Consider the following 288,358-nt stretch of genomic DNA (forward strand, 5'->3'; position numbering starts at 1 on the left):
TTACTATCTGTGGGACACAAATGTATGGATTTAGGAGGAAATGACTGGCCAGAAAAATGAAACACATTTTAAATAAAATGCTACTCTTTGGTGCTTCTCCTCTCTTGGCTTCTATAATTTAACCTCCATCTGACCCACCTCCATTCTAATCGCTTTGGTTCTCCTAGTGTTCCTTAAAATTGTCTTCCCTTTTCTCTAAAATGAACTACAGAGCCATTTTTTTAAATCTGCATTTTAAAAATTTATTTATCTACTTAAACACAGCCTTGTTCCAGAGAGGGTTTAAGGTGGCTTCAAAGGATCCATAACGTACACCAAGAAATGAATAACAAATGGGACAAGAATGAAGCTCATACTAAAATGCTTATACAATTCTACTCATTTACTCTGGGTAGACTACAAATTTGTCTCTAAGCTTTCTAGCAGGCAGTCTAGAAAAGGAAACTTAATTAGTTACATCACTTACAGTGTCTGTAAAACAAAAACAAACCAATTATCCAAGTGAAGCACTGGTATTCCTAATACTAAGACCAGAACGAAATTTCTCTTGAGAGGCTTCATAAAGAGGTCAGCATGTGATGTAACAGCCAGTGTTCTCTGTAGCAACCAAATGGGAGATGCAAAGATGAATTTCACAGGGCTCTTACTGCATTTCTCTGAAAAGGCAGATGGCATCGCATTAACTTGAAAAATCAGGAAAAGAAATTTTATCATGAGTTTAGGGGTTTGGGGTGGATACAATATGATATATTCTAGATACTCGCCTCTCTGCTCTGCTGGGCAAAACCAAGAATAACAGTTAGAACAATCCAGTACCCAGAATGGCCTCAGAGAAATTATTAAACCACTAAAACTGTATGCAACATTCTGTGAATAAGAAACTGTATTTTTCTTGACAGACAAAATGCAGTTTTATCAATCCTTAAAATACACACGTGACTCACAAAAGAACAATTTCTTAAAAACTCTAGAGCATTAAACAGACTGCAGATCCTTCATGCTATTCTGCAAACATTTTTTTCCCTCTCAGTCTAGCATTTTTTTTTTTAAATTTTGCACAAAGAACCTTTTATTGTTTCCATTTGGTCCATGGCTTGGTGAGTACTTCTGGATGTTGAGAAGCTCAGGCCGAAATCCGGAAGCCAGAAGAATGCAGAGGGGCACCTCAAAAGTTGCTGGGTTCTGGAAGCTCCCAGTCATCCTTGAGCCTTCTGAAGAGATACTCTGCCAGCCTGGCCTGAGGACTGGCCAGCCTGTGGCGGTTGGTCAAGTAGTCGCCCATCTTCTTGATGAGTTTCACCTCTCGGTCTAGGAAGTGCTTTTCCAGAAAATCACAGAGATTGGGGTCTGTTTTGGCAGAACCCAGGGCATGTAGATCCAAAAAGGGCTGGTTCAGGTTCTCCAGGGCCAGGGCGGCTTCCATGGCGGCTTCCATGGCGGCCAGGCAGCCACTCCACTCATCTCGGAGCAGCTTCTGCTCACCTTGGAAGAGGCCGCAGCTGCTGCACTGGTTCTCCACCAAAAGATGCTTGGCGCTCTCGCATCTCTCTTCCGCCAACTTGCGAAAGAAGTGGCCCTTGAGAGCCACGTCGTCGCCTTCGAAATAGAAGCTCAGAGAGAGGTAAGTGTAGGAGGCCTGCAGATGCATGTTGATCAGGCGGTCAATAGCGGCCTCCACCCCAGCGGTATACTTTTGGCGGCTCTGGGTGCTCACGGTTGGCGGGCAACCAGGAGCTAACCACAAAAGCTTGTTAGTTGGTCCCAGAAGCGAGAGATAGTTGAACAGATAGTCACGGAAGTTGTGAGTGGAGATGCAGGGTTAGAGGGTGGGGAGAGGCAGCATGCGGAGAGGCGGGGTGGGGAGAGTGGGGCTTGGTGGGGTTGGGGCGGGATCACAGGGCGCAGAATCTCTCAGCCTAGCTTTTTTTTTTTTCTTGCATGTAAGATTTATTTTGATGATATCATTCAGCCAGGACCCTGGTTTATTAGTAACATTGTACATATTCAAATTTCTTAAAGAAATATAATTTTTAAAACAGATTAATGGTCTACAAATGTACTTTTGTTAGTGGTTAAGTCTGGGCTTTTAGGATACCCATCACCTACCTGGATAGTAAACTTTGTTCCCAACAGGTAATTTTTCAACCCTCACCACCCTCCTTCCCCACTTTGGAGTTCCAAGTGTCTATCGTTTCCCTCTATATGTCCATGTGTATCCATTATTTAGCTTCCACTTCTAAGTGAGAACATGTGGTATTTGATTTTCTGTTTCTGAGTTACTTAAGATAATTGCCTCTAGGACTATCTATGTTGCTTGGAAAGACATGATTTCTTTTTATGTCTATGTGGTATTCCATGGTGTAGATACACCACATTTTCTTTTTCTAACCATCCATTGATGGACACTTAGGTTGATTCCATGACTTTGCTATTGTGAATAATGCTGTGATAAACATAGGAGTGCAGGTGATTTTTTGATATCACAATTTGTTTTTCTTTGGGTAGACACCTAGTAATAGGATTGCTGGATCTTGGTAGTTCTATTTTTAGCTTTTCAGAAATCTCCATTCTGCTTTCCATAGATGTACTAATTTACATTTCCACCAACAGTGTATGAGAGTTCCCTTTTCTCTGCATCCTCTCTAACATCTCTTGTTTTTTTGACTTTTTAGTAATAGCCATTCTGACTGGTGTGAGAGGGGATCTCAATGTGGTTTAAATTTGCATTGCTCTGATGATAAGTGATGTTGAGCATTTTCATATATTTGTTGGCTGCTTGTATGTTTTTTATTGAGAAATGTCTGTTCATATTCTTTGCCCACTTTTAATGGGGTTATTTGTTTTTTTTCTTGGTGGATTTTTGGAGTTCCACATACATTCTGGGTATTAGTTCTTTGTTGGAAGTATGGTTCGCAAATATATTTCTCTCATTCTGCAGGTTGCCTGTTTACTCCATTGATTATTTTTGCTGTGCAGAAACATTTTAGTTTAATCAAAATCCACTTTTCTATTTTTGTTTTAGTTGCATTTGCTTTTGAGGTCTTAGTCATAAATTCTTTGACTTGGGCAACGTCCAGAAGTGTTTTTCCTAGATTTTCTTGTAGGATTTTTATAGTTTCAGGTCTTACATCTAAGTCTTTAATCGATCTTTTGAGCTAATTTTTGTATATATTGAGAGATATGGGTCCAGTTTCATTTTTCTACATATGGCTATCCAATTTTTCCAGCACCATTTATTGAATATAGTGTCCTTTCCCTAGTGTATATTTTTGTCTACTTGGCAAAGATCAGTTGATTATAGGTATGTGGCTTTATTTCTGGGTTCTCAATTCTGTTTCACTGATCTATGTGTCTATTTTTGTACCAGTACCATGCTGTTTTGGTTACTATAGCCTTGTAGTATAATTAGAAGTCAGGTAATGTGATACCCCATAGCTTTGTTCTTTTTGCTTGATTGCTTTGGCTGTTTGGGCTCTTTTTTTGGTTCTATGTAAATTTTAGGATTGCTTTTTTCTAATTCTCTGAAAAATGACACTGGTAATTTGATAGGGGGTACATTAAATCTGTATATTGCTTTGGGCAGTATGGTCATTTTAATAGTATTGATTCTTCCAATCCATGAGCAGATGTTTTTCTATTTTTTGTGTTTGACTTCTATGATTTATTTTACCAGTGTTTTGTAGTTCTCCCTGTAGCTTTTGATAACAACTTAATTCCTCTTTCTTTCCTAATTGTTAGAAAGAAGTCTTTATTCGTCATTTGGCTCATTTTTACCATAATTCTAAGATGAGGTAAGAACATCAAAAGTACTCATAGTGAAATCCCTCTAAATCTTCATTTGTGAGTTAAAACTCCCTTGTTTTTAAATTTAGAGGTTCATAAACATATTTTTTTCCTGCTCCTAATCCCTCATTGGGAGTGACCTTTAGTTACAGTTTGTCCAGAGTGGTCCTGTTGTCTTGGTATAATGATTAATAGCACCCCTTTCCCTTTCAAAAGGGTCCTTGTTTGGAGTATATATTACATGGTCACCTTACCCATTGAGAAGGAAAAGAAAACCTATACTATGAATAGAGTTTGTAAAACATTGAACTTGACCATGATTTGTTTCCATTTTATTACTTAATCATACCAGTAAGAACCCTATCATAAATTTTCTATTCATCACTTTATATTTTTTATTCATTGACCTAATTATTTCTTCTAGAAAGTTCTATTGAATGGCATATGTACCAGGTGTTTTGTTAGGTACTGCTGGCTTCTTAGGATTTAGGACCTTGCTCCATTAACTGAAACATCATGTGAATGAGTGCAAAAGATGAAAAACATAGATTGATAAATCCTACCAAAATAGAAAATAATCCATATAAGTTGAATGAGTTGGCCATTTCCTGTTGGAGGATGTTCTCACAGGGTCTCTTCTGGCTTTGTGAGTCCATGCTTAGTATTTTATTTTCCTAAATACCACTTGTCTGGTGCTGTTTCACAATTAGAACACTTTTGTGTATTTTCTAACAAACAAGAAGGCATATTCTATTCAGGGTAAACAAGATTTGAACCCTAGAGAAGAGAGTTTTGCTTTGAACTTTGGACTTCGGACTAAATAAAAATGAAAATTCATTTTTTCCCAGCAACTTTCAATTTGTATTTTCTCTGTTGCTGAAAACTGACATCTTAAAATTATAAAAAGAAGCCTGGAGTCTTCCTTTACTGCTTAAGGTAAAATATGAACACATATCCTTTATCTAAATACACGATATATTGTCACTTTTGATTTCATGGATGGTTGTAGTCCAAAAGTATTCTCATATTGCATTTTAAGTTTGCAAAAACTGTTAATATTCAGGAATAGTCACATTTTTCAATCCTGGGGGGGGAATTAACTGGATAAAACATGAATACATAGTTCTACAGTCTTCCTAGCCTTGGTTCTAGGGCATAAAAAAGGCTGGCAGTATAGAGGAGGAGGAAAAACAAAAATTCAAACCCAAGAACAACCCTAGCAGGTAACTAAATAAGAGATAAATTAAACCAGATGCAATACGCTCCAAATGACTTCAAAGAAAATGATTGTTTTCTACCTTGTACATAAACCATTAGTCATCATATTGACCTTATAATAAGGAAATGCTAAGCTTAGAGAAAATTTCACCATATAAAATATTATCTGTATTGCAGCATGTCAGGGTCATTTAATATATTTCAATTTCCTATACATTTACTTACTCCTCTTGGAAGAGAAAAATGTCTATATAAACCTTTCCAGATGAGACAGGTTTCTGCCTTGTGCAAATGTTGACAAATCTTTCCCTCATTACTTTAGAAAAAAAAAGAGCCAATATCAGAGCCATACTCTGGAGGTAGTTAAGCACACCGCCATTAGAACCAGACCAAGGCAGGCTCAAAACCCAGCTTCGTCACTACGAGTGTGAACTTAGGCAGGTAATATAACTTCTATTAGCCTCAGCTTTCTTGATTATAAAATGGAGATGTTAATATCTCACAAGTATGCTACAAAGGTTGAATGATAAAATGCACAAGAAAATGCTGCCAAACAAGTAGAAAGAACTCAAAAAATGGTGCTATATGATCGATCAGTTTTGGAATAAAATTGTAGAGATCCTCTCAAACCCCAGTAAGTATCAGAAGCAGATGCCAATATGTTTTTGATCCAAGTTTTCTCACTGCAGACCTGTTTTGCTGAATCACCCTCTGTGGGTGGCTACACCCTTTCAAGCACAAAAGCACAGCTTTGAGTGTTCAAGATCAAGGCATTTAGAACACAAGCAAAGGCAGCTCCTCTTACTTCCCTTGGCTAAGCAAGCATCAACAATGCCTCCTGAGGCACTGATGGTTGTGGAAGCAGGAGGAGCAGTGCAAAGGTGGCAGAAGTATGTTTTCTTAGTTCTCCAGACCAAGATAATCATCCATTATAGAAAAAAAAAATGAGTGCCTATCTTGTAGGATAGGGTAAGATTCTGAAACATTACATGTGAGTGGTAAAATTCACCTTCCCTTTCACTCAAATATAGACCTTGGGATGCCTTGAAAATCTTTGATCAGATTCCCCAGAAGCAGTCCCTGATATGAGGATTCCTGTGCAAGTGATTTATTAGGAAAGTGCTCCCACAGGGAGACCACAACAAAGTGGGGAAAGGAGGACAGAGCAAGAAGCCAATAAACAAAGCTTCAATGTCAGGAAATGTCACAGCTTAGTCACGATCCCAAGGTGGAGCTCTGGAATGCAAATCACACCTAGAGTTTATTTCAACATGAGACAAGGGAACTGGGCTTTTATATTCTCGCCCGATGGTCGTGGGCCTCCCCAGGATAATAAAAAACCCCCAGGGTACATGGGAGGTATGTACAAGTGAAGCAACTCCATTAGCCCAAGAGAAAGCCACCAAAGAAGGTCACAGGTGCTAGTAACTAGCAGAAAAGCACACTGAAATTGGGTGCTGAGCATATCAAACAGGGAGAAGGGAATTTGGGTAGGGTGTGTACAGTGTCCAGCACCAGCTTGCTACCCTGCTTGACCTTGGAAGGTATCAGAATTCAGTGGTAATGAGGAATCCCAATCAGAATCTTTTTTTTTTTTTTTAACCAGGAATCTAATAGATAAGATGAAGACTAACTTATAGGTATTAACCTATATTTATTCTTCCTTGCTACTTCTATTTACAGGGAATACAGGGGTTTTGGAACCTACATCTGTAGTCTCCTTTACCATCCCTGAAACTCTGTCACTCTCATCAGGGGTCTCATTTGTATACATACCAGCCAAATCAAGTCCAAAGCTCTAGATAAGAAAGCATTTGCATCTTTTATCTGACCCTCCACTCCGTTTGACAGCATTCCCCATATTGGAACCACATACTGATTTTTTAAATAGCTTCACACAAGTACTTAAAAGTCAAAATATCCCTAGCAACCAAAAAATTGACAGGCTGTGAAATTGCTGCTTAAGAACCTGTCATCCAAACTGAACTCACCTGAAAACTGATGTTACACAAACAGTAAAATGGTTTCTGTGTATTTGTCATTTTTCTAAAAGAAACTGTAAGGGGTACTGAGTTTAGTTCTGAGCTGTTATGCTTTAGACAAGGGACCACCTTGCACCAGGCAGTTATGAAGTAAGAAGAGTTGTTTCGGCCGGGCGTGGTGGCTGACGCCTGTAATCCCAGCACTTTGGGAGGCCGAGGCGGGTGGATCAGGAGGTCAGGAGATCGAGACCATCCTGGCTAACACGGTGAAACCCGTCTCTACTAAAAATACAAAACATTAGCCGGGCGTGGTGGTGGGCGCCTGTAGTCCCAGCTACTCGGGAGGCTGAGGCGGGAGAATGGCGGGAACCCGGGAGGTGGAGCTTGCAGTGAGTGGAGATCGTGCCACCACACTCCAGCCTGGGCGACAGAGCAAGACTCCGTCTCAAAAAAAAAAAAAAAAAAAAAAGAAGAAGAAGAGTTGTTTCATTTTCCTTTCCCAAAACACACACAAACAGTCTCCTCCTCATCCCTCCACTAAAATCACTGAGAAGCTTGCCCATGGCCCACCATAACAGGTTTGCTTTCCCAAATCCTACCTTCCCTGTGCTGCCCACAGGTACCTCAAGCAAGCAGCACTTCTCAACTGGGACTGATTTTGTCCCCTGGAAGACATTTGGCAATATCTGAAGATATTTTTGGTTGTCACAGCTGGGGAGAGGGCACAACTGGCATCTACTGTGTAGAGCAGCATTTTTGGCCTCTACATCAGTTTTTAAAAAATCAGTATTTAAGGGGAGACACTGTCCTGTGCACTGTGTGTCCCACCCGCACCAGACAAGCAAATACATCTGTATGTGTACAAATGTAAATCGCTTCACACAAATACTTAAAAGTCAAAATGTCCCTAGCAACCCAAACTGATGTTACAAAAACAGTAAAATGGTTCCTGTGTATTTGTCATTTTGTACATCTCCAGTCCCAAATGAATGTCAATAGTGCTGAGGTTGAGAAACCCTGTATATGTTGGTGTCTTAGTGTGGGTTTCATCAAAAACAGACCCTGAGACAAGGATTTGAGTGCAACTAGTACATTTGGAAAGTGATCCCTGGAAGCACTAGTAGGAAAGAGGGGAAATGAGAGAGTGAAGGGATAAACAAAATAATAATAAAATGAGAGAGTGAAGGGGTAACAGCAAGTTACCCCTATGGGGACCTAGGACTCATTCCTGCTGAGGAACTCTGGGAGATTGTGTGGAACATGCCTTAGAGTTATCCCAAACAAGGCCATGGAAGCTGGAATAGTTATTTTCTAATTCCCCTCTGTCATTAGCTGAGGACTACTTCCAAAGATGTTAACTTTCGGGCACTTCCGGCCTGCCCTTCAAGAACCAAAAGCAAGCCCTGAGACAGAGAGTTGTAGGTGTTTGCAGAAGAACCTCCATGGGCATGTATGGGCATAGTGAGTGCTGAGGGGATATGAGTACCATACCAACAATGTCTGCTGGAGTTGGTCCTCCAAGAGAACATTTATGGGGATTTATCTTCAGTTTCTTTTTCTGAGGATGATGCCTCAGCCAAAAATAAAATTCTAATCATGCCCCCAATAGGTGTCCTGAAGACAAGCAAGAGTGATATGTTTTAGAGGGACCTTGTTAGAACATGCAGTTAGAAAGGCCCTTAGAAACCATGTGTTGAAGCTCTATACCAATGCACAAATCCCTTGAAGAACATCCCCAACAAATAACCATCTAGTCCTTTCCTGAATGCACCCAGGTACCCAGGAACACATTAGCTCAGGAAGCTCGCCCATGCCATTTTTAGAGAGTGTGATGTAGGGGAGCCAAACAAATGTGAATTTAAACCTGGTTCTGCCACTTAACAGCTATGCAACTTTGTGCAAGTTACTTAACTTTTTTGAATCTTACTCTCCTTAGCTATAAAATACCAGCAATATTATCTACCTCTTAAGATTACTGTGAAGACTGAATAAGATAATACAAGGAATTAGCTCAACTTCTGATACGTAGTAGGTGCTCGATAAATGTTAGCTGTCTTCACTCCTTTTTCTTCTCCACCTTCCCAAATCTCATGTGTCAGTTCTGTACCTCATAACACTTTTGATCTTTTCATTCCAGTTCTAGCTTCCAGAAGAATAAAAAGTATGTCCAGCCCATCTTCCCATTAAACTAAGACTACCCCCTTCTCCATGGAAACACACCTGGCTTACTCCACCATTCCTTACGTGGCCTGGCTCTGTGGGCCTCTATTCTCTGGTCTCTCTCCAGAAGGTTTTGGAATCTCCTCAAGGGGATAGCTGCAATCTCATCCTGACCTGGCGCAAAATACACTTGTAGATCACATCCATTTAATTTTGATGCACAAAGATCAAAATGAGTTTTGTATGAATAATCTTCTCTTCTAACATAAAGAAAAATCTAAAATATGGTTTAAACTTCTTATAGTCAGAAAAGAGGGCAGGAAGTGATTCTCTTTCTTTACCATGCTCTATTTTAACTCTTGAAAATATTTCTTCCATGCTGTATTTGCCTCTCTCCCTCCATGATGAACAGTGCTTTCTGTTACTTTTTTCAAAGGAAAAATGTAATGTTTCATAGAAAGAAACAAGATTCACATCCTGAATAGAGGTGGCCTCATATCTCAGAAGGGCTGGCAAGTCTGTCCTTGGCAGTTGCCAAGAGGTGGGTTGGAGAGACACAGCTTGAGCTGGAAACAACATCCAGCCTTGAAATTTGAAGTGGCAAATTTTGCAATGCCACTCTCTCTCTTTCCCTGCTTGAAGACCCTGAATGTTCTTTCTGGTCATACTGACATCTGGTTGGAGAAGGAAATCACATGGCAAGAGATTTTGCTTTTCCTTACCTATAGCACAATCCAATTTAAAAAAATATATGTGTGTGTATATATGTGTGTGTGTATATATATACACACACATATATATATACACTATTTGTGTGTATATATACATATATATATATATGGTGTATGTGTGTATAAAGATGTGTATACTAAAATACTAACAGTCATCTCTGTGTGTGACCAAGTGTTTACTTTCTACTTTTCTGTATTATCTGATTTTGGGGGTAATAAGCATGTATTTAACATTGCTGCAGGAAATCAGGGGAAAAAAGACCTGTTTCTATTTTCAAAGAAAAAGCGGAAACTTGCTGTCCTTTCTCAAGTAGGTCATATGATCTTTGCCCACAAAGCAATGAACAGGGCTCAGTGTTTGTCTCCTGAAGCCAGAGCTAGCTTGCTGAAAGGCATCCTTTAGCCTCTTGGGCACCAAGCTATTTTGTATGAAAAAATTAAAATTCAGGAACATGGAGGGCTTTCTCATCCATTCTTCCTCCCTTACTCCTCTGGGACTTCACTGGCAACCCTTCTACTCCCTACCAGCCACCAACAACTTGAGGTTCAGTCTGAGGACTGAGAAGAAAAGAGAATCCCTCCTGGGACTGAGTTGGCTTCTAGGACAGGAATGTTGCTTTATACTTCTTCCATATTCCCTACTGGGTCTGGCACCATGACTGACACAAAAAATAACAGATGCTCAGAGTAATGGAAACTCAAAGGTCATCAGTGCTTAATAATTTCCTAATGAACATATTAAATGTGGCTACTGGTCACTTTACCTGCTTAAGAGGTTTAAGCCACAGAGTCAGATGCCTCAATTCATCCAGAGAGCATCCCCAGCCAGTTCCCATTCTCAATGTCAAGGAATACAAAGACAAAGACATGACTGAGCATTTATGCCTCCATGAGTGAGACAGGAGAAGGGGCCATGAACCATGGTGGGACTAGCACCAACAGGTCCCTTTTACAGCATTCAGGGCTAGTGATAGCTGCATGCCTGGCATTCATACAAATCTACCCTCCCACAGTGTTCTTGCCCCTTCCTTGGGGTGTATGGACATGGCTGCAGGCCAAAACACAGCTCTGTTCACCAACTCAAGATAAGGAAATATCTTTCTGGGCCTGACTTGCTATATAAGTACCAGATGGTAATGATTAAAATTAAATTAAATTAATGCTTGACAGTCCATGAAGGGCATAAATTGCATAGTATGCTGCTTGTCCAATCTGTCATCTTGTTTCCCTCGGCTCAGGTCAACAAACAACAGCTGAAAGCTCCATCTCTGAGTCAAACAGTAGCTTATTTCTCTGCTATGGAGATGGCTGCTCAGTTTACTAAGTTGAAGGCTTCCATGCTGCCAAAATTGTGATTAAGATGCCTTAAAAGGCAGAGAATTTTATCTTTTTGCCACAATCTCCAGTAGTCATCTCCCAAACACAGTAATAGCAATTACTGGTTAGAGTTCAGAAACTGGGAAATCTGAACCTGGCCTAAGAGTGAACCATTGCCAAAATCACAATGCAATTTTCAGCTCTAATGACAGCCTTCTTCATTCACATGGTTTATAGAATGTGTGGGCAGTGCTGATGTGTTATCAAGTTGCAAAAGAATTCATGGCATCACATTTTAAAATCACCCATCTGCCAAGTACTCCCTTCCTAAAAACTTTCAGATTTAGACTTTTGCTCCTTTCCCCTGTGTTGTTCAGGAATCAGTGTCCAATATTTACATTTTAGTACTTAAACCCCAAATAACGTTTCAACCTTTGCACTTTTACACAAGAACTTTGATGAAATTTTCAAAATGTTCAGCATAACTTCTTTGGTGAGAAAGATTGGTTTCTTCAGGAGCAAGCCAAATAGTACAACAAGCTACTGAAGACAGGCACAGGGTGCTGGAAGTTGTACCACCCAGATTGTCCTTCAGGAATGAAACACTTCCTTTCCCAGCTGCTGGGAGAGCTGCAGGGGTATGGCCATCAGCTGTCAGCTCCCTTTGGAGATTGCCTCCACTGAAGAAAACTGCCTCACCCAAGATTTCTTCTCCTTCTAAAGGCAGCCCACATCACTCAACTTGGGGCAACTCTGAAGGGCCATCCCTGCCTTTCTGGTTATTTTCTCTACCCGGGCTTGTCTCCCAGATTGCTGCCTGAATCCCTCCCCACTTGATTCAGGTCTCTGCTCAAATGTTGCCTCATCAGAAAGGCCTTTCCTCATCTCTTTTTCTAAAATAACACACACTCAGCTCTTTCCCATAGCCCCAGCTCCAGGGCTCCCTGTGCTCTTACCCTGCCTTCATTTCCTTCATTTCTCTTACCACTACCTGCCGTTATTTACACATTTATCAATTGTTTTGTTTAGTGCCTGTCTCCCCACTAGCATATAAGCTCTATGATGGTTGAGAATTTGGCTGTTTTGTTCATTGCTTTCTCTCTACTACCCAGAAAAATGCTTAGCACATATATAGAGATTCTCGATAAATATTTGTGAATAAGTGCATGAAGGAGTGATTAGTTGCCTACTATCTTAGGTACTTCCTAGTGCTTAGGCTGCCTAGCTCTCTCACTGTGCATCCTGGGAATCAGAGTCCTGCCAAGGTAGCATAATAGTCAAGAACATAGGCTGTGGAGTTCCACTGGCTTATTCACTTAGTTCATAAACAATTACATGGTTCTTAAGTTGTGCTAGGCATTGCTCTTGGCTCTTATGCTATTAATACATTTAATGTTCATAACAGCCGTAAGAGATAGGCGTTATTCCCATTTTAAAGGTGAAGAAATTGAGGAACAGAGGCGTTAAGTAATTTGCCCCAGGTCATACACCTAGTAAGTGACAGAATTCAAATGCAGGCAGTCAGTCTCCAGAATCTCTGCCACTTACCAGCTGTATAATTTTGAATAATCTCCTCTCTGAACTGGTTTCTTTGCCCATACACATGAAAATAATAATACATACTACACAAAATTGTAAGCAGTTTTAAATGAGATGGTATGTGTAAAATACTTAGCAGGGTTCCTTATCTACACAAGCACTTATTAAGGGGTAGTTGCTATCATTTGTATCCCAGTGCTTTGCCTTCCCCTATATCCCAACAGACTGCATGGACTTCCAAGTATTACCCCATGTTTCATATTAGATGCCCTATCTTGACTGCTTGACACTTGTTGAAGGCCTTGAATGGCAAACCCACCCACCATTCTGATGTTCCATGCACAACCCAGCTTTGTGTCACCTCCACCCTTGACTCCACTCTAGCTTTGCCCTACCGCTGTAGACAGAACTGGGGCCAGGTCCAGAACTCTTCAAGTCTGCCCTTCCCTGTCAGGTCTTGAAATAAAATTATTCTTAGAGGCATAGCAACAAAATTCAGGTGGCATGACTTGCCTTTGATAACTAGCGCTACAGTTCCTACTTCCCATTACCCGGCATAATCATTCAGATAAGCCATGGCCCAAATTTTACCAGGTGTTCTGGCCACTCTGGTGCACTGTCCAGATCCCTCTTCAATGAGGTTCTTGTTGTCTCCGGTGCTAGGAGCACTGATGGTGGACAGCCCTTAGCTCTCAGGCTCTTCAGGGATTGCCTCAGCTGAAGTGAACCACCGTGACCAAGAGGTAGTTTCCTTGATAACCTTCTGGGGTTGTCCATATCCAATGACGTACCAATGTAGGAATAGAAATTCCCAGCCACCTTGCTGCTGGGATAATTGGCAAGTCGCATGTAGGAGAATGAAACTGGATCCTCATTTCTTACCTTATACAAAAATCAACTCAAGATAGATCAAGGATTTAGATCTGAGACCTGAAACTATAAAAATTCTAGAAGATGACATTATCAATACCCTTCTAGGCATTGGTTTAGGCAAGGATATCATGACCAAGAACCCAAAAGTAAATGCAATGAAAACAAAGATTAATAGCTGGGAGTTAATTAAACTAAAGAGCTTTTTCATGGCAAAAGAAAAAGTCAGCAAAGTAAACAGACAATGCCCATAGTGGGAGAAAATCTTCACAATCTATACATCTGACAAAGGACTAATATCCAGAATCTACAACGAACTCAAACAAATTAGCAAGAATAAAACAAACAATCCCATCAAAAAGTGGGCTAAGTGCATGAATAGATAATTCTCAACAGAAGACATACACATGGCCAACAAACATATGAAAAAATGCTCAACATCACTAATAATCAGGGAAATGCAAATCAAAATCACAATGTAATACCACCTTACTCCTGCAAGAATGGCCCTAATCAAAAAATAAAAAAATATTAGATGTTGGTGTGGATGTGATGAAAAGGGAAGACTTCTACACTGCTGGTGGGAATGTAAACTAGTACAACCACTGTGGAAAACAGTGTACAGATCCCTTAACTAAAAGTAGAACTACCATTCGATCCAGTGATCCCGCTGCTGGGTATCTACCTGGGGGAAATTAAGTCATTATAGGAAAAAGACACTTGCACATGCATGTTTATAGCAGCACAATTTGCAATAGCAAAAATGTGGAACCAGCCCAAATGCCCATCAATCAATGAGTGGATAAAGAAAATTATATATATATATATGATGGAATACTAGCCAGTCATGAAATGGAATGAATTAATGGCATTTTCAGCAACCTGGATGGGATTGGAGACTATTATTCTAAGTGAAGTAACTGAGGAATGGAAAACCAAACATTGTATGTTCTCACTCATAAGTGGGAGCTAAGCTGCAAGGGTGCAAAGGCATAAGAATGACACAAAGGACTTTGGGGACTTAGGGGAAAAGAGTGGGAAGGGAGTGAGGGATAAAAGACCAGAAATTGGAGGACTGGGCGCAGGGGCTCACACCTGTAATCCCAACACTTTGGGAGACCAAGGCGGGCAGATCACTTGAGGCCGGGAGTTCGAGACCAGCTTGGGCAACATGGCGAAACCCCATCGCTACTAAAAATACAAAAATTAGCCGGGTGTGGCTGGTGGTGAGCTACTTGGGAGGCTGAGGCAGGAGAATTGCTTGAACCCAGGAGGCGGAGGTTGCAGTGAGCTGAGATCATGCCACTGCACTCCAGCCTGGGCGACAGAGCGAGACTCAGTCTCACAAAAAAAGAAAAAAAAAAAAACCAAAAAAAACCCCTACAAAGCAGGTTCAGTGTATTCAGTGTATACTGCTCAGGTGATGGGTGCACCAAAATATCACAGATCACCACTAAAGAACTTACTCATGTTACCAGATACCGCTTGTTCCCCAAAAACCTGTGGAAATAAAAAATTAAAAAAAAAAAATTCCCAGCCACCTTGGCCCAACTGGGGGCAATTCTGAAAGGCCATTCTAACTTAAGAGCTCCCATGGGGGTCTGCCTAGGCTGTTGTTGGGCCTGCATCACAGTTTATCTTCTCCCTCTACCTGCTTCTGCTTTTTTCCCCTCCTTTCCCCAGATATTGGTCCTGAGGGTGCACTCTAATAAACATCCTGTCTCCTGTGCTCTGTCTTAGAGTGGACTTCCCAGAATAAAAGCCTAGCCTGCAACACGTGGTCCAGCCCAATTCACTCACGCTTGTTGTGAGGTCGCAGGATTCCTCCAGAAACTACTAAACCCAGGTGACAAAATGGCTTCCCAGGATTATGACTTCCTGGTTGCTTCCCCAATTCATCCTGTCATTTTTCACCTCTTCTCAGAGGCATGACTAGTCTAGCCTAGCTGCTTACACAAAGCAGCCAGAAAAAATGATGCCTATTAATCAGTTCTTGCCTCCTGCTGATCACCTCAGCTCAGAGTTTCTCTTTCCTCAAGGAAGTAAGACAGATGATCATGGGTTGCCACAAAATGCTGGTTCTTTACTTTGACCTCCTCAGTCCTGGGAGGATTTATCAGCCAACAACACGCTCATTTAACTACACATCAGAAGCAGACAAAGAGTCAATCATTAAGTAAGTATAAACAACTAGGTACTTCACATGTTTGGTAAAGGCCCATATATTTATAAATGTGCCCTTGGGCAAGGGTCAGCCTCAATGATACTCACTTTGGGAATAACAAATCCCAAACCACTTATTTGTTATGAAAATAAAATGACATTTTGGTCTCAGTAATCATTTAAAATTCTGTACTTTTAGTGGCCTATAAAATCTTAACATGCTCCCTTACATGTCAGATTTCCTAAACTACAACTGCATCAACCTTATAACTTCCACTTGATCATCAAGAATAGATAAAACAGTTGGGCGCGGCAGCTCACACGTGTAATCCCAGCACTTTGGGAGGTGGAAGTGGGCGGATCACCTGAGGTCAGGAGTTTGAGACCAGCCTGGCCAACATGGTGAAACCCTATCTCTACTAAAAATACAAAAAAAAAAAAAAAAAAAAAAAAAATTAGCTGGGCGTGGTGGCGGGTGCCTGTAATCCCAGCTACTAGGGAGGCTGAGGCAAGAGAATTGCTTGAAACCAGGAGGCAGAGGTTGCAGTGAGCAGAGATGGCGCCACCACACTCCAGCCTGGGCGACAGAGCAGGACTCCATCTCAAAAGTAAATAAAAAATAAAATAAAGAATAGATAAAATACTTGCCCTATTTAAGTGTGCAGTAGTGTGTGCTGGATAAGCTAATAAAATCATAGAAGATAAAAATGCAGGAGAGCATAACTGCTTAGTTTTCAGATTTACTAAGGGAAGATACTTTATCTAATTAAGTAGATCTTCCTAAGCAAATCCTTTGCTGTCACAGCATGTAGCCTAGTTCTTACAAAGGAATGAAAGGAACACTTGATAGTCTATTGGTTTCTCATATTCATTTTAGTTTTTTTTATGTACTTTTAGAAATACTGTTTCATTTCTGATCTTAGATTGTCTGGCTACCCAAAGTCGAGCTGGTATTGTTAGGCAGGACTGAGTCCTGATCAATATTCTGTTCTTTATAGTGAAAGATGATATGATTGATGCTGACCCCAATCTGAACGGACAATCACAGCTATAAAAACAGATGCTAGTCTCCCAGGCCCATCCCAGCCATACATTTCTATTCATGGTTCAGGGCACTTGGCAGAGATGGGCATTTTGTGTCAGTAAGCCTCTGATACCCCTGGGTTGTCTGAAGATTATTTTTAAAAAGTTATGATTCACTGCTGATAGGGCTAGCTGCCTCCTAGGATTCTACAACTCCTATGGCTCCTGCTTTGAGAGTTTTCCTCTGTGCCTCAGATACCTACAGTCACCTCATTTCAGGCCCCCTATAAAGTGATTACTTGGATCACAAGAACAATGAATCGATAAGGGCTTAATTAAAACATTCTGTATAAAACATTTTATGGTCGTGAACGTCACTATAGTGGAAATTACTGCAGTTTAGCATCTGCCCATAGGAGCTTCAGACTTAGTTGAGGAAACACAATTAAAGCAGAATGACGTTTGCCATCATTGAAATAGGTTGTATAACCACCTCCATAATCTCAAAGTGAATCACAGGGGTCCTTGTTAAAATGCAGCTCTCATAGCAGATCTACTGAATAAGAATCTCTGGATTGGTGATGGAATCTGCATCTTTAACAAGCTCCCTAAGTAATTCTCATGCACACTTAATGTTCAGAATCATTACCCTAGAGGCTGATTATTTCAGCACAGGCATGGTTCCTGCAATGCCACAACTAGTTAGTGATTCTCTCTGTGTTTTGGAAGGAAATAGCAGCATTCAGTGACGATCACCACTGAAATGTGTGATTAATCATTATAATGATGGTGTTGATGCCTCACCCAGAGCATCCATCCCCAGCTGCTTACACCATCTTACCCAGAACTGTGACTAGCTCTATTTATTTTATATTTAGTAGCTATGAGTGTTGGCTGCTAACAGCTCACAGCTGCACTGTTCTCTTGAGAATTACTCTCAGCTGATGGGAACCTCACCCAGCGATGCCTAAGAGGTTATGTACCCACCAGCACAGTCAATGACAGACTGGTATGTAGGAGCAAAAATCCAGTCCCTTTGCCTCCAGGGAGACAACTGTGTGGTGCCGTCTTTGCTATAGAACTTCCTGTGGGATCAGGCTGATGCTAGACTTCTGCTGAAACCATATCTTTGCTTAGCTTCTTCCCCTGCCTTTCCTGCTTCCCTCACTTCCTTCCTTACAGGTTTCGCCTGAGAACATTTCAAAAAATAAGTGTTGGAGAGGATGTGAAGAAAGACGTTCACTTACACACTGTTGGTAGAAAAGTAGATTTGTATCGCTATTATGGAAAACAGTATGGAGGTTTCTCTGAAAACTACAAATATAGAACTACCATATGAACCAGCAATCCCACTTCTGGGTAGACATCCAAAGGAAATGAAATCAGCACATTAAAGAGATAACTGCATGCACGTGTTCACTGCAGCATTATTCACAATATCCAAGGTATGGAACCAATCTAAGTGTCCATCAGTGGATGAATGGATAAATATACACACACACAAACACACACAATGGAATACTATTCAGACTTGAAAAAGATCTTGCTTTTTGTGACAACATGGACATAGATGAATCTGGAGAACATCATGCTAAGTGAAATAAGCCAGGCATAGAAAGGAAAATACTGTGTGATCTAACTTATAGATGGAATTTTAAAAAGTGAAATCCTGTTCCTAGAAACAAAGAGTAGAACAGTGGTTACCAGGGCATTAGGAGGGTGGGGAACAGGGAGATGTGGGTCAAGGATACAAAGGTGTAGTTAATGTAGGATTAATAAGTCTCAAGATCTAATGTATAGCATGAAGACTATACTTAATATTGTATAATGGAAATTTGTTAAAAAGTAGATTTTAGGTGCTCTTACCATAAAAAATGGTAACTGAGATAATGGATAATGTTGACTTGATAGATAAGTTAACCATTTCATTATGTATATTTATAGCAAAACATTGTGTTTTAGAGGCTTTTTCTAGGGGGAAGATGTTATAAAAATAACAAAAGTAATTGTGATAAATACAGAGATATATTCGTAGCAGGATGTAAAAGAAATAGGAGGTTCTGGTTCCAAGTAAAATGGGGGTAACTCCACCCTGTTTCTCCCACTCAATGCAGCTACAAAACCTGGACAGAATGCATGGGGCAGCTATTTGAGGACTCCAAAAATTAAACAGTGGTGGGCAGACTAGGAGAGAAGACAGGCCAGAATCTGAAGTACTACCAAATTGACACTGAGTTTATCATTTATTTTTCTTCTGTTATCCCCAGCCTAGAATCAAGGCATCCTGAAACCTAGAAGTGGGTACTCAGGCATGGACAGAAAAGCTCTCTAATTCTGTCTTGAAGAGCAAGAAAGAGATCTCCTGATGCTCAGAGAGAGGGTGATTGGGAGAAATCTTCTGAGACCTTTCCCTTTTCTCTGTCCTTCTGCACTCCAGGCCATCCTGCAGTAACTACAGTAGCAGTAGAGACAGCAGCAGCACTGGGGGCCTACGGATGCCTAAAATTCTGAGGGAGGAGAACCACTATTTCTGATCAGGATAGTTATGTCCCAAAAGGGTGGGGTGAATCCCCATTGCCTTTTTTCTTTCTATCTTCCCTCCTGCTATTTCAGTTCAGAACTGACATAGGTTCAGTTGTTGGAAGTGCGCAGCACAGCATAGTTATATAAAGCCCCATCTTTCTTAGACTGTAAGAGGGTCACAGACTGTAAGTTGAGCCCCAGGGAAAAAAAGTTATGGGGACATTTTGGAAAGTATGAGGAAAACAATCCCATAAAATTGTGAAGTCCTAGGCTCCCTCCCTAGTTGTGCATGTATGGATCTGACACAAAACAATATACCAAAGATTTTGAGAATGAAATTATGGGACAGAACACTGCTTAGGTCCTAAATTGGCTGCTGGGTTTCACACATATGAGACAGACCTGAATAGCACTGCAAAAGCTTTGGAAACTGAACTGACATTGGAACCACAATTCAAAGAAGGCTGGTTGGAATGTACAGCCTGAACCCAATCAAGTTGATTGTCTGTCACAGCAAAATGAAGTACATTCCCTACAGGATGAAAGACACAGAGTCTCTCATAACCTAGAGTCTTCCAAAATGTCCAGGATAAAATCCAGAATTACTCAGCATAGAGAGAACCACAAAAAAGCTCAACTCTCATGGGAAAAACAACCAACAGAAACAAATGCCAAGATGACACAGACACTGGAATTATCAGAGACTTTAAAGCACTAATAATTAGAGACTATAATTGGATTGTTTGTAACAAAAAGAAAGGATAAATGCTTGAGGTGATGGATTCCCCATTTACCCAGATACAATTGTTACACATTGTATACCTGTATCAAAATATCGCATGTACCCCATAAATATATAAACCTACTTGATTTGTTTTTCTAAGACCACCAGAGCGGGCACAAAAGAACCAGCGACTAGGCAAGGGTAGGAGCAAAACTGCAAGTTTATTTTGGTCACCTAGCTTCAAGGGAAGAAGGTGGGTAGGGAGAGGTCTGTCGGCCTCCGGCAAACGAGGCCCACAGAGTCGCCCGTGGAGCTCTCGGACGGAGTTCCGACAGTCCCGACCGCAGTGGGGAAGCTGGGAAGTCCGTGCGTGGCATTCGTCCGGGACGGCTTTTCTAGGAGTGGGAGGGCGATAGGCGGGGCACGGGCGTGTCGGGGGGCGTTCCGCAGGTGCGACCAGGTAAATCTTGGTCTCTTCGGATTGATATCACCTGGCGCATGCCTAGTTGGTCTGCACCTTCCCGGGTCGCCGGCTGCATTTTCGCGCGCGTGGGAAAAGTTGGGGGGATGAAGAACCCGGAAGTGCACCATCTTGCCTCCGTTCATCCAAACACTACTATATACCTAGAAACATTTTTTAAAAATTTAAAAAGAAGAAAAAATACTCTCAAAATAAACGAGAAGACAGAAAGTCTCAGCAAAGAAATAAAGGCTATAAAGAGGAATAAAATGAAAATTTTAGAAATGAAAAATATAATAATCAAAATAAAAATTCACAAGATGGGCTCAACACAAAAACAGAGATAACAGAGGAAATAGTGAACTTGTTGGGATATCAATAGAAATGATCCTATCCAAATAATAGGAAAAAATATTTTTATAAATAACCAACAGAGCCTCAGGGGCCTGTAGGACAATACTAAAAGAGCTAACATTTGTGTCATTGGAGTTGCAAAAGAAAATGAGAAGGAATATGCTGCAGAAAAAATATGTAAGAAAGTAATGGCTGAAAACTTCCCAAATTTGGCAAAAGACATAAACCTATGGACTTGAGAAGCTCAGCAAATTTCAAATAGGATAACCCTGAAAAAAATCTGTGCCTAGACACACCATAATCAAACATCTGAAAACTATAGACAAAATCTTGAGAGCCACCAGAGAAAATGACATGACTTACATGATAATAACAATTTGAATATCAGCAAATTTCTCATCGGAAACCATGGAAACCAGATGGAAGTGAAATGCCATTTTTTTAAAGTGCTGAAAGAAAAGAATTGTCAATCCAGTCCTTCAGTAATGAGGGTAAAATAAAGACATTATCAGATGAAGTAAAACCAAGAAAATGTATTGCCAGGAGATGTTTTCTGAAAGAATTGTTAAAGAAAATTCTTCAGACAGATGGGAAATGTCACCAGAGAGAAAGTTGAAACATCAGGAATGAAAGAAAAGCAATAGAAATGGTAGACATCTGGGTAAACAGAATATTCTTTCCTTTTGAGTTCTTTAAAATATGCTTGATGACTGAAAGCCAAACATAACATTTTGTGATAGGGTTTTCAATATATGTAGAGGTACTACATAAAAGCCATTTACAGTATAAAGGGGGTAAGGGAAAGGGACCTACATGGTGGTAATTTTTTAAACTTGAAATAGTAAAATATGGATTCTGAGTAGACTCAGAAAAGTTCAGTGCGTATATTATAATCTCTAGAAAAAACACATAAAATAGTGTTTGTTGTGTCTTCCTTTTCTCTGATCAGTAAAAAACAAACACAATAAAAGTAAAAATAAATAAAAAGGCAGTAAAACAATAGACAAATTAAAATGGAATATTAAAATATGTCCAAATAATCCAAAAAGGGAAGAAAACTAAAAACAAAGAAATGAAAAATAGAACAATCACAAAATAAATAATAAAATAGTAAGTATAAATCCAAACGTATCAATAATCACATTAAATGGAAATGTTAAAGTCAAAAATTGTCAGAGCCGGGTGCGGTGGCTCAAGCCTGTAATCCCAGCACTTTGGGAGGCCGAGACGGGCGGATCACGAGGTCAGGAGATCGAGACCATCCTGGCTAATATGGTGAAACCCCGTCTCTACTAAAAATACAAAAAACTAGCCGGGCGAGGTGGCGGGCGCCTGTAGTCCCAGCTACTCGGGAGGCTGAGGCAGGAGAATGGCGTAAACCCGGGAGGCGGAGCTTGCAGTGAGCTGAGATCCGGCCACTGCACTCCAGCCTGGGCGACAGAGCGAGACTCCGTCTCAATTAAAAAAAAAAAAAAAAAAAAATTGTCAGAATGGATTTTTTTTTGAAAAGACCCAATTCTACACTCTCTGTAAGAGACAGACTTCAAATACAATGATATAGGTATGTTAAAGGGATGAAAAAAGATATATTAATACCATGCTAATACTTATAAAAACAAAGCTGGAGTGACTATATTTAAAGAATAGATCCTGGCAAAGTGGCATGCTGCTGAATCTAAGCTACATGTCCCCAATAATTACTTAATAACTCTTTTATTTACATTCTTTCCCAGAAAAGTTTTACCTCATCTCACTTATAGACCTTCCAGACATCCAGATAGTAAAAACTTCCCAGCACTACTAGACAGTTTTTTTGTGAAATGTTCACAGGTTTTGAATTAGAATCTTCCAGACTGTTCTATCTAATGGCTTACCTTAAGAACATAAGACATAACATGCTTCTCAACTCTGTTAGGTGAGCGACAGTTTTCCAGGTAGATTTCTGTTCCCTGTAAAAAAATTAACATTATTTTTTCATTTTCATTTTACAATGATAATTATACCTACCTGATATGGCTGTATATACTAAGATGAGATACCTTATGATATATGTTTAGCACAGTGCTTGCCACATCGTGGGTACACAATGAACATTGTTTCATTCCTCTTCATTTGCATGCCTTAGAGTAATGTTTGCTAAGTAAATTGAGAGTAAGGTCTGAAGTCTCAGATAAGGTTTTATAATGGGTATGTAATGATCTTGGCCTTGAAGAGAAGCCAAGGATTGGATGGAAAGCAAAAAAGAAGAAAGGCCTCCCAGGCAAGCCCTGGTAATAAGATAGTACGAAGGTAATCTTTGAAGTCCCAGGCAGCCAAAGGTAGGATTAATGAGTAAAGAGCACTTGACAAGTAGTAGGGATATTGATTTGGAATGTAGCCTTAAGGAAACACAATGAAAAAAGTCTTATATTTGTGGATTTGAGTTGACTTCAGGCTAGCCCATGACCACATGGAGAAATAAGCAATATTTTTCTTTGGTGCTTTTCCATTACCTGTTTTTGCTGTCATTTCTTTCCTTTCAGCATCTCTTTCAAGAACTCTAGTGTACGATTTATGCTCACTTATTTGGGAGGAAAGTGGGATGAAAAATATCTAATTTATACCAGGGAGTTTTTGACCTAATGGATTAACCCTTCTAAATCATCATCAGTTTAAAAGAGAACCTTGGTTTGCCTTGTGATTAATCAAGAGAAAAGACTCTTCAGTGATTCAATTTCCAGCACTTCTAAGTAAGGAAGATTTTTTTTTTTTTTTTATTAGAAAGGCTATCCACTCAAATCATAACAGAAATATAACTTCCCACTTCATTTATGGGTGAGAAGAACCCAAATTTATAGATCTAGACATGCACAGTTGAGATACAATCATGCTTTAGTGTCAACATTTTAAATGAGGCTTTAGAAGAATTTGCCTCAATTCTTCCTATACAGGTGTTAGTGCTGAACAATAGGGAGAAGCACTGATTCCTGGCTGATACAAAGAAATGGAGAAGCAGGCAAATGAGAAAAGTCAACACCCAAGATAACAGTACTGTATTAAATTCAAAGGGCCAGAGGCATGATTGAAGGGGTGGCCTGCCCCTCCACACCTGTGGGCGTTTCTCGTTAGGTGGAAGGAGAGACTTGAGAAAAGAAATGAGACACAGAGACAAAGTATAGAGAAAGAAAAAGTGGGCCCAGGGGACCGGTGCTCAGCATACAGAGGACCCACACTGGCACCGGTCTCTGAGTTACCTCAGTATTTATTGATCATTATCTTTACCATCTTAGAAAAAGGGAAGTGCCAGGATAATAGGATCATCGTAGGGAGAAGGTCAGCAGTAAGACATATGAATAAAGATCTCTGTGACATGAATAAGTTTAAGGAAAAGTGCTGTGCCTTGATATGCATATGCAAACATCTCCATAAACCTTTTTAGTGCATAAAGAGCAGCATTGCCGCTAGCACGTCCCACCTTCAGCCCTAAGGCAATTTTCTCCCATCTTAGTAAATAGAACATACAATCGGGTTTTACACCGAGATGTTCCATTGCCCAGGGACGGGCAGGAGACAGATGCTTTTCTCTATCTCAACTGCCAAGAGGCCTTCTTTCCTCTTATACTAGTCCTCCTCAGCACAGACCCTTCACGGGTGTCAGGCTGGGGGACGATCTGGTCTTTCCCTTCCCACGAGGCCATATTTCAGACTATCACATGGGGAGAAACCTTGGACAATACCTAGCTTTCCTAGGCAGAGGTCCCTGCGACCTTTGGCAGTGTCCCTGGGTACTTGAGATTAAGAGAATGGTGATGACTTTTCACAAGCATACTGCCTTCAGGCACTTGTTTAACAAAGCACACCCTGCACAGCCCAAAATCCTTTAAACCTTGAGTCACCACAGCACATGTCTCTTGCAAGCACAAGGTTGGGGGTAGGGTCACAGATTAACAGCATCTCAAATACAGAACAAAATGGAGTCTCTTATGTCTACTTCTTTCTATATAGAAATGGTAACAGTCTGATCTCTCTTTCTTTTCCCCACACATGATTACCAACCATCCTTCATGTTTGAACTTAGGAGAAGATGAAGTTCAAACTAAGAAATGGTCAGGAGCAACTGTTAAGTCCAAGGTGGTTATGGCGACCAGCCCATTAATGACATCTGCAGCTAATGTTTCCTCAGTGACTGCCAGTTGTAACTAGCTTCAAAGGTTAAAAACAGAGCAAGTGTAGAAAATGCAGCAACAGACTTCTGATGCTATAGGGAAATTTTAAATAAACACTAGAGCAGAATTGGTAGCTATTAGAACACTGAAGTTATGAAGCTAGTAGAATACAGAAGTTATAACACATGCTACCAGAGGAGGTAGTAAAATCACTATTTAAAGACTCATTAGACACTCATTCATTTTTAAGACAGGATTTAAGAAAAATAATGAGATCTATCTTGTGGTAGTCTGAGATATGAGCTAACTAACCCATGAGAGGTCTCTTCAAATCCAAGCGATTCTGTTTAAACGTTAAAATCCATCAGCTAGAATGGAAATTAAATCCGATAAGCATTCTCCTTAGAAAAACATTGCTTTGTATGAGCAATGCTCTATGCTCTATTTGCTCTTCTCTTTCTCTTTTTTCATCCCTTCCAAATTAAAAACTGGCTCAAACCTATCTCAAAAGTAATTTTCTTGATATTAACCCCTAACAATAGGATTCATATCATAATATACCAAGAATGTCCAATAGACTTCATCTTGATAAAGGATTCCTGAACTTTGTGTTGGGAAATATTCTGAAGCTGCCTTTAGAGAGCTATGGCTGGTTAGCAATGCCTGCCCTGTGCAGGAAGGGAGATTAGTGCATGCTTACCAGGTGTTTGTTACTCTGCCTGTGTAACAAACAACCCAAGGAGTATTGGTAATTAAAAACAATAAACAGGCAATCTAATATTTTAATATTCTGAGGCACATATGATCTCATGGGCATCAGTGAAATTTGATGCATGGTATAATGGACTCCTTCTGAGAATATGCAAATAAGAAGCTAGTCATTATTTAAAACAAAGAGATTCAATAGAAGAGGAAAAGACATAACACTGGTACACTAGGAGTAGATAAACCTTTTTTTGCAAGTCTGCTATTCTAGGTTTGGAGTCCTAAGGAAAACGTTTAGGTATAATTTAAAGGAGAGAGGAAACAGAACTCATATTGCTATTGCCATATACTACACTGCATGGCCTAACAGAAGACACATGGTATTCTTCTAATATTGATTACAAAATTTATTTTAAAGGCATAGATAGAGCTGAACTTCAATCATCATCCATTTGAAAAGCCATGCCATTAACCACAAAGCTATACAGCCTAAACCTTAGCTGGGACTCTGACCTCCCAATGCTTAATAACTTTTATTTCTTTTGATAGCCTGGTCTACACAGATATCTAAAGGCCTTCAAGGTTCACGAGGTAAATCTTGCTGATAAAATCACATTGGTTTCCCAAAAAGCTTTTTCAGGGGATTCCACCCAAAATGTCTCAAGCCTGGAGTCAGCAACCATATATTTGCTCTACCATTTGAAGTTGTGAAGATCTATTTTGTGGTTCTAGTGGTTGTGGTAATGTGGAAGACCCTAGTAGAGTGCACACATTCCTCCAGCCCCCTATCTGCTTTATCTGAGACAAGTCAAGTGTGTGTGGTAGTTGGGGATGAAGTGAGGAGAGTTGAGGGGATGTTGCCTGACATGTTGTTGGAACTCAAAAATTTATCAAAAGAATAAATAGTTGAATGAATGAGTGGAAGTATTGAGACCACCTTAAATAGTGGAAAGAAAAGTGCCTGCTGGCCGTAGAACAACAGATATAACAAGCCAGAAAAACAGAAGCGGGCTAGTGTAGATAAGATTAGTACTTTCCTACTCTACTATCAGCAACCATCCTCCTAAGACCAGAAAACTGGGACAGTTTTGCTTAGGAGGCATGTATGTGTGTGGGATAATGCCAAGACAGAAAGGCTAACCCTCCAAATTAGTAGAGGGCAGTTTATGCAAGCATGATGACATTTGGCAGCACTTAATTTGGGCATTCTCTAGCATGTACAGAATGGAATAAGAGGGTCATACAGAAGACCATTTAAGTGTACAGTTTGTTCTAACTGTGAATCTGGGCTTGGACAAATAGACTTTTTCCTTTTTAATAATATACTGGTATGTTGGGAGATAAACAACATCTAAAACTCATGAACCTTTAACAATTTTATTGGAGGAAACAATTGTGGTTTGTTTTAGTGACCAAAGAAAAACTTGAAATCATTTCGGAATAAGAAATTGATTTTGTTTTTAATTGGCTATTTTCTGAATTTCTCATTTTGGATTTTAAGCTGTGCTGCTGTTCTTACTTTTAAAGAGAGAAAGTGCTTGATGGTGTTTGAACATCTAAGTAAATTAGGGTATAAGGCTGTATGAAATTGGCTATGTTTAGGCTTCATTTTAAAAGTGGCTGTGCAAAAACAAAAATTGACAAATGGGACTAAACTAAACAGCTTCTGTACAGCAAAATAAACTATAAACAGAGTAAACAGACAACATACAGAATAGGAGAAAATATTTGCAAACTATGCATCTAACAAAGGTCTAATATCCTCAACCTATAAGGAACTTAAATTTAAAAGCAAAAAACAAACAATCCCATTCAAAAGTGGGCAAAGGACATGAATAGGCCCTTCTCAAAAGAAGACATACACGAGGCCAACAACCATATTTTAAAAATGCTCAATGTCACTAACCATTAGAGAAATGCAAATCAAAACCACAATAGGGTACCATCTCACACCAGTCAGAATGGCTATTATTAAAAAGTCAAAAAATAACAGACTGCTGAGGTTGTGGAGGAAAGAGAATGCTTATACACTGCTAGTCAGAATGTAAGTTAGTTCAACTGTTGTGGAAAGCAGTTTGGCAGTTTCTCAAAGGACACAGAACTACCATTTCACCCAGTAATCCCATTATTGGTTATATACCCAAAGGAATATAAATTGTTCTACCATAAAGTCACATGCATGCATATATTCATTGCAGCACTATCTACAATAGCAAATACATGGAATCGACCTAAATGCTCACCAATGGCAGTCTGGATAAAGAAAATGTACATACACACTATGGAATACTATGCAGTCATAAAAAAGAATCAGGTCATGTCCTTTGTAGCAACAAGGGTCAAGCTGAAGGCCATTATCCTAAGCGAACTAATACAGGAACAGAAAACCAAATACCACATGGTCTCATTTATAAATGGGATCTAGACAATGAGCACATATGGTCACAAAGAAGGGAAATTAGACACCAGAGCCTACTAGAGGGTGGAGCGTAGGAGGAGGATGAGGATCAAAAATCTACCTATTGGGTACTATGCTTATTACCTGGATGATGAAATAATCTGTACACTAAACCCCAGCAATAAGCAATTTACCTATATAACAAACCTGCATATGCACCCCTGAACCTAAAAGTTTAGAAAATATAAATGAATTAATAAAAGAAAGTGGCTATACAGTCTTGGGAATGACTGGTGTCTAGAATCTGCTACCAGAACAAGTTTTGCCTCGGTGAATACTGATTTTGCTTTGCATTTATTTAGACAATGCTTCTGCCTTTTACGTTTTATCATTTTCAGTTATTCACAAGCATAATATTGTTAAATATGAAAATAAATCTATAACAATCTCCATTTGGGTTTTGATATCGTTCTAATTGAAATAGCTCACTATCCACTTGGTGAAGTTACGCAAAAGATAAAGACATTCTCAGCTCCAACTTACTTATTATCATGGATTGTTGTTGATTAAGAAAAGGTACTTTATACTACCAGCCATCCTCCACAGAGGCAACATATTTGGAATCTAACACTCTTCTATATAACTTGTTATATTGCTTAATTCAATCCATAATTGAGAAATAGGCAGAAATATTTAATTCACTCTGTGGTTTTGGGCCCAGAATACAACTGAGTTTTCTCAGGAATTTGAAAAACTAGGAATTTATAAAATGCATGTTTTCATGTTTCATTAGGGGAAATATGTAATTATGTCTTTTTGAGTTGAGAATGAATTTTCATAGAACTCATAATTCCTGGGTATTCTCCATTTATGGCAAGGCAGACTATTAAGTGCTGGGAAATGAAAGCTGTCCAGGAGCAGCCCTCATCCAATGAGGGATGAAAATTGGTTAGATAAGTACCCCAGCTCTCAAGCTCCTCAGATGGGATAACTGTGAGGTGCGTGTTCTACATTACAGGACAGCAAACTATTTCTGTTAGGGGCCACATAGTAAAAATTTTAGGCCTTGCTGGTGACATTATCTCTATTACAATTACTCAACTCTGCTGTACAGAGATTACATCAATGTAGAGAGTTGTAATTTTGCACAACAAAAGTAGCCATAAACAATTTGTAAATAAATGAGCATGGCTGCATTTCAACAAAACTTTATTTATGAATACTAACATTTGATTTTTGGGGGATAATTTATGTGTCACAAATTTCTTCTTTTGATATTCTTTAACCATTAAAACCATAAAAACCGTTCTTAGCTTACAAGCTGTACAAAACCATTGGCTAGAATTGGCCAATGGATTGTAGTTTGCCAACCCCTGCTCTATACTATCTCTTGAAGTTTCTCTGGAGATTACACAGTGGTATCTTCAGTGGTATCTCGCTGGAGAACTTGGTATTGTTTTTTTTTTTTTTTTTTTTTTTTGAGATAAGGTCTTGCTCTGTCACCCAGGCTGGACTGCAATGGCATGATCATGGCTCACTACAGCCTTGACTTCTCAGGCTCAGGTGATTCTCCCACTCTAGCCTCCCAAGTAGCTGGGATGGTAGGCATGTGCCACCACACCTGGCTAATTTTTGTATTTTTTGTAGAGACAGGGTTTCGTCATGGGTCCCAGGCTGGTCTACAACTCCCTGGACTCAAGTGATCCACCTGCCTTGGTCTCCCTAAGTACTGAGATTACAGGCATGAACCACCAAACTCGGCCCATTTTCCTCTTCTTACCTGTCTTACTTCCCCATTCACCTAACAGTATTCCCTGGAATCACCTCCCAAACAAGCTACATGCATTTGAATACTTGTCTTGAGGTTTCCTTCTCGGGGAAACAAAACTAAGAACTGGGCTGATTAATCACTGAACTGAATATTTGTTGCTCGGCATCATGAAGACCACAGGAAAGAGTCCTAGAATTCTAACAGCAGATGCAATTAAAGGCTCTCTCCAGTACAGTCATGTGTGGCTTAATGATGGGGATACGTTCTCAGAAATGTGGTGTCAGTAGATTTTGTCCTTGCGTGAACATCATAGAGTGTACTTACACAAACCTAGATGACATAGTCTACTACACACCCAGGGCATGTGATATAGCCTATGGCTTCTAGGCTGCCAACCTGTACAGCATGTGACTGTACTGAATACTGTAGGCAATTATAACACAAAGGTAAGTATTTATGTATCTACACATAGGAAAGATACAGCAAAAATATGATATAAAAGATAAAAAATGGTACACCTGTATAAGATACTTAACCATAAATGGAGCTCGCAGGACTGGACATTGCTCTGGGTGAGTCAGTGAGTGAGTAGTGAGTGAATGTGAAGGCCTAGGACATTACTGTAGATATTATAAACACTGTACACTTAGACTGCAACAAATTTATAAAAATATTTTTCTTTCTTCAATAATAAATTAACCTTAGCTTACCATAACCTTTTTACTTTTTAAACTTTAAAAATTTTAAACTTTTTTACAATTTTGTAATAACAGTATAAGATACACTTTATATAGCTGTACAAAGATAACTTTCTCTATATTCTTATTCTATAAGTGTTTTTCTATTTTTAAAATTATTATTTTATTTTACTTTTTAAACTTTTTGTTAAAAACAAAAATATAATCACACACATTAGCCAAGGCTTACATAGGGTCAGGATCATCACTGTTCCTATCTTCCACCTCCACATCTTGTCCCACTGGAAGGTCTTCAGAGGCAAAAACATCCACAGAGCTGTCATCTCCTATGACAACAATGCCTTCTGGAATACCTCCTGAAGGACCTGCCTGAGGCTGTCTTACAGTTAACTTTTTTTAATCAGTAGAAGGAGTACATTCTAAAATAATGATAAAAGTATAGTACAGTAAATATATAAACCAGTAACAGTAATTTATTATCATATTTAAGTATTATGTACTCTACATAATTGTATGTGCTATACTTTTATATGACTGGCAGTACAGTAGGTTGTTTAAACCAGCATCACCACAAAGATGTAATGCATTGTACTATGACATTATGATGGCTACAATGTCACTAGGCACACATCATAGGAATTTTTCAGCTCCTTTATAATCTTATGGGACTACTGTCATATATGTGGTCCGTGGCTGACTGAAAGATAATTTCAAGAGGCAGTGACATAATTGACCATTGAAGTTATGTGGTCCATGACTGCATATTCTCAGACTCATCGTGTAGTGGGTTAAAGGAATAACCTTTATCATTGCAATCTTCTGACTTGCACCTGAGGTAAAACTGAGAGTGTTAATACCTGCAATGAGCCCAAGGTAGCCATTTCATCTTCTTGGATCCATCACTCCCAGACTCTCATGCTGGGTTTATCAGCAGTGAGGACCTAAAGGTTCCTTACAGCAGCAGGTGCTGGTGACTCAGAGTCAACAGAGTCGTGTAACAGTCTGCAGGAATCCAGGGGCATTAGGCATGATGATAACTATTGCAGCAATCTCTGTAGCCATGGGAATTTATGAAATGTGTTTTCTTCCCAAAGCTCCCTGCAAATAACCAAAGGATTGAATTATTTCTAGATCAAGAACAGCAGGTGGTTAGACAGGACATTCATTTTTTGGTTCCATCTCACTCATTTTATGTAGTAATTGCTTTCTCTGCAAATTGAAAAAGCTTTCCTCACCCCGTTCTCTGCTGTTCCAGATGGCTGTACCCTCTCAACCTGGCAGGTGCCTGCCTGTTGGCAGTGAGGCTGTGAACTTACTAAGTGCAGCATTTTCCAATCTCCAGACACAAATGAAGCGATGTTGATTCTTCTACTAATGTCAGGCTTCTCTGAGGAAAGGATAGGCCATGACATGTGGACTACAAGAAATTATGAAGCTATTTCAAGCTCTAAAGTACTAGAGACTTGTGCATGGTTTAATAAAAACCGATTTCCTCTAGTCCTACGTATTATCCAACATACAACAAAAACATAATTGTAAACTTAAAAGAAAAAAAACTGACAATCCAGAACCAGCTCTGGGGTATTTATAAGTTCTAACAAAATCCCTCCAAAATGTGTTTTAATTGGGTTTCTATTAGCAAGTCTAATCCATTGGGACTCCCTAATTACTAAGGTAAGTCTTAACTCCCTTTCATCATTATTCTCTCTTTCAGTCCAAAATAGAAAGAAAGAAATTCTTCTTAAGATGCAAATTTTAACTTGAATTTGAGGCCAGCAAAGTAAGCTATCATTGGTTCTTTTTGAGTCTAACCCTCTAGAGAGCTTCATTTTAAAATTCAAATACAAGGAGATTATTTATCAGTGTGGTTCTGGCAGTGACATAATTGCCCCTTGAAGTAAACAAGTTGGCAGCCTTGCAAAAGAGGAAGTGATTCTTATTTATTTATTTATTTTGTATGGGAATTAGGTTCTGCAAACAAATCCCTCTGACTACTGAGGCTTAAAAAATGCTGTATGGTGTTCAAGTGAAAAAGCAACATGAAGCCAGTGAATGGCCATGGTCACAGGGTGTGGGAAGTGAAGCCACAGTAATAAAAACCAAAGTGCCAGGGAGTGGCAAACCAATGCCCAGAGCTATAAGCCCGCTGAAATTTCTAGTCTAGGTTCCACATTCCTTCTTGAAAAATACCTTCCTCTTGATCAGACACACAAAGGTCTGTGTTTCTGTGGTGTTATAGCATGCAGCTGGGATACAGTAGGGTGAGAACTGGCTCAGGCATGGGACATCCAGGTTATCTTCCTGCCTGTAATAGTCTCTGGGACCATATGCTGCAAGCTGAGGCAGAGGAGAGAGAAGAGCTATTTCTTACCATCATTTAGCTGCCAAGTCCTGGCATTCTTTCACCAAATTACATAACTGGAGACAGCAGGTGTGTTTCAGAAGCACATGGACCATCACCCCACCTCCCCAACAAACACACACACACACACACACAAAACACACACACACACATACCCCTCACCTAGATCTCCCTCCAGGTCCACCCCATCAACTATGTTCCCATCAGCTTATTAATGCTGGAAAATTCACAGCTAGTGTTTCATGCCTTGGATGTAAGGCTCTGGTTTTTAGTAATGTGCATATAATCCTGGGATATATGACATCTTAACCCCTTCGCTTTTTAATTCAAACAAACCCACAATGTTTGTTGTAAATAACTCATTCAAAATAGTCACAAAATTAAAGGGATAAGCTCTATTAATCACATCTACTTTACTGTATACAGGTAGAGGGAGGGTGAGAAAAAGAATGATGCAGGAAGAGGAGGCTGTGTGATCTACCTAATAATCAGGTTGACAGAAATAAAAACTATCATTATTTTAGTCAACTCAACCTCTAATTGCCATAAACAAGATTCTACACAGATGTTCATTTGTTATACTTTCCAAGACTTACTCTTTTCTATGAATGATTTGTATAATAGAATAAAATTTTAAAATGAAATTCAGATCAAATACCCTGTTTGGGGACCTAAAAATAAAATTCATCAGAAAACTCTATGTGACTGTATCTGTTTGGTCAACAGAGATATTGTTATATGGCATTTCTCCAAGTTCCCAAGCTTATTTATATCTCTTTGCTATCCTCATAACATCTGTGCTTTTAGGAGTGTAGTAATATACTTAACTGAATACATTTCTGCTTAGCCAGGAGGAGATGCATAAAGATGTGGAAATACAGAAATTGTCATATCATGATAGCATAGGGAAAGAGGAACACTCATAAACAGAGCATAAGTTGGTGGAAAAATTTGGCCATTTTATCAAAATGTATTATGTGATATAATTTAATGTAGCAGTACTTTTCCCAGAAACTTCATTGTATAAAACCACCCTAACAAACAAGTGGACTGAGGTACAAGATATATACAAGACACAAAAATGTTCATTATAACATTGCAAATGTGGCAAATGCTGGAAACATCCTAAGCATTCATTAGTTGGTTAAATAAATTATGATTTATTTACATGATGGAATCTAAAACCACTAAAATAATTAAATAAGTGGATAAAATGCCTAAGATATTTTATTAACTGTATGTATATGATCATACATAGTTTTTTGACAAGTCAAAATGGACATGCACATTTTCCTGTGGTTACCTGTAAGAAGAGGGATGTTGGCAGGGGAAAAAAATTACTTTTAATTTCACGGTCTTCTGAACCGTTTAAATTTTCTTGTTGCAAGTGATCATTCACTACTTCTATGAGATAATAATAAGAGAATAAAGGAAAACAAAAAAATGGGAAAAGGAGAAAAGCAAATTGCCCTTCTGGAAGTATACCTAGGTGTCATTTTGGTCTACATTCTCTCTTGGAGAGTGGCAATACTGGGTTAGAAGAGATCAGCACTGTCTTCCCTGATGTGCCCTGAACATCACTGTCCCTGTCCCTGCATATTTTATGGATTCATCACCATAAACTAATATCTATCTTATTTGGATCAATGTAAACAGCTCATAGTACCTCTTGGGGTAACAAGTTTCAAAAGTTTATCACCCCGACTTCACACTTATCAGTGTGCAGAGAAGACCATGACTCCAAATTTAGTCCCTTCAATCTTCAAGAGCTGTTTTCCAGGTGCAGGATTATAAAGGCTTGATGAGTAAGTCAGTGATCATCCCTCTATGTCTTTTGAAAATGTATAGTCTTTGACTCTCTTACTCAACTTTGCTTTTCTATGCAAAAGTATTACAAATCTTCATCTGCCTTCAAATAGAGAGATCGCCCGTTTGTCCAATCTATTAGTTGCCCTTCTCTGGGAACTTTCCACCTCCCATATGATTTTTTTAGACATTTTAGAATCAGAATTGCAAATGGTTTTCCCAGCATAGTTGGGCAGGGATTTTATACAGTGTTCTCTATTTTATTTCCACTGCCTTTTTTCTTGACAAGTCCAACTGCTTGGCCAGCTTTTTGGAACAAGTTATCCAACTCCTTTTAGCCATTCTTTTCCCTCTGCAAGACACCAAAACCTCCAGATAAAAATGAAAAATGTTCAGATGTGTCTAAATCATTGAATCCCAGAATAGAACTCAAAGGGTCATTAGATATAATCTAGTCCAAGCTTCTTATTTTATAAATGGGAGAAACTGACTGGGTGCTCACGCCAGCCAAGGCGGGAGGGTCACTTGAGGCCAAGAGTTCAAGACTGGCCTGGGCAATATAGCAAAATTTTGTCTTTACTAAAAAATATATTTTTTTAATTAGCTGGGCATGGTGTTGTGCCCCCTGTAGTCCCAACTATTTAGGAGGATGAGGTGGGAGGATTGCTTGAGCCCAGGAGATTGAGGCTGCAGTGAGCTATGATCATTGCCATCAGCCTGGGTGACACAGCAAGACCCTGTCTCTAAAAAAAAATTTTTTCTTTTCTCTCTTTCTTTATTTTTTTTCTTTTCTTTTCTTTTCTTTCTTTCTTTTTTTTTTTTTTTTTTTGAGGCAGTGTCTTGCTCTGTCGCCTGGGCTGGAGTGCAGTGGCGCAATCTTGGCTCATTGCCACCTCTGCCTCCTGGATTCAAGTGATTCTTGAACCTCGGCCTCCCAAGTAGCTGGGATTACAGGCATGCACCACCATGCCCAGCTTATTTTTGTATTTTTAGTAGAGACAGGGTTTCACCATGTTGTCCAGGCTGGTCTCGAATTCCTGGCCTCAAATGATCTGCCTGCTTCAGTCTCCCAAAGTGCTGGGATTACAGATGTGAGCCACCATGCCCGGCCAAATAATTTTTTAAATAAATAAGTAAATGGGAGAAACTGAGGTTCAGAGAGGTCATATTAGTCCATTTTCATGCTGCTGATAAAGACATACCTGAGACTGGGAAGAAAAAGAGGTTTAATTTGGCTTACAGTTCCATATGGCTGGGGAGGCCTGAGAATCATGGAGGGAGGTAAAAGGCACTTCTTACATGGTGGCAGTAAGAGAAAATGAGGAGGAGGCAAAAGTAGAAACCCCTGATAAGCCCATCAGGTCTTGTGAGACTTATTCACTATCACGAGATTGGCACAAGAAAGACCAGCCCCTATGATTCAATTACCTCCTTCTGGGTCCCACCAACAACATGTAGGAATTCTGGGAAATACAATTCAAGTTGAGATCTGAATGGAGACGGAGTCAAACCATATCAGAGGTTAATCAAGGACTCTAACTTAAATCTCCCAACTTCCATGCCAGGCCCTTCTCCACCACATTTGTATACAAGAGATAGCCAAAATATTTAATACCTATATATAGCACAGGTACTGGACTGAAGACCCGCCTGAGTGTTGGCACAGAGTCCTGAAGGCAGCCCAATGTAGTGGGCAATAGCTCTTTATTTGCTGTGTCAAAGAGTGTTCTGTGGGGTCCTGGGGGAGGAGCAGAGGTGGCTTCAGTGCCAGGTGGACGGGGAGTGTTGTGGAGCTCGGTGCAATGTCTCTTGACCAACCAGTATGGAAGTATTTAAATATATTAACAACTGGGACAGTCATCCCAGTGTGTCCCAGGTGTGTAGCAGTTGCATTGGTCTAATTTAGATAAAACTTAGGTATACATTTTTTCTTCATCTGTATACTTTGATGTGTGAAGACTCAGAAGCTCTGGTCAAGTGATGTGCTTTAAATCTTTCAACATTTAGACATCATAAAAATGCTAGGTACTCGGGACATTACACATAATTAAACAAAGTCTAAGGGGTCTTACAGGCTTTTAATATCAGTCATGAAAATGAAATCTTTTTTTTTTTGAGATGGAGTCTCGCTCTGTCACCTGGGCTGGAGTGCAGTGGCATGATATCGGCTTACCATAATTTCCACCTTCCCGATTCCAACAATTCTCCTGTCTCAGCCTCCCAAGTAGCTGGGACCACAGGCGTGCACCACCATGCCCAGCTAACTTTTGAATTTTTAGTAGAGACAGGGTTTCACCATGTTAGCCAGGCTGGTCTCGAACTCCTGACCTCAAGTAATCCTCCCGCCTTGGCCTCCCAAAGTGCTGGGATTACAGGCGTGAGCCACTGTGCCCAGCCGAAAATGAAATATTTAAATTGCAAAATAGATGCAGCTCCACAGAAATATGAACTCTCTAAAAATGCATGAACTGCTGCTTATCCATCTTCAAGGAAAAATGAGTCACAGTAATGTTTCCCTCTGTGAAACAGATTTTAAATTGTGATTTATGCGGTTTAAAAGCAGTTAAGTAGCCTTTGTCAGTAAGACTATCATGAGATGGTTTGATGGAGACTATTTCAGATAAATTACCAAATCAACTCAATTCCCCTTCCTCAGAGCCAAAGAGTAAAGAATACCCAGGAATGGCTATGTGTGTGTGTGTGTGTGTGTGTGAAGAGGGTCTTTGTTCTCTCATTGTTTTCCTCTCTCCAGCTCCTTAGGAGGTGCTCCAAAGACACAGCATACATGAAAGCTAAACAACAGCATGTACATAAATATTCCTCCTCCTCCCCTGCCTAAAACCAAAACATCTATTTCACAGCTTGAAATCCCAGCATTTCATCTGGCCTTTAAAAGTCCCCAAATAAAACAAAATTATTCCTGAAAAGTCTTGAATACTTACATCTCTTTTCCACCACAGAAAAATGGGGTTGAGTTTCCCACAAAAAATATTTTCTCATCTATTTATTTAACAGATCTTTCAAAAATATCAAAAGTTAAATCACACTTTGTCCCACTTTTAAAGAAACTGTCTTATTGAAAATGAAGACTATATGAATAGAGATATAGTAGAGGTTTAAATATATATTGAATGTGGGATGAATGAAAAAAAATCAACATGTATGTATACCAGTTAGACCTCAATAAAGCTGCTTAAAATTAATTCACATGTAGTTTAATACTTGATCTGGGGACTTCTGATGCCATCTGTATCATCTAGGGTTCAATCAGAGAAAGAAAACTACTACACACACAGGTACACACACAGAAACAGATTTAACCTTACACAATTGTGGAAGTTGGTTAAGTAGTCTCAGTAAGGTTGTCTTTGCCGCTTGTGATGCTGGAGCTTGAAGTCCACAGGGCAGGCAGTTGGGGAAGAGAAGATGGCTATGAAATGAGGGAAAGCAACAGTAAGCTGGAACCCACAAGCACAAGCTGAAGACAAAGATGGGCTGAAACCTGTGACAGTTCTTGTTGACTCTGACCTTAGCATTGAAAGAAATGGCAAAAAAACAAAACAAAAAAAAAAAACCTGCAATTACCTTTGCACGGACCTAATAGTATGATTGTTTTGTAGAAGCTGGGGAGCCTTCATCACAGGGCTAAACCCACACACCTTATGCAGGAGTAGAAGCATCGGAAAGAGGAGTCAGGGGAGAGTGGAGCAGTTAAAGCCCAGCTGCTGACTCTCTCCAATGAGGACAGTTAGCAGATCAGTGACGATGTGGGAGTTACAAAATGGCTGTTGTTCTCTTCTGCTATCCTAATCTTACATAAGAATTTCTCTTGTGGCCCACTTTAACCAGCAACATATAGGAAGGGGATATCTTAAAAACGTAGTTGAGCCTTGCCAAGTTGACACATTCCAAAGCCACCATAATCGTCAATATATTCTAGGGAGAGAAGTGTTAACATATTTCTGAGAACCAGGTTTTCAAAATGTGGAACTGAAGGTATTTACCCAGCAGGGCAAAGATGAGGGTAAGGGTGGTGCAAAAAGAGGTAACAAAGCATATACTTAGTTAGTCACTCTCCCTCTCTCTCCTTTCATTTATTAAAATTGTATATTATTTATTCTGTGTCAGCCCTGTACTAAATTGTATTTGCCAAAGATGGCCACAATATATCCCTTCCAGCACGATCACCTTACATTGTGATGTTAACACTCCTATATCAAGAGTCTACATTTACTCCCCTTAAATCTGGACAGGACTGAGACTGTGGCAGAAGTGACATTGCATGACTTCCGAGGCTAGCTCATAAATATGATTAATTTTCACTGGGCTCTCTATCTTTCTGGAGACTCTCATGATTGACTCCATGTTATGAGGAAGCCTAACCTATATGGAGAGGTCACATGGAGATGTCCCAGTTGACATTTCCAGCCATGATCTCAGCATAAATCAGCCAGCATCGATCACTAAACATGTAAGTGAGTGAGTTTTCAGATGATTTCTGCCCCCAGTCTTTAGGCATCCCTTCCCCTCCAAAAAAAAAAAAAAAAAAAAAAAAACACAAAACAAAAACAAAACAAACAAAAAGAAACAATGCCATATGGAACAGAGAGATGAGCCATTCCACTGAGTGAGTCTTGCTCAAATTACAAATTTATGAGCAAAATTAATGTTGTCATTATTTCAAGCTACCAAGTTTTGGGGTAATTTGTTACACAGCCATAGTAACTGAAACAGGCTCTTTGCCAGACCAATAAGGTATATAATGGACAATATATATTATGTTATTAAATTGTACATAATTACCTAAATCCTTTTGCTTTAATATTGCTTAAATTGGCTTGAAGTTAAGTTTTTCATCAATACTTTTGTGTAGTGGGTTTTTTTTTAACTTTTTATCTTGAGATAAATGTAGATTTGCATGCAGCTTTAAGAAGTAATACAGAGAGAGAGATCCCATTTACTGTTTACCTAGTTTCCCTCAATAGTAACATCTTTCCTAACTATAGTACAATATCACAACCAGGAAATTGATGTTGATACAGTTTACTAAACTTATTCAGATCTCACCAGTTGTACATGCAGTCATGTGTGTGTATTTAGCTCTATGCAATTTTATCACATTTGTAGTGTTATGTGATCACCACTATAGTCAGGATAGAGAATAGCTGGGTGTGGTGGCCCATGCCTATAGTCCCACATAGGAGGCTGAGGCAGGAGGATTGCTTCAGCCCAAAAGTTTAAGTCCAGCCTGGGCAACATAGTGAGATCCTGTCTCTACAATAATAATAATAATAAAATTTTAAAAATACAGAACAGTCCCATTACAAGGAACTCCTTATGCACCCTTTATAGCCACAACCACCTCCTTTCTGCCACCACCACCTGCCAACCCCTAGCAACCATTAATCTGGTTTCCATAACTATGATTTTGTCATTTCAAGAATGTTATATAAAATTCATTCATTATGGACTCAATGAAATCATATGGTATGTAAACTTTTGAGATTACATTTTTTTACTCAGCATAATTCCCTAGAGATCCATCTAGGTTGTTATGCATATTGATGGCATGTTCCTTTTTACAGCTGAGTAGTATTTCATGGTATGGATATACCAGAGTTAAGTATTCACTCCTTAAAGAGCATCTGGGTCATTTCCAGTTTTTGAATATTATAACATCCACATACATTTGTGTGTGTGTGAACATGTATTTTCATTTCTCTGGGATAAACGCTCAAGAGTGAAATTGCTGTGTTGTATGATAAGCATGTGTTTAGTTTTGTAAGAAACTGTCATGTTCTTTTTCAGAGTAGCCATACCATTTTCCATTATCTTTAGCAATGTATGAGTGATCCAGTTTCTCTGCATTATCATTTCAATACACGTGTAGTGATATAGCAACACTTTTTGGAATATGATCTGACCAGATGTGTGTAAACTCTGTTCCTTCTTGTTTTCACCAGGGATCTTATTTTCTTCAGAGCTTCTAGGCCTAGGGCCTGCTGAGAAATTTCACACCCATGTCAAATGGTGAGGGGATCTTCTGTTTTTTTAATACTACCTCATTCCCCTTGACCATCCTCCATGAGATGGAGAAGAAAATGAGTTATGTGGGCTCCATAGCTAATGGCTGGCTATCCTTTTTTTTAAGAAACTACTTCTAAGAGATATGCAGAGGCTTTGTTCCAAAAAAAATTTAAATACATTTTCTGCAAGATACTTTAGGTAAAAAAAATCAAGATAAAGAATGATAAGGTTAGGGACAAGATTAAATATAAGGTTTAACATATAAAATATATGAGGTCTCTTGCAATTGAGTTACAAATTTGCCTGTGCATTTGTAGAGTTAAGAGGGAAATGTGGTGAACTATCTATTTCACAACATTCATGGGGAAATAATAAACTAGTTTCTCACAGAAACCCAGCCTGGTTCTGTGACCAGAATGGAAATTCCCCCATGTCTACAGAGGCCACTAGGTAATGTAAGTGAGTGAAGCAGATTGGGAATAAGAGAATAGGGAGTAGGGGCTGGGGCTGTGTCAAACTGGAAAGCATGTGCACAGTCTAAGGGCATCTACTACTACTCAGCCTCAGCCAATATTCCCAGAGGGAAGCATAAGCCCTGTGTTGCCAGATTTATTTTGACTTTTAATATATTAGCAACTATATCAGTGAAAATAATAACTGAACAAAATGCTTCTGTAGTCCAGAGCTGGTCAGTTGCTGCCAGTTTAATACCTCTGGCCTTGAAGAGTAGGCAGAAACATCTAATGCAAGACAATCCTCACAAATATGACCTCTTTCAGCTTAGCTTTGGATAACTATTGAATGTCACTGAGTCGGTGATTAAGCTTTCTGACATGCATTTAGAATAAAGATTGCATGGCTGGTCAAGTATGGTGTCATACACTTTCATAGTCAGCCAACAATAATAAAAACATGAACAAAAGACTTGATCAGGCACTTCGTGAAAGAAGATATCCAAATTGCCAATAAATATATGAAAAGTGCTCAATGTTATTAGTCATGAGGAAAATACAAATTAAAACCACAGTGAGATAAAACTACATACTCACTAAAATGGTAAATATAAAAAACACCCCCTCAAGTGTGGGTGAAGATGTAGAGTAATTGGAATGCTCATACATTGCTGATAGGAATGTAAACTTGTACATCTTTGTCATTTCTAATGAAATGTAATACATTCCTTCCTCATTGCCTAGAAATTTCTTTTTTTTAGGTCATATCCAAATGTTTATTTAACTCATAACCTCTATAACACATTAAGTTGAGCTTACAAAAACAAAAGCAAAGCATTTGAAAATTGATTTGTGGATACAGGATATTTCTATAGGAAACAAATATAAAACATGAGACTCAATGAGTTTTGATGGTGATAATAATTAATGTTTAGGATTCAACTTATATTCTAATTAATCTAATTGGGTTAACTACAATCATGAAATATTCCATATTTTCCTCTTATGATTTTGTTTGTTTTTTAAACTTTTATTTTAGGTTCAGGGGTACATGTGCAGGTTTGTTATATAGGTAAACTCATGTCATGGGGGTGTTGTTGTTCAGATTTTGTCACCCAGGTACTAAGCCTAGTATCCAACAGTTAGGTTTTTTGTTTTTTGTTTGTTTATTTGTTTTTCTCCTCTGCCTCCTCCCGTCTGTCACCCTTGCGTAGGCCCCAGTGTCTGTTATTCTCCTCTATGTGTCCATAGTGTCAGCAAGCAAAAAACAAACAATCCTATCAAAAACTGGTCTAAGGACATGAATACAAATTCTCAAATGACCTAGCAATTTCACTTCTAAGTATTTACTAACCAAAAGAAATGCATGTATATATCCATAGAAAGACTTGGACAAGAATGTTCAGGGCAGTTTTATTCGGACTACCATTAACTGAAAACATCCCAAATGTCCATCAACAGGAAAATGAGTAAACGAAAATCTTTGGGGTATATTCATACAGTGAATGAGCAATAGAAAGAAATAATTATGATGCATCCAACAGCAAAGATTAATCTCAAAAACATTAGGTTGGGTGAAAGAAGCCCTACACAAAAGAGTATATACTATATGATTCCATTTACATAAGGTTCAAAAACAGGCTGGGCATGGTGGCTTATAACTATAATTCCAGCACTTTGGAAGGCCAAGGCTGGAGGATCACTTGAACTAAGGAGTTCAAGACCAGCATGGGTAACATAGTGAGACCCTGTCTCTACAAAATAAACAAACAAACAAACAAACAAATAAATAAGCCAGTCATGGGGGCTTGCACCTATAGTCCTAGCTACTCGGGAAGCTGAGGCAGGAGGATCACTTGAGCCCAGGAGGTCCAGGCTGCAGTGAGTCATGTTTGTGCCACTGCACTCCTACCTGGGTGACAGAATGGGACCCTATTTTACAAAACAAGGATTTAAAGTTCAAAAACAGCACAACTTGTGGTAATTTTAAAACTGGTTGCCTCTGTGGGTGGGGGAACTGACTTTAAATCTGGGTGATGGAAATGTTCTATATCTTGAGCTGGGTGGTTACATGTTGTATATTTTTGCTAAAATTTTCCAAACTGTACTCATAAAATCTGCACATTTTACTATATGTAAATTATACCTCATTAATTTACTAAAATAATAGTTGGGTCCTGGAAAAAAAACAACTGGACAAGGACACTGCTGGCCTGGTCCAACCAAACTATCCAGATTCACACAGGGAAGAAATGTCAGCCTCCATGTTGGTATGTTGTACTTGGGTGCATGTGCTGGGCTAGTTCCCACATAGAAATGGCAAAACATGCTTATAGAGTGCCCGAGAGAGAAAATCCTTCTTTCCCCAGAAGTTTCCTACCATACAGAAAGGCAGTACATGGTAATGGCTAGGAAAATGACTTTGGAGCCAAATAACATAGATTCAAATTTTGGCTTTCTCAAATATTAGCTTGATGACTTTGAGGAAATTCTTACTGTTCCAAGCCTCTCATTGCTCAGCTATAAAAATGGGTATGATAATACCTTCCTCAAAGTGTCATCATGAAGATTGTCTGCAAAGTGTTCACTTAGCACAGTAACACCCACATGGTAAAGTATTCAATAAATTGTAGCATTTCATTCTATATTCATATAGAGACCAAATGTCTGAACATCTACCTTTCAAAGTTTATCTAACATCTTCTCCTTAAAGAACTTTCCACTATTCTAAGACTCCTAGAAAGAGTAACGTACTGAGTTCTTAAGGCCTTAGTACAAATTACTTTTAGAAAAATATGACTTCTCTCAGAGACAAGCAAGGTGGGTAGGTTATAGGGTAATTTACTTGACATAGATGTAGGGGAAAGCACTGCTAAAGGAAGAGGTGTCATTTGGGATTCCTGTTTGCAAGTAATTGAAATGATCTTTGGTTTAACCGAAGGCAGAGGCTGGAAAATCAGACCTGGGCTTACAGAAACCAAGGTCACTCTGTAGGCCTAGGCCACAGAATTCATAGCAACTAATTTAAAGTAAGAAGTAACCAATAAACGCATGACCTACATTTGTTTCATTGCATCAATTCCTCAAGATCCAAAGTTTGGGGAAAGAGTATCAGTTTTGTCAAGCTCAGACCAACTTCTCTTTCCTGGCTCTCAAAGTAGGCAAAGCTAGTTGCCTTTGGCTTCCAAAGGGTGAGGGAGGAACCTGGAATTACCTTACACCAAGACTACTCTAATCAGGGAGAGATATTCACCAAAAGAAAATTGGGGTGCCCTGGGAAGTGGCAGTGGATACTGGGCAGCTGAAAAGTAACAGATATCTACAGGAACACAGGGCACAGAGTGGAGGGCCAGAAAATATCATTTCCTCCTTAGCGGGTTCTTAAGAGGTCTTTTATTTGGAGCTCAACAAGTTTTTGGTGATCCTATTATTAAATTCATCTCAACAACAGCTCTGAGCAGCAGAGAGGGACTATCAATTTATTTCATTATTAGTGACCTGTTCTATCTCATTGTATTTATTTCTTAAGAGTCCAAGTGCTTTCTGTGGAGGTTAGCAGGAAGCCTAGAGCAAATATTTAAGAGCATCATTTGTTATATTATATATATTATATATTATATTTTTACACATATAAAAGTTAAAAGATTAGGGTGACTTCTTGCACAAATCTTAGTAAAACAACTGTACTAGCTAGCAAGTTATACACAGTAGTCATTAAAATATTGAAATATAGGGAAATATAAATTTTAGCTCATTTAAATGTTTCCAGAAAAAATATTTTGTTTTCATGGAAATGTTACTTTGATGTTGCCTACTACAACCTTTTTGGGAAGAAGGAGGCCAAAATATCAATTTGAAAATTGTACTTAAAATTTATTTTAAATTTTAAATTTCTATCAGACTTTCTTATATACATTTTTCCTCAGCTTGAGAGAAATCATGTGCTGCCATACTACATTTTTAAATTCGGTACGAACTTTATCAGAAAATATTTTTACTTCAATTAATCTGTGTGTGTGTGTGTACGCGCGTGCGCACGCTTATAAAGCCTTGATAAATTGTGACAACTGCCTTTTCTGAGTGGTATAATATCATAGCTCTTTTGCAATCATTTTGAATTATGTGTGCATGTCAACCAATTCAAGTACACTTCTGCTCCATAGGCAACTTCATTTAGTTAAAAAAAAAAACCTTGTTTTTACCATAACACTGTGCTTCACACACAAAAAATAATAACTTTCATATTATATCACAAAACAAATAACTGAATCCTCAATATTGAACTTTTAAAATGAATTTTCAATAGAATTCAAAACAATATCATATTTCACTTTGATAGAATGAACTTCTAAAAATTTTACTTTGATTCAATGAATTGGGTGAGAAAAATTTAGCCATCATTGGAATTAACAGATTGTTTTATTTGAAGCATTCAATATCACTGATTTAAAACTGACCTTGCTTAATTCTTTGCAAAGCTCTGCTAATGAAGTGAACACAATAACATCTATCAGTTCATTTTTAATATATGCACATGAACACTTGGGATAAAAATGAATGGCATTAATTTAGGAAAATGATGATTTGATCTAAATTAAAAGTCATGCTTTACTGAGTGATATGTAAATACACCTTCTGAAGGCATATTAATACATGTTAAATTGCCATCTTCAGGCCCAGGCTTCTTAAATTAACTATGAAGTTTTGAAACTATGAAATTTTCTAAGTGCAGTAAACCACCATGGCACGTGTATACCTATGTAACAAACCTGCACGTTCTGCACATGTATCCCGGAACTTAAAGTAAAATAAATTTAAAAAAGAAAGTACGAAGTTTTGAAATAAACGTGTATGTATCTTTCACAGATCTACCTCCTCGGATTTTATATAGCCAGTCATTGATATTATTTTGGCTCCCAGGGTGGCTGGTAAATGGCTCTTAAACTTTTGCGCAAATTACATGTCCATGATCAACTGTGTTGAGAAACAGAAAGTCAGTAATTCGGTTGTTATTAATAATCATGTGCTTCATTTTTTTCAGAATGAAGCATCTTATTTACAGCTTAATATATATGCATATAAAACACACTTCTGTCCCCTCCCCAATAAGCGGGTTCAGACACCTCCTTCCTACAGGGGACAGGGGAGAGGGCCATCAGGGCAGTGCCTATTTTCTCAAAGGCACTTACCCTCCTCTCCCGAAATGTTCCCTGCCTCCAGTTCCGATGCAGGAGGCCAGGCAGGAAGCCCCTCTGAAAAAGAAAGGATTAGCCCCAAACTTCCACCCCACCTTGGTTTGAGCTGCCGTTGTGAGGACCTCGCTGAACTCTCTGGGACCCCTCATTTCTGCTCCCTGTTACATCATCAAGCCAGAAGCACAAGTCACAAGTAGGTGGGGGTGTGGGGGACTGGTCTGGTGTTGGCTCAGTCAGGTGGTTACTCTCCCTGGAAGACCCCCCAGGGCTGATCTGATGTCTCTGAGGCTGTAGAATCCTGATTTGGACTCCTCCAGCCCCGTATCCCCACCATATTTTGTGAGGTGAGCTCCTGGGCTCTCCCTGGCTGATCTCAGTTGGAGTCAGCATCTGAGGAGTCCCTTGAAGAGGAGGAGTGGGTGGATTCATTGTCTTCATCCTCACTGCCATTCTCCTTATCATCCTTATCCTTGTCATCCTCCTTATTCTTGTCCCTATCCTTGATCTCATCCTCAATGCTGGACTTGGAAGAGTCCCCACCATCCTCAGAGGAGTCACTAGTCTCATCACCTTCCTCTTCTTCCTCTTCATCCTTGTTGTCCTTCTCCTCAGACTCCTAATTGGACTTCAGAGTAGTCCAGCTGGACTTGGAGTGCAGGTCTCAAAGCTTAGTCATGCTCTTACATTTATTGGAGATGTACTCTTTATAAATTACATGGTCCTGGGGAGACTCTTGATGCAGAGGCCCAGGTGTACCTTGTACACTTCTGCTGCTCCTTGGCCGGCTTTTTGTAGTGCTCCTTCTGGCTCTGGGAGATGTGCTGCCAGCGGCTGCCAATCACCACAATGCATTCCTTCAGTGGCAGGTGGTTCAGCTCCCCATTGGACAGCAGCTCCTGGGAACTGTTCATGGGAGGCTTCTTGGTTTCTCCCAGGAACTTTATCTTCTTGGAAGAGTTTCTAGCAGCCAGAGATGCCTACATCTTGCTCGGCTCTCTCCCATATCACTTTTGATGTTTAGCTGCCTTCTTAATCCATAGCAGTTTCTCCTTATTCTTTATGTTATTCCAGGTCATCTCCATGGCTTTTGAGGGCTTCACCCAGTTGTTCTTCAATTGGGCCATGTAGTCACTAATGATGCTCTGTTGTCAGATCTCTGCTGTCTTGGGTGACTCTGGCAGCTTGCCCTGGGCCTAGTGCTCCCTCCTGGGCCCTGTTCTTGACCTTCTTCTTCCCAGATCATTCCACATTTTGGCCATCAGGTAGGTCCACTCCCAGAGAGCTCAGGCTGCTCCTCCCACAGCTGCTACCACTTCTCCTTAAAAAAAAAAGAAAAAGAAATGAACATGTCCAATATAGGCCACTTAGGCTTCTCTGAGTTGCCCTTACCCCTATCTTGGGATGGCTTCTTGGAGGCCAGGCTGGTGGCTTGCTTCTTGTTGGTATTCAACATCTTCTCCTTCCCCAGGACTCACTACCACTCCTTCTTGGGGAAGGCTCCAAGTAAATGGAGGAGCTCCACCTCATAATGTTTCTTTTTCTGAATGTACTTGTGATAGGCATCCTCCTCCTTCTGGGAGAGGAGCTTCCACTGTTGGCTGCACAGCACCATGCACTCTCTGCTGGGTGTGTCCTTCATGTCAGCCATGAGCTCTTCTCAGTACAGCAAGTAGCTGTTTGGAAGTGGCTTGGTGGGTCATCCATCAAACTTGTCCTTGAGTTACCATTCTCAGCCTTGGTGAGGGTGAACTTGGTGATGCCCACCCCACTGATATTCGGCTCAAGGTGCTTCTGGATATAGTCCCACATCGTCTCCTCATATTCCTTCTGCTGCTGCAGGGCCTTATTAATTCATTTCAGCCTCTTGTTGTCCAAGAGCTGAGACCACTGCTTCCTAGGAAGTCCTTCACCTCTTTACCTCCTTCGTAGTGGCAACTGGGCTCACTTTGAGATACACCTTCTTCTCATGAGTGTACCACAGTTGCTGGGGAATTTGGGGCTTCTTGGGGATATCTGACTTCTTGTCATTCTGGATTGGGTCAGAGTGATCCTCTTTGAATTGGGTCAGGTTTCTACAGAACTTTTGTTTCTCCTTATGGAAGCCCTGAATATATTTCATCTTCTTCTCTGGAAACTGCTTGGATTTCTTGGATATAATCTTGGTCAGATCCAGATTGCTCATCTCAAGGGGAGTTTCACATACTTGTCCTGCTTGTTCATGAAGAAGGGAAATAAGTAATCAAGGAATTCCTTGGGAAATCTTCAGGTTTTTTTGTTTTTGTTTTTGTTTTTTTTTGCCTTTGTAAGGATTTGTAACATGTTTCTGAGCATTGAGGATCAATTCTGTCAATGTATCTCTACCCATTCAAACCTACAGAAAAGTCCTTAAATGCTACATTTTCCCACTCCATACGTGACTTGATAGTTTTGAACTTGGAGCTGTCATTGGCTGTAAAGTAATTTTTCAAGCATTGCGGCAAAGTCAGCATGTCTTCCTGGTACCAGCAGTCTTGGCCTTTGGGGGTGGCCATTTTCAGGTTTGTGGGGCGGTCAGTTTTTCTCTTTATCCTCCAGGTATCCAGCTACCTCTTCCATGGTGCTGGCTGGCAACCCAGGATCAAAGCCACCTCACCCTTTAGAAGACATACCAATTCCCACTCAGGCAGGCTGAGAGGTGAGAGACTTTCTATCCCTCTCCCCTCCCAAAGAAGAGTTGGGCACAGGTCCCACACTCGCAGAGATGACCAACCAAGACCCTAATAGACTTAATGGGTTGGTAGATGTGGGAGCATGCTCCTCCTCTTCTTCCTAATCTCTACCCTATCCCCTACAGCCTTGCTCCGTGGTGTGCACACTCCCCTGCCTCCTGGAAACTGCTTCCTGCTTCCATGTGCAGTGAGTACCCACTCTCCACCTTCCTTCCCCAACCCTGGCCAACAAAAACTCCTCCTTGGAGCACCCACCCAAGGGAGGCTCCAGGCTACAGGGCCTGAGCTTCACTTTAAAAAACTCATTGCGGGGGAGCGGAGCAAGATGGCCGAATAGGAACAGCTCCAGTCTCCAACTCCCAGCGCGAGCGACACAGAAGACCGGTGATTTCTGCATTTTCAACTGAGGTACTGGGGTCATCTCACTAGGGAGTGCCAGACAATCGGTGCTGGTCAGCTGCTGCAGCCCGACCAGCGAGAGCTGAAGCAGGGCGAGGCATCGCCTCACCTGGGAAGCGCAAGGGGGAAGGGAATCCCTTTTCCTAGCCAGGGGAACTGAGACACACAACACCTGGAAAATCGGGTAACTCCCACCCCAATACTGCGCTTTAAGCAAACAGGCACACCAGGAGAATATATCCCACACCTGACCGGGAGGGTCCCATGCCCACGGAGCCTCCCGCATTGCTAACACAGCAGTCTGCGATCTAACTGCAAGGCAGCAGCGAGGCTGGGGGAGGGGCGCCCGCCATTGCTGAGGCTTAAGTAGGTAAACAAAGCCACTGGGAAGCTCGAACTGGGTGGAGCTCACAGCAGCTCAAGGAAACCTGCCTGTCTCTGTAGACTCCACCTCTGGGGACAGGGCACAGCTAAACAACAACAACAAAAAAGCAGCAGAACCTCTGCAGACGCAAACGACTCTGTCTGACAGCTTTGAAGAGAGCAGTGGATCTCCCAACGCGGAGGTTGAGATCTGAGAACGGACAGACTGCCTGCTCAGGTGGGTCCCTGACCCCTGAGTAGCCTAACTGGGAGACATCCCCCACTAGGGGCAGTCTGACACCCCACACCTCACAGGGTGGAGTACACCCCTGAGAGGAAGCTTCCAAAGTAAGAATCAGACAGGTATACTCGCTGTTCAGCAATATTCTATCTTCTGCAACCTCTGCTGCTGATACCCAGGCAAACAGGGTCTGGAGTGGACCTCAAGCAATCTCCAACAGACCTATAGCTGAGGGTCCTGACTGTCAGAAGGAAAACTATCAAACAGGAAGGACACCTATACCAAAACCCCATCAGTACGTCACCATCATCAAAGACCAGAGACAGATAAAACCACAAAGATGGGGAAAAAGCGGGGCAGAAAAGCTGGAAATTCAAAAAATAAGAGCGCATCTCCCCCTGCAAAGGAGCGCAGCCCATCGCCAGCAATGGATCAAAGCTGGTCAGAGAATGACTTTGACGAGATGAGAGAAGAAGGCTTCAGTCCATCAAACTTCTCAGAGCTAAAGGAGGAATTACGTACTCAGTGCAAAGAAACTAAAAATCTTGAAAAAAGAGTGGAAGAATTGACAGCTAGACTAATTAATGCAGAGGTCATAAACGAAATGACAGAGATGAAAACCATGACACGAGAAATATGGGACAAATGCACAAGCTTCAGTAACCGACTCGATCAACTGGAAGAAAGAGTATCAGCGATTGAGGATCAAATGAATGAAATGAAGTGAGAAGAGAAACCAAAAGAAAAAAGAAGAAAAAGAAATGAACAAAGCCTGCAAGAAGTATGGGATTATGTAAAAAGACCAAATCTACGTCTGATTGGGGTGCCTGAAAGTGAGGGGGAAAATGGAACCAAGTTGGAAAACACTCTTCAGGATATCATCCAGGAGAACTTCCCCAACCTAGTAGGGCAGGACAACATTCAAATTCAGGAAATACAGAGAACGCCACAAAGATACTCCTCGAGAAGAGCAACTCCAAGACATATAATTGCCAGATTCACCAAAGTTGAAATGAAGGAAAAAATCTTAAGGGCAGCCAGAGAGAAAGGTCGGGTTACCCACAAAGGGAAGCCCATCAGACTAACAGCAGATCTCTCGGCAGAAACTCTACAAGCCAGAAGAGAGTGGAGGCCAATATTCAACGTTCTTAAAGAAAAGAATTTTCAACCCAGAATTTCATATCCAGCCAAACTAAGTTTCATAAGTGAAGGAGAAATAAAATCCTTTACAGATAAGCAAATGCTTAGAGATTTGGTCACCACCAGGCCTGCCTTACAAGAGACCCTGAAGGAAGCCCTAAACATGGAAAGGAACAACCGGTATCAGCCATTGCAAAAACATGCCGAAATGTAAAGACCATCGAGGCTAGGAAGAAACTGCATCAACTAACAAGCAAAATAACCAGTTAATATCATAATGGCAGGATCAAGTTCACACATAACAATATTAACCTTAAATGTTAATGGACTAAATGCTCCAATTAAAAGACACAGACTGGCAAACTGGATAAAGAGTCAAGACCCATCAGTCTGCTGTATTCAGGAGACCCATCTCACATGCAGAGACATACATAGGCTCAAAATAAAGGGATGGAGGAAGATCTACCAAGCAAATGGAGAACAAAAAAAAAGCAGGGGTTGCAATCCTAGTCTCTGATAAAACAGACTTTAAACCATCAAAGATCAAAAGAGACAAAGAAGACCATTACATAATGGTAAAGGGATCAATTCAACAGGAAGAGCTAACTATCCTAAATATATATGCACCCAATACAGGAGCACCCAGATTCATAAAGCAAGTCCTTAGAGACTTACAAAGAGACTTAGACTCCCATACAATAATAATAGGAGACTTCAACACTCCACTGTCAACATTAGACAGATCAACGAGACAGAAAGTTAACAAGGATATCCAGGAATTGAACTCATCTCTGCACCAAGCGGACCTAATAGACATCCATAGAACTCTCCACCCCAAATCAACAGAATATACATTCTTCTCAGCACCACATCGCACTTATTCGATCAACAAAATTGACAGACCGCTAGCAAGACTAATAAAGAAGAAAAGAGAGAGGAATCAAATAGACGCAATAAAAAATGATAAAGGGGATATCACCACCGACCCCACAGAAATACAAACTACCATCAGAGAATACTATAAACACCTCTACGCAAATCAACTAGAAAATCTAGAAGAAATGGATAATTTCCTGGACACTTACACTCTTCCAAGACTAAACCAGGAAGAAGCTGAATCCCTGAATAGACCAATAGCAGGCTCTGAAATTGAGGCAATAATTACTAGCGTACCAACCAAAAAAAGTCCAGGACCAGATGGATTCACAGCTGAATTCTACCAGAGGTACAAGGAGGAGCTGGTACCATTCCTTCTGAAACTATTCCAATCAATAGAAAAAGAGGGAATCCTCCCTAACTCATTTTATGAGGCCAACATCATCCTGATACCAAAGCCTGGCAGAGACACAACAAAAAAAGAGAATTTTAGACCAATATCCCTGAACATCGATGCAAAAATCCTCAATAAAATACTGGCAAACCGGATTCAGCAGCACATCAAAAAGCTTATCCACCATGATCAAGTGGGCTTCATCCCTGGGATGCAAGGCTGGTTCAACATTCGCAAATCAATAAACGTAATCCAGCATATAAACAGAACCAAAGACAAGAACCACATGATTATCTCAATAGATGCAGAAAAGGCCTTTGACAAAATTCAACAGCCCTTCATGCTAAAAACGCTCAATAAATTCGGTATTGATGGAACGTACCTCAAAATAATAAGAGCTATTTATGACAAACACTCAGCTAATATCATACTGAATGGGCAAAAACTGGAAAAATTCCCTTTGAAAACTGGCACAAGACAGGGATGCCCTCTCTCACCACTCCTACTCAACATACTGTTGGAAGTCCTGGCTAGGGCAATCAGGCAAGAGAAAGAAATCAAGGGTATTCAGTAAGGAAAAGAAGAAGTCAAATTGTCCCTGTTTGCAGATGACATGATTGTATATTTAGAAAACCCCATTGTCTCAGCCCAAAATCTCCTTAAGCTGATAAGCAACTTCGGCAAAGTCTCAGGATACAAAATTAATGTGCAAAAGTCACAAGCATTCTTATACACCAGTAACAGACAGAGAGCCAAATCATGAATGAACTCCCATTCACAATTGCTTCAAAGAGAATAAAATACCTAGGAATCCAACTTACAAGGGATGTAAAGGACCTCTTCAAGGAGAACTACAAACCACTGCTCAGTGAAATCAAAGAGGACACAAACAAATGGAAGAACATACCATGCTCATGGATAGGAAGAATCAATATCGTGAAAATGGCCATACTGCCCAAGGTAATTTATAGATTCAATGCCATCCCCATCAAGCTACCAATGAGTTTCTTCACAGAATTGGAAAAAACTGCTTTAAAGTTCATATGGAACCAAAAAAGAGCCCGCATTGCCAAGACAATCCTAAGTCAAAAGGACAAAGCTGGAGGCGTCACGCTACCTGACTTCAAACTATACTACAAGGCTACAGTCACCAAAACAGCATGGTACTGGTACCAAAACAGAGATATAGACCAATGGAACATAACAGAGTCCTCAGAAATAATACCACACATCTACAGCCATCTGATCTTTGACAAACCTGAGAGAAACAAGAAATGGGGAAAGGATTCCCTCTTTAATAAATGGTGCTGGGAAAATTGGCTAGCCATAAGTAGAAAGCTGAAACTGGATCCTTTCCTTACTCCTTATACAAAGATTAATTCAAGATGGATTAGAGACTTAAATGTTAGACCTAATACCATAAAAACCCTAGAAGAAAACCTAGGTAGTACCATTCAGGACATAGGCATGGGTAAGGACTTCATGTCTAAAACACCAAAAGCAACGGCAGCAAAAGCCAAAATTGACAAATGGGATCTAATTAAGCTAAAGAGCTTCTGCACAGCAAAAGAAACTACCATCAGCGTTAACAGGCAACCTACAGAATGGGAGAAAAGTTTTGCAATCTACTCATCTGACAAAGGGCTAATATCCAGAATCTACAAAGAACTCAAACAAATATACAAGAAAAAAAACAAACAACCCCATCATAAAGTGGGCAAAGGATATGAACAGACATTTCTCAAAAGAAGACATTCATACAGCCAACAGACACATGAAAAAATGCTCATCATCACTCGCCATCAGAGAAATGCAAATCAAAACCACAATGAGATACCATCTCACACCAGTTAGAATGGCAATCATTAAAAAGTCAGGAAACAACAGGTCTTGGAGAGGATGTGGAGAAATAGGAACACTTTTACACTGTTGGTGGGATTGTAAACTAGTTCAACCATTATGGAAAACAGTATGGCAATTCCTCAAGGATCTAGAACTAGATGTACCATATGACCCAGCCATCCCACTACTGGGTATACACCCAAAGAATTATAAATCATGCTGCTATAAAGACACATGCACACGTATGTTTATTGCGGCACTATTCACAATAGCAAAGACTTGGAATCAACCCAAATGTCCATCTGTGACAGACTGGATTAAGAAAATGTGGCACATATACACCATGGAATACTATGCAGCCATAAAAAAGGATGAGTTTGCGTCCTTTGTAGGGACATGGATGCAGCTGGAAACCATCATTCTTAGCAAACTATCACAAGACGAGAAAACCAAACACCGCATGTTCTCACTCATAGGTGGGAACTGAACAATGAGATCACTTGGACTCGGGAAGGGGAACATCACACACTGGGGCCTATCATGGGGAGGGGGGAGGAGGGAGGGATTGCACTGGGGAGTAATACATGATATAAATGATGAATTGATGGGTGCTGACGAGTTGATGGGTGCAGCACACCAACATGGCATAAGTATACATATGTAACAAACCTGCACGTTATGCACATGTACCCTAGAACTTAAAGTATAATAAAAAAAAAAAAAAAAGAAGAAAATGTGGCACATATACACCATGGAATACTATGCAGCCATAAAAAAGGATGAGTTTGCATCCTTTGTAGGGACATGGATGCAGCTGGAAACCATCATTCTTAGCAAACTATCACAAGAACAGAAAACCAAACACCGCATGTTCTTACTCATAGGTGGGAACTGAACAATGAGATCACTTGGACTCGGGAAGGGGAACGTCACACACTGGGGCCTATCATGGGGGGGGAGGGGGGAGGGATTGCATTGGGAGTTATACATGATATAAATGATGAATTGATGGGTGCTGACGAGTTGATGGGTGCAGCACACCAACATGGCACAAGTATACATATGTAACAAACTTGCACGTTATGCACATGTACCCTAGAACTTAAAGTATAATAAAAAATAAATCAATCAATCAATAAATCAATAAATAAAAAAGAGGCAGTAGGAGAAAGATCCGTGAGATCTCTGAGTGACTGGCCTCAGTTTCCCCATCTGTAAAATGAGGCCATTGAGCTGGATGCATGACCTCTCAGATTAAAGAAAAAAGGTGACTCACACCTGTAATCCCAGCACTTTGGGAGGCCAAAGAAGGAGGATCGCTTGAGCTCAAGAGTTTGAGGCTGCAGTAAACTATGATTGCGCCATTGTGCTCCAGCCTGGGCGAAAAGAGCAACACCCTGTCAAAAAGTAAAGAAAGAATGAACAAAGAAAGAGAGAGAGAAAGGAAGAAAGGAAGAAAAAGGAAGGAATAAAAAGGAAGAAAGGTAGGAGGTGAGTCTGCCTTCCCCACTCATGTCTCTGCCCCTTGATCAGAGATTATAAACTGGCAGCTCTGCCAGCCAGATTGGGCCAACAGACATCTTTGGTTTGGCCTGCAGAGTGTTTTAAGAGAATTTGGATCAACATTTTAAAATGAAGCGATTTCATATTTTTTAAATGCCAAATGTCTTGCTGCTTTTGGAAGATGGGAAGCTCTGAAAGCACTGAGCCCACGTTCCCACCCAGCGACAGTTATCCGTTGCTGAGGCCAGTTGCCCCATTTTAATAAGGTATGCAATTTTCAGTTTGCCCCAGTCTCCACCACTCCTTATTATTTACCCAGCTCACTCCGCCCACTTACTGTATTTGCCTGACTTTGAAGGCAACTGAGTTAGTGACCCTGGTCCTGTATGGTCCTGGCTGACAGAGGACAGCACAGCCGACAGCAACCCCGACCTCAGTGTCCCTCACAGTTCAGCTCCCTCGTTAGAAGGCAGGATCGAGCCGGGAAAAAGCGTGATGCAGAGAGGGCTTTGAAGGCGATGCTGTGGGATTATTTTGCTAAACATGAAAATCCAAAGGCTGCAGAGCCACTGATGTGTTTTTGCAAATTCCAGCAAATTAAAAAAATGTGTGTGCAGAATTCAACTGGGGATTATGGGCTGGCTTTCATGAAAGAATAAATTGTCGGCCAAGACAAAGCAGCAGATTAAAAAAAATAATAAAATAAAATAAAATAAAATAAAAAACTCATTGCAACTAAAAGGGTTTATTGAAAAATAAATGCATCATCAAACAATAAAATTGTTGTAGATTACCACCATACAATAAAGAAAAAAATACTGTAGTAAGAGCATTCAGGTTAATCTCTATATCAAGGGTTGGCAAACTATTGCCTGCAGGCCAGATCTAACTTATAACCTGTTTCTATAAATAAAGTTTTATTGGAACACAGGCACTCTCATTTATGAGTATTGTCTATGGTTGCAACAGAGACCTTATGACCCACAAAGCCTAAAATATTTACCATCTGGCACTTTAGAAAAATGTTTGCTGACTCATACTCCATATGTAAGATGGCAGGGCTGTTCAGCCTCTATTTCCAGTACATATTTTATATACACCTAACCCAGGGTTTCCCAACCTTGGCACTATTGGTATTTTGGGTTAGATAATTCTTTTTTTTTTTTTTTTTTTTTTTTAACAATCAAAAGATTTTATTGCTTGAATAAGAAACATTAAGACGTTTAACTGGTGTTGAGCACTGGCCACACGTGTCCATACTCTGGTCAGAGGTGTGAGCTAGCCCCAGCCTCAGAGCTCGTCTTCACACCTCACAGTTACAAGGTAGTTCATTGTGTCTGTCAGTTATGTTCTAATTCTAAATCAAGGAACTTAGCAGACAAGGAACTCAGAAAGCAGACAATGCTTGCTTCTTTAGAGGAGACCATGAGCCTAGCTTAGAAAGGCCTTTGACAGTAAATAGTCATCACATGTTACAGGAAAGAAGTCATAGCTTGCACAGTCAGTTGAATTAATGGAAGCTGCCTTCAGCACATTGTTTACCTCCATAAGATAGACCCCTGTTTTTTAAATTTGACGTTTGTTGGTTTTTAACCTATTTTTTTTTTCCTGTATGTGGTTTTATTTGTTTTTTTGTTTTTTGTTTTTTTTTTTTTATTATACTTTAAGTTCTAGGGTACATGTGCATAACGTGCAGGTTTGTTACATATGTATACTTATGCCATGTTGGTGTGCTGCACCCATCAACTCGTCAGCACCCATCAATTCATCATTTATATCATGTATAACTCCCCAATGCAATCCCTCCCTCCTCCCCCCTCCCCATGATAGGGTTAGATAATTCTTTGTTGTGGGGGGAACTGTCCTGTGCATCGTGGGATGTTTAGCAGCATTTGTGATCTCCAGTCACTAGGTGTCAGTTAGCATCCTCCCACTTTTGACAATCAGAAATGTCTATAGACATTGCCAAATATTCTCTAGTGGGCAAAATTACTCACAGTTGAAAATCACTGACCGAACTTGTAATTTTGTACTGATCTCACAAATTGGGACATGGCAGTGTCATGCAACTTGAGGCTGTAACTTAATACATAGCACAACTGGTTGCTACTTCAAGTGGCCAGTGGAAGCAAAGCAGTGTGGAATACTTTTCCCACTACCTTCCAAGGCCATGAAGCATTAGCTGTCTCTAGTCACAAATCGAGTGCCCTGCATTCTGTCTTTAGAAAGAATGTATGAGTTTCTTTGTGTTTGAAAAAGGTCAGGAAATGAGTAATGGGTTATGGTTCATCATTTTTTAGACTTAATTATGTGTTGGGGTGAGAACTTGGTTCACTACCTATGTATCTTACACACTGCTACAGAAGATTATAACAGAAGCTTCAAGTATAAAGTAGAGGTCTACTAAACCTATCAAACGATGTGAGTTGAAAGAGTAAATAAGTAATACATAATAAATCTACCACAAAATTTCTAAGTCTTTGGATTCCTTCACATATATCATACTGAGAAACTTAGCATCTCAACTTCCTTTACTCTGGCCCCCTTATTGAGTTCAACTAAACAAACAATTGGAACCACTCCCAGCATCTTAACCTAACACAATGGAATCAGAATCTCCTGGTGCTTCTTAAACAATGAACTCAGCCTTATCTAGTATTTTGTCCTTCCTTCACTTGGTATAGCACCCACTGAACCTATTATGATTCTAGCCAACATACATTAGTAAATTTGCAATTTGGCAACTGGAGCCTGCCGTGACCTGATTTTAGTTTCGGTTTTTGCAATAATCAGAGGTAGTGGGCTAAATAGAATTTTCTCACCTTTTCAAGGTAACACTCTTAGCAAGGTTGTTACAGGGTCTTCAAAGAATGAAGGAACAGCCTCATCAACCAGGAGAGAAAGGAAGATTATATAGGGTTTGGGGTACTGAGTTATATGAGTCTGGCCATATGTCCCCATTTCAATTCGTGGGATCCCACTCTCTCCTAATCCAAATATAACTTTTATGTAAAACATCTGGTAAACCAATGTTTTTATGCAGCAGCCCAAGACTCAAAATTTGAGTTTTGTTTTCAACTATCTCACTCCAGTGGCTGCAAGTGATAAGAGATTCTTTGAATAAAATCATAGAAGTTCCACAATTTTTTGGTTTTGTCTTGATATAAGACATTAAGTCTTTGAGGTTGCTTTTCTTTTCTTTAAGCTGCCAAGTTCAGCTAGAAGCAGCTAGGCTATACTGCAAATTTTTAATTATTTAAGCCTTTCATATTATTCTATTCCAACTACCACTAGATCCTTCAGAGTCTTGCCCAAAATGAGCACATTATTCCTAATAAGCATAGATAATAATTAGCTATTTCTTTGATTTGAGCATGTCTTAGACTACTGGTTGAGTTTTTAGAGATATCAACAACAATTAGAAGAGGTAATAAATCTGAGATTTCCCCTTATTTTCCTGAGAATCTGTTGCTTGCAACCTCTTTTGGCACCAATTTCTCAATCAGGTTGGTTATTAAGTAGAAAAGTCATTCATTAATAGTTCTCACAATTTCTCAGAGCCCTGGTAAATTGAGCTTGAAGCCTAACTTCCAGGAATAGACCTGAAACCATGCCTCAAAACAGACTTGATAAACTACTGCCACTGATCGCTAGAGGAAGCCTGCATTGCCACTATCCTTATACCACATCTGTGGCAGGAACTCAACTTTGCAATCACCAGAAAGCTGCTGTCATTGTACCAGTAGATGCTAGGCACATCTCCAGGAGAAATGGAAGCACCAAAGATTGCTGCCTTCTAAACCACAATCTCACATGGATGCATTGGATTGCTGGGGTCTAGGTCACATCCCTGTACAGTAGTTGCAAGTGGGGCTGTGAATTTGAGTTTATACTCCTATGTTGGAGTCCAAAGGCCAGGGAGCCTGAAGTTGTTTTCTAAGTACAGGAAAGGAATAGTGTGCCCCAACTTTAGCAGATCCACACATTCATCTTTTCTCTGCTTTGTTCTTTCTGGACCTCCAGTAGATTTGATGGTACCTGCCCACATAGAGGATAGATCTTCTCCACGAAGTCTATTTTGACTCACAGCTAAACTCTTCTGAAAACATCCTCACAGACACATTCCGAAATAATGCTTTACCAGGTTTTTAAGTATTCTTTAATCTCATCAAGTTGACACCTAAAATTAATCATAACACACACACCATCCCAAAATTTAATGTCTTAAAGCAACATGTATTTTGCTCACAAATGTGAAATTTGAACAAGAGACAATCTGTTTCATTCAGTGTAAGCTTGGGGATAGAATCACATGAAATCTCAGTCACTCACATGTCTGGTGACTGATGATGGCTTTCAGGTTGAGACTTTAACTGAGGCCTTTGGCCAGACACCTACATGTGGCCTGTCCACAAAGAGACAAACTGTCTACCCCTACACAGCTTACTGTGTACATTAATCTGACTTTACTATTCCATTGTCTTTGTTAGTATAACTTTAGTATTCCAGTAGACTATTGCCCAGAAAGACAAAAGTTGCAAGTAAAATTATTGCTCTTTACAGGAGTTCCTGAAAGTTGTATCATTCTTCAGTAGAAGAGTTTACATTGTAAGATTATTTGAGCCTCTAGCCTCAAAACACTTACCTTGTAGTATCCACCAATCCTAAGATCCTTATCCTATTCTAACCAAGCTCCTGTGTTGAAAGACTCTCATAAACCAAACTCCCAGCTCTCAATATAGCATCAGACCTTGTCCTCCTGCACTGAGACTTTCTCAGATTCCATGAAGTATCAGTTTAAGCAATATATTCAACTTAGTCTCTTCAGTGTGTTGTTCTGGTGATATTTGGGAAGTCAGCATTTGACAACATGTGGCCTGGGCTTCTTTACAACATGGTGGCTAAATTTCAAGAGTGAGTATTCCAAAAGAAAGCTATGTAGAAGTGATATAGTCTTTTTTAAGATAAGATCAGAAATCACACAGCATCATTTCCACCACATTCCAGTCATGGAGGTAACCACAGATGTTCACCCAGGTTCAAGGAAAAGGGGATTAGACTACACCATTTGATGGGAGGAATCAAGAATTTTCAGACAGTTCTCTAAACCATCACATCCCCTAAACTCAATTAACGTTGTCTATAGGTTCTTGGAAACTGCAACTTTAGGTACAGTGCCTAAGGAAGCCAACTTTCCCATAGGCTAATTGATATAAACAAGAGTGATGAGATTGATGTAAACAAGAGTGATATAAACAAGGTTCCTATGGCATATTTCTGGTCATAGAAACATCACCAAAATTCTAAATAAAGACCAAAACACATCTAATATTAAACATTAAAATAGATGTGAGCTATACATACATTTAAGACAGATTAATAAAAACAAGCAAGATCCAGTTATTGCAGTTCAGAGTTGTGGGTCGCTGGAGGCCATCCCGGCAGCTCAGGGTACCCAATGGGAACCCACGCTGGCCAGGATGCCATCCTATCACAGAGTGCACTCACATACACACTCACATTCACTCAGACTGGGGCCATGTAGACACACAGATTAACCTAACATGCACATCTTTGGGATGAGGGAGGAAACCCACGCAGACATGGGGAGAATGTGCAGACTCCACACAGACCGTGGCCCCAGCCAGGAATAATTTTTTTTTCTCATCAATGTTATAACAAAATGATTCTGAAAAAAAAGATGTAATTCAAGGACCTGCCGTATAGAAAGATTATCCAAAAGCTAATGGGCAGCCATGAATATGAGGACTATAGCGGATGCCCCCTACAAAAGGTATACACCAAAATACTAACAGTGTTTAGTTTAGGGAGTGGAATTATGGAAATAATTTTTTTGTATATATTTTCTGAATTTCCTTCAATTAAGAAGTATTCCTTAATTTAACAAAAGATACACAAACATATCCTCGAATTTAAGTTCGATAATGAAATAAGAAAAAATTCAGTACAAAATGTAGAAAGGAATGCCTGTAACCTAAATTATTAAATGTTTTTTTAACAGCTTTATTGAAATCTAATTTATATACCATAAAATTGCCTCATTTAAAGTGTACAATTAAATTCTTTTTAGTAAATTTGCAGTTTGCAACCATCACACAAATCCAATTTTAGGACATTTTCATAACCCCAATAAGACCTCTCATGCCAATTTTCGATCTCCATTCTTATTCCCAGCCTAGGCAACCACTACTTAATTTCTGAATCTATAGATTTGCCTATTCTGGGCATTTCATATAGATGGAATCATACAATATGCAGTCTTCTGTGTCTGGCTTCTTTCACTTAGCAATTCTTTTTTGACGTTCATCCACATAGCATGCATCAGTATTTTGTTCCTTTTAATTGCCAACTGAAATTCTATTGTATGGGTATGCCACAATTTGTTTATTCATTCTTCAGTTGATGGGCATTTGGATTGTTTTGGGGTTTGGCTATGATAAATAATACTGCTATGAACGTTTATATAAAAGTCTCATGTAAACATTGCTCTCATTTTTCTTCAATAGATGCTTTCTCCGAAGTTGCTGTATCATTTTACATTCCCACCACCAGTGTATTAGGGTTCCTATTTATCCACATCCTCCTTAACACTTACTAAAGTCTGTCTTTTTTATTGTAGCCATTCTTGTATATGTGAATACACATCTCATTTTTTTTTATTTGCATTTCTCTAATGACTAAAGATGTTGAGCATCTTTTCATGTACTTGTCAGTCATTTGTGTGTCTTTTTTGGTGAAATATCTATTCAACTATATTTTGTCATTTTTAATTGGGTTATTTGTCTTATTATTGAGTTGTAAGAGCTCTCTCTATATTCCACATACAAGACTTTTTTTTTTGAGACAGAGTCTCGCTCTGTTGTCCAGGCTGGAGTACAATGGCGTGATCTCAGCTCACTGCAACCTCTACCTCCCAGGTTCAAGCGATTCTCCTGCATCTGCTTCCCAAGTAGCTGGGATCACAGGCACCTGCTAACATGCCCAGCTAATTTTTTCATTTTTAGTAAAGACAGGGTTTCACCATATTGGCCAGGGTGGTCTCGCACTCCTGACTTCAGGTGACTCACCCACCTGAGCCTCCCAAAATGCTGGGATTACAGGCATGAGCCACCATGCCTGGCCAAGACTTTTATCAAATACATAATTTGCAAATATTTTCTTGCAGTCTGTAAATGTTCCCCCATCTATAATTTAAATTTTATGCTTTCAATAGTATAATTATCTTCCTGACTTCCTCCTTTGTGCCCCCAGTGGCCACGATGGAGGTGATGAACCTGATGGAGCAGCCTATAAAGGTGACTGAGTGGCAGCAGATGCACATTTGTGACTTAGGTATCCACTTGGGTGCCAACACCGCGTGCCCTCTGTCAGCAGCAAGGGCATCATGGAGGAGGATGAGGCCTGTGGGCGCTAGTCACTTACTCCAAAATTGACCGCATAGTTGGAAGTAAAGCAGTCCTCAGCAAATGTAAAAGAACAGAAATCACAACAAACTGTCTCTCAGACCACAGTGCAATCAAATTAGAACTCAGGATTAAGAAACTCACTCAAAACCGCACAACTATGTGGAAACTGAACAACCTGCTCCTGAATGACTACTGGGTACATAACGAAATGAAGGCAGAAATAAAGATGTTCTTTGAAACCAATGAGAACAAAGACACAATATACCAGAATCTCTGGGACACATTTAAAACAGTGTGTAGAGGGAAATTTATAGCACTAAATGCCCGCAAGAGAAAGCAGGAAAGATCTAAAATCAATACCCTAATATCACAATTAAAAGAACTAGAGAAGCAAGTGCAAACAAATTCAAAAGCTAGCAGAAGGCAAGAAATAACTAAGATCAGAGCAGAACTGAAGGAGATAGAGACACAAAAAACCCTCCAAAAAATCAATGAATCTAGGAGCTGGTTTTTTGAAAAGATCAACAAAATTGACAGACCGCTAGCAAGACTAATAAAGAATAAAAGAGAGAGGAATCAAATAGATGCAATAAAAAATGATAAAGGGGATATCACCACCGACCCCACAGAAATACAAACTACCATCAGAGAATACTATAAACACCTCTGTGCAAATAAACTAGAAAGTCTAGAAGAAATGGATAAATTCCTGGACACATACACCCTCCCAAGACTAAACCAGGAAGAAGTTGAATCTCTGCACAGACCAATAACAGGCTCTGAAATTGAGGCAATAATTAATAGCCTACCCACCAAAAAAAGTCCAGCACCAGATGGTTTCACAGCCGAATTCTACCAGAGGTACAAGGAGGAGCTGGTACCATTCCTTCTGAAACTATTCCAATCAATAGAAAAAGAGGGAATCCTCCCTAACTCATTTTATAAGGCCAGCATCATCCTGATACCAAAGCCTGGCAGAGACACAACAAAAAAAGAGAATTTTAGACCAATATCCCTGATGAACATTAATGTGAAAATCCTCAATAAAATACTGGCAAACCGAATCCAGCAGCACGTCAAAAAGCTCATCCACTAAGATCAAGTAGGCTTCATCCCTGGGATGCAAGGCTGGTTCAACAGACGCAAATCAATAAATGTAATCCATCACATAAACAGAACCAAAGACAAAAACCACACGGTTATCTCAATAGATGCAGAAAAGGCCTTCGACAGAATTCAACAGCCCTTCATGCTAAAAACTCTCAACAAACTAGGTATTGATGGAATGTATCTCAAAATAATAAGAGCTATTTATGACAAACCCATGGCAAGTATCATAATACTGGATGGGTAAAAACTGGAAGCATTCCCTTTGAAAACTGGCACAAGACAGGGATGCCCTCTTTCACCACTCCTATTCAACATAGTGTTGAAAGTTCTGGCCAGGGCAATCAGGCAAGAGAAAGAAATAAAGGGTATCCAGTCAGGAAAAGAGGAAGTTAAATTGTCCTTGTTTGCAGATCACATGATTGTATATTTAGAAAACCCCATCGTCTTAGCCCCAAATCTCCTTAAGCTGATAAGCAACTTCAGCAAAGTCTCAGGATACAAAATCAATGTGCAAAAATCACAAGCATTCTTATACACCAATAACAGATAAACAGACAGCCAAATCATGAGTGAACTCTCATTTGCAATTGCTACAAAGAGAATAAATACCTAGGAATCCAACTTACAAGGGATGTGAAGGACCTCTTCAAGGAGAACTACAAACCACTGCTCAGCGAAATCAAAGAGGACACAAACAAATGGAAGAACATTCCATGCTCATGGATAGGAAGAATCAATATCGTGAAAATGGCCATAGCACTCAAGGTAATTTATAGATTCAATGCCATCCCCATCAAGCTACCAATGACTTTCCTCACAGCATTGGAAAAAACTACTTTAAATTTCATATGGAACCAAAAAAGGGCCTGTATAGCCAAGACAATCCTAAGCAAAAATAACAAACCTGGAGGCATCACGCTACCTGACTTCAGACTATACTACAAGGCTACAGTAACCAAAACAGCACGGTACTGGTACCAAAACAGATATATGGACAAATGGAACAGAACAGAGGCCTCAGAAATAACACTGCACATCTACAATCATCTGATCTTTGACAAACCTGACAAAAACAAGAAATGGGGAAAGGATTCCCTATTTAATAAATGGTGCTGGGAAAACTGGCCAGCCATATGTAGAAAGCTGAAACCGGATCCCTTCCTTACACCTTATACAAAAATTAATTCAAGATGGATTAAAGATTTAAATGTTAGACCTAAAACCATACAAACCCTAGAAGAAAACCTGGGCAATACCATTCAGGACATAGACATGGGCAAGGACTTCATGACTAAAACACCAAAAACAATGGCAACAAAAGCTAAAATAGACAAATGGGATCTAATTAAACTAAAGAGCTTCTGCCCATCAAAAGAAACTACCATCAGAGTGAACAGGCAACCTACAGAATGGGAGAAAAGTTTTACAATCTACCCATCTGACAAAGGGCTAATATCCAGAATCTATAAAGAACTTAAACAAATTTACAAGAAAAAAATCAAGCAACTCCATCAAAAAGTGGGCAAGGGATATGAACAGACACTTTTCAAAAGAAGACATTTATGTAGCCAACAGACAACATGAAAAAATGCTCATCATCACTGGTCATCAGAGAAATGGAAATCAAAACCACAATGAGATACCATCTCACATCATTTAGAATGGCGATCATTAAAAAGTCAGGAAACAATAGATGCTGGAGAGGATGTGGAGAAATTGGAACGCTTTTATACTGTTGGTGGGAGTGCAAACTAGTTCAACCATTGTGGAAGACAGTGTGGCAATTCCTCAAGGATCTAGAACTAGAAATACCATTTGACCCAGCCATCCCATTACTGGATATATACCTAAAGGATTATAAATGATGCGACCATAAAGACACACGCATAAGTATGTTTATTGTGGCACTATTCACAATAGCAAAGACTTGGAACCAATCCAAATGTCCACAATGATAGACTGGATTTTAAAAATGTGGCACATATACACCTGGAATACCATGTAGCCATAAAAAAGGATGAGTTCATGTCCCTTGTAGTGACATGGATGAAGCTGGAAACCATCATTCTGAGCAAACTATCACAAGGACAGAAAACCAAACACTGCATGTTCTCACTCATAGGTAGGAATTGAACAATGAGAACACTTGGACACAGGACGGGAACATCACACACTGGGGCTTGTTGTGGGGTGGGGGGAAGGGGGAGGGATAGCATTAGGAGAAATACCTAATGTAAGTGACGAGTTAATAGGTGCAGCAAACCAACACGGCACATGTATACATATGTAACAAACCTGCACGTTGTGCACATGTACCCTAGAACTTAAAGTTTAAACAAAAAGTGTAATTATCACAAATTATTTGATTTTGTTCATAGAACACACCAAATTTGAAAAAAATGAAATCAATGAGAAGCTTTGTTTCTAAGGTTTAAAGTTAAAAGGGCAATTGCAGTTGTCCAATAACTAAAGATAATTTAATTACTTGTTGAAAATTATTTTGCCTTGATTATCTAGGAATTAGTAATCAAAACATAAGAGCATATTTTTGAAACTGATAAACTGAGGTTTTGTTTGTTTGTTTGTTTGTTTGAGATGGAGTTTCGCTTTTGTTGCCCAGGCTGGAGTGCAATGGCATGATCTCGGCTCATTGCAACCTCCGCCTCCCGGGTTCAAGTGATTCTCCTGCCTCAGCCTCCCAAGTAGCTGGGATGACATGCATGTGCCACCACGCCCTGCTAATTTCGTATTTTTAGTAGAGACGGGGTTTCTCTATGTTGGCCAGGCTGGTGTCGAACTCCCATCCTCAGGTGATCCACCCGCTTCGGCCTCCCAAATTGCTGGTATTGCAGGCGTGAGCCACTGCGCCCAACCAGGAGGTTATTTAAGATAAGCATTTCTTATTTCAAAAGGAAGGTAGTAGTTCTAAATTTTAATTCTACACCTCAAATGTAATCCATTTTAACATTTTATCTACATCTGACTGACTTTATCAATGTAAAATAAAGCAGGTGGCCCAATTCAGGCAAACATGTACTGAGCATCTGTTGAATGAGGCCTTGTGCTAGGTGTGGCAAAGAATATAGCGACAAGAATAACTGCTCATTTGTGATTTACTAAAAAGAGAGCCAATAACTTCAGTAGTGAGATGTCCAGGAAAATTTTATAACAGTTGCTACTGATAAGCTCAATTCCACATTCTGCTAGGGAAGAGAACTTGCATAAAAGGATAAAATAGTAAAACTTTTTGTTTTCAGTTTTGGCTGAGTTCCCAAAGGTGGAGGAAAACCAGTAAATTCCAAATACATTCACATGCCAGAGTGAGGCACTGAACTTGCAAAAAGGATGGAGCAAAAGCTATACTTTTCAATCCTTAGGATATCGTCTATGTTGAAGTTACATCATTGGCTTCAAGATGGCTAGTCAGCTTCACATGCCTCTGAAGCTTGGGAGACTGATGTCTGACACTCTCAGAGACAAATCCGAAAGGAAGTGAATATGGCTGATGCTGACCCTGCCTGATAACACATTGAGAGAGTACTGCGTTGGAAGTGAGATGCACTTTCCCTTTCATGCAACAGTGGGGCAAGGGTGCTTGAATTTTCCCACTGGCCCCAATGGAAGGGTGGAATTGGAATTCTGCCCACGAGGATTAAATCCTGTTCTGCTCTTCTATTCCAGAGCCTTTCCACAGTTACTCCCACAGGCTGAGCAAAGGGCCTGCATTGTTTCAAGTTTTCCACTCCATGTAGACAATGAATGGATACTTGATTTCTCCAGTGCTCATGGGCCTAATGATTCATGACTGTGTTAGCCCCTTTTACCATTTTCAGGACTTGCAGGAAAAATAATCCTAGGAGATTCATAATTAGAGCAGAATGTGGCCCAAACACCTGGCAATCATGTTCATCCTCATTTTTTACCTAGATCATCCTTGATGTTAGAGCAAGGTTTACTCAATCTGATGGACATGCTTTTTATTTCTCTTGGCATCACCCACCTCTAGATAGTCATAAAGGATAGTGGATGACTTATTATGTCAAGTATTTCTCTCATAACTAAATAAATTATACAGATTTATATATATATAATCTATACATTACAGATAATGCAGTGTCTGTAAGTACTTGAGGAGACTTGGAAACCTTTTATGATCATCAAAATGAATATTTTTCTATTTGTCAACATTCACAACTATGAATCTTTATCTGTTTGTGTGGTTTATACTGGGGTTCTCCACCCCTGCCCCCCAACCACCAGTATTTCTCCACTTGGTCATTCCTATTCAGAGTCTTTCACCTTTATCTCTGACATAGCTTCATTCAAGAGCTTAATTTTTTAAAGGTACCATGATCAAGTCAATTTATATCCTGAAGAAGGGATTACATGACTCTTCATTTTCTGAGGAGTCCAATGAACAGGCCCATGACACGGACTCTCATGACAAGGAACTGAGGCTTCTAGCCAACAGCCAGCAAGGAACCAAGGCCTGCAACAATGACTTGAGTTTGAAGGCAGATTTTCCAACCTAAATCAAGCCTTGAGATGATTATAGCCCCAGCTGACAGCTTGAGTGAAATCTCATGACAGACCCTGAGCCAGAACCACCCAGCTATGTTACTCTCAGTTTTCTGACCCTCAGAAACCATGTGAGATAATAAATGTTTGGTGTTTTAAGTCACTAGGTTTTTGAAAAAATTGTTGTGCAGCAATAGATAAACAATATCATACACTGGGTTAATGTGGCTCCAATAGCTGAAGGGTAGTTCTCTGAAGAGCTTGAGGGGATATCGTGTAGGAGAGTTGCACAAAGACGCTGGGGAATGGGCAGAACCAGTAGAAGAGACCTGAGTGACATAAGCAGAGCATCCATCATATTTGCTATTCCCCCCCCAAAGCAAACATTTCATGAAACAGCACTTATTATATGTGATATACTCTAATGTTTTTTATTCTTGTTTTATTAAATGCTGAAAGAGATCCCTCAAATTGATTTCATAATACCTAACAGATGTGACATTCAGTTGAAAACAGTGAACGTAATCATCTTTAAGGCCCCTTATAGATCTAAACTGCTGTAATTAGGAGGTGACACAGTTGTTATAATGATAACTAACATTTAATAAGCATTCACTATCCAGAATTGTTCTAAGCACTTCACATAGACTGTCTTACGTGAAGACAATAAGGTAGGTTCTATTACCATCCTCATTTTACAGATGTGAAAACTTGTAAATGCCAGAGGCCAGGAGGGAATCCAGGCATTCTGACTCCAAAACCTATTGTCAAGAGTGCAGGCTTCTATATTATACTGTTTGGGTTCAAATTCTGATTCCAATGGTTGATAAATAAATGTTTTCAGTTATGATGATGATGTACCCAATTATTAGAAATTCACTGATGGGGATAATTCTCCCTATTGTCAAGAGTGCAGGTTCCTGTATCAGACTGTTTGGGTTTAAATCCTGATGCCAATGGCTAATCAATGTCTTTTCAGTTACGATGATGACATACTCAATTATTAGAAATTCACTAATGGGGATAATTCTCACAAAAGGAAGTTTAGGGCTGAATTCAGCAGTTCAACGCATTGATAATAAGTTCAATGTTCTGCTCTGCTTCAGCCACACTGACCCAGTCTTCACTTTAAATGCAGCCACTCATGCATTTCAGTAAGAAGGGGCCCTGGCCTAGGTTACACAATGTCTGCATGGTTTAACAGCTAAAGTATACTTCACTGTAACCAAATAGGATAGAAGGAATTTCAACATATTCATTTTTATGTATTGGGTTCATTAAAGTGCACTCAAAGATAATTCTCTAACAAACAAACCTAAGTAAAAATACACTAGTCACCATAATGTAGAAAGTATTCCTACTAAATTCAGTGAACATTAATTAACCTTTGGATTTCAAAAATGGGATCAATAAACATGGTATAATTGACTAAAAGTGGTAAAAATTATTTGTAGAACCTGGACACCTGGAACTATCATCTTTTTGGTTAAATTCCTCTGAGACAAGTCTCTATCAATTATATCTTTCTTTTCACAGGAATAAAGTATTTATCACAGGTATTAAAGTCAGTGTAAAAGCACAACATTCTTTTAATAAGATTCTCAGTAATCAAAAATTCATATACCTCCAGAATGAATTATCTAGAGCTGGACACATATAGGGGAAATGTGTCAGGAGGATGTTTCAGCAGCTGCTGTGTTGTAAGGTGACATGGAAGCTTTAGAAAGAGGGCAGAAAGAAAAAAAGATTTAAATCCCACTTTAGATGCTATTGGATGATTATGGATTATAAGGAACAAGACTGGTTGCAACCTTGCTTGGAATACAGCTAACAGGGGTAAGACAGTTTTCTCACGTTACCTATTTTCTGGAAAAAAAAAAAATCGTTTCTAATATATTGCTAAAAAGGGATTTACAGAGGATGTCATATTTCTCAAACCAAATATCAATCTCAATGACTTAAAATTTAACAATTCAAAATAAAACTTTTTCTAATTATAAAAGAAGTCATGCTTTTACAGAACATTTAATAAATGTAGAAAATGTAAAGAAAAAGCACAAAGTGATGAGATATTGGCTCACAAAATAGTAATTATTTATATGTATATATAGATACACATCTCCAAATTGTGTGTGTGTGTGTGTATGTGTGTATCTCCAACTTGGCATCACACTATAAGTTCATTTTGTAATTTTACTTTTTAAATTTTTATTAACCATCCCCACTCCCTCCTCACAACTACATTTCCCAGCCTCTGGTAACTATCATTCTACTCTCTATCTTTGTGAGTTCAATTGTTTTAACTTTAACTCCCACAAATAAATGCAAAGTTTTTCTTTTTGTGTCTGGCTTATTTCACTTAACATAATGACCTCCAGTTCCATCCACGTTGTGGCAAATGCCAGTATCTTATTCTTTTCTATGGCTGAATAGCACTCCATTGTGTATATGTGCCACATTTTCTTTATTCATTCGTCTGTTGATGGACACTTAGGTTGTTTCCAAATCTTGGCTATTGTGAATAGTGCTGCAATAAACATGGGAGTGCAGATATCTCTTCAGTATACTGATTTCCTTTCTTTTGGGTATATACCCAGCAGTGCAATTGCTAGATCATATAGTAGCTCTATTTTTAGTTTCTTGAGGAACCTCCAAACTGTTTTCCACAGTGGCTGTATTAATTTACATTCCCACCAACAGTGTACAAGGGTTCCCTTTCCTCCATATTCTTGCCAGCATTTGTTATTGCCTTCTTTTGGACAAAAAGCCATTTTAACTTGGGTGAAATGATACCTCATTATAGTTTTGATTTGCATTTCTCTGATGATCAGTGCTGTTGACTATTTTTTCATATACCTGTTGCCATTTGTATATCTTCTTTTGAGAAATATCTATTTATGTCTTTCACCCATTTTTGATCAGATCATTGTATTTTTTTCCTATAGTTGTTAGAGTTCCTTATATATTCTGGCTATTAATTCCTTGTCAGATGGGTAGTTTCGAAATATTTTCTCTCATTCTGTGGATTGTCTCTTCACTTTGTTGATTGTATCCTTTGTTGTGCAGAAACTTTTAAACTTGATGTGATCTTATTTCTCCATTTTTGCTTTGGTGGCCTGTGCTTGTGAGGTATTACTCAAGAAATCTTTGCCCAATCCAGTGTCTTAGAGAGTTTTCCCAATGTCTTCTTTTAGTAGTTTCACATTTCGAGGTCTCAGATGTGACTCTTTAATTCATTTTGATTTTTGTATATGGTGTGAGATAGGGGTCTAGTTTCATTCTTCTGCATATGGATATCCAGTTTTCCCAGCACCAATTATTGAAGAGACTGTCCTTTCCCCAATGTATGTTTTAGGGAACTTTGTTGAAAATTAGTTCACTGTAGTTGTATGGATTTGCCTCTGGGTTCTCTATTTGGTTGCATTGGTATATGTGTCTGTTTTTATGCCAGTACCATGCTGTTTTGAATAATTTGAAGTCAGGTAATGTGATTCCTCCAGTTTTATTCTTTTTGCTCAAGATAACTTTGGCTATTCTGAGTTTTTTGTGATTCTATATAAATTTTAGGATTGTTTTTCTATCTCTGTGAAGAATGTCATTGGTGCTTTCATTGTATTTTATTATTTTTTACTTTAAAAATACTGTGGGAATTTCCTTGTGTCAAAATATTCTGCTTCAATATTAATTTCATAGCTGTATAGAGTTCCATTCTATGAATGTAGTACTTGTAAGTTAGGTATCTACTCAGCCAAGCAGAAACTACTCTATATATTTAATGCAGAAAAGGACTCAATGTTTTCCGTTTAGTTTCTCAATTCATACAAAACCACATCCAGGCCATCATCAATCATTCTATATGACAAATGCTCTTTTTAACAACCCCACAATATCATCCCTTACCACAAAATCTTCTTTCAGCTTAATCTCTCCCACTCTAGGTTCCCACACTGCCCCTAATCCCACTTGAAGCAGCCCTGAGAAACATTGCCCATTATCTCTCCATACCACCCCACCAAAATTTTCGCTGCTTAACACTTCAACACTATTTTGTTATTTTTCTTATTCATATAAGACAGGAATGTCAGGCATCTGAGCCCAAGCTAAGTGATCATATCCCCTGTGACCTGCACATATACATCCAGATGGCATGAAAAAACTGAAGAATCACAAAAGAAGTGAAAATGGCCTGTTCCTGCCTTAACTGATGACATTACCTTGTGAAATTCCTTCTCCTGGCTCAGAAGCTCCCCCGCTGAGCACCTTGTGACCCCCACCCCTGCCTGCAAGAGAAAAACCCCCTTTGACTGTAATTTTCTACTACCCACCCAAATCCTGTAAAACAGCCCCACCCCTATCTCCCTTCACTGACTCTCTTTTCGGACTCAGCCCACCTGCATCCAGGTGAAATAAACAGCCTTGTTGCTCACACACACACACAAAAAGTAATTTGCTATAAGGTACAAAAAGTACTGAAAAAACACAAAGGACAAAGGTGTGTATCAGTTAGCTATTGCTGTGTGACAAACCACCTTAAACTTACTGGTTTTATTTTTAAAACAATTCTGTGGTCAGCAATTTAGGCTGGGCTCATCTGGGTAGTTCTCTGGTCTCAGTTGAACTCCTTCCTGCTGGTTTTGGGTTGACTTTGCAGATCGTGGCTGGGCTCCCTTACATATCTGAGTTATCAGTGGAGATGAGGGCTGGTTAGACTCTGATGCACATGGTTTCTCATTCTCTCTAGCAGGTTAATCTGGGATTATTCCCATGGCAATCATAGGGTTCCAAAAGAGTGAGGAGAAGATGGTGAGTCCCCTTGAGGCCTAAGCTTAGCACTATCACAACGTCATTTTCACTGTCTTCTATTGTTCAAAGTAAGGAATAAGGCCAGCCCAGATTCAGAGAGAGAAGAAATAAATTTTACTTTTTATGGGAAGAGCTGCAAAGTCACATTGAAAAAGGTCATGGAAACCGAGAGAAAGAATTTTGGCTAGTTTTACAATTCATTACAGTGTGTGTTACCTAGAGACCAGAAAGCTTTACTACTTCTGGGCTGGGACCCACAACCTGTCACTTAGTGCTGATATGTGAGTGATGCTAACACTGCTGCTTTTGGGGGTGCTGCTCCCACTGAGTAGGAATACAGGATGCTATAGCTTTACTAATGCTGTTAAAATGGTCACAGATGTTTTGGAAAGAAATGGCTGCCTATAGTCACTGTTGCTGCTGCTACTACTGCTGGAGGGACTTCCGGAGACAAAAAAAAAGAGGCTTCTTTTTCCCCTCACCTCATAGTCTCTCCACCAGTGCTTCCCACTGGCAAACCTAACAGGAGGCTAATTGGGAAAGGAATCTGAAAAATGTAGTTTGTGGGTTTCTAGCTCCCTGTGATACAGAGAGAACACTGAAAGTATAACTGGGAGCCAAGTGAAAAATTACTGCACAACAATATAATGTTTTAAACTGATCTCCTATTGCTGGATATTTAGATTGTTTTGAGACACAACATAAGTGTGGAAAGCAAAGCCATCAGTGGGATAGTTTCTGAATCCAGTGGACAATGATATTTAATTTCTAGGAGAGGTATTTAAGAAGGGATATGTTCTCCTTCAGCTAAGCAAGAAAAAGGTAATACATAAAACAGAGCAGCTCTAAGTAACTCTGTTCTAGACATCCAAGAGCAGATTTGTGTTCATTATAAAAGGAAGGACACTGGAGTTCTGTGCATGTGGAGCAACAATTATATAGTTGACCTCAAAAATTGTTTACTTCGCATTATAGTCCCATTTGGTTGAGATCTGTAGCTTATTCTTAAGTTATAATTTTTGTACCTTGAAATACACAAAAATTTTACTTGCATTGCCCTATATACCAGTAGTCACAGAATAACTATAAGGTCCTGATAATAATTTTTCAAAATGTGTTTTTAGGGTTTAGCCTCTATACACAACATTTTAAAAATGTTTTAATTTTTGTTATAAAAATAATTGTTGTAAAAAATCAAGTGAGCATCTGCAGAGGTAGAATTTCTTCTTGATACCATACAGAGGTGGTCATGTATGTTTATCATGATTTTTTTCCCATAAAAACTCTAATATATTTTGTGATTATAATCACTGAAGTAGTATATTATAATTCTCTTCTCTAACCTGGAAGTTAGAAATTATGTATAATGTGTTTTGTCTTGTAGATCTTGGGTTTTAATACAGTTAAATGTATCTACTATTTTAAAACTGCATCATAGAATTCCATAGTATGGATATACTGAAATTCATTTTATCGTTTGTCTTCCCATATAGAGTACAAGCTCCTTTAGGACAAGGACCTTGCTTTTTTGGCTCACAGCTATATCCCCAGTGCTAAGAAAAGTGCCTAGCAAATAGTAGGTACTTAAAAAAATTGTAGAATGAACGAATATATGGCAAAACATTATTGATGAATATTTAGATATTTTCCATTTTCACTATTCCAATAATGAATTTTGCAATTAGTATTCTTGCAGATATATTTTATACATGTATTTATCTTTCTAGGGCAATTCATAGAGGAGGAATTACTAGGTCAAGGAACAAAAACAAAATTAAAGAACTCTAACCCCTCTCAAATTCGTCCCATGTTCAGAAAGTACCCAATGTGAAGGGAGGTGGCACTTATATTTACAAACCCAGTCTCCCTGGCTATCACTTGAGTGCTACCATTGTAAGTCTCACGAATGTAGTCCTGTTACTAAGTGGCATTGGCTTTTTAATTTGTTCTGTTTTGGGGAAGTTGTCTGAGTCTCTTATGTTTCTACCTCATGTTCTGATCCATTCAACTGTCATTCTGTTGAAATGAGAACAGTACCTTTTGTCCCTGATGTTTTTTGTTCAGCAAGCTATATTGGCTACAAAACTTTGTGCTCCCAATATCTTTATGAAATTTTTTTCTAATCTAGCTTTGTTAAAATCATCTCATTAACCCCCAAGGCTCAGGGTAAATTTCTATGCAGGAAAGGTAAGGGCTCGCATCATTCATTTTATGCCAATACTGGGCTATCCTCAGAATAGTTCTAACCCTCTGACACTAACCACGGCTCCTTGAACCAAGTTTTCAAAGCTCAGTTCTTTCCCTTCTTCAGTCAAGTGACTTGCAAACATACCCTTGACAGGTCTAGTCTCTGTCCAGTAGATGTTTCTGAATCCCAGGGTAAAATGTCATTTGGGCTGCTCAGGTAGGGATCCTAGAAATACTCAGATATATTCATAAATATAGAAACAGATGAATAGGGGTATGCTCGAATTTCATATCGGCAAGTTTTCAAGATAGTTCAGGGTTTTCCCACCTTAGATCCTAAAACTTTAATATTTTAATCTTTGGGGTAGAAGGCTTCCTTTATATTCTTTTCTGACTACAAATGTAATATATGATCATTTAGAAATATTCAGAAATAGAAGAAATATAAAATACAGAAAATAAAATCACCTATAACCTCCTTCCCAGAGGCACCACTGTGAAAATTTTATACACATTTTCATCCAAACTCTTTTCTATATAGTTTCTATAGTTAAGGTCATATTGCATATACCTTTTTTTGTTGTTTGCCCTTTTCTTAATGACAAAACTTTTCCTTTGTGACTAAAAATGCTCTTCATATACATACTTTCTAATAATTGTATATTAGTCCACTGTTTGGATGTACTATATATTATCAGAGTTGTGTGTTTTAAAAGCTGTCTTACAAGTTTACTCAGAATAAAAAGTCAGTCATATTTTCTTTCATCACCCAGATCCATTCAGTCCTGAGGGCTGTCTATTCTATTTCCAAATGGTTTATCTGTCCCAGAGGTTTTAATCAAAGCTGGAACATCTGGGAAGCTTTTAAAAAATACTGATTATTGGGGTCCCGCCACAGACTGATTCAAAAAGAATTCCTGAAGGATAGAGCTCAGGCATTCATATACCTAAAATCTCCCCAGTGGATTTTCATATAGCCAAAGTTGAGACGAAGTGATCAGGTCAGTCGCTCCTCTCCAGAGCCACTGCCACATCCCTAGGTGGAGCCCTCCCTCAACTCCCAATTAGGCAAGTGCAATTACCTCCTAACTCTTTTCCTGTTTCTCGTCTGTTTCTCTGGCAACCTCTCATCCTTCATACTCCTTCCCAAGTTACTTTCCTAAAACACAGGTCAGATCACATAGCTCCCCCATTGAGAGACTTCCCACTGCTCCCTACTGCCTACACTGGTGAGTCTAATGTGGCCTGAGCAAGGCCTTCTACCACCATAGCCCAACCTATATTTCTATATTTTTTCCTCCTCTAGGTCCTCGTATTAGTTTGTTTTATTTTGCTGATAACAGAATACCTGACGCTAAGTAATTTATAAAGAAAAGGAATTTATTTCTTACAGTTACGGAGGCTGAGAAGTCTAAGGTTGCAGGGCTGTATCTTATTAATAAGGGCCTTCTTGCTGTTGGGGACTCTGCAGAGTCCTGAGGCAGTGCAGGACATCACATCGGGAGGGGGCTGAGCATGCTAATGTGCTAGCTTAGATCTCTCTTCCTCTCCTTATAAAGCCACCAGCTCCCCTCTCATTATAACTCATTAATCTATTAACCCACTAATTCATTAATCTATAAATGGATTAATCCATTCATGACTGCAGAGCCTTCATGACCCAGTCACCTCTTAGAGGCCACATTTCTCAATTCTGCTACATCGGGGAATACATTTCAGCATGATTTTTGGTGGGGGCATTCAAACCATAGCAGTGTTCTAGCGTGCATTCTGCTTAGCGAGCTTTCTGCTTTTGTTCAAACTGCCTTTTTTTCACACTGTTCCTAACCTGCAATGATCTCCTTCTCCAATCCTCAAAGAACACCATCATCTTATTCATACTTCAAGGTCCATTTCTAATATCATATCCCTATTCAACCAGTCAACAATCGTCTATTGAGGGACTACTGTGTACCATTCATTAGTTCACAAGTTTTTGAGTTCTACTGTATCTAGGTGCTGAGGAGACAACAGTGAACAAAACAGAAAAAAATACCTTTCCCTGTAGAACTTACATTTTAGTAGGAGACACAGGAAAACAAAACAAAACAAAACACCCAAGCACATTTTCATAAATAAGAAAATGTTAGATAAGTGCTATGCAGAGAATAAGAACGTATAGTGACTGGGTGGCTATTTTTGTTTGAAATGGCCTCTCTGAGGAGGTGACATTTATACTGAGATCTGAATGACAGAAAGGAGGGGACCAATCATTCAAAGTTTAGGGGGCAAAGCATTCCGAAGAGAGGATCAGCCAATGTGAAGGTTCTGAGGTGGAATGAAGCCTACTTGTTTGAAGAATAGAAAGAAGGCCAGAGCAGCTGAAGCACAGGTCCAAAGGGGGAGTAGCGGCAGAGAGAGTCAGAGCCAGCTTATATATGCTTTTGTTGTTGTTTTGTTTGTTTTGAGACAGAGTGTCACTCTGTTGTCCAAGCTGGAGTGCAATGGTGTGATCTTGGCTCACTGCAACCTCTGCCTCCTGGGTTCAAGAAATTCTCCTGCCTCGGCCTCCCAAGTAGCTAGGATTATAGCCACGTGCCCCTACATCCAGCTAATTTTTGTATTTTCAGTAGAGACAGGGTTTTGCCATGTTGGCCAGGCTCATCTCGAACTCTTGAGCTCAAGAAATCCACCCGCCTCGGCCTCCCAAAATGCTGGGATTACAGGTGTGAGCCACCACACCTGGCCTCATATATGCTTTCTAAGTTAGGGCAAAGAGTTAAAATTTGATTCCAAGTGCAATGATGAGAAGCCACTAGATAATTTTAAGCCAAAGAGTGATATGAAATGGTTTGTGTTTGAACAAGGTCACTGTGGTTGTTGTGTGAACAACAGATAGAGGGGGTGACAGCAGGAGCAGGGACCAGGTATATACTTTGGTAGCAGTCCAGTTTTCCTTGAACTACTTGCTGAATTTGATGCCAATAAAAAGCAAACACTTCTCTTACTCTCAGGCAAAAGATTAAAATTGTTAATGTCACCTAAAAAGACCTGGATGGACTGTCCTCTCTCCAGCCTTCTATATATTGTCTTTGCCTCCTGCTATTGAGCCTTGCTGACCTTCCTTCCATTCCCCAGCCCACATCATTCCTTCAGGCCAGAGGATACTTGGACTTGCTGTGGTTACATATTATTTCTGTGTGTTATAAAATACACATAACATACAATTTACCACTTTACCTATTTTAAGGTGTACAATTCAGCAACATTAAGTACATTCACACTGTTGCACAACCATCACCACTATCTAGCTCCAGGACTTATTCGTCACCACAAGAATAAATCCCATATCCATTAAGCAGTGATTCTCCATTAGGGTTAGCCCTTGGCAACCACTAATCTGCCTATGGATTTGCCTATTATGGACAGTTCATATAAATACAATTATACATATGCATCCTTTTGCATCTGGCTTTCACGCAGCATAATGTTTTCAAGGTTCATCCAAGTTGTATCATACATCAGTATTTCATCCCTTTTAATGGCTGAATAATATTCCATAGTATAGATATGCCACAAAATAGATTTCATTAATCTATTTGTCACTGGACATTTATTTAGGTTGTTTTCATATTTTGGCTATTGTAAATGATGCTACTGTGAGTTGCTTGGTGATATGGCAGCTGTGGTTATATACTGATGCATTATAGATCAGTGAATCTTAGACATTTGATAGTTTCCTATGGCTGCTGTAACAAAGTACCAGAAGCTGGGTGGCTTTAAAAAAAAAAAAAAAAAAAAAAAAAAAAAAAAAAAAAAAAAACAGAAATGAATTATCTCACAGCTCTAGAGGCTAGGAGTCTGACGTCAAAGTGTCAGCAGGGCCATCTTCTCTCTGAGACTCTGGGTAGAATCCTTGTCTCCTCTTAGCTTCTGGAGGTGACCATCAATCCTTGGCAGTCTTTCGCTTGCAACTGCATCACTCTGATCTCTACTTCTGTTGTTACAGTGGCCTTATCCCTGTGTGTCTTTGTGTTTTCATATGGCCCACTCCCTGTGTCTCTTCTTTTAAGGATATGAGCCCTTAAACGTGCTTGGATTAAGGGCCCCACTACTCCAGTATGACTTTGTCTTAATTATATTAGCACCAACCCTATTTCCAAATAAGATCACATTCTGAGGTAATGGGGTTAGGACTTCAGCCGCACGAAGCCTGGACTTCAATATATCTTTTGGGAGGACACAATTCAATCCATAATAGATGACAGACATTACTGTGCATCTCCCCTAGGGATCTTGTTAACATGGGCTTGGAGTGGGGCTTGAGGTTCTGCATGTTCAAACAGCTCTTCCAGTGGATGTCAATGCTGCCAGCTCAGGGTTAGTGTGACCAATATGTTCTGGTCTGCCCAAGACTTTCCTGGTTTTAGCCATGAAAATCCTGAATGCAGGGAAATCCCTCAGTCCTGGGCAAACTGGGATGGCTTGTCACCCTATATATATGTCATGGGCCACAGTTGGAGAGCAAGGATCTAGCTACAAGCTATGTTAATTTATCTACTTATATTACTGAATATTCATACTTATCTTTACATTTAAATGGTTTATTTTTGCTAGAACAGTCCAAGTTTCCAAGAATCTGGACCTAAGAGATATTCCAAAAATGCTCCAAACTGTGAGACTGTGAGTTAGTTTAAAATGATGGGTGTCTTCTGTGAACGTCATATATTAACTCACCAAATTATCTATGATGCTTAGCAGTGTCACTGTTTGGCTGAACATTGAGATTTCTGACCCCTTTACAGAATAATTATACATGGCCAAGATCTTTTGATGCTAAGGATACCCACTGGGTTTGAAGTCTTCAGTATCCTTTCCCTGCTGCTGCTGCAGTTGGAATCAACCTGGAGACTGTAAGAATGAAAGAGAAAGCTCCTCTCTGAAGTTGGGTTTAAGTTCATTGCGGTACGGGGCAATGCCCCTCAACTCTTGCTTAATATTCAGACCACCTGAAGAGCTTCTAAAAAGCAGAGCTTTCACCCCACACCAAATGACTCCGAATAGCTGGTATTAGGCACAGGCATTCATAATTGTTTTAAAACACCAGGTGATGCAAATGAGCACCCAGCGTCGAGAATCAGTGTGCCATAGACCCCTTTATAGCAGACACCTTGCTCAACCTGTCCCTTCTTTCACCTGCACCTATTCCACTCTTCTATGCCCACGTACCTTTTTGTTATGGTTGACAATTTCCTTAAACAGGTTCTCCTCTTCCTCATATTTGTGTACTGTTTATACAGTTACCTTATTGACCTGAGACCACATATAACTCGATAGAGGTAATAATTACTCCTGTAACAACTGACCTTGGCAGGCTTTTCCCAAGCCTTATCGACTCTGTTTTTTACTCTTTCACAAATATGTATCCTTAACATAATCATCCACGATTGAGTTAATCTGTGATAGTGTTGCTGTTTTGACTAGTCTCTCAGCAATCAAGCTAAATCTTCCACTGAATCTGTGTGTCACTCTACAAACCATATCTGGGTGGAATGTACATTTTTATTGTGATATAATTAATATATCATAAAAACCATCCTCTTAAAGTGTACAACTCAGTGGTTTTTAGCCACTATGTAATTCTAGAACATTCTCATTACTCTAAAAAGAAGCCCCTTACCCATTAAGAGTCACTCCTCATTCCTGCCTCCCTCTTGCTGCAACCACTAATCTCTTTTCTGTCTCTACGGATTTGTCCATTTTGGACATTTCCTATACATGAATCATTCAGTATGTGGTCTTTTGTGTCTGGCTTCTTTCGCTTATTTTCAAGGTTCATCCACGTTGCAGCATTTATCAGTAGTACTTCATTCTTATGTGGCCGAATAATTTTCCATCGTATGGATGCACCGAATTTTGGTCATCCACTCATCAGCTGATGGATATTTGAGTTGCTTCCAATTTTTGGCTATTGTGAATAATGCCACTATAAACATTTATGTATATGGTTTTGTGTGGGCATATATTTTCATTTCTCTTGGGTAAATACCCAGGAATGGAGTTGCTGGATCATACGCAAACTCTGTTCAACTTTTTGAGGAACTCCAAATTGGTTGTGAACATTTTTTGACCTCAATGCGGCTTTCCCTTACAGGAGGGAGATGGTCTGTACTTGTTAGCGTGCCGCAAATGATTCTCAGGCATATTAAACATTTTTCTGTTATCTGTTAAACATTGTATGTGCAGCAAGGATGACGCCTCATACAGACCTTTGTCATTTCATCATTTCAAAATGTAAGAAAAATCTAAAAAATGGAGGAGCCTGCAGATACCTGTGGTGGCGAGGATTTGGGGTCTGTCTGAGCTCCTGGGTTCCTGTCCATCCCTCCAGCTGTATTTCCGGCCACCTGTCACAGTCTGTTCCTGGCACAGACAAGGCCTGCTGGTTGCCAAGGACATGACTACAGGGCCACTTCCATGTGAGAAGGCCCTAGCGGGTGTCAAAATGCAGAAACGTGACTGACGGGCAGGGGTCACCCATAAACTTCCCATAGCCAGGTGCAGGCATCCCTGCAAATGTAACGCCCAACTGTGTACAAAGCAGAAATCTAAATGCCAGGGCGGACTGGGAGAGGTTCCCATGACCTCTGACCCGGCCTCTAAATTCTCTCATTCCCTCCCTGCTGTCCTGCCGCGCCCCGTCTCCCGTCGCCTGGCCTCGTCTTTCTCCTCCGCTGGGGGTCTGAGCCTGCGCGGTATTGCGGACGCGGGCGGTGTTTCCCGCATGCGCAGTCACTGCCCGGCCCTGCTCCGCTTTTTCAGTGGGAGCACGGCGCGGTGCGCGCTCACGCACGCGCACGGCCTCGCCTGCGCGCTCACGAGGCCTCTCGCCGCACGCGCCCCCGGCCCGCCCCGCCCCGTCCCGCCTCTTCCCCCCTCCCGCGCGCCCGCCCGCCGCCTGCCGCCGCCGCCGCCGCCGGAGCTCTGTAGTATGGCATCGAGGAGAATGGAGACCAAACCTGTGATAACCTGTCTCAAAACCCTCCTCATCATCTACTCCTTCGTCTTCTGGGTAAGTGCCCACGCCGGGCCCGTGACCGAGTCGCTGTCCATCTGTCCGTATGATGATGCTCTGAGAAAAGAAGTGGGGAGGAAAACCCAAACCAAAAATTAAATCTCGGACCCCTCTTTAAGGAGACAGGCGCAGGGTGCTGGGTCGGGGATGCAGGATGGTAGGATTGCGGGTCGGGGCTGCTGGAACCCTAGACCTCGCTCCGCGCAGGCTGCAAGGGGCTGCGTAGTGTAGGTGACTGCAGGTTGTCGACCTTCCAAAAAAAAGAATGTTAATGCATTAGTTTCTTTTTTAATCTCCCGGGATAGGGTCAGCTCCTGGGGAAAGTTGCGGGTTTATTCGTCTGTTTTCCTCGCTGTACACCCTTCACTCCCTTCCCCTTCCAGCCGGTTCGCGGCGCCTCTTGGAGCTAACCTGTGGCCGGCTAGGAGAGGACACGGGAGCGTGGGGTTTAATCTCAGATTCGCAGTTATTCCCGACCCCACGGGGCTGCGGGAGGGAGGCACCAGAAGCACTGTGCCTGCCTGGCTGGGCAAGGGCGACCGAAGTCTCCCAAGCACACGATGGGGAGCAGGCGTTGTCACCGCGTGGAGGCGCACGAAAGGGAGAGGGTCTTACATAAGCCGGGGGCATCTTTGAGGTTTCTTGGTGACCCAAGAGACGAGTCTTTGGATTCCTTTCCCACCTCCCTGCATCCCTACACTCCCTATCTGGTCGTTCTGTCACTGCATGAACACAATCCGCAGCGCCCTGGCGGAGGGTGCCCTCCACTTGGTGATAGAGATAGCGCCCCAACTCTACTCTCCATCTATCTAGTGCTGCCGCCGGTCCTTGAAGCTCAATGCAGAAGGGTGACGTCAGCCCCTCAGCCAGGGCCGCGGGGGACTGCGTGGTGCACCTCGCGGAGGGATGCGCCTTTCTGCGCGGGGGAGGGGGGAGGAGGAGGAGGAGGAGGAGGAGGAGGAGGAGGAGGAGGAGGGGGAGGGGGAGGGGGGGCTCCAGGCTTCTGCCTTACCTCATCCTGTTTGGCAAATCATGGAATCAGTGCAGGGCTGACACTGCAGTGATTCACTGAGAGAGGTGCGTGGTACTTAAAGACCATTCCCCGTTATTTCTCTTTTCATGCAGATGACCCCGTCTTCCCTAGTTGCTTACTCCCATAACCAAGCCACAGCTACCCCGCAAGGGAATGAATATCGACCCTCTTCCCCTCTTGTCCCCCAAATCTGGGTCATTTTAGCTTCGATGGCAGTCATTTTGAAATCTGAGGCTCTGTAGGGAAAGCCAGTTCAACCTTTGGTTGTTTTCTTCTTGCACCCCCCACCCCCGCCCCTCACCCACCACCACATATTAGCCCTAATTTTGCTTTGAAACTGGAGCACAATACTGCATGAAGTACCGAGAATCAGCTAGATGGCAAACCGGACTGTTTGCAATGGTCAAGGAAGGAGCAGAAATTTATTGAGGTTCAAAAATATTTCTAATGCCCCCGGACATTTCCTTATCGCTGGCGTTGGTGATTCTTCAAGTCGGGGAAGGTGTGGACTCCCCAGACCACGCATATCAGGAGCTCTGCAATGAGTTAGGATAGATTAACCGGCATATTGCACAAGGCAAACACAGAAACGGACTTTATTTGGACTGACAAAGGTTGAAATGTCTCAGTAATGGAATTGTGAGCTATGCACGGATCATATCATCTTATGCTCTGCCTGTAAAAAGCGATAACACATGCTGATTGCTGAAACTTCCCAGTAGCCATTCCTGGGAACTGGTTTATCTTGATGTGTTTCCTTAAATCTCTTTTGTTTGGCCCTTTATCATTTACTTGACTTCCTATTTGTTACTGGAGTAAATCATATGGGGAGGGGGGATATTTTTAGCTTCCTTAAAAATAAGGTTTACAGTGCACATGAAGAAATATTGTTCTTTCAGAATCACTGCAAGCTGGTAAAGAAGGATATCTTCCAGACTGAGACTTTTCATATGAACACTTTAACTCTCCTTGCTTACATTCCACCCCCATGAATCTAATTACTTAATGCCCCCAGTACATCTTAAACAATCATTGCATTTTATGTCCTCCGGAAGTTCCTTGATGCCTTCATTTTAATGTTTTCTACTTTCAAGATTTTCATAGTCTTAAATATTTACCTGGAACATTTTCAATAGTTTAAATACCAAAGCCAGTCCTGGCTTTGGTTGTTGTAATCATTTCATACTTACAACCAAAAGAATAAGATCTCTTTGGATGTGTGAGGATATTTTAAACAAGACATTATTTTTAAGTAGCCTTACTGAGACATGATTCACATGCCATAAAAGCCACCTATTTAAAGTATATGATTCAGTGAGTTTTAGTATAAGTAGCACATATTTTAGTATATAAGTGGTATATATTTCTGTACATTTAGTATATTCATAGATATGTGCGACCATCACCCCAGCCATTTTTAGAACATTGCATCATTTCACAAGAAACCCATTTCTTTAGCTGTTATCCCATTTACCCCCCAATTTCAACTTCCCACCCTCATGCCCACCCCCTGCCAGCCCTAAGCAACCACTACTTTCTGTCTCTAGAGATTTCCATATTGCAGACATTTCATATAAATGTAATCATACAATATTTGCCCTTTTGTGACTGTTTTTTTCACTCAGCATAATTACTTCAAGGTTCATCCATGTTGTAGTGTGTATCAGTACTTCATTCCTTTTTATGGTTGAGTAATATTCCATTGGATGATTATAGCACATTTTGTTTATCCGTTTGTCTGTTGGGGGACATTTGAGTTGATTGGGTCATTTAGCTATCATGAATAATGGTGCTATAAACATTCATGTACAATTTTTTGTGTGAATATGTCTTCATTTCTATTGGGTATATACCTGGGGGTTGAATTGCTAGGTCACATGGTAATTCTAAGTTTAATTGTTTGAAGAACTACCAGCTTGTTTCACAAAGCAACAGCACCCTTTTACATTCCCTTTGACCATGAGGATTCCAATTTCTCCATATCCTTGCCAACATTTGTTATTGCCTGACTTTTTTATTATAGCCTTAGTAGGTGTGAAGGTGGTATCCCATGGTGATTCTGGTATGAATTTCTCTGATGAGTAATGATGCTGAATGTCTTTTTTATGTGCTTGTTAGTCATTTGTATATCTTTCTTGAAGAAATGTTTATTTATATCCTTTAACCATCTTAAGATGTAAGGCTTTTTTTATTAAGTAGTAAGAGCCCTTTTTATATTCTGGGTATAAGTCCTTTATCAGATATATGATTTACAAGTATTTTCTCCTATTTTGTGGGTTATCTTTAGATGGTGTCCTTTGTAGTACAAAAGTTTATTTTTATGAAGTCCAGCTTACCTATTTTTTTTCTTTTTTTGTTTATGCTTTCGGTGTCATATTTGAGGATCCTTTGCCAAAACCAAGGTCACAAATATTTGCCTGTTAAATGTTTGTAAGAATTATTTCTCAGCTCAGTAAATGCAGTTGATAAATCTTTCTTCAGCACTTAGAACTATGTCTGGCATAGTAGGTACTCAAATATTTGTCAGAACTTCTGAGATTGTGCTAGGTAATTTACAAAAAGATGGCCTTGGTGTTCTTTTTTGTTTGTTTGTTTGTTTGTTTGTTTGAGACGAAGTCTCGCTCTGTCACCAGACTGGAGTGCAGTGGCGCCATCTCAGCTCACTGCAACCTCCGCCTCCCAGTTTCAAGCAATTCTCCTGCCTCAGCCTGCCGAGTAGCTGGGACTACAGGCCCGCACCACCACACCCAGCTAATTTTTGTATTTTTAGTAGAGGCGGGTTTCACCACGTGGGCCAGGATGGTCTCGATCTCTTGACCTCGTGATCCACCCACCTCAGCCTCCCAAAGTGCTGGGATTACAGGCGTGAGCCACCGCACCCGGCTGACCTTGGTGTTCTTTAAAGTGGAAGGTGGAGGAAAGATTAGACAGAATTATTTCCTTTGTATTCATGAGTTGTTTTAATAGGAATTTTTCCCATTCTTTACCTTAATTTAGATTTAGAACTAGAAGGCATTTGAACTTAAAATGGTGGTAGAGCAGTAGCATCATAAAGGTTGACGTACTTAGCATATGTTAAACCAGAAGTCTACACTTTTGAAAGAGAGATTACTGTTTTATCTGGCTTTCTCTTCTGTCTGTAATCACACACTCTCTCTGAGGTGTTTCTCTAAAGTGGTGGTTCTCAAAAGGGGGCAGTTTTGCCCCCCTCCCATATTTGGCAATGTCTGGAGACATTTTTGGCCATAGCTGGAGGGGAGGATGATACTGGCATTTAGTGGGTAGAGGCCACAGATGCTGCTAAACATCCTACAGTACACGAGACAACCCCTCACGACAAAGAATTGCCTTGCTCAAAATGTCAACAGTGCCACCAAACTCTGCACTACTGGACTTACATAATAGTAAGTCCTGTGAAGAAAAAATGGAGCGTTATGCAAACCTCTGTATATTTATTCGTGTTTGGAATCCCCGTAGCAGAGCACGCGCAGCACAATCACGTGAGAAGAAAAACATTCTCTATGGTGTACTATACAATTATTTGAAGACAAAAGGTAGGTACCTCTTTATATAATTGTGTTCAAATGGATGGGATGATTTGTCTTTCAGTTAAATAATATCACCTGAATGCTGTGTAAACAGATCCTTCATTTCTCTTGATTTGTATGTTTTATTTTCAGGTTTATAGAAGAGGAGGGAAAAACACACGTAGGAGTAAGTTATCCTGTGCTTTAAAGACTAGCAAACAATGTTGGGCCCATAGTAGGTTTACTCACTAAGGACTTATTTCCTTAATGAATGAATGAATGAATGAATAAATGAAATTTTATTGACTACTCTTGGGCTCAGTTATTTATTTCAACTCACTTCAATGGGGAAGTTTTTTTAAAACAGTGTTGTTTCTAGTCTACCTGTAGTGATTTAAATGTGCTCCTCCAATAAATGTGTGAAAAGATGGCATAGTAGATTTTACAAGGACTTGCTTATCCTAATGATAGTTCAATCATTATATTTTTGTAATTAGTTAGTCATTTTGGTTATTTGAATTTTTAATTAGAATTTGTTAAGCATGAATAAAAAGATATCTATCTTGCCCTATATATATATATAACAAAATATCCTTTCCTCACAACCAATGTAACTGTTTCAAGATCAAGCAAAGAAATGTAATAAATATTTTGCTTACCAGGTAACTTTTTGTTTTATTTATACATTTTTTATGTATTTTAAATACTCATCTGAGTTCTAAGCTAAGATTTAAATCCACCATGTGTGAAGAGAAATTTCCCTTGCTTAATTCAAGTGTATATTGGGCCTGATTTATTCCTTGATTATCTAAGGAGGTAATTAGCTTATCAATCAAATTCTTCTATGGTAAAATATTTTTCATTTGAGAAACATCATTAATCTTTTTTGGATAAATAATTTAAAACAATCATCATTCTTTTTATTTTTTCTGTCCAGAAAGTTTAGGTACTTGGGATATAAATAGAAGAAAACATCTTGAAGAGCGACTCCTAACATTTTAAAGAGTTTGAATTTGGGCACTGTATTGGTCTGTTCTTAAGCTGCTAATAAAGATACACCTGAGACTGTGTAATTTATAAAGGAAAGGGGTTTCATTGACTCACAGTTCCACATGGCTGGGGAGGCCCCAAAATCATGGCTGAAGGCGAATGAGGAGCAAAGTTACATCTTACATGGTGGTAGGCAAGAGAGCTTGTGTGGGGGAACTCCCATTTATAAAACCATCAGATCTTGTGAGACTTACTCACTGTCACGAGAACAGCATGAGAAAAACCCACCTTCATGATTCAATTATCTCCCACTGGCTCCCTCCCACAACAAGTGGGAATTATGGGAGCTATAGTTCAAAATGAGATTTGGGTGGGGACACAGCCAAGCCATATCAGGCACACACTTTAGTTTATAATTATTCTTTCGCACATCAATACAATTCAATCATGTCTATTACATGTCAGGTATTGAGTAATCAATAGAATGCGTACCAGCATTTACTAGCTGCTGCTTTTGGCATTTTACCTGCATTTTAAAATAATACATGTATTCTATTTCTCAACTTTTCAGTTTTAGATGTTATGTACTGTCTTCCCACTATGGAAGATGAAGATTTAGCCCTGCTGCCCCTCTCTCCCATACTCGTTTCTTCCCTATATTTTAGTTGACCCTAACATATCATTTTATCGTTGTCATATTTTGGTTAGAGCGGTCATCAGTGATTTCATGAATATGACTAGGTAAACCTAGTCACAGCTGAGCCATGTAGCATGTTATATTATGATTACTTGCATAGCTTTTTGTTTTCTCTGCAGTTAAGAATTGCCTTGTTTGATCCTTTGCTTTTTAGTTGCCATGCTCACTGCTAATTTATCCCTGTACTTTCCCCAAGATCTGTGTTTCTTCACTCAGTCTGTTCAAACACTTCATGTGTCATATCAGTTTCTTGTTCTTGGAGGCATTTCTCCCAAAGCATTCTGGTCTTCAATCTGGACTAGTATTTTCTGGGCCTTTGAAACAGTGGACATCAATATAATCTCCCTTCACCATCATCCTGGTGAATCCTGTCTCCTTTTACATTGGATCCTCAGTTTTTGAGATGTCATGTCTTTCTCTTCCTTGGTGTTTTTTTTTTTTTTTTTTTTTTTTTTTTTTTCCATTTTGGTAGAGCAAGTTTAATAATTTTCTGGAAAATGATGTATTGGGGGTTAATTTTTTGAGCTCTTACAGGTGTGAAAATCTTATTTTTCTCTTGCACTTAATTTGATAATTTGGCTTAGTGTAGAATTGTAGTTTGGAAATCATTTATCCTCAGAATTTTTCTGTCTTTCCCTGCTCCAAGTCTTGTTCTTGTTGTTAGTGTTGAGAAATCAGATGTTATTCTGATTCTTTTTGAATCCTGCTTTTCTTCTCTGAAAGTCATTATGATCTTTTGCTTGCTCTGAAATTTCACAATAATATGCTCTGGTGTATGTCTATTTTTAACTATTTCCTGGGCACCCTTTGAATCTGGACATTTTCTGTATACCTTTCAATCTGGTCCTTGAGTTTGGGGAAATTTTCTTTTGTTTTTTGTTTTCTTTACCTTCTTTTTTTTCTGTCCTATTTGGATGTTGGACCTCCTAGACTGATCTTCTAATTTTCTCCCCTTCTATTTTCTACCTCTTTTTCTTTTTGCTCTATTTCTGGGAGATCACTTCCACTGTATCTTGCTGCTGTTGCATTTTTCATTTGTTTAATATGTTAATTTCTAGAAGCTGCTTTTTGAGGTCTGAATGTTCTTTTTTTCTAGCATCCTGTTTTTGTTTCGTGAGTGTAATATAGTTTTAAAGTCTCTCTGAAAATATTAGTGATTTTTTTGAGTTTGCTTCTTCCTGCATAGTTTCCTTCAAACTGCTCTGTTTTCTGGCATATTACCGGCTTACCTCAAATTTATGGTCATGTTTTGCTCTTTTTTCTGTACATGTTTAAAAGGGGGCACTACCAAGCTGATTGGAAGCCCTTAGCCTGAAGTAGATGTTTATCAATTGTAATTTGGGTGATTTGACTGGGCAGTTGAGTTTTAGGACCAAGGTCAATATCTTTAGGTCTTTCTTTTGGTCCCATCAGATATCCTACAGAAGAATCTTCTAATTGCTCTCTGAATAAAGAAGGTGAGAATATAGAAGTCTCTGTGTACAGTATATAAACCTTTGCTTAAGTTCCTGTTTCTGGTGTAGCATCCATGTCCACTGTGCTTATATTCCCCTGTTCAGAGACCATCTCTTTCACCCTCCAAAGAATAAATATCTGAACCTATTGTAGAATGAGGAGAGACTAGAGACAGGAAGTTGGCGTTGGGGTTTGGGGGTGGGGAATCTAATTGTTTTTCAAAGAACTCTTACGGGAACCTATTTATTTTAGCTCCCCTTTCCTCCCTACTTCCAGGTATGCATGGAGCTGCTAATTCCTGAGTCTTTTGGGGATGTTTGGATGCGAATATTTTATTTTGTGCTTCTCTCACAGCAGCCATAAGATTTGACTTTTTCTCAGCTTTGAAGAGAACATTGTGGTTGTCTTCTCTCTTTGTTATTGTAGGTTAAAAACATTCTTTTAGTGTCATTCCATTGGAGTTTTGGGAGATAGCCAAGGTAAATGGATGCATTCAATCCATCATCTTTAACTGGAAGTCCTTTATATCTTTATCTCTACATCAGATGGTACTAATTAAATACCCAGTTGATTGTGAGTGATTGAATAGAGCATCTAAAACAGCAATAGTCAGGCTATTCTAATAAATATTGGTACCCAGTTTTCAATTTTTAAAAAGCTTTTGGATTTCAAGGGAAGTGTTCTAAGTTGGAACAGGCTTACTAAGACACATCCTCTATAAGGTCATCTGGTAATCAGCGACTGGACGAATGGAAAGCTCTGAAGGTTGCTGCTGCTTTTTCTGCCCTTCTTATTTCTTCCCACCAGACGAGGTCCCATGTGTCTTCTGACCTAATTCAGACCTTGCTTGATTAATTTAGTGTTTATAGTGTGGTGTGTGTGTTGGGGAGAGGAGCTTGATGTTAAACTGATTATTGCTTTGCTGTTTTTCTTTTACTACAATGATAACTCTTCATGGTTACTATTGGACTTGTACATTATAATCTGGAGTTTTTTCTTATTTTATCAACTTAATTTACCATATGCAGTATACAGTTAGGATGTGTGAACTACCTTTTATAACATTTGGGGAACATTAAGTCTTTTTCACTTAGTCGTTGCTTAGACATTAGCTGAATTTTGGTCTAAATAGAATGAAATACTCTTCTCCATTCTAATCACAACTCGAGTTCTTGATTTGACCTTATTGAGAGTTGCATTACTTATTCAGTGATTGTTCTTTATATTCTGCTTTAAATAAGCACCTCAGAAGGTGGTGAAAATTGAAAGTCATCTGTGACTGTGTTTCTTTGTTTAAACATGTTAAACCCTTGACATAGATGACTAATGCACTGCTAAACCCATTTAAACACACTTTAAAAATATATTCTTATGTCTTTTTCTCCTTTAGTCCCATTACAGCAGCTTCTAGTCTGAGTTACCTCCTCATGGCAAGCAGATTTTTGGAATGCTGCTCTTAAATTTCTTATTTTAGTTGTTATTCCCCTTGCCATGACAGAATGCTTTTCATTCTTGGCTGAACATTTTTTTCATTTTACTGCAGAACCCCACTATTCATCAAGAAAAGGATGTAGAGGAAAAAGGAGAGCGTTTTCTTTGTTTTGTTTTTCCTTTTGGTTATTTGATCAGTTAAACAGGTAAGCATTTTATTTATTTGTTTATTGCCTTTTAAAGCATTTATTATTACTTTTATAGATTTAGGGAATACAAGTGCAGTTTTGGTACATGTATATATTGCATAGTGATGAAGTCCGGGCTTTTAGTGTAAAGCATTTAAAATAGTTTAAACATCACATTTCAACTCTGAAAGGTTTTCTTTGGTGCTTTCTGCAAGACATAGTGGGATTTTCCCATCATCATTTGTTTGTAGGAGAAATTCCAGGTGCCTTATACTAGAGGATGATGAGATGAGTCAGACACAGGTACTGGTGAACAGTCTAGATCAGCGATTCTCACCCTGTTTGCCCATAGAATTGCCTAAGGGGCCCTAAAAAGATACTTAGACCCCATCCTAAGAGATTCTGATTGAATTGGTCTGGACGGAGTGCCAGCATTGATACTCTAAAATATGCTCCCAGGTGATTCAGCTGTGCAATTAGGATTGAGAAACATCGATCTAGGGAGAACTCAGTAGCTAATAGCAGGCTTGGTTCACTTGAGCCTCCTGGATCTGCAGGTAGCTACAGAGTATCTAACCTAGTACTGGCAATATTAATTTGGTCTTCGTTGCCTGAGAGTCTGGAACCAGGCCTGCAGTGTCTCTCAGTAAACCAAAATGGCCTTGCAGTCTTAGGAGACCACGTTGATCATTCCTGACTAAAGCAATGTGTATCAGAATCATCAAGGACATTTTAAAAACACAAATTGTCAGTCCTATCTCATAGAGTTTAAGTTTTAAATGATATGAAGAGAAACCTGGGTGTGTGAGTTAAAAAAAATCCCAAGGTGATTCTGATTCCTGGGATGTAGCTCTTTGGGGCTGTGATGCCATTTGATATAAATGAGTTCTTACCTCGTGAATGCTTTCCTATGATATGATCTGTGGTACCATAAAGCTGAATTGAGGAGAGTATTCCACAAAACAAGATGTAGTCAATGTAGCATTTTTCTTACCCTCTTAGTTGGTCTTTGGCAAGGGTCTTCAAGTGAACTCTTGGAGTTTGGAGTAGTTTCCATTCCTTAGGGGGAATCTATTTTTTTTCATAGTTGTTCTGAGAAGTTGGGGAAAAGTCTTGGTTTGTCAAAGACAAACCTCTGTCCAAAGAGAGACCATAATCCAAGATGTAAAACAAAACCCAGAATTCATTACTTACCAAAGTAAGAGACAGCTTAGTCAAGCATAGTCTATGAGTGAAGCAGATTATTGATCTTTTTGGGAAGCATCATGGTGTTTTGGTTACAGAGGCATGAGTGGTAGCATGGCTATTTGAGTGAGACTATTGTTGATTGACTCTGAGAAGCATGTTCACTGCCGTGTGTCTGCTGCTGATTGGTTGACCTTGAATTGTGTGAAGCTCATTGTAATTGGCTTCCAGAATTGTGTTCCCTGAAGCAAGTTGAGTTGTCATTGATAATTAGTCTGAGGTGAATTGCCCTCAATCAAATAGGTTTAAAAGTTGGTGCTGGTGGTTACTAGTTACCGTGGCTATTGAATAATCAATCTTTTTCTCCCCAGTAATAGAGACTTTTATTCTTACCTCAGGCTGCTAATTCTCTTTAGTGAAATGAAGTTGCTTCTGCATCTCAATTCCCATTCATTCTTCAAACATCATTATGATGATGTGTAGAACTCCTGGATCAGTTCATTGTTCTAATCACTCCATAAATATGAATTGATTGTTTAAGATTTCCAGGAATTAGACTAGGACTTCCCTAAGGTAGACCCCTTTGGGGTTGAAAAGGAACCCAAAGCTTGATATGACTGTGTGGAAAATATTGCTAAACATCCCTTCTACATCCCCATCTCTATTTGGGTTGAAGTTATGTTTCTGGTGAAGCTTTTGCAGACTTCTAGCCCCTCCAGATTTCTGTTTCATATTTTGAACTGTATCACTCACTTGATATTCTTTTAACCATTGTCTTCTATTGCAGAAGATTTAAAATTAGACTTAATATGAAGTCTTGACTAGCACATTTGCTGTGTGACCTTAAGCAATCATTTATTCTCTCTGAGCCCCAGTTTCCTCTTTAGAATTGAGGATATCTATGATTACCCACCTCAGTCAAGTGTTGAGGGTCAAATGACATTCAAGTGCTTTATAAACTAAAGTGTGATACATCTATATTTTGGCAACATTATTCCTTAGGGTGTAAAGTGTTTTTTTCCTAGTTTCTTGTACATGGAAGGTACTGTATCAATACTTGTTAAATGAATAAATTGATCAGAACATTCCCTATCCTGGAAATTAAGAATGATTCACTTTTAGGGTTTTATAGTTTGCTACCAAAGAAAGCTAAGTTAACAGAGTGGTTTGAACAGGAACCAAAAATAGGACTCACTGAGTTTGGTACTGTCATTGGGATAAAGGTATTCGTATCTATGATGAATAAATATAAATCTGACACTTAGAGTCAAATGAGGAATTGATGACTTCCATTATTCTTTTTAAAATAGACTTTTCCTTTAAGGATAGCTTTAAGTTTACAGAAAAATTATAGAGCTAGTGCATAGAGTTCCCATATATCATACCACCATTTTTCCCTATTACTAACAGCTTACATTAATATGGTACATTTGTTATAGTTAATCAATATTGATAACTTTTTATTATCAGAAGTGCATACTTCATTCCTATTTCATTAGTTTTTACCTAATATCCTTTTTCTGTTACAGGCTACCCCATATTATATTTAGTAGTCATGTCTCCTTAGGCTCCCCTTGGCTGTGACAATTTCTCAGACTTTTCTTGTTTTTGACTGTCAACAGTTTTGAGGAGTACTGGTGATGCATTTTGTAGAATGTCCCTCAATTTGGATTTGCCTGATGTTCTTTTTCATGATTAGAATGTAGTTATGTGCTCTGGGGAAGAAGACCACAGAGGTAAAGTGCTATTTCAATCATATCATATTAAGGATACATACCACCGACATTATTTATCACTGTTGATATTGACTTTGATCACCGGGGTGAGATAATTCGTCAGGTTTCTCCACCATAAAGTTGCTCTTTCTCCCCTTCTCATATGGTACTCTTTCAAAGAAAATCACAATGCACAGTCCACACTTACGTGAAGAGTTATGTTCTACCTCCTTGAGGAAGGAGTATCTACCATTATCTTTATTAACAAAGATGATTTTCATTCAACAAATGTTAAAACCAACAGTAAGTATTTGTTCAAACAAGTAGTAAAATACTAAAATTATTTGAGCCGATCAGAAACTGGACAGAGATTCTTGTTTACCATTATTATTTATGATTTGGTTTATCTAGCAAATGCAGTAAGAAAAAAATTAACATTGGAGAAAGAGATAAAACTATCTTTTTACAGGTGTAGTTGTTGTAAACTAAATAACCCAAGAGATGTTAGGAAAAAACTACTAAGAGAATTTGATAAGATGGCTGGATATAAGAGAAATATACAATAATTAATTTCTTTTTATTATTTTAGCATAATCCTTAGGAAACAGAGGAAGGAATTTCATTCACAGCAGCAACAGAAATCGTAATTACTTCAGAATAAAGTTAATAAGAAAGTCAAGGCTCTTATATGAAGAACAATAAAATCCTATTTTGGGTCATAAAAAGAGATCTGAACAGATTAAATGATACCAGAAGTTCTTGGGTGGGGAGATTTAGTATCATAAAAATATAAGTTTTCTAAAGATGTTTTTAATATATTTCCCAATAGAATACTGACAGGATTTTGGGGAGGGGGGAGGAGATGGTACTTGATAAAACTATATTGTTTACGTAGAAGAATAAATACCTGAGAAATCAAGAGATATTTTGGGGAGGAAAAGGAAGAATATGCCTTATTATCAGAATATATTATTGTGGCAAATAGACTGTAAGATGTCCCCCATAATCTCACCTCCTGATATTCATGCCCTTGTGTAATCCCCTCTGCTTGGGTGTGGGTAAGACCTGAGACTGTCTTCTAATTAATAGAATATAAAAAAGTGATCAAATGCATATGACTATGTGTACATGATTTTATTACATAAATTGTAAAGTCTATCTTGCTGAAAGACTCTGTTCCTTTCTGGCTTTGAAGCATCAAACTTTTATGTGATGAACTGCCCTGTAGAGAGGGCCACATGGCAAGGAACTCAGGGCAATCTCTGGCTGATAGCAAGAAACCGAGGCCCTCAGTAACCAGCAAGCAACTGAATGCTGCCAATAGTCAAATGATCTGGGAAGCAGATTCTTCCCCATTTGTACCTCAGATGAGACTACAGCCCTGCCTGATGCTTTGATCAAAGCTTTGCAAGACCCTGAAACAGAAGACTCAGCTAAGCTGTGCCCAGATTTTTGGCCCACAGAAACTGTGAGATAATAAATGTGTTTTGTTTTGAGCTTCTACATTTGTGGTAATATTGTTATGGAGCAATACAAAATTAATACAACTATAAAATCAATTCAATATGATGTTTGCTTAGAAATACATAGGTAAGTGGAACAATAAAGAATCCAGAAATAAATTCTAGTGAATATGATTTAATAAATGAAAAGGAGCATTCATTTCAGCGAGAGAAACTAGATTTAAACGATCCTGATACTACAGGATATCTATATGTGAGAAAATAAAATTAGAGCCCTCGCTTAGATGATATGAAAACTTCCAATTGGTTTAAATGCTCAAATATGAAAATAAAATCCTATGAGAAAATGTACATACCATATGTACAAATTAGGAGTCAGAGAGACTGCCTTATGTAAGCTGGAGATTTGGAAGCAATTAAATAAAAAATCAATGTGTTTGGTTATAAAATTTTTAAAAATTTTGTGACAAAAGGTACAATAAAGTCAAACAGTTGAAGTAGGATAAAACACTTGTGTCAGACTATTAATTAATATACTGCTTCCTTCATTCAGAAAGCTTTGTTAAAAACAGTCTGTTTGCTTTCTGGTGCAAATTTCTTCTCAATGTGGACTGACAACAGTTTGCTGACCAGCCGCTGGTTTGTCCACTAACCATACTTTGGGAATTATTGCTCTAGAGAAGTGGTAGGCAAACATTTTCTGTAAAGGGCCAGATAGCAAATATTTTATTTTATTTATATTGTGGGCCATATAGTCTCTGTTGCAACTAGTCACCTTTGCCATTGTAGTGTGAAAGCAGCATAGACAATATGTAAATGAATGAGCAAGGCTATAGTCCAATAAAACTTTATTTGCAGCCAGATTTGACCCATGGGCTACAATTTGCTGATTCCTGTTCTAGGGGATACAACTAGAAGGAAAGTCCAATCCTTACCCTCAAGAATTAAAATCTAAAGTTTAATATGGGCCTATAGGAGTGGGAATGAAGAAAGCCTCATGATTTTTATCTTGAAAGAGCTGGTCACGCACTGTCTAATAAATTAAGCACCTGAGCACTTCAAATGTGGATAGTCCAAATTTGGGATGTCTCTACGTGTAAAATAAATACCAGACTTTTAAGAGTTAGTATGAACACTGTAAAATATCTCATTTTTTTTACGTTAATTACATGTTGAAATGGTAATATTTTGGATATGGTGGTTTAAATATACTAGTTAGATTAATTTCACCACTTTTTTTTTTACTTGGAATGTGACTTGATTGAAGCTTTTTAATACCCTAATTTAAAGTTGGATATGTGGCTCTTGGACAGCAATGAACTGTAAGCAATGAACTGTAAGAGAGAGAGCTTGTGGGGCTGGGGAATTTGGAAAGGTCGTGTGGACATAGTTCACTTGGAGAATGACAGGATTTTGACAAGTGGTTCTTGGAGAGGATAATCAAGGCTATCAGCGGAATAGTTTCTGTGTTTAGGACAGGAATAAGTTTAGCTGTAATAAAAAGTGAGGCATGCAGCAGGTTTAGGTAAGTAGGCATAAGCCTTATTGTGGGTTGATTGCATGAGTTAGGGTTTTGGGCCTGCTTTGGCCAGTAGGCCAGTAGCCAGTAGGCTAGTCCATACTTTTGAGCAGGGAGTAGTAACTTTGGTAGCCATACTTTGCAGGCCTATTCTGAAAGTAGTAAGTTGGTTGGGTTGAAATAAGAAAAGCAAGAAGTGGTGAAACCAGGTTAACTAGGTAAGAATGAAGGTCTAATATAGGGTGACAGTGGGAATGAAGAATGGAAGACAGGGGACAGCTACTTCATGATGTGGCAAGAATGTTTGTGAGAGAGAACCCCAGTATTCTGTGCTTAAAGAGCATGGATGATGGTGATACTCTCATGAAAATGCAGACCTTAGAAAGAGCGGGTTTGAGACTAATATGATGTGTTCCATTTTGCATGTGTTTAGTTTGAGACAAAGGTAGATTTAAAAGATAGGCTGGTTCTCAGAAGCTTGTTTGCCTATATTTTGCATTGATAGAGGTGGCCCTAGGCAATTATTTATTTTTGACCATCTCTATACTTCCTGACCCTCACCACTTTCTGCCATGGTCACAGTTGATTGACCTGGAGAGCAGATCTGACCTTTAAATATCTGTTTGTTCAGTGTTCAGTGGAACTTGAGATAATCAGGCTTGTAAGATCTGAATGGAGAAGTTCTTTTTTAGGCATTCAAACTGAAGATATAAGAGACGTGGTTGGTGTAGGGGCAGAAGGAGAAAGTGACCCAGAGAAGTAGCAGAGACATGTGAGCAGTGAACAGCTGGAGTTGGACCAGTGAACTCCTGGTCACTAGACTGTGTAGCCCCTGGACAGCTCTACTGCAGCCCATGCTTTTCCCTTCTGGCCTGAAGAGTGGCTTTTCATAGTTCTGACGAGGCCTGACTGAGTGGGTATGATTCCTAGCTGCCTCATTTCCTCCTGTCTTAAACCCCCTTGGCTAACCAAAATGGATGATTAGGTAGATGTTTGAAGTGGCTAGAAAGGCAGGATTGGAATTAAAAGAGGAGGTTGGGGTAGAGATACAAAGTTGTGAAAGGCCATATGTTCATTTAAGAGGCATAAAATAGCAAATGGTGTTTTTTTCAATTGCACAGTAAGCCCAGAGTTCTAAATGCAATTAATGCTGAGTTGCTTGCTGATAATAGGTGTAACCGGTACAGCAAAGCATTTGGCCGGCAGCATTAATGGATGCCTACAATTCCAGTAAAGTCTTGTCTAGGGGATAAAAGTTCTCCTACAGGGTAAGAGCAAGTTACTTATTAATCTCCTTAATAGCTGCTGCTCTATTTGGGAAGGGAGGCTGCAGGTTGTTTTAGTTTATATCCTTCAGAGATGTTTTGAGGACAAACAAGTAACTGCTTGGTATGTTGTGTTTTTCAAAAGATAGCCCTGGTATACAGAGGTGGTGGCTAGCCTGAGGGTTATGTAAATAACTTAGAACAGGCCGCTCTTTGAGTGGTGCCTCAATGAGCACTTTGAGGGGCTTTTTTCTCATCTAGATGACAAATGGAGGAAAGGTGCACTTCTCCATATCACTGGAAATTCAGTCTTTTAAACTAAGATTTTAGAAGTGAACTCTGAGATATAGCATGCTAATTATTTTGAGAGAAAAAAAATACAGGAAAAGAAAGGTACATAAGTGAATATTGTACTAAAAACACTGTTCAAATGAGCTATCTACAAATTACATATATATGCATGTGTGTATATGTGTACATACGTATACACATACACATATGTATGGTGTACATATGTGTATATGTGTTATGTACATATATGTATACATATGTGGGTGTATATGTACACACATATATACATAAATATATGGCAAGCCATTTTTGTAAAGAAAACAATGCATGTAACAAATGCTGAGGGGGATCCACATCAAATGTTAACAGCTGTGGTTGGGTAATAAGACAATTAATAGACTACTTCTTTCTGTGTGCTTTATTTTCCAAGGTTTTTTCCTCCTTTTATATGTAACATGAACTACTTTCATAATGAAAAGATTGTTAATTCTTTTTTAAAAAATCAAAATTACTCTGGACATTTTCTAGTATGTAGTTTTATGTCTCAAAGATGGAGTGCCTTTATTTTTCACCACATCATCTCATTTGTAATATAATTTATTAACCCCATGCATTTTAGGGATTTGATTAAATTAATGCAAGGCCAGGCATGGTGGCTCACACCTGTAATCACTTTGGGAGGCTGAGGCGGGTGGATCACATGAGGTCAGGAGTTTGAGACCAGCCTGCCCAACATGGTAAAACCCTGTCTCTACTAAAAAAAAAAAAAAAAAAAAAAAAAAAAAAAAAATACAAAAATTAGCCAGGTGTGGTGGCATGTACCTGTAATCCCAGCTACTCAGGAGGCTGAGGCAGGAGAATTACTTGAACCTGTGAGGCAGAGGTTGCAGTGAGCCAAGATTGTGCCACTGCACTCCAGCCTGGGTGACAGAGCGAGACTGTATCTCAAAAAAAAAAAAAAAAAAAAATTAATAATAATGCAAAGCAAAAATGCATTAACTTGGTTTTTAGGCCTTGTCTCTTCAAAATAAAGCATTTTGTTTTGTTCCTATTAGGCATTTACATTTTTTTGGCGATGTATTTCAAATGTAATCCTAAAACAGAGAACAACATGATAATTTTCTGTGTATCTACTAACTAAATAGTGTATCTACTACATCTACTAGATAGTAGATTTTGGCATTATGCCTTATTTGCCTCAGGTATTCAGTTTTTAAAGAAATATGAAAAATTTACAGTTGATGCCCCTACATCTCCTCTTCTCTGTCATAAATTCAGAGTTTATCAGTTTGGCTTATTTTTATACACATATTAATATTTACATATCTATAATTATTATACAGTATTTTCATATTTTAAGACCATAAATGAATCATGCCATGCATATTGTTTTGAAACTTGCATTTTTGCTCAACATTGTTTAATATGTTTCCATGTTGACAGATCTGGCTTTAGTTTAGAGGCTGGCAAACTTTGGCCTGTGAGCTAAATCTAGCCAGCCACCTCTTTTTGTAAATAAACTTTATGTATTGTCTATGGCTGCTTTCACACCAAAACAGCAGAGTTGAACACCTACAACAGAGACTGTATGACCCAGAAAGCCTAAAATATTTACTATCTGGCCCTTTACAGAAGAAGTTTGCCAACCCCTAGTCTATTTCATTCTTTGTAAGAGGGTCTCCAGTGTAGCCTATTGAATATTAAACAATTTGGCTTTTATATATTTTGTTCCTGTTTTCCATACTTAACAAAAAAATAAATAAATTTAAGGCAGATATGGGCTCTGTTCTTAGATGTTTTAGTGGTTTTGGAGAGAGAAGATACTTTTATTCTTGATTTAGATAGTTTTTCTCAAAGTGGGTTATTATTGCTTGAAGAGAGAAAAGGGTTGTGTGGTCCATGTGGAGCAAAATGAGAGTTATGAATTTTTCTGTCAGCAACAAAGGAGTAACCACTGCATGCAGTTAACTGTCTTAGGTTATGGTGATGTTGTTACTACAATTAATAGCTGCTACTGTGATCGTTGAGCATTTAATAAGTGTCAAGGATAGTACTAAGCACTTCACGTGCATTATCTTGTTTATTCCTTGTAACAATCTATTGAGGAAGTAATTGCTGCTCCTCATTTTGAGAGGAGGCAGCTGAGGTCCAGAGTGTGCCCCAAGGTCGTGTTTAAAGTGAGGTTTCAACTTGGACTTCTCCAGCCCCACTGGGCCCAGTGTACCATTCCAGGAGTACAGTTCTCCAGGGTAAACCTTTGAAGAGATGGGTTAGAGGGTACTCTTTGAGAATCCCTGCTGCCCCGAGGGATAAATTCTCATCGACTCCAGCCTTGGCTTCTAAAATCTGGCCAAGGCTTGACGCCTAAGGGAGAAGCCTCTGTTTTCCGCAAAGGTCAAAGTTTACAACTGTAGTGGGGATAATTATCTCACATGGCTCCTTTGTAGAAAACGGAGGCCAGGTCCATCTTGTCACATTTTTGGCTATCGTCCCAGCTCAAAACTTCAGTTTCTCGAGGTTTACATACAGTGGATGCTGGAGATGGTCCAAGGGACCTTAATGTTGGGTCCAGTGCTCTTGCGAGCAACTGAGCAACTGCTCATTCACTTTCAAAGGTTTGAATCTTGTATTAGTCTGTTCTCACACTGCTAATAAAGACATACCCAAGACTGGGTAATTTATGAAGAAAAATGTTTAATGGACTCACAGTTCCACATGGCTGGGGAAGCCTCACAATCATGGCAGAAGGCAAAAGAGGAGAAAGACACATCTTACATGCAGCAGGCAAGAGAGAGAGCATGTGTAGGAGAACTCCCTTTATAAAACCATCAGATCTTGTGAGACTTATTCACTATCACAAGAACAACACAGGAAAGACCCGCCCCCATGATTCAATTACCTCCCACTGGGTCCCTCCCATGACAAGTGGGAATTATGGGAGCTACAATTCAAGATTTGGGTGGGGACACAGCCAAACCATATCAAATCTGTAAACATTTCTTCTCCCCTTTAGTTTATGGCTGCTGTGGGTAAGACGTAAGAAGCCCTGAAGACTTTCATGGGAATAGATAGTCTTTCCACTCTGTCATTTAAAACAAAATTAACTTGTGCCTAAAACACTCCAAATTGCTGGCTCAGACACCTAGGTATTATTTCTCCTGCTGCTGTGAAATATGGTAAGAATGTGAACTTGCCTCCTATGGCTATAAGCCCCCAACCACTTTGAACAAGACAGAAGCCAAGGCATTTAAAGCTGCTGGAGATGCAGGGTTTACTTTTGCTTTGCTTTAAAGAAACAAAGCTGAAAGCAATGGGGATCATGAGTCATTTTCCTATGAGCTAACACTAGCTAGACATAGTAATCTGCACATGGACACACAGGTAAGGCTCATTGGCACATGGTCAAGTAAAAGTTTGTCAGCTGGGGTGATCTTGCCTCCCCTACCTGAACCTGCTTTCAGAAAATAATTTGACCAGTCATGTATACTGCCTATGAATGGTAAGAGGAATTCTTGCCTGTATCAGGATAATTAGCTATATTACCTCTGGTGAGAATTTAAGGTATGAGCACTGGAGAAAGTCTAGTTCTAAAAAAGAAATTCCTCCCAGGCTGTTAAAATTACATCCTATAGATGTACCTCTTTTTCTGCTTGTAAGACCAGCTACACACCAACATCAATGGACAATAATTTATCATATCTTACAAATACAAAGCTCAACATAAACTGTTTCTTAAGTGATGCACATGTATTCTACTTCTATTAATACCATCACACCAAACTGAGATACCATTCTCCTGTCCCAGATCTATCAGGTGGCAGAAGGAAGTGTTATAGACTCTGGGGCCTAATTTCAACGGACCTGGCTTAAATCAAGTGTTCATTTGTAACCATGCCAATATTTTTCCAACCCTGCTTTGGGGCCTCTCACCTCCCTTTGAATGAGGTCCCTATGATTGTAAAGATTTGACTAATAAGGATTTTGGAGGATTTGTATTTGAAAAACAATCTGTTTGTAAGATGGGGCATTGATCAGATAGACTGAGAAAGCTGCATTCAGATTAAGTCTAAATTTAGCAGAATGTGTAAAGTTGTGTTACCTTTTGTTTGTAAAGTAACCCCCTACACCTGCTCCAGCAATTAAAGAATGGAGTTTGTCTTTTTTCTCTCCTGCCTCTCACAAATCTTTTATTGCATTTATTGTATCCAGTTGCCTCAACTATAAATCCTAGATTTTTTCTTTCAACCTCATTCACATCCCATGAATCACCAAACCGTGGTGAATTTAATTCTTAGATTAAATTAGTAGCTCTTGCATCCCTTTCCTTCTTTTCATCTCACCACTGTTTTTTCATTCACTTGGACCTTTACAGCAGTTTCCTGGTTTTCCCACCTCTAGCCTCATTTTATCCCATCCATTCTGTTGAAATAGTTATTCTAAAACAATCTCATAAAGCCAGTGTGATAAAATTGGTAGTTTCATGTTATCTATAAGAATAAGTTCAAAATTCCATGCATGTGCTGATAAAAGACCCATTATGGTCCTCATTGTACTCCCTCCCCATTTTTTAGCTTTCATTCTGGTCACCAGCTCTAGTTCCTCTGCTTAGCGAATCTCACTTGTCTTCAAGATTTCATTCAAATGTCACATTTTCTGGGAAGCCTTGCCTTTTGTGACATGCTCTCCCTGCCACTCTACAGTCATTTTCCTTCCTTTACGCCTTTGAACTTTGCCCATCCATTATAGTGCTCATGTTGTATCGTAATCATTTGCTTACCCGTCAGCCTTCCTCAATTACTCATCGCATTTATTCAAGAAATATGCTAGGAATATTGAGTGCCTGTTAAATGCCAGGTGCTGAGATTTAATTGTGAACAAAATGGACAAGATAATCTGTCAGGAAGGGAGGAAAATAGACAATAAACAAGAAAATCAATATGTTAACTTCAAGCATTGATAAGTGTTCCAAAGGAAAGAGTTCATGAGGTGCTGGTGTGGGAGCCTACTTGACAGAGTCATCACAGAAGGCCTCTCTGAGGAGGTGACATTTGAACTGAGTACTGAAGGATAAGAAGGTCCATAATCCACAATTCAGATGATGCAGAATTCAATGTTTTTTTGCTATTTGCTAACCATTGTTAACCTGATCGTTATAGTTATTGATATCTGCTGAAGCATGTAACTTAGAAGTCAATTTATGGTTTTGGTTTGCTGTCACTCTCCCTGCATTGACAGCAACACCAGATTTACCTTTCTAATTAATTATTTTAGCCTGAAGAAACAGAACCCTGATTTTTTTTTTTTTTTTTTTTTTTTTTTTTTTTTTTTTTTTTTTTTTTTTTTTTTGAGATGGAGTCTCTCTGTCGCCCAGGCTGGAGTGCAGTGACACAATCTCAGCTCACTGCAAGCTCCGCCTCCCTGGTTCATGCCATTCTCCTGCCTCAGCCTCCCGAGTAGCTGGGACAACAGGCTCCCACCACCATGCCCGGCTAATTTTTTGTATTTTTAGTAGAGATGGGGTTTCACCATATTAGCCAGGATGGTCTCGATCTCCCGACCTCATGATCCTCCTGCCTCGGCCTCCCAAAGTGCTAGGATTACAGGTGTGAGCCACAGCGCCCGGCAAACCTGATTTTTTTAAAGGGAGATATATAAATAATGGAGTAGAAATGGAAGCGGACTGTTTTAGATAACATTCACATGGGGCATTATTAAAAGATGGCCATGATTTAAAGCACTTCATTGTTGATACAATTGTGATTGAGATGAACTAATGAAATCAGGGTGGACCATTCTGCCATTTCCTGAAACTTGCATGATCCTTTATTTCTCTCTTCTTTTTCCTTATATCTAAACTTGAAAATGTCTCCACTTATTTCTCTTATCCAAATTGATCTCGCAAATCATCTCAAACATGTGGAGTTCTGCTTTTCCTAGTTAATGTTATTCAGGTGTGGACTTGCATATGTATAAATGGTTGTGTGTCTTTTTTGTGTTTGAAAAAGTCTTTATGTTGTGAGAGATGTATAAAAGGCTGCAAAAATATTTATGTACAGTTTAGAGAATAGTTTAATTAAAAATCACATACGTAGTTAATCTCCCAGGTTAAGAAAGAAAACATTCTCAGAACTCCCGGAAGCCACCTCAGTTCCCCCTCCCTCTCTATCATGTTCTCATTCCCCTCTTCCCTTTCCTGAGAAACTCCAAGCTTATTTACCATCTCCTTGATTTTCTTTATAGTTGTACCACCTATGAATGAACTCTTAAGTGGCCAAATTCTTTTCTCTTTTTTGGTATATTTTTTAACATTATATAAATTGAATAGTACTCTTTGTATTTTGTAACTTCTTTCACTTAATGTTGTTTGAGATCCATCCCTGTTGCTGCTTGGAGGTATATTTATTCTTTTTCATTGCTGTATAGTATTTAGTTATATGACTATACCATAAATTATCTGTTCCATTATTAGACATTTGGGTGGTCCTCAATTTGTTTTTGTGAATAATGCTGCTGTGAACATTCTTTTCTTTCCTGTTAAACATGTGTGAAGATATAGATGCATCTTTAACTTAATGTATAACTGTTAAACTGATTTCTTAAATGGTTGTATATTGGTGATAATTCTAGTTGTCTACATCTTCTTCAGCATTTCCTCTTATTAAACTTCTCAATATTTTTCCAATCTGGTAGATGTGCCTTCAATTTGCATTCTCTGGGTAATAATGAGGAAGTATATATTTTTGTTTGTTGCCTATTCTTATATCAGTTTCTGGGCCGTATTTCATTTTCCCATAAGAGGCATCTTATTTTCCCCCTAACTTCTATGAGTTGAAAGATTTTTGATTAATAAATTACATTTTTAAGAAACTTTTTTATTTCTATAATTCTTGGAATTTTTATACAATATGTATAAAATATTTGTATACAGACAATTTCAATACAATACAAAATATGTAATATATCACAATGGATGTGATATAGTTTGGAGATTTTTCCCCTCCAAGCTTCATGTTGGATATGATTCCTTGTGTTGGAGGTGGGACCTAGTGGGAGGTGTTTCGGTCATGGAGGCGGATCCCTCATTAATGGCTTGGTGCCATCCTCCTGGTAATGAGTAAGTTCTTGCTCTGTTAGGTTCCTGAGAGTTCCTGCAAGAACTGGTGAAAAAAGCCTGGGAACTTTCTCCCCTCTCTCTTGCTCCCTCTTCTTGCTATGTGACATGGAGGGTCCCCACTGCCTTCCACCATGTGTGGAAGTAGCCTGAGTCCCTCACCAGAAGCAGATGCTGGTACCATGTGTCATGTACAGCCTGCAGAACCATAAGCCAAGTAAACTTCTTTATAAATCACAGAGTCTTAGGTATTCCTTTATAGCAACGCAATGCAAATGAATGAATACAGGATCACTCATGGTGTTCTGACTGAGCGTGTTTCTTTGCTTCTTTGAATCTTGCAGCTTATCACCACCAACTGGAACCTTGGCCTAGGCATTTTCTTTTAAGTCCTAAAAATGCCCAGTGGGCCTTCTTTACTACCTTCAAGTCCCCTCAGTGGTTCAGAGACCTGGCATTGGACTAGATGGATTGCTCAGATTTCTTTCAACCATCATTTATGTGTCTGATAAAGTATTGTGTCTTTTGCTTCACCTCAGTTTGCAGAATTGGGAGTTTTGCAATATTTGATATCAGGAAGGCTTTGAATATTTTTCATCTAATTTCTTTTGGGGGTTATTTCCTTGGAATATATTCCCAAATGTGGAATTACAAAACATTGTATTTCTTTTAACCTGGTATGTCATATGTTAGGAGATGAAAAGATTAAATGACCTATTTGCCCAGAGTCTGTCCCACACAGAGGCTTTTTTAAACTGCATTTTGTTAGTTTAATTAGTAGGAATGAGTAGTATAGATTTTTCTTTTAATTTGACTAAATGTTGAACTTAGGGACTTGAATTTTTAAAAAGCCAATTTCTTGAAAAATCATTCATTGAAAGTCTAATGCATATTTTCATTATGTCCTCAGAGTATATGATCAATTCTTTAATTCTTCTGTGTTCTACTAGAACAAATGACCAATTTATGAAGTTGTTGAGAGACTTGGCCAATGGCAATGATTTATGGCTATGAAACTTGAGACATGAGTATAATGATGATTCCTGGAAAAATGTACTTGAGATGTTTCCAAATTAGCATGTGCTCATTAGCTATGGAGGAAGGCATTGATTGCATTGATTACCTATATTTGACAGTGTCCTAAATAACCCCTCAGGCATCAATATTCTTCATTTTTCCCTCTCTCCCAGTTTGTTACCTTTCACCACCAGCCTTAGCTGAATTTACATAACAGGTTTTGTAATAAGTGTCTAATGCAAAGGTTTTCAACTGGGGGCGGTTTGCCCTTCCCCACATGGGATATTTGACAATGTCTGGAAAGTTCTTTGGATGTCACAACTGAAGGGGAAAGGTGCAACTGGCATCTAGTGGGTAGAAGCCAGGGATGTTGGTTAAGTATCCTACAATGCTCAGGATGGCCCTGCACAACAAAGAATTATGTGGCCCAAAGTGTCAGTAGTGCTGAGACTGAGAAACCCTGTTTTAGTGGAAATAAGTTTTTATCTTTCCTTACATTTTCTCCCCATTCACTGTTATTTTCATGTTTTGTGAGTGAATTATCAGTTCACATTTGTGTTCTGTGGAGCTCTAATATGATAGTTTAATCTGCTTCATTGTGGAGATTCTATATACGTACACACATACACAATAAAATTTGCCAATTTTAAGTGTATAATTTGATGAATGTTGACAAATGTGTAGTTGTGTGACCACCATCATAACAGTGTTTGATATGTTTAAATTTTATGTAGTTTCAAATATGGATTCATTAAATAATATTATATTCTAGGTAGAATATACATGGTAATTAATGAAGGATAACATCCTTGAACTGACTTCTGAATTTTACCATACTTTAATATTAATCTAAAGATTCTTAATTTTACTTGGACATGATTTGACCCCTGGATGATTGGCTGAGAGGAGTTTCTATATTGTAAAACAGGAAATCTATATCAACGTCTCTCATAAAATACTGAGCTTTATGTCTACAAATTCCTAGATTCTCTTTGCATCTTCTAGGTCTTTTTTGTTCCTACAGGTATAAAACAAGACTGAGTGTTTGAAGGCAAAAACAGAATATATACTTCTTTTCTAAAGGATAATTTCCAGAATGTTGGTTGCTTTGGTGGTTGAATTTAACCTTGGTAAGTAGTAGCAGTTGTCTGCAGTAAAGTGTAATGGAAACCCTTGATTCCATTGCTGAACCACCTTCTTAGAGTGAGAGGTTTGTCTTGACCACTAATTGCTGTAATTGGAGCTTGAGAGATGGTTTGAGATGAGTCTTGAAATGATAAGTGTGTCTATCTGCTTGGCAGGTGTTTTCTCTCTTTCCTTTTAATTCCCTTTCCAAATCAAGGTGGTATTTGTAGTCGAGGTTTCAGAAGGAGTTTGCTAATATGTCTCTAGAAGAAACACAGAAAAGCTAGATAGAAGGGTGGTCTAACTTGATTTCTATCCTCATCATTGTGGTGTAATGAGAATATACCAATTTTTGCATGATGGCAAAAAATGAGATAAGCATTGGCGCACTGAAACATTTAGAGGTATTTAACTATATCTTAATACTATAGGCTATAGCTCAGAATAACCATAGGAATCTTGCTGGTTTTATTTGTGGGTTTATTTTAGGCAAACTATCAGCAGTGCTGAAATGATACTCTGTGAAAAGGAAGAAAGAATGTACCCACAAATTTAAAATGCTGTGTTTGCTGGTTTTCTTCTCTTAGCCTTATCCACCAATCAAGAATTATTGGAGAAAAGTCATGTTGAATAATTCTGCCAATTCCACTATGTAATCTTGGGATGAATTGTGTCGCTCTGCATGGTAACCTCAGTATTTCATAACTGAGGATGAAAATGGTTTTCCAACTTGACAAAAATCAGGACTCTTTTGGAACAATATTTCAAATTCCCATAAAATACTATTTTTTTGTTTGGATGTTCATCCTCTGTCCCTTCTTCCTTAGCCTCTTATCCCAAGGTGCTATTTTTATGTACTGGCAGTCGAGTATCCAGAAGTGAGTGTCTTATCCTGAAGTGATATTTTGAAATGGCCTTATTCTATTTTTTGAAAGAAAGAACTAATAAAATGATCCCAGTTTATCATTGTAATGGACTAGAATATGAACAAAAACCTTAGGCATTTAAATTCCCATTTGTCTCTACTCTTCTTCACTGTGTACTCTTTTCTACTGTTTACTTTCAGCATGCTTCTTGACGTGGAAGCCACATTGCTGATGGATCTGTGGCTATTTCACCCAGGTCACAGCCAGGTTAGCATTAGAAGGAAGGATTGGATTTTCCGAGTTCAGAATTTCTATTTGGTACTGCTCAAGCCTTTAGTTGCTTAGCCACTTCAGGTCACAATTTGGTGAAAGTGCTTAAAGAGCAGTGCAAAACTTTCAAAACCTGGGGTGTGAGACAGATTTGGAATCATGCTGTACCAGATTTGTGTCCTGATATTTATTCAATCAGAATTTTTCTCGTGTCTTTAAAAGTTCTTTAAAAATACCATTAAATGGCCATGCATTTTTCCATCCTGAGGTTCATTTATTTAGCAATTTCCCTATTGTTGCATATGTAGGTATTTCTACTTTTTTACTAATATAAGATTATGATTAGTAGCACTTAAATCTTTGTCTTCACATTTCATTATTTGTTTAAACTAATTTCCTTGTGGTAGAATTAAGCATGAATATTTTTAAATATTGAAAATTTTTGCTAGAAGAGCTTTCTGAAAGGATGCTTACCAATATCCCCATTAATTGTATAAGAAAATGTCAATCACAACACACTATTGCCATTGACAAAGGTTTTTTAAAATTTGGAATGTATAGATTTAAACATGGTAAATGATATATACCTTTTATATTATAAGGTGAAACTTAAATATTTGTATTTTGTGAATTTTTTGTTGTTTTGCTCTGTTTTTACATTATAAGGTGAAACTTAATTATTTGTATTTTATGAATTTTCTGTTCTTTTGCTCTTTTTCTACTTTCTGTTAGTAGTATTTGGTTGTTTTATTAGAATGTTTATACCTTAAAGCTATCAATCTATTGTTTTTGTTGCAGAAAACCAGATTTATCATTCCCCCCTTAATTTATAAGGTAGAAGCTAAATACATTATGAGTTTGAAAATTCATATATAGCTATGATGCTATAGAGTAGATTGACATTAATTTCCATTTACTTCTCTATAAAGACCTAACTGGTGATAATTCTAAGGTGTTGTGACTACAAATTTCTGGTCTGATCTGGATTCTACTTTCTCCAACATTCTTATGACGCAACAACCCCTTGCATTTCTGCAAAATACTATTTGGTCATAATGAGTTATCCTTTTTATGTTGCTGGATTCGATTTGCTAAATTTTTTTTTCTTTCTTTTTTTTTTTTATTGTGACAGGGTCTCATTCTGTTGCCCAGGCTGGAGTGCAGTGGCATGATCATGGCTTACTGCAGCCCTGACCTCCTAGGCTCAGGCAGTCCTCCCACCTTGCCTCCTGACTAGCTGGGAGTACAGGTGTGCACTACTAGGCCTGGCTAATTTTTTATTTTTTGTAGAGATGGAGTCTCATTGTGTTGCCCAAACTGGTAATTTTGCTAAAATTTTAATTAGAATTTATGCATCAATTTTCATAGGGGTTGTTGGTGTATAATTTTCTTATAATGTTGTTGGTTTTTGTAATAACAGAATGCTGGCCTCATAAACTGAATTGGTAAGTGTTCCCTTTTATTCTGTTTTCTAGAAGTGATTACATAGAATTGGTACCAGTCTTCCTTAAATGTTTTGGAGATTTCACCAGTGAAGTCATCTGGGCCTGGAGTTTTCTTTGTGGGAAAGTTTTTAACTATGATTCAACTTCTTTAGTAGATACAGATCAATTCAGGTTGTCTGGGGTTTTTTGAGGGAGCTGTGGTAGTTTGTTTCTTTCAGGGAATTAGTCCATTTCATCTAGGCTATTGAATGTATTGGCATAACATTTTTAATAATATTTTTTGATTATGCTTTCAGTATCTGTAGAAGCTGTAGTGTTGTTACCTTTCTCAGTACTTACATTGGTTCATGTCTTCTCTCTGCTTTTTCAAATCAGTCCAATTAGAGATTTATCAAGTTTGATTTTCTCAATAGGCAAGTTTTTGATTTCATTAATTTTTCTTTCTTGTTCTTTCATTGTCTTATTGTATTGATTTTAGCTCTGATCTCATCTTCTTCCTTCTACTTGCTTTGAAATCAGTTTTCTCTTGTTTTTCTAATTTCTGAAGGTAGAAGCTGAAGTCATTGATTGGAGACCTTTCTTCTTTTTCCACATAGCCATTCAATGCTATACATTTTCCCCTAAGTACTGTTTTAGCTGCATCCCAAAATTTTTGATATGTTGTCTTTTCGTTTTCATTCAGTTCAAAATTATTTTTAGTTTCTCTTTTGATTTTTTTTTCTTTAATCCATGGATGACGTGGAAGTGTATTATTTCATTTTCAAATGGTTGGAGATTTTTCCAGAGATCTTTCTCCTATTAATTTCTAAATTAATTTGTTTGTGGGAAGAACATACTTTATATGACTTGAATCCTTTACAGATTTATTGGGTTTTGTTTAATAGCCAAGAATGTAGCTTATCTTGGCAGATATTACATTTGTGTTAGAAAAGATTGTGTATTCTACTGTTGTTGGGTGGAATGTCATGTCAACATTGATAATGTTTAAGCTTTTCATATCCTTAACTAATTTTCTCAATACTTGTTCTATCAATAAAGAGAGTCTTTTTGAAATCTCCAACTATAATTGTGGATATGTCTGTTTCTCCTGACAGTTCTATCAGTTTTGCTTTATGTGTTTTGAAGCTGTTTTGAAGCATAAGGTTTAAATGTTTAGGATTGTTATGTCCTTGTGATAAACGGAGCTCTTTATCATTATGAAATAAGCTTCTTTATCCATGTTAATATTCTTTCCTCTGAAATGTATTTTGTCTGATATTAACATAACAATATAACCACTCACTCCATTTCTTTTTTGAATAGTGTTAGTATGTGTATTAATCTATTCTCGCACTGCTATAAAGAACTACCTGAGACTGAGTAATTGATAAAGAAAAGAGGTTCAATTAGTTCATGGTTCCACAGGCTGCACAGGAAGCATGGCTGGTGGAGGCCTCAGGAAACTTACAAGCATGGTGGAAAGCAAAGGGGAAGCCAGCATGTTCTACATGGCTGGAGCAGGAGGAAGAGAGTGAAGGGGGAAGTGCTACACACTTTTAAACAACCAGATCTCATGAGAACTCACTCACTATCATGAGAACAGCAAGGGGGAAATCTGCCTCATAATCCAGTCACCTCCTGTCAGGCCCCTCCCACAACACTGGAGATTACAATTCAACATGAGATTTGGGTGGGGACACAAAGCCAAACCATATCTCTTCCCACCCCAAATTCAAACCTATTTGTACCTTTAAATGTAAAGTGTCTTTCTTGTAGACAGCATGTAGTTGAGTCTTGCTTTTTAATTTAATCTGACAATCTCTGCCTTTTAATTGGGATGTTTAGTCCACTTATACTTAATGTAATTGTTTATACTTTTAGGTTAAGATCTATTATCTTGCTGTGTTTTCTATTTGTCCCATCTCTTCTTTACTTCCTTTATCACCTTTATTTTTTATTTTTATGATTCTATTTTATCTTAACTGTTAGCTTATTAGCTACAATTCTTTATTTTGTGCTTTTATTGGTTGCTTTATGATTCACAGTATACATATTTAACTTATCAAATTCTACCTTCAAGTGATAGTATACCACCTTGCTTATAGTCTATGAACCCTGTGATAGTATACAATACAGCTATTTCTCCGTTCCTAGCCTTTTTTTCTATTGTTTAATACATTTTATTTTTATTTCTTTTTAGTTTTTGTGGGTATATTGTAGGTGTATATATTTATGGGGTACCACCACATTCCATTGTTATTATTTTTGTGTAGTCAGTTATATTTTAGAGATTTAAATAAAAAAAAAATTTTATATTTTCCCAAGCAGTTATTTCAGTGCCCTTCATTCCTTTACATAGACCCATATTTATATCTAATATCATTTTCTGTCTTCTTGAACAACTTATTTTAACATATTTTATGATACACTGATAATTAATTTTTTCAGCTTTTGTATATCTGAAAAAATCTTTACCTTTGTTTTTGAAAGCTGTCTTTGCTAGTATAGATTCTAGGTTGATAGTTGTTTTTATTTTTGTATTTTAAAGATGTTGCTCTTAGATTTTTTGGCTTACATTGTTTCTAATGAGAAGTATGTCATCCTTATCTTTGTCCTTCCATATGTAACTTTTTTTCCCTCTGGTGGTTTTTAATTTTTTTTCTTAATTATTTTTTATCAATTTTGTTATAATATATCTTGGTATAGTTCATGTATTGCTTGGGGTTTGTTGAGCTTCTTGAATATGTAGGCTTATTGTTTGCATAAAATTTAGAAAATTCTGACCATTAATTCTGTAAATATTTTTTCTGTCCCACCCTTTTGTGGTTCCTTTTATGGAAGAATGGTATTTAGAAACTAGGGGCTGGGTGCTAGGTATGTTTGTTGCTACTGGAGTGTCATTGCTTCTTGACCCTAGCAACAGCTAGGAAATATACGTGAGTGTAATAACTGTGCAAACACACGTCTATAGTTATCTGCTATGGTTTAAAAGTGTGTCCCCTCCCAAACTCATGTTGAAATTTAATTGCCATTGTAACAGTATTAAGAGGTGGGACCCTTAAGAGGTGATTAGGCTATGAGAGCTCTGCCCCCATGAATGGATTAATGCTGTTATTGCAAGAATGGGTTAGTTATTTCAAAAGTGGGTTTCTTACACGAGAATGGGTGTTGCTTCCTTTTGGCTCTTTCTTGCTTTCTCTTTGCCCTTTGCCATGGGATGACACAGCAAGAAGGCCCTTGCCAGATGACAGCACCTTGATCTTGGATTTCCCAGCCTCCAGAACTGTGAGAAAATAAATTTATGTTTTTTATAAATTATACAGTCTCAGATTTTCTGCTATAGCAGCACAAAATGAACTAAAACATTTTCTGAGTTTCTCTTTTTCTGTCTATCTATTTATCTGTCCATCTATTCATTCATCTATAAAAACTATGAGTTCATACTGAAACCTTTGATTCTAATATAATACCACAGGGTTCATTATAGCCTTCTTTCTCTGATGGTGAGAAACCTGGTTTTCATTATCTACAATATATGTAAACATGCTTCTGTATTTCTTTAATCTTCGTAGACATGGAGTAGTTTCAGAACTGCTAACCTGTACCCTTGTAAGAAACACATTTACTAACTAGAGTAGTTCTGGGTATTGTTTTTTTGTTTTTTGGTTTGTTTTGGTTTTTGTTTTTGTCTTAAAATACAGTAGCCAGTAGCCAGTCAAGATGCTGTTTTACACAGTTAATAAGGTTAGTTCTTTTCTTCCCCACTCTCTTCAGTATGGTTACATTATTCACTTGTGATATAATTAGGTTCTTTTGTTAGTGTTCGTATTCCATTTTGTCCCCTTCCCCCAAACACACTAGGTGATTTTATTACTGACTTATATTTTCAGTACATTAAACATGATGATGCTTCTCAGAGTCAGGGCTATACAAAACAGTATACACAGAAGTGTCATTCCCTTTTTATTCCTAGCATCCCTTCCCATCCCCCCGCTTTTTCATCCCTTTCTCTGTTGCCTTAGATAACCAGTATCTTTAGTTTTTGGTTTATTGTTAATGTATTTATTTTGCACAAATGAGAAGATACATGAATGTTTTCTTTCTTAAACGAAGGGTAGCATACTACAGATACTTTTTTGCACTTTGCTTTTTAAGAATGTTTACACATTTATAGAAATACAATAAAATTTGTTTTTGTGCAAGTAAAAGTTATCTATATTCAAGGCAAACAATGTGATGATTTCATATATGTGTGCATTGTATAATGATTGCCATAGTCAGATTAATTAACATATCCATTATCACCCAGAGTTACCATTTTGTGCATGCATAGAGCTGGTGGTGGTGAGGACACTCACCTGTACTTTGCCTTTTTTACTTCCAATAGTTTATCCTGCAAATCATTTCACATCAGTTCATAGAAATCTTCCTCCTCCTTTTTTTATAGCAGCTTGGTACTCCGTCATGTAACTGTATCATAGTTTAGTTAACCATTCTATTTATGGACATTTAGGTTGCTTCCAATATTTTGTAATTGCAAACTATTTTTAATGAATAATCTTGTACATATGTATTTTTTTATTGGGGGTGTTTTCTTAGTGAAGATTCCTAAGAGTGGGATTCCTGGGACAAATAGTTCTTTTTGTCCCTCTATGTGCTTGAAGAATTTCTGATGTGTATCAGAAAATAGCAGCTTTTCTTTGCATTTCTTTTCTTCTATTGTTTTGAACAAAGCAAAAACAAATTTGTACAGGAATATAGATGAGGACATTTTCCAATGTGTCTGTTGTTTCAAGTACACTCCTCCTAATATCTAACTTTTTTCCCTTGAGCATTACATTTTTACTATCATCTCCGCTCTTTCTTTAATCATTTATTTTCATATAACTCATTACATATGTTCTGAAATGTTCTCAATTCGTAGCTTGAGCTAAGATGTGATGTCCTCATTTGAAGTATAATTATCTGCATTTTGTCTTTTTGTTGTGAGATTTAAAAATACAACAAAAACAAGGTTACATTACTGAGAAACAGTCAAATGAAGACAGTTATTTTTTCTTCTTAACTGCAACTGATACCATGTGTACTGAAAGAAAATTGGTATAAGGAAAATAAACAGCTATGAATAGTCCTCAAGTAGCAAGGAAAATCAGACTTGCTCAGGTGGTAAAGAACTCTATGTTTGGTCTCAAATGGAACTTTGAATTTTTATATTTAAATTATTAAACACAAACTATCAAGCTGGAATCAGTGGCCTGAAAGAATCAGTCTTGAGTGTCCCAGAGGCCTTTCTTACTCTCTGTCCTCTACAATTGTCTGCCCCTCTACAGTAGTAGTGAACACAGTCTTCTTTTTGTCTGGTTCGTGGTTATTTTTGTAGCTCTACAAATCTTTGTGGGAGACTAATTTTCCTCTGAATTATATCTTGGAAATCAAATTTTCACTGGGGCATTTGCATCAAACTGCTCTTCTCGCTGGCTCTTTAGTGCCAGATTTCCTTCCAAAATGACAGGTTGTGTGATCTGTGCTTCTACTGCCCTTTATTTCACAAAGTCGTCTTTGATTTATTCTGTGTATCTGGGGGTAAGAGCATAGAGGCAATGAGAAGCAAATGCCTTTATCTGCAGATAACAGATTCCCTTATCTGCATGTTAAAATGGACAAGTGGTACTTTGCCCACTTGTGTGTCAGTTGCCTGCAAATGAAGCATTCTGTATCTTTCAGATGATTTTTTCTTTACGTCCTTAATGCTGCTAATGGTCAGTTGAGAGAAGAGAAAAATACTCCCAAATCTGAGATCCTATTTGGAAAGCAGTATTGAGATCCTAATTACTTTATTTTCCATACAACACTAATAGTCTTAGGCAGTAAAATCAATGGCATTGTCAATTCTAGGCTGTTCTACATGTGGAACTGTTGATATTCTGAAAGTTTACTTACTTTTTAGTATCTAATATATAACCTTAAACTGAAGTGCTTTTTAAAATCTAAATAATTATCATCTATTGGACATAGGTCCATATCAAGGCTGATAAATTTCTTGGGGGAGCTTGTGATCTACCCCCTTGCTACCCAAAGTCTGTGCAGCATCAGCATCATCTGGGTGCTAGTTAGAAATGCAGAATCCTGAGGTCTCACCTCAGACCTTCTGAACCAGAAGTAGCATTATTCACAAGTTCCCAGGGGATTCATGGGCACACTAAAGTTTGAGAAGCACTACCACAGAAGATGGAACATTTGTTTAGGAATCAGGTCATCTAGAATTCATTCCTGGTCCTTTTCATTCTTTTTTTCTGAAATAAGAACTTGCTTCTCAATTTTTCAAAACTTTGGTCTTCTTATATTTAAAACCTGATTTAAAACTGAGCTTTTTCCAGGCTCATGGAAGATGAACAAAGGGGTCATCTTGATATGAAGTCCGAAGAGACACTTTTGAACTCATTCTGGAAAAGGACACAACTAAAATTTTGGCATTGTTACTAACTTTCTCTGTCCACCTACGAAAGTGCTTTTTGAGACCTCAAGGTAGGACATGATCTCTTGGAAATATAGTCAATTCTCATAATTGGTGGATTCTATATTTGCAAATTTGCCAACTTGCTAGAATCTATTACTATTTGTAACCCCCAAATCGATACTTCTGGTGCTTTTGCTGTCACTCACAGACATGCACAGAGAAGTGAAAAACTTTGATTCACCTGACATGCACATTCCCTGTTAAAGTCAAACAAGGCAATACTGTACCTTCTTATTTCAGCTCTCATACTATAAAAAAGTATTTATTTGTAATCTATTTAGTGCTGTGTTTTTCCTGATTTTTGTGCTTTATGTTGTTGATTTTGGTGTTTAAGGTGGTCTTTAACTATAGTGCTGAAGGGCTGTTCAGTGTTCCTAAGCACAAGAAGCCTGCAATGTGCCTTACAGAGAAAATTTGTGTATTAGATAAGCTTCCTTTCGGTAGGAGTTAGAAGCACTGTTGGCTGTGAGTTAATGATAATGAACCAAAAGTATATGTTAAATATAGTGTCTTTAAACAAACTCACATAAAACAAGGTTATGTATTGATTAGGTAACAAAAATGTGACCAGAGGCTTGTAGGAACTTACTCCTATATTTCCCCTAGGAGCAATGGTTCAGTATTTGTTAATTCAGTCTTTGTGGTGACTTCATAAAACATAAGTGCTGTGAATACTGAGAATGAACCATATGTTTAAAACACAATTAGACTAAGATTTTAACTGGGTATCACATTTTCTCTTTTGTGGATGATAACAAGATTAGCTTGTTATAAAAAATTTTGGGGTTGTACTCTGTGAGTATGATTTCAAATAATAACAACTGGTAATTTATGAAAACATGCTTCAGTATTTGGAAGGTTTCTTGGGATGAAAGCAATATTCCAGAGAAGCTTTTCTCTTCCTATGGGCAACTTTTTATTCTTTTAGGCATGGTACTTGAAACAATTGTACTGCAGTTACTTTTAGACCACTAATTTGTATGTTAAGCTCATTTTTTGTTGAGTCTGTGTCTTCTTTTTGGTCAACTTTGCTGCATAAATATGACAGAAATCTGTGTCCTCCTCTCCTGTATCCGTGATCCATGCAGCCGCTTCAGTCCAGGTCCACATCATGTATTGCTTGGATCCTAGACTAGTATTCTAACTGTTCTTACCCACAGCCCACTCTCCAGTGCCACCCATTTTGTGGTATAGTAAATCTGATCCTATCCCTCCTCTGTGTGAAATCTCTAAGTGGCTCCCTGGGATAAAGTTGCTTTGATTCAAAGTTCAAGATGCTCTAAGTTTTAACTCTTGATTTTCTTTTTTTTTTTTTTTTTTGAGACGGAGTCTCGCTGTGTCACCCAGGCTGGAGTGCAGTGGCCAGATCTCAGCTCACTGCAAGCTCCGCCTCCCGGGTTCACGCCATTCTCCTGCCTCAGCCTCCCGAGTAGCTGGGACTACAGGCGCCGCCACCTCACCCGGCTAGTTTTTTGTATTTTTAGTAGAGACGGGGTTTCACCGTGTTAGCCAGGATGGTCTCGATCTCCTGACCTCGTGATCCGCCCGTCTCGGCCTCCCAAAGTGCTGGATTACAGGCTTGAGCCACCGCACCCGGCCTAACTCTTGATTTTCTTATCTCTATGCTTGGAGACCCCTGACCACTTGATAACTCTCCCACCTCTGTGCCTTTGCATAATGTCCCTCTGTTTAGTATACCCTTTTTTTTCTTCTTCTTCTACCAGGAAGTTGATTCCTGGGCTAAGACTCTGCAATTACCTTTGTATTATTGTAGATTTTTAAAATTATCATTCCCCCCTGCATTAGGCAGTGAGAACTTTGAGGAAAAGGAATGGTTTTGTTCAGCTTGGTGTCAGTAGTGCCTTATATCTTGTACAGGAGTTTCTGGCCATGAGATCACTGGAAATGTTAAATAAATTAGAATTTGGGGGTGAGTCTAATTTGACTGTTATAACAAACTGACTTTGGATTAGCAGCCCTAATCTGCACCAGTTCTAATATCACTAATCTTTAAGAAAACCCAGTATAGAACCCAAAATGAGCATTCAATTCTTGAAAATATGAAAAAAGGAAAGTGAAGAAATTAGTTATAAAGTACAATAAAAACAATAGCAACTTGTTTTATATGGTCAATTGTTTTAAAACAAATGATGCTTTGTATAACATTTGTTTGCATAAGAAGTAACAAATGTAAAATAAATTAATGCAATAAAGTATTCATACCCTAAATTTTACTTCCTGCTTTCCCTGATTCATACTTTGAGTAGTATACAGCAGTAGAAACGAATGAATTATTGCAATACACAACACTGTAGATGAATCTTATTAAGTTAAAGTAAGTCACCCATGATTGCATGACAGGAATATATCAAAGATCAACACAACACATGGTTCTTTATAGTGGCTATCCTGGGATGTGGGAGGGAGGGGAAGGAAATGGAGGTCACTACATATGGAGATGTAAGTTATTATCCATGTTCTAGTCTCTGTGTTGGGTAGTGGGTTCATGTGTGTATGTGCATATTAATCTAATAAACACAAGAATGCCATGATGAGTCCTCATGAATCAAGGATTTTGATTAACAGGATTTATCTAATTATCTTCACCCAAGTTCCACACTTATTAAAAAAAAATCTTCTTTGGAAATGTTAAGGGAGCCTCCACCCCTTTATCCTCTCCTGAATGTGAATTAAGCACACGTGTAAGAATTGTACATATTTTGTATGGGAAAGAAGGGGAACAAAATGACCAAATATAAAGTGTAATATTAACAGTGAATTTAACGGTGAATTCAAAGACAATAGGCATTATGAAAATGAGAAAATAATGGGAACATCACACAAATAGCCAGCCTTTTTTGAGTCAATCAAGTACTGGGGATGTGGAGATGAATTGCAATCAGGTTTAATGGAGTCCCCCATTTTGCAGTGCTTGTGTTAGCTTGCCCTACATTTTCTTGGCAGCAGGATGCAAGCAAAGGGCCCTATTCAAAGAAAAGCAACTGTGCAAGACTTGTGAGAAAAATATGCATCCTGTTTCTTCCATGTTGCATATCATAGAAAGAAAGCTTTGCCTTCCAATTTTGTGAGAAATACCCTTCATTTGAAAATGATTTTGTTTTACATTTCTCCCAATAGCACTCCCATGCTCAATTTCTTGTCAATCCTCTCTTTTCTGCTAGAATCCTTGAAATCTCTTTCTAGTAGCAGTTGGTACAAGACAATGTGCATTTATTTTGGTGGCAGCATTTTCTAGTTTTCCTGCCAGAATGTCTGCCTTCACAATGAACTAGTTTTAAGGCACTTTAGATTTCAGCTGATTCCCAGTATCAGATGTGAACAGACAAAATTCTATCTGAGAAGAAAAATCTCTTTTTAGGCAGAAACTTTAGTTACCCTCTTGGCAGAGTCCAGAGAGAGGAATCAAGGGTTGCTTGGATTCTCAAGTCATTTTAAAAACCATATCATGAGTATCTTCCTGTCTCCTTGGTGATATGTGACCGTTTTCCTCCTGGAAGAGCTGTTCCATATATTTTTAGTAACAGCAGGAGAGGATAGATATTTGGGTGAGCTGTGTACCCAGCTGGAAAGCCTAAACATACAAAGGGTCTTAAGTTTCCCTTGATCTTGTTTTTCTCCCCAACCCCCTGCATTCTTTTTTTGTAAAGCACAGAAATGGAAGGCCCGCTTGTGAAAAGCATCTCACTTTGGGCTTACTGACTGCCATTCACTTCTTTGGCCCTTTGTTCTGTTTCTTCTATCAGCAAGGGAAGCACATAAGCTCTGCCAGCTGTTTGTCACTTCCAGAGATATTATGCTGTTTCTGTCTCGTCTGTCCAGCCCAGCTAAGAGTGGAATCTTACAATTTGACAACCTATAAATAGGAGGGATGAGAGGGTATAATTTAGCAATGTTTTTTTTTTTTTTTTTTTTTTTTTTCAAGCCTCGTTTCTCTTGCCTACATAGCTAGCAAGTGTCATAGACTTATTGCTTGATTGAATTTGGGTAGTTTCTAACAAAAAGTGATATTCTTTTCTTCCAATAAGCAGTAAGGCTGCTTTATATTCTTTCTAATAGCAATGGGCATTACATTAGCACCTCCCTTTCAAAATCACATACCCAGGGCTTTGAATGAACTGTGGCTTTAGAACAAGATTTTTTGAGAAGGTGGGAGTGGTGTTTTCATGAAATAGGTTAACTTGTCTGTTTAAGCCAAACTGTGACCTCATGAACACCATCATCCAAGGAATCAGCCAGCATTATATACACATCAGATTGAATTCTATAAATTTCCCTTCACACAGGGAAGTCCCTTGAGTAGACATTTGGTCTGCCCTTCGCAAGTCTCTTTTGCAGAAGGTTCCCCTCATGAATACCTCAGCACAGGGATCAATACTACAGGGTAGAGTATAGAAGACCATGATATTCTGAAACAGGCATGGAAACTGGATATGAAAATATGCAGTTGTTAATTAGTACACAGGGATACTTCCCTTTCTGGAAGTACATATCATATAGGGTATGTCATACAGATAGGGTGATATTATTTTGGGACTTGGATAATCACACAAAACTGCTCAAACAAGAGTCAAGGGAGTCATTTCTAAGAACACAATGGTAAAGGTGGTCCCTGCCATGGGGTAAGTATAGTTGTGGGAGAAGCCCCAGAATAGATACTCTACAGATGGATCTTAAAGGCTGTTTTACTAAAAGAATTTCCATTTAAAAACTTGTAAAATTTACATTAAATAAATATAAATACAATCAGTAATTATGGAAATTGGCATAAACCATCTACCATTTAATTTATTCGCATTGACACAAATATTTATCCTCCATGTTTTTCCTCTAACCCAGCATAAAAATGTTTTATGTTTTTGTGTGTGTTTTGGAAGATATACTGGCCACATAGCACTTCATTGTACTGAATTATAAGATACATCTACTGGTAAGGGAATGATTAGCTATTGTTGTATAAAAATCCATCCCCAAACTTAACAGTTGAAGACAATCATTTATTCACAATTAGGCAAGTTGGTAGTGGGCTAGGCTCAACTGGGATGGCCCATTTCTGTTCCACATGGTGTCATCTAGGCCTACTAATGCATTTGGACCTTAGCTGGGGTGGCACACTACATTCTCTCCCATATTCCAGGAGGCCAGCCTAAGCTTTTCACATCATAGCAGATGAGTTCTCAGGAATAATGAACAAGCAGTCTTGAAGCTTCTGTCTACATAACATTGGCCTATGTCTCACTGGCTAGAGCAAGTCACATCACCAAGCCCAGTGTCGTTGTGGGAGGGAGGACTACACAAGGGCTTAGATATGGGGAAGTGTGACTTACTGGGGTTGTTAATGTAGTCATCTCCCACAGTGGACCTTTCAGTTGCTAAATGCTTTTAATAAAATGCAAGCAACACTATTAGTTGCTGTGATGAGGTATGAGAGCTGAGTGTGAAAGAAAACCAAGTTTCTGCAGTAGTATGATGTATGTGCTTTCTGAATGAAAAATCACAGGGCAGTCTGACAAAGGGATTGTTATGATAAGTGCTTTAAGGATAATACCTAATCACTTTTGTGTATTCCTGTAAAGAGAATGCATCAAAGGCAATGAATAAATATAAATAGACTAGTCTCCATAAAAATGAACTCTCATATGGTAAACAGCATGAATAAACAAGGAAAACACAAGCTGGGAAAATTATTGATAATAGACAAAGGCATAGTATTCCTAACAATTAACAAGAAAGACAAATATGCCATTAGAAAAATCAACAAAGGTCATGAATGGTATATTTACAAAGAAGAAATATAAATATGCACATGGCTGCCAATAAACATCCAAGAAAACATTCAATTTAACCAGTAGTCAAAGAAAGGCAAACAAAAGTTTCTGACAAATCTCAATTCTTGATATATTTTCTTTGCACTTACATAATATAAAAGCACTTACATAATATAAAAGGGAATGGAGAGGTGGGCGGGAGGAGTTGCAATTTTAGAGAAAATGGGCAGGGAAGGCCTCTCAAAGGTGGTAACATTGAAGCAAGGCTTCAATGCAGTGAGAGCACAGGCCATGTGCTCCAGAAGTGTTCCAGGCTGAGGGAAGAGTAATGACAAGGTCCTTAGGTGGGACCAAGCAGTGAGAAAGCCAGCTAGTATGTGACTGCAACCACTTGAGCTGAGTATTCGGGAATAAGTGGATATTCTGTACTACCGAACTATTCAGACAGACACATTCTGTGTGATAAGCAAAAAAGTGGGTGTTACAACCCACAGAATGGGAAAAACTTTTGCAAATCATATATCTGAGAAGGGGCGTGTATCAACAATGTATGAAGAATTCTTACAAGTCAATATTAAAAAGGCAAATAATTAAAAAATGGGCAAAGAATCTAAATGGACATTTCTCTAAAGCAAGTATACAAAAGGTCAATAAACACATGAAAAATGCATGATATTAACCAATAGGAAAATGCAAATCAAAACTACACTGAAATACCACTTAATGTTCACTAGAATGTCTATAATAAAAAAGAAGTGTTGGCAAGGATATGGAAAAGTTGGAACCCTAATACATCGCTGGTGGGAATGTAAAATGCTGCAGACACTTTGGGAAACTGTGACATTTCCTTAAGTGGTTAAACATAGAGTTACCATGTGATCTAGTAATTTCACTCCTAGGTATATACCCAATAGAGCTGAAAACATATTTCCTTACAAACACTTGAGTATAAGTGGGCATTTGGGCACATTATTCATAATAGCTTAAAAGTGGAAACAACCCAAATGTCCATCAACTGAGAAATGGATAAATAAAATGTGATATATCCATAAAATGGAATATTATTTGGAAATTAAAAGGGATGAAGTACTGATTCATACTATATCATGAATGAGCCAGTCACAAAAGATCACATATTATATGATTCCATTTGTATAAAATGATCCAGAATAAAAAAATCTGTAGAGTCAGAAAGTAAATTAGTATTTGCCTAGGACTGGAGGATATGTGGCGACTTGGGAGCAACAGTTAAGGGATGTAGGGTTTCTTTAATGTTACATAAAAATATATCAATGTCTTATGAATTTAATATTTTAAAAGGGATTAGAAATTAGACTAATTCCCTTGAAAGATATTAAATTCTTAAGACATTGATATATTTTATGTAACATTAAGTGGAGACTAGAATTACAAAGAGGCAGGACCTAGCCCAACTTGGGGGGTGAAAGAGTTGGAAAATATAAAAGATAAGAAAGGTAAGACATCAGTTGACTTTGGTCTTGGTACCCAGACGAGCCAGAGCTACAGCCGTCTTTAAGGTATTAGGTCAGAGTTTTCTAGGATAGTAGCTGATGTAGTAAATTGATCTTTCGTCTTGGGATCCTGAATCCTAAGTCCATAACACTGGTGATTTACAACCTGGAAGTGATGAATGCAACACCAGATATCCACCCCCAACATTTCTGCATCACCAGAACCTACTGCTGTGACTCCCATACCTAATGGGGCCCCCTTTGTGAAGTTGCACATAAATTGGAGCTTGAACTTTTTTTCCAGTGTAAGTATTTTTAAATGATTAGATTTTTTATAATGCCAATTTTATTATAAATCTATTTTGATTGGACATTTAAGACTACTTATAGCATTGTTTAATGAGGAAATGTGTCCAGCTTTCAAACAAAGGATTTAGAAATGATCTTTTGGAAACGTAAATTTTTTTGTGAGCTAGAACTCCCTACATTTCAGAGCTCCTCTCTGAGTCATGGTGTGGATGTGGAGAAGGACAGCCTGAGAAAATAAGATAAGGGACTCCAGTTCTTCTTTTACATTAATATATAGTCACGTTCCTATTCTAGCATTTGCTGCTCTGATTTTCTGGGAACTGCTTTAGAAGTCTGCGCTTAGCTTGTTAGATATGATTTGCATGCAGTTGATACCCCAGAACTCGCATGTATGATGAATTTCATTAATCTAGTGATTTGTAAAAAGAGTTTGAATTAAACGCTCCTTCATGCTCCAGAGACTGCATTGGGCTGCTCTGTAATGATTGCCACACTTTCTCCAAGGGAAGTGATGTAAAAACAAAAAGACAACTAGGAATGAAAGATAATCCAGAGACCTGCGGGTACAGCATTGCAGATCTTGAAACGGAAAAACAGTGTAGCTTTATTTAGATGTCTCACTGCTTTTTTTCCCCTCTCTCCCGTTTCGTGAAGACAAACGATACTCTCACTGTGCTTCAGCTTCTTACTCTATAATAGTAGTTTTCACTTAGGTGAGCCTCAAGCACCTGGAGAGCTAGTAAACATGCAGGTACCCAGACCCCACACTCAGAGCTGCTAATTGAGTGAACCTGTGGTGGGACTGGAGCGTCTGCAATTCTAATAAGCACCCAAGCAGTACTGCTGCTGCTAGACCAGTGAGCACACTTTTCGTAGCATTCATCTATAATATTTAGAAAGCCACTTTCAACTCTAATTTTCTATAAGTCTGTGATTTCATATTCTGACATCTGAGGCATCTGTGTGAGACCAGAGGTGAGCACTGACGATTGAACTTGCCCAACCATTTTCAGGACTCACCTTCTTCCTGATCCTGCAGAAACCAAAACATGGCTATGTTTAGTGTGTGCAAAAAGACTGCTCTCTGGTCTAGTTTTAGCCTTGAGAAAAAAAAAAAAAAAGGTGGAAAGAGAAGAACCAATTCTGAGTTAGAATTAAGATTACCAAATGAGTATTGAATGGCTTCAAAGCTATCTTTCTGTTTCTCGGGCACCCCCAAAGTCTAGATTCTCTTGAATCTTTCCTGATTTAGCCTGGTCCCTGGTAGGGAAGGACCCCAGCCTTTAGGAAATATGGGGGAACTGGAGAAATAAAGCAGAGAGGAGGGAGGTGGGAGTGTTGTAAGAAATAAGTCGAAGTAAATTGGGGACACTTAAGCTTTCAGTTCTTTTAAACATCTGTTTCCTTTGGGCAATTCACACTTCCAGAAGAGTTCTTGAGATGCCGTTTAAAGATAAAAAAAAAAAAAGTAGTGTTACAGCTCTTTTAGAATTTGTCTAGCAGGCTTTCCGGTTTTTACCAGAAAGCACCCCCCGCCAAATATATATATATATATATATATATTTTTTTTTTTAAGAAAAAAAAAGTGAGGTAACTGAACTGTTAGCATATACCAAAGTTAGGGTCTTGAGAACCTAAGGTTTTAAAACACTTGACTGCTGACTCCAATCTAATATGGGTAGCCCTCACTTCAGAAGACACTATTTGGTTTTAAAATGTTCAGTTCTGCTGCCTTTGTTTTCTGGCCATTTCTTAGTGGATAAGAACTATGTGTTAACTTTCCTTGGTGCCATTACTGAACTTATTTTAGACAACTCTTGAGAAATGTGGGAAAGTTGAAAAGTGGTCTGTTCCCCTTCCTCATTTTATATATATAGTATTATTTAATATATCTTTATTACATTTTATTTTGAAAATTTTAGCTATTTTATTCATTTTATTGTGCCAACCATACATAATTGAATAATTAAAAATTACTGCCTGAAAGAAAATTTCCCACAATCCTATTAATCAAAGATAACTTCCTTTAACATTTTGCTGTGCATCATTCCATATATTTTTTCAGTGATTAATATCCTTATATTCCACAAAAATGGAGTCCTGCTATCCAAATAACTTAACCACCTTTTCCTGATAACATTATCGCAGATATTTTCCATTTCACTCAATATTTCACTCAATGTTTCCCATTTCACTCAATAAGGACCCCATTGTATGAATATACCACCCTCTAAGTAATCAGTGCTCTTTTTTGCTATTAAGCAGTGTTATGATAACCTTGCCTGCACGTACATTTTTCACATGAGTGTCCATTACTTCCTAAGGATAAATCCCTGTGTTAGAGGATAAACACTGTAAATGCTTTTAATACATAGTACCAAGTTGTCCTGTAGAAATGAGCCTGTTTACACACTCTCTCAGCAGTGTCTGATGAGTAATCTGCATGTTTAAAAATGAGCTTTCATTATTTTTAAGAAGCGATTTCATGACATTAGAGAATTTAAGTGTTGGTTTTTGAATGAAAGCATTAGCAAGCTGAATGTATTTGAAGTGGTGTTGCGGAATATTATTTGGAGCTGTCTCTCTTCACACAACCTTTCTGCAGCATTTTTGCACTGCCTTGATAAGAAATCAGTTCTATTATTAGTGGAAGATAGAGAGACTCTGAAATGTTTACCATCAGGCTTCCTCTGTGTTTAGGAGCTACATGTATGAAACTATTTTTCCTCAAATACTATTTCATATTTATCTGTGTAGTTGAAAAGCTTGTGCAGCCAAGTGTCTGTTCTCACAGTTCAGGACTGCATTCAGTTTTGATCTCCTATTTTAAATATTTTTTGAATCAATAAATTTCTGTGCACGGTGCTTGGCATGCAACATATATATATATTTTTATATAATTTTATATATAATTTATATATATTTATATAATTATATATAACTATATATATATAATTAAAGTAAGAGAAATCCAAGGTCCTCTATCTCCTACAAGGCTACAGAGAACTCTTTGAAAAAAATATTCCTTTATCTTCTAGGTGAGACAGTTACATACTCATTTGAAAATAAAAAACTTGGAATTCTAAAGCCGTTCTTGCCAATTCCTGCAAATCTAGTGCTCAGATTTCACACCAGATTCTTAATAATGACATGGATGTCTGAAATGATGGAAAAAGGATTGGACCCAGCAATAAAGAATGTTGCTAGGTTATGTTAAATTTCCCTCTTGACCCTCAAAAATGCCCCTTTGGCCAGAGCTGGATAAAGTTCCATTATAAAAATAAGAGGTAGTACAAAAAATCTGAGAGATTTTTGTACTAAAAATGTGTGATTGGCATTCCAAAGAAAGTTGTATGTGATTCTGTATTATTTGGGGTTCTTGACAGAAACTGGCTTGACAGTTTATCCAACAAACATTACTGAGGCATGTTCTGTGTCATATCCATTGTTTTAGCATTCTATAAATATCAACTAATTAATTACTCACCATTTTGTGAGCTATGGGTACTCATATTAGCCCATTTCACAGATAAGGAAACTGAGGCACAGAGCAGTTATGTAAGTTGTTCAAGATCACTCAGCCCGTGAGTGGCAAAGCCAGCAGTCAAACCCAGGTAGCCTAACTCAAGATTCTGTACTCTTAATTACTTAGCTATGCTGCATGGCATATATAAACATAAATACTGTTACAGCAGTGATGGTTTTTAGGAAATGTTAGCTTATATTTTTGACAGGAGGAAACTAGTCACTATTATTCTCTAATAGACCATAGTTCTTACCTTTGACTGTGCATTAAAATCACTGGGGGAGCTTTCCAAACTCAACCCAGACCACATCCCTGACCTAGTAAATCATTCTTGGAAGGTGGGACCCAAGCACCAGTAGTTTTTAAAGCTCCCCAGGTGATTCCAGTGTGCAGCCATGGTTGAGAAGCTCTAATCTGGGGAGAAGAGTCATTATTGATGGCCAATACTTTATCAGAAACATCTGAGGAAAAAGTACTGCGGCCATGTCTTGACACATTTCACTGAGTCTTCTAAGAGGTGAGCCTATTCACAATGGAGCAGTCTTCTTCAAGTGGAGGCAATTTAAGTCTGAGAAAAATTGTTCTTTCTGAAGATGCTGTTTCCAGTGATATTTTAGAAAAGTCAAAGTATAAATCCATTGGTGTTAATGTAACATAGCCAGCTGTTTCAGTTTATTAGTCAGGTGAGTGGAACATAATGCTCTTACTCAAATCAGTGCCCAGTTGCTTTCAATTGTCTGCATCTGAATTTTGAGTTGAATTCCAAAAGAGGTAAGAGAAAATCAGTGGATAGGGAAGACAGGCTGCATCTCAGCCAGATGGCTAAACAGCATGAGACTTGGGCTGCAGCATCTTCAGTCCTCTGTGAATGCTGTAGAATGACTTCTTTCTTTCTTTGACTAGACACGGAAGGAAAATATTCAGCACATGAGAATCTGGAAAGAGTTTTTCTGTTGGAGCAGCTTAGTGAAATCGAATAGCAAGATGCCTTTCAAGAAAAGTGACTTTTAGTCATGGTGGTATGCGCATACCATACATAGTGTTTAAGGAAATCAACCAAGCATGGGTCAGTAGTTAACAAACATTTCTGCTGCTTCATCTGAATCATGCTGGGAAAGTGAACCTGTTGTCTGGGGTATTTATTTTGGAATTGCCAGTTTGTTCGAACAAGACTCAGTCACATTGGGGAAATGGTGAGAACAAGCTATTTCGGCTAGACCGTTCAGTTTCTCTCAGAAGCCTGTGAGCTTGCAGGAATCCCCACTAGTTGAGGAGCATTAGGACATTTCTCAAGGCTGTATATGAAAGGTAATTACAGAGGGTCTTGTTTCTGTTTGTTCCTGCCATGAAGTGTCTTCTAGAATTGCTTTTCTGTGACTGCTGTCTTGGGCCATATTAAAGGATCGTGATGGTGGGAACAGACACTGTCCACTGCTGTTATGGGGAACAATAGAGACAAATGGTATAGATTCTTGTACTCTTTGTAACATAATCTGTGACCCAAATCATCTCATAAATTGCAAAATGTATTGTAAATACAAAAGAATGTTTAGTAGATATAGGTACAATATAAAGAATGATTTTAAAATACTCATGGGCCCACACCCCCAGTTTAAGAAATGGGAAAATAGCTCCTTAAAGACCCTTCCTCTGTTCCCTTTCCCAGTAGCATAACCTCCGGAGATAACCACTACCCTGACTTGTCACTCATTTTCTTCCTTACCTTTTTAGCAGCCAGAGTTTTATGTATGTATCCCTAAACAATATATTGTATGGTTTTGAAAACCAAGCAGCAAATAGAAACCTAGCTGTGCAAGGAAAGAGAGACATTGGTTTTGTTTGATGAAAGTCCCAAGAGAAGGCAAGCCCATCAGGTCTCTGGGAGAAATCTGGCTTCTGCTTTCACAGCTTATTGTGGGGAAGTTGGTGGGCAAGGCCATGAGTGAATCTGAGGAAAAATGGGGCTCCTGATAGGCAGGACATTTGACAACACTGTAGTGTGGGACTGGTACTGAGCGCCTAGCAGGAGTGTGGTGAGGGCACAGGCTGCTCTGCGTTTCCTGCTCTCCAGCTCTTTGATGCCTGCCTCCAGTTCTCAGAAGGCTGCCTTGGAGTGAAATGAGTCCTTTGCTGGTTCAGGCAGTGGAGAAGAGCAGGAATCTCCTCAGCCCATGCCAGGAAGAGCAAAACAGAGGAAGCTGCATCCAGCTCACCCCATCATTGTTTTAACGGCAGGTTTAACGGCAGCAGGCGTCTTGCGATGAAAGTTCTCAGTGTGCCCCTCTCTTGAGTCACATTGCACCAATCTGGACTGGTTGTCTTCTTTTAGTACACAGCTGTCATCCGGAGCTTCCCTTGGCCTCTCTCCTGAGTTAGAGCTTCTTTTCTTTTTATATCTTCTGTTTTGCTTGCTGGTTTTAGTGGAGCACTTCCAGTAACTTTGTGAGAAAGGGTACAAGGGAGGTAAATTTTTCAAGGCCTTGCATACCTGAAAATGTCTATTTTACTATCATACTTCCTGGGAGTTTGGGAGTAGAATTCAAAGCTCTAAAGGAAAATTAATACATTGATCTGTTGTCTTCTATTTCTACTATGGTTGTAGAGAAGTATGAAGCCATTCTGATTCCTGATAGGATACTTAGGACCTGATTTCTTTTTCTCTCTACAAGTTTATAAAGTCTTTTTGTCCCCAGGTATCTGAAATGTCACACTAATAGGCCAAGACACGGGTTTGTCTTCATCCACTATGCTGGGCATTCTATGACATACTATGTGCCATTTCATTCCGACACCTCAATTCTTCAGTTTTAGGAAATTATTTTTGAAACATTTATTCTCCATTTTTCTTTTCATTCTGCAACTAACACTCAGGAGCTGGAATCTCCATAACAGTTATCTGATTTTCTGTTTTCTCCTGTTTTTCATCTTTTCGTATTTGCTCTAATTTGGGGGTAATATCTTCTTATTTTTGATTTCTCATAATAATTTTCAATTCCAAAAATGTTTGTTTCAGTTCTTTAATTTTCTGGGTTAAAAAATCATTTTTTTATTTTATGGATGTAGTATCTTATGTCTCCAAGGATATCATTGATATATATTTGCTTAATTTTTCTCCTAGGTGTATAGTCTCTGTTCCCAGTGCTCTTTTGTTTGCTTATTTTGATCTGTCTTCCTTGGTAGAGGCTTTTCTCAGATGTCTGGTAATCCTTGGTTTCTTGGGAACTAGAAAGCTGCTGTGAAGCCAAGCAGGTTGGTGGAGCTTGTTGAATTTTTTTTCACTATAGCGTGATCTGGGTTGGGCATTTGTTGGGAAATGCCTATGACAATATCTTTAGCTCTTTCACCTTGGGTCATTAGATGCCCTAGAGAAGCCTTCAAGTCTGCTGCAGGAAGGGTAGGTCTAGTGTTTAGTCTGGGAGCTTCTTGGGGAAAGAAGACTTGAGGGTAGTCTCTCTGCATTCAGGGTTCAGTGTGTATCTGGTCACTTAATGACCCTATTTTCATTCGAATACTCATGACCTGACTATGCCTCCCAGGATAGGTACCCTATGTTTTACCCTTTTTAGAAAATAATCCTCTGGATATTTTCCTGGCTGGGGAAAGTGCAGTCCCTCTGTGGAATGGAAAGGGGAGCTAGACGTAACAGTTTCTCAGATGCCTTCCTTTCCAGCCTCTGCACGTTTGAGACCCCCTTGTCCCCCAGTTCCAGAGAAGCCTTGTGCCCATTTTCAGCTTTGCTCACTGCTAGTTTGAAGTTTTTTTTGTTTTGTTTTTATCTTTTTCCTTTGCCTGCTGAGTTGGTTACCACTCATCTGTCTGCTTTGGAGCTTCCAAAATGTTGTTCCTATTGTCCCATCTCCTGTTTTCCTGAGTTTGTCTTTTAAAAAACAATTCCTTTATGTGGTTTTTATGGTGTTTCAAGAGAGTGAAATTAGATGTGTGTATTTCCACCGACTTAACCTGAAAGGTAGAACTGTTGTTTCTTTTTTACATTATTGAATCCAGTACGTTTTTGACTATTCAAAGCCCAAGGCTTCTGACCATTTATGGAACACCTTTGTGCCAGGTACTGTTGTTGAGTTCTTTTCATGTGTAGAGATGCAAGTAGAAATGGATATTATCCTTAGTTTACAAAAGACAAGTTGAAACTCAGATTAAGCAGTGCATCCAAGGTCACTGCTAAAAAGTGGCAGTGCTGGGATCTGAATGCAGTCCAATATTTGGGTTTTGAAACCCTGTGAAAGTTTTTACCCAGTCCAGTTCTTCCCGTACACCAGGGGCTGAGTTGAAATAATGCCTGTGAATCCTATTAAGATCTCTATGAGTTAACTGGACTTTGAAGGAGAAAACTATTCTGACATGTTTTGAGTTGTGTAACCTTGATTGGGCTTTTACAAAGTGAATGGGGCACCCACAAAGCATGAGAAGCACCTGCTTTCCCCAGCTGCAGGGACTCTCACCTCCCTGCTAGCTTGGTGTGTGGCTGAAGGTCATTCATGGGCACCGTTGTGCCGTCTATCTGGAGAACAAAGAATGCATGGTTTTCTGGCCCACCCAGTAGAATGTGTGTCTTACGGGTGATATTGTGCAGTAATGAAGGACTTATTTTCTATATGGCCACAAGGCTAGGTAACTCATTACCCATTCAGTGTCATGAGCACCAGCATCACATTTCCCTATTGAGAGTTTTGCTTTTTTTGCAACAGTATGAAGCCATTGATTTGCAAAATGGATACAGCCATCAATGGGAGCTGTAGAGTCTTTACAGATTTAATTATTCTTTTTTTTGTAAACCTTTGTCAAACCAATTTGTTCAGACCAAATTATGTATCAAAAACTTTGTTTTCAGCATTAAAGAACTGCCTATAGCCTTAAGTATGGACTGGGTGGATTTGAATATTAGAGTATTAGAAATATTGCTAAACAATGAAATCTTTTTTCCCCTTGAGTGTCGAGGGGTGTTATTTTTATAACATGTTTCAGCTTCAGTGAGCTTTCTAAGCATGGTTGCTTAGTTAAGTACAAGATTCTGTTTATATTCTTTTCCATAACTATAGCTTTTTCTACAAGAATGTAATATAAAATACTTACACATAGCTGAAAATAAGCTTTTTTTTCCCAATGCAAAATAATATCAACCTGCCTCTGCCTATGAAACCTTGAAATGAGCTGGGGTTCCATTTTCATACAGTGTCTCAAGTCAAATTATTTTTAGTTTCTACAGAGAGAACCCTTTTCATTTAAAGGGATCGAAAGAGCACTGGACCACTTTCAGCTCCTTTAAAATGCACATTCGGGGCCTTTTAATGTCCTCTCAAGATTTTTTTTTTTAAAAGAACATTATAAGGACACTCCATAAACTGCATTACTATATTGGTTTTCAAATTTAACTAGACCTTTTACCTAGAGAAGAAAATGATGAGTAACATATCCCATGAGTATTTTGAGAGAAATAAAATGCTTAAAGTATTAAAATATTTTATTTTTAACACTTTTTCATCATAAGGATATCGTTTCTTCCATTCTTGCCTAAAGAGAAATATTTAGGTGTCTCATAGTAGAAAAATCTGCTATTCCAAAGCCAGATTTTGAATCCCATGAGAAATGTGGAAGACCTCGTGAAGGCAGACCTGTGATTTCGAGGTCACCATTACTCTAGACAACCTTGCACAAGGGAAAATGACTGGAAAGAAAACTGGACTTCAGAGTCAGATCTAGGTTTCAATCCTATCTCTACCTTGCATTCTTGGAAAAGTCATTGACCTCTCTGGGCCTGTTTCTGCATCATTAAATGGGGATAATTTGCAGCTTGCGTAGCTCTTATAAGGTTTAGAGGGAATGTACATTAGAGACCTACTGTGGCAAGTGGCGTGTAATTGTAGGTTCTGATCATAGTCATAGCCCTAATTGACAGCGTTTAGTACTTGTTAGCTTCTGTTCTAAGAGTTTTACGTGTATTAACTCACCAAAGCCTCACAACAACTCTCTAAGGTAGGTACTATATTAATATCTCCACTTTACAGATGAGAAAACTGAGGCACAGAGAGTGTGCCCAGGGTTATACAGCTAAAAAGTGGTGGAGCTGGGCTTTAAACCCACAAAGACTGTCTCCAGAGCCTCTCTCTCAACAGCTATACCTTATCCACTACACAGGGGTGGCTGATAATGATGATCTGAATCATGGTCATCTGCAGGGCAGAGTTCCTGCCTCATTCATCTATGGCAGGGGTGTCCAAGGGCAAGAATACAGTCATGGATTCTTAGTTTTTGTTTCTGGTTGGCCAGCAGAGCCCCTTCCTCATCCCTCTTTTCCGCTTATCACTAAAGACAAAAACTTAAAAACCATGGCTTCAGGCTGCTAAAAGCCTAAAAACAAAACAGAACAACCACAAAATAAGGTGGGTTGGACAAGCTTGATCTACGGAGTACCCGTTGCCTGCTATAGGTGATGGTAGATTCTCCATAAGTGCTTGCTGAATGAATGTATGAAGCACTTTCCATAGCTTACTGAGGTGGGCTACTCTTGCTACACAAAATGTATTTTTCCTCAGAGCCACTCTGCAATTTCCCTGAGCCCCTGTGAACCTCCTCTCACCTTTGAGTGCTGGTACCATACTCAATGTCAGTATTTCCACTGAGCTTTCCGTGGCATGGCCAGCTTATCCACAATTGCCTTGCAGTGACTAAAAGATTTCCTTGATAAATAACAACTTTGAAAGCTATTCCAGTAAAGCAGGGGTTGGCAGAATTTGTCTTTAAAGGACAAGATAGTATTTTAGGTTTTGCAGGGCACAGGGTCTCTGTCACAACTACTCCACTGCGGCTCGAAAGCAGCCACACTGTCCGTGGCTGTATTCCAAGAAAACTTAAGAGCCTGGCTGGTTGCATTTGGCCAGAGAGTGCTGGTTTTCCCACTTTCTTGTGCTGAAGAATCATCTTTTTCAAATAGAGATTCCTGGGCCTACCTCTGTTAAAAGATAATATTCAGAAAAGGCAAAATCATTACTTTCATACAGATAAGGATGAACATGTTTTAAAGATTTCATTTTACTCACGTGAGGGAACCTGGCAGAAGTTATAAGCAGTTCAAAGGGAAAAAGTCAAAAAGCACAAATTTATGTTGAGTAAAGGAATAGAATTGCAAATGGAAGCAGAACTGCTTAATGGGGAGTTTTTCCCCTAAATGGGGAGGGAAGTCAGGCAAAACCAGACAATGACAGAGTTTTTAATATCTTCCAGTTGCCTACAACTTATGAAGTTGCAAAATAGCTCAAAGGCAGTGAGAGCTTAAAACCTGATAACCTAGAGGGATGTGCTCTAAGGCAACACAGAGTTTTGCATTTTATGCACCCTGGAAAGACTGGTTCGGTAGGTCTCATGTTGTACTCAGAAATCTGCATTTTGAACACTCCCAAAGCTTTGGTCAAGCAGGAAGACTTCATGCCACACTTTGAGCAACACTGGTTCATTATTTGTATGCTGTTCTCTTTATTTAGAATACTCCTTCTGCTCTGAGCCTCTCTTCTGATTTAGGGAAATCAGCCCTCATCTTGTGAGGCTTACCCATCCATTTGATCAGATGGGTGATAGTTTTCTTTGTTGTGGGGATTGGAAGGGACAGGGAAAGATTGACTACTGGGAAAAACAGCCTCATTTTACATTTTTACTATTTGTTTGTTCATGTCAGAGGACAAAATGATGGAGACTTGAGCCATACAATGATTTAAAAATATTTTGGGCAGATTAAGGAATGTGTTTGTAATGGAGGAAGAATGAACCTTGGAAGTTGTTGGTGCAGTGAACCTCAGGAAGGTGGAGGAAGGAAGATGGAGGGAATCAGGCCATCTCTGGGAAGGACCATAGGGTGGTACAGACTAGGAGAACAGGAAGCATGAATTCTAAATAATCAGGAGTACAGAGACTTCAGTGAGCATGTTAGGGAAGTCAGAACTCGTTAAGTTCACAATCCATTATACATTTACTTTCTTACTGATCTTTAACTGTCAGCCACTGTGCATCTCCATCAAATGCTGCTCCTCTCTGGATAGAACAGCAGACCTGGCTTGTGCATTTCCGGAGGATGGGGAAGTTCAGAAAGCCCCCAGACTGTCAGCCAGATGACTTCCTTTTTGTTGGGCTTTTTCTCTGTGTGAATAAGCAAAGGGATCACAGACAGACAGATGGTTGGGTGGGTGTTCTTGATAGCGTGTATTTGGAAGTTACTGTCAAGTCAGGGTGCATGAGGCATAATTTCCCCTCTGATTTGCTTTCCAGCGGGAACTTTTGTGTCTGAGAGAGAGTGGGAGAGTAAGGAGGGTTCATTCCCCCACAAATCTTTTACTCAAACCATCTGGCTTCTCAGCTAGTCGCTGAGCTACCTTGAGAGTGGTACCATTTCATACTAGCTAGGAGAGTCTTCATGTTAATTCCTTTGCTCAGTGAGTTCAGCAGTTTACAGGGCAGACATTTTCCTTCATCTGATTCTCTGTGAGATGCTGTGTTAGGTTTAGGGGCTTCATTGGACAATGGGCACAGATCCTGGCTGTATGGGATTGGGAGTTGGTGATCTCTCTGTGGGTGGTGGGGAGGCATCTGGTGGCACAGACTGTGGAACAAAGTAGTTGTGTTATAGTGGAAGCTGGATGGCTTTTCTTCTTGGCGGCGAAGCTGTGTCTTTGAAGACATTGCACTTTGGCACCTGTGTCTTGCTAAGGATTTCATCCCTATCTTGTCTTTGTCCTGAGATTATATCTTAGGACCTGCCAATTTTGCTGGAAATGGCAAGTTACCACGCACTGAAAAATCTCAGACAGCCAAGAAATGTACTATTTTTGCTAGCCTCAAGAGCCTAAGTGATAAGAGTGTCCAGGTGCTGGCCACTGCTGCCCCTGGGATATCTCAGGCCTCCTGCTTGACTGGGAGGCAGCAGCCACACCAGCTGTTTGGGCCCCACTCACACCGGGGCCCCCATAGCATCGGAGTCTGCCCTGCTATGGAATTTGGGATGCTGCCCTTGTTGCATTCACTCTTCTTTGAGTACTTGGTGCTGCTTAAAAGAGCACAGCAAGTGTTCTTTGCAGGTGATATTGTTCATGCTCTCACCTTGTTTAGACTCCAAATGGCACCTGAAATGGCATAGGTTATCCGTGTTTATTAGCTAAGGCATGGCTCAGCCTTGAGTCTCTCTCAAGAGCTATAGGAAAGGCCTTTGCATTGTCTCTAAATGATGCTTTGCTGCTTATTTTAATCACAGAAGCCTTAAGGGGGTTGATAGTTGTATGGAGGATAGGAGCTTGTTTAGCAGGCAGGACATATTGTCATTTTAGATTCATAACCCTTTATTCCTAAATTAGATTGAAAATCTGAGCAGCTCTGTGACATCCACAGTATTGACATCCACAGTATTGACATCCACAGTATGCCAACACAGAGCATACTCTGACAAAACTGTAAAATTGTATATAACTTAAGAATGAATTTTTATGATTGGGGCTCTCCTGTATTGTATAAATCATCTTATTTTGGGGTTGCAGATAGTAATAAATACAGAAGTTTTATAAACTTACATTTGGAAGTGAAATAAAGAAAAATAAGGAAGTAAATGCTCCGAACCAAAAATGAAGCTATTCAGATTTTCCTAATTTAAGCATATTTTCCCATGCTTTTCGCTAAGAAGATTTTTTAAACCATATATCCTTTTGTATCTTTTAAATTTTGTATTACATTCATTTGTGATCTTTCAGAAATAAATAAATAAAACTGCACTGGCTTCCTGATCAGAAAGAGGGAATAATTGCTGTCACTTGCATTTCAGAAACATAGCATCCAAACTGATGCGATTGTGGTGACCTGTCCCACTTAGTTTTGCTGATGTACTATAATTACTTTCTCTAGTGAGGCTGACTTCAGGAACAGATGCAGATGCAGAATTTTAATCCAGGGTATGCTGTATGTAAGTAACTTTTGCATTTACAATCTACCATTTGACTTTTTATGACTAATAATCCACAAATATCTAAACTAATTTATAAAGGCAAAAACTACTGATTTAATGTAGTACTCTGCTTCTGGATCCCTGAAGTGAGTCAGAAAAATTTCAAGTTGCCACGCCGTGGCCAGACCCCACAGTATATTGGTTATTGGTCCTGAAGTTAGTTAAAATAACTTGAAATGTTTCATGCTTAGTTCTAGGATCTATGCTTTCTTTGATTTGACTGGGACTGAAAGGCTCAGAATAACTGAATATCCTTGGCTCTAAATAAGAAGCTGTAACTTTGGGCCAGGTGCAGTGGCTCATGCCTTTGGGAGGCCAAGGCAGGGAGGTAGCTTGAAGTCAGGAATTTGAGACAGTCTGGGCAACATAGCGAGACCCCCGTCTCTATAAAAGCTTTTTAAACATAGCAGGGCATGGCAGCATGTGCCTGCAATCTCGGTTACTTGGATGGGTGAGTTGGGAGGATTGCTTGAGCCCAGGAGTTCTGAGCTGCAGTAAGCTGTGATTGCACCACTGCACTCAAGGTTGGGCCACAGAGTGAGACCCTGTCTTTAAAGAAAAAGAAAAAAATAAGCTGTAACTTTAGTTAGGATTCTGACTGGTATGCCATATCTTGCATTAGTTCAGAACTGGGTCCTACTTGGGAAGGTGGAGGGATTGAGTGCCATGTTGGCAATTTACCTTCAGTAGAATGTAAAGTAAGCCCGTGGTGAGACAAAGAAAAGCAGCCCTAGTTCTCATGCCTGTCTTTAATCTTGGTTTCTATAACTTGTTTAGTTCAGACTTGGTTCTTTCCCCTATTTTTCTGATGTTGATTACATGCTAGCGTGATCTGCAAAATAATATGCAAATATTAGTTGTGTGCATATTTCTCTTGTTTGGGATAGCCTTGCTCACTGAAGAGAATAGGAAGCTGGGTTTCTCCTCATTTACATAACAAGTAATATGGTATGGAAGATGGAACCGAAGATTTGAGGTCAGAAGACCTAAGTTCTATGGCTTTTCTACAATCTAGATGGTTGGTCTTAAATCTTGATTGATTTGTAGTTTGTTGTTTTGTACAGTTGAAGCTAACCCTTCTCATCTCACAGGGAAGTTGTGGAGATCTGAGGAGAGCCCATGTGAGGCAGCACTTTGTTAACACTGAAGTGTGATCATTGTCAGTTTTATTTACTCCTATTTGTAAGCATTACTAGCAGACCCTTTGGTTTCAGAGAAATTTGGCTTTCTTTTTGAATGACAAGGCCAGCACTGAAGTTAATGCCATGTAGTACGATCAAAGACCTTCCTGGAACTCAGCTTCCATTGCTCCCAATAATCATGAAGAGGATTCAACTTCAGTCACTGAGAAGTTGAAAGCTCACTGTGCGTTCTGGGAGTTTCTCTCCACCTGGCTTCCAAAGCACCTCCTTCTCTTGGCTATCCTTCTATCTCACTGGTTGCTCTTTCTCAGCCTCCTTTACTAGTTCTTACTCTCTCCCCAGTCCCTTAATGCAGGGTGGGTTCCAGGTCTCAGTCTGTGGCTCTTTCCTCTATACTCGTTTGGTGACCTCATGCCATCTCATGACATTAGAGTAATGGCAAGAACCTCACTAACTTTCGCACCGACCTAATAGCTCAATCCTGAAAACTCTCAGACTTTCTCCTGAAATCTGGACTCATTTTCCATGGCCATCTCTATATTGATATCCCAAACTCAATATGCCCTCAAACTGAACAGATTTTTCTTCCCTTGAAACAAAACAAAAACCAGTTCTGCCCACAGCTGTACCCTTCCTTAAACCCCCACATTTTTATTTCCTAAATTATGCTCTAGATACTCTAGATACTTCTCCATGGACCCTCCCACACTCCCCAGTGCCTTTGGTAGAGTCACAAGGAGGAGAAATAAGTGTATCTCAGTGTTAGAACTGAAACACAACCCACATTTTCATCCACTGTGCTTATTTTAAGGATGAGGAAGCAGACCCAAGGTCACACTGGGGATGCATGGATTCTTATTATCTTGGCAAATAACTCTGAGAACTTTTGAGTGTTTTTTTGTTTGTTTGTTTTGTTTTCATTTGTTTCAGAGCCATACAGTGTAGTCATTTATAAAGATGGATAGCCTAGGCTGGCTCCAGGCAAGAGGCACAACCAAATAATATATTAGACATAATTTGCCTTTCAGCATTTCTGTTATCTACCTAGTAAGCTATGACTCCTCCCCCCCCCCCCGATCAGCCATCAAAATGTTATTTAAAGCTTCATATTGTAAAGCTGTATTATGCCTACCAGCTGGAGGAAATGTTGCTGCCAGATTGGTTCTGACCACACACGTCTGTTGAGACCCTGAAAACCAGGTTCGTGACGAAAGGTACTACGGAAGGACAATCATTGTATTTATTTTTAGGTTGTTAAATTATTTATGTTAACAGTTCAGAGACTTCTCTGTTTTTTGACTAATGAATGTTGACTTCTCTAAGTAAGGTTAGTTGTGCTCAGTAACCTTACGGGTCACTGAAGAAATAGGTTTTAGTTATTAATAGTAACTAGAGCCTAAAGGTTTAAGTCAAGAAGAAACAAATAATCAAGGCAGAATTGCCTTGCCCAATTTAAGTAGTGTATTTAATCTTTCTGTGTCTTGCTCCCTTGAATTAGAAAGCAAAAATACAATATTGAATGTTCAATCCTCTAAGGTGGTAGTTCTCAACCTTGACAGTACATTGGTATCACCTGGGGTTTAAGGACTAGTCATGCCTGGGTTTCACCCCCAGATAATCTAATTTAATTGGTTTGGGGTGTGACCCAGGAATCAGGATTTTTTAAAGCTCCCCAGATGATTTTTAATATACAACTAAGGTTTGAGAGTTTCTACAATGAATTCTTGAAAGCAGTTTGCAGAAGTCTGTCCTACTTTTTTGTTTTCTGTAAGAGACCAGACACCCTTGGAATTTTCCATATCTTTTACTCATTTATGGAAGATATAAAGATGAAAAATAGTTCTGCTTGCCTGTGAATGGTATACTTTTCCCGACTCTTGAGCACTAGCAACGTGTATCTAGCCAGTTACCAAGGCATGGAGCAGATACATTTCCCACCCTGTTGAGCTTAGGAGGTTCTTATTATTGTCTCCCTTAATCTGTCTAAATCCTAAGATCAGCTCACCACCACCCACCCAGTAATTGCAGGCCTGAGATTTGAACCCTGGTCTCTCTGACTTTAAAACTCCTTTTCTTAACTACTGAGGCAAAGTCTAGTAGGATTCACCAAACCCCATTCCATCTTCTTCCTAGGCACACAGCTAGACTACCTTTCTCAGCCTGCCTCAGAGTTAGGTGTGGTTAGGTGGCTGGGTTTTAGTTGATAAGGAAAGCAGAAGTAACGTATGCCACCTCCAAGCCTTGCCTCCCCGGGTGATATTCCATTCTTTCCCCATCTGTCGGCTACAGCTGAGGACCATCTTTGGATGGCTCCCTTCCAAATACTCACAGTGTAATTCTATGTGAACAAGAAGAATATGTTAAGGAAGAGACTTGAGGGTTTATCTGTTTGAGCAGCTAGCCCTACCTGAAGATAAATACTGTGTATTAATGACCCAATGGAGAGGGGAAAACAATACAGATGCCAGGAGATGAGATCCAGAGCACAGGTGAAAGCATTAGTTTTGAACAGGATACATCTTTGATTTTGAGAATTGGGAAGGAGGATGAAACAAGTGTGTATACATGAAAATTTTAGAGGTATGAGGCAATTTTCTTTCTGATAGCTTCAATTTTCTTTGTGATGTATAAGACATAAGTCATCTGTGGGAACTTCGTGGGACCAAGTAAGTAGTTTGAGGAGATAGTGTTTTGAAAAACACTATCTTATGGAGAATGGAAAAGAGATCCAAAGGAGAAAATTGCAGACAATGTCAGGAATCTATTGAGGATGGGAATCACGTGAATTTGTCACTGCAAAGACTGTTCCTTGTTCACTGCTATTTCTTCAGTGCTTGGCATTGTGCCTGGGACAGGGCAGGCTTTGAATAAATGATTGAAAAATAAATATAGTGGCACTAAAGAAGTGAGAGCTGAAAAAATGAGAGGGCTATGGTCAAAGAGTGGGATTTTAGATGTACTATTCTGGAAGTACTTTCAGGTTCTGACAAATTTTATATTCTGGCTATAGGAGTAGGTGGCAGACATAGAATGAAGGTGAAGATCATTGCCATTGGGAATACTTCAGGACTGAGACGCTAAGGGCAAGAAGTCACCCTGGATAATAGGGCATGGAATAAAGTATAACCATCAACCAGCTGTCAATCTTTAAAAATATAAAGAGATTGGTACTTGACATTAATAGGAAGTGATAGAGTATGGTTTATGGTATAGCCAGATGGTCTGAGCATCAGGAGAGCAGGATGACTATTCGAGAGTGAAAGGGCAGTGATCTGGAAGTTGCACTGGGGCATGAGAAAGATGTTAACCCTGCCTCCTGGCAATGAGTGTGTTGGGTGTAGGAGAAAGGGCCACAGAAGACACAGTACCCTCAGAGGAGATCTGGGTTCCAGAGAGGGCTGGGAAGTGAAAGGCACATTCAGAAGAGAGGAGTTTATTTTTCAACAAAAGAACTGAGTAACAATGGGAAGACTTTGGGTAGGTGTGTAGGGTGTTGCAGTGAGTACCGGTTGTCCCTTGCCACATTAATGCTGCATGGAAACCATAAATCCTTGAGAGCATTCAATAATAAGTTTATTGTGCATGTTTCTGGAGTCAGATTCGGGGGGGAGTGCCTAGGTGGCTCTAATGGTCTTGGCTGAACTTACATACATGTCTAGGGGTTACCTAGCTGTCAGCTAATCTATACTGGCTTTGGCTGGGGTAACTTGGCTCTGCTTTGTGTGTATCTCATCTTTCATCTGGGACCAATAGACTAGCCTGGATGTGGCCTTATCATAGTAAAGACAGAGACAAGAATGAAAGCAAGCAGAATTGCTTAAGTGCTCTTCAATCTTCTGCTTGGGTCAGGTCACTTTTGCTAACATCTAATTAGTCCAAGAAAGTCACATAGCTAAGTTTCAAAGTCACAAAATTATATAGCAAAGGGTAGGGATATAAGAAGAGGTGGGGAAGTGGGGCATTTTTTGCAATTTATCACACATTGGGAAAGTGGATAAAGAGAAAAATTGAAGAGACTATGGCTGGAAGAATTTACATTGAGGGATGAGCAAGGATGACTTGTAAGTTAAGCCGGTGTGGTGGTTGGCTGGCAGAAGCATTAGGTTCCAGTAGGCTTCTATCTGATGGATTGGCAGTGGGCACTCAGAGCCCCCTCAGAGGAAACTGATCCACTTACCCTCTTGGCCTTAGTTTCTGCATATGTAAATGGAGATGCTAACACTTTTTAGACTGTTAGGTTAGTGAGGTAATACTTTCAAAAGCATTTTGTAAACAATAAACTTAAAATATGGAGGTAGGTGTGAATGTGTGTACTAGTCCAACACCCTTTTTCAGCATAGATAGGCTGCCGGGTAGCTAGTCACCGGGCATGTGAGTAAGCCCAGTCAAGATCATGAGAGCCACAATGAGGAATGTTGGGGCCAGATTACCGTGTAAAGTCTGCATAGTTGTCTCAAACCCCTGCCAAAGCTAAAGTGACTCAAATCCTATGGTTTAAAAAAAAAACTTAAAAATTATTTTATCTCTAGTATACTTTTTGAAAGTATACTCAGTTTGACTGAGTGGTTTTTGCCCCTTGTGAGGGGATGGCACCAGATACATATGTATCTGACATATGATGGCACAGAGTACAGACCCTAAACTGGTAATAATGCATGCCTCCTCTAGAGGGCAGTGCCCTCCACCCAGCCCTTGCTAAGTCTTCTGGTGGCCACAGTAGGACTCTACAGCTTGCTTTCTTTCAGATCACCTGCTGAGAGCCCTCTGGACTTGAATATGGGAAGCAGGTCAGCCTAACTTCAAGTGGCTTGCACTGGGCTGTCTCTCTGAACTCCCTTGGATGAAGGTGTACTTCCCTGCTGTCTAGAACAGGCTTTTCAGATGCAGAGTTCTAGATCATATTGTCTTCTCCTGGACAATGTCCAGAAATAGGAGTCCATTGGCATTAATGCCAAGTACTCTTTATACCCCCCTCCACAATGCCTGCTGTGGGGCATGGGAGCTGTATTGGTAAGTGGACTCCCAGGGGCATCCTGTTTAAGTCCCAAGCAAGGTATGCAAATGACTCCAGGAGTGATCCTGGTCACATCTATGAGTGAGGACCTATTTATGAATGTGGCTTTGGAAAGACTTTGGCAAATATGATTTTTTTTTGTCTTAGGAACACTTACGGTGGCAATTCTGTTAAAAATAAAAAGAGAAGAAAACAATTCCAGTCCTCTTTTACTGAGCAGGGAAAGAGTCCTTACCTATGCATGGTGGGCAGAGTGTATAGTACCCATCTGTGGAGGCTTTCACATGAATGTCACGGATTTTGACTTAAATAGCACAATAAAAATCTCTGCATGCAAGATTGCACTATGTGCCTTATTCTTCTGTGTCATCTCAGGTCAGTATTGGAGTTGAATGTCAAAGCTCCTTATTTTATATTCAGCTGTCAACTAGGTATTCTGATGGTTTTTAACACCTCTGACCTCTTGACCATTCCTTGGTGGATTTGGAAAACTGAGTTATTTATCAATTTCTTGACTTGATTCTCACTTCACATTTACCAAGTATTTGTTTTTGGAGGACTTGATGACATCATCATTAAAAGGAATGCCATTCACTGGAGTCTATTAAGGTTTGTGCAGTACAGGTGGCTTTGCATTTTTATAGCTATTTTTAATGACCAGTAAGTTTGAGGCCTTGGATGGACTTTGGGCCTGTCCTAAGTAACATAGATATAGTCAAGAACCCTGTTGTGTATTTCAAATGCTTTCCCCCCTTGATATTTTTGTTTTCTTTTTAAATAAAATCTATGGTAGTTTTGTTCAATAGAAACAGTATGTGAGCCTTGTGAGTGATTTTAAATTATCTAGTACCCACATTAAAAAGTAAAAAGAAATAAGTAATATGCATGAAATGTTTTGTATTCTTTATTTTTCATATTCTTTGCAATCTGGTGTGGATTTCACACTTAGAGCACATCTCAGTTTGCTCTAGCCACATTTCAAGTGCTCAGTAGCCACTGGCTAGTTCAATGAATAACACAGACCTGTAGCATTAAGATGGTGATGTGATACGATGTGGAGAATCTTCCACCACGGTTTGTGTACTTTGTTGTTGTTGTAAGCAGCAGCATCTTGATTAAATTTGGGACAATACACTTGAATTACTTAAATTGCATCCCTAATTATCACACGGTTCACTTGATTACCCTTTAGCACCTTGTTGCTTTTTGAGTAGCACTGGAAGAAAATGTGTTGAGAACCACTATGGTGTTTCCGAAAAAGCTTTAGAATAGCAAAGCTAAGAAGAAATATTGAGCCTAGCTGCTCTGAGAGACAGTATCTATGTGGATGCATATACACGATAGAAGACTCACCACTTTAGAGCACTCCTCTTAGGAAAAAGGGACAGGAGGTGTGATGCTTAGGGCCAAATATCTAAGAGTACTACAGCTTGTTCCACCTTAATGTTCCTCTGACTGAGGGCCTCCAGTGCCCCTTAAGTATGTCTAACATTGCATGTATATGTAGGACTTACAGGAATTTGGCCTTCTCGTGGGCTTTTTAGAAAACAATTCTGGGGAAACCCAGACTTGTATCAATTTAAGTCTCTGCTCAATTTAGTATTTGCTGTTCTACAATGATAGAGTGCCTTTACAATCTTGTCTATAGACTCTGGAAACCAATTCATTCTCATTTAAAAGGTATTGACTTTTTTTTTTTTTTTTCCTTTGGGCTCTAAAATTGGCTTAATTGTATAGTTACAGCCAGAATGAGTTTGGCTTCCCGTTTACAATCTTGTACTATGGAAGGTTTAGGATTCTTATGGTTATGCTTGAGAAGAATGAGATGTTTTCAAAATTTAGAATATTGTTAAGGAGAAATGAACAAAAAGGGATAACTTAAATTTCCCCATTTTAATTTAGCTATTTTATGCCAAGTTACAATCCAAAATGTCCAAATCAGTTTAGAAAATGATTGTGTCCTTCATGTAGTCTAAAAAGTGTTACCATGCCCTGTTAAGTTTATGATTTTGATTTATTGCCAAATGTGTAATTGTTTCTAGAAGAAAATATATAGTGGATATATTGCTCTGTTCTGTAGCCATCTTTATATTCATGACTTTGGAAATCAACAACCCACATGGTTAAAGGGTGGTAAATACACAGGTACTTCCTAACAAATATTAGTCTAAAAGTTTTTTTTTTTAAATTTATGTCTATGTCTTATGATATGACTGAATTTACCTCCATCTAACCTCAGAGTTAGGCCTGATGGTGAGGACTATGTCACATTGGTATGTCCAGGTAAAGACTGTTTATGAGTATAGCAGTATCCTCAATATAATGTAATTTTAAATCTACACATACAAATGGGGACCAAATATGTGCAATATGGTAGTTTTGTGTACGTCTCTACTATTTTGATGTAATAATTATGTCATGTTCATGGTATACCTTTAGGCCATTTGGGGAGCCTGCATATCTTTTTAAATCCCTCTTATTTTTTCCTTTAACCTTTAGAACTCTCTTTTTAATGTGATCTGGGATAGATCCAGATGATCTCTTTGTACCCCTAAGTTGCCTTGAGAAGACCCCAGTCATCAGCACCACAGTCGGTCAGAAATGCCCCATCTGTGATGACAAGTGAGCAGTGCTCATTTCTACCTCTGTGCCATGTGAGAACAGACATATAGCACTAAGAATTAGATAAATCTTTTTTTTTTTTTTTGAGATGGAGTCTCACTCTGTCGCCCAGGCTGGAGTGCAATGGCACGATCTCAGCTCACTGCAAGCTCTACCTCCCGGGTTCACGCCATTCTCCTGCCTCAGCCTCCCGAGTAGCTGGGACTATAGGCCACCATGCCCAGCTAATTTTTTGTATTTTTAGTAGAGACGGGGTTTCACTGTGTTAGCCAGGATGGTCTCAATCTCCTGACCTCATGATCCGCCCGCCTCGGCCTCCCAAAGTGCTGGGATTACAGGCGTGAGCCAACGTGCCCAGCCGATAAATCTTGAATACTAACCTTTTCACCTGTGCTGCCCATTTACACATTACTTTGGGTCAAAGAGGGATGGGTATATTTTTCCCCTTTAAATTGGATAGCAAATGATCAGTGGACTAGAATTCTGCATTATTCATAGATGTAATAATTTTTAAAAAAATGGCTTTTATTTTCTTGATTTTTGAAAAATCCAAACATGAAAGTAAATATTTACCATCTGAGTCTTTAAACATTGATTATAAATTATTTAATTTTGGCATTTTAATAGTGGTGGTCTCAGTGCATTTTATGGCAGGAAATTTGAGAAAAATTTAAAGAACTGGTGAGGATTGGGGTGGATGTGTTTTTGAATTGCCACAGTTCTTTTGGGAATTTCAGTGCCTCATCAATTTGCATAGACACCGTTTGAATAAACATGGCCTCTGCCAACAAATTCACTGAAAATTATTTTCTTTAATCTGCCTTATACAGATGTGTACTTGGAAATACTTCTATGACTTGTAACTTCCTTCTATGAAAATAAATTATACCTTTACCTGGAACCCTGAAGGTTGGAAGAGAAAGGAGCTAATTAGTCCAGTCAATTAAGTCAATTTTAAGTTAATTTTAAATGAAACACACCCCTAGATCTAGTTTGAATTTTTTACCTTAGGTGCAAGGATTTTCTAGTTGAGGCCAAGATGCCCTCAAAGGTAGAAAAATATTATGAAATGCCTCTTCTGTTAGGTTTTGGCAAGACTTGGGGGCAGAGGTGGTGTCATAAAGGGATCTTACTTCTATACTATTTCCATTTCCTGAGGAAGATGATGTAGGTCTCTGGTAACATCTCTTAAGAAATTCACACCATTTCCCATCTCGGTTGATGAAAATTGATGCTCTTTTGTTCTTAGAAACATCGTTGCCCGAAAGAGAGGAAAAGTAAATTCTGCAATAATCTAAAATGATGATAATGATACTTAATGTCTACTGAACACTTACTATATGCCCCACGCTATGTGTTAACCTCATTCAGTCCTTAGTAGAACCTTGTGAAAAAGGTACTAATATTAGCTTCATTTGCAGATGAGGAAATTGAAGCAGAAACAACTTGAAGCAGAAACAACTTGTCCCAAGTTCTGCAGCAGTAAATTGCAGAGTAGGACTCAAACACAAAACAACTCTGTCTCACCCCAAAGCCCACTTTCCAAAACACTGTTACCACTAGCTATGTGGGCCCTTCCAGTTGAGGTAGGTAGGCCATGGGTCTGAGTGGCCCTGTGCTGTGCAGGCCTTTATGAGTAGTACCCCATGAAGTTCATCACAGACTTCCCATTTCTGGCAAAGGATTCAATTATTCATTTTCAGGTGAAACTTTAAAAATTCCTTCTTTGTAGCCCCATTAATTTTATGCATTTGCTAATTAGGGTTTTTTGTTTTGTTTTGTTTTTTATTTATTTATTTTTTATTTTTGCAAAACGTAAAGGGGCTATACCCCAGAATCAAGACACATTTGAGTGCAATAAACCTCTCACTGTCGATCAGAACAGCTAAGTATACCTGCCCTGTCCTCTGTTTAACAAGTCAACCTGCTTAACAGCAGGACAGAAGCCGTTTTCTTTTCCCTCGCTCGTACAGATTCTTTCATAACCATCATCCTGACTTTGAGTGAATAACCGTCACTCATTCTCTTCTCGTAGAGAAACATTTAAAATTGCAAGTTACTTTCTGTTCCAAACAGTTGTCCCTGTTCAAAATCAAATTTCTTGCACTTAGGATCAGTGCGACTGATAAGCAAATCCCCAAGATAAGTTTTGGATGACAATGAACTCGAAGATCAGAGCATCATGGAAAATTGTGGAACTCCAGCCCCAAGGCTATCATATTGAACAGAAGTGAGAGATAACACCAACAGAAGAGGACAGTGCTGAGGCACCTGGTGGGAGGCAGGCCCGCAGAGGCCAGGACCGTATTCCCTGTGACAGAATCAGCATCAGGGGTAGGGCAGAGGTTTCTTTCTTTTTTCTTCTTCTTCTTCTTTTTTTGTTTGTCAGATAGAGTCTCACTCTGTCACCCAGGCTGAAGTGCAATGGCGCGATCTTGGCTCACTGCAGCCGTCACCTCCCGGGTTCAAGCAATTCTCCTGCCTCAGCCTCCAGGGTAGCTGGGATTGCAGACATCCGCCACCACTCCCAGCTAATTTTTGTGTTTTTAGTAGAGACAGGGTTTCACCATGTTGCCCATGTGATCTCGAACTCCTGACCTCATGTGATCCGCCAGTCTTGGGCTCTCAAAGTACTGGGATTATAGGCGTGAGCCACCACGCCTGGCCAGATTTCTTTTTGTCCATAATTTCTCTGATAAAACCATAGTCCTGTTGAAACATCACAGGACAAATAGCCAAGATGTTACAAAGCACCTGACTATGTAAGAAATAACCCCTTCATAATTGAGGCTCGTTACATCCTGACTTTCTGGGAGGTATTTCCTTAGCTAGCAACCCTGGAAGTTCCTGTGTCCTGGTTAGGATTTCAGCTTACTGCTGCTTTTGATGTCTTGCATATTGGCCTTTGGGTATTCTAGTGGGCAGATTTCCTTCCTGTAAAATTCCAAAAATACTGTTTTTAATTCATATGACCTGTATGTTCTCATGAATACGGTTATTCTGATGTTGCTTTAACCCTGTGCACCATGGCAAATGTTTACTTCCTCTAAAACTCCCTCCCCAGTTTGCTTCCGTTTTACACACTCAAGGCCAGTCTATTCTAAAAGAGATATGTAATCTTGTGTCCTTGCTCCTAGACTTAAAAATGTCATGGCTATCATTGCTTCAGTTCAACCCCAGATGCCTTGGGTGGCCCAGCTCAGCAGAGCTTGTTTTCCTTCATGTGCTGCTTAGTTATTGTTGGGGCTGCTGAACTCACTTTTTCCTTCCCAGTGCCTCTTGAAACCCAGCCATCTTTCCCCACAGGAGAGTAAGCCCCTGCTGATAGGAATCTTCCCATGTGCCACATGCACACAGCGGTTTGCCAACGTGGATGGCTGCCAATGGTTTTCTCCTAGTTGCAAGTTTATTTTCCCTGGATGGCAGTACTGTGCCACACAGGTGGTCTGTGACACACTAGGCTCCCCATTGATAGAAGCTTCTTTGTGGAGAAGTGCCTCTGGCATACTTGGGGTTCCCACAGACATATGTGACAGTTGAATAAGTGAAAAAATATTTTCATATTTTAGTGACTTTTGGTTTATTCTGCAGCAGAAGGATGTGTCAATATTAGTGTACGCTATAGGCCCCTCAAGAGGTAACAGATTGCTCCAGCCCCAGGGGGGCTTCACTGGCTGTTACATCAGACCTGGAGCCACCAGAGAGCCCCTTATAGGCAGCTACCCATGATTGGCCTGTTAACGGAAGTGTTAAGGATTCCACACTATGTACCCCTACTTTGTAGGGCATGGCATGGGTCCCTGGCTAATTCTGCGAAGCAGGGAGAACGGGCACCTTCCTATAACTGCACGTTAGGGAGCTATACCTCTCTCTCCCCTAACTTCCCACTTCTGATAAAATGCTACAGTCTTTAATCTTCTGCCCATTTTTTAAAAATTGAAATTGTATTGACTTACCTCCTTCACCCTATGTGACTTTCTCTCTCCAAAATCACAGGGCAGGCCCCCTATCCTATAATCTGAGTGCTACCTCTAAAAAGGTTTTTCACACTGTGGGTTACTAAGATCATCTTAGTGAGTCATGATCAACATTTTAAAATATTGAATACAACAGAGTAGAAAATACAATACATGCTCATACTGAGGTAAGTATTGTTTTGAGAAAGCCATGTTTAAGCTGTATATGTGTATGTATATGGATATTCAGCATAAATCTGATTTTTATGTAGATCGTGGTCAAGTCTGGAAGCCCCTGATTGTAGAGCCCTATCTTCTACCTTAGTCTCAAAGTATCTGCCATTCGCATCAGCTTGCCTTTAAAGTTGGGCCAGCTCCTCCTCTGCAAAGCCTCAATTGTGTGGAACCTTCCTTAATTACATGGGCCTTGGGCACTGCCAGGTCTTAATCATGAAAGACAGATTAAATTATGGTCACACTGCATGTTCTAAGGTAAGGGGTGTACTCATGGGCTTCAGATTTTTTTGAGTTAAGACAAATTGGTCTTCTATTAATTCTTGGTTAATAAGAAAATTCAATTTAGCCCAGTATGATGCTCTGTAAGCATTTTGGATATTCAAGGCTTTTCTCTGGAATACAGGGGTTTAAGGCATACAGCAAGCAGGGACTTTGCTGGGGAAAGGCTTTAAGCGTCTTTTCTTTTAATGCTTTAATAGGTAGAAGCCTCTTAGTGTACATGGAGAAATACATTTAGCTATCTCTACGACACCCTTTGCCTCTGACCGATTATATGGAGAAGGAATTGTTTTAGCAAGCTCTCCCCAACCACATCTAGAAAGTCTCCTCAAAGGCATATTTATTTAGTCTTTAGAAGGGACTTCTCATGTGATAATGAGATAAGAATAGCAGCAGCTCTGGGTTATTGGGCATTTAGTGTTAGTCACAGACCTAAGTGTTTTACTTCACATTATTTCATCTGATCCTTGTAACAGCCCCCTGAGGTGTCTGTTGTCATCCCCCTTTTACAGAGAAAAAATAAATAAACTGGGTACTAAGGAAGTTATGTAACTTGTCCAAGGTCACATACCTGTGAGTGGTGGAGAAGGGATTCCACTGAGTCTAGCACACAAGTCCAGCACTCACATGCTATGTAGGATGGCCCCTTTACATCATCTGATTTGGTTCTTATATTTTCCCTTCTGCCTGAAATATTTTCTTTTGTTCATCCCCAGCCATCAGAATCCATTCTATCTCGTAGGCCCTGGTTTGAATCCTACCTTTTGTGAAATCTGTTTTTGCTTCTCCTAGTGAGAAGTGATTTCCTGCTGTCTGTACTCTTGTGGCACATGGTTGTTTCTCTCGTGGCACGTCACATTCTGCCACATACTGGGTTATTGTTAGATGTAAATATGACCTGTTCTTGGGTTACGGTTCTTATGGGATGGTTCTATTGCTTCTTCTTTGGTTTGGGTGAGAATGTATGCACTGTCTTCATCAGTGGGGTCTGCTTTGGCAACTTCAAGTTCAGGCTTAGTCTTTCCCTCATCTCTGAGCAATGATTCATATCCTAAAGGGATGAGAATATTTTTTTTTCTCACTTTCATTGTAATGCCACATTTCATATGACGACCACTTATTTTCTAATTGTGATTCTATTTACCAGAATTCTTCTAGATTTTTCTAGATTCTTCTTTCTGGATCCTCCTAGAAAACTCAGCCATGAATGGAATAGGATTTTTAAAAATATATACACAAGCAAAAATGGACAGTTTTGTACTACAGTGGATCTGTCCCATATTTTACTGTCATTTATCTTCATGGGTTTTGAAATGGAACAAGGAGGACGCCAGGAGAAGCAGAAGTAGGTTTAAAACATGTTGGTGTCAAAACTGAATTTTCATTGCATTTTAGAAGCCTGAAGGTAATTGAAATTTAGTTTTTCAAGATTGAATGTTTAGGGTGCCTTTCTTGTAGGGGAAAGGAAACTACCATTTCTTTAGCCCCTTCTCTGTGCTGGACTCCACATTTAACATGTTTCTACTTCTCCTGGCCTCTTCCTCACCCCCTTTCAAAACTCATAAATATCATAATAGCAAAATATGAGAACAAAAGGGCAACTCCCAAGATTGCATCTTATTGTGTTTACAGATATGGAAACTGAGGCTCAGTGAGATTGTACTGAAATCAGCTAGGTACTTACTACCTATCTGATAAAGCCTGAAATGGAACCCAGGCCGACTTTACCCCAAAGCTCTTTGTCCACAGCATTTACTGTTCAAGGAGAAGCCTGGACATTTTCTGTTTGTGATGAGAGAGAGACTTTCAGTGGACATCTCCTCAACAAGCAAGCGCTTCCTCCCCTTGCCAAGGCTGACTTGATTAAATCACATATTCATTAAGAAGAGTCACTATTTTGTTGCCTTTTAAAGGTATTTTCTCTCTTAAAATGCTAACATTTACAGAATATGCATTTAAAATGAAATTGTAAGAAGTCTGGCATTTACTGTGTGGGAAGGAAAGATTGGAGAAAGATCTATCTCATGCTTCTCAAATCACATTAAGTAGGAGATATCTTCCTATGAGCTGAGGCTGATTCTGCTTTGGAGAGTGAATAACAGTGGTTAGCAGCACATTTCTTGAGCACTTGTATGTTTTGGGCACAATACTAAGCACTTTAGCTATATTTCATTTAATACCCACCACACCTCTGTGAGATTGGTTATCCTCATTTACATGAGGTAAGGGACGCTTTGCCCAAGGTCCTCTGTTAGGTATTCATGGGAGCTGGGTTTTGTGCCTGGTCAGATTTCAAGCCAAAGTCTGTGCTCAGTCTTTCTGCTAGAGGATTTGTGTGTAGAATCTTGGCCTTGGATACTTGGTACACAGCCTCCCAGTGGGAGGTCTCAAGTATGTTTGCAGCATGATTAATGCCCAGAGTGCAGCCCCCTCTCTAAGAATGTCTACTGTCTACAGTTCTGAAGAGAGGCTTTGAACTTTCTCAAGTGAAGCTTTTCCCTTCCAGGTGTGTGTTTGTAGTTGAAGAACAAAGAAAACTGTATGATACTAGTAATGCAAGTTCCCTTGGGAAGGCATGTATGTTGTTCTTAACTTGCTGAACCTATTGCTTATCTTTACCTTCAGGGTGGCGTTGACAGAGTTAACTATGATGAAAGGAGTCCAAACCCCTCTCTGAAGGAGGTAGCTGTCCTCTGACCATCTCTACCCAATAGCGGGGTTCTCTCTGTGATGCCCTTCTCTGGTGTACCCTGAAACTGAAATCTAGAGAAAAGAACTATGTGCCTCTTTCCTCCTCCTTCCTTTCACTCTCCCCTCTTAATTCACTTTCTGATCCTTTCTTTAAATTTTGTTCATGTACTCCTTCAAACTCTCACAGACTATAAGGTCTGAATTTTGTCTAATGGTGTGTAATTTTCATGGTGCTTTCCCATTTTGTCCCCATGGTGCAGACATTATCTTCATTTTGCAGATTGGAGGTTGAGGCTCACAGATCTTAGCCAAGATCACAGCAAAGGTAGGATGAAACAGAGAGTAAATAGGTATCAGAAAAGGAAAGAAGAAATGCTTTTCTCCTGGAATCTCCTCCTTCTAGTCTTTTGGAAAGTCCTCTTACCATTTTTTCTCAGGCCTTATGAAGTCTTTCTCCACTAGCTGATGCCTCATGCTGCTACTGCCTCTTCATTTTCATTACAAAGTATAAAATCATTATTTCACTTAGGTACAAAGAGCTCTCCTCCTTTTACAGTAGATACTTGTCATGTTTCTCCTGAAAGCCATTAACAATTTCTGTTTTTCTGTTTCCAGCATGCTCTGGGGTGTGCATTTGTGTTGCCAGAGTGAATTTGCAGCTTCTCTTTGACCCTGTCTGCAGTGGTTCCCAGAGATTAAAGGGAGCACACCTCAAGGTTATTTGTATGATTAAATTGAGCAGCTGTGGCTAGGACATTTCAAGATTGAACTTAGGATTCAGGGTGACTGTGACTAATTGAAAAACTCAACAAAATAATGTTGAATAAGGACAAGTGGACAATACCATCATGAGAGGAAAAAAGCCACCCAGTCTCCCAGTGGGTATTTATAGGACAATTATGCTTTGCTCATTACTGTGCTGAGTACCGAGGTTGACTCAGAAAAAGCTGAGGGGTTGTCTCTACTCGTCGAGAGTTTAAAATCTAATTGGAGAGAAAAGACCTAAACACACGAAACAAATAAGGAAGGAATAAATGACTATAAACAGTGGCCTTTGTAATCTTTGGTGCTCAGAGAAATTGACTTAAATGCAGCAAAATTCAGAGGATGAAAGATTCAATAAGAAACAATCTCTGACCTAACCAAGGATCCTGCTACTAAGAAGATGCACATGTAAACGATTGAGATAGAGTGTAATCCCATAATACAAACAGCTACAAGAGTAAGCAGCTGGAGGACAGTGGTCAAAAGCATAGACTGCAGTGATGCTGCTTGGGTTCAAATCCTGACCCTGGCATTTCCTGATCATGTAATCTTGGGCAGTTTATTTAACCACTCCTTACCTCCATTTCCTCATCTGTAAAATGGGGAGTAATAATCCTACCTCATGGGAGGTAGGATTATTATAAGGATTGAATAAGTTGGTACATGCTTCTAAGAGTTCCTAGCCCATGGCAGTGCTTTGTATGCTGTGGTGATAGTGATGATGATGGTGTCAGTGACCAGCAGCCCGGAAAGGGGAGAGAACCTCTGCTGGGGAAGAATGGGATGGAGAGTGGGGAAACTTGCACAATGGGTCCTTAGCAAAGTTTCTTAAATATCCGGGCAGATGACGAGGAAAGACACAAAATTACATGATAGGCTGGGAAGGAGGCTGCAGCTTATTGGGTATTGTTGCAGCATCAGATTTGAGTATAAGGGATTTAAATCCTGGGAGAAGATATAACCCCACATCGGGCTATAAAGGATGGGTAGAACATTAGTAGTTGAGGAGGAGGGCTTTCCAGTATGAACGAAGGTATACAGTTGGGCTGTTTGTTCAGATAAATATAAAAGAGGATGTGTAAATAAAGCAAAAAAAAAAAAAAAAAGCCACAAGGGGGGGCATGTGTCTGCAATGTGGTTGGTAGCTAAGACTCGGCAGAAAGTACTTACTACTAAAACATCACATTGAGATTTAGCCTATATTAAACTAAAATCTCCCCAATTTTACTAAGAAAAGCAAAATTGTTAGAATGGAAGTTGGGTGTGACAGGAAAAAGATCAGTTCCAAGGGCACTAAGTATAGGTTAAGGAATGAAATTTTTAAAAATTTAAGTCAGGGCCGGGCATGGTGGCTCATGCCTGTAATCCCAGCACTTTGGGAGGCCAAGGCGGGCAGATCATGAGGTCAGGAGATCGAGACCATCCTGGCTAACACGGTGAAACCCCATCTCTACTAAAAAAAAAAAAAAAAAGCTGGGCATGGTGGCGGGTGCCTGTAGTCCCAGCTACTCATGGCATGAACCTGGGAGGCAGAGAAGCAGAGCTTGTAGTGAGCCGAGATTGCGCCACTGCACTCCAGCCTGAGCAACAGAATGAGACTCCATCTCAAAAAAAAATTAAAAAAAAAATAAAATAAAATAAACTAGTTTTTGCTTTGGTGGTAATGAATGAGAGATAATGGGAAGGAGGGCCCGAAAGGGTGGTATCTTGCCTGTAAAAGACCAACAAAGTAAACCTCTGGGGTTTATGGAATCCTGACAATGCCCTGTGCTTCTCTTACTCTGACACTATGAATGTTGCTTTCAGTGCAGGATAGATGGCTTCAGTGGGTATAATAAAATTAACGGGGCCCAAACTCCCCCTTCTTCCCAAACTGCGCTGACCTCAGTAAACTATGCACAGGAGAGAGGTTTTGTTTCAGCAGGTAATGTATAGGCTAAAATTATTCTGAGTCACCTGTTTGGAGGAACATTTTGCTGAGAAGTGCTGATTCTTCTGACCTTGAGCTTAAGGAATAGCAGCACTGTTGTTTTGGTGACAATCTAGGATGTTAAATCTTTATTTCAACCTTGTGTGACCAGAGAGTTGATTGGGAATGAGGAGAAAGCACACTAGTATCAAAATAAATCCTGATGTAGTTTACCATAGCTTGTTTTTTCAGATAATGAGTGTCCCTTTTGATTGATATCTTTTGCATTTCCTTAATGAATTTTGATTTTCAGAATAAATTAACTATTGTCACTATATACAGTCCTGATAAGGCTGATCTTGTTCCCCAGGGACTCTTTTACAGTCCCCAACCCCCATCCATAATAGAAGTTGTTTAGATGCCTTTAAAGGTGACATTTTGAAGCGATCTGTAGGGATGAATAAATGACGTGGATTCTAGCCCTGGCTCTGCCTCTAACTCACTGTGTTATCTTAGGCAAATATTTTGCTTCTCCAAGCCTCAATCTTTTCATTTGTAAAATTGTGAGGGTTGGACTAGGAGATGATGTTGATGAAGATAATAGCTAACATTGATTGAATGCTTCTGATGTACTAGGTGTGATTCCAAGTACTTTATATATATCAATTTGTTTAATCCTCCCATCAGCCTTGTCAGGTAGGTACTTGATCATCATTGACTCCCCGTTACAGATGAGGGAATGCACACACACAGGTCACTTGCCAAAGGTCTCCCAGCTGGTTAAGTGGTATAGAACAGGATTATTCTAACCCAGGAAGACAACCCCTAAGCCTGCTCTCATAGCCACTGTGGCTCCTGCCCCTCACTGTCTTGCTGCTGACGGCGATGTCTAATGTGGTATACAGTGAGGGTTTGGAAAATGTCATGACATCAGTATTGGCAGTGAAGTCACCCCACCCATCTGCACTCATACACCAACACCAGTTTGCTCCTACTCAGGCTGCTCATTGCTACTGTGATGTGTGGCATCACTTCAGTTGGCTGGCGTGGGGATGGGGGCAGCCTTGGAGCCCTTGCTAATTCCCAGGAGCTTCTAATTCTGCTGCTTTGTGAGCCCATTGCTTCCTGGCTGGGTCTGTCCCCCTTGACAGGGTCCCCACAGTAATCCTGTGGCAGACCTGCAAACAAAGGAGTTGACAAATTTTATGCCTCTTCCAAGAGCTCAATTTAAAACAGCTGCTCTTGCTGATTTGCAAATGAATGACAAAGCTGTGTACCAGCAGTCCCAGCTACTTGGAAGACTGAGATGGGAAGATGGCAAGTTCAAGCCCAGCCTGGGCAAAATAGCAAGACCCCCGTCTCCAAATTAATTACATTTGTATTCAAGGGATTATTTGAAGGAAAAAAAAGAAAATGACAGCTAGGCCGGGCGCGGTGGCTCAAGCCTGTAATCCCAGCACTTTGGGAGGCCGAGATGGGCGGATCACGAGGTCAGGAGATCGAGACCATCCTGGCTAACACGGTGAAACCCCGTCTCTACTAAAAATACAAAAACTAGCCGGGCGACGTGGCGGGCGCCTGTAGTCCCAGCTACTTGGGAGGCTGGGGCAGGAGAATGGCGTAAACCTGGGAGGCAGAGCTTGCAGTGAGCTGAGATCCGGCCACTGCACTCCAGCCCGGGTGACAGAGCGAGACTCCGCCTCAAAAAAAAAAAAAAAAAAAAAAAAAAAAAAAAAAAAAAGAAAATGACAGCTAATAACAGCAAACTGTCTCTTGAACAGTGAGCATAGAAGGGGCTTTGCAGAAAGTAAGGAGATTAGTATTTTCTAGCTGCAAAACGACACTTACTTTTCCCCAAAGCCAGAGCAAACCTCTGCATTTATAATTGTCTAGAAGCTTAACAGAATGAAAGACTCTCTCAGGAGGCAATTCAGAACATAAAAGGATTTTGGACAGTACAGATTCTTGGTAGCATGCATGGCTGTGGAAATACTTGAAAGCACTCAATAATAACAAAAATAATAAAAATAACAAATGGGAAAACCACTGCTTTTGTTTGACATTTCCTGTTTACCAGGCCTGAATGCCTGGCTAGTATATTAGAGAAATTATGTATTTAAATCTTTCATCAGCACTATGAAATAATAGTCAGTTTACATATGAGGAACCTGAAAGTATAGAGTAGTTTTCTGGGTGCCTGCACAATTTATGTTTAAGTTAAGGTACTTCTTGTCAATTACCTGGCAGTGAATTACTGACCTGGTAAATTCCAGACTTATTGGTCAGACAGACTTAAAACTCTGGTTTTTAAACTAGTAATAGTTGGTGTACTTTCTATTAAAAAAAACTTGTAAATACATTAAAACTTGGGAAAAAGTCATCTGGCAAAAAGTATAGATCCAATACCATAGAGCTTTTCTATAATATCTTTTACACGTTCATTAAAGAAAGAAAGGCTGCAGGATTTTGTGGCAGACAGGATGTGGCTATGGCTTTGGTTACTAAATTTTGTTGCAGAGTTGGCGCCTACAAATATTAATGTGTGCAGCTGTGGGATTTTGTGAAGGTAGTGTTGGTTTTTACTCTTTCCCTGAAGTGGCAGTGGAATAGAGTAGAAATATTAGGAGCAGTGAATGCATGTAAAACAGGGGTTCTTAGCAGGGGCATGTCAGAAACCAAAGGAGGAAGGTGTATGTAGTTGGAGAAAGTACGTTCGCAGTTACCATTGCTTGGAAGAACTTGTGAAATGCCAGATAATCTTAAAGGAGGGCATCAGCTATTCTATGCTTACCAAAAGTTGAGAAGCTCTAATTACCTCCTTGTTCAAGTGAATGATGATGTGTAATTTACATGCTGTAATTATATGCATTCATGTGGAGTGGAATGTCCCCAAATTTCAAAAATTGCATTAAGGTGATAGAATTTAGGGATGATATTTATTTTAAAATTCTGCCTTTAAGAACGAGAATGTGCAAACACAGGTGCAATTATGTACTTCATTGCTTTTATCTGTACTTCTAGGACACTTGTGTCTTCATATTGCCAGATACTGGTGGCCACGGGAAAACAGGTTGTCTCAGTTCATGGTCCCTCACTGAGGTCAGAGCTTAAATTTCCCAGTGTTCCACTTAGGAAGAACGGTGCTAATGTGTATCTTTTAAGATAACTCAGCCTGAAAGCTATCTGACTTTCAGTGAGAATGAGGGGTACACTAGGGGAGAAAATAGGCATCAAAGTTTGGAGAGGGCTGTGCTGCCTATAGATTTTCTTCTAATTATATTCACCCAGAAATGCATACTTTTAAAAAAAGTATGCTCACTATTCTTTTAACACAGAAGTTTCTACTGGTTGGTTTTGCTAGTTACAATCCTTTAGTTAAGCTCTGTAAAATTATTCCCCCACTTTGATTAAAGGGATAGAACACATGCAGTTAGTACATAAACCCTCATAGTACATTTGTCCTGAGTTTTACTGAAATATCTTTTAGTCTGTATTTTTAGTAGAGATGGGGTTTTACCATGTTGGCAAGGCTGGTCTCGAACTCCTGACCTCAGGTCATTCACCTGCCTTGGCCTCCCAAAGTGCTGGGATTACAGGCATGAGCCACCATGCCCAGCCTTGTCTGTGATACAAAATTTTGTGTCACAGAATTCTATTTTTGACACTATTCCTTTCTAGAAGGTACCAAACATACTGATAAAATAAGCATTTATTGAGTGTGTATTATATTTAGGACACCATACTGGGTGCTCCTGGAAATGTAAAACACAATGATTTGGTCCCTAACCTCAATTGTTTGCATGCTATTAAGAGGACAAGATGGACATTTGTGAAGTTTCAAGACAAATTGAAACTGTAATCTGCAAAGCAACATAATTGTGGCAGCATTAATGGAACAGGCTTTCTTTTAGCCCTGTTATGTTTCGTCCTTATTCTCATGGTTTGATTATGGAAGAGTCCAAGATGCTGGATGTTAGTCACAGATTGATCGAGTCCTGTGGTTCCGGCAGCTTGTCAACCCTGGTTCCTCTACATTTGGATAATGTTAATAAATTCATTATTCAGGGGAGCTTGTAGTGTAGAGAACCAGATTGAGCACAAGTCAGATACACAAAATACAATGAACTATACCAAGTAACCAAGAAAACTAACTTATAAAAGTTCCTGGCATGGTGTAGTCAAAATGACTTGGCCTATGATTAAGTACATTGGGTTTTTGCTTTGTCTTGGTCCCTAACAGACTGTGGGACATAGGGAAATACTTAACTTTCTCTGAGCCTGCATTGTCATCTTGCAATGGGTATCCTAATTACGTGAGCCTCATGGGATTATTATGAATATTAAATACAATTTTATGAATGAATATACTTCATAAACTATAAAGCAGCTTACAAATGTTAGAGGATATTTTAATTTCACTTGTTGCATAAAATCCCAGAGTCATTTTTCTTCCTCCTGCTGTCTCCAATTATTATATAATAACATTTTTCCACTTACTCTTTTTCTGCTTGTGTTTTGAGGTTCTCCCTCACAATACACTGCAATCAAAATAAAGATTATTTGCATCACCACATGTGTCCCCTCCTATCATTCCTGACCCCTTCATGGACAGTCACTATTAGGATTTCTATCACTGTAGCTTAGTTCAGGCATTTACATTCATTGATTATTTAGAGTGGGGTCTTGCTCTGTTGCCCAGGCTGGAGTGCCGTGGCACAATCATGGCTCACTGTAGCCTCAAACTCCTGGGCTCAAGTGATTCTCCTGCCTCACCCTTGGAGTAACTAGGACTACAAGTGTGTGCCACCATGCCTGGCTAATTTTTAAAATTTTTGTCATAGTGACAGGATCTCACTGTGTTGCCCAGGCTGGTCTCAAACTCCTGGCCTTAAGCAATCCTCCCGTCTCAACCTCCCAAAGTGCTGGGATTACAGGCGGGAGTAACCACACCCAGCCAGACATCTGCATTTTAACATTAGCCAGGCATGGTGGCATAAGCCTGTAATCCCAGCTACTCTGGAGGCTGAAGCAGCTACTCTGGAGAATCACTTGAGCCCGGGAGGCAGAGGTTGCAGTAAGCTGAGATCATGCCATTGTACTCCAGCCTGGGTGGCAAGAGCAAAACTCTGTCTCAAAAAAAAAAAAAAAAAGAAGAAGAAGAAGAAGAAGTAACAGATGCCAATGTTATGTTATTCCTGTTAGGTAAGGAGGGTCCCTGGTGTAATCCCAAATTTGCTTGATTTTTAATTTACTATATTATTTACTTTTTAAACATTTATTTTTATGAATATCCTCTAGCATTTTGGAAGGCACTTACTTTATATACTGTTGGTCCTTAGGCCCTTTCTTCACCCCAAATGAGTATGTTAACAAACTGTGACACAGTGTGACACCTCTTATGCTGTATTGTCCACACTGACACATTTCTCGTGACCGCCAAGCCCTCATTCTTGCATGGGAAGAGTCCCTACTGCAATAATGTTAGCCACTTACTGAGCTCACAAGTCAGAAGGGGGGTGGTGGTTCAAGATGTGGTGAGAGGCTTGGTGACGGTGAAAGGATATCCGAAGGATCCTGCCAATGCCATTGGAACATTTAAGAGAGACCTACTTTGAATGGTCCATACAGTACAGTGAGTTTGGCAACAAGCCCAATTCCTTCAAGAGAGTGTCTTCATTTATTTGAAGTCACCTGGCATGTAGCCTTATGTGGTCAAGGACCTAAGCCACACTTTTGGGAGGAGCTGAGGGAAAGGTCTGGCCTCCTGGGAGTTGCCAGTATTGCACCCTCCCTCTAGGCCCCCTGGTTAGCCAACCAGAGCTTCTGTTCCCTTGCTGCTACAGGCTGCTTGTGGCTACCTGAGTTGGGTTTCCCCAGGGTCCCTTTGGGACAAAGGGTTGTGCTGTTAACAGGTCTGTCACCACAGTTTTCTGATGCTGTACAGGATGCAGTGTTTAAAGTCAGGTTGAACACATAGGCTGCTTCACAGTCCCTATCCTTTATTTCAGGAGGAAAGAGATAGCCAAGTCTCACAGTGACAGGCATGTTAATCAGTGGGTTGCCCGGCTCACAGCCTTTTCTGACCATCTGTTCTCCTAGCACTTGCTGATAAGATGGGGCATTGGGACATGGCCCTGTCCTCATCACAGCTGATGGCTTCCTAGAGGTCACCTGACCTGAGACGGGCCCCTCAGATTCTCTCTTCCATGAATTTGAAATTAATGTTCAAGGCTGCTCATCAGTCTCTGTTGGATGTTTGAATCGGGAACGCTCTAGTGGGAGGCCTTTGTACAGAGAGAGCCAGTGTGCATAGATAGAGAAGAATGCAGCTGACGTGCAAGAGAGGTACATCCCAGAGCCCTGGCTTATAGGAAGGGTAGCTCCTCTGGCTTCCTGTCCCAGGAAGTGCCAGCGGCTTGTGCTTCCCACCAGATGCCTGTGGCCCTCAGGAAGCCCCTTGCTCAAGGTGGCTTGTATCATCTCTTGCTAGTAGCCACATGATCTGTGGTTAAGATACTTTACGTCTGAACAATGGGAGGCAAAATGAGTTGAGAGAACAGTTTAGTAAAAACAGTATCAATTGATGTAAGAGGTCAGAATATAGCCATTGTGCCTGCTGGTCCATCCTACCAGCAAGCCAGTGCAGTCCTTGGTCACAGTCACTCACAGTGTATGCCAGGGCTTCAGACAGCCCTTGGCTGTGAGTGAAGACATACGGTAAGAGCCAGTGGCTTTCCTTTGCCCAGGAAAGCATGTCCTTGGCCATAACTTGTGTGGAGCACAGGTGGGACTCAACCATTCTGGCCCCTTCGTTGCTGCTTTAAAGAGTGGTCCCTGGGCCAGTCACTTTCAGCTGACACTGTCAGAGGGGAAGGATTTCTGCTTCTTGCTGAGAAGCCTTAGCTTTCTAAAATAAGTTGTTTTGGTGACTCTTGGGGAAGGAAGAGGCTTACATCACTGGACTTTGAGTTGAGGGACCTGATTACCAGGTTATACTTTTCTGGACTTCTCGTTTGTCTAAGACCACAACAGTCATATTTGTTTCTAAGCACAACGTGGAAGGAATGCAACAGCCTTTGATGCTGGTTCCAAACTTGACTATTGCATCTCTCTAGCCTTTTTTACATGTCAGGCTCCCTGCCCAACCTCTCCCATCTCGTGCCCTCTTAGCAACCTCAGAAACCAAAGAAAAATGCCCTGTTAATGTGTCCTCGATGAGAACTATTTGCAATCGAAGCACTCTTTCTGATCATATTTCATTATCAGAAATGTGACTTTATATATATACACACACACACACGCGCGCACACACACACACATGCGCGCGCACACACACACACACAGAGTTAGTAACAATCCCCATGAGGGACTCATCTCTTTTCAGGGAGCAGATGACTGGGGATGCAGATAAGGTGTTCCCAAAGTCTTAGAATACAAAGTAAAAATGTCAGTCATAAGAGGTATGTGGAAAATCTTAAGCACATTCAGAAGAGGATGAAATGATTATTGTCTTTGAGTGTCAGGAAAGGCCTCTTGGTGGGAAGGACATCTTCGTTGTGCTTTGAAAGGCAGGTAGGACCTGGCAGGGCAGCGATGGGGCAGGAGGGCTGAGCAGGTAGAGCCCTGCATGTATCCTGCAGGAGCAAGCTTGATGGTTGTGCTGCCTCAGGGTCCAAAGTGGAGTTGTATTTGCCCCCATAGCCATGTAAGGAGCTATGTAATTTTCTATAGGAATACATCTCTGGTGCAATATGCCATTACTAATAGCACCTTATTAGATACTTCCTCTTTTTAGTTCCAGTATACATCAGGTTTTTGACAGAATCCTTGTCTATATGTGAAAAGTATGAAGGTTGCACCTATAGCTTTTGTAAATTTATCTTTAACCAGCTTCACTGATTCTTAAAGTCATCCAGGATTTCTGACTCTAAGCGATGTAGAGTGTATTTGCTTATGGAAAATAGAAGAATTAAAATAATAAGGCAAATACTCCTTCCAGTGCCATATCCTCTTTTAAAGAACACAGCTCGTTTTCATTGCAGCCCCATTACACTGAACAGGCTTTTCTCTTGCTCTTAATGTGACAAAATTATATGACCTATCGCTTCCTTTGAAGATCAAAGGAAATGAAACTCCAGATCTGGGAAAATGGTTTCCCCAGTTCCTGTGCTGTTAAAGCTCCTATTCATCCATGTATGAAAATCCAGGGAGATAATTGGCTAGCAAAGGCTAGCCAATTGGCTAGCATAAGGCTTCTGGGACAATAGTCAGAATGAGAACAGGTTTTGAAAAACAGTGCAACTTAGCCCTTCCTGCTGGATTTCCAGCCGTAGGACTTCTGTCCCATGGTTGCATCCAGAGTCTCTATGGGGCTGCCCAGAAAGCTGTTTACCTTCTGTTGTAAGGTAACCCTCCCAAGGCAACCCACTCCATTTTGGGCAGTGCCTATTATGTAATGAGCCAAAAATCTGTTTCCCTATAGCTTTCCCTAATACTGGCTTAAATATAGATTTTTGAGGACTGGCCTAGAAACAAGCCACCATGTATAACACGGTTTCTCAACGAAAATACTTTTTGAGTTTCAAACAAGTAATGTATAAATAACCCGGAACACAGCCCAGTTCATAAAATGGAGCATGCCCAATAAGGGGCACGGGAGGGTCCGGCCCAGGAAAGGAGAAGGGCAAAGGCCAGCGCCCCCAGGGTCAGTTTGTAGAGTCCATTTCTTCCCACTCTGCCTTTACCCATGTTTCCTGGCTATTGACAATTAGAAACTGCCCAAGAAACCTCGCTGTGGAAATTGGTTCAGGGTACTGGTTTCCTCATAGCTCACTTGTAGGAAGCCCTTAGGCAGTATAAAGAAGACCAGGCTTCTCTTTAGCGCTCACCTACCTAGAGGAGAGGGTCAGTGACTGGGTAATATTGGACAGAGGAACTCAGCCCTTGGCCTTGACTGCTGTTACTTACACTGCCGCAAGAGGCAGAGTATCATAATGACCAGGAAAACTGCCTTCGAGTTGGACAGAAATTGGACTCTGGGCTATACCACTTATTCGCTTTGTGACTTTGAGCAAGTTGCTGAAAGTCAACAACCGAAAGCCTCAGGTTTTCATCTGCGAAACAGAGATTAAGAATAAACGTGATGAAGCGTATAAGGAGCACAGTACTGCTCAATAAGTGTCATTTATCACACACGTACACGGTTAACTGTGTTTCCAGACTGTGCCCTTCGTTCGTGAACAACCAATCAAATCCCCCTCCCAGGCTGTGGGGTGAGCAGATATCACGCAGCTGCCTTATCTGGTGACTCAGCCCATCGCTTTTGGTTAGAGCTGCTTTGAAAGGCAATTCCACAGTTTCAGAGTGGGTTCTCCTCATATATGTTGCACCTGTGGCCTCTTGTTTCTCTTCTCAAGGCCCAAACCCGAGTACTTAAGTATCTTAAGCTTTCATTTTACAATGTGCTTGGTGGAAAACCAGTACTCAAGACACTACAGTTTTCCATATGTTTGTCAAGCTGTATTGGTTCTTCAGATCAGTCCTCCCACAGGTTTGTTCCTGGTGCTTATGATACTGAACATTTCTGCTTCACCTTGACATATACATGAAGATCTTTATTTCCCATACTGGCTTTTAAAGTATCAAACTATAGCTTGGAGTGGAACATGCTTTCATTTCTATGGATTTACCTGCTTGAAGGAGGGAAATAATGGCTAGCCTTTTAAAATAAATGAATTATTGGCCATGCCTATAGATCTTATTTATTTTTAATTATGGCAGCCAAATTCTCAGGGTTGATTCAAGGACAAATCAGTGCCAGGATGGATGACGTTGGCTTATGAACTCTTCTTGTGGAAGAGTTAGGAGTAAGGAGTTGAAGAGAAAGAACCTTCTACAGACAGGCTAAAGAGGACATTAAAGGAAAGCAGTGGTGGAGGGTCAGGGCTTTGAGTAACTGTTCTGCCATTTAGTGGCAATGACCTTGGGCATGTTTCATAGGGTTATTAAGAGGATTGAGCCAGATAAAGCATTAAAGCACTTAGCATAGTGCAGGGCACATAGATAGTAAGCACCTCAGTTGTACATTTTTTAAGAGAGAGGGAAATCTTACATAAATGCTGTTCGTTATCTTGGCTCCTAACCATCAGCTACAGACCTTATAGAGTTATAGGATATTAGAGCTTCAAATTACTTTTCTATTAGTGGTGATGGATTAGAAGGAACCATTCCCATGCTTTCTCATTTAGTCCCCCTTGTGGCCAAATGCAGACATTTATGAAGCAATGTGCTGGATTAGAAGCAATTGACCAAAGAACAGGTTTTTATCTGAGTGCAACTGCCAGGGCCTTACAGTAAGTAGTCAGGCCCACCATTTAGCCTCCTTGATGCAGTGCTAGTGATAATAGACTTTATGCCTCCAAAGCTCATACTTACTTACCTGCCTGCTGTCTTGTATTTGGTCAGTTAGCAAATATTTACTGAGCCCCTCCTATGAGCAGGCATTCGTCTTGGCACTAGGGATACACCCATGAATAGGACAAAAATCCTGCCCTCACAGAACTTAACATTCATTTTGGTAGACAAAGTGAGTAAGGTAAATAGTGTACAAAGGTGATAGATGCAATGGCGAAAAATAAAGCAGGAGCCCTGTGGGGGAGTAGAATTCTGGTTTCAAATAGGGTCATCAGAGAAGGGTTCATGGAGGAGCAGAGACTTGAAGAAATGAGAGATCTTGGAATGCCAGGCAGAAGGAAGAGCAAGTATGAAATCTCTGAGGCAAGGGCATGCCAAGAGTGTTGAGGGTGAGCACAGAGACCTGTGAGGCTGCAGCAGAGTGAACCAGTGAGGGCTGCAGGTCAAGTAGGGCCTGCAGGCCAGGATAAGAACATTGACTTTCTCTCTGAGAGATGAAATGTTGTGGGAGGATTTTGAGCAAAGTCATGATATTATTGGGCTTAGGTTTCAGCAGGATCACCTCAACTGCTGTGTTGAATAGAGAATGGGGGCAAGGGTGGATGCAAGGGGAGATGGAGGCTTGGCCTAGTGGTAGAAGTGGTGAAGTGTCCTCTTTGTGTTTTTCTGAAATGTCTGATTTTTGAGGGGCCAAAAACATATTACTATTACCTTAAAGTTATTTTTTTTCATGGTGCTCTGTCAACATTCGACATCTGAATTTTCCCTGTACATTGCATTTAGTAGCAGTACCACATATATATGCAGTATGGACATATGAGTGTTGAAAGGAAAGCTAATTAAGTCACTAATACAAGTTTTTAATTTTTTTTTTCCCTAAATCACCCCAGGAGAAAGTTAGGATCATTGAAAGGAGAATCCTACCTTACTATTTATATGAGAATCTTGCTCTTGAACACTGCATACATGCTTTCTTTTCCAGGTTTTTCCACATTTAATAGTAGGTCCTCTTCTAACATTGTGTTTTATTGGCTCCAGTTTCACCTGAAAGGAGGCATGAATTCTTCAAACCACCCCACCCCATCACACCCCATCTATGCATAGCCACATAAAGCGTGGGAATTCAGTGACTTTTTTGCCATCTGAGTTCTAGCTTCTTCCTGTGTATAAAGTATTTATTAGGACTATGGTTTTGGTTTCAGTATTTTGAAGATGATAATCCTATATATAAATTATGCAAAGAAGATTCTCCCTTTTGAAAATAATGGAACTCCAGGAAAGCCAAATATGTTCAACATAATTATGAGAAAGGAGTGTGTCACTGTCAGATTGGCATTTATGGAAGAATTGTTACCATTCGTTTTTCCAGATTCATTCCCATCCAAAATTCACGAGGACACAGTCACTAAAAGGGAGCTGAATTTGAAGAAGAGCTTGTCACTAAGATTCATTCTATATTTATTGAGCTCCTACTATATGCTCCAGAGGTACATTGTACTATAGGCACAGTGACTGGCTTTCAAATTGAAAGCTGAGAATCACTGTCAGACAAGCAGTGATTCTGTTTAGATGCATATTAAGACAGAGTGTTTGAACAGCATGTTGTCTTGGAAAATCAGGTACGAGGTATGGCTGAGGCTTTGGTGGATATAAAGGAGGAAAGGATTTATGCCTTCCCCACATGACTCTTAAAATCCTGATGTATTAATACAATTAATACAGGGCAGAACAAATGTGTAGTCAGTAGAAACATTCTGTTAACACACATTAATATGTTGCTCCTGTTTATAAGCTTATTCTGACATACTCTTTTTTGAAACTATCTTATTAGTGTGGAATTTGATCCATCTTTTCACAGAGCTGGTTATCTGAGGAATGGAAGCAAGGGAAGGGGTTTCTTGCCGTAACTCTTACTTCAGTGGTGGTCAGCTATCTGCTAATGGCGCTAAGACTGTTAGTGCTCCTGGCACTCACGTGGCCTCAGTGTATATTCAACTGTGCCAAAAGATAAAGGAGGTGGGGCATAGAGGGAATCCCCCAAACATTAAGCTTCTGTTACTTTAGCCACTACAGCTGGTGCTGATTTCTAAGTACATAAATCTCCTGGTAAGTGGCTTTGCTGGCCCCAATTCCTAATAGGCATTTACCTATATGATGTCTATTTATATATCTGGGCCATCATGAAACCAGAGGTATGAGCTACATTCATGTAGTCTTAACCTCTGGTTTGCTTGCTTCTTCCTTTCATATGCTCTTGAACTCTCAAAGTTGAAATAAGACCTTCACTATCAGTATACATCAAAAACCTAAGTCCTGTTTTAAACATTTGATAGGAGAACTCAACAATGCTTATAAAGAAAAAGTAATGCCAAGGGGCTCAGAATAAGCTACCCTTAACATTCTTCTCTGATGTAATAGAATGTTTCTCAATGTACAGATATGTGTACAGTCCAATTCTTTCTTTTCTTTTTGCTTCTGGGCCTTTTTTGGGGAATTTAGTTTTTAAGGGAGAAGAAACCTAAAGTCCATAACCTTTTAGGGTAATATAAAAGAAATGAGAAACCAATTCAATAGGGCTGCCCATTCTTTCTCTTTTCCCAGTGCGATATACAGAGTACCTAATAACATGTTCAGGAATTTTCTGTGACTGTATTTGTTGAATAATGGAATTAAGTATAAGGTAGAGCTGCGTGGGCCTCATTTGAAGGAGTTTAGTTATTCAAGTAGTAAAAGGCTCTCTTAACAAGGTGACATTTATTATTATTTTAGCAGCTGTATGGCCCTGATTTTCTGTGACAGGCCAGTTTCAAAGATCTCTACTGTGTTATGTTTTTAATTCTGAAAATACTGTCACCATATGGGTCAATTTGTACCACTTCATGGGCCTATAGGACGTTAGAGAGTATTCAGTCTCTAGCCAGCCACCTCCTTGAGCCACCCTCTAGCTAAACTCCCCAGGCTGAATACAGAGCCCAGCAGGTGCAGCACCTTGGTGAATGCTGTTGACCAGTCTTTGGCCTCCAAGCTAACAGTTGAATTTGATATTTGCCCCTCTGAGGACCACTGGTAATTCAAAGAAACAACGAACTCTCTGGCACTGGAAGGGCCCTGGGGCTAGTCCTGCCACTTTGTAGATGATGAACTAAGACACAGAAATGCAACATGACTGGTGTAAGCTGGTGGTTGCAACTTAGAGAAGGAAGTATTGTTTACTGGACTTACAGCATGCCTGGAGCCATTTCCTATGAAATGATTAGTTGTTTCACTACACATATGAAGAGACTGTAATAGACCCACAGCCAAAGCTAGAATTTCTGACTTTTCATAGTGCTGTTCAAAACCTTTTTCATATTTTCAAAAGCATCTGTGATTTGTTAGACCTTGTTAGACAATCTGCATTTTAGACTCTGGCTATCTGATCCCTGATAAAATCCAAATAGAAGCTAGAGTTTGTGACAAATCACTCTGGCTTCATGACCTAGCTCCTGAAACTTGAAGTCTATGAATTGGGTCTAGGATGTAATAATATTAAAATACAAAATGTGATCTCAGTGGGCTGTACTGGTGCATAAATAAAAAGAGTGCCCTGTCTGGTCATTAGTATACACGGGGTCAATGAACTGTGCTGGTGTTTTGTTTCCCATAAGTCTTCTTTTTTTTTTTTTTTTTTTTTTTTTTTTTTTTTTTTTTTTTTTTTTTTTTTTTTTTTTTTTTTTTTAAATCAGGTCTTGCTCTGTCACCCAGGCTGGAGTGTGGTGGTACAATCTTAGTGCACTGCAGCCTTGACCTACTGGGCTCAGGTGATCCTCCCACCTCAGCCTCCCAAGTAGCTCGGACTACAGGCATGTGCTGCCACACCTGGCTAATTTTTGTATTTTTTTTTTGTAGAGATGGGGGTCTCACTATGTTGCCCAGGCTGGTCTTGAACTCCTGGCCTCAAGCAATCCTCCCACCTTGGCCTCCCAAAGTGCTGGGATTATAGGCACAAACCACTGTGCCTGGCCTTGTTTCCAATAAACCTTTAAAGGAGAAAAAGTCTCTTTCTTCCATGTCCTATTTCTCATATTGGCAACCACCTTCATAGACTTGTCCACTCTGTTTTGTGTCTCCTTGCTGTCCCCTGTCTTCCAGCATTGTCCTCTCATGTTCTAGTGACAGTCTTCCTCAGGCCTTAGTCCTTGACCTTCCCACCATCTTTTGCTTCTGTTTCCTAAGATTCATTGTTCTCTCTTAGCTGTCACTTCTGGCCTCAGCCATCACCTGCAGCTCTGACTTACTCATGAATTCAAGCCCCACATTCACAACTGCCTTCTGAACATGTTGCCTATGTGACCTTTGGTCACCCTAAACCCAATAGAAAACAGAGCCTGGACCAGATGGTCTCTGGATTTCCTATTGGTTCTCAGATTCCATTTTAACAAGTCAGCACTTAAGATTATCTCACTCCTCTCCCCCTTCTTTACTTCCTTGTCTCTTTTTAATGATACCACCAACCCCTCGGCTATGAAACATGTATGATCTTCCACATACACACACTCACACCCACAGACATACACATGTATACATGTACACAAGAGACAAAAATGATGGAGTAAAAAGATTAAATTGGCCAAAATACTTGCCTAGAGAGAGTTCAAAGCACATGTCTTGGTAACAGTGGGATCTTCTTATAAAAAGTAAAGCTTTTGTTATGCTAGTGAGCTTATAAATTTTTGCGTTGTCTGTGTAAAACTACAAACGCGTGTCCTGCTGGGCATTCTTCCTACCCTTTCTTATCCAGGAGCCTCTCGCCACCTTGGAAAGCTGACAGAACAGTGGGCTTCAGGTCCAGAAATGAGCTAACTTTCCTACCCCTGCTGCTGGTGGTTTATCAGGTACAGGGAGAATCTTAGAAACTCTCTTTTGTTTGCCTAAAGGCACAGCTATAAATATAGTTCAGTGTGACTGAGTGTGTCAAGTTTGAGGTTCTGATCTGTTATATCAGAATGTTAGAGCTGGGAGGGAAGCACTGGCAATCAGGTTTCTCCACCTCCTGATTTTACTGAAGAGTAAACTGAGGCCCAGAAACATCAGGTGATCTGCCCAAAGTCACACAGCTCATTAATGACAAAACTACAACATTTTTAATTCTAATTTTTTTTTTTGAGATGGGGGTCTTTCTATGTTGCCCAGGCTGGCCTCAAACTCCTGGGCTCAAGTGATCCTCCTGTCTCAGTCTCCTGAGCAGCTGGGATTACAGGTGTGAGCCACCACACTCAGCTAACATTCTTTTTTTTTTCCTCTCTCTCTTTTCTTTTCTCTATCCTTTTCTTTCTTTTCTTTTCTTTCTTTTTTTTCTTTTCCTCTCCTCTCCTCTCCTCTCCTCTCCTCTCCTCTCCTCTCCTCTCCTCTCCTCTCCTCTCCTCTCCCCTCCCCTCCCCTCCTCACCCCTCTCTTTTCTTTTTTTCCTTTTCTTTTCTTTTTGACACAGTAAAGCTCTGTCACCCAGGCTGGAGTACAGTGGTGTGATCTTGGCTCACTGCAACCTCTGCCCTGCAGGTTCAAGCCATTCTCCCACCTCAGCCTCCCAAGTAGCTGGGATTACGGGCACACACCACCACACCCGGCTAATTTTTGTATTTTTAGTAGAAGTGGGGTTTCACCATGTTGGCCAGGCTGGTCTCGAACTCCTGGCCTCAAGTGATCCGCCGAACTCCGCCTCTGCCTTCCAAAGTGCTAGGATTACAGGCATGAGCCACCACACCTGGCCCCAGCTAACATTCTTTTAAATATATTGAGTCCATTTCTGCCATTCATCTGGAATGGGTTCTCAAGCCCAGTGAAGAATCCCAATAAATTATGGTTCTTAGTCTGTTTTAAAAACACTAAGTACACATACAATTTGTAATAAAATTTTAAGTTGTAAATATAATGGATGCATACTGTTACTTCTTAAAATAAGATGATAACATTATAGAAGCTGCTGGTTTCTTTGCTTTTCTGGTTACTTTCTCCACCTCTACCTAATCAGGTCCCAACATTGTGCAAAGACTTCTCCTCCTCTTTGTCCCCTGGCACACACACTCACATAAGAATCAGCTAAAAGAATAGTTTGTCAGGTACTTCTCCTCTTAAAACCTAACATCTGAGGAATGTGGATTTTAATTATTGATGATGTGTATGGAGTTTCAGTGTCATGCATTTTCTTCTGAGTTACAGAATTCTCTGGAGGATATTTCACAATATCTCTGTGTGTAGTTGCTATGAAGGAATTAACCTGTAAACCTCTGGGATGATGGAATTGTGGGCCAACTAAAATGCAATCCAGCTAAGACTGCTGCCTATGCTCTCACCTGTGTGCTTCTTTTTGTTGGTTTTTAGATGCAGTGCTTTCTATTCCATGTGGCTATTTAGTAGGCAGTCTCTTTTTGATAGCTTGTAACTCTGTGATTCAATTTTTGTTTTTTTTTTCTTTAATTGAATGATATAGTAAATATGAACTTGTGTCATCATTAGAATAATGTGCATATATTCACATAGAAGGTGGGGCTTATGAACCTTGTATTAAGGATTTAGTGAGAGGAAATAAGGACTTTGCCCTCTCAGACTTGGCACAGCAGCTGCACCAGTTTCATCGTAAGGTCTGTGGTCTGCATGCACAAAACAGAGTGGGCTCAAGTAAAATGCCTCTGGACAGGTGAGAAAGATGGAAGTCCTCTATTTCTGGCACCTCTCTGAAGATCAGGATGCTACAAGATCCACAGAGAGACTTATCAGCATTAGCCAGGATGACCTGGCAAGAGCAAGGAGAATTGTTTATGTTGGCTACTTGCTCCCCTAATAGCCATTTTAGGATGAAAGTAAACCGTAATAAGTCTGTTTCAGAGCATTTTGGATACCCCTTGGCATATTGCCAAACCTATCTGTAAGTTTTCTTTGAGTATAATTTTAAAGTAATCATCACACAGAAGCCTTTTCAGTTCTGATCTAACTTTTCTGATGCCATGATTATAGCTTTATTCTGTCTCATCACCAAGCCTAAATTAATAGTAGCTAGTGGTACTTTGCTACCCATACATTTTGAGCTGTGTTGTAAGCACACAGAAAATGAGATGCTGGGAATAAGCAAGAAAGGGAGAGCCTCAGCCTGGTTACTGCTGATGGATTGCTGGGCCTACCGTCCTGGCTTGTGGTTGATTTGGGAGCATATAAGGTGGTGCTGGTCCTTCACCAGGCCAGTCATGTAGTTTATCTATGGTCTCCTATCTCTTTCCTCACTGAACCACAGCATTGGCTGCTTGCTGATCAATTCTTCTGAGAAAGAAGTAAAACCTCCATGAGAAAGGTAATATATGCTGATGATTGATTTAGGGATTTGAGGTCTCTGAGGAGCTCAGACACATAATTGCTTTGGTGAACTCTGAACTTACTCATTGTACCTCACAGCAGGAGAGAGATGTTTAAAAAAAAAAAAAGTCCCTTGCTTTTCATTTCTAAAGTCATGTTTGAGACATGACTTTCCTGTGGGTGCTTGCAAAAGCACATGTGTGGAGTGAATGTGTGTTGACAGGAGCCAAGAAAAAATTTATACATATGATAGTGGCTTTTGTCCACACACACACACACACACACACACACACACCATGGAATACTACTAAGCCATGAAAAGGAATGAAGTAATGGCATTCAACCTGGATGGAATTGGAGACCATTATTCTAAGTGAAGTAACTCAGAAATGGAAAACCAAACATCGTATGTTCTCACTCTTAAGTGAGAGCTAATCTGTGAGAATACAAAAAGCATAGGAATGATACAATGCACTTTGGGGACTGGGGAGAAAGGGTGGGAGCAGGATGAGTGATAAAAGACTGCACATTGGGTACAGTGTACACTGCTCAGGTGATGGGTGCACCAAAATCTCAGAAATCACCACTAAAGAATTTATTCATGTAACCAAACACCACTTGTTCCCCAAAAACCTATTGAAATTAAAAAGTCTTTTTCTGAAAATGGAATATTTGTGTAATTTACATTTTATGACCATTTTAACAAACTGGTGTAGGTTTTGCACTTACGTGAGGAGAGGCTTCATATACAAAGCAATGATTGCATTAGGATACATTATGTTATGAAAGGAGAAAAGGCATTAAAATGATCTTGGTACTGTTTGCCTTAAAATCAGGATTTGTGTTAACTTTGACATACTGCATGTAAGATTTGTTCTCGTAGTAACTGAACTTCATGAAATCACTGGTCACAGGAATATAAGTTATCAGACTCTCATACTTGATTAGCAGTATACATTTTCATTAAAGCAATCACATGCCAATAAGGACCAGCAATAGCAGTTCACAGAATGCAGCAGCTCAGTTTGTATTTGAGGTGTTACTGTATCTTTGGGAGCAATACCATGAAGTCACAAGTTTCTGAATGAGGCATATATTCAGCCTAAACAACAACTAGCTTAACTGAATTTTTGCTTTTGTTCAATACATTTACATTGTGATGTTTACAGCTTAGGCTGACAATGCTACAGTGGAAAGTATGGGGGAAATTTCTCTTTGGTCCCATTTTAAATCACCTCGCAGTATTTACTGAATGTAGAAGTTGTGTAAGTATTTGGTATCTGATAAGCTCTGTTTTATAAAATACAGGTTCTAAGACCCAGAGAAATGAAAAATGTATTTTTTTTTTCCCAATGGAATAGTAAGCATTTACTCTGTGCCAGGCACTGTGCTAGGCATTAGTAAAAGATGGCACAGGCACTGTCCTTCTCTACATAGTGTCCATTGCTTTTTTACCCCTAATGACTTGACAGTTGATTCTTAAAATTTGATTTTACCAGGTAAAAAGGATTTTATGTTTCCGTGTGGGGGAGTATGGCAGAAGAGGCTGCTCAAGGAAAGTACTTTTTTAAACAACCACCGGGTGTCAGCAGAGGACTTAGAACTCTTGGCAACATCTGTGTTCTTGGTTTTCTTGGATTTCTTAATTCGCTAGGCCATCTCCATTGGAATTTTTCGAAGGCAGTCAACCTCCATGGGGCCACTTTCTCCCAAATATTAGTGTCAAACACTTTCACCGCAACACTGCATCATGACTGTTTATCTTTGCCTAATAAAAGTAGCATTAGTTCCTCAATCTTTTTCTGATTTAAAACCTTTAATTCTGTCTTCATGGGGAGGGTTCTACAAAGTAGACAAGCCTCCGGGGTGGGGAAGTGTCACCAAACTCTAGTTGTTTTTACTGACCTCTCCCCCCATACAGGTAGAGCCCACCCTTACCTTATGCAGTGAAAGGTACATGGACTGTTCTTTGTCCTGCCCCCAAAAAATAATCTGATAATGGAGCTTGATGGTTCCAAATTACAGAAAGTGTTTTCAGAATATAAAGGAGAGAGGTCTAAGCATCTTCACTGGCCCAGACATTTGGTTCATGGTATAGCATATATTTGGTGGTGGTCACAGACATTAGGAACCGTGTATTGATTGACAAGGAAAACCTTGGCAAGGTGGGTATTGATTTGTATCATGCCAATTCTCTCCAGTTTTCTCACCTTGACTCCTCGCTTGAGTGAGCAAAGTAGACAGGGATCCATGGCATTTGGTATGAGACATCAGGCTCTAAGGTGGGGTCAAACTGGAGATGGTCTTTCTTTGACACCCAAGTTTCTTTCAAGCTTCATGCGGTATCAGAAGTGGTAGCAGTTACAAGGCTGTCAGTTTGAGTTGCTAAGCTATTGGTGACCTGAAAGACCAGCTTGGGAGATGGTTAGAGACATAAAGCAACCCCAGTGGCTTTAGCAGCTAAAGCTGCCAGGGTGTGTGCCCTGCAGGGGGTGGAGAGTTAGGCATAGCATGCAGCCTGGAATCTATCCCATAAAGTAAAGGCCTGATTGATGCAGGGTTCTAGTTTAGACATGCTATAGGGATTTCCTTTGGACTGATCAGTGGAATTTGGCCAATCGCATTACAGCTAATTCCAGGAACTATGCAGATTCTTCTGTTGTTTTATATTGAATAAAATATTAAGACAGCACATCAATAGGGATTCAAAAATATTTGGAATATTTTGTTTTTGTGGAAATTTCTGCAATAATAGTCAAAGGGAATCACTGTGTTCCTGAAAACGTTGTGCAGAATGTCCATAAAATATACTGTGTACACACATGCCATCAAAGAGGGTAGCTGTCATTCTTCCTGGGGTTATACCCAGCTTGGTGTCAGGCAACAGCTGGGGGAAGGCTCTCAGACCTGTCGTATGATGTGCTTTGTAAACTACTTTTTGAAAAAGAAGTTCTTTATTGTTGGTTTGACTTCTAATTAACACAATAATTGCATATGGGATTATGTAAGGGGCACGTTTATTGGGGAAAAAAAAACAAAGTGTCTTTATGATGATTTTAGTTAACACTCTCTGACATTTCTCGTTGCTCAGGAAATCCTACAGCAAGTACCATCTTATTCATGGAAACTTGAGTCTTCAAATTGGGCCACACTGCTCTGTGCTGATTGTCACCTCTCTTGGCAATAGCTTCACACTCTCCTATCCCTCTTTCAGATCACTGGGGTGATCCTGCTGGCTGTTGGAGTCTGGGGCAAACTTACTCTGGGCACCTATATCTCCCTTATTGCCGAGAACTCCACAAATGCTCCCTATGTACTCATCGGAACTGGCACCACTATTGTTGTCTTTGGCCTGTTTGGATGCTTTGCTACATGTCGTGGTAGCCCATGGATGCTGAAACTGGTGAGTATGTCACAACATAATACTGCTTTCTCAACTGTAATTTTGTAAAAATATAAATTACATAGAGGTGAAATGGTTCATCTTGAGGTCACAGACAAGACCTTAAGAATTTCAGTCCAGACTCTTTCCTAACCCAGCCTTTAATCCTCTAGAGGTAAAAACAACCCCAAACACAGCCTGGCACGCTAAATCTAGTCCCAGCCCCTCCAGGTAGATGATGACAAAGCAGTGGCCAGTGATTGCATTAGTCCATTTGTATCCTCATGACAAGATGCCCTGTTTCAGTCTTTTTTTTTTTTTGTGATGGAGTCTCTCTCTGTTGCTCAGGCTGGAGTGTAGTGGCGCGATCTCCACTCACTGCAAGCTCCGCCCCCTGGGTTCATGCCATTCTCCTGTCTCAGCATCCCGAGTAGCTGGGACTACAGGCACCCACCACCATGCCTGGATAATTTTTTTGTATTTTTAATAGAGACAGGGTTTCACTTTGTTAGCCAGGATGGTCTCGATCTCCTGACCTCGTGATCTGACCGCCTCAGCCTCCCAAAGTGCTGGGATTACAGGCATGAGCCACCGCACCGGGCCTTGCCCTGTTTCAGTTTTGGACTATGTCTTAGAAGTCTCCTTAAGCATGTGATGTGCAGCTTTGCTGGGCAAGGTAGCATCCTGAACATAAGCAGACTTTTACTTCCAAGTTCCTATTGGAGAAATACTTTCCACCTCCTTGAGCCTGGCCATGCATGGATGCATGTGTGTGGTCTTCTCTGAACCTGCACTGCCTGTCTCAGTGCTATGAGAGTTGAGCTAAGTCAGAGCCTGCCACCCAGAGGACTTATGCAGTGTCAAGTGTTGGCTACCAGGACCAGTGCAGGGTGCATACTCTCATGGGACAGATAAAGCAGTGATGCTTCCCAGATGATAAAGACAGACTATTGAAAGGCTCTTACTGTGATTTTTAACTTTTAGGTACACCAGTTGCCTAATTCTCTACTCACTGTTCATGTTCTTTATTGATGGGGATTAATGGTAAAGGATTTTATAGATAAAAATTAGCAAAGACCTCTCCTCAAAATAAAATTTTGTTTAAAATTATTTCAGGCATCTTACTCCATGAAGGGAGAAGCAAAGATTCCATCAGGGCCATGTTGCCTGTCCCTGTGTAGCCCTAGGTTGTAGTAACATTTAATACCATCTAGTGATATATGTGGGTGTGAGAGTGTTTCATTCCAAAGGAACCATCTTCCCAACTGGCACCGGGCAGTCAGTGTTGTGTTGTCAACTTCGTAGAAGTGGTGCTTGACTTTGCCACTTTTTATCCTGCAGACCGTACAGGAGGCTGATGCCTCAGCCACCATTGATTCTTCAGGTTGGTGGGCAAGCCATAATGGGGCCCATCCTGAGGCACTTTTGCTGCTGTCACCTGGCACTCTATTCTAACACCCTGAGTCTACCTTCTAGTACTTCTCATAAACGCTAGGGTTTCTTTTGGTCTAGTGCCGTGGTCCTCAACTCCAGATACGTGATTAAATCACCTCGGAAGCCATTTGCAAAAACCTTTGCCAGCATCCCACCGCTAGCTGGTTGAAGTAGACTCCTCAGTGGTGGTGAGGCCCTGGCATCTTATTTTCTAAAAAGCTCTCCAGAGGATTCTATCATGTAACCAGTATTGAGAACCTTTTGTTTAGCACAATGAGTAGCAAGAGGAGAATTAACTTCAAAAGCACAGAAAAGAAAAAATTCTAAAAAACCATCCATTCAAACAAGAAGGGAAGTGATGTGGTGTTGAGACCTGACTGATTCCAACTAACTGGTTTAAGTGTTAATGGCAAGGATGTAACCTCCTTGGACCTTTGTCTCCAATTATGACAAAATAGAATTGGACTAAATCACCAAAGTTTCTCCTGGCCCAAATACCATGACTGGAGAGGGGTGGGAGAGGGGATATTTTTATGTTCTAATTCTAAATTTGCTTGTGGGGCAAAGGTATCCCATAGGTGAGTATAATGTCATAAATTAGGATATGTGTATAAACAATGGAATAGTTAGTTCTGGCCTCTTCTGGAGGTGGCTTCACACCACACTACCATTTTCTTCTCCTAACACAAGTTCACTAGCAGGTGAGCATTTGGGGAAGTAGAGAAGTTTTTTGGTTTGGGGCTTAATTTGGGTCTCTACAAATATCTTTTAGATCAAATTTTAGATTCTACCTATATGTAAGATCAGGCAGTTATTAGTCTTTTCTGTCCCTGACTTATTTCACTTAATCCTCTAGATTCGTTCATGGTATTGCAAGTGACAAGATTTCATTCTTGTTTATGGCCAAATAGTATTCCATTGTGTATAGACACATTGTGTCCAGTGTGTATGGACACTTAGGTTGGCTATTGTCAATAGTGCTGCAATATACATGGGGACACGGCTATCTCCTCAACATACTAATTTCATTTCCTTTGGTTATATACCCCGCAGTAGGATTGCTGGATCATATAGTAGTTCTACTTTTAGTTTTTTGAGGAACCTCTACTCTGTTATCCATAGTGAGTTGTGCTAATTTGCATTCTAGTCAGCAGTGTATAAGAGTTCCCCCTTTTCCACATCCTCATCAGCATTTATTAATTTTTTGTCTAGAGATAGGGGAAGAGGGAGGAGCAGAGGTTGGCCAATGGGTGCAAAGTCACAGCTAGATAGGAGGAATTATCTGGTGTTTTATTGCATAGTAGGGTGACTGTAGTTGATGTATTATATATTTAGCAATAGCTAGAAGAGAGAATTTAGAATGTTCCCACCACAAAGTAACATTTTAGGTAATGGATATGCTAACTACACTGATTTGATCATTACACAGAGTATGCATGAATCAAAACATCATACTGTACCCAATAAATATGTACAATTGTTATATGTCAGTTAAAAACAATAACTTTTTAAAAATACGATTTAGTTCCTTTTATGTGATAGAGGCTGTACTGGGTGCGTATGACATTTTATTTTTCTCCTCACTACCACCATGCAGTGTAAGTTGTATTTTCGTGTTATATGATAGGAACTTGGGAGTTTAGATAACCCATCCAAGTTCACACAGCTAATGTATGGAAGGCTGGGCTTTGAACCCTTGTATGTTTCCTTCCAAAGCCAAGACTATTTCAACTCCAATGTTTACATTTGGGAAAAAGCTCTAACCCCTACCGACCTGTATTTAGTACAAGCTCTTCCCAATAGGCTTTTGGCCAAGGCTTTCTGTAGGTAAAACGGCCACTCTCTGAAACCTCCTAGAGGCAGGAAACTTGCCAGACACAGAAAACTGCTGATCTGGCTGATGAGAGCGGAAGTCACTTGATTAACTGTCAGTCTAGAATTTTGCAGTCCTCATATAACCTCATTAATTGCAAAACAACTGAAAATAACTATGTCTACTTTATGGAAGCCCAGAGAGGTTGCCTCTTTTCTAAGAGGTAGTTCATGACAAGATAGGGTTCAAACCTAGGAGGACTTCTGACTACAGAGATAAACGTCCTTTCTTCCACCTGCCTGCTAACAGTTATTTTCCCACCCAACTTTCTGGAAGAGTCTAGGCTTATCCCATCAGCAAAATGGGAGAGTCTCACATCAAACTGTGCTTTGAATTGCATTTTGTATGAAGTTGGGAAAGAAGTCACATACATGGGACATTCTCATAACTACATATTTAGCATATGAGTGGCTGTGCTTTCTAGAGAATTTTGTTAATATTTAGAAAGAAATTGATATTTTAAGCCAATATTTCCTTTTTCGATATATGTGCCACTCGATGAGAAAAAAAATTTATGATTCTGCATACATATGTATACTTTATGAGACGTGTGTATATTTTACAGGTAAGTAATGTGGCCACATGCAATCTATCCAAATTCCACAGCATCATTTAGGGCCATTGCAAATGTTCAAAACCATTATACATTATTTTGAGATGAGAAGAAGCAGATTGTAAGACATGTGCCTTGTAGGTAAGGAATCAATTCTTGTTTTTATCTGCTTTTCAAAGTTATCCTTAATGTTTCATAAATACCATGTACTACCCTTGAATTTAGACATGCTTGCATGTGCATGCACATGCAAAAAAACTTGGGAAGTACTGGCAGCATGAGATGAAAAGCACTAAAGATGTGAGATGCTTGCAAATGTCATTAGTAGTATGGCGTATTTACTTCTTGAAAGGCTATAAACTCCATGCAGCATCCATCCCGAACAAGAAAGGCGGGCAACTCCACAGGAAAGCGGCTGTGGCTACTGTGTCCAGTGATGACCACCAATCTGAAGAGGAACATCATCTTGCACACGTTTGGCTTCTTGGGCCCAGATGGGAGGGATACAATTCCAAATGAAGCAGTTTTGTAACTGTTTCATCCGAGATGTGGTTGAGACAACTGGAGGCCTTTGCCCAGGCAGCAGGTTCTCATCCTGGCTGTGTTCACACACATGATGAGCTAGCATTATAGAAAAGACATTGGGCTGGTTCTTATTTCTTCTGAAAGCAGCACCAATGCTAGTGAGTGGAAGTTAGAAGTAGGCAGACTTGTGGCCAAAGGGAAAGGAAGCCTTTCCAACGATTGGAACAGTTTCAAAATGGAATGGGCCGCAGGGAGTTGCCTTGCAGACCGTCGTGAGGAGAGTGGTAAAAAAGGACCCCCAGACAGGGCAGAAAGTGTCCTGTGACCTTCAGAGCAGTTTGGTTTTTTTCTAGCTCAAAGATTCTAGTGTAACAAATAGTGGATACCTTAGTTGTGAAAGTTCCTTCCAGGTTTCTCCAGGTGAGCCAAGCTGACAGGCACAATGCCAGTCTCTCAGTGAATTCTCCCCAGCCTGTGTACTCCAAAATGCATATGCATATTAAACACACATTCCTAGATTGAGGCCTATGTGGGTAAATTTAGAGAAGAATGTTTTGTATTTTTTTCTAAACTTTGTCTAGGAAGTGTGAGGACTTGTCTGATTCCCGTTGATTGAAAGTAACCTACCCTGAAGAAGCCCTCTTCTTAATCCTGATGTATCTGACTTTGTCTTTGTGTGCTTAATTTTCAGTATGCCATGTTTCTGTCCCTGGTGTTCCTGGCTGAGCTCGTAGCTGGCATTTCAGGGTTTGTGTTTCGTCATGAGGTGAGTATACACAAAATGCCTAACTCAATTAAGGGGTGTTTGGGAGGAGGATTCTTGAAACCTCTTGAAATGTGTAAAGGGTGCATATAGGCTAGCTGATTTCCTCAGTGGTGTTGCTGTTTTCCAAAGATCACGTCATATGACCTGAAATTTTCATGAAATTCTAAATGTGGGAATTCCACCAAGCTTGAAACCTTCATTGTTGATCTTCATTGTTTCTCTGTGTAGCCATTGCATAAAATGATTCTCTCCCCCATTTTAAAGCAGTCACCTTCAATATGGATTACATACTCCTTTAAAAATAGTTGCTTCAGGCTGGGCATGGTGGCTCATATCTGCAATACTTGAGCTTTGCAAGGCCTGGGGCAGGAGGATCTTTTGAGGCCAGAAGTTCAAGAGCAGCCTGGGCAACATAGTGAGAACCTCATCTCTAAAAAATAAAAAAATAAATTAGCTGGATGTGGTGGCTTACATCTATAGTCCTAGCTACTTAGGAGACTGAGGAGGGAGGATCACTTGAACTTGGGAGGTTGAGGCTGCAGTGAGCTAACATCACACCGCTGCACTCCAGCCTGGGCAAGAGAGTGAGACCCTGTCTCTATTTTTTGTTTTTAAAATAGCTGCTTCAGTAAGGCACAAGTGTATATCTGTATAACAAGTTTTCTAAGACTATAAAGGCAAGCCAAACAAATTGTCTTGCTGCCTCACAATTTTATCACTGTATTCCATAAATAATAGTAAAGCCAGAAGTAGATACACATGTGTTAAAAAGAAAAAGAAAAAAAAAAACAAGATACAGGTGGAAAACAGAGAGTTACTGTGGGTCTTAAAAGTCTGGCATCATCTGTTCCCAGACCCTGTTTTTTTTTTGTTTTTATTTTAGATTTTTCATTAACCCATCTTGCTGCACCCTCATTGGTACCACTGTTGTGCTTGGCCAGGTTCTGTTCCCCCTGAGCTTGCCTGTATGCTCTCTGCTCCCCTACTGCCTTGTTTTTCCCCTTTACCAGAGACAGTATCCCAGATGCCAAAGCTGACTCCCAAAACCCAGTTTGTATGGGTGCTGCATTTGGAATTAGAACCCCATTCATAGTCTCTAGTGAAGTGAGACCTGATGAAATTTCGGCCTCAACAACCCTAATAAGTGTCCCTTGTGCCTGTGTGAACACCAGGAGCAGCCTGGCTTGTTCCTACCTGAGCCCTTGTGAACTTCCCTCTTGTTTGTTGCTGGGAGTATGTTCTGTGGAGGGGTTTTTCTCTTAATGGTGCTTGCTGCCTAGGGCCTGGAAATCCTCATCTACCTAATCTCTTTTGCCTGAAACCCTGAGGGTTGTTGTGGGAGGAGGGTACAATGCCACTCTGACCACCAGCGCTGGTCTTGAGTTTGGCTAAACAGTCAAACTCACATGATGAAAGTAGGTCTCAGTGCCATTTAACAAAAGCGGAAAGATATAACAAAGGAAGGCCAGCTTGCCTGCTAGGCAGCAGTGGGCTTGTTTCTCCACCATGAGTCCACAAAATAGTCTAGCGCCTATTCTGTGTACAGTCCCCCATCCTAAGAGACAGCTTAAGTGCAGTGAAATGAGATGACACAGCTGGGTGTGGTAGCCACCTTAGCTTAGAAGCTGCATGTAACTGGTGTTTCTGTCTTGTAACTGTCCCATGGGCATAGTTTACAGCATTTTAGCAAAGAATATGCCTAGTTAGGAGAGTCACCATCCTTACCCTAAGCTTCCCACCAAGTAATTATTGTCATTTGCTGTCCTCCCAATCTGGAGACATTTTACCAATTGGGGGTGAGTTTTATCACAAACTCAGTGGCCTGGTAACACATCTGACATTCCCCCTTCATCAGGTTTTCAGGGAAACAGAGCTTGAAAGTTATCCCAAAGTCAAATGTATTCACAGAAAAGATTTTGTTAATCTTTTTTTTTTTTTTTGAGACGGAGCCTTGCTCTGTCACCAAGGCTGGAGTGCGGTAGCACAATCTCTGCTTACTGCAACCTCTGCCTCCTGGGTTCAAGTGATTCTCCTGACTCAGCCTCCCAAGTAGCTGGGATTACAGGCGCCTGCCACCATGCCAAATTTGTGTGTGTGTGTGTGTGTGTGTGTGTGTGTATTTTTAGTAGAGACGGGGTTTCACCATCTTGGCCAGGCTGGTCTTGAACTCCTGACCTCAAGTTATCTGCCCATGTCGGCCTCCCAATGTGCTGGGATTACAGGCGTGAGCCACTGTGCCCGGCTGACCTTTTTAAGTTCTTGTCTTTTAGCCTCTTTTTTTTTTTTTTTATTTGCCTCACTAAAGACAGGTAAGTGAAAGTTGGTTTTGCCTCACTCCTATGGTAAAACAGAGATCAGTTTTTGACCAAAACATCAGTCATCCTGTCCACCCAAGTTGTTTGTCTTTTATGAGCCTCCTGTGTAAGGGCAGAGAAAGTTATAGAAAGATGGGCATTAATCAATTCAAAGAAAATAAGTAGAAAGCCCATGCCTGAGGTTTGGCAGCTCATCATCACAGCCCTTTCAGAAATGGACAGGCCCCTCCAGTAGGTCATTCAGCAGGTCAGACTTTCTCTGAATTGAGGCTGAGGGGAACAATTTTTTAAATTCCTGAGCTTACAAACCCCCTGGTAAATTTTCTGAGCTTTTCCGTCTCAGAAAATGGGGCATTGCCTCCCTGGCCTACATTTATAGAGAGACTTTCAGAAGAGGCTATGTTAGCGTAGAAATTGGTAAGAATTGGAGTCAGTTTGGTCTGTGGTGGGCTGCAGTCACATCCCTCCTTGTCTTCCACAGATCAAGGACACCTTCCTGAGGACTTACACGGATGCTATGCAGAATTACAATGGCAATGATGAGAGGAGCCGGGCAGTGGACCATGTGCAGCGCAGCGTAAGTTCCAGAGGAGATGAGGGTATGAACTACCTATGAGGTCTGGGCTTAGACTTATGGGCTGCTGCTAGGTTGGCCTAGTACTTGCTATTGGTTCCCGTTCTTCAACTCTTAGTCTAGTTCCATTGCCAAGAGTTGACACCCAGTCCTTGTCCAGGCTCCAGTTATTCAGGTAATGCGTGTCAAGGAGGACCACTCCCTTAAGTGTGCCTTGCATCAGTAAGGGTTGCAAGTATGCCAAGGACAGCTCATTTGCTCTTCAGATCTGAACCCTTGGGAAGGAGTTAGGCAGTGAGTGTGTGACAACCTTGCTTAGAGTTGGCTCCCAGAGGCTGGCTTTCTAGAATCAATGTCTTCAGGCTGGGTGGAGAGCTCAGGTGAGCTGTGTTCACTGGCCGGGGCAGTGGAGTGGGAATAGAGTGGACCTAGAAGAAACTGAGGATCTGTTAGGTATGTGAAGAGGGTGAGCTGCCTGATGTTTTGCGGAGGATATGGGGGAAATAGAAGAGAGAGTTCCTGTCTGGGTGGCAGGTGCTGGCACTCAAGCATGACCGTCCATCAGGAATCACTAATGAGGCTTTTGCTTTGGATTTTCTTGGTTTTGTTTACTTCAGAAGCAGTCTTTTTTCTAGTTTATTTTGATAAAACTTCCAACGTATACAGAAAAGTCTCAGGAATATTACAAGGAACTGTATACTCAGATTTACCAATTAATTATATTTTTGCCCCATTTGCTTTAATGTTCTCTATATTGGGGTTGGCAAGCCTCTTCTGTAAAGGATCAAGTAGTAAATATTTTAGGCTTTGAGGGCCATACACTCTGTCACAACTACTCATCTCTACACTGTAGCACAAAAGCAACCACAAACAGTATGTGAACACATAGTTGTGGCTGTGTCCCAGTAAAACTTTATATACAAAAACAGGTAGCTCCTGGGCTATAGTTTACCAGCTGCGGCTCTCCCTTTCTGTATATGCATCTTTTTAAAAGAACTATTTATTTACTTATTAGTAGAGATCCCAGTGGAGAGGTTTTTGAAACCATATTTGCCTCAATTCACCCATCAATAGTCCTGAGTTAGTGGATGAATACGTCTATATCAATAGGTGATTGTGAGTTGGACACAGAAGCACTGCTTTGCTTTGTGGAGGTGAATAAAGAAAGGCAATGTGATATATAACCTAGGACTTCCTTCTTGGAGATCAAACAAGCATCAGTATGGGTATAATTGTTATTGGAGCTTCCCATTCATCTTGACTCACCAAAGCTGCACATGTTGTCTTAGGGCCTTGGCCTGTGTTTCTCTTGTAAAAGTTACAAGGCAGTGATTGAGGAGACCACATGTGATCTGCCACTTTTTGATTATTTTCCTTTCCCTGTTAATAGCTGAGCTGCTGTGGTGTGCAGAACTACACCAACTGGAGCACCAGCCCCTACTTCCTGGATCATGGCATCCCCCCCAGTTGCTGCATGAACGAAACCGATTGTAATCCCCAGGATCTACACAATCTGACTGTGGCCGCCACCAAAGTTAACCAGAAGGTACCTGCTTTCTCCCAGCCCTGATGGGACCAGTGGTGAATGTTTGGGAGGGCTTTTTTTTTTTTGTTTCTGTGAGATTATGATAAATAGATTTGAAACAGTAGTCAAGGAAAAGAGCATCTTACTTTGTGGTTCCTTGATTGCCTGAGAGAGGTACTTGAGGCTGCTCACTTCTAAAAGAGAAAGCTGTGACTCAGATCAGCCTTGTCTTTCTCTCCCATAGCAAGGATCTACCAGGCATAGTTAGGAAGGTTTAGCAAGCTGTTCCTGTTAACCCTGATGCTTATGTCAGACAGTGAGTGTTGGCTTTCTTCTTTTGGGGTGTCCATCTTCTGCTTAATATACCATCCAAACATGAAATTGTTTGCAGCTGGGTGTCAGTCTTTGGCAGCAAGAGAGGAGTAGAGTTGACAGACAGCATCTACTTCTGCTAGGAGGGTAGCCTTTATTTTAGGGAGTTTACTGCTGTAGGAAAATAAATCAGCAACTCCGATTCAACTCATTGTCAACCTCCTGACTCCCAAAGAAATTAGAGAGGGGGAAAAAAGAGGATTAAATGAGATTTAAAAGTTAGTACATAGTGGAAATGAGTGAAATGAAGTTTTAGTAGTCAGAGAAGAGGAAAATCAATTCTGCATTCCACTTTACAGAGAATACGATGAAGACATAATAAAACTGCATGTGAAGACTATCTGCATTCTTAAATGTTTAGAGAAGTACCATATATAAAATATATTTTGGTAAACAAAAGGGAGGGAAAAACCTATTATTGTGTTTACTTCCTGTTATTCAGTCAAGGGGTAAATCTTTTCTTGCTAAGATAAAATTCTGTTCTTATGATGCCTTCAAAATTCTATGTGATCTGGACCAACTGCTGAATAATTCAGAGAGAAAAGATAGTTCAGTAAGATTCAGTACTGACAGCTTCTTGTCTAAGTTAAAAGGACATCTGTTTCTATTTGAATTTTCTTATGAACCCAAACATTGAGGCTTCCTTCATCTCTTATTAGTTAATAAGGTAACTTCTGGCTTCTTCATGGACATCCCCACTGAGTACCCATATGTGTCATTATGCTTCCATTTTATGAAGTGCTAAGCATGTGGTAGACACTCCAATTTATGGAAGGCAAGACATGCTTTATGGCAGTGAGATATTTGATATAACAGAGCCTCAGAAAGTCATTCATGAAAGCAGTACCAAGTCTTTTTTTTTTTTTTTTTTTTTTTTTTTTGCCACTCAAACTTCCTCTTCTTTTGTGAAAATTGAGGATCCAGAAGTCAGGAACACGGGGTCTAGTGTCAGGCTCAGGCTCCAGTAGAAGTTCTGACTAAGCCACTGTTGATTATGTGATCTCGGTCAAGTTACTTAACCTTTCTCAGTCTTGCTTTTCTCATCTGTAAAATGGGAATAATAATAATACATGCTCCTTGTGCTTGATTTGAAGATTTAATGAGATAAAGTGTCAACAGCACAGTGCCTGGCACAGATTATGACACAGATGTGATACATGTTAACTGTAATGTAAATGATGATGGTGAAATTTGTCTTCTGTATCACATGGAGTCTTTTATTAACAATGATGCAACAGTTTCTTATAGGGAGGATCTTTTGTTAGTATGTAAAAACAAGTTTGGAGACGTATCTTATAGTACATCTATAATCCTTACAATTATTTCCAGAAAGAGAGATAGGGTCACCTTTTTTCATTTCATTGATAAACCTACACACTGACCTCACTTTCCACCTCCCCACTGTAATCCAACTTTATATTTTCCTGGCCACCTCAAATACTTAGAAGATCTGCTTAACTTCTCTCTTACTTACCTTATAGCCTCCAACCTGGCTCCCTCAGAGGAGAAAACGTGAATGAAAACTAAAATTTGTCTACCAAGTTTCCTTAGACATTTTTATTTAATGCCCACCTGAACTTATGAGACACATTACTTCTCCTGACTAAATCTCAGACACCTAATCTATACAAGGTGGGAGATGGGGATGGGGTAATAGTAGATGCTCATAAATGTTACCCGTCCTCCCAGTGACTCCTTCCCCTAGGAGGCTTAACTACTGCCACATTCTAGTTATATGGAATCCTATGATTTAGAATAAATGGATCATCCCTGTAGATCCTGTGGTGTCTTAGACCCTGTACTCTGATAGCACAGAAAGATGATTCTTGGCTCTTACCAGGAAGCTTGAGAAACCTGTCTTGTACGGATAACTGGGAGAGAACAGGAGGAAAGTATGTAGAGTTAAATAGGATATTTATTGTTTGGATTTGGGGACAGGTTTTATTTTGGTTTTGCTAGCAGGATGATGAAATGTCTGCAGGTTCAGTTGGCTAATAGCATTGGCTGAAATCCTACTTCATAGGAATTATTTGACAGTTTGTAAGGGCAAGAGGAACATAGTTATTCTGCTTGGCAGCTACAGAGATACCTCTTCCCATAACCTATCTGGAACTAGTGTTCTACTCCTAGTAGTTAAAGTCAGTCACTTGCAGATGTTTTCCATTGGTGATTGTTGATTTAGACATGCTGAGAGGGCGAGCAAATGAACTGTTCTGAGTGTTTCCTAGGATACTTAGCAGGTCTGTGTAGATTTATCTCACACCTGACAACCAGACTTTCGTATTAGGGAATTGAGAGAGGTTGTTGTGAGTAGATAAGATCATAGTTTAGGGGAAAATTTAAGGTTGAATGCAAACATGGCCTGTGGTTGTAGTATTAAATCAGCTCTTGCAGTATGCAGATCTGTGCTGAGACCTGGAAAATGAACTTTGGGGTTCATGCAGTAAATAACAGAAAAATCCAGAGATGGCAAACTTTTATTTTGACATTGGTCTCTTATTGTTTAAAAACAAAACAGAAAAAAAAAACTAAGTCACTTTTCTCATTTTAATTAATCCTATTACTGATATGTTCATTAACTTGCTTTCTTATTTGGAATAAAAAATAATGAGAAAACATTTCTTATAGAAGAGTGCTTCTCACCTTTTAATGGGCATGTGAAGCGTCTGGAGATCTGGTTAAAATTCATTAAAAATATGTCAAAAGGAATAACCCATGGATCTGGCAGATTCTGATTCAGTAGGTCTGGGGTGGAGCCTCCAATTCTGCATTTCTAACAAGCTCCTAGGTGAATAAATACTGCTCATTCAACATCCATACATTGAGGAGCAAGGTTTAGAGAGAACTATTTCGGCACAGTTGTACTAATGCCAGGCAGTTATTTCCTTTTTCTGGTTTCTCCTACTGGTTAGAGTGGCCTTACAAAAAATAATGTGACCAAGTCTAAAATCTTCTAGAATGGAGTAGAAATCATACTTTAGAAAATATATTCATTTTAAGTGTAGAATTGAAGTGCGCAGAAAAAAAATCTATGCCAAACTATTTTGCAGAATAAGAAAATACTCATTTTGCTTCTCTCTGGGTTGTATTATCAGGCTTTTGTTTCCAAATTTTGAGTTTACACAACACTGGTGCTGATCTGTACCTCATTCCTTAGCCCCATTATCACTGCAGGGAGAAGATACAGTAATGATGGCCAGCCTGGCAAACTGCCGTCTTAGCTGCTACCTTTTGGGAAAGTGTTAGAATATCCACATCTCTTTTCATTTTGTCTTCTTTCTAACCCAAATTCTTCTCTCTTCTACTACCTTTTGAAAAATTGTGTGAGATTGGGCATGGTGGCTCATGCCTGTAATCCCAGCACTTTGGGAAGTCGAAATGGGTGGATCATCTGAGGTCAGGAGTTTGAGACCAACCTGGCCAACATGGTGAAACCCCATCTGTACTAAAAATACAAAAATTAGCCAGTCATAGTGGCACACACCTGTAATCCCAGCTACTCGGGAGGCTGAGGCAGGAGAATCGCTTGATCCCTGGAGGTGGAGGTTGCAGTGAGCCGAGATCAGGCCACTGTACTCCAGCCTGGGTGACAGAGCAAGACTCTGTCTCAAAAAAAAAAAAAAAAGAAAGAAAGAAAGAAAAGAAAAGAAGAAAAGAAAAAAAAGGTGATATAGAGTTTCACTAGTAACAGTGAAATCAATAAGCTTCTACTATGGGGAATCAAATTTTAAAACTCCCCATGAGTGATAATGTATTTCCTTTCCCACTCCCACCCTGGCCTTCAAATTTGCATCAGATAACTAAGAAGTATAGTTTGTCGATTGCATTGAAAACACATGTCACACAAAGGGAACAACACATACTGGGGCCTATAGGAGGGTAGAGGGTGGGAGGAGGAAGAAGATCAGGAGAAACAACTAATGAGTACTAGGCTTAATACTTGGGTGACAAAGTAATCTGTACAACAAACCCCCACGACACAGGTTTACCTATATAATAAACTTGCACATGTACCCCTGAACTTAAATAACAAAAGAAAATATGTCTGAAAGCACTACTGGTAAGTTAATGCATCATTTTTTTTCCCTGCAAGCAGACTATAAATGTATATAGATATCACTTAATAGAAGACACAGCATTGGCAGAATTTTTTACAAGCTATGAGAAATGTTAAATTGTCAAATTTGAACTTAAAAAAGGGAAACATGCTTGGGGTTTTTTTGTTCTTCAAATGTTATTAAAACTTAGTGTGACATTTTGATAAACAAGAACCAGCTTTAATCTGTTTATCAAATTAATGTCTTTATTTTTCACAGACTTTATACATTTTAGTTGAAGCCCCTTTCCAGAAAACTGGAAAAAGACCATGTCTTCCTAGCTGAATAAATCAGTTCAGAACTCTAGGTTGATTTGGCCAGTTTCAAATAAATATACTTACAAATTCTCTTTCTCTCTGGAAAAGATGACCCTAGAACACAGGTTTTCCCTATTTAAAAAATCCTAATGGTCTCATTAGGAAGAACCCTAAAACGCCATAAGGTTGGCAGATATTCAAACACTTCCCTCCAGCCAGATGATTCCGAATTGTTTATTCAAGATTTTGTCATTCGTTGTCAAAATGCTAGTAACCATGTTTATGATGCTGAGATTTCCTGTTCAATCTCAATGCCGAATGTCTTTTCAAGTCTACTGCTTTGTCTCTATAGTGTTTGCTTCATAGATCTTAGAGATTTCTTGCTAAATTGCATCCTACCACAGAAATATTTGTCGATGAAATTGTGTCTGGGATTGACTTAAAATGGGATGGGAGTTGGGGAGGTTCAAAAGAAGCAAGATTGACCAGATGTTAATTTGTGATGTTAGGGGAAGGGTCATGTGTCTCTGTATTTTTGTGTATGTTTGAAACCTTTTCTTATTTTTTTAAGTTTGAAAAGAATGCTAATAAATCCCTGGAGTGAGTTGCAATTGTATTTGCTGAATTAAGGTTGAAGTGTATGTTGGGAGTGTTTCGAGTACACATAGCCCAGCTTGGCCTGAGTAAAAACATGTCTCCAAGACAGTGTCTTTCTCTTTCCAGGGTTGTTATGATCTGGTAACTAGTTTCATGGAGACTAACATGGGAATCATCGCTGGAGTGGCGTTTGGAATCGCATTCTCCCAGGTAGCTTCATAATTGTGCAGAACCTGGTCTAACCTTTCCCCTGCCTCCCTCCCTGGCCTCCAGATTCTCTGCCTGCCTTCCTGTGCTTTGGGAAAAGCTGATAGATGGGGTCAAAGCTCCTTGCTCATTAGTCCTCAGGTGATCTGTTTATTGATTTTTCTTTTTCAACTCAAATGAAGTTTTGTCATCAAGGGAATATCAGTTACAGTTACACTAATGACTAGCTCCAGAAAAACAACTGGTTACTTCTGTAGGTCAAATGGAGGTTAACTGAATAACGTGCTGGCATAATTGGATCATAAACAACTCAAAACAGCAAATGGCTGATCTGGATTTGGGAGAAGCGTTTTTCCTGATTGACCTGACCCTTTTTTGCTCTCTCTTAGTTCCCGTGTATTACGGATGAGATCTCTCCCTTTAAAGAAAGCCTAAATTTAGCAAACTTCGACTTGTGATCATTATTTTAATCTCTAAGTTTGGCATTTGTAAGAGGTTTGAGTATTCTTACGTGGTTCTTAAGAGGAAATAAAATTTTATGTACTAAATTTTATAGCCCTTTATCTGTACCTACCCTCAAGAAAACAATGGGAGAAGTACTATGCCAATTAAGTAAACCACACACACTGGAGGATAGAATAAGATTAAGCTAAATCTAAAACGTAGCCCACCTCCACCAGGCAGGGCATGGTCCCATAGGCTTCTGATCTCCCAGACAAATGATACATCCTTGCTATAATGTGGCTTTGGGTAGAAGAATCAACATGTATAGTTAACAAGCAAGAGCAAACTTTGTTTATGTTTAACTCAGACTTTGTTCAGACCAACAGATCGTTTTTCAAACAAAGCCCAATTAATGTTGTCTGAGTAATGTCTCCACAGCTCTCATTTCTTTTTTTATTTTTTAATTTCTTTTTATTTAGGACCTGGTGTCTACAACAAATCACAACTCTAATTTCTATATAGGCTATCTCAGACTCTAATTACTTTTTCCCTACCCATCTGTATCTCTGGCCCTCCTGCTTAGCAATGCAGATATACTTTAATTTTATTGCAGTTTGTTCCTGAAACTTTCTAATTGAAATGTAGAATATACGGAAAGGTGCATAAATTATGTTTACAGCTTAATAAGTTACCACAAAATGAACATAGCTGTGTAACCCTCGCTTAGATTAAGGCATAGAATTTTAGCCTGATGGTTTGTTTTTTACAAGTAGACAGCCTTAGAGAAGTAGAAGAGCTTTTCTTCCTAAGCAGTTACAAAACCTGTGCAACATTTTATCTCACAAGAGCATGTGGGCTCAGCCAACACAAGTGTGTTCCTTGTTGCAATTTCAAAACTATCTTGTACCATGCTTCGTTGTTTTTTGTTTTTGTTTTTGTTTTGAAGCCCATGAAGTGAATTAAACCCTCAACACTCCAACACATAGACAAACCAGAGTGGGGTCACAAACAATGCAAATTAACTCAGTCTCCAGAGACATTTGAAAAGCAATTGCTACTCTGAAATTTATTCTAGTTGCTGTAATATTTCGATAATAATACTCAGCAACGTCACTCTAATGACTGAGGGACATTTTAGAGGATCCCCAAACCCTGGTGACTGATGCAAATGTGCAGGATGCACTTGACAGCCTTGAACATCCTGTTTACTTAACACATGTATGTGTAGCACCATATTGTTAACATCAAAAGAGCATTCTTGTGTTTGGCATTTGAGGAGGCCTGTCCCATTGGAGGAAAAAAAAATATTGCTGAAGTCTCCCCTACTAGCTATTCTAGAACCATAAAGGGACATTATGCTGATACTGTACATTAGGAGAAGAGAGCCTCAAATAATGTGGAATCTCATGAATGAAACACCTTATCATCCAAGAATATTTCCATGTGGCCATGAGCATGAGTGTATGTGTGGTATTAGGAGATTCCTGTTTTCATTAATGAGTTGAATCAAATGGATCCTTCTCCAAGTAATGAATCTGATTAATACCTCTCTTCCACTCTTCTCTCACACATCCCAATGAAGAAATGTATGATTAGACAAATAATTATCTGGCCTGATTAATCTCTCTGTGCTACCTTAAAGAAATCTGTGATTTGTGAATTGTTGAATATGTACTGTGACCCTCTAGGGCAGTAAGAGAGGGGCTTTGACCTTAAGGAATCCCAACTCTGAAACTCTCTGCAGTGAGTTTAGGTCTCATCAAGGTACCACATAGTTGTTGGGGTGATAAAACACAAAGCCCAGTGACATCATACCATGGTGCCAGTACTGCTCACCCATGTGGCCAGGCAGGTCCAGCAGAGCAGACACTTGAGACCTGCTCCCAAGTTCGGGCAGGGAGAGGAATGGCTGTGGCTGGCATTTGCCAGCCAGATGCACCAGGAACTGCAGCTATTTATGGTGCCATCAGCCTCAGGGCTCTTGAAAGCTGAAGTTGGCTTCCAGATGTCCGTAGATCCAGGGCATCCCTGGGACAATGGTGGCCACTTACCAGATGCCCATTCACAAAGAACCAGCCCTACTGATCCTGGTCAGTGACCTGGAACCAGACCTTTGGCTACATGTGTTCAGAAATTTTAGAGCCAATGTCATAGTAAAATTTAGCACATGTTGTCTGATATTGATGAACCAGTTGTGTTGGCCTATGCCTTAGCCTTCCTATAATAAAGAAGGGTCTACTAAGTAGAGGCCACAGAGAGGACAAAGTGGGTAGGAAAGAACAGAGCTCTCTCTCTCCCTCCCTCCCTCCCTCCCACTTTTGCTCTCCTGCCCTCGACCTTTTTCTTGCCCCTTTCTTTGCTTGCTCTTACGACCTCCATGCTATCATCTGTTGGAAGAAACTGGCCATGCACATCTATTGTCTCAAAGATTAAAGGTGGTATAAAGTATTAGGAAAACTAAGCTGGGTCTAGCCTTTTAATACACTGGGCAAGAACTTTGTTCCCTGTTAGCTAACTTAGCTAACTGAAAGCTCTCGAGTGCTGTTTTTGAACAGCAGCAGGGTTGTGTCAAGCATTAAACACTTCTCTCTACAAACTTCCATTGCCTTTGCCCTCTCAAGGTAAACCTCATTTGTCTGGACTTGATGGGCAGAGTCTGCTGCCCTATAAATTTAGAGCAGAAGGTTGAATCTGTTTAGTAGGGTACCTCTTCGTTGCATCTTTGGCAACTGCTCTTTCACTCGAGGGCTTGTGGGGAGAGTGAGAGATGGAGCATGCACGTACAGCACCCCTATCCTATCCCCACCCCCAAAATGCCCTGGAAGCCAAGAACCATGGGATGTCTCAGCATGGACATGTTTATTGTTCAATTTGTGATATTGTGTATATGTACATACGCATGTGTGTGTGTGGTGGCGTGTTCTCTGGTCTTCTGTGTTTAGTACTTCCGTGTCTAAGGTAAATAGACCCAGGGCTTTGCTAGACTCGGAACCTGTTAGGCTGGATTAATTCCCCATAACATGTAATATTGTAGTCCTGAGTAAAGACAGTAGAGCCATTTTCCAGAAGGGGAGGGTTGAGTGACTCGCTTGAAGTTGGGCAGCTACTATAGATCCAGTATTATAATTCTGACCTCTTCACCTGGCCTGCTGTATTAACTTTTAAGGCCAGAGATCACCCTTGTTCCTGCCTCTGGTAGCACCTAAAGGGAATTCATTTATTGCTTTTATAACAAAAAGACTTAAGTCTGTGAAATCCAAAAGGAAAAGGTACTCATAAGAAAACACAGACCCTATTACTACCCATCCATTTTCTGACCCTCATCCTCCCGTCTGGCCTCCTCCAGGGTCTAAATGCTGCTAAGATGTGCCAGTCATTCTTTTCTTTTGGGGGGCCCTTGAGAAGACTTGTTTACCTTTTCTATGTAGAGGGCAGGACAGAGCTGAGGCTATTCTTAGATAGGACGAGAGGGTACAACATTAAGCTCTGAGAATTACCTGTGTAGCTTGGGGCGTATTCTTTAACCTCTCATAACCCTCAATTTTCTTATCTGGAAAACTGAGATTGTAATATTGTACAGGTTGTGGTAAATATTCAATACAGGCTAGGTACAGTGACTCATGTCTGTAATCCCAGCACTTTGGGAGACAGAGGCAGGCAGATCACTTGAGCCCAGGAATTCAAGACCAGCCTGGTCAACATGGCAAAACCCCATCTCTACTAAAAATACAAAAATTAGCTGAATGTGGTGGTGCACAACTGTAATCCCAGCTAGTCAGGAGGCTGAGGCAGGAGAATCACTTCAACCTGGGAGGTAAAGGTTGTAGTGAGCCGAGATTGCACCACTGCACTCCAGCCTGGATATTCAATACAGTCAGCTCTCCATATCTGCAGGTTCTGTATCCATGGATTCAACCAACTATGGATTGAAAATAACAATACAACAAAAAATAATGCAAATAAAAGCAATATAGTATAGCAACTATTTATACAGCATTTACATTGTATTAGGTATTATGAGTAATCTTGAGATGATTTAAAGTATAAAGGAGGATGTGCATAGCTTATATGCAAATATTGCACGATTTTGTGTCAAGGACTTGAGCATCCTAGGATTTTGCTATCCTCAGGAGGTCCTGGAACAAATCTCCAACAGATACTAAGGGATGACTGTAATTTGTTCTACCTGAATGTGTTATGTACCTCTGACACTTATTTGATTTTTGACATTATCAAGTGTGTTCTGCTGTTTGTTGGTCCTGGAAAATGGAAGTTCTAATAAAAAGAGACAAACTATAAGGTTCAAGGTCATTACACTCATATTTTAGTTTCTCATTTGGCAGAATATTCTAAAGGTTATAGCCATGGTATCTTCAGCCACTTGGCAGTAAGTGCATGAGACTATGTATTTTATGGCACCAAATGATGTTGGCCAGAACCTTGGTAGGAGATAGGACGAGTCCAATAAGATGATGATGCTTCCTTACCTGAAAGAGGTTATAGTTTGCATATTTCACAGCACAATTTTAATTTGTAAAAGGACGATAAGAAATGAGAACTGGAACCTGCACGGGTAGGTTAAGAGCCAGGAGAGTGGAGTTCAGGTGTTTCCCTGACCAACAGTGGGACCTGAAGTGGCAGTAGGTGTTTCATCTATAAGATGAGGGTGACTAGGTAGACTGGATGAGCAGTTCCCTGCCCTTGAAGGCTTGTTAAAACACCAGTTGCTGGGCCCCAACCCCCAGCGTATCTGATTCAGCAGGTCTGGGGTGAGATCTGAGAATGTGCATTTCTAAAAATGTCCCAGGCGATCGTGATGCTCTTGGTCCTGGGGTCGCACTTCTAGTGACACAGGTCTGATCCAGTAAAACATGCCCAGTTGTCTAAAGAGAAGGGACTACACTGACCAAGAGAAAGCAGCCTCTAGACTCAAGTGCACAATTGGGCTCCTCTCTAAAGGATACTGATCCTCCAGATTCATGAGTGGAAATTTTCTTTTCTAATGAACAGAACAAGATGTGCTTAAGGGTGTCTTGAGGGTATCACAATCATCTTTATTAGATTCACTTGTGCACAGTTTAGATCAAGGCACAAAGACAAGTGGAGGACTAGAATCTTCTGAGGAGGTAGAGGTACTACATCACTGGTTGTCCTGAGGCCCCTAGAAAAACTGGGAGGTGGGCCCTGGGTGTAGATGAGCCCACTTAGGCGTAAGATATCTACATAGTCAATAGACAGAATATAAAGCCCCACTTTCCCCTAGCCCCTCCTACCTTTTCATAAGCTGTGGCTTTCTTACCTCACTGGTGAATGTGCCTCATCAAGAATAGGGTCTCTGTTCTTGCCTCAAGGAAAGAACTATTATTTTGTCAGCTGGGTATGGTTGAGATATCATAGTGTGCTGAGAAATCTTCCAAATGCATGTGCTATAGATTTGAATTGAATTTTAGCCTTTTAGTTAATATATCACTAAATTCTGTGTTCCTTAATTTTTTTTATTACTCTCATAACATGAACAAATTTTAATACTCCTTAAGTGTCAAAAGTTGCTCTTAAATGGCCAGAGTGAGCTATAGCTGGAACATAATGGCCAGTTAGAGAACTTCCAGTTGGCTCTGCAGTTAGACTCCCAACAACTGAGATCCCATGGTTGAAATCAGGTTTTATCTTTTGCTCTAGTGCCCTTTCCCCATTTACATACAGAAACACTTGGTTGTTGAAAAAATTATGTCTAGTGATACACATATATCAAAAATCACATTATCCCCCATAAATATATAAAAGTATTAATTAAAAATTAAGAGGGTGTGGTTCGGTGACTTGAGATTCTCGTTTTCGTTTTTCTCCCTGGCAACAGTTAATTGGCATGCTGCTGGCCTGCTGTCTGTCCCGGTTCATCACGGCCAATCAGTATGAGATGGTGTAAGGAGAAGGTAGGTGACAGTGGGGAGTGTTTAATTTTGAGGGATCCCCTTTGGGACACATAATACCCTTCAAATGTGCAGGAGTACTCCCTGGCCATTGAGCTACCTGATCTTGGTGGCACTTGTCCATGTGCAGAAATCTCATTTCCGTGGTTCTGGGAAGGAAGTATAATTGGTTCTTTTGTGAAAAATGTGGAAATGCTTTTTTCAGCTTGTTATCTTTCTTTTCAAGTCCTTATTACTGGTGAATCACTCACATGTTCTAATTTCTCTCTTAGTCTTTCAAGAACGACGGAATAAGTGACCTGTTTTAAAAAGGAACTGCAGCAATCTTTGAAAGACTTCCAAAGAATGTTAGAGCACAGTACATAATACACCTGCCCTGCTCCCCCTATCCCTTACCCCCCACGTGCAACTGACACTCCCACCCAGTCTCTGCTCCACCTTTCAGCCCGTGTCACTTGTAGTGTCCATTTTGTGAAGCCTTGTTGTGCCACAGAGTGTAGCCAGGTCCCCCTGCAGCTAGTCCTAGTGAACCTCACCCCGAGGCCCTGCATGGGCCAGCCCCTCCATCTGTACTTGGTCCAACTGCAACTCATCATCGGTGACTGGTTATCACACCATCGCTGGCCCCTTTGGGCCCTGCATGTAGTGTGGGAGGCTCCTGTTAGCTCCTCACTGTGGTAAATGCCACACACCTTTAGGTAGATAAGCAGACGATAGTTATCTGTTCTTTTGACTTAATCTCATTTGGTTTGATTTTCCCTCTACTAAGGCTTTCCTACCTTCTTCAGGCTGCCTAAGACATGTAAAGAAACACATCGATAATTGTCCATGAGGAGAAAAAAAGCATGTGTCATGCATGAAGGAAACTGAGCTTTAGGTGGCCTCCTTGCTTGTTACATACCTGGGTATGTGTAGGCAGTTTAGTGCATCTTTGCCTCTCAGTTGAAACCTGTATAATCCTGTTACAAAGCTGTGTTGTTGCTTCTCGTGAAGGCCATGATATTTTGTTTTTCCCCAATTAATTGCTATTGTGTTATTTTACTACTTCTCTCTGTATTTTTTTTCTTGCATTGACATTATAGACATTGAGGACCTCATCAGAACAATTTAAAAATGAGTGTGAAGGGGGAACAAGTCAAAATATTTTTAAAAGATCTTCAAAAATAATACCTCTGTCTAGCATGCCAACAAGAATGCATTGATATTGTGAACATTTGTGATATATGTATTAATAAATAGAGCAATTACAAGCAGCTGTGTTCTGGTTCTGTTCTTTGGTTCTTATGAAAGTTTTTAAATACATTTCTATTCCATCTTGCTCTTCAGGACATTGCAGGCAAGTGGACCATCTCACACACTGACACACCTCTCCATGTGTCACCCCAGCAAAATAGCATCAGGCAGCAGAGAAGCTAAAGGGTTAGATTTTTAAAATGATTGTTATGGACACTTCAGAAACTTTAACCATTTATCATGAACAGAATACATTGTTGTCTGCAGAAATAGAGCCTTCATATCATTTCAGGCCTTTGAAATCCTCGGATCTGAAATCCGTGAAATAAATACAAAGATTTCAGCTGAGTTTTTAAAGTCTGGATTTCATTTTTTTAAAAAAGGAAATGAGCCTCTATTCTTTCCTTCATCGTTTCTAATGAGCATGAATTCTTCCCTTTCCTCTTTCCTGGGTTGGATTGAATAAACACAATCTAGAGAAGAGATTACATCCTACGATTCAGCCATCCCAATGCCCCAGTTTGTACTGAAGTATGGAATGCTTACACTTGATTTAAAGAGAATTTTATCAATAGGTGCAGTAGATTATTTGCAATCAGTTTATTCTTGATGAGTCATCCAAAAACCAAAAGCCTAGTAAAAGCATAAATTGATCTGTTACCAAAATGAGTGGATCTAAAAGACTCCCTCTTCTCTATAGCACAGACTGTAATTAGAATGGAGATGGCTTTCTAACTAGATGCATTTATTAGCCTGATCTCTGCATAGAGTAAACCCTACTACAACATTGACAAAGGACACTGCTTAAACCTTCAGTTGTACCCTCTTCAAAAGGTCAGCATTTTTAGTGAATTAAGGAGAGCTCTTCTGTGGAAACGTATGTAGCTCAAAAATTTTTCACATCTCTGTTTCGTAATTTCTATTTCATTATATATTGAAATGAGGCTTTTCTGTAAAATCCTAAATAGAGCCCAACCCATGGTTTATCTTTTTGCAAACTGTGTGTTTATTGGTATACTTTGGTAAGTAAGAAATCTATATACTTTCTAAATTAAATTCAGATCTCAGAATAACATACTTTTAATGTGAAACATTTGGACCAAAGTTGATTTTCCTTTAAAACTATCAAGTGTTTATGTTTCAACTCTGAATGACTTGTGTGTAATGTCCTTTCCTCTTTCAAAGGAAACTTAAAGGACACAAATTGAAATACTTTTTTTGTTTTCTTTTATTATCTTCCGCCCAATTTTTTTTTTTTTTGAAATATAACATTTACTTATGGTAAAAAACACAAAATGTTAAGTGTGCAACTTGAACTTGCTCATATGTACAAACCAGTGTAAACAACTGCCCAAATTATATACAGAGTATTTCAGCACCCTTGAAGGTTCCCTGGTGTCCCTTTTCAGTCAGTAACCACAGCCCTCTCACATCCCCTCAACCCTGCTCAGGAGTACCACTAATCTGAATTATATTCCCATAGATTAGTTTTGTCTCTTCTTCAACTTCAAATAAATAGAATCACACAGTGTGGACTGTTTCGTGTAGCTTCTTTCACTCAACATTGTATCTGCAAGAGTTAGTTACATGATGCATGTAAACATAGTCTTGTCTTCATTGTTGTATAGGATTACATTACACAAATATAGCACAGTTTATCCATTCTTCTGGACATTTGAGTTGTTTTTTAGGTTTGGGCTACTATGATACAGCTGCAATGAGCATTATGGTATATGCTTTTTGGTGGACATAAATACACATGCAGGATTGCTTAGAAATAAGGTATGTTTAGCTTTAGAAAGTACTATATAACATTTTCCCAAAGTGGTTATACTAATTTATACTCCAATCAGCAATGTAAAAAAGGTCTAGTTGTTCCACATCCTCACCAACACTTGTTATTCTCAGTCTGTTTTATTTTAGCCATTCTGCAGATGTATAGTGTTATCTAGATTTAATTTGCCTCACACTTTCACTTTTTCATTGACATTGACTTTTTCATTGTATTCTGTTCATGATAAATGGTTAGTTTCCGAAGTGTCCATAACAATAATTTTAAAAATCTAACCCTTTAGCTTCTCTGCTGCCTGATGCTATTTTGGTGGGGTGAGAGCACACATGGAGATTTGATTTCCTCTTTTGTAAGATGTTCAAGTATTTTGTGTATTTTAAAATCAGTTGTCTTTATTGATTTGTAGGAATTCTTTCTCTATTCTGGACAGAAGTCCTTTCTTGGATGTAAGTATTGCAAATCTTTTCTCCCAGCCTGTGACTTGCCTTTTCAAGAAAAGTGAGTTCTGGATTAACAGTGCATCTGGTTAGAGGTAGAAGCATTGACACAAATAATTCAAAATATTAAAAGTCCTTTCTTCCTAGCAAGAGCAATGTTTGATTCCACGGTGCCTCCACTATTTATTAGTTGACTTTAGAAGGAGCTTTGCCTTTTATTTGTGTTGTGCTTATGCTAATGTAATTAGTTTACATTTTCTACAAATATAAAGATTTGCAGCTGGGAAGAGGAAATAATTAAAACGTGTCATTTGAAAATGTCAGGAGCCAGGCCCAGTGTCTCATGCCTGTGATCCGAGCTACTCAGAAGGCTAAGGCAGGAGGAATGCTTGGGCCCAGGAGTTTGAGCCTGCAGTGAGCAATGATCGTGCCACTGTACTCCAGCCTGGGCAACAGAGCAAGATCCTGTCTCTAAAAAAATAAATAAATAAAATGAAATAAAATATTGGGGCATCCCCCAGCAATCAGACTCAGGAAAAAAAATATTGGGGGACAGGCTAAGGAATTTAGGTTTAAAGTAACAAAATACACAAAACAAAGGTTTTCTTGTTTGCACACATTTAATTGTCAATATTAAAAGTCTTTGAACAAAACTTAGGTAATAGATTTTTGAGATTATAAATCATAGCCCAGCCCAGAGATTGTTGAGGTTTAGCCTGAGCTTTTTCTTTTTTAAAACTCTCCAGTTGATTCAAATGTCCAGGCAGAGTGGGAACCTCTGTACTAGAATCTGGCTTCAGCTTACCTTTTTCACCTTGTGCTCCACGTCTATCCTATTTACTTGAGATTGTTTTATCCCATGCTTTCACTCTCATTCTCCCTGTTTGGCATGCCTTTTCCCAAGGCTTCCCATCTTCAAATACCATCTTATCTGTGATGTTCTTTTGATAACTGCAGTCCTAGCCTCCTGTGGCAACTGTCTTCTGTGCCCCACATTTTAAATCAAGTATTAATATTTTCCAGAATGTTGTCCATTTTTCCTGCTTTCAAGTTTATAAAGTTGTTATAGTAATGTCTCATTTTTGAAATTTTAATGACACCTACTTTTGTTCCCTTTTTCATTCCTAGCATTATTTCTTTCTTCCCTTTTTTCCATTAATGCTGAAAATTTGTCTATTTTGTGTATTTTCAAAGAACCAGCCTTTCAGTTTCATCCTTTCTATTGTTTGGTTTTCATTTCATTAATATCTGTTCTTCCTTCTGTTTTCTTTGGGTTTCCTTGGATTTTCTCTTTTGTCAATCCTTAGCTCATTGATATTTTAAACCATCTTTTCTAATAATTTCATGAAAGGCTGTAAATTCTCATCTAAGTACAACTTTAACTGCATTTCAGTTTTAATTTGAAATTTTTGTTGTCTTTCAGTTCTAGACATCTTGCAGTTTCCATTAGAATTTATGCATTGAACCATACATTGGGAATTTTTTTTTAAAGTTTCCAAACATGGATTTTAGGGCTTTTTTGTTCAAAAAACTTGGTTTGTATAATAAAGATTCTTCATTTGTTGAGACTTGCTTTGTGCCTGGGTATGTGGGCAGTGTTTGTTCTGTGTGTGCTTGAAAGTATGTACCTTCTTTAATTGTTGGATGCAGGATTAGGACAAGCCTGTGAATATATTCAAATAGTAAATTTTATGAATATTAGTAAAATCATCAGTTCTTATGAATATTTTATCTGTTTATCAGTTTTTAAGAATGATGCATTAAAATCCCCCACTATGATTGTAGATTCTGTCAGTTTTTGCTTTATATATTTTTAAGCTTTGTTGTTAGTGACATGCAAGTTTAAGATTATGTCTCATAGATGAATCATTTCTTTTGTCATTATGGACTTTCTTTTCTCTCAATTATGATTTTTTTTCTTTAACATTCATTTTGTCTGATATTATAGTTATAATTATTTTTTCTTTTGATGAGTATTTGCCAAGAGTATCGTTCTGTATCTCTCTGGTTTCAGTCTGTAATATTTTTGAGTTAGACATGTCTGGACATGTCTCTTTCACAACACATAACTGCATTATGTTTTCTTTTTCAGTCCAATCTGAGAAAGCTTTAACAATTATGTGTTGTTATTACTGATGTTTTGGTTTTATTTCTACCATATTATTTTTTCTGTCTACTATTCATTTCTTTCCTATTTTGCTTCTTTTCTGTCTTCTCTTGAATTAAATATATTTATATTTCTTCTTTGGAAATTATAGATGATATTTTTATTGTTTTAGAGGTTAATCTTTTAACATGAATATTTGCATTTAAAATTAATCAGAATAAGGATTCTTAAGAAAGATAGGGATCTTTCTCCAAAATAACAGAAAGACCTTGGATTGTTTTAATTCTAGTCACCACTCACTTAACTTCTTTATTTTTGTTGCCTGACATTTTATTTCTACCATCTCCCCAAATGAATATTAACTATTAGTGGCTTTACAGTTTATTTAGACTTACCTAAATGTGTACCATTTTGTTGTTCCCCCATTGCTTCTTGCCTCTTAATCCTTCTGGGTTCAGAGATCTATATGTAGTAAATAATCTCAATTTGCACTAGAAAAGTATCATCAAAAGACAAAATTATAACAAGTTAAGTTTAAAGATCTTCATTGACTTTATTTGTGATTCCAGAATTGGGCAACACTTCGTTCTGTGAAACGGAATCAGTGTTTTAATGAGATGAGCAGAAGGAGTTGGCTTTATAGACAGAGAAAGTCTGAAGAAAGCAGAAGCAAAGAACAAAGAGCATAGCAGTCGTTTCAAAGCTACTTTTCTTGTAAAGCAGGACAAGGAAACAGGGCAATAGAAAAATAATAGTTAACATCAGGTTACTTCGGGACACTTTTTTGTGTAAGAATTAAAGCAGAGGGAACTTCATTATCAAGCCTATTGAAGATTATAAACTGGCCTGCTAAGGAAATTAGCTGTTTCTCCTTGCAATGTCAGAAAACAACTTAGTTTAGGTTTAGTGACTTTAGGATGGGTGACTTCATTTGGATTTTTAGTCTGGTCTGTTGGGGCCTAGAAGAGAAGCTTAGTCCAAAAGAGTGGCCTCCTATAAATTTCATTTAGCAGTGTATATTTATTTCCTAAACATATTTTTAATCCACTATTAGAGGTTTTGCCTAATGTGTCTAGGTCCATTTCTTTCCAGTTTGCCACGTTACCAGGATGTATATTATATTATTTGCAGTGTATTATATGCTGCCTTCTGTTCTCTAATTATTTTACATGTAAGTAATTTTATTCACAGTTGATTAGGATCCTTTAATAGTGTTCTTGAGGGCAAGGATGATGTCAATACTGTCTTTGTATCCCCCAGTGACTGGCACAGAACTAAGCACTTTCCAGGTTCTCAAATTACTTTATGAGTAACGAATGAATGAACTCCAAGTCCTTAAACTGTGTGCCAGAGCTTATCCAGTCTTACATAAATATATTTTCTTAGGTTATTTCAGTTGTTCTTTACGTCCTATTTGTGGTTTTATCTCTAGAATTCTGTGGCATTCCTTTTTTTGCCTCATGTCTTCTTTTCTACCAGTTAATGCATCACTAGTTTTGTCTCATAGGTATGTCATAATTTTTCCCAGTGTCCTCAAAGTAACTATGTGTCTTGAGTAGAACTGGTATGATTCAACCTTGATTCTCATGTAGACTTACAGTCAGAATCCCCAGAATTCTGTTTCTTGGAGGAGGAAAAATGGTTGTCTTTGTTTCCTAATAGAACTTAAAGCATGTAAAAATATGTTAATAAACACTAAAAAGGTCCAAGAACAGATAAATGAATTCCTCCTGGCCCTGTTAGTTCTCTGCAACAAACGGTACTGGATGATATATATGCACAGAACTTTTGACGTTGTGTGTGGCATTTCTAGGGAGTGATATAATTTAATTAGAAAATGATTATTTGAAGACCTACTGGATTTGGACCATGAGATGTGAAGAAGAGTAAGAAAATGCTGTCAAGCAGTGTTAATTAATTTCCACATATATAGCAGATCTTTTAATCTAGTAGTCTGCTATAATAATTCAGGTTTGTACAGTTGATTGTGAAAGGCCAATGTGATATCTGTGACTATAACTGTCTTATCTATTGCTTTATAACACATAACCCCATCACTTAGCAGTTTAGAATAACAAACATTTATTATGACAGGTTTTTGTGCTTCAGAAATCCAAGTATGGCTTAGCTTGATGCCCCTGGCTTTCACATTCTCTCATGAGGTTATAGTCAAGCTATTGGTTGCGGCTGTAGTCTCCTGTGAAGGCTCAACTTGGGGGAAGGAAATCAGCTTCTGAACTCATTCAGTTGGCTGTGATAGGCATTGGTCCCTTTCCACATGAGCCTCTCCACAAAACTGCCTCAGAACCTGGTAGTTGGCTTGTCCCAAGATGAGCAATCAAAGAGTATTCAGGACAGAAGTCACTATTTTATAACCTAACACGCCACCACTTCTGTAATAGTCTATTTGTTAAAAGTCAATGAGTTAATCTAGGACACAGGAGGAGAACACAAGGGTGTGAATATTAAGAAGCTGGGACCACTGGTGGCTGTCTTGCAGGCAACCTGCCACAACTATACTTGATTCACTTCCCTTTGGGATTTATTGAATGACTCTCACAGTTAACAAAGAATAGCAATTAAACTAAGGAAGAGAACCATTTTACAAGTTTATACTCTACTCCCATTGAGCTTGATGTTTTTCATTTCTTTTTCTTTTTCTTTTTTTTTTGAGATGGAGTCTTGCTCTGTCACCCAGGCTAGAGTTAACAGGCGTGTGATCTTGGCTTACTGCAACCTCCACCTCCCAGGTTCAAGCAATTCTCCTGCCTCAGCCTCCTGAGTATCTGGGATTACAGGTGCTCGCCACCATGCCCAGCTAATTTTTGTATTTTTAGTAGAGGTGGGGTTTCACCATCTTGACCAGCTGGTCTCGAACTCCTGAGCTCGTGATCCACCCGCCTTGGCCTCCCAAAGTGCTGGGATTACAGGCATGAACCACTGCGCCTGGCCAATGTTTTTCATTTCTTTCATGACTAGCCAAGACTTTTTTGGCATCACCTCCTCAAATATTTCTCTTTAGGGGGTAGTTATTTTTTTATTATTTGTTTTTGTTTGTTTTTCTTTTTTATGAAGGTAGAAGTTCTGATGGTCAACAAAATCAAACTCTGAAATTTTTCAGAATGTCAAAGCTACTTTTCCATTATCTTGGGAGATTTTCTAATTTCTGGATATTGACTTTCTTGTGAAAAAAAACAGTAATTATCTCAATTCTGTATTACCACACATCTCTTGGTAAAATCGGTCTGAAAAGAAATCATTAAAAATAACTTGGTATTTGATTTTACCCATTCTTCCATTACCCTTATTTATTTCATGAGGATTCTTTTAAGTTACAGTTGATACTGTTAAGCAAATGGAGTGGTAGGGTTGTTTTATTTGTAATTGCTTTGGTAGCCAAAATACTACATTTTTAAGCAGACACTGATAAACTGATAAATGACTGTGTCCAACATACCCTCTAGAATAGTAAGGGTCTAGAAATTAGGTTGCAGTTGAAGAAATTTGTGATAATCTGCTTGTACAGGTTTGAATATATGGTGGTGCGGCATATTAGGGAGGTACAGCAAAGCATCGGAAACCATTTTCTTTAAAGATTGAGTACCTGAGGCTCAAACCCAGTCTGTCTTCTCTTTTTCTTTTTTTTTTTTTTTAAATATGGAATGCTTCACGAATTTGCGTGTCATCCTTGCGCAGGGGCCATGCTAATCTTCTCTGTATCGTTCCAATTTTAGTATATGTGCTGCCAAAGTGAGCACCCAGTCTGTCTTCTCTATCCTCTCCTGGACAGTTTCATCCATCTATGTTGCTTCAATTACCATGTTGATGGTAGTGACTTCTATCTTCAAATAGCTAGCTCACACACTTCTTTGGAGCTACAAATGTGTACAGTTCAGCTACCAATAACCATAGGGCTGAAAGTAGGATCGAAACCCCGAGTGGTGATAATGGTGAGACCAACTTGGACTCAAATGGAGGGAAGGTCCAAATCAGTCTGGTTTTGGATTAAAAGAAATGGGAATGTTGATGGCTGATGTGATACTTGATTTCTTCTCGGCTTAAAAGAATTTAAACAGGAGACACACAGCAAAGGAGGTACGGCATAGAGTAATTTATTGCTAAAGAAAAAGAATGTTGTGAAAGTTAGGTGCAGAATAAACAGTATACCCCGAGAGAAGGATTCAGGGCAGGCTGTTCATTAGGATGAGACAGCAAAGACTGGCACTAGGGAGACTCCCTTTGTGGGGTCTTCCATAATTATTCATAAGGAGTTAGAAAGAGGTGTTACTAGTTAGTATGTTCTGGGTGGTCTTCTGGGTGCACGTGAGCAGTACCTGTACATGCTTGTTCATATATCGCATGTCTCATTAGCATCTTAAATCTCTACCCCAAGGGTGTGTTTTTTACTATTATAATGAGCAAAGGGTCAGTTTGAGGACAGATAAAATGAAAATGTACACGCTGTCTAGAAGGGAAAGTCCCTACTGAGGATAGCTTTGCTCGAATGAACTCAATTACAATGCAAATGCTGCAGCTTATTGTGTTGACTGGTCACGATGGTCGCTGCAGTTGCTCAGTCAAGAGAACATGGTCATTGACTACCTATCCTGCCTTGGGAAATTTTGGTGAAGTTTCTTTGGGCAATTGTTACATAGATATTTATCAGACACCTACTATGATTTAGGCACTATTCTGAGTGTGGGGCTACAGTGATGACAAGACAGAGAAAGTACTTGCCATCATGGAACTTACATTTTCATGGAAACAGGCAGATAATGTGTGAATGAATAAAGTTAGTGATGGGCCTTAGAATGAAAATGAGTGACACTGGTGATGTTACTTTAACAGCTTACCTTTAAACTATGTGTTTGAATGAGTTCGTAAACCTGAGCAGTCAGGCTCTGACATCTCATTTGAGTTAATTTAAAGATGGGCTGAAGTCAGATTTATACATACCTGAGGCTTTGGGTGGGGCACTGTGGCCACAGGTGACTGTGTGGAAACCAGCCATTTATGGTTATACAAACAAGGCTAAAAACCTCTTGCAAATTAGGACCCTAAAGAAAGTTTTCAGAAATTCAATTAATCACTAATTATAGATATTCCCTTGCAAAGGAGAGTTAACATCAAGCAGAAGGGCATAACAGTGTTCATGGTATGTACATTAACAAGGAACATATATGCTGTAATCATGGTTGATTTAGCTTTGTGGACCAGCTCTGGCACTTCACTATTGGAAGCACCCCAGTTCTACCTGTTAGATGTATGAGGCTTTGTTGTCAGGTTGAATTTGAAGAAAGGATTTCATAGTTTCAATCTTAAATAATGAATTCAGAAGATATAATTAAGTATAGAGTTTATTCGAGCTCAGAGTTAGAGGATGGCCACCCTAGGCCACAGCTTTAAATTGCTGTGAAGGTATACTCTAATTAGCAGCAGTTACAAGTGTTTTTGTTTGAGATAAGATCTCCCTCTGTCACCCAGGCTGGAGTGCAGTGGCGTGATCAGGGATCACTGCAGCCTCGACCTCCCGGGCTCAAGTGATCCTCCCACCTTAGCTCATGTCTCCTCCCCCAGTAGCTGGAACTACAGGCATGTGCCACCATGCCCAGCTAAGTTTTTTGAATTTTAGTACAGACAGGGTCTCACTATATTGTCCAGGCTGGTCTCGAACTTCTAGGCTCAGGGGATCCTCCCACCTCGGCCTCCCAAAGTGCTGGGATTACAGGCAAGAGCCACCATGCTCGGCCTACAAGTGGATTTTTAAGGAAAAAAGGGGCAGGTTCCTAAATTGCTTACCAAGAATTTACATTAAAGTAACATAAACTATAGGTTGACTATACATTGTTCTTTGTATCACAAATTCGAGGAGCATAAGGATAATGAAGGAGATAGGTAGAGAGGTACAAATGACCTTAAACCAGTGTCCCCCCAGCATGGTTGTGGGGTGTGGGATGACTGATGTCCCATACTCATGTCTCTCTGAGCCTGCTAAACTTTGCACATACTCAGACTGCTTGAGCTATTTTTCTTTCTTCAAAAGCTTTAAGAAAAAAGTTTGAAAATCACTGAGTTAGATTATGACACTAATGAGAGGAATCAGAGCTGCACAAAATGTAGTCTGGATCAGCAGTGTGGGCATCACCCAGGAACTTATTATAACTGCAGAATCTCAACCCAGAAATTCTGTCCCACCCAGAATCTGAATCTGCATTTTAACAAGACCTCCTGGGGATTCATGGTCACAAAAATTTGAGAAGTACTGATTTAGGATTTAGGCCACTGGTTTCCAAACTTAGCTGTACTTTGGAATCACCCGGGAGTTGGGGAATAGACTGCGTATTGGGATTTTTAAAGGTTCCCCAGAGGATTCTGATGTGCAGCCAAGGTTGAGAACACTGATTTAGGCCACAGCCTAAGCCCTAATATGATTGTTGTCCTAAAAATATGGGCTGTTTTGCCATTAGAGAACCAGGTTTATAGTATAAGTCTATCAGCTAGGACCCTATACCACTAGGGAAAGGTGACAGAGCCCACCCAACATCCTCCTTGCATATGAAAGCTAGTACGTAGTGAATGGAGAATGGTTATTCTGGTAAGTGGGTGGGGCAAGTGTCAAGGGCATTGAGAATTCCTTTCCAGCAGATGGTATCACTTATCAACTGGTTTAGGACAGCAGTGAGATCTCATTTATATGCAGCAATTTTCCTCTTCACCAGGGATTAACTCCGTAGAAACACTCAGACTAGTCTGCCTGCTACTCACCCTGTTCAATTTAAATTTATTTTATGTAATTGTATGCAATAATTTATCTGTGAAATTCCTCTAGGGGAGGAAGCCACATGGATAGCTCAAACTGCTGAAGGCAGTAAGTAGAATGGCCCCATGCATTCATTAAGTCATAAAGCAAACAGCAGGGGATTGTTGGGGAAAAGGACAGGTGACTGAATACTCAAAACAGGACACCTTTGGGGATCCCCCATCTTCTCCCACCCTTCTCTCTGCCAGAAATGTGGTTCAGAAAGTCTAATCTGCACAGTTCAATTTTTTTTTAATGAAAACTAAATTATGGAAATAGGCAAGTATAGACTTCACTTTTAAAATTGCAATGTTGGCCAGGCATGGTGGCTCACACCTGTAGTCCCAGCACTTTGGGAGGCCCAGGTAGGCAGATCACTTGAGCCCAGGAGTTCGAGACCAGCCTGGGCAACATGGCAAGATCTCGTCTCTACAAAAAATACAATAAATAAATACAATTGCTGGGCATGGTGGTGCACACCTGTAACCACAACAACTCAGGAGGCGGAAGGATCACTTAAGCAGGGGAAGTCGAGGCTGCAGTGAGCTATGATGGTGCCACTGCAGTCCAGCTTGGGTGACAGAGTGAGATCCTGTATCAAATAAATAAAAATTGCAATGTTAAGTTCTCCATGGTCCCAAAGTCACTTTAACTGAGACACAGAGAGAATTGAGTTAGGAGAAAGTGTGTGTGAAGTTCTATCTTCTTGCTCAAAAAGCTGGCTGCAGTGAGATTTTGGTATGATTCATGCATGCATGCCTATAACAATAACAAGCAAGAAATCAAAGCTGATACCCTGAGAGGGTAGGTATTCTTTTTATTTCTTAGATGAAGGGACTAAAACTTCCTGGAATTGTGATCTTTAAAATTCACTGTCCATGACAGCTGGAAATGCCAAAATATGCTTAAGTTGCAGAGCTGCAGTAAATTCCATTTCACACAAATTAACTATGAAAATACCATTGCTTGTCGACCACTGCGTATGTGATCAATGGGCAAATGTAGAGTGGTCAATTCACTTGTAAATAAGTTATTACAACTGAGAAATATAAATAAAATCCTAAGCCCCCCAACTGATTGAATGAACTCCCTCTTGGCCAAGGGGACCTCAGAGTAACCTTGAAAACTGAGCTCTTGGTCCTGACAGGATGGGAGGTCAGACACACCTTGTAATACCTCTTTCCTTGCTAACCACCATTAGCCTTTCTTTCCTAAAGGCCAAACAGAAACCAGCCTTTTTGAAAGACTCCACCACTGATATGGACCAACCACCTGCCACTGCCCCTCCCTTTTGACACAACAACCGACCAGCATTCCTTCCTGATAAGAGACCACCAACCACGGCTCTGGCTAGTCTACAGAGAATGCAGTAGTGAGGGTTTTCATGTCCTCTGCTTCACTTTTTAACATCAAAGGGCTGAAAACTGCACCACTGGATCATGCTAACACCGCCATTTTTGAACATGGGTCCCATAGAAGGGCATGAAGTTCAATTGCACATGCTCATGTTTCCTGTTTCATAAATATTCATGACTCCTCCTATAGCTTGTTGAATATGTACATTTAACCACCTCGCTCAGCCGGAATTCCCATCTTATTCTCCCCTCCCTCAGAGTATCTGTTTCTGGCTTCTCATTGGAGGCAGTGCTTCCCAGCCTGTCAAAATGACCACCCTGCAGGCTGCAACCCTTTATGAAAAATAAAGCTCTCCTTTACAAATGTATGAACCTCATCATTCCTCAGTTGACACAAGTGATTCTATATCCACCCAGTTCCTTTGAAATAATAGCATTTCATTGCGAAAGAGACTCTACTGGTTGGCTATGGTTATGTTTAAAAGAAAGAGAGACCTGCCTTTCTCTGTGGAGGTATGTGCTGGTCTTATAAGCAAGACACAGGAAACTAAAAACCTGGCTATTTGTCACAAAATAACCCTTACTCAATAAAATTGTTTCGAATTAAGAATTTTAATCTTCTAGCAACCTTTATTCTTGTTTAACTCCTTCTAAACTAATCTGTATACCGTAATATTCTTGTTATACAAGAAATGGTGAACTGGTTTGAAGATTTTCCAATTTTTAAAAAATCTTCCTGATTCTAGTGTCTTCATACTTTCACTGTTATAAGGAAAATGTGCTCTCATAGGAATGAAATGAGGTAGGAGGAGGGGAGAGAATAACACCGTTGCTTTTGTATCAATTAAAAGATTCAGATATCAATAGACTTTGTTACAATAACCCCCAAATAATTTTATGTTAATGATATAGATCTTTGACAGTAATCATTATTAATCTTCCAAATGTTCACTTCTTAATTCTGAATGCAAGAATTGAGAAGATTTTTTTTGGTGAGGGCAGGGGAAATGCTTTGGAGGTAGAGGACCTGACCACAACAGTAGGTTTAAGGCTAGGCCATCTCTAGCTTGGTTCAAATTTTAACTTTAAAAATAAAGTGTGAGCAATTTTTGAAACCTTTAAAACAAAGATGTCTTAATGTGACCATTTTCCTGGGATGGATTATGTTGAATAAGTATAGAGGAAACAGAAAACCAAAGGAGTAGGTAGCAGTGCCAATGGAAAATCTACCAAAACTGAAGTCACCTGGCTCTGAAATCGTAAGTCAATGAGAGAATATGATTTTTTTTAAGTTGCCCTTACATAGTACCTTCTTGGATCACATGTTCCAGGCCACCAGTAGCTTTTCCTCATGAGTTTTAGATAAGTAAATGCTCTGCTAGCAGCCTTAAAGATGTGTTTGTGCCATTAGGACATATGGGAGAGAATATTCCAGGGGCCAGGGCATTTCTCTGAACTGACAATCAGTTGTGCCTAATTTCTAGGCCACAACTGAAACACGATGATGAAGTCTGAGCTGTTAGCCCAAAGGCTTGTATGTTCTACTTCAACATCAACACCATCTTGCTGTATTTATCTATGTAGACTCCTAAAAATGAGGTTCTAAAGAAAACTATACTTCAACAAAGAAAGCCCAAGGGTGACACACCACATTTACTCCAAACCTATTCATGGCCCACCTCCTAACTTCAAACCAGCAGCCTAGCAGAGACTAACCCCAAAACAGTTTTATGAGGAAAGAGAAAGGGTCATTAATAACTTCCGAGGCAGGGATTGGACAATGAGGATAAATGTCCTCTTTCCCAGAGAGTTCTGTGAGATTTGAGGAAGCTATTATTTAAAGTTCAAAAAGCTACATATTAAAATTCATCTAGATAGGCAAGAAGGTGAGACTCAGTCACGTCTGTTGTCCTTCAGGCAAACAACTTGCTGCTTTTTCATATGACAGTAAAGTTATTATGAAAGTTACTGGCTACAACAGGCATAATTATCCTAGTTCAGTACTATCTTCTGCCTAGTGCCTGATGAATAAAGGCATGGCACAAAGTGAAATGGACCCAGCAACTACAGAACCAGCCTCTGGGTGTTTCATATCTTGAACTAGAAAAACAATCGTAACAATGTAGCCAAAGTTCCTTAAGTCCCACCACCTACCCTGACAAGGTGCTGTCTCTTTAGAGAGAAGCAATTACTTTGATGGTTTCTTCCTTTTTGCCCAATTTGGTGTTTAATAATTACTTCCGCTGAAGGAAATCAAATATTCCAGTTTTCATTTTTTTCCCTGAGGGCAAGTCTGCTTTTTCCCCTGGCATGTTCTCAGGATTCCCTGCTATCATCAACCCCACTAAGGGGAAAGACAACCAGGGCTCCATTCAAAATCCTCCAAGGGAGCTATGGGGCATGTGCAAGTGTTCCTCTGCTGCCAGCTATCCTAATTCTTGATGGCTTTGCAGGAGAAGTGACTCTTTTTGGGGAAGAAGAAAAGAAGGTCAGGAATAGCATCCTCTGTTTGGTGGTAGCTAGAGTAACACCTTGGGAATTAGAAGGGCAATTGAATATGTAAAATTAATCACCAACAATGTTACAATATAGGTATTAAAGGCCTTCAGATGTAGTTCATAATATGGTATTCCTAGGCATATAGCTCAGAACATTGAGTGCATATCTTCACCAAAAGACTCCTACAAAAATATCGACAGCAGCTTTATTCACAATAGTCCAAAACCAGAATCAACTCAAGTGTCCATCAACAGGACAATGGATAAACTATGGTATATTCACAGAATAAAATACTACTTAGCAATCAAAGAAAACAAATGTGTTTCACACAATAATGTGGATGAATCTCTTAAAGAAAATGTTGAGTGAAAGAATATGAAGAAGAGTAGACATTATATTATTCCATTAATATGAAATTCAAGGACAGATAAAACTAACCAATAGTCATAGAAGTTTTAGTAGTAATTATAAGGGGCAGGTATTGACTTGGAAGGGGCATGAGTAAGCTTTCTGGAAAGCTTCCTGGAATCCCCTTTGTCTTAATCTGTGTGATGGTTACACAGATGTATAAATAGTAAAAATTCATCAAACTCAACTAACATTTGTACACTTTGTGTATTTTAAATCTCAATAAAACTTGAGGGGTGTGAGGTGATAATAATTTAATAACAATTGTTGTCAAGGATATGGAGAAAAGGAAACCCTTGTACCCCGTTGGTGGGAATGTAAAGTAGTACAGCCATTATGGAAAACAGCACGGAGTTTTCTCAAAAAACTATAAGTAGAACTACCATATGATCCAGAAGTTTCACTTCTGGGTACATACTCAAAGGAAATGAAGTAAGTATCTTAAAGAGGTCTCTATACTCTCATGCTCATTGCAGCATTATTCACAATAGCCAAGATATGGAAACAACCTGATTGTCCCTCAACAGATGAATGGATAAAGAAAATGTAGTGTGTATGTGTATATATATGTATATACACACAATGGACTTTTAATCCTTAAAAAAGAATGTTAATATTTGTGACAACATGAATGGACCTAGAGGTCCATTATGGTAAGTGCAGTAAGCCATACATCAAAAGACAACTACTGATTGCATGATCTTACTTTCTGTGGAATCTGAAGAAGGCAAACTCATAGAAATAAAGCATGGGGCTGGGCACAGTGGCTCACGCCTGTAATCCCAGCTTTTTGGGAAGCTGAGGTGGGTGGATCGCTTGAGCTTGGGAGTTTGAGACCAGCCTGGGCAATATGGTGAAACCTCGTCTCTACCAAAAATACAAAAACTTAGCCGGTGCACATCTGTGGTCCCAGCTACTTGTGAGGCTGAGGAGGGAGGATCACCTGAGCTCAGGGGGTGGAGGTTGCAGTGAGCCAAGATCGTGCCACTGCACTCCAGCCTGGGTGACATAGTGAGACCCCCATCTCAAAAAAAAAAAAAAAGCATGGAATGCCAGTCACTGGTAGGTTGGGAAAATGGGGAGATCTGAGTAAAAGGGTACAAACTTTCACTTTATGAGTAAGTTCTGGAGACCTAATAAATAGCATGGTAAATATAGTTAATAAGAATGTATTGAGGCAGGGCTGTGACCCATGCCTGTAATCCCAGCACTTTGGGAGGCCAAGGCAGAAGGATCATTTGAGCCCCAAGAGTTTGAGACCAGCCTGGGCAACATAAGGAGACCCTGTCTCTACAAAATAATAATAATGTATTGTGTACTTGAATTTGCTGAGAGTAGCTCTTAGTGTTCTGTGTACACACACCCAAAATGGTAACTATGTGAAGTGATTGATAGATATCTTCCGTAGATTATTTGTGGTAATCATTTCACAATGTATATGTATATCAAAAGGTCATGTTCTATACCTTAAATATGTACAACTTTTATTTGTCAAGTATACCTTATTAATCTAGGGCGATAAAAGGAAGAGTGAAAAGAAAACATCTTGAGAACTTCTAATTTCCAAAGTAAATGCCTGTGGGATATTAAAAACTCATTTTTCATCAATGACTAATTTTCTAGACTGCTTTGGTATCAAGAAGTGCCACATTCTTCCATCCTTGGATTAGAAATACCCATCCCAGTCCCCAGTGTTTAAATTGCTCACAAGCAAGAAGTAGGGTGACAAGAAGGAGGATGAATTAAACATCGATAGCAAAAATGGTGTTTCAGAAATGCCCCATGAGTGCGAATGTTACCACTGCATTAATATGGTCATATCTGTGAGCAGGGCTGTGGTGCCATATAGTGGAAACACTCTCAAGATGGGAGTCCAGAGACCTAAGTCTCAGCTTAGATCTCAGAACTTCCTGGGAAACTTGTGTGAGTCTCTTAAAAGCTGTACGCTTCTATTTCCTCATTTACAAAATGGTAAGGGTGGGACGAGATGTTTCTAAATACCCACAAAACCACTTTGACATAGCTGAATAATTGGTCAGTCAATGACCACCTAAATCCTTTGACGATTCTTTTTATTTTTTTTTATTTTTATTTTTATTATACTTTAAGTTCTAGGGTACATGTGCATAACGTGCAGGTTTGTTACATATGTATACTTGTGCCATGTTGGTGTGCTGCACCCATCAACTCGTCAGCACCCATCAACTTGTCATTTATATCAGGTATAACGCCCAATGCAATCCCTCCCCCTCCCCCCTCCCCCATGATAGGCCCCGGTGTGTGATGTTCCCCTTCCCGAGTCCAAGTGATCTCATTGTTCAGTTCCCACCTATGAGTGAGAACATGCGGTGTTTGGTTTTCTCTTCTTGTGATAGTTTGCTAAGAATGATGGTTTCCAGCTGCATCCATGTCCCTACAAAGGACGCAAACTCATCTTTTTTATGGCTGCATAGTATTCCATGGTGTATATGTGCCACATTTTCTTAATCCAGTCTGTCACAGATGGACATTTGGGTTGATTCCAAGTCTTTGCTATTGTGAATAGTGCCGCAATAAACATACGTGTGCATGTGTCTTTATAGCAGCATGATTTATAATCCTTTGGGTATATACCCAGTAGTGGGATGGCTGGGTCATATGGTACATCTAGTTCTAGATCCTTGAGGAATTGCCATACTGTTTTCCATAATGGTTGAACTAGTTTACAATCCCACCAACAGTGTAAAAGTGTTCCTATTTCTCCACATCCTCTCCAACACCTGTTGTTTCCTGACTTTTTAATGATTGCCATTCTAACTGGTGTGAGATGGTATCTCATTGTGGTTTTGATTTGCATTTCTCTGATGGCGGACGATTCTTCAGAGTTAAGACAATTGAGAACCAAGCCAGGCTTCCCCAGTTAGGGACAATCCCACTGGTGGAGACCCAGCTACCAGCCCCTTCCCTATCAACATCTACACAGTGTCTCTGGAATCACACACAAACACATGCCATTGTGGGCAGAATTTGGGGAAGATCACCTTTCCACAGCAAAAGTTATCTTCTAGATTTCAGTGTTTTCCTTTTTCCATGATTCTCTGTGATGGGAGACTTATGAAATTTTGATAGCATTAATAAAATGCAGACTATATTACTTATAAATTCACAGAATTAAGACTAACAGCAACAAAAATAAAATAGAACAACTTCATGTTGAAAAATGTCTTCTACCAGTAAAGGATTAACTGGAAAGAAATTATTTGTTTTAAAATAGGTATATATAAGGGACTATCAATTCCAGCTAATTTAGAGTACAAGAGGCCAGATTTACCCTCCTGCCTGAAACAACCAAACACCAGGACAAATATATGAAACAACAGTTTTCAAGACACTAGAACCACAGAAGAACAGTGATCCCTGAGAGAGAACGAAGGAGAAGCGCACTGTGCGTGCCCCAGCTTACTGCCTTCAGATAGTTTCAAAGCTGTGCTGTAGGACGAAGAAACTCTGAGCCAGAATCTCTGAGAATAGACAGAACTGAGAATCCCAGCAGACTCAAGCAGCTAGAGCAGGGGTGTCCAATCTTTTGGCTTCCCTTGGCAACATCGGAAGAAGAATAATTGTCTTGGGCCACATTTAAAATACACTAACACTAATAATAGCTGATGAGTTAAACAAATGTACCGCAAAAAGTTCTCATAATGTTTTCAGAAAGTTTATGTATTTGTATTGGGCCACACTCAAAGTCATCCTGGACCACATGCAGCCTGTGAGCCGCGGGTTGGTAAAGCTTGAGCTAGAGTTTGCAGGACAGAGTACTGGAGAGGAGAGAGCTGGGCAAAGACAGAACTCTAGAAATCTACAGAGGGACCCGATTGAATATTCAGTAAAGTAGAGATCAGTGCATATATGTAGAAAAACTACCAAGGGCTGGGGAAATTACTACCCAGAGGATTAGAGGCAACAGTACTTGGGGCTCAAACTGGTCCAGGAATAGTGCCCCTTCCCACCAGCCAGACTAGAAAAACTCATAATTCACAAAGCATTGAGTAGAGAGTACTCAAAAGCTTTTGCCTCAGTAGTGGGGAATAATTAGCTGTAGAATAAACATGGCTCTGTTCCCTTAACAAATCTTGAAAGACCTGGGCCAGGTGTGATGGTTTACAACTGTAATCCCAGCAACTTGGGAGGCTGAGGTGGGAGGATCACTTGAGGCCAGGAGTTTGAGAACAGCCTGTGCAAGATAGTGAAACCCCACCTTTAAAAAAATTAAAAACAGGAGTCAGGCAAGATGGCCGAATAGGAACAGCTCCAGTCTCCAACTCCCAGCGCGAGCGACACAGAAGACCGGTGATTTCTGCATTTTCAACTGAGGTACTGGGGTCATCTCACTAGGGAGTGCCGGACAATCGGTGCTGGTCAGCTGCTGCAGCCTGACCAGCGAGAGCTGAAGCAGGGCGAGGCATCGCCTCACCTGGAAGCGCAAGGGGGAAGGGGATCCGTTTTCCTAGCCAGGGGAACTGAGACACACAACACCTGGAAAATCGGGTAACTCCCACCCCAATACTGCGCTGTAAGCATACAGGCACACCAGGAGAATATATCCAAATCGTGGCCGGGAGGGTCCCACGCCCATGAAGCCTCCCTCACTGCTAACACAGCAGTCTGCCGCGATCTATCCGCAAGGCAGCAGCGAGGCTGGGGGAGGGGCGCCCGCCATTGCTGAGGCTTAAGTAGGTAAACAAAGCCTCTGGGAAGCTCGAACTGGGTGGAGCTCACAGCAGCTCAAGGAAGCCTGCCTGTCTCTGTAGTCTCCACCTCTGGGGACAGCGCACAGCTGAAGACCAACAGGGGAAGTAGCGGGAGCCGGTGCAGACGCGTACGACTCTGTCTGACAGCTTTGGGGAGAGCCGTGGATCTCCCAACGCGGAGGTTGAGATCTGAGAACGGACAGACTGCCTGCTCAGGTGTATCTCTGACCCCTGAGTAGCCTAGCTGGGAGAAATCCCCCACTAGGGGCAGTCTGACACCCCACACCTCACAGGGTGGAGTACACCCCTGAGAGGAAACTTCCAAAGGAAGAATCAGACAGGTACACTCGCTGTTCAGCAATATTCTATCTTCGGCAACCTCTGCTGCTGATACCCAGGCAAACAGGGTCTGAAGTGGACCTCAAGCAATCTCCAACAGACCAACAGACAGTCCTTCTGACTGTCAGAAGGAAAACTATCAAACAGGAAGGACACCTATACCAAAACCCCATCAGTACGTCACCACCATCAAAGACCAGAGACAGATAAAACCACAAAGATGGGGAAGAAGCAGGGCAGAAAAGCTGGAAATTCAAAAAATAAGAGCACATCTCCCCCTGCGAAGGAGCGCAGCCCATCGCCAGCAACGGATCAAAGCTGGTCAGAGAATGACTTGGACGAGAGGAGAGAAGGAGGCTTCAGTCCATCAAACTTATCAGAGCTAAAGGAGGAATTACGTACCCAGCGCAAAGAAACTAAAAATCTTGAAAAAAGAGTGGAAGAATTGACAGCTAGACTAATTAATGCAGAGAAGATCATAAACGAAATGACAGAGATGAAAACCATGACACGAGAAATACGTGACAAATGCACAAGCTTCAGTAACCGACTCGATCAACTGGAAGAAAGAGTATCAGCGATTGAAGATCAAATGAATGAAATGAAGCGAGAAGAGAAACCAAAAGAAAAAAGAAGAAAAAGAAATGAGCAAAGCCTGCAAGAAGTATGGGATTACGTAAAAAGACCAAATCTACGTCTGATTGGGGTGCCTGAAAGTGAGGGGGAAAATGGAACCAAGTTGGAAAACACTCTTCAGGATATCATCCAGGAGAACTTCCCCAACCTAGTAGGGCAGGACAACATTCAAATTCAGGAAATACAGAGAACGCCACAAAGATACTCCTCCAGAAGAGCAACTCCAAGACACATCATTGCCAGATTCACCAAAGTTGAAATGAAGGAAAAAATCTTAAGGGCAGCCAGAGAGAAAGGTCGGGTAACCCACAAAGGGAAGCCCATCAGACTAACAGCAGATCTCTCGGCAGAAACTCTACAAGCCAGAAGAGAGTGGGGGCCAATATTCAACGTTCTTAAAGAAAAGAATTTTAAACCCAGAATTTCATATCCAGCCAAACTAAGTTTCATAAGTGAAGGAGAAATAAAATCCTTTACAGATAAGCAAATGCTTAGAGATTTTGTCACCACCAGGCCTGCCTTACAAGAGACCCTGAAGGAAGCCCTAAACATGGAAAGGAACAACCGGTACCAGCCATCGCAAAAACATGCCAAAATGTAAAGACCATCGAGGCTAGGAAGAAACTGCATCGACTAACGAGCAAAATAACCAGTTAATATCATAATGGCAGGATCAAGTTCACACATAACAATATTAACCTTAAATGTTAATGGACTAAATGCTCCAATTAAAAGACACAGACTGGCAAACTGGATAAAGAGTCAAGACCCATCAGTCTGCTGTATTCAGGAGACCCATCTCACATGCAGAGACATACATAGGCTCAAAATAAAGGGATGGAGGAAGATCTACCAAGCAAATGGAGAACAAAAAAAAGCAGGGGTTGCAATCCTTGTCTCTGATAAAACAGACTTTAAACCATCAAAGATCAAAAGAGACAAAGAAGGCCATTACATAATGGTAAAGGGATCAATTCAACAGGAAGAGCTAACTCTCCTAAATATATATGCACCCAATACAGGAGCACCCAGATTCATAAAGCAAGTCCTTAGAGACTTACAAAGAGACTTAGACTCCCATACAATAATAATGGGAGACTTCAACACTCCGCTGTCAACATTAGACAGATCAACGAGACAGAAAGTTAACAAGGATATCCAGGAATTGAACTCATCTCTGCACCAAGCGGACCTAATAGACATCTATAGAACTCTCCACCCCAAATCAACAGAGTATACATTCTTCTCAGCACCACATCGCACTTATTCCAAAATTGACCACATAATTGGAAGTAAAGCACTCCTCAGCAAATGTAAAAGAACAGAAATTATAACAAACTGTCTCTCAGACCACAGTGCAATCAAACTAGAACTCAGGACTAAGAAACTCAATCAAAACCGCTCAACTACATGGAAACTGAACAACCTGCTCCTGAATGACTACTGGGTACATAACGAAATGAAAGCGGAAATAAAGATGTTCTTTGAAAACAATGAGAACAAAGATACAACATACCAGAATCTCTGGGACACATTTAAAGCAGTGTGTAGAGGGAAATTTATAGCACTAAATGCCCACAAGAGAAAGCAGGAAAGATCTAAAATTGACACTCTAACATCACAATTAAAAGAACTAGAGAGGCAAGAGCAAACACATTCAAAAGCTAGCAGAAGGCAAGAAATAACTAAGATCAGAGCCGAACTGAAGGAGATAGAGACACAAAAAACCCTCCAAAAAATCAATGAATCCAGGAGTTGGTTTTTTGAAAAGATCAACAAAATTGACAGACCGCTAGCAAGGCTAATAAAGAAGAAAAGAGAGAGGAATCAAATAGATGCAATAAAAAATGATAAAGGGGATATCACCACTGACCCCACAGAAATACAAACTACCATCAGAGAATACTATAAACGCCTCTACGCAAATCAACTAGAAAATCTAGAAGAAATGGATAAATTCCTGGACACTTACACTCTCCCAAGGCTAAACCAGGAAGAAGTTGAATCCCTGAATAGACCAATAGTAGGCTCTGAAATTGAGGCAACAATTAATAGCCTACCCACCAAAAAAAGTCCAGGACCAGATGGATTCACAGCTGAATTCTACCAGAGGTACAAGGAGGAGCTGGTACCATTCCTTCTGAAACTATTCCAATCAATAGAAAAAGAGGGAATCCTCCCTAACTCATTTTATGAGGCCAACATCATCCTGATACCAAAGCCTGGCAGAGACACAACAAAAAAAGAGAATTTTAGACCAATATCCCTGATGAACATTGATGCAAAAATTCTCAATAAAATACTGGCAAACCGGATTCAGCAGCACATCAAAAAGCTTATCCACCATGATCAAGTGGGCTTCATCCCTGGGATGCAAGGCTGGTTCAACATTCGCAAATCAATAAACGTAATCCAGCATATAAACAGAACCAAAGACAAGAACCACATGATTGTCTCAATAGATGCAGAAAAGGCTTTTGACAAAATTCAACAGCCCTTCATGCTAAAAACGCTCAATAAATTCAGTATTGATGGAACGTACCTCAAAATAATAAGAGCTATTTATGACAAACCCACAGCCAATATCATACTGAATGGGCAAAAACTGGAAAAATTCCCTTTGAAAACTGGCACAAGACAGGGATGCCCTCTCTCACCACTCCTATTCAACATAGTCTTGGAAGTTCTGGCTAGGGCAATCAGGCAAGAGAAAGAAATCAAGGGTATCCAGTTAGGAAAAGAAGAAGTCAAATTGTCCCTGTTTGCAGATGACATGATTGTATATTTAGAAAACCCCATCGTCTCAGCCCAAAATCTCCTTAAGCTGATAAGCAACTTCAGCAAAGTCTCAGGATACAAAATTAATGTGCAAAAATCACAAGCATTCTTATACACCAGTAACAGACAAGCAGAGAGCCAAATCAGGAATGAACTTCCATTCACAATTGCTTCAAAGAGAATAAAATACCTAGGAATCCAGCTTACAAGGGATGTCAAGGACCTCTTCAAGGAGAACTACAAACCACTGCTCAGTGAAATAAAAGAGGACACAAACAAATGGAAGAACATACCATGCTCATGGATAGGAAGAATCAATATCGTGAAAATGGCCATACTCCCCAAGGTTATTTATAGATTCAATGCCATCCCCATCAAGCTACCAATGAGTTTCTTCACAGAATTGGAAAAAACTGCTTTAAAGTTCATATGGAACCAAAAAAGAGCCCGCATTGCCAAGACAATCCTAAGTCAAAAGGACAAAGCTGGAGGCGTCACGCTACCTGACTTCAAACTATACTACAAGGCTACAGTCACCAAAACAGCATGGTACTGGTACCAAAACAGAGATATAGATCAATGGAACAGAACAGAGTCCTCAGAAATAATACCACACATCTACAGCCATCTGATCTTTGACAAACCTGAGAGAAACAAGAAATGGGGAAAGGATTCCCTATTTAATAAATGGTGCTGGGAAAATTGGCTAGCCATAAGTAGAAAGCTGAAACTGGATCCTTTCCTTACCCCTTATACGAAGATTAATTCAAGATGGATTAGAGACTTAAATGTTAGACCTAATACCATAAAAACCCTAGAAGAAAATCTAGGTAGTACCATTCAGGACATAGGCATGGGCAAGGACTTCATGTCTAAAACACCAAAAGCAACGGCAGCAAAAGCCAAAATTGACAAATGGGATCTAATTAAACTAAAGAGCTTCTGCACAGCAAAAGAAACTACCATCAGAGTGAACAGGCAACCTACAGAATGGGAGAAAATTTTTGCAACCTACTCATCTGACAAAGGGCTAATATCCAGAATCTACAAAGAACTCAAACAAATATACGAGAAAAAAACAAACAACCCCATCAAAAAGTGGGGAAAGGATATGAACAGACATTTCTCAAAAGAAGATATTCATACAGCCAACAGACACATGAAAAAATGCTCATCATCACTCGCCATCAGAGAAATGCAAATCAAAACCACAATGAGATACCATCTCACACCAGTTAGAATGGCAATCATTAAGAAGTCAGGAAACAACAGGTGTTGGAGAGGATGTGGAGAAATAGGAACACTTTTACACTGTTGGTGGGATTGTAAACTAGTTCAACCATTATGGAAAACAGTATGGCAATTCCTCAAGGATCTAGAACTAGATGTACCATATGACCCAGCCATCCGACTACTGGGTATATACCCAAAGGATTACAAATTATTCTACTACAAAGACACATGTACACGTATGTTTATTGCGGCACTATTCACAATAGCAAAGACTTGGAATCAACCCAAATGTCCATCTGTGACAGACTGGATTAAGAAAATGTGGCACATATACACCATGGAATACTATGCAGCCATAAAAAAGGATGAGTTTGCATCCTTTGTAGGGACATGGATGCAGCTGGAAACCATCATTCTTAGCAAACTATCACAAGAACAGAAAACCAAACACCGCATGTTCTCACTCATAGGTGGGAACTGAACAATGAGATCACTTGGACTCGGGAAGGGGAACATCACGCACTGGGGCCTATCATGGGGAGGGGGGAGGGGGGAGGAGGGAGGGCTTGCATTGGGGAGTTATACAAGATATAAATGATGAATTGATGGGTGCTGACGAGTTGATGGGTGCAGCACACCAACATGGCACAAGTATACATATGTAACAAACCTGCACGTTATGCACATGTACCCTAGAACTTAAAGTATAATAATAAAAAAAAAAAAAAAAATTAAAAACAATTAGGCATGGTGGCAAGTGCCTGTAGTTCCAGCTACTCAGGAGGCTGAGGTGGGAGGATCACTTAAGTCCAGGAGTTTGAGACTACAGTGAGCCATGAATGTGCCACTGTACTCTAGCCTGGTCAATAGAGCAAGACTCTAACTCAAAAAAAAAAAAATAAATAAATAAAAAATAAAAAAATAAATAAATAAATAAATAAATAAATAAAAGAAAAGAAAAGAAAAAGAAGAAAGAAAGACTTGAAAAGATGAGATTCTTTTGAAGTAACTGAGCTGTGTCTCAGAACAAAGCTTAAGAATATTTACAGGAATACACAAATATCTAGGACTCAACAAGATAAAATTCAAAATGCCTAGCACTCAATAAAAATGTACCAATATGCAAAGAAGTGTGAAAATAAACCCATAATGAGGAAAAAATCAATCAATGAAAAAGAACTCAGGACTAAAATACAAGTTAGACTTAGCAGATAATGACATTTAAATAATTACTATAACTGTATTTGAAGAAATATGGCCAGAATTGCCCTCTTTTTATTTTTAGAAACATTTTCACTATGTTTCCCAGGCTGGAGTGCAGTGGCTATTCACAGGTGCCATCATGGCACACTGCAGCCCCAAACTGCTAGGTTCGAGTGATCCTCCTGCCTCAGCCTCCAGAGTAGCTGGAACTACAGGTGCATACCACTGAGCCTGGCCAGAGTTGCCCAAATTTGATAAAAACTATGAACCCACAGATCCAAGAAGCTCAACAAACCCTAAGTACAAGAAAAATGAAGAAAATTACATTAAGGCACATCATAAACAAATCGCCCAACCAGTGATAAAGAGGAAATCTTTAAAGCCACCAGAGGACAAATAGGTTATGTACAGAAAAACAAAGATAAGGATGACAATGGACTTCTCTTTGAGAAAAAAGTGTGAGAAGAGAGTGGAACAATATTTTTTAAAGTACTGAAAGGAAAAAAACCCTCATCCTAGAATTCTATACTCAGCAAAAGTATCTTTTAAGGCAAAGGTGAAATAAAGACTTTTTCAGACATAAAAAAGTTGAAAGAATTAATCACCAGCAAATTCACACTATAAAATATATTAAGAGAGGTCCTTTAAGCAGACAGAAAAATGACACTAGATGAAAATATATGTCTACACAACGGAATGAAGAGTGCCGAAAATAATAACTACTTGGGTAAATAAAATCTTTTCTATTATTTAAATATCTTTAAAAGATAATTATTTAAACAAAAATAATAGCAATGTAGTGTAAGTTTTATAATACATGTAAGAACAAAACAGCAATAGCACACAGACTGGGAGGGGAGAAATGGAAGTATACTTTTATAAGGTTCTTTTACTACATGTGAAGTGGTATAATATCACCTGAAGATAGACCGTGATTAGATAGGATGTATAATAAAAATTCTAAACCAACAAATAAAAAAGTTATGATTAACAAGGCAATAGATGGGATAAATAGAATTTTTTAAATATTCAATCTAAAAGAAGATAGAAAAAAGGAAAAAAGAGAATAAAGCACAAAAAAAAAACACATGTAGCAAGATGATAAACTTAAACCTAAGCTGGGCATAGTGGCATACATGCATAGTTCCAGCTACTCAGGAGGCTGAGGCAGGCAGATTGCTTGAGCCCATGAGTTCAGGGCTATAGTATGCTACAATCACACCTGTGAATAGCCACTGTACTCCAACCTGGGCAACATAGTGAGACCTCATTTCCAATAAAAACAAATATGAACAAAACCGTGTCAGTAATCACGTTGCATATGAATGATCTAAATACCCCAATTAATAAGTAGAGATTGTCATATTGGATAAAAAGCAAGAGTCAACTAATATGTTGTCTATAAAAACATACTTTATAAAGACACAAATAAGTTAAAAGTAAAAGAAATAGAAAAGTTATTCCATCCTAACACTAATAGAAAGCTGGAGTGGCTATATCACTATTAGACAAATTAGATTACAGAGCAAAGGATATTACCAGGGTTAGATAAGATCATTTCATAATGATAAAGGGATCAGTTTACCAGGAAGAAATAACTATCATAAACGTTTATACAACTAATAAATAAATCAAGTAAAAAATGATAGAGCTACAAAGAGAGATCAACAAATCTACAATTAAAGAGACTTCAATGTCCCTCTCTCAACAATATATAAATAAATTTTAAAAAATCAGCAAGAATGTAATAGACTTAAACAATAAAATCAACCAACTTGACCCAAGTAACATTTTTGGCACATTCCACCCAGCGACAGCAAAATACACATTTTTTATTTTTTTGAGACAGGGTCTCACTTTGTTCCCCAGGCTGGAGTGCAGCAGTGTGATCATGGCTCACTGCAGCCTCAACCTTCCCAGGCTTAGGTGGTCCTCCCACTTCAGCCTCCCAAGTAGCTGGGATGACAGGCATGCAACACCATGCTCAGCTAATTTTGTATTTTTTTTTTTTTTGGTAGAGATGGGGTTTCTCCATGTTGCTCTGGCTGGTCTCGAACTCCTGGGCTCCAGCGATCTGACTGCCTCGGACTCCCAAAGTGTTGGGATTACAGGCGTTAGCCACCGGGCCTGGACACAATTTTTTTTCAAGTGCACATAGAGCATTTACCAAGATAGACTATATTATGGGTCGCAGAACAAGTCTCAATAAAGTTAAAATGATTCAAACTCATACACAGTATATTCTCTGATCTCAATGGAATTAAAGTAGGAATTGATAACAAAAAGATCTCTGGAAATTCCCCAAATATTTCAAAACTAAACGTACTTATTAAAAGCTCATGATTGAAAGAAGAAATCCAAAGGCAATTAGAAAGCATTTTGCATTTAATACAATTAAAAGATGACATATTAAAATTTATGAGGTACCACAAAAGCAACACTTAGGAGGAAATCTATAGCACTAAATGCCTATATTAGAAAATAATCAAATCTTAATCCCTAGCCAATGATAGCAATTTCCACCTGAAGGAACTAGAAAAAGAGGAAATAAAACTCAAAATAAGCAGAAGAAAGGAAATAATAAAGACCAGATAGACAATCAATGAAACAGAAAAATAGAAGACAGTAAACTAATCAGTTTAATCAATAGTTCATTCTTGAAGAACAAAATGGATAAACCTATAGTCAGAATAATCAGAAGAAAAATGAGATACAACTTAACATATATCAGAAATGAGCAAAATGACATCAGTACAAATTCTGCAGATATTGAAAGGTTAACAATGAAATGTTTTGAACTACTTTATTATTAGTATTAGTATTTTGATACAAAGCCTCGCTGTGTCGCTCAGGCTGGAGTACAGTGGCATGATCTCGGCTCACTGCAACCTCTGCATCCCAGGTTCAAGTGATTCTCCTGCCTCAGCCTCCCAGGTAGCTGGGATTACAGGCGTGCACCACCAAGCCTGGCTAATTTTTGTATTTTTAGTAGAGACAGGGTTTCACCATATTGGCTAGACTGATTTTGACCTACTTTATGTCAATAGATCTCACAACTTAGATGGCTGAAAATTTCTTGAAGAACAGAAAGTAGTAAAGTTCACTCAAGAAGATAAATTTAATGTACACAGCCCTTTTACAGAAATCAAAACTATAGTTTAAAATCATCCCACAAAGAAAATCCAGGTCCAGATGACTTCACTGGTAAATTTTACCAAACAGGCCAGGCGCGGTGGCTCAAGCCTGTAATCCCAGCACTTTGGGAGGCCGAGACGGGTGGATCACGAGGTCAGGAGATCGAGACCATCCTGGCTAACAAGGTGAAACCCCGTCTCTACTAAAAAATACAAAACACTAGCCCGGCGAGGTGGCGGGCGCCTGTAGTCCCAGCTACTCGGGAGGCTGAGGCAGGAGAATGGCGTGAACCCAGGAGGCGGAGCTTGCAGTGAGCTGAGATCCGGCCACTGCACTCCAGCCTGGGCGGCAGAGCGAGACTCCGTCTCAAGAAAAAACAAAACAAAACAAAAAAACAAACTTTACCAAACAGTTAAGAAAGAAATAATACCAATTCCACACAAATTATTCCAGAAAACTGAGAAAGAGGGGATAATTCTCTCTTTATGAGGATAACTCTTTCTTAAAGAGGGGATAATTCTAACTCTTTATGAGGAAAGCATTACTCCAACACCAAAACCTGAAAAAGACATTAAAGAAAACTACAGAACAATATCCCTCATAAACGAATAGAAAAATTATAAACAAAATTTTACCAAATTGAATCCAACAATATAAAACAATAAATATAAAAAACAATAATAAACTATGACAAAACGTCAGCATTTATTTATCCCAGAAATCAGCACTTCTCTTCTACCTTGTACTGGAAGTTCTAGGCAGGACAATCAGATAAGAAAAAGAAATAGAAGGCAACTAGATTGGAAAGAAAGTAATAAAAGTCTTTATTCAAAGAAAATATGATTTGCTATGAAAGAAATATAATGCAATCTCAAAAACTTAAAAACAAACAAGTGAATTAGCAACGAATATTCAGAAGTTGAAATTCTTAAAATACCATTCATGACAGCATTGAAAATATTAAATACTTGGTGATAAATTTGACAAAAGGTATACGAGAGCTATATATTGAAAACTAAAAAAATTGCTAAGAGAAATTAGAGAAGACCCAAATAAATGAAGAGATATATCTTGTTAATTGTTCACAAGACTCAAAATAGAAAAGATGTCACTTCCTCTGAGTTGATAAATTCAATGCAATGCCAATCAAAATCCTGGCGGCCTTTTTTTTTTTTTTTTTTCTTTGACATGCTCACTCCAAAATTCACATGAAAATGCAAAAGGACTTAGAATAGCCAAAATAACTCTGAAAAAGAAACCATCATCCTCAGCAAACTAACAGTGGAACAGAAAACCAAACACTGCATGTTCTCACTCATAAGTGGGAGATGAACAATGAGAACACATGGACAAGGGAGGGGGACGTCACACAGCAGAGCCTGTTGGGGGGTGGCGGGCAAGGCAAGGGAGAGCATTAGGGCAAACACCTAATGCATGTGGGGCTTAAAACATAGATGATGGGTTGATAGGTGCAGCAAACCACCACGGCACATGTATACGTATGTAACAAACCTGCACATTCAGCACATGTATCCCAGAACTTAAAGTAAAATAAAATTTAAAAAGAGTAACAAAACAGAAAGGCTAACACTACTGGATTTCAAGAATTAAATAAAACATCAGTAATCAAAACAATGTGGTATTAGAGTCAGATCAGCAAAGAGATCAATGGAGAATAGAAAGTCCAGAAATAGATTCACACACATATGGACAACTGATTTTTCACAAAGTTTCAAAAGCAACAGAGTGAATAAAAATAGCCTTTTCATCAAATGGTGCTGGAACACTTGGATATTCATATGCAAAAAAATATGAATTTATAGCCACACCTTGCATAGAAAAATGAATATGAATCACAGAACTAATGTAAAACCTAAAACTACAAAACTTTTAGGAAAAAAAAAGGAGAAAATATTCACCTTTGGTTTTACAAAGATTTTTTAGATAAGACACTGATAAGAGAATGAAAAGACAAGCTACAAACTGGAAGAAAATGTTTACAGAGCATGAATCTGATAAATAACTTGTCTCTCTAATATATTAAAAAGTCTCAAAACTCAGTAAGAAAGCAGTGCAGTAAAAATGGGAAAAAATAGTTGAACAGACATTTCACCAAAGAAGATATACAGATGGGAAGTAATTAAATAAAAACACACTTAATATCATTAGTCACTAGGGGAATGAATATTAAAATCATAATAACATATCACTACTCACCTATTAGAATGCCTAAAATTAAAGTGATTTTACCATACCAGGTGTTGATTTACCACAACAACTGGAAAGCTCCTATAGCACAGGCTGGAATGTGAAATGATCCAACTACTTTGGAAAACATTTTGGCAATTTCTTAAAATGTTAAAGAAAAACCTACATATGATCTAGCCATTCCACTCCTAGGTATCTAAGCAAAATAAAAACATGGTCCATACAAAAATTTGTACACAACTGTTCACGGCAGCTTTATTTGTAAGAGCCAAAAATTGTAAACAACACAAATGTCTGTTAACAGGTAAATAGAGAAACAAATTCTAGCATATTTATAGAAAGGATAATAAGAAATGAACTAATGATATGCATAGGAACATGGATAAATCTCAAAGTGCTGGCCGAAAAGAAACCAGACCAAAGAGTATGTACTGTGTGATTCCATCTAAATAAAATTATGGAAAGCACAAACTCCTCCATAGTGACAGAAATCATATCAGTGGTTGCCTGGGGGCAGGTCTAGGATAGGGAGGGGCAAAAAGGCATAAGAAATTTTTGGGGTGGGGCTGATAAATATGTTTATGATCACGACTGTGGTGATGATTTCGTGTGTGTACACATGTCAAAACTTATCAAATCATACATTTTAAATGGGTGCACTTTAATTTATGTCAAATATGTGTGTCAAGACCCAGGAATTTCACTCAGGTATACATTTAGTCAAGAGAAATGAAACCATATGTTCATGGAAAAACTTGTACCCGGAGGTTTACAGCAGCATTACTCATGGTAGCCCCAAAGCAGAAACAACCCAAATGTCTATTTACTGATGAACTGATAAATAAAAGGTGGTATGTCCATACAATGAAATACAGATGATCCTGACTTATGATGGTTTGACATAAATTTTTTTGAATTTATGATGGTGTGAAAGCCATACACATTCAGTACAAAGCGTACTTCAAGTGTCCATACAAGCAGTCTATTTTTCACCTTCAGTACAGTATTCAATAAATTACATGAGACATTCAACATTTTATTATAAAATAGGCTTCGTGTTAGATGATTTTGCTCAATTGTAGGCTAATGTAAGTGTTCTGAGCATGCTTAAGAACGGCTAGGCTAAGCTATATTTGGTAGGTTAGGTCCATTAAATGCAGTTTTTTTGTTTTGTTTTGTTTTGTTTTGTTTTGTTTTGTTTTGTTTTGAGATGGAGTCTCACTCCATCGCCCAGGCTGGAGTGCAGTGGTACTGCTACCTCCTCCTCCTGGGTTCAAGCAACTCTTTTGCCTCAGCCTCCTGAGTAGCTGGGATAACAGGCACGTACCACCATGTCTGGCTAATTTTCATATTTTTAGTAGAGACGAGTTTCACCATGTCCAGGCTGCTCTCAAACTCCTGACCTCAAATGATTCACCCACCTTGGCCTCCCAAAGTGCTGGGATTACAGGCGTTAGCTACAGCACCCGGCTAAATGCAGTTTTAACTTATGATATTTTCAATGTACAATAGGTTTGTCAGCACATAATCCCATCATAAGTCGAGGCACATCTGTATTATTGGGCCATAAAGAAGAATGTAGTACAGGTATATGCTACAACATGGATGAACTTCAAAAACATTAAGCTAAATAAATGAAACCAGTCACAAAAAGACAAATATTGTACAATTCCATTTATATAAGCTATAAATAATATTTATAGAGAAAGAAAATAGATTAATGGTTACCTAGGGCTGGGGTGGTTAGATGTTGTGGAGAAATGGAGAATGATTGCTAAAGGGTACAGGGTTTCTTTTTGGGGTGATGAAAATGGTCTACAATTGATTGTGGTGATAGTTGCACAACTCTGTGAATATAAGTGCACACTTTAAATGGTTGAATTCTATGGTGAGCAGAGTATATCTCAGTAAAGTTGTTATAAAAATATGTATGTTGATTATGAATTATTAATTATTTTTAAAAGGTATACTTTGTGTTACCGAATTCTTCTGAGTCTTGCCCTAAGGGTGGTTGTTTTTTAAAAGGTGAATAAAATTATTGTACAGATTAGTAAGTATTCTATCTCCATTGCACTGTGTCATATTTTCTAAGTTTATTCAGGTTGTAACAATATATGAAGGATGTTTGAATTCCTTGAATTCTTAGCACATCTGCTTGCCTCTGAATAGTCGTTTCTGTATGTGTAAATATTTTTAAAAATTGTTTCTACAAGCAATTGTGTGCTTTTTCTGACTATGTGATAGCAAGCACAAATCAGCAAAGGAAGGGAGTATCTTTGTTTTAAAACTTTTCATCGACGCAAAAGACATCAGAAAGTACTTATATCACAAGCACATTTTGGATGGATTTTCACAAAATAAATGCACTAAAATCACTAGCACCCACATCAAGATACAAACCATTCCCAGCATCCCAGAAACTCCCTCACCTTTAGTAAAATATATCTTTTAAAAAATATTATAGTAAAAGCCACATAGCATAATTTTACCACCTTAACCATTGTTGAGTATACTGTTCAGTAGTGTTAAGTATATTCACGTAGTCGTGAAAAAGAGCTCCAGAACTTTTTCATTCTGCAAACCTGAAACTCTATACCCATTAAACAACTCCCCATTCTTCTTTTACCCCAATCCCCTGGTAACCAGCATCCTATTTTCTGTTTTTATGAAGTTGACTACTTTAGATATCTCTTACAAGTAGAGTCATACAGTAATTCTCTTCTATGGCTGGCTTATTTCACTTGGCTTAATGTCCCCCAGGTTCACCCATGCCATCACAAATTGCAGAATTTCCTTCTTTTTCACGGCTCAATAATGTTCCATTATATGTATATACCACATTTTGTTTATCCACAGACATTTGGGTTGCTTCTACCTCTTGGCTATTGTGAATAATGTTATGAATATGAGTGTGCAAATCTGGGAATTTCTTTTAATACTAAGAATAGCTAACACTGTTGGCATTAATGTTTGGAACTGTTCTAAAGGTTTTGTATACATTATTATCTCATTTAATTTTCACAGTGATATGAATTGGGGAGTGCTCTTGTTATCTCTGTTTTACAGATTAATAAGCTGAAAAACAGGGAGGTTAAGCAACTTTCCAGAAGGTCGTACCAGTGAAGTTGGAATTCTCAATGAATCACTAGACTGGCAACAGGGCTCTGCTGTTAACCACCATGCTATACTGCCCCTTCTTTATTTTCTATAGTGATGCTACAAAGTGTCTCCTATGAAGCATTGCCCATGTGTGCACTCATAAAATGTTCAGGTCACCCAATTACAGCCCTGTTTAATTAAAAACATGAGCATTCCCTCATGGAGCCCCACATTTCTTTCAATTTTGACTCATTCACAAACTGCAACATCATAAAGCATATTTATTAAGCACCCGACCTTCTAAAGTTCCTTTTCTTGTTCTGGCCAAGCATTTCAGAAAAGCTGTACATTGGAATGAAGAAATCAAAATTAGCTTCAATACTCAATTCTATAAAAAGTTATTAGCAATTAGTACAGACTTAAGGGGGGAGGGGAGTAATTAGCCCTCTTGCCCTGAAAATTAATGGGTCCTTTTCATTATACCCCTAAGGGATATTTTACCCAATAACATTCCATTTCAGATTAAAATAAAATGAAGACTAAGTTATTTGAGAATGCTGGCTACATAACGATTACAAACCACAAATCTCACAAAGATTAGCCGAGAAGGAAGATCAAGCAGAACAACGAACTATTAATAATTCTAGACGGAATGAAGGTAATAAAATCAATGTGTCAATCATTCTACCAGAATCAAGAAAACACAATATTTTTTGAAGGCATGGCCAGGCTTGTGTAAAATAAGAGTTGATGTAGTTCTGTATACATTAAACTAGGCTTTCAGGAGTGGGTAGTTACTGGTAGTTACAAAAGAAATTAAATATACTCCATAAATTTCAATTTTAAGATGCTGGGGTCTATACAAAAAGACACTCTCTTTTCTACATTTCTAGGGAAAATCCTCTTTCTTTCCTGAAAAGGCCAAAAATGGCTCAAAACAGCACAGATTGAGTGTCAGCTACTCCAAATGAACCACTAGGGGGCAGATGCAGACAGCAACTGGCCAGCAGGTTACCGGAGAACCCATTCACACTCAGTGACTTGAGATGGGCTGCTGATAATTGCTTCCTATATGTCAAATTGAACTTATAATTTATCTTATTTCCTTACTAAGAACTAAAAACCAAAGTAAAGCTACCCAATTTTTTCTTTTGTCTTTATTGTGATGCTTATGTAACCATTTGTAAGGAATACTGACCCAGGGGCCATGATAGCAGTTACGTGAATGCAAGGGAAATAGTTTTATTTCCATTCCTCTCCAGCTCCAGTTTTACAGTCCTTTTCATCTTGACAGGCACTGTGTGCATTCTGGCTTACCCTTGTGGTTCCCCTCATCACCTGATGACTTGTGGTCTGATTCCAGAAACAATATCCCCAAACAAATCTGACTTTATAAGGCAGCCCATTGCCACACACATTTAACCTATACCACAGTCATTTCATAACAGGCAAGAGTTCACTCCTCCTACTACATAATGCTGTGTTGAAGCTTAGCCAGGAAAAGTTACAAAAGATAGAAAAGCTAAGTGTCAGATCTATGCAGCAAATCATGTAATTCCTGCCAATTTCTGAAACCTCCATCCTACATAAGCCCACGAAGAAATAACTTTCTATAAGGTGGTCAAAGCTGGATTGTGAAGTACTCCCAATCTCATCCATATATCACTGCAATTGTTGTCTATATGCTGAGGAATAAAAATTGATGGTTTTTCATTCAGCAAACTGGACACTTAATATGTGCCAGACTAAAGACATAAGAAATATGAGCCCTGTCCTCATGGAGCTTGCAATCAAGTAGAAAGCCAGATATAGAAAAGAAGGAATATCATAAATAGAATATTATGTTTTATGTAAAATCACTGATTTGGACAGGGTGTTGCTTAGCTGGGAGTAGGGGAGGGAGATGAGGGGCATTGGATGTCAGATAATGCTTTGCTTCCTGAGGAAGGGGACCCTGAGTTCAGCGTTAAAGGCTGCATTGAGATGGTCAGGTAAGGCTGGGTGTGGTGGCTCATGCCTGTAATCCCAGCAATTTGGTGTTACAGGTGGGTCTTTGTCCTTAGAGCTCTCAAGATGGTGGTGGGCCGCTCCCAAGATGGCAGCAAGCCTTTTGTTCTCTGACCTGGGGTTCTTGGCCTCACAGATTCCAAAGAATGGAACCTTGGGCCATGCAGTGAGTGTTATAGCTCTATTTGAAGCTGCGGGTCATGGAAGAGAACCGTGGTACCCAGCGACTAGTGTTCAGCTCGATTAGGATGAACCCAGGCACTTAGGCATGCAGGAACAATGGCAAGCCTTTAGCCTGATCAGGAGCGGCAATGAGCGCGTCACTGGATCAGAAGTGCAGCATACACCCTGCCGGATCTGGAGGGGTGGAAGTCAATGGCGGGTCTGCAATGGCCACGAACAGCAGTGGTGAACAGTGAGTCAAAGCTCAGCTCAAGCTGGAAGAAACATGGGCCAGAAGAGTGTGCAGTTGCAAGATTTAATAGAGTGAAAACAGCGCTCCCATACAATGGGAGGGGACCCAAAGGGGGTTGCCTGCTCCCAGCTCGAATGCCTGGGGTTTATATCCCAATCATTATTCCTCCCACTGTGCTCTCCAGATGATAGATGATTTGACTATTTCTTTACCTCCTGCTTTTAGCCTAATTGATATTTTAGTGAGCCCACTTTACTACCTGATTGGTCGGGTGTGAGCTGAGTTACAAGCCCCGTGTTTAAAGGTGGGTGTGGTCACCTTCCCCAGCTAGGCTTAGGAATTCTTAGTTGGCCTACGAAATCCAGCTAGTCCTGTCTCTCATTGGGAGGCCGAGGCGGGGGGTTCACGAGGTCAGGAGTTCAAGACCAGCCTGGTCAACATGGTGAAACCCTGTCTCTACTAAAAAAAAAAAAAGTACAAAAATTAGCTGGGTGTTGTGACGGGCGCCTGGAATCCCAGCTACTTGGGAGGCTGAGGCAGGAGAATCGCTTGAAACTAGAAGACAGAGGTTGCAGGGAGCTGAGATTGTGCCACTGTACTCCAGCCTGGGCAACAAGAGCGAAACCCCATCTCAAAATAAAGAGATGGTCGGGTAAAGAGAAGGTGGAAGAGCATTAGAGCCAAGGCAGACATTTGTAGTAAGAGGCAAGGCAAGAATAAGTTGGGTGTGATGGTGGTGGTGGGGTGGGTAGATACCACAGAAGTTCTAAGTTGCTGCTGTGTTCACTGGGAATTGTGAGAGACAAAGCAGGAATAGAGAAGGACAGAGCTCTATGGGCCTTATACACCAGGTGGAGGGTCAGGGACTGCAACGTTTAGTCAACAAAGAGCTGGGAGCTGTTTTGAGTAGAGGAAATTGATTGCTCTGGAAGGATTTGAGGGGCATGAGATTAAGATCAGAGAGACTAGTTAAGAAGTGGTACAATTATCCAGAAATGAGGCAAGCCTGAGCTAAGGCACTGATACTTGGGGTCAAAAGGGGTGACATTTTGGGATTCACATTGGCAGGGCTTGGTCATTGGTTGGATATGTGGATGGGGTGAGGGTGAAAGAGTAATCAGGAATGACTCAGATTTCCAGTTTGGATGGCTGGAAGGGTGGTGGGACCACCATTGGAGATCGTGAACTCAGGAGCAGGAGCAGAATTGGGGACAACAATGAGTTGGATTTTAGACAATTTGAGGGTTTGAAGTATTTCAGAGATATCTAGGTGCAGATATCTGGCAGGCATGTGAATATCAGCCAGGTGGACCTAAAAGTATGGGTCCAGAGATTGTTTAGGCTGCAATTTTTTTTTTTTTTTTTTTTTTTTTTGAGATGGCGTCTCGCTCTGTCATCCAGGCTAGAGTGCAGTGGCATGATCTCGGCTTATAGCGACCTCTGCTTCCCGGATTCAAGTGATTCTCCTGCCTCAGCCTCCCGGGTAGCTGGGATTATAGGCACCTGCCACCACACCCGGCTAATTTTTGTATTTTTAGTAGAGATGAGGTTTCACCATGTTGGCCTAGGCTGCAATCCTTAAGTCACCAGAAGCAGAAAAGATGGGGTGGATGAACTTTTTCCAGAGAATGAGTAGAGCAGAAGGACAAGACGAAACCCTCGGAGAACCCCAGCATTGAAGGAATAGGTAGAAGATGTGGGTCACCAGGCTGGGGCAGAGAAGGAATGGTCAGAAGCAGGCATCTTGTCGCAGAAAGTTCTGAGAAAAACCTCAAATGATAGGTTAAAAGTATCCAAACATCCTACTCATGTCATTATCATTTAGTAAATATTTGAGTATTTAGTACTATGAAAGTCATTATAGGAGGAGAGGGGATCCTAAGAAATCTACCACAGGACCCTTGATCTCAAGCACCCTCAAATCTAGTGGGAGAAACAAACCACACTCATAAAAGAGGTCAAATGAAAGCCCAGGAAAGAGTCAAACAGCTGGGGAGGGTGAGGTCTAGAGGACTCTGTGGGAGTAAGGGAGCCAAGAAGATTTTAAAGAGAAGCAGAAGTTGGCTGACCTTGAGGGCCAAATGGGCCATAGGTGGAGGATGCACCAACACAGGGGAACATGACACAAAGGCCGAGAGGAGGACAATGTAGTATTTACTGTGGATGGGACAGCCACTTCACATTAGAGGATCGAGACGGATCCTACTGGAGAGGTAGCTCAAACCCAGGTGTTCAAAGGCATGTGTGCCTGCCTTGGGGAGTTCAGATGCTGCATAAGGGGAAATGGAAAGTTCAGGAAAAGGACTATCTTTATGAGCAAACCGTGACCACGTGTGTATCCTCCAAAGAGGAGTAAGAAGAAATGTTCCTGCCCTTCAGAGACAAATCAAAGGAGCATTTCAGATAAATTAATACAACAGTGGTCTATCTTTTATTATGTACTTTTGAAATAGTCTGACAAATTCAGTTTTTGTTTCATTTTAAGATGATATAATATATCTGCTATCTTTGTTGCCACATTTCCTGGTTACTGTTATTTTCTGCTTAACCCTCAAACTTCAACAACAACAAAAGATAATAAGACACTACCTCAGTGAGACTTAGCCCATAAGAGTTTATAAGCTTCATACTTTAATAGTAGCTTTTCTACTTCACAGTGCCTAAGAGAAACCTATGCCTAGGTTCTTCAGAAATCACTAAAATATGAGCACATTAGCCAAGTGGATGATAAACTGTAATATCAATTTGGTACTTTAAAGCAAAAGAACTTTCTAAAATGCAATTGTATCCCACTCCTATTTAAAATCCCGAAGACTTACAATTCAAGAAAAGAAAGGCTAACAAGTTAATGGAAAAATGGGCAAAGGGCATAAGGAGGCATTTCAAAGAAAAAGAATTGCGTATGGTAATAAGCACATGAAAAATGGTTCCCTTCACTCTTATCCTTCACTAACATTTAAAGAAATGCATATAAAAAAGCCAGGTTGCTGCTTTCACATCTGAAAATGTTTGCTATCATCCATTGTTGGTAAGGGTGTAGGGACTCTTGTCCAATGTTAATGGGAGTGTAAATTGGTGTGTCTTCCAGGAGGGAAATTCAGTACTCACTTTCATATTGTAAATGCATACACTCCTTGACCCAGCAATTTTACTCCTAGAAATTTCTCCTACAAATATTCTTGAGCAAGTGCTTCAAGATGTGTGTAAAAGGATATCCACTGCTATATTTTTGTTGTAGATTTTTCTTTTTCCTTTTTTAAAAACAAAATCTAGCTCATCCAGTAAGAGGGGGCTGAGGAGAGTCACTGTGGTGGCTACATACGCCGGTCACTGGGGAGTCGCAAACAAAATCTTGTAGATTGAGGTGTGCTGGTATGGCCTTGTCCATGATCTACATCCCTAGAGACCCTCTAGATCCTCTTTCAAAGACTCTTATTTTTTCCTGAAAACCTTACCACTATGTGAAGAGCTATTTCCTGAAAAATTGCCTACATTAGTCTTACTGGAAAAAAATTGTGTTGTGCTCTAACCCAACCCAAATACACCAAAATGTTTTGCAGAAAGAAAAAAAAAATCAGTTTGAACTATGAAAACAAATTTGTGTAAGTAATAAACATCAATTTGCAAGCATGTACAAAATGAAGGTCCACTGTTCTTGCCCAAAAAAGAAGAGACTTGACAGTGGATGGCAGCGGTGGAGTGACATGCAAGGAACTCGTTCCTTGGAAGGGGAATTCTGCTTCGGTGTGCTTTCTTCATCATGATATGGGCTCATGATTATCCTGTGCTGAAACTCTTCTTAAAAAGAAAGTTAGCTGGCCAGGCGCAGTGGCTCATGCCTGTAATCCCAGGACTTTGGGAGGCCAAGGTGGGAGGATCACTTGAGGTCAGGAGTTCAAGACTAGCCTGACCAACATGGTGAAACCCTGTCTCTACTAAAAATACAAAAATTAGCCAGGTGTGGTGGCATGTGCTTGTAATCTCAGGTACTCGGGAGGCTGAGGCAGGAGAATTGCTTGAACTTGGGAAGCGGAGGTTGTAGTGAGCCAAGATAACATCACTACACTCCAGTCTGGGTGACGGAGTGAGACTCTGTCTAAATAAATAAATAAAGTAAGTAAGTTAGCTATGTGGTGGCCCACGCCTGTAATCCCAGCTACTTGGAAGGCTGAGGTGGGAGGATCACTTGAGCCCAGGAATTTGAGACTGGCCTGGGCAACATAGTGAGACCCCTGTCTCTAATATAATAATAATAATAAAGTTATAGCAGAGAAAAACATTTTGGGGGCAGAGTAAAGGTTACACATGGAGTGCTTTGATCATGTGGAAATAACACATGTGAACCACAGACTGAAGATATGTGGGAGATGCACCACTTTACCCCTCTCACTTGGTCTGTGTATGAAAAGCAAAACATTTTGGCTTAACCCATGCATTGCGCACAGTTCCAATTAGTTCCTTATGAGAATCTCTGACTGGAAACCATTATTCAAGTAAATTGGTGAATGCATCTTTGCCTGAAACCATAATGTAAAAATTCCCCTTATTATAATGCATTTATTTAGCATGTTTTGTGGAGGAAACATTATGCCAATATTTTTTAAAAAGTTATCCCCCATGCCAGGCACAGCGGCTCACGCCTGTAATCCCAGCACCTTGGGAGGCCGAGGTGGGCAGATCACCTGAGGTCGGGAGTTCGAGACCAGCCTGACCAACACGGAAAAACCCCATCACTACTAAAAATACAAAATTATCCAGGCATGGTGGCACATGCCTGTAATACCAGCTACTTGGGAAGCTGAAGCAGGAGAATCACTTGAACCCGGGAAGTGGAGGTTGTGGTGAGCCAAGATCGCGCCATTGCACTCCAGCCTGGGCAACAAGAGTGAAATTCTGTCTCAAAAAAAAAAAAATCCCCCAAATGGTGCAACTTTTCAAAAGCAGTTATAGCCAAGCAAAGATTAGTAATTAAGTGAAAAAAGAGGCAAGTTGCAGAACAACATAGCGCAATCTCCTTTTTAAAATGACATATACCCATAATACATGTTTCTGTACAGAAAATCCTGAAAAGACATATAAGAAATAGTAACAGTATTTTTTTGGGAGGAGAGAGAGTAGGGCAAGAAAGACATGTGTGCTGTTTAAATTTTTACTATGTGAAAGTAAGATTTTTATAATACCAAACAGGCTTAATGAAGAATGCTTTGGGGATTAGTGATTTTGTAGACTAGAGAAAAGGGTTACAGTTAGTGTTCAGGTGTTAACATAGAGAATACTGCAAGATCTGTCTGTCCACATAGGCACTACCCACAGCCCGGAGTGCCTCATTACAGCCCCACCAAACTGCTTGCTGTTCCCAGAATGCACTATGCAACCCTGAACCTCTGTGCCTTTGCGCTGTTTCCTTTCTCTGGAATGCCCTTTCTAAACTCATCTATCAGGAAACTTCTTCTCATCCTTTAAGATCTAGTTCAAGTAGGCCTTGCTTTTGGATGTCCTTCCTGACTTCTCCAAACCCTAGTCCCTCCTCAGGCAGATGTGCTTTTCTGGGATGGATACTTGCAGCTCAGCTTACGTGCTGTGAATGTCTCCTCTTGGGCCGTGCCTAGCTGCTTGGGCTACCATTTTCCAGCCTGAGAAAGGGGTAGCTGAAGGTAGGGTAGGAGGGCATGTAATACCTGCCCCAGTCTGGGTGCAGGGTTTACTCACAAATGTCCTGGCATCTCTCCCCATTTTCATCTATCAGAGCCAAAGAGCTGCTTTCTGTACCTCTTCCCTTAAGGCTGTTGGACCAGAAGCCAAAGCCTTAGCTCTTATTGGCTTAGTCCATGCTAGGATTTGGGAAGATGTGTCTCTGACTACTTTGGGCTCACCTACTTGATTTTACTGAATGAGTTAAGTTAATTCTTCAGAGCATGCTTCTTCTGGGTTATGTTGGCCAATGCAGAGTTGGCCTTAGAGTCACAAGAAAACTCTTCATTTAAACTTAGTGAGACAGCCAGGTGGAAGGGGGTCACTGGAGAAACTCCAACCAGTCTGCCCAATGAGGTGGAGCCTTGGGAAGTTCATGATGTTTGCAGCAGGGAGGAGCCTGGAGCCTAAATTTTCATGGCGGTGGGATGGACAAGGACCCCATCTTTAGCTGAACTAAGGAAAAGTCCTGCAACATTTTTGGCGTGCAATGTGGGGGCTCGAGAAGCAGTGAATGAAATACGGACTCAAAACCTCTCACTGTTGCTTCTAAGCCTTTTCATCGTGGGACTTCAGAGGGTGGGGAAAACATGCCCCCACCCTCAGAAGGGTGCTCCCGGGTCTTTTCAGGACCTTTTCCTTCCTTTTTCGGGACCCACCGGTGAGCAGCTGCTCCCCGCCACTCCCTACTCCCTGCCATGGCTGGGATGCATGGCCCAAGGGTCCAGTACAGCCACTGGCTGGTTCCCAGCCACAAGCCACAGCAGCCTTCCCCTTCCCCAGCCAAGGGGTTTTATTCCATTGGACAGTAATTAAGCTTTTTCTCTCTGATGAAGGAACCAGTTGCATAAGAATTAGAGGTTCTTCCCCAGGCATTTAAAATTTTTTTTCTTTCCTCTTCTCCATCCTGTCAGCAGTTAACCATTAAAGTTTATTTTTTTCCCCTTTACTAGGCCAGACCCCCCAACTATCACTGTTTATATTTCCTGTAAAGCTTTAATTGTGGAAAAAGATTTGTGGGGCTAGTCTTGGGTTGTGGCCAATCTGATGTGCTTTGCATGTGTGCATGGTTTGTGCTGCAAGCCTCCATCTTGTTTTACATCCTGGGGGCACGGCCTGTAACCATTTGGCAAGGCTTTGTTTAGCAATCCTGCCTTAGGGAATATGTTTCTTTCCGAATTGATGTCTGCATGTTTTCCTAGCCCTGTCTTTTAAAGGGCCCCACCCAATGACTGGGTTTTCTTCTGCATGTCTGTGTGTGTACTGTGTGCAACGTCTGTCCAAAAAAGCTCTAATTAATTTGGCCTAAAGAAAGACAAGTGCTTGAATCAAATATTTTTTAAAGGGAATATAAAATCTGTGGTACCTTTCAGTTCATGTGACTTTAATCTTTAAGAAATAAAAACAGCCTTCAAGCGTATTGGTAAAATGCCCGTCAGATGCAAGGTTTGCTAAATGTTTTAAGGTTACAAACGGCTTGTGGGGTTTTGAGAACTATTTGACTTGCTGGCTTCACAGTTGGTAAGGCCTGGGAACATGTGGAACTAACCAGGCTCTTACCTAAGAAGGCAAACCTTGGCTGCAGTTAGCACACAATTAAAGCAACTTACCAAGTTTTACCTTAAAGTTAAAAATTGCTAGGAGTTACGATTATAACATGTAATTAAAACTACTGAAAATAAATTTACATGCAAGGGGTATAAGAACAGTAAAATGTGTTTTTATGTAAAAGGTTATAAGAAGGCATGGAAGTGTAAACTTTTGCCTAGAGTTAAACGATTCTTTTGAGTTAGATAGGGAAAGCTGAAGGTTCAAACAAGTGGTGGAAAAGTGGAAATTAATCTTGCAGAAGAGATTCTCTGTGTGAACATATTAACTAAATTCAAAAGGGTTATAAAAGGTTTTTGCTTCTTTAAAATGTCTGAGTCATCATTTTGGGAAAATAAATAGTTTATGGTAACCTGGAACTCTATTTAATAATATGAAGTGCTTTAAACATATTTAAAAGGCTTCCCAAAATCAAACTTAAGTTTTTAAAATTGTCTTTCCTGATACCCGGTTTTTCAAATATTTCAGAGGGCCCCTGTAACATCCAGAAAAAAGAAGTAAACAGGATTATGTGACATGTGTAGGTACATGGGATTGCCAAAATCATCTTCAGTCTTCATCAGATTATACTTTTGTGAATAATACTAATATATGTTCCAAAATTGTATGGGATTTGTAAAATTCTACAATCTGAATATATGCTATCAATCATAATTAAGGTTGCTATGTTAAGTTATTGTAAACCATGGAGATAACCAAACTTCTTTGTCAATTGTGTTTCTAATTGTAACCACCCTGGATATTTTGCTGTTCACAGACAATTGTCTTGTTTTCTTCCTTTTCAAAAGATGGTTTATAATAAGCTGTAGAACTGTAACAGGTACTCTCAAATACAGGCTTCTGATAACTTTGGAAATTGTAACATTGGAATAAAGGAAAACGCGCAGGACTCATGAAGAACTGAAATGTTCAGAATATCAAGCAAAACAAAAGTTAACTAAATGGACTGAGCTCAGAAAGCTGAAGCAATCTGTTTGACTTTTGGTTGTAATATTGCTGATCCTTGTTTGGTTTTTCATAGTCAAAGGAACTTATTTAAAACGATTTACAGCCTTTAATAATTGAGTAAGGTATACTCCTATGAACAAAATTTGGAGCATGCTTGTTTCTGTGTGACTGGTTCCTCTAGAATTTGGAAACTCTCTGTGAGTATTCTTAACTTATGGCAATATAGTTATTTGCATCAGTGCAATAAGAATCCATTTTTCCTTTGCAACTTGACACAATTGGAGAAAATGGTTATTTTACCACAGCTTTGACTGGAAGGATATGCTTCCCTTTAAGGAGTCAAGCTCGACTTGGAGAGCCATTAAAAGCCCCATGGGAAAACTGGCCTCATACCCTTGCCTACACAGTCCCTGGAGAGGGTTTCTGACCCGTGGTCAGTAAAGAATGTCACTTTCTAACAGGTCTAGGAGTTCCAAGTTTATTTCGGGACCTTAAGAGGAGAGGATCACCCAACTCACAGGTATTTGAGGACACAAACCCATGGTTGGGCTTGGCTTTAAAAGGTCCTATCTGAGATTCCTTGGGGAACAGAGCTCCATCAAAGCCAATCCAAAAGGCCTGTGTAGAAATAATTATTCTTGCTGCACTTTATGCAAATAATCAGGTCAAATATAAAACTAAAGTCTATTTTGCAAACCACTCAGTCCTATGATGATTTGTTTTTTCACAAACATGAGGACTGGAGAGAGAGAAATCATGTTTCAAAACTTACATTTGTCATTAAATTCTAAACTCACTAGTTGTTTTTAAGTTTTTGCTTACATTTTATACTAACCCTGCAAGTTCCTGTGAACCAACCAGTAATTTCCAGCTGCAGTTCAGAAAGAACAAAAAGGATGGGTAATGTAGAACTCTGGATCAACATTATTGTTCTGAGCAATTATTCTGGGATAATTGCTAATATCCAGGTGATGGGAATAAGTGGGATGCCCATCACCCGGAAGTTTCCTTTTGGGAAATAAGACCAAAAAAGAGCTAACCAAAGACAAATACCATGGGCCCAAATCCTAGCAAGAATAACGACAGCCACCAGTTATCTGCGTTTGTCACAAAACATCCTTTCCCCTCCCTCGTTGGAGGAGGACTCAGTTCCACAGTTTTAACTTAGCATTCGGCTTATGATAAGGTGTCTATGCAACCCCCCGAGACACATTTTTGTCCCAAACTCAATTCCAAGTTTCGTGTCAAAGCCCTAGGAGGGAAAACTGGATCTGAGGAATCCAGAGGCAAATGACAACAGAGGTTAAAAGGCACAGCGCAGGTGAGCGTGGCTGATTCCTGCTGATTAAGCCAACCCCAAGCTTTCTGTTTCATGGATAAAGGCCATGATAAATGAGTTCTAGTTCTAGGGAACTCCAAGGCTACTGACAGTAGGTGGGAAAGAGACATAAGTGAGAGCAGATAATTCCTATTCTTTAGACCCCCCTGCATTATTGGTGCAAGCCACTTTGGCACTCATGGCGGGACCTGCCAAGGAAGCCGGGATTCGGGGATGCAAGGATGAAAGACGGAAAGAGGATGCTCTTCCCTCTCTTCCTCATGTACCATGAGTATCTGCTAGGAAAAGAAGGGAACCAGGGACGCCTGCTCTCCTTTTTGTAGATGGGTAGCCACTCATTTTCAGTCTGTACCCCTTTCAAATGCATCCTGAACCCCTGGGACTCCTTTAAAAGTTGCCCTCTCTTTTTCCTTTCTTCTTCTTGGTCCTATAGGTAATTGTGTCTCTGTACTATGGGGCACTCCCCTCAGATGCATCCTCCAAACTGAAAAGAGTTAATTTCCCAGAACTTAAACTGGTTGGCTTAGGATTGGACTCAGGCGAAGGGAATCCAGAAGCCCAACATGCCAGCAAAAGGGTAAAGTTTATTACCAGTCGGACTTTTGACCTCCCTCTCCCTTTGTAAACTGGTAAAAGCCCTCGGCATTTTTGAGCTGTCTTTACCCCTCCCTTTGTTTCATTTGATACATGTTTTCTAGTGACCCAGTTTGTCTGTTCTTGCTTTCACGCCATCAGACTTCAAACAGTCATGCGACCAGAGCCTCTGACGGTGACCCCTTCTGCTGGGAACGCTTAGTAGGCCTCTGAGGGAGATCTGACTGCCGCTTCCCCAAAACAGCCCCCCCGTCAGCAGGAAGCAGTTAAAATTGGTCTTCATCCTTCTCCTTAATCTAATCGCAGTTAGATGTACTTATTTAGAGGGGAGAATGAGACAACAAGGTGGGAGGGGGTCCCTGGAGAAACTCCAACCAGCCTGCACACTGATGTGGAGATACAAGGAGTTTGTGGAACCTGGGATTCGAAGGGCCTGGCGGGAAGCACTCTGGCATAGGGACTGTGGCCTTGCAAGGGTCCCTGTTTCCTCCTTTTTTCCCCCTTTTCACTCAATAAAACCCTGCTTTTCTCACCCTTTAAACCATCTGCGAGGCTAAATTTTCATGGCCATGGGACAGACAAGGACCTTGTCTTTAGCTGAACTAAGGAAAAGTCCTGCAACATTAGAAAGTTCATTCAGAGTCGTTTCAATTTTTTTTAATAAGAGAAGAAAAATTATCTAGAATGAAGTTCCTATAGCATATGCAGAAGTCTGTTTTGTTCTTTGTGTCCTTACACCCAAGATTAAATGATCACAAAGAGAACTACAGGAAATATTCACTAGAAAGATAAGCTAGAGAAGTTAGTGAAGTTCCGAAAAAGAAAAACAATGTGAGGACACTAGCCCTACCAGAAATTCAAATCTGCAGTGATGTATGTCTCAGCAATTGGAAAAGTGGGTGAATAAAGAATGAGGCCAATGAGAGAGAATAGAAAGTCCAAAAATTGAACCAGGTACATGATGTTACTACATGACAAAAATGGCATCTCTAAGTTTACTCTAAAATAGGAATTAGAATGAAGAGCTTATAATAATGTGGTAGAAGCTAATAATAAGCAAACAAACACACTCAGGGAAGAGGTATACTATATTTCATCAGTTCTAAGATGCACATTTATTCACACATTGACATCTGTGAATTTGGGATTTAATATCTCGGAACTCAATGGTACCTTGCAATCTCGCAATTGTTGGTCACTTCTATATCTAAATAGGCCTAAAAGAACTCTTTCGGTGTATATAAAATAAAAAGTTAAGTGATTAAAAAAATAGCATCTGTAATCAGTAGGCTCATAAGGACTTTGGGTTACTGGGTTGTGATCTGAGAAGCAAAAGTTGGATCCATACCTCAATATATCTCATATGACTGCATGCTAGAACAAGCTTTAAATGATTCATAGATTTAAATGTAAAAATAACAAGAAGAAAAAAAAAGAAACCATAAAAGCATTTCAAGAAATATGGGTGAATAGACCAAGAATATAGATGAGTCACAAAAGAACTAATATAAATGGCTTCTAAAACCTGTAAAAATATGCCTAATCTCAGGTATTATTAGAGAAATACAAATGAAAATTGAATCACATTGAGGTATTATTTCTCACCTCTAAGAATGACAAAAATGTAAACGTGTAACAACACATTCTTTTGATGAGGTTATGGGCCACAAGTATCAGATATTACACGTGGAAATGCAAATTGACACTATCAGAATTACAAATGTGTTTACCTTTTGAACTCATTCTACAGATGCACCTGCACATATAAGAAGTGATACATATTTATAATTATTCACTGAAGTACTGTTTGTAATAGCAAAAGACTGGGCACAACCCAACTGTCCATTCATAGGGAACTGGTTAAATAAACTTTGCCACATCCACACAATGGAATACCATGTGGCCAATGAAATAGAACAGACACTCTATGCACAGATATGTAAAAACACTGAAACACAGAAACTAGTATGATTGGGTACCTGAAGGGAACAGTAGGTAAAGCGGTGGATGGGGAGGGTGGTAGAGGGAGTTATGCCTTAATATACGTCTTTCTGTATCACTTTAACATTCTACTATTGTGAATGCATTTCCTTTTCAAAAAATATAAATAAAAATTTTAAATATATATTACAGAAATCTAAGTTGAATGTATTTCATTATATTAACAAACCTGTTAACAAACATTGTCTCCTTATTAGGATCTATTGTGATCCTTTGCTTTTGTGATGATTCTGTCACATGACATATGACTTAGAGATGCTATTTTTGTCATGTAGTAGCACCATGTATTACATTAAAATGTAATTGTTAAAAGGAGAAGTCCAGAGAATGCTAATTACACCTATTAGGTCCATAGATTAGAAGAAAGACATACATAGATAACAGTTACAACATATATTTCCATCAGTTATTCACTGAGAATTCATATGATGGAGGATGTTTGGGTATTTTGTGGGTATACAAAAATGTGACCCTTGGCTTCAGAAAAATGATATTTGATCGTCAAAAAGAGATCTGATACACCAGCTCCTAGTGGGAACTTACAGCAGATTTCCTCACTAAGATTAAGTCATTAAACATCGTGATTGTTAGAGAAACATATCTTGGAACCTTGTTCAGTCTATGTGGCCTGGAGGCTGGTTTTATCTCCATTGTACCAACCCCAGAAGGTTTTACCATGGTGCTGGATCAGAGGAATGTCATGATTCAAGCTTTCCTTTTCACAACTCCATTAACATGTTTTTCTTCATCTCTAGCGTTGGGGCTTGCTCTGTCCTCTCTCTATCTTTCTGCCAGCACAGCTCTCTCTTCCCCTTCTTTTTGATGCTGTTCAGTCACCTAGAAAGATGTGCAGTGGCATTCACAGTCAATGATTGGCATCAGATTTTCCTCATTATTCTGCCATAGAGTCAGCATTGAAATTGATGGGAAACCAAGTGCAATCACATGAAATTGATTGCCATTTGGGTCCTATTGATTATCCTGCCAAATCTAAGACAAGAAGAATAGCTATGCTGGATGGCAAAAAGGCAGTGACTACACGTATTTCAGTTGTCATTTGGGGTGGACTGAAATGGCATCTGCCCATTGATCTAGACCAGAAAATATGAAGGAGATGATGCCCTTACAAAAAAGCATGCCAGTGGGGGTAAAACATTCATTCTTGCCCACTAACAGTGACCTCTTAAACTTACCTTCTACTTAATTAGGAATTCACTAATTCTCCCTTTTCTAACCTACAAAACTGAGAACCGAGGACTTCTGGGACTCTGGTGGACTGAGTTACTATAGATAATCCTCCTACTGCAAACACACAGAGATGCTGGATGAAATACATCACCGATAATTTAAATACATACTTTAGTTCAAATAAAGGAAGGGAAATCTCTACAAGTACAAAAGTAAAAGGAAATCAAAAGCAAGGCCTCGTGGGTTTGGGATGGGGGTAGGGTGCAGTGTCAGGCCCAGATGGAGGTCTTCATGGCCAGGTGTTAGGATTAAAGGACCATATAGGAGCAGAAGACATGGCTCTGGATCCATAAATAATGAGCTGGAACGTATTTCATTTTATAAAGCGAGGACTCCCGTAAAGCTGTCTCCTCAATGAAGGTAGAATAGAAAAACTCTACTAATTGGCCCAAGAATTTAACAAGGGAGGTTGTCATTGTCCTAAACTCTAAATGGATTTTTAAAAAAAGTTTCCTGTAAGAAAATGAACCCCGAGGTATGTGCCACAAGTGGGTATGGAATTTTACTACCCATACAGTATGAAAGTCTAAAAAATTAAAATAAAAACTGGTGTTAGACCAACAAAATCTCTGAGCCATCTGGCTGAGAGAAATAGAAAAACAATTTTGGAGAAATCCTACAATACAGGGTATAGGGGATGTCAGAGATGTTTTAAAAATAGTGGCCAAAATATTTTTTATATTCCACTGAGAGTTGGGGTCTATGTTGCCTCTACTTAAAACCAGGCAGGCTCCTACTAGGACCCTGAAAGAAGCAAGAAAAAAATTACTTATAAAACAAAAATAAAGATAAATAAATCCAAGCAAGCCTGTGACCGCTTTGACAAACAGAACACAGAAGTGATGCTACCTAAATTCTGAGGCTAAGCTTTAAGAAGTCTTGAACCTGCCACCTTGTTTGCTGAAACTAAAAAAAAAAAAAAAAAAAAAAAAAAAAAAAAAAAAAAAAAAAAAAAAAAAAAACCATCAGAAGACTGCCATGCTGGAGAGTCCACATGTAGGTGTTCCTACCTACAGTGTCAGATGAACAGTTGGCTCACAGCTAGAATCAGTTTCCAGCCCTGTGAATGAACCATCTTGGACATGTAACCCAGTCAATCCTTCAGATGACTCTAGGCCCAGCTGGCATCTGACTGCAACAGCATGAAAGAATCCAAGCAAGAACTGCCTAGTCAAGTCTTCCCTGAATTTCTGACCCACAAATGTGAGCAACATAAAATAGTTATTTTAAAGCCTCTTTGTTTTGGGAGAATTTGTAGAAACAGACAAACAGAACAAAGGGGAAGAAAAAGTCTCTGCTGAAGAGATGCTCATTAACACAAATTATAAACACGAAAAGAAATGGCCCACAATGAAGGAAAAGTCCACAGAAATAGAAAGATATTGAGAACTGGCAACAATGTAACCATCTGAAGGATACTCTATGTCAGGTATGTTAAAAATGATTAAAGAAGTTTGAGAACACACTCTGCTAATGAGACTGTGGTGAATCGGGCACTTTCATGTGTTGTTAGTGGGAGCACAAGTTTCTAACTCCTAACCAAATGTTCCCCTATGGAGAACAATTGGGTTATATCTATCAAAATTATAAATGCAGGTACCCTTTGCCCAGCAATTGCCCTCTGTGACTCTATTCCACAGATACACCTGAGCACACATGCACAACTTATTTGCTGCAGTATTATCTGTAAGAGCAAATGGCTGGAAACAACCTGTGTATCTAGCAATAGGATACTGGTCAAACTATGGTATGTCCACACAATGGAATACTATGTCATTTTAAAAAATGAATGAGGTCATGACTTTATGTGCAAAAAGTAAGATACAATACCATCTATATAATATATAATACTACTTTATGGTAAGAAAGAGAAAAATCAGACTGGGCATGGTGGCTCATGCCTGTAATCCCAGCACTTTGGGAGGGTGAGGCGGGCAGATTGCTTGAGGCCAGGAGTTGGAGTCCAACTGGGTCAACATGGTGAAACCCCATCTCTACTGAAAACAAAAAATTAGCTAGGCATGGTGGTGAAGGCCTGTAATCCCAGCTGGTTAGGAGGCTGAGGCATGAGAATCGCTTAAGCCCGGGAGGCAGAGGCTGCAGTGGGCTGAGATCATGCCACTGCACTCCAGGCTGGGTGATAGAGTGAGACTCCATCTCAAAAAAAAAAAAAAGGAAAAATCAGAATATAAATTCAAAAATCCTTATATTTGTACAAAGAAACACTGGGAAGGTACACAGGAAACTAATAAAGGAAGTTACTGCAGGGAGGAATACGTCGTTTTGATTTTTAAGCTACATGAATAAAATGAGACATTTAAAAAATGATAAAAGAGGGAGTCAAAACTACAGTAAAAGGAAAAGACTACAAAAAAAGAGAAATATTTGAAAAGGGAATATGAAAAACAGAGTCATTAGAATGAAAAATTCAATTAGTAGATTAAACACAGCTGAGAACCAACCTAAGACAATGACTTATAATTCAGCAAAGAGAAATGAATAGATAGAAAATACGTCAAAGAGATTAGGAAACATGAAGGTGAGAACTGGAAGGTCCAACATACATCTAATAAGAGTTCCAGAAGGTGAAATGAGAGAAAATGAGGTAGAGACAATATTTGAAGAAATAATGAATGGGAAATTTCCATAACTGAAGAAAGATGTTAATCATCTGTTTCAAAAATAGGAAATTTTAAAAAATCCTAATACAGAAACATCACAGTGAAATTGAAAAATACTGAAAACATATAGAAAATTGTAATCAGAGAAAAAAGACCAAAGAATAAAAATTAGACTCAAAACAGACTTAGTGGCTGCAGCAGCAATAGTGCCAGAATACAATTGAATATTATCTTTGTTAACCTCAGTTCTATTCTCAGCTAGATTTGCATTCAAAATTGAGACAAAGCAGACATTCTTAGACAAGGAATGACAGCACTGACCACTCATAGACCTTTGCTGGGGGGGGGGGGGGAAGAAAAACTTTAAAGGATACACTTCAATAAGAAGGGTACTGCACCCAGAAGGAAGACGTGGAATGCAAGAGACAATGTGAGCTAGGTCATTGCTCAAAATGGAGTTAAAATCTAAACACACATTAACTATAAAAACAGTAACAATGATGATGAGTAATAGGATGTTAAAAACAGGGGACAACTAAATACTGGGCCACAAAAAATGGAAGGTGGGAGGATCGTGCTTGGAGTTTGTGCTCCGACGTCTTATTTTGTTCAAGAGTAAGGTGAAGATACTAACTTTTCATGTCAAGCATGCATGTTCAGCATTTAAGAATCAGCACTAAAGTAAAGAAATGGAATCATAACTTCTAAACCAGAAGATAAAGAAAGAGGAAGCGATAAAAAAAAAAAAAAAATAGGAGCAATTCAAGAAAACAAGAAAAGTTGTGATACAAAGGAAATGCAAAATAAAATGTTAGAAATAAATAAAAATATATTAGGAACCGCAATAATACATGTGAATTAAACTCAAAAGTTATAAAATAGTTTCTTACTTTAGATTTTTTTAATACAGAAAAACTCCTTAAACATAATGACACAAAATTATTGACAGTAAAGAGATGAAGAAGAAAGATACACAAACCAAACAATAACAAAATAGTCAGATATGGCAATATTTATGTTAAATAAAATATACTTCAAAACAAAAAGCATTATTAGATATTAAGTAGTTCACTACACAGTTATAGAAAGAAAAATATAACAGTCATGAGCTGACTTGCATTTAACAATAGATTTTTAAAATATGTAAAGCAAAAATCAATAATATTACATAGAAAAATTAAAAGCTGTGCAATTAGTGGGGAGTTTTAACACATCTCTTTCAGAAATATATAGACTAAGAGGGTAAAATCCTAATAAGGATATAGAGGATTCATACAATACAATTAATAAGTTTTACTTAATGGTCATGCATATATCTGAGTCCAACAATTTGCAAATAGATATTTTTCTCAAGAACACCTAAGAATACATACAAAAATCGTCTATATACCTGATCATAAATATGGCTCAACAATGTCAAATATCTCACTACTAAGCAAAATTACTACATAGGAATAATTGTACTACTCTACATCATGTGTCATTTGACTTATTTAAATATGTTTATGTGGGGCCGGGCGCGGTGGCTCAAGCCTGTAATCCCAGCACTTTGGGAGGCCGAGACGGTCGGATCACGAGGTCAGGAGCTCGAGACTATCCTGGCCAACACGGTGAAACCCCGTCTCTACTAAAAAAATACAAAAAACTAGCCCGGCGAAGTAGCGGGCGCCTGTAGTCCCAGCTACTTGGGAGGCTGAGGCAGGAGAATGGCGTAAACCCAGGAGGCGGAGCTTGCAGTGAGCTGAGATCTGGCCACTGCACTCCAGCCTGGGCGACAGAGCGAGACTCCGTCTCAAAAAAAAAAAAAAAAAAAAAAAAAAAAAAACTACTGTGTTTATGTGTGTGTGTGTCCACACCACAGGCACGTATCTGGAGGGATGGAGGAAAAGTAGGGGTTTTCTATAAAGAAAATAGATTTGATGGAAATTATTTGGAAAGATTATTTCTCCAATTTCTTTCTTTCTTTTCAGAAACAGGATCTCATTCTGTCAGCCAGACTGGAGCACAGTGGCATGATCATAGCTCACTGCAACCTTGAACTCCTCGGCTCAAACAATCCTCCCACCTCAGCCTCCAGAGTAGTTGGAATTACAGGTGTGAGCCATCATGCCGACTTGTTTCTCAACTTCTTGAATTATTGTAACCTATGATTTCATCATCTACGTGTCGCTATTTTCATTGTATTATTGAGCTGTCAATGAGAAGAATGGTGTTTAATTGACAACATTTTTTCTAAACATCTATGAATGAAACATTTCAGTTTGACCTCTATATGAGGCTTTAGTGGCAAGAATGAAATGTAGGGTAATAGATGAAAGAAGAGATCTTAAAAATATCTTGGTTTCTTTCTTGTCAACCTATTTAAACATTCTTATTAGCTTTGTAGTCCTACAGGAAAGTAGCTGAAATATGGAGAAACTCATTGCTTTATTAAACATTCCTGTGATCTTATTCCTGCGAACTTCACAGCATAAGAGAACCTGTATCGCCAAATGATGGCAAACAAATAATGAATTGAATCTGACCTCTTTATTACAGGGTGAGGTGCCCCACTTATGTTTTTGTTTTTGTTCCTTTTTACATCAAGCACAGTACAAAATTCTATGGTTCTCAAGCCTATAATTACTGCCTTGCATATATGATGAGATTAAGAATTAGGCTTGTCTTTTTGGAAAAAGTTTCAGTTGTTAGATTTTCCAAACAGTATTCTAATCATAGATTAGAATAGGCCCTCAGTAGGCATGGGATGAAAGATCTTGTCTATATGATAGAAAGCTAAAGACTTACTTTCCAAGTCCATCCCATAACTGCAGAAACTTTGCGGACACTCACCCAACTTCAATATAGCAATGTAAAGATTATAGCACCTGTTGGGACTTCCAAACTTATTATATTGGGCCGAGTTCAGAGTATATCAGGAAGAATGCAAAACCATAAATGCACATAAAATTCATGTATAGAAAAATTGGCTGATCTGATATTTTTATTTCATAAATACCTATTAAACCATCTAGGTAGATAGAGAAATTTAATCATAATTAGTTAAAATAACGATTGTAGGATATAATGGGTGAAATATTTGGGTTAAAATAATGACTGTGAATAACAAGATCTTAAAGTCATTTCTGAATCTTCAAAAAGGATGTGTTCAATGCCCTTCAATGTTGATTATTTTTTATTGTATCATCAATCTTGGAAAAATTATTGATCCTTGCATGGGATGAAAAGAGCAGAATAAAAATGGCAATGTTTCTTAACTGCCTACTATGTGCTGGCACTGGACTAATGCCTTTGCAGGAGTTATCTCATCAAATCCTCGAGATACTCTAGTACAGTAGGGTGTAATTGTCCCTGTTAAGCAGACATGAGACAGATTGAGTGATGCTTTCTCCTTTCCAGGGTTACCTAGCTGGTGGATGACATCTCAGCATCAGACTGTAGGTGTTTCTTATTCCAAAGTTTATGTTCTTCCCACCATGTGATGCCACTATATGCTCTACAAGCTGTATACTTTGGACTAATCGTTTAATTCAAATGAAGGTACATTTTTGAACCAGAAACATATCCACTTTGCAGAAGAAAGCCAATATGGTTGCATCATTTAAGTCTCCGAAGCAGCTCTGTTTTCCTATATTTTGAAGGATGCATAGCCAGTTGTATCAATTTCGTGTAGCAAACCATCACAAAAAAAAAATATTATGTTTAATTTGCAAAATTGAGTTCTACAACTTCATTTATTCACTTGTTTGTTCTCTTCTTTAACAAGCATTTATTAAATGTTTATTATGTGCCCAGTATCACATTAGATATTAGAGACGATAAAAAGCAATAGAATATATGTCTTCTATAATAGAAAAGCTCATAATCCAGCTGGAGAAAAGCAATATACAAATATACAATTAAAAGCAAAACAACTGTAGAATGATTCTAAAATAAAATGTAGACAAATATAAGACAGTGTGTTTCGAGCTTCAGAATTCAAAGAGGTAAATGTCACTATAAAGTATCAACGAGGCAAGGCTTAGCTGATGAATAGAATTGTAAAGACTTAAAAAAAGAGTGTGATTTGGTTCAGCTAGGAGGGATACTTGGCTTTAGAAAATAGCAGAAACAAAACAGAATATGGGACTGAGTCCTCTGTGATCTCCTAACCTGACTTAGGCTTCCCTCTTCTGCTCCCTCTTAGGGCACTCATCACATTTTTCTGAGAATTTATGAGGCTACTTGCCTAGTTCCTGTAAGCAAGGGCTCTGTTCCTTCATTTAAACATCTCTGGCACATGGGAGTTTCACATATAGGTGGTGAATGAATGAATGAATGACAGGTGACCTTTGGTTGAGAAAGGACTTCGGTGGGTGGTCCATGATTAGAATCATAGACTTCCACAGCTCTATTCAGCCAAAATAAATAGTGCTGAATATATTGAGTAAAAATTATGTATGACTGGCTCATTTTATTTACAATATAAATGAATTATTTAAAAAACAATGGTGTGTCTTTTGCTAGGTGTTGATTGGGCAAATCTTGTCTGCTTTAGTTGTTCCCAATTAAAACATTATTTTACCATTTCATGCTTAAATGAGACCACATGTGCCCTGCCAATTAGAATTACACCACGTCTCTTCCTATTTTATATTTCAGTCTCTTGGATGATATGTGCCTGGATAAGACTGTTACAGAAAGCAGTCTTTGAAAATCTGGTGTATCATTCCACCTTGTTTACATATATCAAAACATCACATTGTACTACATAAATGTATACATTTATGATTTGTCAATTAAAAATATTAGTTTTTTTAAAAAAAGAAGATATGATTCAGTAACTAGTTAATGATTAATGATTCTGTAGTAAGGGCATCAAATCCAAAAATTATTTTTTCTATATCATTTATTTTTTTTTTCCAACTTTTATTTTAGGTTCCAGGGTCCATGTGCAGGTTTGTTACATGGGTATTTATAAATTGCATGTATGCGGTGTTTGGGTGCAGATAGGTGACACCAGGTAATGAGCAGAAGGACCCAATAATGGGAGGCGTCGCGCGCTGCGCTTCGCGTCGTTGCGTCTGCTTTGGCGCGCGGTCTGTGTCGCGGAGCGAGCGGCGAGGCCTCGGCGCGGCGGTAGTCGTGTCCTTGCGGTGTGCGGCGCGGGGCGGGCGGGGCCGTGTCGTGGGCGGGGATGGGCGCGGGCGGGGCTTGGCGTTGCGCGGGCGTGCGGGCGGGCGTGGGCGCGGCCTGGCTTGTTCGCGGCCGTCTCGGCCTTCCTGCTGCCACGGCCGGCCTTTCCTATGACGACTTGGATTTCATGGATGGAGGGCGTGCGGTCGGTCGTGCTTTATGGTCGGGCGGTCTTTATGGATGTTGGCTTGCTTTAATTGCGGGATGGAGTGCGTTCGTTCGTTCTTCGTTACTGCGTCTTTAGTTCGTTCCGGACGTTCCCTTCACTTCATTACTTGCATTACTTCCTTCTTTCCTTCTTCCCTTCCCTTCCCTACTCCCTCTCCTCCTCCCTACTTCCTTCTTCCTCCTTCCTCCCTTCTCCCTTTCTCTCTTTCTCTCTTCTCTCTTTCTCCCTTTCTCCCTTTCTTTCTTTCTTCCTTTCTTTCTTCTTTTTTTTCTTACAGGAAGTCTCACTTTGTCACCCAGGCTGAAGTGCAGTCTGGGCTCACTACAACCTCTGCCTCCTAGGCTCAAGTGATCCTCCTACCTCAGCCTCTCAAGTAGCTGGGACCACAGATGCACACTACCATGCCTGGCTAATTTTTTGTGTTTTTGGTAGAGACAGGGTTTCACCATGTTGCTCAGGCTGGTCTCAAACTCTTGAGGTCATGTGATCCGCCCCCCTCAGCCTCCCAAAGTGCATGATTACAGGCATGAGCCACCGTGCCTGGCCCCCAGTAGGTAGTTTTTCAATCCTGACCCTCCTGCCACTCTCCACTCTTGAGTAGACCTTGGTGTCTATTGTTCCCTTCTTTGTGTCTACGTGTATTCAATGTTTTGCTACCACTTATAAGACAGAACATGCGCTATTTGGTTTTCTGTTCCTGTGTTAATTTGCTTAGGATAATAGCCTCCAGCTCCATCCATGTTGCTGCAAAGGATATAATTTTATCCCTTTTTATGGCTGCATAGTATTCCATGGTGTATATGTACCACATTTTCTTTATCCAGTCTGCCATTGATGGGCATTTAGGTTGATGTTATGTCTTTGCTATTGTGAATAGTGCTGCAAATAACATACATATGCATGTGTCTTTATGGTAAAACAATTTATATTCCTTTGGGTATATACCCAGCAATGGGATTGCTGGGTTGAATGGCAGTTCCATTTTAAGTCCTTTGAGAAATCTCCAAACTGCTTTCCACAGTGGCTGAACCAATTTACATTCCCACCAGCAGCGTATAAGCATTCCCTTGTCCCCACAACCTTGCTAGCATCTGTTATTTTTTTCACTTTTTAATAATAGCCATTCTGACTGGTATGAGATGGTCTCTCATTGTGGTTTTTATTTGCATTTCTCTAATGATTAGTGATATTGAGCATTTTTTTATATGCTTATTGGCCATGTGCATGTCTACTTTCAAGAAGTGTCTGATCATGTCCTTTGCCCATTTTTAAATGGGGTTGTTTGTTTTTTGCTTGTCAATTTGTATAAGTTCCTTATAGATTCTGGATATTTGACTTTTGTCAAATGCATAGTTTGCAAATATTTTCTCCCATTCTGTAGGTTGTCTGTTTACCCTGTTGATATTTTCTTTTGCTGTGTAGAAGCTCTTTAGTTTAATTAGGTCCCACTTGTCAATTTGGTTTTTGCTTTTACTGCAAAATTTTGGCATCTTGGTCATGAAATCTTTGCCAGGGCCTATGTCGAGAATGGTATTTCCCAGGTTTTCTTCCAGTGTTTTTATAGATTCGTGTCTTATATTTAAGACTTTAATGCATCTTCAGTTTATTTTTGTATATGGTGAAAGAAAGGAGTCAAGTTTCAATCTTCTGCATATGGCTAGCCAGTTATCCCAGCACCATTTATTGAATAGGGAGCTCTTTTCCCATTGCTTGTAATTGTGAACTGTGTCAAAGATCAGATGTTTGTAGGTCTACAACTTTATTTCTGGGTTCTCTAGCCTGTTCTATTGCTCTATATGTCTCTCTTTGTATAAGTACCATGCTTTTTTGTTACTGTAACCTTGTAGTATAGTTTGAAGTCAGCTAATGTGATGCCTCTGGCTTTGTTCCTTTTGCTTCAGATTGCTTTGGCTATTCAGACTCTTTTTTGGTTTCATATGAATTTTAGAATGTTTTCTAATTCTGTGAAAGATGTCATTGGTAGTTTGATAGGAATACATTGACTCTGGAAATTGCTTTGAGCAGTATGGCCATTTTAACAGTATTGATTCTTCCTATCCATGAGCATGGAATAAAACACCTACCATCGCTGGGCGTGGTGGCTCACATCTGTAATCCCAGCACTTTAGGAGGCTGAGGCGGGCAGATCACGAGGTCAGGAGATCGAGACCATCCTGGCTAACACGGTGAAACCCCGTCTCTACTGAAAATACAAAAAATTAGTCAGGCATGGTGGCGGGCGCTTGTAGTCCCAGCTACTCGGGAGACTGAGGCAGGAGAATTGCATGAACCTGGGAGGCGGAGCTTGCAGTGAGCCGAGATCGTGCCACTGCACTCCAGCCTGGGTGACAGAGTTAGACTCTGTCTCAAAACAAACAAACACAACAAAACAAAAGAACAACAACAACAACAAAACCCTACCTTCCAGAAAATGCCATGGACCAGATGGATTCATAGCTAACTTCTATCAGATGTATAAAGAAGAGCTGGTTTCAGTCCTACTGAAACTATTCCAAAAATTGAGGAGAGGCTGCTCCCTAACTCATTCTATGAGGCCGGCATTGTTCTGATACCAAAACCTGGTAGAGACACAACAAAAAAAAGAAAACTTCATGTCAATATCCCTGATGAATGTAGATGCAAAAATCTTCAACAAAAGCCTAATCCTGTAGCACATCAGAAGGCCAACTTACCACAGCTAAGTAGGCTTTATCCCTGGGATGCAAGGTTGGTTCAACATATGCAAATCAATAAAAGTGGTTAATCACATAAACAGAACTAAAGACAGAAACCACATGATTATCTCAATAGATGCAGAAAAGGCTTTCAATAAAATTTAACACCCCTTCACGTTAAAAACCCTCAACAAACTAAGCACTGAAGGAACATACCTCAAAATAATAAGAACCATCTATGATAAACCCACAGCCAACATCATACTGAATGGGCAAAAGATGGAAGCATTCTCCTTGAGAACCAGAACAAGACAAGGATGCCCACTTTCACCATTCCTATTGAATAGTAGTAGAAGTCCTTACCAGAGCAATCAGGCAAAAGAAAGGAGTAAAGCGCATCCAAGTAGAAAGAGGGGAAGTCAAACAATCTCTCTTCAGAGATGATATGATTCTATACCTAGAAAATGCCATAGTCTCTGCCCAAAGGCTCCACCTTCATGACCTCGTTACCTCCCATAGGCCCCACCACCTAATACCATCACACTGGGGGTTAGGATTTCAACATATGAATTTGGGGGAAACACAAACATTCTGTCCATAACAGTAGCTCTTGTTTGCTTACTTCCTACTCAAGGTCCCTGTCTTTAAAACCCACCTCATTTAAACATGAACCACAGAAAAAGATTGTGATCAAACCCCTTACAAAAATGTAACAAGTAAAAAGAGTGAATGAAGCAAATAACATATCAGCAGATAATGAAGACACTGAAGAAAAAAATACAACCAAAAGACAAATGAAACCTATGATGTGATATTACAAAATGAGGTCTAAAGAAAATAAGAAAACTATAAAGCTATGAAAGAGCAGCATATATTTGCAGATTTTGCAAAGAACTTAGAACAGACCAACCATTCGACCCAGCAATCCCATTACTAGGTATATACGCCCCCCAAAATAAATTATTCTATCAAAAAGACACACGCATTCATATATTCATTGCTGGACTATTCACAATAGCAAAGACATGAAATTAATCCAGATGTCCATCAACTGTGGATTGGATAAAGAAAATGTGGTACATATACACCACGGAATACTATTCAGCCATAAAAAAGAATTAAATCATGTCCTTTGCAGCAACATGGATGCAGCCAGAGGCCATTATCCTAAGCAAACTAATGCAGGGACAGAAACCCAAATACTGCATGTTCTCACTTACAAGTGGGAGTTAAGCATTGAGTACACATGGACATAAATACAGAAACAGTAGACACCATGAACTACTAAGGAGGGAGGCAGTTAAAAAAACGACCTATCAGGTACTGTGCTCACTACCCGGGTGATGGAATCCTTACTCCAAACTTTAGCATCATGCAATATTCCCATGTAACAAATCTGCACATGTACTCCCTGTATCTAAAATAAAGGTTGAAATTTAAAACAACAAAAAGAAGCAGCAGCATAGACCAGAAATGATAAAGTTCTGAAATGCTATAAAACTAACCAACAAGAGTGTGTGAAGAGAGCTTTCAGGGTAGGGTGTGGTGGCTCACACCTGTAATCCCAGCACTTTGGGAGGCTAAGGAGGGAGGATCACCTGAGCCCAGGAGTTTGAGACCAGCCAGGGCAACATAGTGAAACCCCATCTTCTAAAAAATAAAAAACAATCAGGCAGGGCTGGTGGAGCACACCTGTAGTCACTGGTACTTGGAAGGCTGAGGCAGGAGGATTGCTTGAGCCCAGGATTTTGAGGCTGCTTTAAGCCATGATCACACTATTGCACTCTAGCCCGAGGAACAAAGTAAGTTCTTGTATCACACACAAAAAAGAAATTTTATGTCTTAAAACAGAGTCAGTGTATTAGTCAGGGTTCCCTAGAGGGACAGAACTAATAAGATTATATATATATATCAATCACAAGGTCCCAAAATAGGCTGTCTGCAAGCTTGAGGAGAAAGGAAAGCCAGTCCTAGTCTCAAAACTGAAGTGCTTAGAGTCCGATGTTTGAGGGGAGGAAGCATCCAGCACGGGAGAAAGATGTAAGCTAGGAGGCTATGATGGGTGGCTGGGAAAAGAGGCTGAGTGGTGTCCACAGAACGAGTCATCCTATCCACTTGATTATTAAACTCCCCCTCTGCTTAGGTCACCCGTTGGTGAGCACTCACTTGGTGAGCACTCACATGGGATACAAGTATCTTCACAGTTTTTGACCACTCAGAGAGGTCCATCCACATACCTCTTCCCCAAATTTCTTCGTCACCAATTTTCCTATCATGCTTCTTTCAAGTCCCTGACAACCAGCTAAACCTTTGGCTACAGCCCATGAATCAGTATATAATTGCACATCTGGCCATTTCTCCTTCCATGCAAACTGCACAACCATGTGCACTTCTCAAAGTTCTGCCCACTGGGAAGATTTCCTTTACAGGGATGTCCTAGAAAGGGCTGTAGTGCTGTTACTATCCACTTTCAGGTGGTGCCTGTATATTGTGCAGAACCATCTGTGGACCAAACCTTAGTCTTCTCTTCCTCTGTCAACTGATCATAGGGAACTCCGCATTAAGCCATCAGTGCACGCTTGCGGAGAGAAGGCAGGGCGGCAGGAGTGGAGACCATGGGCATTTGAGCCACTTGGTCATGTCACTTACTTGTGCTTTCAGGACCTGCTTGAGCCCGATCACATATATACCACTTTCATTTGATGATGGAATGCTGCTGTGCATGACCCACTTTATGGATAGATGGGTCAGAAAGTACCCAGTTCATGATAGGCAGTTCAGGTCGCATGGTGACTTGATGACCCATAGTCAAACGTTCAGTTTCCATCAAAACCCAGTAACAGGTCAAGAACTATCTCTCAAAAGGAGAGTAGTTATTTGCAAAAGATGACAGGGCCTTGCTCCAAAATCCTAGAGACCTCCGCTGTGATTGACCTATGGGAGTCTGCCAAAGGCTCCAAACAGCATCCCTATCTGCCACTGACATCTCAAGCACCATTGGATCTACTGGGTCATGTGGCCCAAGTAGCAGAGCAGCTTGCACAGCAGCCTGGACCTGTTGCAGAGCCTTTCCTGTTTTGGACCCCACTCAAAACTGGTAGCCTTTCAGCTCACTCGATAAATGGACTGTAGTAACACAATCAGCAAATAAAGAAAAAATCATTTCGGAAACAAAGACTCAGAGTAACACAAGAATGTATATAAACCGTGTAAATTACAGTAAGGGAAAGAGAAGATAGGAAAAAATGAAACAAACAGAAATAAAATTCCTCTGTGAAAAAGCAAATTTCATCATCTCTATCCTCTTGAATCTTGCTTGATGACAAAACCCACAATGCTTATTTTTCTAAGTTATTTGTTGAAGTTTGATTAATCTTACTCAAAGAGGTTATAGTTAATTAATTTTTAAAATATCCAGTTTCAAATAGATATTCCTGAAACCAATTTTGCATCCATATCTTTCTCAATTCATTTGATCATTTGAAAACATTAACAAAAACATTTTTAATCTGGTTTTCAAAGGGAACATCTGTGCATTATTGTTTGTGACAGTGGCTTTGTTACAGCAAGTGAAACATCTAGAGAGACTTGATTACTTGTCGACAGAAACTTCAATGCAATACATAGGTGAATGATAATGTATTCCCATTGGACTCAAATGAATAAGCCCAGCCGATGGGGTCAACCTAAACTAATATTCTGGAGCACCGCAGTACTTGAACCCTTTTATTTTGTGACATTCCTTGTGGTGAGTCTGCATCTGCAGCCATTTTGGGTACTACCTAACTTAAAGAAGAATTAAGACCTTTTAGCTGTGGCTTTTACACTGAGTATCAGATGTGGCCCATTCACTCCCATTCTTAGGTTAATTCTCTGCTAGAAACAAAGAAAATCGAAGTCTCAATAATCCAGACTGTTTGAACCCATGTTAATAGCATTTTTCAGACCTTTTCTTCAATACAGAGTTTCAGTTCACTTGGTTGTTAAAGTTAGTTGGATAGTTAGTTGGATAGCTGTTATTTGCCAAGGAACAGCTTTAGAGCTGCAGAGATCAATAGATGAACAACTAGCTTCTAAGACCGCAGAAGATAATTCATTGACCATTCTAACTTTATTACAGCTTAATTAGGCAAATAGTGTAATGTCTGTGAGTGCCTAACAAAGTGCTAGACATGTGCTCAGAATGCAATAAAAATTGAATTTAAGTGTGGCAGACACTACTGGTTATACGCACAAAGGCTATTTCCTCCTCCTTTCTTGATGACAGAGAACCTCCCTTCCCAGAGATTGAAAATACCAACTTCTCACTTAACAGACTCTCTTGCAGCTAAGGCATGGACATGTGACCCAATTCTGGTCAATGAGAACTGAGGATGGGAGCTCCTTGGGGAGACTTCTTCCCCAATAAGAAATCCCTCATGGGTGCAGACATCTCTTTTCTTCAGTTGGGCATTGTTGTGTTTTCATTCAATGTCTAGACCCATGGCAGCCATTTTGCAACCATGAAGGAACAAGCCTAGGTAGCCATAAATACCCTGAGGAGGTCAGGGCAGAAAGATGGAGGAAGCCTGGGTACTTGGTGTCAGTGTGGAACCACCGAACCAACTCTGACACCACCCACCCCTGGATATCTTGGTATATAAAAAAATGAGAAGTATCTTTAATGATGAAGCTATTTTGGTTGGGTATTTAGATACATGCAATCAAAAGCATTAAAACCAATACACTAAAGGAGTGCTCTCATTTTCAAATATCTCAGTACAACTCTAAATCAGTTTGCCCTTAATGTGCCCCACAAAATGTGCAACAATAAGCTGCCACTGGGGAAGGGGGTCCTCACCAAACGCTGAGTCCGTTTCCATATTCACCACCGCTTGTCCTCAAATCTTCCACATCCACAAAATGAAGATGGTTTTCGTTTTTCAACTCATTAAGAGTTTATGATAACTGGTAACCTAATTGATTTGTGGTCCCCAAATTAAAGACACTAGAAAAGATTTTTTTAAGTGGTGGTTTTCCATGTAAGCTCTGCCCAGGCTTTGCTGTAATTTATGAATGTGCTGATAGACTAAAAGACAAAGTGATACATATCACCAGCAGAGTTCTGAGAGCCTGTATAATGTACATTACCTCCCCATCATCACACAAGTAATAACCATCAAACACACTGGTGAGCGATGAGTGACTCCCTTGCTTCTGAGCTTGTACCCTGTATTGTACCTGAGCCTGGTGTCCAATAACCTTTGAGGATGACATCCCAAAGAAATCAGAAGCCCAAACAAGAGCAGAACAAACCAGCACAGTGCCTCAAAGAATCCAGCCCAGATTCAAAAGCAATGAACAATTACAGGATATCTGATTAATATTTAATGAAGATGTAAATGATGAGAGTCAATACTGAATTGCTTGGTGAAATCTATTCCAGCAAGAGAAAGCAGCAGTGGTCTGTAGAAGGAGGGGGAACTGTCTTTCTTATTAGCAGTTGTTCTTTAACTTCTCCCCAGCTCTAGCTGAGGCCTGGGCTCAGATTCCCCAAACAGCTGACAGTTGCAGCTAGAGTGAAATCAATCTTATAATCCTCCTAGCCATTTTATTCCTAATTTCCCTGTTTGTATGCCCTTTTTCTCTTTCAGACTGCACTCAGACACAAACTCCACATAGGGTTTCTGACATCAGACTTGCCTATTGCCAACATTCTGTCTGTCCCTCTGTCAGCTGGGTGTCTGCACTGACGAGAGGGGCATGATGACTCCAAGGCAATTCATCACCTCTGCGATGTGGGGAGAGCCGCTGAGCTCACTTGTGTCAGAAGAGGCTGCCAATTCCTCAGTCAGAGCTTGGGGGTGCATCTGAAGGTGCTGGTCCATGAAATAACAACGGAGAAAGGGAGAAGCCGCCAGAAGCAGTGGAGAGAGAATCGAGGGCTACAGGGTGTAAGTGAAGAATGATGGCTGGCTGTTCAGGACACTCAGCCTTTAAGGGGCCAAAAGATGCCAGGGGCCTGTTTTTATTGCTTGGCCTAGTCTTGGCCCCCCACCCAGAAGAGGCAATAACAGTGCTGAGGGCTGGGAGCAAAAAAAGAAAAAAAAAAAAAAAAAAAAGAGCTTTCGAGGAAAACATTTTCCCCAGCGAACAGCCCCTCCTCCCAACCAAGGTAGGAATTGAAAGATGCGAAATCAAGCCCAAAGGCTTCTTTTCTGTTTTCCCAGTTGGTCTAGGAAAGAGCAGCCTATTTGTCCAAGTGGCGGAGAAGGATGCATAGACCTTCCTGGAGCACCAGTCTGCAGAGAACAGCAGCCTGTGGGAACTGGTTCCTCATGTTGGGGGCTTAAGTCCATTCCCAGAGCAGCCAGGCCATCAGCATTAGCAGCATGCAGGCCCCCAGTCAAGCTGCCCAAGTCTCAGAGGATTGGGCTTTCCCTTCTATCATGATGATCACGTCCTCCCCTTGCACATCCCTCTGACCTCTCCTCTGCCTGCTGTAGCCTCATAGAGACTCTGCATAGGGGAATCCCAAGGATGGCTGCTCACATACCTTCTCTCCCTGCTCCAGAATGCTCACCTCAGAGTGGGATGGTGAGAAGAGCTGCTCAGTCACTCTGTCATCACCTTTCAGAGCTGTTGCTTTGCTATCTGGTAGTTCAGCGGGTGCTTTCCTGTCTTAGTCTATTTTATTTGCGAAGACTGATTCAAGGATCTACAGAACTCTCAGTCCCACACTAATTTTTTTCTTTCTCTAAACAGACTTGTGAAGGCTCGAGTAAGGCTACATGTCATCAAAGATGAAATGTTTTGCCTTGCTATGTTAGAAACAGAAACCACTCTAGGTATTTCATACAGGCTGGGGATAGTACCAGAAGCTTGTTGCATAGGTCCCAGAAGAGTGAGAAGTCGAACAGGGACCCATAAGGCAATACGAAGATTTGCCACAGCAGGAAGTTGCTACCACCCTTAGGACTGGGGCAATGTGGGAGGCAGTGGTGTTACCAGAGATCAGAAGTTAGGGCCGTAGGGCAGAAGCCAGAGATGTAGTGAAGGCTGTCAGGTGGGTGCTGGGACTGTGGGAAGTAGAGCTACCAGATGGAAATTGTACTTGTCTATTGCTGCAGAACAAATGATCCCTAAACTTAACCACTGTAAACAACAAACGTACTAACTTACAGTTTCTGTGGATCAGGAATCTGGGAGTAGCTTAGCTGATGGTTCTGGCTCAGGGCCTCTCCTGAAGCTGTAATCAAGGTGTCAGTGGGGCTGCAGTTTTAAGGTTCAACTAAGGAAGGGTCTGCTTTCAGGCTCACTCACATGGGTGCTGGCCCGCCTCAAGCCTTTGTTGGCTATTGGTTGAAGACGTAAGTTCCTTGTTGCGTGGCCCTCTCCACAGGGCTAATCTCGAGCAGTATGACAGCTTTCTTCCTCTACAGCGTGAAATCGAGAGAGAGAGAGAGAGAGAGAGAGAGAGAGCAAGAGATAGAGAGAATATGTGAGAAAGGAAGAGCAAGATGGAAGTCACAGTTGTTTTGTAATCTAATCTTGGAAGTGATATCCCAGTACTTCAGCTATATTGTTAGAAGAAAGCTACTAGGTCCAGTCTGAACACAAGGGATGGATACTAGGAGGCCAGGATCACAGGGGGCTGGATACATAGAAGTGGAGCCAGCTTCAGGTTTTGGGGGGCCTGAAGCTTACATGATCTTGGGAACCCTTTTTAAGAAAAATGATAAAAAATTACAGGTACAGAATTACACGCAGGTCTATCAACTGGTGAATGTTTAAATAAAATGAGGACTATCCAGACAATAAAACATTGTTTGTCAGTATAAAGGAATGAAGTATCAGTCTATGCTAAAATGTGGATGAACCTCAAATACATTCGGCTCAGTGAAGAAAACCAGTCACAAAAGACCACGTTCCACTTATATGAAGTGTCCAGAATAGGCAAATCCACAGACACAGAAAGTAGATTAGTGGTTCCCAGGGCCTGGGGTTGAGAGCCAGGATTGACTGAAAACAGACACGAGAAAACTTTTGGGGGTGATGGAAATGTTCTAAAACGGGATTGTGGTGATGGTGATGCAACTCGATACATTTACTAAAAACCATTGAACCATATCCACTTCCAATGGATGAATTTTATGGTACGTAAATTTTATTTCAATAAAGCTGTTAGAAAATGACACACACAGGGCATGGGAAGAGGTCTGCGCAAGTGAGGGACCCTGGAGCTTCAGCTTCATCAACTTTTCAGGAAATTTGTCTCTGTGGAGGAGACATAGCTATTGCAGAGATGCTGCCTGAGGCAGTGAGAGGGTGGGGAGATCACCTTGCTTCTTCCTTGTTTTCTCCCTCCAGTCTTCTGCCTGTGCTTTCTATTGGCTCAACCTTCCCAGAAGCCAGGGAAACGGAATGCCTTGTGATACAGAGTGGCGGATACAAAAAGGTGGGAATAGGTCTGAGAGCAGAGGTGAACGACAGGCTCATGGGCCAAACCCTGCAGTGATAGCTCCACACCCACATGCTAAGACAGCTTGGAATGACTCTACCTTTTGGTGTGAGAGATGTCTTGAGAAGAACTCCAGACGAGGCCTGTGTTGAATGAAGGCCTAAGCTGTTGATTATTTGTCATCAAACATTATAGGATGCTGGATTTGTCAGTTGGCTTGTCACTCACTGGTCACCTGAAGGCTCAAAATCATTTAGTCATGCATATGTATGAATGAAGGGATGGAGAGCAGGCTGTGAGGGGTAAGAGGCGAGGGATGATGAAATAACTCATGGAAGAAGAATATACTGAAGATGTTGAATATTCAATATTGAATGTATTGTCTTGGCTGCTTTTTTCTCTTAACTCTTAGAAGCAATGGGTACTAAAGGCAAGGCAGTGGGCGCAGTTGGCTCCAGGTACAGGTAAGAAGAGGACACATTTTTTCTGTGAAGAAATTACAAACAACACTAAAACCAACCATAAATTGGTCTCTTTTTTCTTGTTAGCATGTCTAAGCAATTCTAAACAATGTCAATGATAAAATACTCCTCCTTCACCTCCAAAATATCTTTTTGGATTAAGTTCTACAATTGCAGAGGTTACCGCTGAGTTTTCAAGAACATATGTAAGTTTCAAATCGGCATATTTTCATGACTTACCCTTTAATAAAGTGTTTTCTGCATGGACGATAATGCAGAGAACCCCCAATCACACAGCAGGCTGCTGTACTATGTGGACTCAGCCACAATCCATTCAATTCTGGAGTAAGTTCATGTGGGTTCAGAATCATTTGAACTCACTTCAGATGCAATTTGCCTCTCCATTTGCTGTGGTACTTACATATTCCTACGTTTAAACTGTAGTTTTGAAATCACAATGAGAGGACAGTGACTAAAAAAAAAAAAAAAACGAAACAGTACTTGAGATGCTTCAGTCTGTCATTCAATGTGCACATCACTCATAGAATCTTGTGGTGTTCACTGAATTGGACATGTTTCTTCATGTGGGTTCCCCCTCCTTAAAATACATCACTGTAAATAAAAATATTAATTCAGTTTATTTTTCCTTTTTGGTACTGTAATATTTGTTTTTATTTTGCTTTTTTCCTGGTGTGAAAGTTTAATAAAAAATATTTTCACTATCTGTGTTTCTCTGGGACTGTTACAATTATTACTTTCATTTCGTGATTGTTACTGAAAATGATTTTGTTATATGAGGAAGGGAGTGTTAAAAATAATCTACTCTGGATATCAAATATGCTAGGTATGCTACTGCTTAAAATAAATAAAAGAAAACCTGTCTCCATAAAGAAGGAAACTGAGACTCAACGATGTTAAGAAAATTGCTTAAAATTACACAAGTAGTGAGCTATAGACCAGCCATTCTAACAAAGATTGTACAGTCAATATATTGCACATAGGCTTAGTACATAGGAACTCATTTAATACTAACAGCTATATGAATGGAGAACATCCCCATTTTGCACGTGAGGGAATTAAAGTGCAGAGAGGCTAAATGACTTGCCCAAGTTCCCACAGCTAGTACTATGGCAGAACAAGGATTTGAACACTGGTAGTAATGCTCCGGATACTACCTGTGTAATCTTCACACTGGGCTTCCTCATCAACCAAGGTCCACTTTGAAGGCCATGCTCAGCGCTCATGTCAGCTGCAGCTGAGCAACTTAGACCCACTTGCAGCTGCTCTGTCCTCTTCCAGCATCCTCTCCCATGTTTAAGGATATCACCCAGCAGATGCATGTGGGGGATTTCTAAGAGCAAAAATTGCAATATGCTCTGAATTCAGTTCAGCTTGGTTGTTTTCCAAAGACGTTGAGAAGGGAAGAATGGAAAAGAAGACTGACTGTTTCGAAATAGGATCCATGGCATTCTAAGATATATTTAACTCCTGTAGGCATCTTTGCGAGCTTTAATAAAGTCTGAAGAAAACTGCTTATTGCTGCCACCACAGGTAATACTGACCCACAACACTAGATGGCAAAGTGGTGCTATGTTACTGTGTTGTGATCTGAAAGAGCCTGGTGTAAGTCTTCCAAAAAAATCCAAATCTACTGGGCTTTTTTTCTCTTTTTAATTTCCAAATTTATTTTAGGAAAACAAAGTTCTATGTGAAGTTAACAACTTGCTTAAAAAAAAAAAAAACATTGTTTAGAAATGCCCTATTTTGAATCGTCCAAGTCTTTCAGGCTCTCTCAAGTAGGTAAATATATGTCTTCTTGCCTAATGGCCATCTGGTCAAAAGCTACCACCTAATTGATCAGATAAAAAAGGGAGGATAACATAAGATAATAGAGATAGTATGAAATGTACTTTCAAAAGCTGCATGTTAACATCAATGTGACAAATGTATACGGTGCAGATGTCATCTGGCATGGCCTCTTCTGTTTAAATAAACTTAGAAGCAAATAACAAATTGGACACACTGCTGTTCATTTCATTCATTCAAAAATAAGCAGCTTTTATGTACAAGGCAATCGTAAGCAGCACATAACACAAAGAGTTCTACTCTGGCATTTAAGAAATCTGTGTTCTAGATGGGGACAAAAGACAAATGCACCAATACTGTTAACAGCGCCTGAATCATTCTTTCTCCAGAGCCTCATGGTGAGAGCTGCTGATTTCCCCCTCCTTTCTTCCTCGCAAGCCTTGGGACCACCCAAGATCCTGACTGGGGCAGACAGTATATCAACATATTAAGACTGGGCTCCATGCAGCAAGGGCTCAGGGCTGGGTTTGTATTGCTTTCTGAATTTTCTTGGCAACTCAAATCTAGCATATTGCCTGTGTTATCAGAGGTGGCGAATAACCGTTAGCGAGAGACAGGAATCAGTGTGCGTAGCCACCAAAGGAGAGAATTTGTCTAGGATGTTTTCTCGAACTTTGCCACGGGCAATGAAGAGAGGGTGGATGTTACTGGCATAGAGTATCATCAGCAAAGGCGCAGAGGCAGAGAACTCCTTCCTGGCTGGGGAAGTCTGCCATGGTTAGAGCAGTGATCCTTAAAGGGTGAGAGTGTTGCTCTCCCCAGCAGTATCAGCATCTCCAGAAACTTGTTATAAATGCAAATTTTAGGCTTCACCTCAGACCTAGGAAATCAAAAAGTACTGGGGTAGGGGACCTGGCCATCTCTGTGTTAACAAGCCCTCCATGTGATTCTGATACAAGCCCAAGGTCAGAACCACTGAGTTAGGGTAAGGCCTTGCCAGGGAGGGTTGATAAACAAGGTGAAGTACATAGGTGTTAGACCTCGAAGGGTCTTGTGCTAAGGAGACTTTTTATTATTGTTTGTTTTATCTTGCAGGCAATATGGAAGACGTTGAGAGTTTCTAAGCAGGAAAGTGACCAGAACACGCTTCACTTCAAAACTGTTGCTCTGGTGATGGCATCGAGGAGGATGTGGAAGGAGGGAAGACATCCTCCTTCTGGGTAACTCTAGCTTCTCTTCTCTCTTCACCTCAAAGCTCTGCCCTTGGATCTCTTCTCTTCTCTTTCTATAGCCTTATCTTCGGGTGACCTCACCCACTCTTCTGGTGTCAGCTACCCCCCTCAGCAGTTGATTTCTAAACCTCTTCTACCTCTATAATCTTTCTTTCACCAAGTGGACCGACTGGCTCAACTTCCTGGATGTCCAGCTGTCATTTTACCCAAAATACAGCCAAATATTAACTCATCATCCACAAACTAGAGTTTCCCCTCCTGGTGTCTTTACTTCCATTAATGCCATGGCTGTCTACATTGCCATTTAGGCTACAGTTGCCTGTAGGATCACCCCCAAATCTTCTTCAAGCACCAGACTCAGTTAACCACTTCCTATTCACCATCCCAGCAGCCCTTGGCACATTCTTTTATCCCAATATATTGACATGTTGTCAGTGTTTGAGGATAAACATCTTAAGGGAGAAAATGGGCTTCATTTGTATTTGCATCACATTGGCACCCATCAGACATAGGGTAGAAAATGGATGTTTAAAGGAGTAAATTCTTCCGCTTAAAGCTGAGGGAGAAAAACACATCAGAGAAGAGTAGAGAGATGCCTGAAATACCAATGGACACAGGGGCTGCAAACCCCACAGATGCAATAGATGGTCCCTGGTAAACCCTTAAAGCCAGGTGGAGATTGGTTCTGAGGAAATAGAATTAGGTTACAAGGAATTATCAGAGAGAATAGGTATTGAAGCAGAGGGAACAGGTGTAGATTAAGCTTTCTAGAAGCCTGGGGAAGATAGGAAGGGAGATGGACTAGTATTTCACAGAAGGAAGGTAAAGGGAATATTTGGGGGCAGGGATATTTTGGGGATATTATTTGTTCTTAAAGATAGAGGAAATGTGTATATGCAATTCAATAAAAATAAAAAAATCAGCAGAGTGAGAATGACTTAGGATGACAGGGAAGGGTCCAAGAAGAGCTCAAGCATCACAAAGAGGGAGAAGTAGATGAGATCATGGACACAGAATAAGGGGCTGGCCTAGGAGTAGGAGATTTGGCTAACATTAGCCAAATGTTATTAGCAGGTGTGCTGCATTTGTAGTTTGTAAGCGTGCCTTCTCTGATATCAGTGAGGAGCAGGTGTATAAAGATCCAGAGATACTGAGGCTACGAGGATGAAAAGTCAGCAAGTTCACGTGGATGCCTGTGTTGGTGAAGACAGATAAATGAAGGCAGGAAGAATTTGGTGGCCTTGGGGAGAGTGGAAAATGTTTAGAACAAACATCTAGAATTTGATAGACAGTGAGCAACAGACCCCAAACACAAGCTTGCAAGCTTTTTGATCTTTTTTTTTTTTTTTTTTTTTTTTTGCCTGCCTCCAAAATATTCCACCTGAGAGATGGGGAGGCTGGGCTATCCATACGCCACACCTGGCAGTCATTGATTATTTCCTCTGCCCCCAGGGGTCAACCCTCTCTCATGAGCCAAGCACAGGGGATTCCAACAGCCTGACGACAATCCACTCATAAAGATGTAGGTACTGATCATTGGAAATGGGGCTGAGGTGCATGGAAATGTTTTATGGATCAGATAGGTTATGGGCCAAGCACCAGTGGCAGGTGCTACGTAGTCATTGTGCTTCCTGGCTTGACTTTGTAAGTGGTATTGAAAAGGTTCCATGGGATCTGGGATTTTCTTTTGGATAACTGGAAGAAACGATGGAGCAGAAGCATCTGGAGAGGCCTGGAATGACACTTCTCAGTCTACCCTAGCAGTTTCCAAGCTTTGCCCACACTGGTCCCACTGCCTGTCTGACGTTTGCTCCTTCCCCTGCCTGTTGAAAGCCTTCCCATATTCAAGACCCAGGTCAAAAGTCATTTTCTCTCTGACATCTTCCTTAACCACCACCTTCACCCTTCCCTAAGCACAACTGTTCCCAAAATAAGAACATTTGTGCAGTGCTTTATAGTTTAAAAGCAATTGCACATACCTTTTTCTATATACATTATGTTAATTAGCCCCCCTCTCTCCTCTGCAGTTCTTTGGCATTCTGTTCATTACAGGAATGCAATGCTTTATTGATTTATATTTTAAGAAAAAAACACCTAGATCTTCATTTTGTCTACCAGTGAATTTATTAAAAGCTAGAGTCACATCCAACCCACCTTCGTATCCCATCTCTCTAGCATAGCACCGAGTCCATATTAGAAACTTAAAGGTATAAATGGAATTAAATGAATGAATCTTTATTTAAAATATATGCTTACAACAAGCCCCGTCTTCAAGACCCAGTTCGATGACAATTTGTTCTTATCCCCCACTAGTAGTATCTTCTCCAGATTAAACAAACATAGTTCCTTCTACATTCAACCCAGAAAAATCTTTTTGTTCTTTAGGTTTCAAAGTGACTTTGTTCAGACTTCTCAAAATTATTCTTGTATCTTTAAAGCTAGAGATTCAGAAATGGCCCTGGTGAATTCTGAACTATCAGTACTTCTAAGTACATCAATACTTTCTGGTGAATAACTCTGAACCAATTATTCTTGGTTTGGCACAGGTTTGGGGCGGGTTTTGGATCGATTTTATTTGTATTTAGTAAAATATATTAATAGGTACAACAAGGTTCTTGCCCCTAAATTCAGTTAGTATTATTCTTCATTGTTAAATAGTGAGGGCTTCTGTCTTGAATGGCATAGTAGAAGACCACTTTTTTTCTTAGGATCAGCCAGAGTAAATTATAAATAGGCAGTTTAGTTTTAAGTGCATGCCAGTGATTTTGATGTGTAGCCAACTCAGGATCCTCTGCTTAACTCACAGCATCCACATGGGAAAGAAAACAAACAGAATGACCTCCTCAAGTCTAGAAATATCTGGGCAGGTTGCCCTAATCCAAACTTCACCTACAGTTTCCTTCAATTTGTGGGACTCCCAGCAAGAATAATGTGGTAGAAACCATGTTTTAGCACTGTGAATACCACTTCACTGATGGCTGCTGATATGGTTTGGCTCTGTCCCCACCCAAATCTCATCTTGAATTGTAGCTCCCATAATCCCTACATGTTGTGGGAGGAATCCAGTGGGAGGTAATTGAGTCATGGGGGTGGTTACCTCCATGCTGTTCTTGTGATAGTAAGTGAGTTCTCATGAGATTTGATGGTTTCATAAGGGGTTTTCCCCCCTTTGCTCAGCACTTCTCCTTCCTGTGGCCATGTGAAGAAGGATGTGTTTACTTTCCCTTCCGCTATGATTGTAAATTTCCTGAGGCCTCCACAGCCATGTTGAACTATGAGTCAATTAAACTAAACCTCTTTCCTTTATAAATGACCCAGTCTTGGGTATGTCTTTATTAGCAGCATGAGAACAGACTAATACAGCGGCCATGTTCTGAAAGCCATTTCTAGTTCTCCTTCTCACTGTTGAGATCTGCTGGGAAATAGAAATTGTGGTGAAAGCATGCAGTGTTTCCTAAACTGAGCTACACATGAGGATAACTGTATGTATTAAAAGTATGGATTTCCTGGACCTCACTCCCCTCAGATACTGATTCAGTTGACCTGAGGTTTGACTGGAGAATATATATATTGATTATCCATTTAAAGTTGTTTCATATATATATGAAATATATATTTCATGGTGTGTGTATATATATGTAATATGTATATATATAAGTGTGCCTAAGTGACAAGTCAAGTAACACTATGTCAATCAAGTCTCCTCTCCTCCATTTGATATTTGACCACCTAATACACACACACACACACCATGAAATACATGAAATATATGTATCATATATACAGTATATCATATATCACCACGATATATATGTGTGTGTGTATATATATGTGTGTGTGTGTGTGTGTGTGTGTGCGTGTGTGTATAGATATAAGATTGTCTAAGACTGAACTCTCTCAGAAGCAGACCCTGAGGCGGGAGTGTGAGAGCATGCAGTTTATTTGGGAGGTAATGCCGGGAAGCACTGATGGGGAGTGAGGAAGGGGAGAAAGCCAATAAAGCATTCACTCAAGATTTTCACCTCAGGATACAGGTAAGATGGGATATTTGTCAACTTCAATTGTTAACTCTCCGGCACTTCCAGGTTGACAAATAGGTGAACTAAGGTGGCTCTGGCAACCAGAGAAAGTCCAAAGACAAAGAGTTGCAGCTGTGTTCAGTTGAGGGCCATCTGGTTGACTTGCACAGAGATGGTGAATGTCCAGGTGGGGCACTAACAGTGTCTGCTACAACAAGCATCCCTGATATTTTTGGATATAACCAAGGCTCAAAGTAGACCAGATTTGAGTAATTTCACTAGGATTTTATGCAAAATCTCAATAGTTTTATTTGCCTTTTTTTTCATGATCTTGCTGATCAAATTCCCTCTTCTCAATAACCATCAACAAAGATAACAACTCCTGCCTTTTACATTGAAATGGATTTCAATTCACTCTGAAATTTAAGCTACAATATTTGTTACCAAACAACTTGTGTGAGCAATGCATAGCCGACTTGAAATGGCTTGAATTAGAAAAAAAGAAAAAAGCATAGGGTCTTATCATTTGCAAGAGAAGAAGAAGAGAAGAATCATAGTCCACAGTGAGGTATCTAAATTGTCTCAGTAGTTATGAAATGAAGAACATTGATATTTTCTATGCATCAAGACTGCTTGAGATGCCTTCCAGCTGCAGCACTGGGACCTTAATAAACGAACCATATTATGTTTATACTTTACTGTTTAAGTAATGCTATTTCACTCTATGTAAAGCCACTTAAAACACCAGTGGAAACGCATGCATGGACCATGAAACAACTTTAAATGGATAATCAATTTTTATCACATATTGAGGGTTAGACTGGTATATATGAGTGAATTATGAAAGTCTGTATGTGCTCTGGCTAGGAGTGTTTGCGTACCAAATCTTTGTCTTTGTTACAAAACCAATCTATTGTGAGGTAGTTGGGAATTTCCAAAATCTAACACTGAAAAACTCTTTTCTTGATGAAATAATTTTTCAGAACTTTAAATACACAAGTGTATTTCAGACGTAAGAAAATTACTTTGTATGACAATACAGGGGATGTGTTCAACACCCAAGACATCAAGAAGAAGGTATGACCAGGGTGAACATGAACTTACTGATGAAAGTCTGGAATGCACAGTCTACCGTAAAACTTACAGGGTATGGTTTTGGAAGAAACATGAAGAACTTGTCTATGCAGTAACTAGTAAACACATGGAACTCATTATACTCACTAAGCTGGGCAGGATGAGAAGGTAAATGTGGTCAAGGCAAATATAGATAAATTCACTGATAACAGAACCATAACTGTTCACTGAGGGGAAATTAGGCAGGTTCAGGTTACATCCCTAGCCTCTGAGGATGATGTCATGGATACAAATTGCCACATTCTTTGAAAGCGTTGGTATCACCTTCAGAGATAGCACAAGGTTGGTGGACCACTCATCTGACAAATTGTGACATTATTTATTTTCACTAGAGGATGTTGAAAATGTCATAAAACCTGAGTGCCTTTAACCACGAAAAAGCCATCAGTTCTTTGATTGCCCTACTTCCTTGAAACACTTGCCCCTGCTTTTCTGGTCCCAAAGCTGAATGAGGTGAAGAATGTGCCCTGTCACCATTACCCTCCACTACACATCCCACAAAGTACACACCAACTGTGAACCAAGATTTCCTAAAGCACCTTCCAAATCAATATCACCCTCTATTTGTAAGGATCCAGAATTATAAGGCAATAGGCCAATCTTAACGCTTTAATAAAGTGGTTCATACGTCATCCAAATATTCATTAATTCAGCACATTCAGCCATGTTCTAAGCACTAAGCTAGATTCAAGATAGAAACTCCTGCCAACATATTCTAATTATCAGTTGGTTTCACTTTTAAAACCCAGCATTGTGTGAAGTGTGACTAGGTGACAAGTCAAGTAACACTATGTCAATCAAGTCCCCCCTCTTCCATTTGATATTTGACCACCTAACACACTCATATACTCAGGCACAACCACAGGGGATACGCATATTCCTTAAATCTGAATCTTCATATCATGACAGGTTTATATCAAGAGTTCTGATGTTATAAAATATGATATTACATATGTGACAATTTTAACCTATATTAATTGATTCCATTAAGTCTTGGATTTTTTAAAACCAATCTGTGTGCTGAAATGAATAAACACATGTATTAATGTAAAATACTCTTACACGAGAAAGAACATTCTGGTTTTGTTTTGTGTCATCATTCACACAGATCTTTTCTAACCTATGTTATTTTTCAAGATGTTCATAACTCTCTGAGAATTTATTTTTATTACTTGTACCCCTTTATGACTTTCAGGTGAAGTAGAAGAAGGAGGAGGAGAAGGAGGAGGAAGGGGAGGGTAAGAAGAAACTTAAAGAGATTGAATTGGGAGGCCAAGGCGGGTGGATCACCTGAGGTCAGGAGTTCGAGACCAGGCTGGCCAGCATGGTGAAACCCTGTCTCTACTAAAATACAAAAATTAGCCGGGTGTGGTGGCGAGCACCTGTAATCCCAGCTACTCGGGAGGCTGAGGCAGGAGGATCGCTTGAACCTGGGAGGTGGAGGTTGCAGTGAGCCAAGATCGTACCACTGCACTCCAGCCTGGGTGACAGAGGGAGACTCTGTCTCAAAAACAAAAACAAAAACAACAGAGAGATTGAATTTATCATCAAAGATGAAATGACTTGTGCATAACAAATCAACAAATGTCTTAGGACAAAACTTCATTTTCAGTGATAAACATATCAAGCTCATTTAAGAAGTTAATGATTACAGCATTTATTTAATTCATATTAAATTCATTACAAATACATGATAGGTTTTGATTTAGGAGAAAAATAATTAGAAATTTTCCACTTTAAAAAGTTGCCACTAGATGCTATAATCTGGGATACATTATAAAAATCCTGATTAAATCAAGAAATATTTTGAGGACAAAAATAATGCATGAAAAGTGTTTTAAAAATTAAAATTAAGATAGCTCCTTCCTGCTCAGTAAATGTCATAGCAAAGGAGCAAAATTATATTTCACTTACTTTCAGTAAAACCTGGAACACCTGCCTTTGATGCAAAATTGGCATAGAATATAAAAAAAATGCAAAGAAATGAAAAAATGTGAAAATATAAAAATGATTGGCTGTAAAGTATAACTTTCTAAAGGTTTTTATATTCCTGCATCAGATTTTTAAACTCTTAGCCAAATTTACAAAGATATCTCAAAAGTAAATAATAGCAAATAAATAAATTCATTAATTTGTTTAAAAGCACTTTTAAGTACCTAAATGTCTTATGTATTAAGTAGTTTATGAGAGTAGTTGAAGGAAGGTAACAAAAGAAGTTACAAAATATATTTAAGTTGTAATTAAATTGGGTAGCAAAACATACAAAACAATCAGAAAATTATAAAACAATACATTAATAAGGAAAAAATAAAATAATATAGCATAATCTGTATACATAAATGCAGAAAGAACATAGATAAAAGTGTCTGTTTCAGTTTAGAAAAATAATTTAAGTACCACAGTAACTAGTCAAATAAAAAATGCATTGCATATCCATATACTCTAAATACACGCAAGCATAGACACATACACATAATTAAACATTTGTATTACTTCCAGATTATAATGGTAATCAGATATTTTTCTAGTTTGCATTGTATCCACTCTGGTTTTTATTTTTTAATTCTCTAGTTGGAGTTTGATAGTAATGTTCGGTAGTAATCAATAAATCGTGGCTGGGCATGGTAGCTTTCGCCTGTAGTCCTAGCTACTTGGGAGGCTGAGGTGGGAGGATAACTTGGCCCCAGAAGTTTAAGGCTGCAGTGAGCTATGATCACACCACTGCACTCCAATCTGGGCGACAAAGCAAGACCCTGTCTCAAATAAACAAAAACCCAAACAAATAGTAAATTAAGAGAAAATAGCAAATAATCTTCCTAATGGTGAAATCCCCATATATCCTTGAAATGAAATTTGGCTTTGTCTAATTCATATAAAATTCCTTACATATTTGTTTCCAATTATTCTACATTAAGTAAAACATGCAATATTGCTATGTTCTACCCAAATATTCTTCTCCCTCACGTATCTAAATCCTAACACATCTATAACACTCGTTTGATGAATAATAACATTTCAGTGCACTAGGTAATACATATGTTTTTTATTTGCCACAAAGAACTGTGTTTCCTCAACTGATTTATGTACCACCTGGACAAAATTATTTTTATTATGGTTTATTTCATTTTCTTCAGCATCCACAACTGAAAAATACTTGTAAACTGCCAATGACACAATGATAATGTAAAAAAATAAATAAATAAAATAAAAAAGAACAGTCTTGGAATTCAAAAGCAAAACTCCACATTTCTTCAGAGAAACTCAATGAAAAATGTAGCTGCAACAATTTTAAACTAGCAAATTCAAAGTAAAATCGAACAGCAGCCTATCTTTTTGCTGTGTTCCCTTATGGATAACTACATAAAATTCACAGGCAGTCCCAAAGTCTTTGAAGACAGAGATAACCATTTAGGTTTAGAGTTTGCATAAGGGACTTATAAAGAAACTATCCAAATCATAAAAAAGGTCATGAAATAATAACAAAGAATGTTAATGATATTTTCTAATCATATGACTTCATTTCTTGAATTATACTTCATCTAGAACCTGAGAAAAAGTGCAAGGAAACTTCTCCTGTTTCTAAGTTAAAAGTACTCCTTCACAGATCATTGTAGGTATATTGTCTTGACGACTTCTACTTAATTTTCTTAATAATATTTAAACCAACTCAATTGCAACATGTTGAAGCCAGCAATTCACAGGATGTTTGGGAAACATCTCAAATGTTTGAGGCCATTTGCGTAATGAATATAACATGGACTCATTTCATTCCTGCTTTCCTGGAATTACTTTGAATTTCAAACATTTGTTAGCCATTAACTATACTTTGCATCTAATACTTCATATGTGTATAATGCATTTTAGAGTCCACATGTAAAAGTAACTTATTTGTGATCCTATAACTATACTAACGGTCCTGCACAACAACCACTAATGTCAATCTCCCCTCTCCCTACACTTGCATCTGAACAATTAATTCTAACTTGAGCTAAACAGATCAACAGGACCCTTTATCCAAAGATACTTTCTGTGCCTTTCAAAGTAACCCAAGTAATGTTCTCAAGGAATTTCTCTAAAAGGTTCATTGTTTATTTTTCTATTTAGCTTTAACTTCTATCTAAGTCAGCATTTGCATTACTATAAGCCCGCCTTCAAAATTTGGCGATACTTCAGTTACTTTTGAATGATTGTGTGAAGTCAACCAAAATAGACATGTTCATTTGCTAATGAACAGGCCCCTAAAAATAAGCCATAGCACATACACACACAGTCACAATGTAGGTATTTCTTGACTCAGGAATTACTAACTTATGAATATCCTTATGGATACAGATAGCTAACCAACTTACAAATAACTTTGTGGGTTGCCTTAAGAGTCTTTTCTAGGCAGGGCACGGTGACTCGCACCTGTAATCCCAGGACTTTGGGAGGCCAAGGCAGGTGGATTGCTTGAGCCCAGGAGTTCCAGACCAGCCTGGGCAACATAGTGAAACTCCATCTCTACTAAAAATACAAAAAATGAGCCAGCCCTGGTGGGCCACACCTGTAATCTCAGCTACTTGGGTAGCTGAGGCACGAGAATCGCTTGAACCTGGGAGGTGGAGGTTGCAGTCAGCCGAGATCACGCCACTGCACTCCAGCCTGGGTGACAAGAGTGAGGTTCTCTAATGCCCAGTTTTATTCTCTCCTCTGACCGATCCACAGACTTTGTGGAGGGGAGGGTGAGGTGTTACAAATAACACACAAATAAATGTGTATGTTACAAATAACATACACATTTGTAAATTGTGGATTTACAAAGTAATTTGCAAAGTAATTACACATTATGCCCGCCCCTATGCACACATACACTCATATACATGCTCACAGAGTCGTGGCTCTGTGTGTGATCTCTATAAACACTCACATGCAGACAGAATATCTCCATGTGCATTATGAATTCCCTATAGCTTCTAGAGCAGGTACATCCAATCTTTTGGTTTCCCTGGGCCACACTGGAAGAAGAAAAATTGTCTTGGGCCACACATAAAATACACTAATACTAATGACAGCTGATGAGAAAAAAAAAAAAAGTCGCAAAAAAATCTCATAATGTTGTAAGAAAATTTACAAATTTATGTTGGGCCACATTCAAAGCCGTCCTGGGCCGCATGTGGCCCGTGGGCCGCGGGTAGAACAATCTTGTTCTAGAGCCTTCCAGATACATTACACAAAACTGATTTGGAACCAGCAGTATAGAGTAACTTGTATAACCTAGTTGGGAGCTGCAAGCTAGTTCCCAGAATTGCGTAGCCTAACCCACATAACAGCCAGTATACTCTGCTGGATGGGTTGAGTTATTTTTCAGCATCCCCATAACAAAAGTGACTTTTTTCCTGTGGACAAACCAAACAGCAAATTCTCATTTCTTTACCAAAGAGTGAATTTATTTTACATTTATTGAGAACGTACTGTGCTCAGAGTTGTGTTGCTTATGGAAAAAGAGGACACACACACACACACACACACATACACTACAAGACCAAGGTGAATATGGTAACTGCTATCAGGAATGTCCAAATGGAAATAAGAATGTAGAGGCAGGAGATATTACTTTTGACCAAGGAGTTCAAGGGTGATTTCATGAAGGAAGTCTTGGTTTGGCTATTCCTTAAAGATAGGTGTGAATTCAATGGGTGGGAATGGGGTTAGAGAAGGGAGTGGGCAAGGAAGTAGAAAAAGTAAAAAAAAGTCACTGAAGAGTACAATATGATCTGAGCATGGTGTCATGATGGAGAGATGATGAAGTCAGACAAGACCAGTAGCTGGGAGCAGACAAAGGGAGCTCCAATTAATACGGTGAAGAATTGGGTGGGCAATAGAGATCCGTAAGAAGGTTTTTGTTATTTGTTTTTAAACTGTTTTGTATTGTGAAATATACCACAAATTCAGGGAAGTATATAGAAGTGTTAACTAAAGACATTGTCATCAAACAAACACACAGGTCAAGAAACAGAACATTTGCTAGCACCTCAGAGGCCCCCTCTTCACGTGTTCTTCTAATCACTTCATCACTCCCTCAAAGGTAACCACTAATCTGACTTTTATGATAATGGCATCTTCACTTTTCTTTATAGTTTTACCACCTAGGCATGCATTCCTCAAACATAGTTTAATTTTGCTGGTTTTGCAAACTTTGTGTAAGTGCAATTATGTAGTATATATTATTTTGCATCTGGTTTCTTACATTCAGTGTTGTATTTGTGAGCTTCATCCGTGATGCTGTGGGAGCTGTAGTTCTCTTTTTTCTTTCTTCCTTTTTTTTTTTTTTTTTTTTTTTTTTTTTGCTGTAGGCCATGTTTGTTCAACCTGCAGCCCATGGGCCACATATGGCCCAGGATGGCTTTGAATGTGGCTCAACACAAATTCATAAACTTTCTTAAAACATTATGAGATTTTTTTGAGATTTTCTTTCAGCTCATCGGCTATTGTTAGTATATTTTATGTGTGGCCCAAGACAATCCTTCTTCCAATGTGGCCAAGGGAAGCCAAAAGATTGGACATCCCTGCTATAGAGTATTCCGTTGTGTGAATATACCACATTGATCCATTCTACTGCTGGCAGATATTTGGATTGTTTCGAGTTTGGAGCTACCATGAACAGTGTTGCCTTCTTGTGCCTGTCTCTTGATGATGTATCGTCTCCTGATGAGAGGAGTGCTGCACTTTAGGCCAATCAGTGTCACAGTAACACATAAAGATAGAGTAGCCTGCAGAGAGGCTTGTGACCTGGAAACTCCTTTGGAGATCAGGAACCTAGGTAGGTATCCCCTAACTAGTCTTGAGGGTCCAACTTGGATTGTTGCCTCAGTTGGCAAAACTCACTAGGCAGAAAGTCTTCAGTTTCCAATATGCAAATCAAAGTAGGAGTAGTTTCTCTTCTTCTTTTTTTCCTTTTAGCATTGGACTGCAGGAGCAAGGAGTTGGTCTATGACTAACTCCATCGCTGGTCCCTTTATGACTTACTTTAATTTTTCATTCTATTTTTTGGTTAGTTTGAATACTGTAATAAGCAACTGCGAATCCACAGCCCCAAACAAAAGACAGGACCTTGGTAATGACCACAGTTAACTGTATGTTTCCCTCATCATTCCATCTTCTGGCCTCTCCCTACCTCGTGCAGAGGTATTTTTGAACATTACATAAAACCTTCAAAAAGGACTATTGACCCCCAAGTAAGTATCCATTTGTGCTAGGCAAGTAGAAAAGAATATTGATTTCATTCTCTTTATGTCCTATTACTTCCAGGGAGGCAGACAAATGATAAAACGATAAGTTGTGTGAATCATGTGAATACACATTCTTCTGGGACAAAGCAATTGCAAAGTCTTTACAGTTTTTTTCATATGTAACTACTCATTCCCTTTAGAAAGACTTCTAGCAAAAATATAGCTTATGCAACAACAGACTTCAAGATGATCCAGGCTATCTGAGAATCCTATTCCTTGATGATAAAATCGAATGGCAACATGAAGTTTAAATGCCTCTTTAGTATGTTTTGCTACTAAAATTGCTTAGTTTTCAATTTAACCATACATTTAATCCTGTGTTGGACTGAGTAATGCCTGGACAGGGTGTAAAGGAATTGGAACATCATGAGTTTGAGAAAAGGACAATAAATCCAATATTGCAAAATTACAGTAGATGGTGCTAGATGGGTGCAAAAGACTCCAACAGCCATCTGGGCCACCTTCAAGATTTCTCCTGAGCTTAGCAGTTTAGAAAATGTGCAATTTAGATTTATCAATTCAGGAGAGGTACTCAGATAAAACAGTTGAATTAGTGAGATCAATGAATGCAGAACCCTATAATTAGACAATGTTAAGGTTTTTATGGAAATTAACAATGAAGACAACTTTAAAGCCGAGGTCAAATCGTCGATCTTTCTGGGGTGTTGGTGCCAATGTTAAATTACTAAAAGAATGATTTTCCATTCATTTAAAATAATGTCATTTGTAAAGTTAATTTTTAAACGAATTTGCTTTTGGTATTAGTTATTTATCATTTATACAGTATTTATACACTTTGTAGGTTAGCTTTGAGATTTAAATGTCCTATATAGTGTATGCAAAGTGAATTACAAAGCATTACCTAGTATAAATTATTCTACACATGTGAAGTATTATTATTTTTATTATTATTACCTAAAGTACTTATTAAATATTTGTGTTTATCACTTTTTTACAGCCACTTTGTCCTGGATATTCTTCTTATTATTCTTTTAGCTTTTCAGGTGAAACAGCTGAGACATAAGATAATGAAGTGAATAATTTTGAATATGTATATATTCCTCTTGCAGCCACAGTACAAAAGAACTTTCAATCAATGAACCAGAGATCAGGCAAGCACCTGTCCTTAATGAGAGGGTTATCTAGGGTTAACCCTAGATACAA

The 288,358-nt window shown here is 39.6% G+C and overlaps 1 protein-coding gene, 2 non-coding genes and 1 pseudogene across 3 annotated transcripts; 2 read left to right on the top strand and 2 right to left on the bottom strand.

Annotated features, from left to right (window-relative positions):
• Positions 1–46,779: 46,779 nt before the first annotated feature.
• LOC104671815 lies at positions 46,780–82,355 on the bottom strand (annotated as a pseudogene).
• Positions 82,356–82,826: 471 nt separating this feature from the next.
• On the top strand, positions 82,827–201,605 carry TSPAN7 (tetraspanin 7). The gene is made up of 8 exons (XM_030933783.1): positions 82,827–82,968; positions 178,716–178,904; positions 183,960–184,034; positions 186,831–186,926; positions 188,314–188,469; positions 193,898–193,981; positions 200,280–200,355; positions 200,625–201,605. The coding sequence occupies exons 1-7, from the start codon at positions 82,888–82,890 to the stop codon at positions 200,346–200,348; spliced, it is 750 nt and encodes a 249-aa protein (XP_030789643.1). The 5' UTR covers positions 82,827–82,887; the 3' UTR covers positions 200,349–200,355; positions 200,625–201,605.
• Positions 127,097–127,158, top strand: LOC115898869. The gene has a single exon (XR_004058525.1). It is a non-coding gene; the product is annotated as a U7 small nuclear RNA (small nuclear RNA).
• Positions 201,606–209,572: 7,967 nt separating the features above from the next.
• On the bottom strand, positions 209,573–209,679 carry LOC115898806. Its single transcript, XR_004058471.1, has one exon. It is a non-coding gene; the product is annotated as a U6 spliceosomal RNA (small nuclear RNA).
• Positions 209,680–288,358: the final 78,679 nt, after the last annotated feature.

This window comes from Rhinopithecus roxellana, chromosome 7 (genome assembly GCF_007565055.1).
Source record: "Rhinopithecus roxellana isolate Shanxi Qingling chromosome 7, ASM756505v1, whole genome shotgun sequence".
Classification (NCBI taxonomy): domain Eukaryota; kingdom Metazoa; phylum Chordata; class Mammalia; order Primates; family Cercopithecidae; genus Rhinopithecus; species Rhinopithecus roxellana.

What these genes read in the sequence shown, in the direction of transcription:
- TSPAN7 (XM_030933783.1), top strand. Translation starts at nt 82,888, where the DNA reads ATGGCATCGAGGAGAATGGAGACCAAACCTGTGATAACCTGTCTCAAA. An exon ending in GGTTTGTGTTTCGTCATGAG is followed by an intron (nt 184,035 to 186,830) that starts GTGAGTATACAC and finishes TGTCTTCCACAG; the next exon opens with ATCAAGGACACCTTCCTGAG. An exon ending in TTGGAATCGCATTCTCCCAG is followed by an intron (nt 193,982 to 200,279) that starts GTAGCTTCATAA and finishes CCCTGGCAACAG; the next exon opens with TTAATTGGCATGCTGCTGGC.